At 41.1% G+C, this 288358-nt stretch overlaps 3 protein-coding genes across 5 annotated transcripts; 1 reads left to right on the forward strand and 2 right to left on the reverse strand.

The window, feature by feature from the left end:
- Nucleotides 1-26136: 26136 nt before the first annotated feature.
- Nucleotides 26137-185606, reverse strand: LOC126202996 (inhibitor of nuclear factor kappa-B kinase subunit alpha). Of its 3 annotated transcripts, none has more exons than XM_049937195.1 (16): nt 185535-185606; nt 168606-168730; nt 168299-168501; nt 155160-155318; nt 139885-140000; nt 124872-124970; nt 120534-120641; nt 108712-108838; nt 104932-105132; nt 94396-94610; nt 88357-88493; nt 75049-75223; nt 58001-58159; nt 41506-41650; nt 40085-40383; nt 26137-27814 (listed from the first exon to the last, which is right to left on the reverse strand). In XM_049937195.1, the coding sequence occupies exons 2-16, from the start codon at nt 168718-168720 to the stop codon at nt 27724-27726; spliced, it is 2349 nt and encodes a 782-aa protein (XP_049793152.1). In that variant the 5' UTR covers nt 168721-168730; nt 185535-185606; the 3' UTR covers nt 26137-27723. The 3 variants fall into 3 exon arrangements, with proteins under 3 accessions (XP_049793152.1, XP_049793151.1, XP_049793150.1); XM_049937194.1 differs by having other exon boundaries at nt 185523-185598; XM_049937193.1 differs by lacking the exon at nt 185535-185606 and adding an exon at nt 185187-185308.
- Nucleotides 185607-185898: 292 nt separating this feature from the next.
- Nucleotides 185899-200882, forward strand: LOC126203754 (ATP synthase subunit delta, mitochondrial). Its single transcript, XM_049938123.1, has 4 exons — nt 185899-186034; nt 186139-186282; nt 197793-197990; nt 200565-200882. The coding sequence occupies exons 2-4, from the start codon at nt 186160-186162 to the stop codon at nt 200730-200732; spliced, it is 489 nt and encodes a 162-aa protein (XP_049794080.1). The 5' UTR covers nt 185899-186034; nt 186139-186159; the 3' UTR covers nt 200733-200882.
- Nucleotides 200883-216076: 15194 nt separating this feature from the next.
- On the reverse strand, nt 216077-279910 carry LOC126203737 (tryptophan--tRNA ligase, mitochondrial). Its single transcript, XM_049938105.1, has 7 exons — nt 279697-279910; nt 279107-279271; nt 260174-260272; nt 249985-250148; nt 249762-249883; nt 219820-220090; nt 216077-216625 (listed from the first exon to the last, which is right to left on the reverse strand). The coding sequence occupies exons 1-7, from the start codon at nt 279808-279810 to the stop codon at nt 216439-216441; spliced, it is 1122 nt and encodes a 373-aa protein (XP_049794062.1). The 5' UTR covers nt 279811-279910; the 3' UTR covers nt 216077-216438.
- Nucleotides 279911-288358: the final 8448 nt, after the last annotated feature.

The following is a 288358-nucleotide window of genomic DNA, read 5'->3' on the forward strand; positions in this document are numbered from 1 at the left end:
GAGATATTTGGCCCGGTCACGATCAATGGACTACCCAGATATGCGGAAAGGAAAAAAATCCCGGATTTTTCCTGGATTTTCCGGTTAACTTTTTCCTGGGTGGAAATATACACACATCAAAAAAAGTTTTGCATCACCCCGGTTCCGAGAACTCCTGAAGATAGACGTTGACTGTGGATATTGTATCACAGGCACAGTCCCTTTGACTGTTCAGGGATGACACTAAACCCTCCCAAAGACGTAAACAACCATGCATGAGCAGCGCCTATTAGACGGAGGGGGTCCGACAGCCGATCAGTTCCAGTCATTCCACAAGGAAGGAGTTACACGGCTCGTGTTGTCTGTAGTTCAACCATGCCTAGACGGTCAATACCGCGGTTCGATCGCGTCCGCATTGTTACTTTGTAACAGGAAGGGCTCTCAACAAGGGAAGCGTCCATGCGTCTCGGAGTGAACCAAAGCGACATTGTTCGGACATCGAGGAAACACACAGAGACAGGGTCGATGACACGCCTCGCTCAGACCGCCCAATGGGTACTACTGCAGCGGATGACCGCTAACTACGAATTTTGGCTCGGAGGAAACCTGAGAGCAACGCCACCATGTTGAATAATGCTTTTCGTGCAGCCACAGGACGTCATGATACGACTCAAACTGTGCTCAATAGTCTGCATGATGTGCAACTTCACTCCCATGTTCATGGCGAAGTCCATCTTTGTAACCACGACACCATGCAGAGCGGTACATATGGGCCCAGTAACATAATGAATGGACTGCTCAGGATTGGCATCACGTTCTCTTCACCGACGAGTGTCGCATATGCGTTCAACCAATCATCCGAGACGTGTTTAGAGGAAAGCCGGTGAGGCTGAACGCCTTAGACACACTGTCCAGCTGTCTGCTGTTTTGGAGTGGCATTATGTGGGGCCGCCGTACGCCGCTGGTGGTCACGAAAGGCGCCGTAACGGCTGTACGATACGTGAATGCCATCCTACAACCGACAGTGCAACCATATCGGCAGCATATTGGCGAGGCATTCGTCTTCATGGACGACAATTCATGCCGCCATCGTGCGTATCTTGTGAATGACTTCTTTCAGGATAACGACTTCGCTCGACTAGTGTGGCCAGCATGTTCTCCTGACATGAACCCTATCGAACATGCCTGGGATAGACTGAAAAGGGCTGTTTATGGACGACGTGACCCACCAACCACTCTGAGGGTCCTACGCCGAATCGCCGTTGAGGAGAGGGACAATCTGCACCAAGAGTGCCTTGATAACTTGTGGAAGTATGCCACGACGAATACAGGCATGCATCAATGCAAGAGGACATGCTACTGGGTATTAGAGGTACCGGTGTGTACAGTAATCTGGACCACCATCTCTGAAGGTCTCGCTGTATGGTGATACAACATGCAATGTGTGGTTTTAATGAGCAATAAAAGGGTCGGAAATGATGTTTATGCTGATCGCTGTTCCTATTTTCTGTACAGGTTCCGTAACTCTCGGAACCGAGGTGATGCGAAACTTTGATGTGTGCACTATCCCCTGGGGAAAGTACATTTTTTTCCGTGTTAAAAGACAAAATACTTTTCCTAAACGCTGTAAAACTTATCAATCTTTTAAATAGTGAAGGTTTTATACATCAGCATAAAACTTCCCTGGCAACGGCCTTGCCGCAGTGGATACACTGGTTACCGTGAGATCACCGAAGTTAAGCGCTGTCGGGCGTGCCCGGCACTTGGATGGGTGACCATCCAGCCGACATGCGCTGTTGCCGTTTTTCAGGGTTTACTCAGCCTCGTGATGCCAATTGAGGAGCTACTCGACCGAATAGTAGCGGCTCCGGTCAAAGAAAACCATCATAACAACCGGGAGAGCGGTGTGCTGACCCCATGTCCCTCCTATCCGCATCCTCAACTGAGGATGACACGGCGGTCGGATGGTCCCGATAGGCCACTTGTGGCCTGAAGACGGAGCGCTTTAGGAAACGAAACTCAGCAAAAAAACCAACGCATTTTGTAAAGATCTTTGATGCGTGTTAACATTTACGCTGCATGTTTTGACATTGCTAACGTACAAACAGGAATTCCACCAAATACAGCAAGGTAGCTTCCGAGGCACTGAAATCGAGATTGCGATGCACTTTTGTCAGCCAAACATCGCTCATGTCAGGTGATCTCGTCAGCCAATAGCAACATCGCAGTTACGTAGTGCGAACACACGAATAGAAAAAGTAAATGGTTCTCCAGCATAGCTACAAGAAAAGCTTCCTCGTCAAAAACTTTTTGCCGTTTTTTTTCTGACTGTAATTAGATAGGGTCCTAAAAACACAGGTTGAACTGCAGCAGCTGAATGTTTCTGACAAGCACTATTTATAAATTTGACTGCGGTGCAACGAACGTTTCGTGAGTTACCTGTTTGAATACATGTTCCATCGAGCACTTCCACTTTTCCATAGAACAGCCACTTCAGAGTAAAATTGCGCCAAAACTCACTTCGCACATTTTTGATGGTCAATTATACTTTTTGCCATCGTTATTGCATAATATGTAATCTACGCAAGAACTAAAATAAATATAATAACTAACTCTGAAACTTCGTCTTCTTTAGCGTGTGTTGTAATTTAAGATATACCAAACACAAATGTACCAGGTAAATTTTAAATAATTGTATATATGGCTTGTCTTGTGGACCCGAAATTTTTCTAAGTGGCTGGTCTTCAGTGTTGACTGAGCGTCTAACGCTCCGTGATTTTACAAACTCATCGCACATTCTCATACATGACATAATTCATCTTGCGTAAAAGGAAATTTACTTTGAAAGTAACGCTTCTCAAATCGGCATTCGCAACATTTTTCCGCGACGTTAGGAATGTAAACAGTTGTGACGTCACGCTCATTGAAACGCAACCCACGAAAAGACGCACTGAAAGCATTTTGTTTTTACGAAGTATTGCGTAAGTCTTTGACAAATTTTGCTGTTTGTTGTTCTAAATGGTGCATTTTCTTTGCAGCTAAAGTTTCATCTTGGTGTTATTCTCCCGTTTTAAGTTTTATTGCTGCAGTTGCGAGCCAAAGTAAAATTCGTTGTTAAGAGTTATCAGTTCTTAACAGTCAAAATACTAAAAATTAAACTGAAAACTGATATAATGAAAAATTCCCGGAAGTCTAAACAAATTACCGGGTTTTCCCCAGATTTCTCCTGTATGAAAAAATTTCCAGGTTTTTACCATTTGTCCCGGGACGTGTACACCCTTTGTTGTACTACTCTTGTGATCGTGCTGTGCGGAACCATTTGGTATAATTTCCAACCCGGGATCTACGATATTTCCGAACGGGGGCAAAAACTTGACAGTGGCGGCGCCCCCCCCCCCCCCCCCCTCTCTTGAGCGTTTGAGATACAACATCAAAAAATTTTAAAAAAAAAATTGTTTCTGCAAAAATATGCTCCTTTCGTAGCATACATCTTTCTGAAGAGTTTGATGTATAAAGCCCAAGTGTTCGAGACAACGTAAGACACGTTATTTGGTCTTACGCGTGCCAAAGTGCAGTATCACGCCTCTTCACATAGCATTCTTCTATCACACATTACTGTATTTCGTTCTGCCGTATACAAACGTATATATTTTGTAACGGAAGCCAACAAACCTATATCCAGGACAGCGGAAATTAAAATGTCCAGTGGTGCCTCCTGCTCCCAATCGGCAGGTTTGACATCCTTTCCCCTCTTTTTCTTCTTTTTAACTCACAGTTAATGCTGGGTGGGATTATATGTAACAGGGAGAAAAATAAATCTTCAGAAAATTTGCACTCTTTACTGCCTACCAGCTAATAATTTTCTCTTGTGTGTGATATAAAATTAAATATAGGAAACATAAAACCAGTAAAGACAAGACAGAAGCAAGACAGCACACATTTCTTCAATCCTTAGGTCCCAACATTTTTTTCTCTCTAATCTTACTATAGCTTAACACGCCGTGCTTTTCTTTCTGCGAAAGAATCTATTACTTCAGCAAAGTTCGTCAAACGTTTTGCTACATCAAAAATCAAAACATCACTGTCTAATACTGAAAAAGCTGTTAATACGAATAATACCCGAGACTGGTGTGGTTTCTCGATTTGATTAAATTTTTTCTCACTGTCTGCTAGATAAAAAGAAATTGGCCTTTTATTATTACAGCGTCCGCAGCTCGTGGTCTTGCGGTAGCGTTCTCGCACGGGTCCCGGGTTAGATTCCAGGCGGGGTCAGGGATTTTTCCTGCCCCGAGATGACTGTTGTGTCGTCTGCATAATCATCATCATTCATCCCCATTACGGTCGGAGGAAGGCAGTGGCAAACCACCTCCACTAGGACCTTGCCTAGTACGGCGGTGCTGGTCTCCGGCATCATCCCCTACGCTCCTCTGATGAGTATGTGACCTTCCCTATCCCTATTATTATTACATCAATTGTAATACACGCCAAACAATCGAGACTATTTCGGCACAAATAGTCATTTTTACCTACCTTATTTACACAAACAGGAAGTACCAATATCAAATGCCCATTAGGTGTACTCAAAGCAAAGGGGTTTATGTTAGGAAATATTCATTCATACGCTCCAGTTTCTCAAGCATGAAATCGACAAGTAGCAGTACGAAATTTTGTAAAATTGGAATCGTCATATTCTTCCATATAATTTGTGTTATTTCGCAGTTCGTTCTCCCTTCCTTGTTCTAACAATCTTATCAGTAATTCCGTCACTATTCTTACCATTGTCAAAACTTAATCTCCAGTTAACTTCACTAACCCTGCCAGAATCACCAGTTTAGTTGTCCCGCGTTTAATCTACGTTTGGGCTTATTACGTGTTCGTACAACTTAAGCGACTGCTAACCGGGGACTGTACAAATGGCCCTTAGTAGTGTAGCGACATGGCAAAAATTTTGTGTCAAAATCTCATTTTCTTGGATACATCGAGAAGACTCAGATGTAATCTTTCTTACTTGTTATTCCTGTTAGTCGTTTATTTCCACTCTGGTAGTGGATTTCACTAGTAATTATAACAAAGCGGACCATGCGCGCACCCAATCAACCACAAAAACAAACAGCGATTGCCAATCACCCATTCAGGTTTATTCAGCTCAGTTCGTAAAGCCTCGTCCTCTTTTGTCCGCGTGAAAGTTTTTTATTTCTCAATTCGACGCGGATTCCATTGTAAGAGGCATCACGTAAGCCCCCCTTTGCACGCATTCAAAAATTAACTTATGATTCATTCACAAATCAACTTAGAATGTGTGTAAAAATGTTCAAAAACCAACAGGGATGCGTTTCAAAATCATGTAGATGCTAGGCGTTTTGTGAAACAAGGTTTTTTTCTTCAAGAATATGAATTTGGCGCCCCCCCCCTTGAAATTGCCTCCAGGCCGGTTACCCCCCTCCCCCACCCCCTAGATCCGAGCCTTATGATTTCAGGTTAGGGCTGATAGCAATTGAGGATCTCTTGCAGGAGAACATCAATACACCATGAACTTCCTGCAGCCTCACGCATTAGCTCTCATGTAACAGTATCGTGGTGACATTTGTCAAAGTACTGTGCTCATCCACACATGGCATGGGTCTCTATGACCTGTGTGCACGATACTGAACCACTTCCACGATCAGCAAGATCCCAAGATCTGTCCCCATTTTGTGGGGCCAGCTCAGACATCAACTGTATTCCGGTGTCAGTATCCAGAATATCAAGGGCAAGTTACAACAATTGTGGGGCAGCTTGGCTCAGGAAAGGATACAAAAGCTTTATGACGCACTTCCCAATCTAATGAAATCCATGAATGCAGGCCAGATACAGTGTAATAATGTATATTTTTGCACACACAAGAATGAGAAAAAACTCACTTGAGTAATGCAAGAATTTAGATCACCAAGCAAATACATTTCATTAGCCATTTATATTTTTACAATGATATTCAAACTACTGTACTCCTTTGAAATTATCTATTCATTCTTCTTTTTTCATACAGTACAGTATTAGATATTTCAGTTCTTGTGACATTATTTACATTTTTAATTAATTAGTTTTTATGTTTTTTACTTAGAACACATGAAAATATTTTTACTAGTGAAATCAAGATTCTCATAAGAAACAGTTGGGCTTTGAACGTACATTGGGTAGTGTGCGTTATTAGTTACGTACAGTGATGCAGGGACAAATAGCTGTTTCATGCATGGATGAATCAGTGAAAAACCCAAAGTTTTTCTTTCTTATTTAGTTTTTGACTCAAGTGAGAGGAGAGCAGCTGTGGTAATGGTGTAATGTGTGTGTGTGTGTGTGTGTGTGCGCTGTGAGCACTGCTTCACCTACTACATTGTGAAACAGATCTCTCTTATTGCAAGCTCTTTGCTTTCCATATTTTTGTAGGTGGTAGTAGGGACCAAAACAAGGGATTAAAAAGTCTAGTAAACATGGGTTCTACAGTGCACACTTGAAGAGTTATGAGCACTTGTTTCGTAGAAAAGATGTGTTTCCAGTAGCAAAGACAAACAAGTGCCCATAGCTCTTAAGGTATGCACATTAGATCCCATGTTTACTGGACTTTTTTCCTTGTTTTGATCCATTTTACCACCTCTCAAGATATGGAAAGCAAAGAGCTTATAGTAGAAGAAATTTGTTTCACAGTATCAAAGATGAAGTGCTCATTTCCTTATGGTATGCATTTTAGAGCACATGTTTACTAGACTTTTTTGTTTCAAATGATTGTTCCTATCGTATTCCTGAACGCTGACCATTCCTTCTGGGACATCCTGTATACTTGCTCCTGGCCCTCATGACTGTACTTATGCTCCTGCTGCCTATCACAACATTCTTCTGTACGATATTTTCAGCACACTTCGAAATATTCTTTGGAATGAAATTTTTCCATTCTTATTTTCTTTACCATATTTTAATCCTTATTCATTCATAGGGAAACACTAATCTCACAAATCATTTTCCACGTCTTAGGTGCTAACATTCTAATGTACTACTATACTATAAACATGGTGGTTTGAAAGTATGAGTCAGTTCTGTGCAGATTAATTTGCTTGAAACAGGAATTCATGCAATGGATTGACTGACAGAATACTCTCACAGAACTGAATTTATGATATATGTTTTTTGTCTCACCGTAAATACATAACCATACAATCATAAAAATTAGCACTGTGATATTGGACCCTCATTACATAGTGTCTCGATATTTTTCAACACACATAGCAGTTCTTACTAGTGTGATAACTGTAACCAGAAAGTGATGGAAATTATGCTAGGTGGAAGGCAAATTTTTCCAGTATTAATGATAATATTTTCTGCTAAAAATGTAAAGTCACTCTGGGGACATTAGAAACTACATCTAGCATCAGAGGGGAGGAGAAAACCAATTGGTATGTTCCATCCATACCAGAGAGGAGACATTTTTCAGTACTGCTAGGCCTATTTTGCATTGTTTTTGCTAATCTATATTACTAAACTGCTAACCTGGTTCTCAGTACGTGGTTCCCATTGTAGATCACCTAACTGATGGCTTCCAGTGGCAACAAAAATTTGATTTTCAAAATTTCGTAGAAGTATCAACTGAATTTAAAAATTTAAATGCTGTCATAAACTACTCATTAAAAAGTATACTCTTCTGCTAAACATTTAACACAGTAAGAAAAGTATTATAGTTAGAAACTGTGTGTATGTCTTGGTGCAGTGTAAGACATGACACGTAAATTACTCAGACTCGTGTTTCAGAATGAGAGCTCTTACTTTCAACAAACTTTACACATAATTTCAAACCTTTTTACGTTTGAAACTATTTGATATGTGCGTGGAGAGAGGGCAGAGGGTTTACTGGTAAAAAACGAACTATGGAGGTAGTGTAGCAAAGGTGACACACTGACATGAAAATCTTCAGCATGAGATAGCTCCAAGGTTCTTTCATCGCAATGTACATGCTTCTTTGAAATGCCAGTAAGGATAGTTGAACCATAGTTAACCCACATAATACCAATACAATAAATAACAGAATTATGCTATGAGAAAGAAGAGCAGACTCATTTATCAAATTACCCACCTTCGCATTTACAAGACTGAAAAGATTGATTCCAGGAATGCTATAGTTCAATTCTTTTATCTTGGCGGCTCGCGCATGCCCGCCCAGACGCGGGAGATTGCTGCGTTGCCAGTTGCACACGACGCACGAGCCAATAGAAGCAGCGCCATAGTATAGCATAGTTCGCAAGCTTAAGTTTAGGGGGGAGCGCACAGTTCATGAAGTAAAGCCACCACGGCCGCATTAACCCTTTCGCTGCTACAAAGACGTGCTCCCTGCATTCCGCGCTGTGCGCGATTTTGTCACTGCACTGCTCGCCTGTGCAGACACATCGTGTTCCGAATGATTTGACACTCTTATCAATCGATTCCACAAAAACTATTTGGCCCAAAAATTAGATTTTTACACATCTTCTTGACTGATACCTTCCCCCCCATAAATGGCTTAATTTTGTTTCGATGTTCAACGCAGTTATTATGCAGCATTAAATATAGTAAACCATTGCACGAACTTTCGAAGAGTTTGCAGAGGTAAAAGTCCATAGAGTATACTTTCCGTATGGTCGATTTTAGTTGCCACAATGTTGAGAATGAAATGTGGACAAGATACCTAAATTTCATATAAAATTTACTGTATAACAATAGCTCATTTAAGTACCACATAGGTGTCGTATGTAATATTGAGAAATATTCCGTCTTTCGCGACTGTAACAAAAGTTTTATTTACACTGACCACGTTTGGCTTTATTTTAAAGCACTTCAATCAATCAAAAGGAAGAAGACAAAATACATTAAACAAAACTATGGACTTACAAAAACATTAGGACTTGAAAATACCGTCTATCAGTGAAGTGCTCTGAGCTATGTCAAATATAATTTTTGTGTGTGGCACACACAAACATCATTTATTTGCTAAAACACTGATCTGCCAACACAAACGTTGAATATTGTGTTACCGCAGCACAAAACTACGAAAGGTGACTTGGCAATGGAGGCGACAAAATACTGTCTACTGAAGATGCTTCAAAAGAGAGAAACGCGTCTGGTCTAAATAAGCCCCTTATTACAGTTGCAGAAGAGGAATATATTTCAGTACCATTGGTAAAACTGTGACTGTGGAACAAAAACAAGAAAGAGAACGTGAGTACCATTGTGTATGTGCCATACCTTTCCTTGATTGAAGTGCTTTAAAATAAAGCCAAACGCGTCCAGTGTAAATAATACTTTTATTACAGTCGCGAAAGACGGAATATTTCTCAATATTACATACGACACCTATGTCGCACTTATTAAATGAGATATTGTTATACAGTAAATTTTATATGAAATTTAGGTATCTTGTCCACATTTCATTCTCAACATTCTGGCAACTAAAATCGACGATACGGAATGTATACGCTATGGACTTCTACCTCTGCAAACTCTTCAAAATTTCGTGCAATGGTTTACTACATTTAATGCTGCATAATAACTGCGTTGAACATCGAAACAAAATTAAGTCATTTATGGGGGGAAGGTATCAGGCACAGCGCGGAATGCGGCGAGCACGTGTCTGCAGCAGCGAAAAGGTTAATGAAGAGACAAAGCACTAGAAATTTCAAAAAATTGCATTCAAACGAATATAATTCGTGAAGTAAGGCACTTCGATATCGTTTTTAAATAATGAAAATATTAAACACCGCACAAGGTTTTAACTCATAACCTTTCGCGTAGCAGCCCAATACCTTAACCGTTACGCTAACGCACCTCGTGTGACTACATAAAGGCATTAGGACTATAACGTCACGCAAAATACTGACAAACACTGTTGGTATGACTATGAATTACTCACGCTTCATCGAAGTACAATAGGAAATAAACAATTACCGCTGTTCTTTATTGCGAAAAAGCGGTTCGTGAGAGTGATACAAACACCTTTCCTTGCTATCGCCTGAATTAGGAGTCTTATTGCTTGTTTGGTTTAATTAATTAATAGAATATGAAGCAATTGGTATAAAGAATGCTTTTTCCAAACTTCCTATAAAAGAATGTCTGCTATCAAGACATTGCTTTTGTTCTATTACTTTATTTATGACTGAACGTTTCTAAAACTGAAGACACTCGTCCATGCTCTACACTTCAGTCGAGATGTGGCAACGTCGTTCTCTGTTCATTGGCTGACTGTGTTTTGTGACGTCAGATGCGCAGAAAGAACCTAAGCTCGGCCGCCAACATAAATGACGCGCACTTTAGTCTTGCAAGTTTCACAGGAGAACTTCTGTGAAGTTTGAAAGGCAGGAGATGAGGTACTGGCGCAAATAAAGCTGTGAGGACAGGTCATGTGTCATGTTTCGACAGTTCATTATGTAGACCAATTGTCCACAAAACGCAAAGGTCCAGAGTTCGAGTTTCGGTCCAGTACCCAGTCTTAATCTGCCAGAAAGTTACACATCAGTGCACACTCCGATGCAGAGTGAAAATTTGATTCAAGATTGAATCCACTTTCCTTCTACAGACAAAATCTAGGTATAAACTCTGCAGTAATGTATGCTTAATGTGAAAACCATACATTACTGTGAGGTAGGGGAGAATTTCTTACAGTTATCAGGATCCCATGGTTGCTCTCCTACCCGAGCACTGTGGGTCTGATAAGCTGGTGGTGACTATACAAATCTGTCAAAGGCGAAGGCATCCCAGCAACATAGACAGAGTTAAAGCAGGTACAGTTGCACACACTCAACCAGTGAGTGAAAACCTGTTTTTGATGCATGGTGTCTTCATATTGGTGCACGGACACAGATGTTTCCGAAGGTCATGCATGCTGCCGGAAGGCAGCACATGGACACGATGCTCAGTAGCACCAGATGTAGCTAGTGCAGATTTCTTGCAAGCCAGAGTGACTGCGCTTAGTGCAGCTGGTGGTGGCTAGACAAAGGCTTCACTGAATTTCATGGCCCGATGGCGTTGAACTTCCGACAGTGAGGAGCACGGCCTGTAGCTGGCTGGAGAAGGCTGTGTGACCTGACACGCAGGTCTGCTGCACTCTGTCCCCAAACTCTTTGATGACCCCTTTGTTGAACTTTGCTGCTGGTAGATTGGGCCTATGTATTTGTCGCATTCTTGCACAAAGTTGTTTTGCTGTCTGGAGGAGACGGCACGCTCTGCTAGTTAACACGGTGTTGCACTGATGAGTCATTTTCAGAGTGTAGTCACATACCGATATAATGTGTGGGCCAATTTGCTGGTCGGCTGTGTTGTCAGTTGCATACCTCCAAGACGGTAAGGGCATCACATGTCCTGGAATTCCTTTGCATTGCAGTATTCTGTCTGCATCACAATATTCAAAATAATTCAGTCTGTGTCTCACTTTCTTATCCCTGTTCCTTCTGATGAACATTACTACAAAATCTCATCATCATTGTCCCATTCTAAAGTTATTTCTCAGCAGTCATCACACTTACTCTTCAGATAACTTCTCTAACCCAGTCCAAATTCACTGTATAGATTTATACTCCAGGTGCTAATCCACACTGCTACAACATGTTTCCTGTACTGTTTTATGACTACAGAATTGGCCATATGAAAAGTAATTTTTCATCTTTTCACAAATTTCTCTTTGCAACCACAGCAGCAACAGAAATTCGTCATTGCACTAACAAATAGATGAGTGCATAAAAATGGGGCAAATATGTGCAGAAAACTTTTATGGAATCCTAGACCCAAACATGTCAGTCTAGCACCAGAAGCCCCCAGCTATCTCATCATTACAAAACCACTAGCATTTTAGTAGATAGTAACTAAATTCATCTCAACCGCTTTCCTAGGATGACATGCTTTATTCTTTCTATAAAATTTGTTTTTTTTTTTTTAATTTGACAGAATAAATGATTTGTTATGTACAAATGAGACAACATCGTTTATAAGACAAACTGCATTAGATTTTTTTCCAGAAAATGAAGCACAGGAATTAAAGTGACTGGTGGTTTGTTTGGGCGAAATATGAATTCATACAAATAATACTATGAATAAAGGCTGGCAAAGTGAAACTGTCAGGAGTATCAGTGTTTAATTGTAGTGCTGTTTAAGGCATTTGTGTTCAGATGTGTAGCATGTGATGGAGCTCCATTTGTGAGAATGCTGGACTGCATGACGTTACTGCATTCCCTCCCCATTTCTCAAACATAAACAACATGGTGTTGCCACCCTGGCCAGGTCTTCAGTTTGCTTTGCCAGGTAATATATTTAAACTGTATGTACTTGGGTATAGAGGGAAACATTCCACGTGGGAAAAATATATCTAAAAACAAGGATGATGTGACTTACCGAACGAAATTGCTGGCAGGTCGATAGACACACAAACAAACACAAACACACACACAAAATTCAAGCTTTCGCAACAAACTGTTGCCTCATCAGGAAAGAGGGAAGGAGAGGGAAAGACGAAAGGATGTGGGTTTTAGGGGAGAGGGTAAGGAGTCATTCCAATCCCGGGAGCGGAAAGACTTACCTTAGGGGGAAAAAAGGACGGGTATACACTCGCACACACACACATATCCATCCACACATATACAGACACAAGCAGACATCTCACAAGCAGACATATTTAAAGACAAAGAGTTTGGGCAGAGATGTCAGTCGAGGCAGAAGTGAAGAGGCAAAGATGATGTTGAATGACAGGTGAGGTATGAGTGGCGGCAACTTGAAATTAGCGGAGGTTGAGGCCTGGTGGGTAACGGGAAGAGAGGATATATTGAAGAGCAAGTTCCCATCTCCGGAGTTCGGATAGGTTGGTGTTGGTGGGAAGTATCCAGATAACCCGGACGGTGCAACACTGTGCCAAGATGTGCTGGCCGTGCACCAAGGCATGTTTAGCCACAGGGTGATCCTCATTACCAACAAACACTGTCTGCCTGTGTCCATTCATGCGAATGGACAGTTTGTTGCTGGTCATTCCCACATAGAATGCATCACAGTGTAGGCAGGTCAGTTGGTAAATCACGTGGGTGCTTTCACATGTGGCTCTGCCTTTGATCGTGTACACCTTCCAGGTTACAGGACTGGAGTAGGTGGAGTGGGAGGGTGCATGGGACAGGTTTTACACTGGGGGCGGTTACAAGGATAGGAGCCAGAGGGTAGGGAAGGTGGTTTGGGGATTTCACAGGGATGAACTAACAGGTTACGAAGGTTAGGTGGACGGCGGAAAGACACTCTTGGTGGAGTGGGGAGGATTTCATGAAGGATGTATCTCATTTCAGGGCAGGATTTGAGGAAGTCGTATCCCTGCTGGAGAGCCACATTCAGAGTCTGGTCCAGTCCCGGAAAGTATCCTGTCACAAGTGGGGCACTTTTGTGGTTCTTCTGTGGGGGATTCTGGGTTCGAGGGGATGAGGAAGTGGCTCTGGTTATTTGCTTCTGTACCAGGTTGGAAGGATAGTTGCGAGATGTGAAAGCTGTTGTCAAGTTGTTGGTGTAATGGTTCAGGGATTCCGGACTGGAGCAGATTCGTTTGCCACGAAGACCTAGGCTGTAGGGAAGGGACCGTTTGATGTGGAATGGGTGGCAGCTGTCATAATGCAGGTACTGTTGCTGGTTGGTGGGTTTGATGTGGACGGACGTGTGAAGCTGGCCATTGGACAGGTGGAGGTCAACGTCAAGGAAAGTGGCATGGGATTTGGAGTAGGACCAGGTGAATCTGATGGAACCAAAGGAGTTGAGGTTGGAGAGGAAATTCTGGAGTACTTCTTCACTGTGAGTCCAGATCATGAAGATGTCATCAATAAATCTGTACCAAACTTTGGGTTGGCAGGCCTGGGTAACCAAGAAGGCTTCCTCTAAGCGACCCATGAATAGGTTGGCGTACGAGGGGGCCATCCTGGTACCCATGGCTGTTCCCTTTAATTGTTGGTATGTCTGGCCTTCAAAAGTGAAGAAATTGTGGGTCAGGATGAAGCTGGCTAAGGTAATGAGAAAAGAGGTTTTAGGTAGGGTGGCAGGTGATCGGCGTGAAAGGAAGTGCTCCATCGCAGCGAGGCCCTGGACGTGCGGAATATTAGTGTATAAGTAAGTGGCATCAATGGTTACAAGGATGGTTTCCGGGGGTAACAGATTGGGTAAGGATTCCAGGCATTCGAGAAAGTGGTTGGTGTCTTTGATGAAGGATGGGAGACTGCATGTAATTGGTTGAAGGTGTTGATCTACGTAGGCAGAGATCCGTTCTGTGGGGGTTGGTAACCAGCTACAATGGGGCGGCCGGGACGATTGGGTTTGTGGATTTTAGGAAGAAGGTAGAAGGTAGGGGTGCGGGGTGTCGGTGAGGTCAGGAGGTTGATGGAGTCAGGTGAAAGGTTTTGCAGGGGGCCTAAGGTTCTGAGGATTCCTTGAAGCTCCGCCTGGACATCGGGAATGGCATTACCTTGGCAAACTTTGTATGTGGTGTTGTCTGAAAGCTGACGCAGTCCCTCAGCCACATACTCCCGACGATCAAGTACCACGGTCGTGGAACCCTTGTCCGCCGGAAGAATGACGATGGATCGGTCAGCCTTCAGATCACGGATAGCCTGGGCTTCAGCAGTGGTGATGTTGGGAGTAGGATTAAGGTTTTTTAAGAAGGATTGAGATGCAAGTCTGGAAGTCAGAAATTCCTGGAAGGTTTGGAGAGGGTGATTTTGAGGAAGAGGAGGTGGGTCCCGCTGCGACGGAGGACGGAACTGTTCCAGGCAGGGTTCAATTTGGATGGTGTCTTGGGGAGTTGGATCATTAGGAGTAGGATTAGGATCATTTTTCTTCGTGGCAAAGTGATATTTCCATTTTCCCCCTAAGGTAAGTCTTTCCGCTCCCGGGATTGGAATGACTCCTTACCCTCTCACTTAAAACCCACATCCTTTCGTCTTTCCCTCTCCTTCCCCTCTTTCCTGATGAGGCAACAGTTTGTTGCGAAAGCTTGAATTTTGTGTGTGTGTGTCTATATATATATATATATATATATACAGGGTGTTTCAAAAATGACCGGTATATTTGAAACGGCAATAAAAACTAAACGAGCAGCGATAGAAATACACCGTTTGTTGCAATATGCTTGGGACAACAGTACATTTTCAGGCAGACAAACTTTCGAAATTACAGTAGTTACAATTTGCAACAACAGATGGCGCTGCAAGTGATGTGAAAGATATAGAAGACAACGCAGTCTGTGGGTGCGCCATTCTGTACGTCGTCTTTCTGCTGTAAGCGTGTGCTGTTCACAACGTGCAAGTGTGCTGTAGACAACATGGTTTATTCCTTAGAACAGAGGATTTTTCTGGTGTTGGAATTCCACCGCCTAGAACACAGTGTTGTTGCAACAAGACGAAGTTTTCAACGGAGGTTTAATGTCACCAAAGGACCGAAAAGCGATACAATAAAGGATCTGTTTGAAAAATTTCAACGGACTGGGAACGTGACGGATGAACGTGCTGGAAAGGTAGGGCAACCGCGTACGGCAACCACAGAGGGCAACGCGCAGCTAGTGCAGCAGGTGATCCAACAGCGACCTCGGGTTTCCGTTCGCCGTGTTGCAGCTGCGGTCCAAATGACGCCAACGTCCACGTATCGTCTCATGTGCCAGAGTTTACACCTCTATCCATACAAAATTCAAACGCGGCAACCCCTCAGCGCCGCTACCATTGCTGCACGAGAGACATTCGCTAACGATATAGTGCACAGGATTGATGACGGCGATATGCATGTGGGCAGCATTTGGTTTACTGACGAAGCTTATTTTTACCTGGACGGCTTCGTCAATAAACAGAACTGGCGCATATGGGGAACCGAAAAGCCCCATGTTGCAGTCCCATCGTCCCTGCATCCTCAAAAAGTACTGGTCTGGGCCGCCATTTCTTCCAAAGGAATCATTGGCCATTTTGCAGATCCGAAACGAGTACTGCATCACGCTATCTGGACATTCTTCGTGAATTTGTGGCAGTACAAACTGCCTTAGACGACACTGCGAACACCTCGTGGTTTATGCAAGATGGTGCCCGGCCACATCGCACGGCCGACGTCTTTAATTTCCTGAATGAATATTTCGATGATCGTGTGATTGCTTTGGGCTATCCGAAACATACAGGAGGCGGCGTGGATTGGCCTCCCTATTCGCCAGACATGAACCCCTGTGACTTCTTTCTGTGGGGACGCTTGAAAGACCAGGTGTACCGCCAGAATCCAGAAACAATTGAACAGCTGAAGCAGTACATCTCATCTGCATGTGAAGCCATTCCGCCAGACACGTTGTCAAAGGTTTCGGGTAATTTCATTCAGAGACTACGTCATATTATTGCTACGCATGGTGGATATGTGGAAAATATCGTACTATAGAGTTTCCCAGACCGCAGCGCCATCTGTTGTTGAAAATTGTAACTACTGTAATTTCGAAAGTTTGTCTGCCTGAAAATGTACTGTTGCCCCAACATATTGCAACAAACGGTGTATTTCTATCGCTGCTCGTTTAGTTTTTATTGCCGTTTCAAATATACCGGTCATTTTTGAAACACCCTGTATATATACACTCCTGGAAATTGAAATAAGAACACCGTGAATTCATTGTCCCAGGAAGGGGAAACTTTATTGACACATTCCTGGGGTCAGATACATCACATGATCACACTGACAGAACCACAGGCACATAGACACAGGCAACAGAGCATGCACAATGTCGGCACTAGTACAGTGTATATCCACCTTTCGCAGCAATGCAGGCTGCTATTCTCCCATGGAGACGATCGTAGAGATGCTGGATGTAGTCCTGTGGAACGGCTTGCCATGCCATTTCCACCTGGCGCCTCAGTTGGACCAGCGTTCGTGCTGGACGTGCAGACCGCGTGAGACGACGCTTCATCCAGTCCCAAACATGCTCAATGGGGGACAGATCCGGAGATCTTGCTGGCCAGGGTAGTTGACTTACACCTTCTAGAGCACGTTGGGTGGCATGGGATACATGGGGACGTGCATTGTCCTGTTGGAACAGCAAGTTCCCTCGCCGGTCTAGGAATGGTAGAACGATGAGTTCGATGACGGTTTGGATGTACCGTGCACTATTCAGTGTCCCCTCGACGATCACCAGTGGTGTACGGCCAGTGTAGGAGATCGCTCCCCACACCATGATGCCGGGTGTTGGCCCTGTGTGCCTCGGTCGTATGCAGTCCTGATTGTGGCGCTCACCTGCACGGCGCCAAACACGCATACGACCATCATTGGCACCAAGGCAGAAGCGACTCTCATCGCTGAAGACGACACGTCTCCATTCGTCCCTCCATTCACGCCTGTCGCGACACCACTGGAGGCGGGCTGCACGATGTTGGGGCGTGAGCGGAAGACGGCCTAACGGTGTGCGGGACCGTAGCCCAGCTTCATGGAGACGGCTGCGAATGGTCCTCGCCGATACCCCAGGAGCAACAGTGTCCCTAATTTGCTGGGAAGTGGCGGTGCGGTCCCCTGCGGCACTGCTTAGGATCCTACGGTCTTGGCGTGCATCCGTGTGTCGCTGCGGTCCGGTCCCAGGTCGACGGGCACGTGCACCTTCCGCCGACCACTGGCGACAACATCGATGTACTGTGGAGACCTCACGCCCCACGTGTTGAGCAATTCGGCGGTACGTCCACCCGGCCTCCCGCATGCCCACTATACGCCCTCGCTCAAAGTCCGTCAACTGCACATACGGTTCACGTCCACGCTGTCGCGGCATGCTACCAGTGTTAAAGACTGCGATGGAGCTCCGTATGCCACGGCAAACTGGCTGACACTGATGGCGGCGGTGCACAAATGCTGCGCAGCTAGCGCCATTCGACGGCCAACACCGTGGTTCCTGGTGTGTCCGCTGTGCCGTGCGTGTGATCATTGCTTGTACAGCCCTCTCGCAGTGTCCGGAGCAAGTATGGTGGGTCTGACACACCGGTGTCAATGTGTTCTTTTTTCCATTTCCAGGAGTGTATATAGTGTGTTGTAAGTTGCATACCTCCAAGACGGTAAGGGCACCACATGTCCTGGAATTCCTTTGCATTGCAGTATTCTGTCTGCATCACAATATTCAAAATAATTCAGTCTGTGTCTCACTTTCTTCTGCTAGACTAAATAGGAATCACAATAATGTGTGGTCCTGGACCTGACATGACAAGCCATTACCACTCCAACGTTAACTCTTCTGGCAGAAGAGTTCAAGTGAGATTAATCATGGTAGCTTAGAAAACATACAAATTTAATCTTGGCATGTCTCAGTGCTGATGTCATTTTACTGGGAAAAAGTATATATAACTCTCAGGATCTCTGTCAATACTACTATCAAGCTCATCCACTACAAATTGAATCTTCTTTGGTGAAATCTTTAGAAAGTGATCCTAAATCTTCTGCATCTGACCCAGACCAGACACAAATATATGGCAGCTCCTCATCAATATTTCCTACAGTGTAGAACAACTTATATGTTACTTCTATAAAGGGATTCAGATATACACATGCCCTATTTCTTTTCGGAAATTGACAGCTCTTTCAAATAAACAAAAGCACATCTATCTTAACTCTAAATCCCCAATATTCTGATTAGTAAACTGGCTTTACTTTTCATATCATTCTTATGCATTTTGTGTGTTCTGTTACCATAAATCCTATGAACAGTGTCAGTTCAATTCTAGAAAGAAGGATGACCAGTGAATGCACGTAATGGTATGTCTATAACAGGAAACAATGACTGGATATGTGTGTGGGGGGGGGGAGGGTTGGAGAGGGGGGGTGGAGAGAGGGGAGAGAGGGGGGAGAGAGAGAGAGAGAGAGAGAGAGAGAGAGAGAGAGAGAGAGAGAGAGAGAGAGAGAGAGAGAGAGCTGGGAGTGAAGAAAAGAATATACAAGCAAATGCAGAATCCCTGTATCATGTGTTCACGTAGTCTCCTCAAGCAGTAAACAAAACATGTTCACCCAGAATACCCAAAAACAATAGTAGGAAAGTTGTGGTAGGATGAAGATACTTAAGAAGTAAAAGAGACCACTGACCAAAAAGCAGAAGCATTGAGTTATCCACAGGCGCGCGCACACACACACACGCACGCACGCACGCACGCACGCACGCACACACACAAAAGAAAGGAAACTTGCTAGCTTTCAGAGTACATTTTTTCTCAAATATACAAACACCTGTGTCCCTATGTGGTGCCGAGTGGATGCACAATGATTGTCCCCTCCTAAAATATTAACATAACATCCAAAAAGATATCCAGTTGGCTTCCTAGAAAACAGTTGGTCATTCTTAATTGGGACACACATCACAAGCAAAATGGTGTGATGGAACTGCTGCTGTTCACCATATATATAAGTTACCTGGCAGATAACATCTGTATCTTTATGAGGGTATTCGCAGGTGACAATTGTATACAGTGTTGTGATATTCTTAGAAACATTTTAAGGAATGCAGACATCTACAGATAATCAGTGCCTAATGTAAAGACTGGCAGCTAACTAAACAAAAATAAATGTAATGTGCATAAATAGGTGAAAAGATCCAACAACATTTGAGCACGTGGTTGGGGATCAGTTACTGAAATCAATCACAATGTTTAAGTATCAATGAGTTTCTTTCCGGAGCGATGAAAGGTGGAAAAACACAGGACAGTATGAAATCTAATGGAAGGTTCCACAAGAAGTGTAACTGATGCATGAAACATGACGGATTAATCGAAGAGATGGAAAAGATTTGAAGGAGAACTCCAAGATTCATCATTGATTTGTCAGCATTGCTTTACCACAGAAATGCTCAAAGAACTGCACAGGCTTACCAGCATCTGAGGTAACAATCCAAAACAAATCTAGAAACATATTACTTCCTCAAATATACATCTCATACAATGAGTGAAATGCCAAAATTACATAAATTCGGGACCATAAGGAGGATTACTGACAGTCTTACTTCCTGAGAATAATAAAGGAGGGGGGGAAGTGATACTTGATACTATGCGCTCTCCACCATATGCCATATGGTGGCTTGCAGGTTACAGGTGTAGGTATGAAATGAGGAGGGGGATTGCGTAAGGAGGTTCCAAGGGTGTGGAACAAGGTATGGAGAAATCACTGAGACTAGTAAAAACAAATAATACATCAAGGATGACGAAAATTACGGTGAGCTGAAGCCAGGAGATAGAAGGGCTGACTCCAAATGTGAAATTAAGGTAATAATGAAAGAGCTGTGGGAATGGCATAAGCAGCTGGAAGACAGGAGCTAATGGAAGTTTATTCCCAGAGGATTCAGGATCAGTGTACTGTAATAGAAGACTAGTTCCCACTTTGAATAACTTCCAAAAATTCTCTCTCAATGAATGCATCATATGCAAGCACATACAGTTGAATTCATGCCAATATTGCACTACGTAAATGGTAACTGTCTGTCTTCAGTGCATCTTCCTCAAGATTTGGTCATGAGACAATGTTTAATGACCATAGTGAAACATGATTTCTAGCAAAATTATCAATTAGCATGGCAGATATTAACAGGGTGTGCATGCATGGATAAGGAAAAACATTCCCAGATTTTTCGGTTAAAAATAAACTTTTTCCCAGTTGATGATATGTAAGTGACAGTATACTTTCCCTCAGAACTGTAAAACTTATTAATCCTTTGAATGGTAAAAGTTTTATACACTGGTGTAGAATGTCCTAGTGTGAATGGTAAAGATTATATACACCGGTGTAGAACATCACAGTGCTTTAGAAAACAAAAATGAGCAACAAAATAATGTGTTTTGGAAAGATCTTTGGTGCACAACATGTAAATTGCATATTTTACTATTACAAGAGTACACATATGAATTCCACCACACACAATTTGTTAGTTTCCAAAGCACTGAAATCGAGATTGTGATTCGCATTATTGCGCCAGCAAATGACAGAAGACATTTGGAGTATAGAACACGTGATGAAGCCAACCAATAGCAATATCACTGTCAAGTGGTGTGAACACACAAATAGGAAAAGTTTATGGTTTACATTAATATGCATATAGTATAGCTACAAGATAAGCTAAGCTTTCACATATAATGTTGGTCTTTTTTTGCGTGTGTTACCTTTAAGATATATCAAACAAATGTGCCAGTAAAATTTTAAATAATGACGTAAATGTCTAGTCTTTGAGGCCTGATATTTTTTAAGTAGCTGGTCCTGAAAGTGTTAAGATTTAAGTAAAAGTTAACTGCTTTATGATTTCTTGAATCACGGAGTGTGTGACTCTCGTTCTCCCACATAACATAGCTCGCTCATCTTCTGTAAAAGAAAATTTACTTTGAAAGGAACACTTGTCAAACCACCATTCACAATACTTTCCCATAATCTGTTAGAAATGTAGACAGTTGTTACACCATGCTCATCAAAAGCAGTACTGCACAGTCTTCATACAAAAGCCTTTGACAAATTTTGCTGTAGGTGGACACTTGTATGTGCATGTGTTTTGTTGTAAATGGCACATTTTCTCCACAACTTAAGTTTTATTTTCGGGTTTTTCTCTCATTTATGTTTTACTACTGCACTATAACTCTTCTGTAGTGGACTTAAGTAAAATTCTTTGTCAGAGTAGCATTTCTTACCAGTCAAAATTACAAAAATTCAATTCAAAATTATAAAAAATTCCTGTTTCCCTGGTTTTCGACCTGATGAAAAAATTTCCAAGTTTTTCCTGGGGCTTATGCACTCTGTTAACATATGTGTTTAGATCAGTGGTAGTAAACCCAGTACTACAGCCCACTAGTGGGCATTCCAGGTTATATGGTGAGCTGTCGGCACAGGGATTTTAAAAACATTTTCACATTACCTTTTCATAAAATTTATACATTAAGTATATGATAGGTAACTGTACACTTAAACTTGCTATGACTCTGCTTTATGAATTTTATAAAGTAAAATTACTACCCTACTTTATAAATCACCATTACTGCGGAACCGGTGGATGGGCAGAAAACTTTACTAGTAACATACGTACAGATGTGGACAGTAGGCAAAAAGGATAACTACTACTGGTTTATATCTTAAAATAGAAGAAGATAAGCAAACTTTCCAATTTCAGCTGCATTTTGTATCTAATAATGAGTGACAAAGTGACAAAAGTTTTATGAGTATTGTACAGCATCAAAATATAGAAACCTCTAATGTGGAAACCAATGTTTCAGCCTCAGTTACAGTGGCCTCCTCCTGGGTCTACTGGTGTGTTCCAGCTGTGCTGTCAATATTGCTCAATGAGCACGGCATTGCATCACTATTTTTTTTTTAATATTATTGTAATCATAATTGGTCTCTTGAGGAAGGAGTGGGAACTTTATCATAATAGGTTAATACAATGGAAGAAATGGGGATTTGTTGTTATCTATTGCGTCTTGCATTGCGTACCATGATTGGTGGACATTGGCAAATTAGGGGTGGGCTGCCGTTTTCCTCCTGCTGGATGCAGGCTACACAGTAGCAGTTATTCACTGGTAGCACTTGCATCTTCTGTTATTGGTACGGCCTGTTGGTCTCCGGGGGGAGGGAGGGGGGGGGGGGTGCCAGGATGGAGCAAACCCGAGTCTGTCTTCTCTGTTCATATCATTAGGTTGCTTTGGTATTTTGATGGTTTCTCTGCTCTTGTATTTTACCAATCCCTGCTGCTTAGCAAGCATGCATGTTTTGTTAAATTTTGTTTCCTACCTGCCACTGCAGATTTTCTGTGTTGCCCTAGACAGATGTAGCACTCGTGTTCCCATATGAGTATTGCTACTGGCCAACTGATATCACCAAAGAATACTTTAGAATAGTTTGTAGATTTCCTGCTTACCCTGACTTTGTTTTGTTCATTGCCATGGCTGGGTGGATCGATATATGGTTGTAACCATTGGCCAAGAAGGTTGTTCAAAAGCTCCTGAACTCGTGTGTTACGTTCTGAGCATTATTTGGATGCTGCATGTGGATAGCCTAGCTGAATTATTCTGCACTGCGTGGTGGATGTACTGTGTGTGCAAATACCTGTCTGTATGTGTAAGCTTCCAATATACTCTGTGTCCTAGCGCATCATCCATTCTCCTATAAAATTCCACGTCTAAGAATAGAACTGTTCCATTCTTCCCTACCTTGAGGATGAGCTACATATTGATGTGCATTTTATTCAAATATTTGTGAAACTTGTGTAGCTCCGTTTCACCATGAGGCCAAATTAGAATTTGCCAAGTATGTAGCCTGCAAGTTATGACCTCTAGTTGGAAAAACCTACTCTTATGTGAAGAACTCGACACATAAAGGGAGAAACAATTTCATTGATGGACATCACGGTCAGCTTTGATGTAAAGTCACAATTCACAAATGTCGCAATGGATGAAACTGTTGACATACTACAAATGCATGTCCTGCCAGACATGAGCAACCACTTTGAACTATGTTTTTCTTCAGCATTTTTCAAATGGCAAGGAAAATAATATGAGCAGACAGAAGGAGCAGCAATGGGGGTCTTCCTTATCTTCATTAGCAGCAGTCATGTTCATGGAGGCCTTCAAAGCAAAAGCACTTTGTTCTGCTTCTTTATGCCCAATATGCTAGCTCAGATATGTGGACAATACATTTGCTGTATAGCCTTGTAGTGAAACAGAGGTAGAGAGGTTTCACAAACATCTGAATAAAATGCATCCAAAGATATAGTTCATGCTTGAAGTAGAGAAGAATAATTCCATCACCATATGTGGAAGAGAATGGAACAGCAGAGGGCACACCAGGGTACAGAGTGTATTAGAAGCATACACATTCTGACAGGTGTCCAACCACCATCCAGTGGAGATGAACTGAGTTACCTATTCTCTGACTATCCACGTGCAGCATCTAAGTAAGGGTCAAAACATAACACATACTCAAAAGGCTGTGTTCAACGTTCTTGGCCAATGAAGCCTGTTGACATCAGCCACTGCTAGCAAGAGGGGAAGGTGCAGACAATATAAAGGAACACCGTAAGTAGCTTACAGACTAACTTCATAAAGAAAACGCTGTTTTTAACCTAAAAGAATGAAAAATAAACATACCAATGTATGCATCCAATTTACTGAATGCCACAGAAGATGCTTTATAAATAAAACTGAAACGCGTCTGGTGTAATTCTTTTTAATTACATTGCAGTCAGCTCAAGACATATAACCTGTAACAACAGATGTTAATAGCTGCTGCGGAAGATGGCCACACAAACAAACATATTCCTGGCCAATGATTACAACCACAAATCAATCCACACAGCCATGACAACAAACAAAACAAAGCAAGACAGGCAAAAAATTGACAAACTGCACCCAGCAGCATGCTTACCCTACGTGAAAAATTTTGAAGACAGGATTGGTAAACACCTTCGCCAGGTTGGTGCCTGGCTGGCCAGAAGATCCAGGATGTGATAGGCTCCACTAAGGACAAAGTAGGTCTTTTACACACTGCATGTGTGCGTAAGGTGGAATATCAATGTGAAGAATTATTCATTGGTGAGAACATCAGGTCAATAGTAATAAGCATTCGGGAACACTTGTGCTACATTCATCTAGGACAACACAGCAAATCTGCAGTGGCTAAGCTCCACTAACACTGCAAATAGGAAATAAAATGTAATGAAAAATGCTTACTTGCTAAGCAGCCAGGTTTGATAAAAAAAACAAGATCATAGAAGCTATCAAAATACTAGATCACCCTAACAACACAAACAAAGATTAGGAACTCAGGACAACCTTGCTGCCAGCCCTAGAGACCAACAGGCCATGACCATAATATGAGACATGAGCACTACTGGTGAATAACTACAGCCAAACAGCCTGCCTCCAGCAGGAGGAAAACAGGAGCCTACACCCCATTCACTGATGACCACTAATTATGGCATACTATGGAAGAAGCAATAAATAACAGCAGATTCCCACTCCCTCCACCACAGTAACCTATTACAAGAAAGTTCCAATTCCTTCCACCTTAAAGAGACCAATAACAACAATGTTATTTTTAAAGTTGTGACATAATATCATGCTTAATGAGCTGTAATGACAAAATATAAGTGACTTTGTACAGTTACAACACACCAGTAGACACAGGAGGGTGCCATTGTGACCACAGCTGAAAATCTGGTTTCTCCAGTATTGATGCAGATGATCTCTATCGAGAAGCAGTAAAGAAAATGAAAAATTTGGAGTAGGAATCAAAATCCATGGACAAGAAATAAAAACTTTTAGCTTTGCCGATGACAGTGTAATTCTATCACAGGCAGCAAAGGACCTGGAAGAGCAGTTGAACAAAATTAACAGTGTCTTGAAAGGAGTATATAAGATAAACATCAACAAAAGCAAAACGAAGATAATGGAATGTAGTCTAACTAAACCAGGTGATGCTGAGGGAATTAGATTAGGAAATGAGACACTTAAAGTAGTAGATGAGTTTTGCTATTTGGGGAGCAAAATAAGTGATGATGGTCAAAGTAGAGAGGAAATAAAATGTAGACTGGCAATTGCAAGAAAAGCATTTCTGAAGAACAGAAATTTGTTAACATTGAGTACAAATTCAAGTGTCAGGAAGCCGTTTCTGAAAGTATTTGTATGGAGTGTAGCCATGTATGGAAGTGAAACATGGACGATAAATAGTTTAGACAATAGAAGAAGCTTTCGAAATGCGGTGATACAGAAGAATGTTGAAGATTAGATGGGTAGATCAGGTAACTAATGAGAAGGTACTGAATAGAATTGGGGAGAAGAGGAATTTGTGGCACAACTTGTCTAAAAGAATGGATTGGTTCATAGGATATGTTCCGAGACATCAAGGGATCACCAATTTAGTATTGGAGGGCAGTGTGAAAGATAAAAATCATAGGAGGAGACCAAGAGACAAATACACTAAGCAGATTCAGAAGGATGTAGGGTACAGTAATTACTTGGAAATGAAGAAGCTTGCAGAGGATAGAGTACCATGGAGAGCTGCATCAAACCAGTCACTGGACTGAAGACAACAACAACAACAACATGATGCAGTACTATACTCAAAAAAACCTTTGTGTCAGCTGGTTTTGGCTGCAGAAGCCTATACAATTATAATGGCAGACATCAATAACATGTGAGGTAAAACTGGTTTCATAAAATATGATTTATTTGCTCTGTATTTAAATGAATTGGAGTAACTCACAATAGAGAGACAAAAAGTAAAGAGAGACTGAGTATCTCATTTGACTGTGTCTAAAAAGCATAGTATATCCATGGTAAAAGATAGTATATCCATGGTAAGGTAGCAATGCACATGTGTAATCAGATAAACAGTCAAAGAAATTAATGAGTCTTCAGTTAACAATACAACATTTGGCTGTTCTCGCTCTCATAAAATATTGCACAACTACACAGAATGACAAATATTGCACAACTACACAACATGATAAATACAACAGCCCTTTCACAAACAGGAAATGTAATAATACAACATCACAAAATTTTTAAACAAATGACAATACTCATAAACAAGGTGGGTGATAACCAGTAAAAGTCAATAAAATATTCAAAATTACATATGAAATTGGGACAAAGAAATATTACTGAACATAAACCAATAATCACACACAAAAACTGTATTACACTGTATTTTGTAATTGCTATATTTGTTAATTACTGTTTCCTCTCCTTTCTATCTAGTTTTATACAACTATTGCAATGACTTTTTTCTTGAGTTCCCTAAACTCCCATCTGGCTTTAAAACTGAAGACTAAAGAAAAATAATTTTTGTTACTTCCCCACAGCAACTAACAATCAGCTATACTCTAAGAAACTGTAGCTGACTTTGTCAAATAGATGCCTTTTAAAGATTACAGTAAATGCATAAAAAGTATTTCATTTCTTCAAGATGTAAGTTTGTAAAAAATTGCTATTGCTAGGTCTAAAATTTAATCTAAAATATATATATATATATATTTTCTTTCAAAATAGTTTTCTGAGATAAATGATCAACACATCCCTTATTTTTGCTTGTGAATAACAAAGAGGAACAAACTGTAAAAAACATCTTTCATGTGTAAATACAATGAAGTGAGACTCGCTTTTCATCACGAACTCTATAAATGTGCATTCAGTCTTCAATATAATCAATATTTTCTCTGTTCATCAAGACTTAACTATTGTTAGAAATCTAAGCACATAAAATAGAATATAAAATATAAACCATTTCAATTCACACAAACATTTCAATTCTTGCCGTGTCAACACATGACAGTAACTTTGCTATCTGTCATTTCTCCACATCTTTATTATTACATTCTCATCAAAAAAGTGTTCAGTATTGTGTAAATTGTAAAAAAATGGTAGACAGGTTTTTTTCTAGCATGACACGAGTGTAAAGCTCTACGCCTGAGCAAACAAGTGTGACTGTAGACCACAGTAGGTATGATACAACATAGTGACCCCTTCTCCAGTCTTGCTTTAAATTACGTGAATTGTAGTACATGACACTTATAGTCTTCTGCACCAGAAACTAAATCACCCACACAGATAACAATTGAGGATTACATAGCTTATTATGCTGTACATCTGAAATATTGATGAATTTTAATGTGTAATAAGAAATGTGAACTTATACCACAGAATCAGAAATTCACCATGCGCGGGTGCGCGACCGCCACACACACACACACACACACACACAGAAAAATTACATTACACTCCAGCACAGTCATCTTCACTGTTCCAAATGAGTCCAATCCATTGACATGAAATCACCCATTATACTGCGAATTTGTTGAAAACTTTGATTTAACAGCTCTTCTGTCCTGAAAAAATAAAAATAAAGTGTTAAACAAAACTGTTCTGCAAAACAACAGGATGGCACTAACAAGGAGAGGTCCCTAGTGGTGGGATTGACTTTTTAAAATCATCTATAAAGTGAAGTAGGTTAAGGTCCCAAGTTTCACACCATGCAGTCATTCACCCTAGTGGTCACCCACTTCCAAGCAACCAACAAAAATAAAGCATAATGATTAAGATACTGGCCTCACGCACAAGAGATTGTGGGATCAAACCACGTCAGGTGTATTGAATTTTCATTATTTTTACATCTCTGTTGAAATTACTTTGACCATAGTTTTTATTCACTTAATAGGATTAAGTGTATTTTTTTTTATTTCTACTGCTTTGTCGCATCATTGCAATCAACATATTAACTTTTACAGTTTCTTCATTTTTTCTTGCTACCACTCTTTTTCCATTTGGAATTTCTGTGCATGTGATTTTAATTATTTTTATGTTGTTGCTTTTGTTGTGGTCTTCAGTTCAGAGACTAGTTTGATGCAGCTCTCCATGCTACTCCATCCTGTGCAAGCTTCTTCATCTCCAAGTAACTACTGCACCCTACATCCTTCTGAATCTGCTTAGTGTATTCATCTCTTGGTCTCCCTCTACAATTTTTACTCTCCACACTGCCCTCCAATACTAAATTGGTGAGCCCTTGATGCCCCAGAACATGTCCTACCAACAATCATAAGCCAGGTATCCTGGTTGTGTGTAGGCAAGTGCAATGATTTCCATTCAGTCTGTCTCTTCTACTATATGAATTGTGGTGTCTGTTCTTTTGGGCACCACACATTCATATAACTGACTCGCGTAACTGACAGCTTTAGTCTTTCTAGTCAAGTTGTGGCACAAAGTCCTCTTCCCCAATTCTATTCAGTACCTCCTCGTCAGTTTCATGATCTACCCATTTAATCTTCAACATTCTTCTGTTTCACCGCATTTCTAAAGCTTCTATTCTCTTCTTGTCTAAACTATTTGTCATCCACGTTTAACGTTCTTACACGGCTACACTCCATACAAATACTTTCAGAAAAGAATTCCTGACACTTAAATCTATATTCGATGTTAACAAATTTCTCTTCTTCAAAAAAGATTTCCTTGCCATTGCCAGTCTACATTTTATATCCTCTCTACTTCGACCATCATCAGTTATTTTGCTCCCTAAATAGCAAAACTCATCTGCTACTTGAAGTCTCCCATTTCCTAATCCAATCTCCTCAGCATCACATACATGATTTAATAAAACTACATTCCATTATCCTCATTTCACTGTTGTTGATGTTCATCTTATATCCTCCTTTCAACACACTGTCCATTCCATTCAACTGCTCTTCCAGGTCCTTTGCTGTCTCTGACAGAATTACAATGTCATCAGCAAACCTCAAAGTTTTTATTTCTTCTCCATGGATTTTAATTCTTACTCCAAATTTTTCTTTTGTTTCTTTTCTGCTTACTCAGTATAGAGATTGAATAACATCGGGGATAGGCTACAACCCTGTCTCACGCCCTTCCCAACCACTGCTTCCCTTTCATGCCCCTCAACTCTTGACTGCCATCTGGTTTCTGTGCAAATTGTAAATAGCCTTTTGCTCCCTGCATTTGACCCATGCCACCTTCAGAATTTGGAAGAGAGTATTCCAGTCAACATTTTCAATAGCTTTCCCTAAGTCTACAAATGCTAGAAAAGTAGGTTTACCTTTCCTTAATCTATCCTCTAAGCTACATTGTAGGGTCAGTATTGCCTCACGTGTTCCAACATTTCTATGGAATCTATCTGATCTTCCCCAAGGTCGGCTTCTAGCAGTTTTTCCATCCATCTGTGAAGAATTCGTGTTAGTATTTTACAGCCATGACTTATTAAACTGATAGTAATTTTCGTACCTGTCAACACCTTCTTTCTTTGGGATTGGAATTATTATATTATTCTTGAAGTCTGAGGGTATTTCACCTGTCTCATACATCTTGCTCAACAGATGGTAGAGTTCTGTCAGGGCTGGCTCTCCCAAGACTATCTGTAGTTCCAATGGAATGTTGTCTACTCCCAGTGCCTTGTTTCAACTTAGGTCTTCCAGTGCTTTGTCAAATTCTTCACACGGTATCATATCTCCCATTTTATCTTCACCCAAGTCCTCTTCCATTTCCACAGTATTGCCCTCGAGTACATCACCCTTGTACAGACCCTCTGTACGCTCCTTTCTATTTTCACCCGGGTACAGACCCACTATTTACTCCTTTCTACTTTCTGCTTTCCATTCTTTCCTTAGAACGTGTTTTCCATCTGAACTCTTGATATTCATACAAATAGTTCTCTTTTCTCCAAAGGTCTCTTTCATTTTCCTGTAGGCAGTACCTATCTTACCCCTAGTGATGTATGCCTCAACATCCTTACATTTGTCCTCTAGCCATCCCTGCTTAGCCATTTTGCACTTCCTGTCGATCTCATTTTTGAGATGTTTGTATTCGTTTTTGCCTGCTTCATTTACTGCAATTTATATTTTCTTTTTTCATCAATATGTCTTCTGGTACCCATCTGGTAGCCCTCATCTTTTTACTTACTTGATCTTCTGCTGCCTTTATTATTTCATCTCTCAAAGCTACACATTCTTCTTCTACTATATTTCTTTCCCCTGTTCTTGTCAATCATTCCCTAATGCTCTCTCTGAAACTCTCTACAACCTCTGGTTCTTTCAGTTTATCCAGATCCCATCTCCTTAAATTCCCACCTTTTTGCTGTTTCTTCAGTTTTATTCTACAATTCATAACCAACAGATTGAGGTCAGACTCCACATCTGCCCCTGGAAATGTCTTACCATATAAAACCTGGTTCCTAAATCTCTGTCTTGCCATTATATAATCTATCTGAAACCTTCCAGTGTCTCCAGGCCTCTACCATGTATACAACTTTCTTTCACGATTCTTAAACTAAGTGTTAGCAATGATTGAGTTATGCTCATAGAAAAATTCTACCAGGCGGCTTTCTCTTTCATTCGTTACCCCATTCCATATTCACCTACTATTTTTCCTTCTCTTCCTTTTCCTACTATTGAATTCCAGTCACCCATGACTATTAAATTTTCATCTCCCTTCACTGTCTGAATAATTTCTTTTATCTCATCATACATTTCTTCAATCTCTTCATCATCTGTGGAGCTAGTTGTCATATAAACTTGTATTATTGTGGTAGAGGGGGCTTTGTGCCTATCTAGGTTACAATAATGCATTCACTATGCTGTTCGTAGAAGCTTACTAGTGCTCCTATTTTTTTTATTTTTATTTATTGTTGAACCTACTCCTGCATTACTCCTATTTAATTTTGTTTATAATCCTGTGTCCACCTGACCAGAAGTCTTGTTCCTCCTGCCACTAAACTTCAGTAATTCAAACTACATCTAACTTCAACCTAGCCATTTCTCTTTTTAAATTTCCTAACCTACCTGCCTGATTGAGAGATCTGACATTCCACACTCCAATCCTTAGAACGCCAATTTTGTTTCTCCTGATAACGACATTCTCTTGAGTAGTCCCCACCCAGAGATCCGATTGGGGGACTATTTTACCTCCAGAATATTTTACCCAAGAGGACGCCATCGTCATTTAACTATACAGTAAAGCTGCATGCCCTCGGGAGAAACTATGGCTGTAGTTTCCCCTTGCTTTCAGCCGTTCGCAGTACAAGCACAGCAAGGCCATTTTGGTTAAACTTACAAGGCCAGATCAGTCAAATAATCAAGACTGTTGCCCCTGCAAATACTGAAAAGGCTGCTGCCAGGCTACAGGAATCAAATGTTTGTCTGGCCTCTCAACAGATACCACTCCGTCATGGTTGCACCTATAGTATAGCTATCTGTATCGGTGAGGCACCCTACCAACAGCAACGTCCATTGTTCATGGTTCATGTATTAACTGCAATTTAATGTCTTCTGTTTTATAATCCTATATTTTTGTCCGTGTTATTGCATTCATTATTTTGGTTTCTCTTTTTGCTTGAATCTCATTTTATTTATAAACCTTTGTTTCATTTAAAACTTCATCTGTGTTACTTTGTCCACTGTGGAATAAGAATCAATAGTCTAATGTCAACGTCAACCATCCAAAAAGAGATACGTCTTCTAATGAAAAATACAATTTTGACACAACTGCACAGTCAATGTAAATAGATTATTTCATGTTTTGTTTTTTAATCTATATATCAGCACTCTCAAATGTATAAATATTATGACAGATAAATAAAAATAATTAAATTCATGCACACAAAGAACCCAATTGCAAAAAGAATAATAGGAAGGAAAAATGAAAGCAATTGTAAAAGTTAATACGGTGATTAAAATGATGTGACAAAGCAATGGAAGTTTAAAAAATTACAATTAATGCAATTAACTGAATAAAATTTTTGATCAAAGTCATTTTGATAAAGATGTAAAAATAAAAAAGAATTCAACACACCTCAAGAGATTTGAATCTACATCATCTTGAATGTGAGGTCACCACCTTAACTTTTTTTTTTAAGTTTGTTATTTGTCACCACAGATTACAGTAAAATACCACACATTAGAAAACTTTCAGTTATCCAAAACATACATTTAAATTGTATTGTGACCAAAATATAACTAGTTGCAGAAGTAATATTCAATCATTTGTATATTATACTCACTTTGTCTCTATGAATAATCATAATCGTCTCATGGCACGTAAAGGCTTTGGGCTCCTCCTTGCGTTGACTGTCACCCAGGTGAAGATTCAATACAGTGAAGGAGAATTTCGCGCTAAGAACAATCGTTAACTTGTGTATCAGCAGACCTTCCGAGCTACAGCTGTAGAAATATTTCCTCTGGGCTGAATTCGAACTGGCAACCTATGGATTTCTGCTCACAGAGCGTCTATAGGCCACAATCCATCTAAATTCTTCAAGTCTTAGTTCGAGTTTTATTTTCTTTCTAAGTACTCTGTCACTTTCGTTTGTAATTACCTGCAGTGTCAGCTCGTCAGCATGTGTGGGATGACATTTCAGGGTTCTGCTGAGGTCTTCATGGCTATCATAGTGGCCTCGGGGCCCACAAAGTCCCCAATGTCCCCAATGTACTTTGCCCTCAGCAGCTATCTGCTACTTGTTGCCATCACCCCTACACGGTCCACAGCAATAAGTTGAGCAGCTTATCCTATACCCGACTTTTGGAAATGGATGTTCAGCATATTTCCAAATTGTAGATTGTGATCTTTTAATGAGAGTGTGTGAAAATACTGTTTTTCAATATACATTTGGAAACATTACACTGCAGAAGGAGTCTGTTACAGATCCCTCTTTTACAGCTGAAGAGGATCATGTGAAATTACAAAATTTTTTTCATCGGTTACTCACAAATGAGGGCCAGCCAGGGTGAATGTCTGGAGGGTAAGAAATTTAGGGACTTTAACCTACATCACCGTATAGATGATTTCAGAAAGTTGATCCTGCAAAAACTTCTTGTTTGGGCTACAAGTGACCAAAACTAAGGCTCTTAACTAACATTACATACCTTTCTACCTTTACAAACTTCACAAATACATTTTTTGTACTTCTTATACATGTGAAATTTGCTTTATGTCAGCACTGTGCAAAGTACCACACATAGTTCATTAAAACAGCAGCATTTACTGTATTAGAGCAAATAAATTACAGGAAAGTACTACTGGTAAGTACTATTCTAACTTGGTGGAAACATACATTATCTGAAATGACTAACTTTAAGTTACTGCTTTTAAGTATTGAGATTTTCGAAAGCTTTATAATTAACTTGAATGATGATTGGTAAGTGATGTGGTCACTGAATTACATACGTAAGGATAAAACTAAATAACATGCAAATATATGCATCCAGGCCTGCAACAGAAACAGACACGCTGGTCTTTTGTTTCCTTTCTGTCTGTTGCACTCTACTTTTACATGTTGCTGTCAGTCAGTCCGTTTCCTGTAACAAGTGCGCCTCTCCTCGCCCTCGGAGTGAGCAATATTACTTTTTCACATAAATCATACTCTACATGAAATAGAGTTCACGTAACAAAACACACAAATACAAATTGTACAGTGGCTATATTTGTGTGCAAGAGTTATGTTGAATCAAGGGCAGAATGTTGAAGGTTTACCTTTTTTAAAAAAATTAACAGAAGTGTATTTACCTCTTGCATTACAACACTTAATAAGGGAAATGCAATCATGAGCACCCCTGTCTAGTAGCACTGATATACTGTGATAGTAGATTACACAAGACCCAGAAGACCTATCACAGCTGAGACATGAACATTCTCACCTTAAGACATCCCAGGACTGAAGTCAGTTGCATACGGGTAGCCAAACTATCACTTTCCTGTGCCTGTGGATTGTCCACCAAACCATATTGGAACGATACTTTACATTTACGTACACCCTCCAAAAGTCACAACATAGTGTATGGGAGAGAGTATGTTGTACCATTTGCTAGTCACTCCCTTATCTGTTCCATTTCCAAATGCAATAAGGGAAACATTAATACAAATATAAAAGCTCTGATTTCTCTTATTTTGTCTTTGTGGTCTTCACACGAGATGTACAAGTATGCTGATGGCAGTAGAATCGTTCTGTAGTCAGTCACAAATGCTGGTTCTCCAAACTTTTTCAATAGTAAGTTTGTTCACTTGGGCATCATCAGCACCACGCACAGAAATATTCGTTTTGTAAATAAAAACTAGCTTCCTTGCTGCAATATATTTTATTTCTTGCAGATGCATTTCACTTTTTTACTTTAAGGTGTCTTCAGTGGAATCTAGAATGATATAGTTTCGTTTTGTCATGTTATATTTGTAGATAATAAAACAATTCCCAATTTTTTTTTCACAAATAAGTGATTACTTACAGTTCTTCGCATTTTTGGTTGGCATTTGCATTTTCTCTCATCTAGTCACATGCTGGAGGTCGCACTATAACTTCACCTATGAAACATAGGCATGTTTTCATGTTACAAACTCTTCCTTCACAATTTTCATATTGTTTGTCCTTGTAAACTACAATTAGTGACAGAAGACTAATAGTTTTCCATTGCACTAAGGGCGAACAGTACAAAAATTGTCAAGAAAAAAGTTCATAACCTGAAAATATGCTTATGTTTCATAACTGAAGTTTTGGTGCAGCCTCCAGCAAGTGACCAGATGAAAGGAAATGCAGATACCAACCAAAAACACAAAGGACTGTAAGGAATCACTTATTTAAAGGAACATGTGAACTGTATTACAATCTACAAATATCAAACATCAAAACAAAACATCATTCTAGATTGCACGGAAGATGGCTTAAAGTAAAAGGCGAAACATGTCTGGAAGAAATAAAATACACTGCAGCAAGAAAGGCAGTGTTCATTTACAAAACGAATTTTTGAATAGTGTTTCATGAAAAGAATTTCATCTTTCCTCCAGGGATTTCCATTTGAGTTTCCATAACAATTCCATTATATTTGCATGCTGACCGAATCTACCGGTAACAAATCTAGTAGCACGCCTCTAAGATGCTTCAATATCTCTCTTTTTAATCTGACCTGTTGGGGATACCAAACACGCAAGTAGAATTGGTTGCACAAGTTTTCTATACACGATCTCCTTTAAACATGTACTACATTCTCCTGGAATTCTGCCAATTAACTGAGGTCAGTTGCTTGCCTTCCCTACTACCAGCCTTATGTGCTTTTTCCATTTCACATTGTTTTGCAAGTTTATGGCTATATATTTAATAGGTGTGACTGTGTCATGCAGTACACGATTAATACAGTATTTGAACACTATGTGATTGTTTTTCCTATGCACCTGCATTAATTTACATTGTTCCACATTTAGAGCAAACTGCCAGTGATTCATCACAATAAATAGCAGCTCTGTCTAAGGCAGCCGGTATCCTCACACAGTCACTCAACGATGACACTTTTCCATACACCATACCAGTCTCAAACTGTTTATGTATATAGAGACCAAGAGCAGTCCGATCAACTTCCATGGGCATTTCTGACAACACCCTTTTCTCTGTTGAACAGTCACCATTCAGGGAACGTATTTGGTTTTGTTACTTAAAAAGTCTTTGAGCCACTGACATATCTGAGAACCTACACCATATACTTGCATCTTTGTTTGCAGTCTGCAGCGAGGTAGTGTGGCAAATGTTTTCCAGAACTCTAGGAATAGGGAATATGCCTGTTACCTTCCATTCATGGTTTGCAGCATATTGTGCAACAAAAGAGCAAGTTATTTACGTAAGAGCAATGCTTTCTAAATTTGCTCTGATTAGTAGTTAGAAGCGTTCCTCTTTCAAGATAATTTATTATACTTCAGTTTAGAATTTTCAAAAAAATTCTGCAGCAAAATGAAGTTAAGGATACTGGTCTGTAACTGTGTAGGTTTGTTTTGCACTTCTTGTACCTGGGAGTCACGTGTGCTTTTTCTAGTCACATTTGCACTGTGAAAGAAATTCATGATAAATGCAAGCTACGTAGTAAGGGATCAATGCCGCAGAGTACTCTCCATAAAACCGAATTACGATTTCACTTGAATCTGGCAACAAGATGGGAGGTGTGCTGAAGGAACAGGTCCCCTGCAGATAACTACAGGGCAAAAAACAGATGCACATGACCATAGATTAGGTACCTGAATGTTTTGCCAGGGATAAATGATGACAGAAGTATCAGGATGTTCACCTGTCATCCAATGTAAACAGCCTTCACACAAGACTATCTTCACCCCCGCCGGAATGGTGTCCACAGGATGCATCACTTCACAGTGTTCACAGCAAGCTGATACCCTGTTATTGTCATGTACCAATCTGTATCAGAATTAATCAATTCAGGCAAACTTTTCGATGGGTCCAGCATCGAATGGAAATGTTCTTGTGCCTATTCGAATTTGTATATGGCAATGTGCAGAGAGCAGAGGTACATATACAGCTCAGGGCCTCCTGTACCCATGTAACAGTGTGGTGTTTCTGGCTGGTATGTTTCCCCATCAGTTGTGGTTCTTGACCAGCTTTGAGTACTGGCAAATGATTTGCTGTACTGTGGTCATTTTAAAATGCTATTACAATTTGTGATAGTTGACAGAACCCTAACATCAGCAAGTTGTTTCCTGTAGCAGCTAACTCTGGTGGTGGAAGTTTTCCCAAATCGAATTATTCAAGGTACGCCCTTAACATGCTTTCATTTGAAAAATCGAGTGTTTGCATGATATCAGAGTTGATATGCACCCTTGTACAGGACATGTTCACAACTTGGCTTGTGCAAAAGGGCTGAAATTCCACAGCCTGCCTCTCAGTCATTTGTTCTACAGAATTATTCCGTTTACTACGACAATATGAGTGCTCTCTCTTCAACTCGGTAGCTATTGCTAATTCAACAGTGCATGATTACAATTACACAAAACTAACATCATATACCGTATTTACTCTAAGCCGTAGCTTTTTTCCAGTTTTTGTAATACAAAAAACCGCCTGCGGCTTAGAATCGAATGCAAAGCAAGCGGAAGTTCTGAGAAATGTTGGTAGGTGCCGCCACAACTAACTTCTGCTGTCGAATATATGTAGCACTACACAGGCATGCTTTGCAGGCACAAATATAAATACTGGTGCCAAAACCTCTACGTCAGCAAATAAATTTAAAAAAAAAAAAAAAAGGTGGAAGACGAGCTTTTGTCTCCGCCCCGAGTTTCGGCCACTGTATTTTCATACATTATACAATGAAGTAAATACAAATTCCGTATTGTTCATCTTCGAATGTAGCAGCATTTCCATGTACTACAAAAATCCGACTGGCAAGACTGTCTGGGATGTTTGTCAATATGGCCAACTCTACGTTCTGAATTTTTTCCTACCTGTGAGAAGAGATGGTTGCTAATAGGAACTTTTATGAATTGTGAATCACAATTCACCAAAGAATAATACGAATATAAACATTTTGCCATGTATTGTTTCGTGTTTGCTGCTATCTCATTTAAATCCTGTCTGCCTAATAAATTACGAAACTGGAGTGAGACAACAGCAAACGCGGAAGAATATACACATCGTGTCATGTTTATATTCGTATTATTCTTATGCCTAATAGTGATGAAATGAAGCACGGCAATTGACTAGATTTTTAAATCTAAGATGACTAATTTCCGTGCAGAATGTAATGTACTAAAGAGGCGCCTGCAAAGATTTTGAAACGGAGAAAAATTTTCGCTAAACTCTCGTTCAGAACATCTTCTATCATACGCAGTATATTATTTGGTTCTTGTTGATAATTATCAAAGAAAGCAGCAGTGTAAGTAACAACAAACAGCAGTCTCTTTCCATTGTTTTGCTAATGAGATGATTCCTCTCTCTCTCTCTCTCTCTCTCTCTCTCTCTCTCTCTCTCTCTCTCTCTCTCTCTCTTTTTAAAAAAAATTGTAAGCGGCGGTAGTGCGGACAAAAGCAAGCCATGCCGCGAGCAGCAACAGGCCGTAAACACTAATTATCAGAATGAGACAAACAATGGCATGACTCAGTACAATAGTGTATTTTCAGCTTAGAGTGACGTAAACACCTATAACAAAGAGAACGGCACTTGTCAGATCAAAGCAAAATAAGCAATCGATTCAAACCAGATGAAGCACGTGAAAAAGGAAGGGTACCTGTATAAATACAGACAGAGCGCCTGACGCATAGCAGTGGCTACCTGGTAAAGCTTAACTGCTAAGCTTACGACTCGAACCAAACTACTGTAGCTGTACCGTCATTCATTCGAACTAAGTTGTGTCTCATTATTACAATGGACCAACTTTGTTTCGATTTGGAGGTGCGGCCTAAAACTTTTCTCTCCCCTTGAATTTCGAGTCTCAAATTTCAGGTGCGGCTTTGATTCAGGAAAATTTTTTGTCCTTGATTTTGAGTCTCATTTTTCAGGTGCGGCTTAGATTCGAGTGCGGCTTAGATTCGAGTAAATACGGTAAATGGAAGTGATAGGGCATGCTCTTTATCAGGTAACTCAACAGCTCTACAGACAATCAATCCCAGTCCTGACAAAGATCTGGTAGGAGGTGCCCCCACTGCATCCTGGACACGCTGTATAGGGTTCAGATCTGAAGATCTCATCGATCAATCAGTGTGCTGGATACTTTTACCTTTGCAAAATGAACCCACTACAACAGCTAAACGTAGATGGGCATTATTGTCAATGAAAAGGAAGTCCAACCAAACAATACCACTGCACAGTCACACATATTTGGAATATATCACCTCTCTAAATCTGAGCAATAAAAATATTCCTACAACCAACTCCCAACTCCAACAAATCCCTTTCCTATACGATGCCTTCCCACATGAGGATCCCACCATCAGTAACAAATTGATTTTCCACTACATTCTTGAGATTCTGCCAGATACCATTTTATCTCCTAACAAAAGCAGAATGACAATTGTTCTGAAAACTGATGTGGAATTTATCTGTTATATTGCTCCACTTGTATGTGGTCAAATTTTAATCTTGTGGACTCCACAACAAACAAGTCAATCATTGCACAGCCACATGGGGAGGACACACTACTACCTGATGTTTCACATATAGATCAAACGCTCTGAGCTTCTGACAACACACTCCTGACAAAATACAGTTTGTTGGAAACTTCAAATTCGGATGTAGCTGTAAGCCCTGCAAGACAACTGACTTGCCTATGTTATTACATCTTTTGAGCAGTGAAGATCAGATACTGTTCCTACTGTGGAGCAGATGCTCTTAGTTGGCCATGTACTGGTGTACAATGCAATTTTCTTGTCCCTCAGAATTGTAGCTAAGGCCTAAAAATGACAATTTGTGATGCATTCAACACTTCCGAAACTGTGGTCTGCAACTCACCTGCTTTAAGTAGTCTGAGAGTTCAACCCTCCAAATGGTACTTCTACTGCATTAAACTGCTTGCTTCATCAAGAGACTATGCACAGAATATAATGAAACTACAAATATGACAGGCATTACTAATATCTAATGCTTTTCCTTGTCTTTGCAGTATTTGCTGCTAAAGGCAGAGTGCACTTCTTCCCTACAGAAACCACAATTCCTGTTTGGAGAACATCTTTGTCATCTGCCATTACTCACATTTTTGCTTTCCATTTACTTCTCGTCCCAATTATTCTGAACTTCCAGACGTTAGTGTATATCACAAAACAAGAGTTATACCTCACAGACACAAAAAAGAAAGCACCAAAAGGAAATATGAAGTTGAAGGAAAATGTTTATTCGTAACAGTTCCCACCTGAACCTGAGCTCAAAATTATCTTGAACAATAGTTGTAGCATCTGAGACAGCAAATGGCGACACTCTGCCCGCAAGATGTGGTGATGACTCTCTGGAGACTCTCAGTTCATTTGGAGTTGGGGTTTCCTCTCTTGAGTGAGTTCTGCTAAGATTTCCATCTGCAAGGTTGCGATCTGGCATGAAACTGCCAATCTTGAAATCAGTCACAGTCAGTTCAGGAACTTGAAGCTCTTTCAACTCATCCAAGTACAGACTTGGAGATGGTGAAACATGACCGACAGAATTCTGTGTAGCATCCTGCAATGCAAGGAAGAAAACAAAACATATAATATATAAACAAATAACAATCATTTATTCTGATGTTTAAAAACACTAAAGAGCATCATTTTTATGAGCAAGAGGTTAACAGGTAAAGAAAACTCTGTAGGGGCTTCAAACATGCACAGCCTTTGCATTGTCCAGCTACTTTATGCACTTCAGGGGACTATTCTCTATGGGCACCACTTTTGGTGGTGCAATTAACCTACAGAAAGTAAATACAGCATTCATATTCCCTTGTTTACCCAGAAACCTATTCAATAAAATGGTGGGTGTTTGTTTGAAAGGAGTGACTATATGGGATATTAACTCAAACCAGTACTAAATCGATTAAGTCATGTAATTTCTTTCTAATCAGCACAACCCACTACCAACGTAGCTGAAATGCTTAACTCTATCAGCCACACTGTAGCACTGGAGCAGCCTCATTCATTTTTAGTGTATGAATACTTAATATCAAAGACCACAAACTGTTTTTATGTGGAGATGCTTGCATGTCCATCAGGAAAACTACACGTACACTACATTACAAGGGGTAACTTGCAACTTGGTCTCTGAAAGATCTTACACAGCATATCTTGTTGCCCATGACATCAACAAAGGCACTTGCATGTAGAATCTGTGTTTAAGAATACTCACATTAGGTGGTTCATTCCTTCACTGTTATCACAAAAAGAAGAAGGAAAAAAGAAGCAGGAAAGAATGATTTCTACTCATGACAACCACATAACATTTTATAATTAAAGGTGCAGTGTCAAACTGCCACAGGTGTTCTTATCTTTCTTTCGCAAGGCAAGAGGAGGGAGGTGTGAGTTTTCAGCACTGTAAGCTCGTTAGGTAAATGGCACGAGAAAAACTATCAGAGGAAGCAGTTTTTCCTTTACAGCTTTCATCTCTCACAGACAACCTTCCAGTTTGGCTTCTCTCTCTCTCTTTCTCTCTCTCTCTCTCTCTCTCTCTCTCTCTCCCCCCCCTCCCTCTCCCTCTCCCCCCCCCCCCACCTTGTGTGTGTGTGTGTGTGTGTGTGTGTTTTCCACACAATAATTTCAAATCAGCTACAGAAAAATATGTTAGTTAAAAATCTGTGAAACAGTGACTTACCAGTCCCATTACAGACCTCCAAATGTCATTTTGTCTCTTCAGTTGTTCCTCTTTCAGTTCAACACTGATTTTTTCTATTAATTCAATTGCTCTGTTGATGGGATTGTCGAGCATCTCAAGATCTTTTTGAAGAACAGCAAGTAATCTGAGAGAATAATGATAATTATAATGATGATAAATTAACTTATAAATAATTTCTATTAATTAAATACAATAAGAAATAAAATTGTCAATTTAAGAAAAGTAATTTGCAAAGTTTCAAATGTAAAGAATTAGTAAGAAAAGGACAAGGTAATTCAGCATGGAAGAAAAGTATTCTGGTACATTTTAAAGTGTGTAAGCTTGTTTGAAGATTCTGCTACTTATATGACAGACAATAAAGAGATTTAGCTCATGGAATGAAGGTAGACAAAATTTGGCTATGTTTATTGCACACCCTTTTAAATTACTGTATACGCATTTCAATTTGATTGCTACACCCAATGCACAGAAATGAAATACTTCTAGTATGTTGTGAATTATTTCATTCTAATCACTTTTGCATAATCTCATGCCACAGCCACCTCTTAATACAGTACTATCTTCTTCTACCTTGAACTGACTGATTTCTCACAGTGTGCCATTTTTGTCTGTTCTGTTTCTTTTCTTGTAAATTCTAGTTTCTGTTTTCATTTCACATTACATCATTATAATATTTCCATCAAACTTCAACATCCTTATTCCTTTGCCACTGAAACCTATAACCTAAAATTACATGTATTATGGGTGTTATTCCAATAAATACAATAATTACATCATATTTCCTTACAGGTCATTATTACTGTGCATATGCATTATCAATAAGAACATGTTTTCTAAAAATTGTGAATAATTCAATAAAAACACTTCTTATTTTAGCCATGAATTTTAATTTTATAATATTTCCTTATGAGTCATTATGACTGCACTTATACATTATCAGTAAGCACATATTTTCTAAAACTTGTGAATAATTAAATAAAAATGGTTCTTATTTTACCCATGAATGATAGCTTCTTCACTGATTTCTTATTTCACCAAACCCAAAAACAGTACACACAGGTTACACCTTAATCTGTTTACTTTCATGTTTAGTGTTGTGTAGCTGTATTAGTATTTTTTTTTTTTTGGGGGGGGGGGAGGAGGAGGGGGGGCATTTCATTTGATTGTTTATTTTACGTCTGATTTACATTTATCGGCATGATCAATTATTTTTTTAAAAACTCTTGTGGAGGGGGAGGAGGAGGGGGGGGGGGCATTTCATTTGATTGTTTATTTTACGTCTGATTTACATTTATCGGCATGATCAATTATTTTTTTAAAAACTCTTGTGACTTTTAACTTGATAATAATTTTCCATTACATGATTAATTATATAATTCAAGTGTATTACTTTGTACACTGAGTTTCGGGAAGCTGTGATAATCCTCTTACAGTAATCATTCAATCAATTATTTCAGTTTGAAGTATGCTATTTTCTAAATAACATGCAGTAAAAGCTTCCAAGCTGGTGGTAAGAATTTTCATTTCACCATTATCTGTCTGCTTTTCTTTCTGACCAACACACACACACACACACACACACACACACACACACACACACACACTCCATTCAATAAGCATGAGTTTTTACAGTGCCTAATTCTCCACCCACTGCAACTCTTCCTTGACTACTCCAGTTCATAAATATGATTTGGTGCAAATTTCCTCAGCAAAATCTTCTCACATTACAACCCACACGTCACTCGAGCTTTTGGTAGCTGTCTCCACATCATCATCATCAAGAGTTAAAACCACTGACTGTTGGGGTTGGCACAGTTTTTTGCTTATATAGATGCAATAGCAGCATCGAGAATCTTCGAGAAAGTCCCAGAGTGACCCATGCACAGAAGGCATGTTCATAGCAGCTCTGTCCCACTACAGGATCAACTGACATCACATGGCATGAGGGGCAGGTGCCGCCACGTTTGGAACTGCTGTCCCACCTCACTACAAGTGTAAAGCATCTGTCTTTGCTTTGAATAGTTACACGACTTGTAAACCAAGCAGATTTTATTGAGGCATCTTTGTCAATTTGATAATTCAGAGCTTTATTGATTGACTAAATATATTTTTGTTGTTTATTCAAAGTTTCCTTTTCTATTTCAACAGCTGTAAATTAACATATCGCTATTATCAAAATTTTTATTGCATGTGATGTAATCTTCTGTGGAAATGTAGCTAAGATCTGTGAGGGCACCACCTGCACAAAATATACTGTCTTGATCTATGTTGGGATGAATTTTGCTTGAAACAATAATGTGGAAGATATTTTCAGTGGAACACGAAATTTGGTTCAACTAGCCAGAAATTTCTATCCAAAACAGAAAGTCTTAATAACTGGATTCACAAATAAGAGATTGGTAAGTATAAACTTAAATCTATACAATGAACTGTTATATTAAGAAATGGGTCAGGTGGCTTGAAGCAATATCCATCAACCCAAATACTTTTTAAAATGACAAATGTTTAGCAAGCAATTATCCACATTTTAATATATTAGGTTCTGAAACATTAAGTAATACGTTTGTCAATATCTGCAGAACTGTAAACTATAGGGAACTCTAATATACACTGGTTTAGTTTACAAACTACACTGCCTGACAAGAAAAGTGAAGCACCTAGAAGACACAGTCAGTTGTCAATTCAACTTCAGACATGTACACACAATCTTTGGGTACATAAGTGATTAGAGCTGCAATTCTCTGTGAAAATACGGAATGGCCACGAGAGTGCATTACTACTGTTCACGTTTAATGTTGTTACCAGGCCTAGTAGAGTATATACGAATGTCAACAGCATCAGATGTTGAGTGATCACTGTAGACGACACTGAGACGCCACGTACTTGTGCGAGACAACGTTATATGCACATGACAGAGTTGGAAAGGGGTCTTCATTTCGACAGTTGGTCAAATTGTGTAGTTTCCAGATTTGTGAGGCACCTGAAGGTAGCAGTAGCCCAATGTAGGACTGCATGCGAATGCGATGACAAGCATTCTAGTCAAGAATTTGGTTGACCACATCCGACCACCACAAGCGAAGACTGCTGTATTGTACACAAATCACATTTTAACCCCTTCACATCTGTATCTGAATCTGACAACAAGTAATGGCCTTCCAGTAACAATCTCTGTCATCCTGCATCACTGCTCAGAGATTATCACCAGCCAGACTAGGAAATTACCGTCCCATGAGTAGGCTGCCATTAACACCACAACAGAAATGGCTGCATTTGCAGTGTTGCTGTGTCCAGAAAGGTGCCATTAACACAACAACACAAATGGCTGCATTTGCAGTGTTGCTGTGTCCAGAGAGGACATACTGCAGATAAATACAGTGAATCCACTGTTTTACATTTTCGTGGGGTCCAGACTTAAAAAATGCACAACTGAGGAAAAAGCAGAATTGAGAAAAATGTTAAAACCCGCAAAATATGAGCAAAAACACACGTAATTGGCATAAACAATTAAAAATTGCTACTTTGGACAAAATCTGTTTAAGCTAAGGAAATTAAATGTACAATATGATGTTCATGCAATAACTTGTGGCAATGGAATTCATCAGTTTTTTAAAATTGTGGGTACTAGGTAATCGAGCTGTTTTCTGTCATGCTATGACCAAAAATTATACATTCAAAACATGCGTTTTTGAGGGATCATCCTTTGTGGTCACCCTCCATTGGAAATATTTCCTACAAAATAGCAAGAATCCTTAATAAGTTCCAGGTGAAAGTGATTTTACACCCATCATCTAAGATTTCGGACCTGCTGAGATCAGTGAAGGATAATTTGTTATTGTGGAAGGCGTGAATTTACAAAATACCTTGCCAGTGCGTTAGGGCCTATATAGGACAAAAAACACACACAGTGGAAGAATATTATAGAACATAAACGTTGCACTCGCCTTCTGCAACCCAGCAATCTGCTGTTGCGGAACATTTTAACTGCAATGGACATTCAATGGAGTATCACAAAACATTAATTTTGGCCACAACACCTTTTTGGGACTTCGTTATAAAACAATCCATTGAAATACACATTGCGGAAAATCTAATAAACCGCAACAGCAGCTATCAGCTGGATAATGCGTGGAGTCCCATCATCTCCGAGATTTGCTCCAGACGAAGACGCCAGAATACTCCGATAACTGCAGCAAGTGGCAACACTGAAGACAGCTGATCCTTGCAATTCCACCAGCAAGGGCGCTGCCGCTGGGTGGTGTGGTCCTTCTGTCACCGTGACTCTGACACATGTGCAGCAATACTATCAGCATGCTATATAAGGTGGAGCGGATAACATCTTTGTCAGTCTTCGATGGCTCACCTGAAGATGACTGGCAAGTGTTCAGTTGAAATATTGTGGAATGAAGGGTATGACAACTGGCTGCAATGCCGAAATCTTTCCAAACATTTAATTTGCCGGGAAAATTTTTACAACACAACACTGAAAACATAAACGTTGTAGACCCTTATACAATTAATAATGCTTTTAATAAACATTTTATCAATTCAGGTATCTTATGCATGAACCCTGTTCTTGGCATCTACTGAAAGCCAGAACACAGAAATGACATTGTGTTAAGACATGAAGCTATTCCACAAATTATTTCTTTTATTATATTTTATTTGACACTCCAGTCATCTACCTTTGGATGAAAAAATTATTTACAAATATTATATTTTAACATTTGTTTTATGGTTTGTTATGCAACTCCTGCTACTAACAAAAATTTGTACTGGAAAATGTAGTGTGACCAAAAGTGGTTGTACAATACAAAATAATTTGTGCAGCGCCTTCACATATTACATAATGTCATTTCTATGATTTATAAAAGCTGTGGAACACAATCAACAAAAACTATTTTACAAACATAAATAAAGTACAGAATAAAGTCTATATGGGTGGGATAGAATTACCTCCATTATTTTAAAATAATTCAATCATTCACTCATTGTGTTTTCTAGTTTACTTATTTAATGTAAGTTTAAATAAAGCTAGATTCCCACATCAATTAATTTTGACAAAAGTCAAACCATTGTACAACAAATGCAGCAGTGACAACACTGCAAACTGCCTAAGTGCTTGAAATCATTGAGATGAAACATTTTTATCAAAGAAAAAGTATTAGGGGAAACAACAACTTCATCTGCTTTATGTATCTAATACATCCAGTTGTAACGGATTTAGATGGCAATGAAAGAGAGGCATGTTTGTTCCTATACCTGTCACATACATCTGGCCCAGTTTCTAATAAACTGCTAGTTAATAAACCAGATTCATTCATTCACACACCGAGTTCCTTGCAGTATCAGAGAAATACTGAAATGTCTATTACAATTACACCTACAATGCAGATATAGGATTGTGATAATTGAACACAAAGATATTTATGTTATTAAAAAGTATATTTCTAGTTTTGCTACTGCAATGTATGACGTGTTCAAAGATTTGTTCTGAGGTGTTTAATGTGTGATCTACCCACAGTGCAAAACAGCACACTATTTAACAATACAGATGATACAACAATACTGTTAGCTGGCAATTAAATGAGGATGATTTGGCAATTAATTGTTTTGGTGCCTTAATTGTCTTGAGAAATCACTTTGCAAGTAATAGCCTACACTTAACATTAGTAAAATACAGGCATTTTTAATGTACTTCACTTAAACCACTAGATGTGCAGCGGTGTGTTGTATCTAATCACCACACAGAACAGTGCTCCCTGAAAATAAAAAAAAAAATTAAAAAAAAATTGAACCACCCAGAAGGAGAGCAGAAAACAAAATGAAACTCAACGAGTTTCAGAGAGTATGTGCTGTTATTTCAGTGATTAGAATACTGAGTCAAATTTACACAGAATTTTGCCGTATGGGCCCTTTCTTCATCATGATTTTGCCCCTCATCTGGTCTGGATGTGTGCTCTGTTTCAATTAGGAAGTGTGTCACAGAGCCGTTGAATCCACTCCTGAGGCAAGCTACACAACTGTTGTAACTGGTCCTTGATAACCTAGATTCTGGCAATCAGACAGAGTGACATCCAAGCTAACCTCACACACATTCTGTCGGGGACAGATCTGGGAATCTTGCTGGCGATGGGATCACCTCAACATCACACAGACACCTTATAGAGACGTGCCGTGTGTGGACAAGCATTGTCCTGTTGGAAAATGGCACTACTATAACATCGCATCAGAGGTAACACATGAGAACACAAGATGTCCGTAACATACAGTGTGTCCACAAAGTCACTCTGCAGCATCAAGCACCAAGCGTCTCACCTTGTGGGATGTGTAAGATTGACAGCACATTCGTATTGCTCTATAAGCTGTAGCCAGGATTTGCTGCTAGCTGCTGCAGTTGTGTTGGGATTCTAACTTATCACAATTAAACCTATGAAATAAATTATCTGTAATAATTACAATCAAATACATTGTACTCACCAATATCACAGTAGGTGCTGGAAATGTTTCATGTATAATTGAATGCAGGCAATGAATTATTTCAACAGCTGACCTCAGAGGAAATAGTCGAGTGGAGACAGATCCGGTGAGCACAGAGGTCACATGAGCACGGAGGTCAGAGACCTTTCGTAATTACTCTGATGCCAAAGATTTTTTCTAAAAGTCATAGGGACTGGTGTGCTGTATGAGCAGAAGCATTGTTTTGTTGGAAACATGAACAACTGATCTCATTTTCATTTAGTAGGGCAATAAATAGATAAATTATCTGCCAACAATAACATCCGAAGTGACAGTAGTAAGGAACATGATCGGACCTATAATTTGCACTACCATTACCACACACTGATTCTCTCTGTGTGCAATGGTGTTTCTCTTTAAGACACATGGATTTTCTGATGACCCAATTCATGAATTTTGGGAATTAATGTTGCCAGATAGGTGAAACCAAGCCTTGTAAGTGAAAAAGGTTTTATTTAAAACAGCAACTTGTCAGTTAACAAATTCCTGAAACCATTCACAATAACTGTTTGTTATGAATGGTCCATATAATGTAATAGCTGCACAGCTGTAATTTTATAATTTTATATGGGTACATCCCCAGTTCTTTGGTTACAGCATTATGTGCTGTCCTACAAGAGACCTTTGCCTCTTGCGATAAGCTCCTCACTGACTTTGCTGGACTCCATAACATAATGTCCGAAATGTTGTCAAGCTTCCACTCAGCTAAAATTGTGGGCATACCGGTTCATGGTGTAGAATTAACTGAACCTGTTGTCTGGAATTTGCAAATAAAATCACCTACAGTGTCACAATGTGGACACCTCGAAGCAGGAACACACAAAATAAATTGCCACTTCACATGCTCCGTAATGCTTCCTCATGCACAGAAAACCTCTTCTACTAAAAACACTCTCTCTGCAAGAGTATGCAGTCTCACCACACTCAGCGTACACAAGAGCTAGACAATAACACAACTAACAGCTGTAACGCACATGGTACATTGTCACTCTATCACTGCAGGCAAGACTTGCATGTGCTGCCAACCTTTCAAGCGTGCAAGACAAGACACACGGATCTTGCCACTTCAGGGAGACATTGCAGACACTCGGTACCAATGTGCTATGAGTTACCTCAGTCACTATCAGCTGTGAACGGAAGACATAGCCAATGGTTCTTCATACGATGACACCAGGAGAAACACTGCCACTGTTGACTCCCTCCAAAACACTAGATGAATGGGACCTCTCACAAGATCATCCCCATGCTTACCGTGATGGCCATCTGGGGTATTGCAGAGCCACGATTCATCACTGAACAGAATATGACACTATTCATCAGCAGTCCATGCTTCTCGGTGATGATACCATTCCAAATGCACCCGTTTTTGTTGTAGTGTTAACGTCAACCTGTGCATTGAATCGTAATTCCCTAGTGTGGCTACTAGTAGTCTCCAATCAATTGTGCAGGATGATGCAGAATGTTACAAGAAGTTCATTATTGGTTAGTGGATGGCAGTGCCAATGTGAAGGAGTTTAGATGTGCTTGGTGCACAATACAGCAATCCTCCCTTGAAGCAGTCAGACATAGTTGACAGGAACCTTGATAATGTGTATAATTGTCACCACATCCCGAGTGGTCGAACAATAGCCACTGTCACATCTAAATGCCCCACAAATCTGGATATTGTCTGATTCAACCAGCCAGCCAAATGGAGACCTACCATAAGACCCTCTTTAAAGTCTGTCAGATAACAGTAATGTTATCTAACACAAGTAAGCAGCACTTCTGTATCCTTCACTGTAACCACTCAACATCTCACATGCCTTATATACCCCACTAGATCTGGTAGCAACACTAAACACAAACAATTCTACTGTACAGAGATTTGCAACTCTAATCAATTACATAACTCCAGATGGTGTGCATGTGTACAAACTTAAATTGACATTTGACCCCACCTACTGGTTGTTTAATGTTTTTGTCAGGCAATGTAAAATTGGAGGAAACAGCTTTCATGGTGGGATGGTAGACATCTACTTCTCATACAAGTTTCACATTGATTTTTGTACCAAAAATTACGAAACTCAGCTAATACAATAAGGACATCATCACAAGTTTTCAACTATGAACATAGGTGTATGATATATTTTGCAATAATGTTTCCATATTACACATATGGAATTTAAGTATGGTGATAGGCTACAGCCCAACATATGAACAGAGCAATTGTCCGTAAAATAAGGCAGTGGAGAGTGGATGCAGTCAGATTTATAATGACTTAAGTAAACAAATGTCTATGAGAAAGAAATAACTCGCACAGCTATCATTACACATTTGTAAATCTAACTTGGGAATATCACCTGGCAAAGCATAACACACAAGTTGCAGATAACAGCTCCTGTTATGTGGGGATCAAAACAACCAATGTCATTAAGAAGTTTAAAAGCAAGGTGCTTCCAAATGGCACTGGAAGAGTTTTTTATTATGAAACAAGTCTGTAGTCTCAAAGAATTCCTTCAGAGGAGTATATCATCTTCAAATCTGTACTGTATTATTAAATGATAAATTTTATAAGTAACTGAGATTTATGTACTATTGCAACTGTTTCCTTGAAGCTATGACATAAATTGTATTATGTGATCCCAATCATCTAAAACAGTTACTGTGTTTGTCTAATAACTAATGCTTATTTTGGATATCTAATAAATCATGAACTAGCACTGAGCAATAACAAAGTCTCTAACATTATATTTTGGCTACATTAAGTTGAATGTATGAGTTACACAGCAAACGATATACTGATTGCTTACAAAAATATGTTCAATTTTTTATAAAACAGATGGATGTACAACTCTTGCTCGGCCATGTCAATTTTCATAACATGAGAGAGCATGTGGCGTACTTTGTACACATGTAGTGAATAGCCATCTTTATGCTACCAAGGTAAACATGTACGACCAAAATCAGTTTAATTATTGTTTAATTAAACAATGATACAATAAACTTATATTGTATCAGCTAAATCACTGTTCAATTAAACACTAATAAAATAAACTTTCATTGTATCATTCTGTTGCTGCAGACAAATGTAACCTCATAGTAATGACCCACTCAGAGCATTACACAGCACAGTTGCATCAGATCCCACCAAAACGCTTATTTGATTACTAATTACATTGCAGACAACTGCCTCATTATGGGCTTGTACAGCTACCTCGGAATCTGACATTTCATTGCACAGATCATAAATTTTTTCTCACCTAGCTCGTTGTTTATTTTACATTACTGCTGGTCACTTGGACATGATGACAAAATTAGTTGAAGCAATAAGAAAGGCATAAGTACAGGGTCACAATTGTAAAACAACAATGGAACAGTACAAGGCAATGTTACACGTGGTTGGCACACTTTACACATAGGTGTGCCCATTCGAGGTTTTTTTTTTTTTTTTTTTTTTGTGGTTTTAGGGCGCACAACGTCAACGGTCATTAGCGCCCAGACTACTTTAGGAATGCACCGCGAGTCACAAGTTTAAAACAGCAACAAAACGGAGAACACGATGAAAGACATACTGACAGGCATAGGATTAAAAAAGAAAACAGCATAATCAAATGTCCTTTGAGAGGGTTGTCAAATTGATAAAATGAAGAACGCGAGCAGCTGCTCGTGGGTCATCCGCTAAAATGGCTTCTACAGTACATGGCAGGCCAATATCGAGACGTAGGGTGTTAAAATTCGGACACGACGTTAAAATGTGGCGGACCGTCAGCAATTGCCCACATGGGCAGAACGGCGCCGGCGCAGCAGTCAGCAGATGGCGATGGCTGAACCGGCAGTGGCCAATTCGCAACCGGGCCAAAACTACCTCCTCCCGCCGAGAAGGGCGTGAGGAGGACGTCCAAGCCACGGGTAGAGCTTTCAAGGCCCGAAGCTTGTTGTCTGAAAGTGCAGCCCAATCGGCATGCCACAGCGAGACAATGCGCCGACAAATTACCCTGCTACAATCTGACGAAGGGACACCACAAGAAGCTGTCCGAGGCTGGAGGACCGCAGCCTTGGCCGCGGCATCTGCAGCTTCGTTCCCAGGGATACCGACATGGCCAGGAATCCACATAAAGCTAACCGGAGAACCGACGTCCACCAGCTGCTGAAGAGAGCGTTGGATCCGGTGCACGAAAGGGTGAACCGGGTACGGATCACCGAGGCTCTGGATAGCGCTCAGGGAATCAGAGCAGATGACATATGCAGAATGTCGGTGGCGCCAGATGTAAAGGACAGCCTGGTAGAGGGCAAAGAGCTCAGCTGTGAAGACCGAACAATGGCCATGGAGCCGATATTGGAAACTTTGTGCCCCGACAATAAAAGAACACCCGACCCCGTCATTGGTCTTAGAGCCATCTGTATAAATGAAGGTCGTATTAATGAACTTCGAACGAAGTTCGACAAAACGGGAGTGGTAGACTGAATCGGGGGTAACCTCCTTCGGGAGTGAGCAGAGGTCAAGGTGGACGCGAACCTGAGCCTGGAGCCAAGGTGGCGTGTGGCTCTCGCCCACTCGAAGGGTGGCAGGGAGTGAAAAATGAAGGTGTTGAAGGAGGCGACGAAAGTGAACTCCAGGGGGTAGCAGGGCGGAGACATACAACCCATAGTGACTGTCGAGAGAGTCATCAAAAAAGGAACGATAAGATGGGTGGTCAGGCATTGCCAGTAGCCGACAGGCATACCGACAAAGCAGCATATCGCGCCGGTAGGTGAGTGGCAACTCACCAGCGTCAGCATGAAGACTCTCGACGGGACTAGTATAAAACGCTCCGATCGCAAGTCGTAAACCCCGATGTTGTATGGAGTTGAGGCGGCGTAAGATGGATGGCCGTGCAGAGGAGTATACGAAGCTCCCATAATCCAGCTTGGAGCGGACGATCGACCGATATAGGCGAAGGAGGACGGTTCGATCCGCTCCCCACGACATACCACTGAGAACACGGAGGACATTGAGAGAACGGGTACAACGGGCAGCCAAATAAGACACATGTGGAGACCAACTACGTTTCCTGTCAAATGTAAGACCCAAAAATTTTGTTGTCTCCACGAATGGGAGAGCAACGGGACCAAGTCGTAAAGACGGTGGGAGAAATTCTTTGTAGCGCCAGAAGTTAATACAGACCGTCTTCTCGGCAGAAAAACGGAAGCCATTGGCGACACTCCACGAGTAAAGACGGTCAAGAGAACGCTGAAGACAGCACTCCAGGAAACACGTACGCTGCGCGCTGCAATAGATGGTAAAATCGTCCACGAAAAGGGAGCCTGATACATCAGCTGGGAGGCAATCCATTATTGGATTGATCGCTATGGCGAAGAGAGCGACGCTCAAAACTGAGCCCTGTGGTACCCCATTCTCCTGGCGAAAGGTGTCTGACAGGACAGAACCCACACGTACCCTGAACTGTCGATCCATTAAAAAGGAACGAATAAAAAGAGGGAGGCGACCGCGAAGACCCCATGTATGCATGGTGCGGAGAATGCCCGCCCTCCAACAGGTGTCGTAAGCCTTCTCCAAATCAAAGAACACAGCCGAGGTCGGGCGCTTCCGCAAGAAGTTATTCATAATGAAGGTCGACAAGGTAACCAGATGGTCAACAGCAGACCGGCGCCTACGAAATCCACATTGTACATTGGTAAGTAGGCGTCGAGACTCGAGCAGCCAAACCAATCGAGAGTTAACCATTCGCTCCATCACTTTACAGACACAGCTGGTAAGCGAGATGGGTCGATAACTGGAGGGCAAGTGCTTGTCCTTCCCCGGCTTAGGAATCGGGACAACAATAGACTCGCGCCAGCATGCGGGAACATGTCCCTCAATCCAGATGCGATTGTAAGTACGAAGAAGAAAACCTTTACCCGCAGGAGAAAGGTTCTTCAGCATCTGAATATGAATAGAATCAGGCCCTGGAGCGGAGGACCGTGATCGGCCAAGTGCGGTTTCGAGTTCCCGCATGGTGAAAGGGGCATTATAACTTTCACGATTCGAGGAGCGGAAGTTAGGTGGCCTAGCCTCCTCTGCCTGTTTGCGGGGGAGGAAGGCAGGGTGGTAATGAGCGGAGCTCGAAACCTCTGCGAAAAAGCGGCCGAAGGCATTGGAGACAGCCTCAGGGGCCACAAGGACGTCATTCGCGACCGTCAAGCCAGAAACTGGTGAGTGGACCTTAGTGCCAGATAGCCGGCGCAGGCTACCCCAGACAACAGAAGAAGGAGTAAAACTGTTGAAGGTGCTTGTGAAAGCAGCCCAGCTGGCTTTCTTGCTTTCTTTAATAATACGACGACACTGTGCACGTAATCGTTTATAATTGACACAATTCGCCACTGTAGGGTGGCGTTTAAAGGCGCGTAAAGCACGTCGACGAGCACGTAGAGCGTCTCTACATGCTGCGGTCCACCAGGGGACCGGTACGCGACATGGAGAAGAAGTAGGGTGAGGGATGGAATATTCAGCAGCAGAGAGAATGACTTCCGTGAGGTGTGCGACCTGACTATCGCAGCTTGGGAATGTTTGATCCTGAAAGGTCGCCCTTGAAGAGAAGAGCCCCCAGTCTGCTTTGGAGATGTTCCAACTAGATGAGCACGGAGAGGGGGTATGCTGCAGGAGATGGATAACACACGGGAAGTGGTCGCTCGAATATGTATCAGAAAGAGCATACCACTCGAACCGGCGTGCAAGTTGGGGAGTACATATAGAGAGATCTAAATGGGAATAGGTGTGAGATGTATCCGAAAGAAAAGTAGGGGCGCCAGTATTGAGGCAGACGAGATTGAGCTGGTTGAAAAGGTCTGCTAACAGGGAGCCCCTCGGGCAGGATGCTGGAGAGCCCCAAAGGGGATGGTGGGCATTGAAGTCTCCAGTTAACAAAAATGGTGCAGGTAGCTGAGCAATAAGTTGCATCATGTCTGCCCTGGTAACGGCAGACGACGATGGAGTGTAAACGGTACAAATGGAAAATGTAAAAGTGGGGAGAGTAATGCGGATGGCAACTGCCTGCAGGCCGGTGTGCAACGTGATGGGATCGTAGTAAATATCATCCCGGACCAGCAACATAACCCCTCCATGAGCTGGGATACCTACCACAGGGGGTAGGTCAAAACGCACAGAGGTGTAGTGTGCCAAGGCAATTTGATCGCATGGGCGTAGCTTCGTTTCCTGGAGGGCTACGACGAGCGGACGGTGCAAGCGAAGCAGCAACTTCAAGTCCTCTCGGTTGGAGCGAATGCTGCGAATATTCCAGTGAATAAGTGCCATCGTAAGAAAAAAGGAAGATGAAAGAAGGGGTCACCTCGAAGGCCGCTGAGGGCCTGGCTTCGAGTGAGCACTGCCGTCGCTATCAGTAGGCGGACAGTCATCGTCCATTGTGTCTATAGGTTCATCGGCCATCTTGGGAAGATGGCCGGGAGGGGGAGCTTCCTCCGCCGGTGAACGGCCAGATGTTCGGCTACCAGCGGTGCGGCCAGGCGAAAGGGATGACGGCCTGGGGCGGCAACCGCTGGGTGGCGCAGGAGAAGAAATGCGCCGTGGCGGAGAAGGAGAACTGTGCTTCCTATTAGCCTTCTTGGATGGTCGTTTGGTGGAAGTACCGGACGAAGGCTGGGAGGTCGAGGTACGTAGGAAGTCTGCACGGGACGGTTCCTTCTTGAAGGCCCGTGCATCTGACTTCTGGGTCTTCGTCTTAGCAGAAGCTGATGAAGGGGCTGGTGTCTGTGGGGTGATGGGACGAAGAGGAGACGTCGACCGCGCGATCTTAGCACTGGCCGAACGGACGACCGTGGTGCTGAAGGTCAGATCGCAGGTCTGGGTTGCCACCTCCCTGGTAGTCCGAGGAGAGGCGAGGACAGTACTGTATTTCCCCGCTGGGAGCAGCGTGGGCTTCCTACTAGCCAATAGCTTGCGAGCAGCCGAGGTGGACACTTTCTCTTTGACCCGAATTTCCTGGATACAGCGTTCTTCCTTATAGACAGGACAGTCGCGGGAGGATGCAGCATGGTCACCCTGACAGTTCACACAACGAGGAGACGGAGGTGGACAGTCACCCTCATGGGCATCCCTGCCACAAGTGACACATTTAGCCGCATTGGAACAAGACTGGCGAGTGTGATTAAAACGCTGACACTGGTAGCAGCGCGTAGGTGTCGGGACATAGGGGCGAACAGAAATAACCTCGTAGCCCGCTTTGATGCGCGATGGCAGCTGAACACTATCGAAGGTCAAAAAAAGTGTCCGGGTCGGTACAAGGTCATTGTTGACCTTTTTCATGACCCTATGGACAGCCGTCACGCCCTGCTCAGCGAGGAAAGATTGAATCTCCTCGTCAGTCAAACCGTCGAGGGATCTAGTGTAGACCACACCACGAGATGAATTCAAAGTTCGGTGAGCCTCCACCCGGACAGGGAATGTGTACAGGAGTGTGGCCCGAAGCAGTTTTTGTGCCTGAAAGGCGCTCTCAGTTTCAAGTAATAAGGTACCGTTACGCAACCTGGTACAGGATTTGACAGATCCGGCTATGGCATCGACGCCCTTCTGGATAACGAAAGGGTTGACAGAGGAAAAATCCTTTCCGTCCTCAGATCGAGAAACGACGAGGAACTGTGGGGCAGGCGGTAGTACTTTTGTCACTGGTAGCTGGTCACGTTTCCGTTTTTGGGCAGAAGTCGAGAGAGATGGAGTGAAATCCATTGCGGAGAAATCCCCCATGATTGCCAGCGTCTCCGATGGCGCGCTCCTTCCTTGTGGGGACCCTCTCAGAGGGCACTCCAGCCTTAGCTGAATGTTTACACCTCAGGTCACACCTCCCGAGAAACAGACGGAGGGACCAATCGGCATGGTCAGAAGGTATCAGCTCAGGCAATCACCCCTCCCCGGGCCTGGCCTTTACCAGGGGGTACGCGCGTGCCTTACATGTCTACCCAGGGCGGGGAATTACGCGTTACCCCGTCACCGGCTATGCGTGCGAACGCGTGGGTCGGCCTTCAGGCGCGCACAGGGAGGAAGGAAGAAGAGGAAAAAGGAGAGAGAGAGAGAGAGAGAGAGAGAGAGAGAGAGGACAGTGTCTCAAACGCCGAGGCGGAGACCAGAAAAGGCAATGAGAAGAAGGCAAGGAGAAGAAGGCAATGAGAAGGCAAGGAGAAGAAGGCAATGAGAAGGCAAGGAGAAGGCAAGGAGAAGAAGGCAATGAGAAGGCAAGGAGAAGAAGGCAATGAGAAGGCAAGGAGAAGAAGGCAATGAGAAGGCAAGGAGAAGAAGGCAATGAGAAGGCAAGGAGATTATGCAGGGGAAAGAGTAAGGAAGACAGTGAGGTGGAGAAGAGCAAAGAAAGGAACCAACCAAAGAAAGGAAGAAACGAGAAGTGAAAAAGCAAAATGACCGCAAATAGAGGTCGTGGAACCGTCCGTCTCCGGACGCAGGCGCTAACTACCCCCTTGAGGGGGAGGGACTCCTTTTAGTCGCCTCTTACGACAGGCAGGAATACCTCGGGCCTATTCTTACCCCGGACCTGCAGGGGGAATTCGAGGGTTAAATTACTTACATCTAAAATAACATTAAATAATATTATGCTTCTTTATTTCTGTCCACAAGTATCTGACAGCAAAACTGTGTGGTTTGCTCTGCATCTGGTTACTTACATGGATGCTCTGCAAATCACATTTAAGTGCCTGGCAGAGGGTGCAAATGAGAGAGAACAGTTAAATGTTTATTGCCCCCACCTCCCTCCCAATATACCTCTGTGAAGTCATCCAACTCCACTGTCAGGATGAAGAAATTAAAGTTTCAAAGGTTCCCCTTGTAATGTAGCTATTTAACTCTACACTTTTTTCTTTTTATTTTTTTAAATGGATGACGCACAACGAAACAATTTCAAGAGTCTGACAGTATTACTGATTTACTCTCATAAACATGACTCACATATCTGTTTTACATTGTTTGCAAACTTACGTTAACTGTTCAGAAAATGCCTTGTCTCTTAACAAAGCATCTCTTCGTTTTAAACAGCTGTAGACAATCTTGAGCATTTCAATACAATCCGATTTCTGTTGCCTACTTTCTCTTGAACGTCGACGAAGCTGATCATAACACTTCAGTCCACTTTCTGATCTGTAACAGAAAAAGCACTTTAAACATGACATTGCATAAACAAAACATAAAATGAAATACAGAGAAAGCACTGAAAAGATTCACAGTAATGTGAATAACTGAAATGTTTTTAATAACAAAAACAAAGAGAACTGATGAGTCAAGGCTTTGTTTGCTACAATGGCTAACCTGTAAAAAAAAAAAAAAAAAATATGCATTTTATTCACAGAAATGAGGTGACAAAACAGTGAAGGATGTTATTGTCACACTACTACATAAATAGCTGTATGAAGGCGATCTCAGGAAGAATGGACCTTTCAGCTTCAAAATAATTTATTTCTCCATAAATTTGTATGTTCAGTGCATTACAGCAAGTCTACATCACCCCCCCCCCCCGCCCCCCCTCTGCTTTGTGAGAAACTGCCGTATCTCTGTATCTCTTTCATTGCATTTTCTGCCAGCAATTTTCTTATGGTAACTTTATATTTACTGCAGCTGAAAGTGTGTGTGTGTGTGTGTGTGTGTGTGTGTGTGTGTGAGAAGGAGGGGGATGTTTCATTAAGACTGATTCACAAACATTTATCTCATGCAACAACCTCCCACATTCCTGGATTCAACCACATACACTAACCACACAAGAAAACTCTTAGTCTTATGACTGGTTTGATGCAACCTACCATGCTTTTCCCTCCTGTCAATCTCATCCTCTCATAGTAGTACTTACACACAAAATCGTAAGTTATTTAATGTACAAATTAAAATCTGTCTTCTAACATAATTTTTGGCCCTCTATGGCTCCCTGTAGAAACACAAAACGTCCACAACTATGAATTGCCACCACGAACCTGTGAGTGTGGACACATGAAACAATCCAGTGACGAAGCATGCTGGCCAGTATGGCCAACAACAATGAACAATGTTGTGCTATACGGATTGATTCATTAACGAGTTTTAGGGACAAAACTACCATTTCATTGGTTCCTCTATCCTGGGAGTGTCAAAGCAATAAAATTATTCTTAAGTAAATGAGATGGAGAGCCAGAACTACCATTAGATGTTCATTTGGGATGCAAAAATAGAATCAGTGGATGCAACCAGCTATAAAGTACCCTGAGATGGGGGAAGTAGGCTAGCTGAAAACACGTCAATGTCCTCAGGGAAATACCAAGTGATGAGATGATATCTTTCTGCATCCCACCTTCGGGCAACAGTGAATTATAAAGGACTTGAGATATTTTAATGGTAGGAGTAAATAAAGTAACACTCTTAGTAAAATTGATGGGGGATGTAGAAGAATAAACAAATTAAAGGGAGGTGCCACACCAAATCACCAGCCATGGGGAAGCCCCTCAGGAGGTGACAAACAAGGTTACATTGTCTGATCTTCAAATATGGTTAAGTCACACTGTCAGATAAAGTCTAAAACTATGTTGACTGCTTGGACATATTAGTATTCCATCTGTGGACATATAAAAGGACACACAAGCTGTCGTGGGTCTCGCAGCAGAATTGTATGAAAAGCTACCACAGACAACGTACACAGAGACTCGTATGCACAACACCATTGACTAAAATGTTTACTCGTTGGTGGTGATAAATCGTGCCAGTCACTTCTTACAATGAGATCGACTAACACAGACCTGTCTTTCACACTGCACCATGCTCTTGGTTCCATACGCTAGTTGTTCTGGTCATCTGTGGTGGTCAAGTTCTGTGCTTTTCTCTGTGCCAGTCTCTATGCTGTATTTGGACACACTGCTCCCCCACAGAGTGACCCACACATCGAGTTTTTCCTCTTCCATGATCCAGCCCCTTTTTCCAGGGTCAAGTAACCACCATCAGCTACAATTGTGACATTTGTGCAAGTCAACAGGATGGTTTTGCGACATTATCATGCCTGCGCAAATACAAAACAGGAGACTGATAATGTTCTTATGCATGTGACATTTTTATTTTTTTCATAGTATTAATTTATGGCCACCAAGGACCTGGTATTTATGCAATGCTGACAGGAACAGTTACGCCTCCAGAAGCAAGAGCATCAGGCTGGAGCAGCTGCATGAGCTGCTCAAACAGAATGCAGAACTGATACGCTCTAATGCCACACTGGCAGCAGGCCAGAAACCTAAACAGAAGCCTTCTCCTGACCACCTCCAACATCATTTGCCAGTTTTGATGAGTCTACAGAAAGAGGAAGACTTACCTGTGCCGATTCTTCCTGTAGGGGCAGGTAGGGCTTATCATCAATTCAACCTACATGGCTGTCTTGTTGTTTCGCAGAAGTGCAAGGTTTTACAAAATTGTCCAACATTTGAAGCCCTTTACAAAGGCTGTGACCTCCATCACCTGCTCATTCAGTAATTTGGGCATCAAACCCGTGTAGTTGGTGCACGTTGCAGTTTACCCAGAACCGCAAGTGACCCAGGAAGATGTATGCAGCCTGGGTCGCTGACCTGCAATGTTCCTCATGCAGGGGTCTTGTTTGAGTGTCCCAATGTACTGCCTCATATGCAAACTTGCTAATTAGGGATATGATCATCTGGTCAGCACTCGACCCTGAGTCCAAATTGGGAACTGGCCTTGTCTGACTCTTCTTAGTGAAAGTTGCCCAGATCACATGAACATATGGCAGTGGCACAGGATGTCCTTTCCACCAACTTGCAAGTGGCAAAGTTTGGTGAACATTCTCCTGCGACCTGAGGTATTGGTAAGACCATTGTGCCCTCTGCTGAGCTGCCATGTGATGGTGCCTTTGACAATTCATATATGGCGACATCACGCTGCTGTCCAGCTTTGCCCTCAGTAAGCTCAGTCAGTGCAAGTAAGTCGAAGAGTCACTGTCATTCCTCGCAACACTGATTGCACTCTTTCTCCGCATCAGTTTACACTCCACGGGCAATTCAGTAGTCCTACCCCTGTATTCATTTGATGTGCATATTAGATAGGATTGTTCATGCATAGTTGACAGCATGTATGGGGTAAGCCAGAAAGAAGACCATTTGGCATCAGTTTGTGACAGTCAGTAAACTGCAAGACATTCATGAGAGGCCCCAGTGCTTTACCTGGACTCAGATGCAGTCTCCAACACTCCCCAAGTATCACCCAGCATATTACACTTACTTTGGTTGTGAATGAGCAGCCAATTAAGTTTAATCAAACAATGGAAAATCCAGAATGGAATGTAACAATAAGTTTAAGGTAGACATGAGAGCAATGGTCAGGCTAATTAACCTAGACACATAAGGGCTCTTGGACAGTCCTATAGTAAACAGCATATTCCATTGCAGGGGCAGTTCTCCATGTCAGCAGATTATAAGAATGTGGAAAAGTAGCTTGTGTTGTTAATAGTAAATTAACTGTTGGCCTTTCACATTTTTGCATTCCAATCGTTTCAAGATTTATACTCTTTGCTGTGGTAATATGACCAGCTGTTTGAAAATACCTTGGACCAGGCAGAAAATTTTGAAGCCTATGTCTCCATTTGGAATGGATAGCGTCTTCAAAGGAGGATATAAGATGAACATCAACAGAAGCAAAACGAGGATAATGGAATGTAGTCAAATTAAGTCGGGTGATGCTGAGGGAATTAGATTAGGAAATGAGACACTTAAAGTAGTAAACGAGTTTTGCTATTTGGGGAGCAAAATAACTGACAATGGTCGACGTAGAGAGGATATAAAATGTAGACTGGCAATGCCAAGGAAAGTGTTTCTGAAGAAGAGAAATTTGTTAACATCGAATATAGATTTAAGTGTCAGGAAGTCATTTCTGAAAGTATTTATATGGAGTGTGGCCATATATGGAGTGTGGCCATGTATGTAAGTGAAGCATGGACGATAACTAGTTTGGACAAGAAGAGAATAGAAGCTTTCGAAATGTGGTGCTACAGAAGAATGCTGAAGATTAAATAGGTAGATTATATAACTAATGAGGAGGTGTTGAATAGGATTGGGGAGAAGAGAAGTTTGTGGCACAACTTGACTAGAAGAAGGGATCGGTTGGTAGGACATGTCCTGAGGCATCAAGGGATCACCAAATTAGTATTGGAGGGCAGCGTGGAGGGTAAAAATTGTAGAGGGAGACCAAGAGATGAATACACTAAGCAGATTCAAAAGGATGTAGGTTGCAAAAGGTACTGGGAGATGAAGAAGCTTGCACAGGACAGAGTAGCACGGAGAGCTGCATCAAACCAGTCTCAGGACTGACGACCACAACAACAACAGGTTAAGCTGTTACCAGTACCTAAATTTTGTTCGCCTTGCCCTATTCACTTTGACATATGAAAAGTCAAGTTATGATGTTGGCAGAAGTTCAGCATCATTTCTTCTGTTTTGTCTCATCTGTAGGCCACTCCTCTGCTGGTGATTCACCGGCCAAACAAGGCCACATGTCTTTCCAGCAATTTTAAACAAACGGCCAACATACAGTGTGCCATGGACTTATATCCCATTCTGCATCCAGAAGAGTTGTCATTGAGGTTGTCAAGGGGCCAGTATTTTTGCCTCATTGACTTATTTCTTAGTGCTCCCATCACTTTTGGGCTTTACTGGTAAAATTGCTTGCCCTTTGGATTTCGTATGCCCCAAGTATTTACCATGGCCCTAGAAGTTGTTGTGATAGTGTTTTCCATAAGTATGAGGCTGGTATCTTTAAAATTCTAGGCTGTTCTTTTTGGTAGTCCTTTTGGCCAAATAATCTGCGAGTTCATTTCTTGGGATTCTGACTTGGCTAGGGGCACAGATAAATAGAATCAGCCTTCCAGTGTTTTGGAGCTCAGAGAGAAGGTCTGCAGCGGACAAAACTTGTGGGTGTGGGGGTAGCACTGAATTATATCTTGTAAACTGCTCAGTCCATCACTGCAAATTAGGTAAGACTCATGTGATCAGATGCAGATGTATCTAAGAGCTCACATAATGGCAAATGGTTGTGCAGTAAACACAATACATTTCTATAGGGACTGCTGTTCATTGTCACCTGTGTGGGCAGGGGCAGAGCCCATTTGGCCATCAACACACGATTTATCGACAAATTATTTCCTAACTCCGTAATTCATTCACTGTTGAATAAAACAGTCACAATAGAATAGATGGGTTAGTAATGTATTTCAGCCTGGGGCACAGATTTAGGTGAAGTTGTGGGCAAGGGACCCTCCAAGTTGGTGTGTTATGAGAATTATTGTGATAAAGAGTCACATGTCTGTGTTGTAGAGTAGCAGATATCAGGAGTATGTTGGTCTGAAGGGTGTTTGAAGATAAGCTGTTAGACAGCAGAGTTAAGTAATAGTTGTAGCTGTCGAATCTCTAAGGGGATGTCTGCCTTCTGTCAGAAGACAGTCTACAGGACCCAACCACCAGCTGCCAGTTGCAGGTCTGGCCCCACAGTGTTCAACTACATGATGTATTATCATAAGGCCTGCCAAATTATAGGCCAGGCTTCCGTAATCCAAGTGGGGTAGTGTTAGAGCACCCCGTGCTATTTGGATACCTTAGCCCCCTCACCACAATTTTCTCTAAACTGCATAGGTAGAACTGCCCTCGAACATGTCCACTAGTCTGATAGTACTATGAAGTCTCATACATTCCCTCAGCAACACCTGTGTTACGGTGCTGTTCTCACCATACAGATGTGAATTTGAGGAGTGGCAGTGCATTACACACAATGGATAACTGTGCACTCAATAGGCTAGTTTAATGGCAGAAAAACATCCTGAAAAGAGAGACTGAAAGCACACACACACACACACACACACACACACACACACACACACACACACACACACACACACACACAGAGGGAAACATTCCACGTGAAGCAACCGTTGGTTGCGAAAGCTTGAATTTTGTGTGTATGTTTGTGTGTCTATCGGCCTGGCAGCGCTTTCGTTTGGTAAGTCACATCATCTTTGTTTATATATACACAAAGATGATGTGACTTACCAAATGAAAGTGCTGGCAGGTCGACAGACACACAAACAAACACAAACATACACACAAAATTCAAGCTTTCGTAACAAACTGTTGCCTCATCAGGAAAGAGGGAAGGAGAGGGAAGGAGAGGGAAAGACGAAAGGATGTGGGTTTTAAGGGAGAGGGTAAGGAGTCATTCCAATCCCAGGAGTGGAAAGACTTACCTTAGGGGGAAAAAAGGACGGGTATACACTCGCGCACACACACACATATCCATCCACACATATACAGACACAAGCAGACATATTTAAAGACAAAGAGTTTGGGCAGAGATGTCAGTCGAGGCGGCAGTGCAGAGGCAAAGATGTTGTTGAATGACAGGTGAGGTATGAGTGGTGGCAACTTGAAATTAGCGGAGATTGAGGCCTGGTGGGTAACGGGAAGAGAGGATATATGGAAGAGCCGGCGGACAAGGGTTCCACGACCGTGGTACTTGATCGTCGGGAGAATGTGGCTGAGGGACTGCGTCAGCATTCAGACAACACCACATACAAAGTTTACCAAGGTAATCCCATTCCTGATGTCCAGGCGGAGCTTCAAGGAATCCTCAGAACCTTAGGCCCCCAACAAAACCTTTCACCTGACTCCATCAACCTCCTGACCCCACTGACACCCCGCACCCCTACCTTCTACCTTCTTCCCAAAATTCATAAACCCAACCATCCCGGCTGCCCCATTGTAGCTGGTTACCAAGCCCCCACAGAGCGTATCTCTGCCTACGTAGATCAACACCTTCAACCCATTACATGCAGTCTCCCATCCTTCATCAAAGACACCAACCACTTTCTCGAATGCCTGGAATCCTTACCCAATCTGTTACCCCCGGAAACCATCCTTGTAACCATTGATGCCACTTCCTTATACACTAATATTCCGCACGTCCAGGGCCTCGCTGCAATGGAGCTCTTCCTTTCACGCCGATCACCTGCCACCCTACCTAAAACCTCTTTTCTCATTACCTTAGCCAGCTTCATCCTGACCCACAACTTCTTCCCTTTTGAAGGCCAGACATACCAACAATTAAAGGAAACAGCCATGGGTACCAGGATGGCCCCCTCGTACGCCAACCTATTCATGGGTCGCCTAGAGGAAGCCTTCTTGGTTACCCAAGCTTGCCAACCCAAAGTTTGGTACAGATTTATTGATGACATCTTCATGATCTGGACTCACAGTGAAGAAGTACTCCAGAATTTCCTCTCCAACCTCAACTCCTTTGGTTCCATCAGATTCACCTGGTCCTACTCCAAATCCCACGCCACTTTCCTTGACGTTGACCTCCATCTGTCCAATGGCCAGCTTCACACGTCCGTCCACATCAAACCCACCAACAAGCAACAGTACCTCCATTACGACAGCTGCCACCCATTCCACATCAAACGGTCCCTTCCCTACAGCCTAGGTCTTCGTGGCAAACAAATCTGCTCCAGTCCGGAATCCCTGAACCACTACACCAACAACCTTACAACAGCTTTCGCATCCCGTAACTACCCTCCCGACGTGGTACAGAAGCAAATAACCAGAGCCACTCCCTCATCCCCTCAAACTCAGAACCTCCCTCAGAAGAACCACAAAAGTGCCCCAATTGTGACAGGATACTTTCCGGGACTGGACCAGACTCTGAATGTGGCTCTCCAGCAGGGATACGACTTCCTCAAATCCTGCCCTGAAATGAGATACATCCTTCATGAAATCCTCCCCACTCCACCAAGAGTGTCTTTCCGCCGTCCACCTAACCTTCGTAACCTGTTAGTTCACCCCTATGAAATCCCCAAACCACCTTCCCTACCCTCTGGCTCCTATCCTTGTAACCGCCCCCGGTGTAAAACCTGTCCCATGCACCCTCCCACCACCACCTACTCCAGTCCTGAAACCCAGAAGGTGTACACGATCAAAGGCAGAGCCACGTGTGAAAGCACCCACGTGATTTACCAACTGACCTGCCTACACTGTGATGCATTCTATGTGGGAATGACTAGCAACAAACTGTCCATTCGCATGAATGGACACAGGCAGACAGTGTTTGTTGGTAATGAGGATCACCCTGTGGCTAAACATGCCTTGGTGCACGGCCAGCACATCTTGGCACAGTGTTACACCGTCCGGGTTATCTGGATACTTCCCACCAACACCAACCTATCCGAACTCCGGAGATGGGAACTTGCTCTTCAATATATCCTCTCTTCCCGTTACCCACCAGGCCTCAATCTCCGCTAATTTCAAGTTGCCGTCACTAATACCTCACCTTTCATTCAACAACATCTTTGCCTGTGCACTTCCGCCTCGACTGACATCTCTGCCCAAACTCTTTGTCTTTAAATATGTCTGCTTGTGTCTGTATATGTGTGGATGGATATGTGTGTGTGTGTGTCTGTGTGTGTATGTGTGTGCGCGCGCGCGCAAATGTATACCTGTCCTTTTTTCCCCCTAAGGTAAGTCTTTCCGCTCCCGGGATTGGAATGACTCCTTCTTACCCTCTCCCTTAAAACCCACATCCTTTCGTCTTTCCCTCTCCTTCCCTCTTTCCTGATGAGGCAACAGTTTGTTACGAAAGCTTGAATTTTGTGTGTATGTTTGTGTGTGTATCAACATGCCAGCACTTTCGTTTGGTAAGTTACATTTTATATATATATATATATATATATATATATATATATATATATATATATATTCCCCTCTTTCCTGATGAGGCAACAGTTTGTTGCGAAAGCTTGAATTTTGTGTGTATATTTGTGTTTGTTTGTGTGTCTATCGACCTGCCAGCGCTTTTGTTTGGTAAGTCTCATCATCTTTCTTTTTATATATATATATATCCTAAAAGCAAATGTATATTAAATGTGCTCTATCTCAGAAACCATTCAGAACAGGGCATATGCCATATGGCATTTTTGCTTCAATTAATTGTTCCTGTCATATCCCTGGATACTGACCATTTCTCCTGGGATGTCCTATATCAAAATATATGTAGACCAGTAACATTATTTGTAAGGTCCAGTAACCCATTCTGTTCTGAATATGATAGATTTAGCTGATAACTCCCTCGAATTACCGTTACAAACACAATAAAAGTGTTTTGTGGTAATCAGTAAACCTTTCAGGCTATATCAGCACAACAGATTATCTACTGGTGCTGCAAGTGATCCTGCAATACTATTTTAGATTTGTGTAACTATTAATGCCATCTTTGAACAGATACATGAATTAACTAGCATGGTATTTTGACTACCTTCCATTTTCAATTTAACTGTGCTGGTATCACACACTGCTCATAATAACCAGGACATTAAGAGTATGTTTTTAACTTTGGTCATGAAAGGAGCAATGGAGCAATGTGTGAACAGTACATTTTGTTTTAAATTGGGTAAAAGAGCCACAGTCTGAGAAATGAAGCATAGAAGATAATCCACATCCAAGTGCATAATTGACAGAGAGTCAAAGAAAATGTTCAAAAAGTGACTGAAATTCTGTGAAACGATCATGGTGCATCTATCAGCTTAATTTGCTCACTGGAGTCCTAAAACAACTGTACACCAAATTATAACTGAAAATTTGTCCAAGAAGTTCTATTGTTGCTTTGTGCACCACTCACACAGTGACTATCAAGAAGACTGCAGTGTTGAACAATGCAGAGACATGAAAAGATCAGCCGCTAGATCTGCATCGTAACAGCTGACAAAACATAATATTTTCAGTACAAGCTACTTACAAAGCACCAAAGCTTGGAATAAAAAGGTCCAGTATCTTTAAAAGCGAAACAGTGTGCATGCGGACTTGCAGAAAAGCTGTTTCAAGGCACTCCTCACCATTTTCTTTCATTCAAAAGGAATTACCAATAAAAAATTCACTCCAGACAGTGAAATGGTGTATGCAAATCACTAACTGAATGTTTTAAATCTTTTGGGGAGGATGCACCCATGGACCATGGACCTTGCCACTGGTGGGGAGGCTTGCATGTCCCAGCAATACAGAGAGCCATACCACATGTGCAATCAAAATGGAGGGAATCTGTTGAGAGGCAAGACAAACATGAGGTTCCTAAAGTGGGACAACAGCCTTTTCAGTAGTTACAGGGGCCACAGTCTGGATGATTGATCAGTCATTGAAACATCAACCAAAACAGCCTTGTTGTTCTGGTGTTGCGAACAGCTGAAAGCAAGGGCACACTACAGCTGTAATTTTTCCCAAGAGAATGCAGCTCTACTGTATGGTTAAATGATGGCATCATCTTGGGTAAAATATTCCAGAGGTGAAATAGTACCCCATTTGGATCTCCATGTGGGGACTTTTAAGAAGGATGTTGTTACCAGGAGAAACGAAACTGGTGTTCCGTAGATAACAGTGTGAAATGTCAGATCCTTAACTGGTCAGGTAGATTAGAAAATTTAAAAAGGGAAATGGGTAGGCTAAGTTAGATATAGTGAGAGTTTTGGAAGTTCGATGCCAGGAGGAAAGGAACTTCTGGTCAAGTGACTACAGGGTTATAAATACAAAGTCAAATAGGGGTAATGCAGGTGTACGTTTAATAACGAATAAGAAAACAGGAATGTGGATAAGCTACTATGAATAGCATAGTGAACGCATTTTGTAGTCAGGATAGACACAAATACCACCCCCACCACAGTAGCACAAGTTTATACAGCAATTAGTTTTGCAGATGATGAAGTGATTACAAAACAAATTATTCAGATAGTCAAGGGAGATGAAAATTCAATAGTGATGTGGGGGACTGAAATTCAATAGTGGGCAAAAGAAGAGATGGAAAAATAGTGGGTGAATATGGACTGGGGAAAGGAAAGAAAGAGAAAGCCGCCTGGTAGAATTTTGCACAAAATGTAATTTAATCATCATTAACACTTGGTTTAAGAATCATGAAAGAAGGTTGTATATGTGGAAGAGACCTAGTGACATCTGAAGATTTAGCAATGCAGAATACAAAGTTTTTCCTCAACAAGATTCCAAGGATTATCTAACTGGTCCTCAGCTAGGCATATTCACACTTATCCATTGATAACAGAGTTCCAAAAGTTTGAAGTCTGGGTCACAATTTTTGTTTTGTATTTCATCATATGGCCAGTAGAATTACAGTGTTCTGTGATAGTAGATTTGATGTCTTGGAGGAGGTGAGTATTTCATTGGTGCTCCATGATGCACTGCTGAACATCGTGTGTCGTTTGACATATATATATATATATATATATATATATATATATATATATATATATATATATATATGAATATAACAGAGGGAAACATTCCACGGGGAAAAAATATATCTAAAAAGAAAGATGATGAGACTTACCAAACAAAAGCGCTGGCACGTCGATACACACACAAAAAAACACAAATATACACACAAAATTCTAGCTTTCGCAACCAACGGTTGCTTCGTCAGGAAAGAGGGAAGGAGAGGGAAAGATGAAAGGATGTGGGTTTTAAGGGAGGGGTAAGGAGTCATTCCAATCCCGGGAGCGGAAAGACTTACCTTAGGGGGAAAAAAGGACAGGTATACACTCGCACACACACACATATCCATCCACACATACAGACACAAGCAGACATATTTAAAGACAAAGAGTTTGGGCAGAGATGTCAGTCGAGGTGGAAGAGTAGAGGCAAAGAAGTTGTTGAGAGACAGGTGAGGTATGAGTGGCGGCAACTAGAAATTAGCGGAGATTGAGGCCTGGCGGATAACGAGAAGAGAGGATATACTGAAGGGCAAGTTCCCATCTCCGGAGTTCGGATTGGTTGGTGTTGGTGGGAAGTATCCAGATAACCCGGACGGTGTAACACTGTGCCAAGATGTGCTGGCTGTGCACCAAGGCATGTTTAGCCACAGGGTGATCCTCATTACCAACAAACACTGTCTGCCTGTGTCCATTCATGCGAATGGACAGTTTGTTGCTGGTCATTCCCACATAGAATGCATCACAGTGTAGGCAGGTCAGTTGGTAAATCACGTGGGTGCTTTCACACGTGGCTCTGCCTTTCATCTTTCCCTCTCCTTCCCTCTTTCCTGACGAAGCAACCGTTGGTTGCGAAAGCTAGAATTTTGTGTGTATATTTGTGTTTTTTTGTGTGTGTATCGACCTGCCAGCGCTTTTGTTTGGTAAGTCTCATCATCTTTCTTTTTAGATATATATATATATATATATATATATATATTGGTCTTTAAATATGTCTGCTTGTGTCTGTATGTGTGGATGGATATGTGTGTGTGTGCGAGTGTATACCTGTCCTTTTTTCCCCCTAAGGTAAGTCTTTCCGCTCCCGGGATTGGAATGACTCCTTACCCTCTCCCTTAAAACCCACATCCTTTCGTCTTTCCCTCTCCTTCCCTCTTTCCTGATGAGGCAACAGTTTGTTGCGAAAGCTTGAATTTTGTGTGTATATTTGTGTTTGTTTGTGTGTCTATCGACCTGCCAGCGCTTTTGTTTGGTAAGTCTCATCATCTTTCTTTTTATATATATATATATATATATATATATATATATATATATATATATATATATATATATATATATGATTTGCAACACTGACACTTTTTTTTTTGTATGTGCTGAGAGGAATATCCATTTTCTACAAACACAGTTTGGAGGTGCTCCAATTCCAAATGCAGGTTTTTGGCATCTGAGATGGTATGAGTTTGGTGAATACCAAATGTTTGTGGTGGATAGTGGCAACTAGTTGGTACACTTGGACAATTCACATTTTGAAAGTTCACTCAATTAGTTACCATTTATCTGGCACAAACAATGACTATTTTGGAGGTCTTGTCAGATGCCGGCAACCTGCAAGTGGAACTGAAACACCTTCAATTTGCGTTCCTAGAAAATAGATATTCATCTCAGCATATATAGAGATCTCTGCAAACATCACAACAAGAAAGAAGATGAAATCTCAACACTTTTGTTCAGGAGTGCATTGTGGAACACCAGAGACATACTTGTCCCCTCCAGGATAGCAAATCCGCTATGACAGAATGCTGTAATTCTACCGACCTTACAACGAAATACAATGATACAAAAATTGTGCCCGTATATCAAACTTTTCGAACTCCGTTATAAATGAATAAGTGGAAATATGACTGACTGTGAACCTTACCAATCGGGACGGAGTTTCCAGTTATATAATGCGTGGAATGTTGTTACAGAAATACTCTGTGATGTATGTAATTGGTGTCATTCTGTGATTTTACCATGTGCTGCACAGAACTGAAGCAGACTAACATGAGCTCTAGCAAAGCATGTGCAGTGACAAACTGAGACACCACGCATGCACCAGTGCTATTTTAAACAGAACTCAGGGTATTCTCATCAGTATACACCATAAGATGGCCAGAAGGCTCTGCACCAAAATATTTTGGCAGCCGTTTACTGATATCCAGCAATTCGCTTGACATTTTATGTACACTACTTGATCAAAAGTATCTGGACGCCGCTACAGAACGTGGAATTGACTACCTGATGTCACAAGAGATGGAACCACCAGCATAAAATGATGTTGGGAGTATTATATTGTCAGTAGAGAAGCAGTAACAGCAGAATGGTTGGTTAAGAGTGACAATGAATGTGGACTAGTCACTGGACGTCACTGTTCTAGTCATCTGTTGTCTAATGCTCCCTCTGAGTCTCTTCTATAGCTGCCCAAGCCAATTGTTTGTGATGTCACTGTGAAGAGGAAACATGGAAAAACAACCATAGCTACACCAAATTCAGGCAGACCTCGGGTACTGGTGGACAGGGACCATCTAGCATTGTGGAGGTGGTTGTAAAAAACCACACGAAAGCAGTGGATGGCATTACATTAGAGTTCCAAAGAGCTTCCAGCAGTTCAGCAGGGACAATGACTTTGTTTAAAGAGTTTATAAAATTGGGGTACAGTAGTTGAGCAGCTCCTCATAGACCGCAATATCTGTAGTTGCTAATCAATTCCTAAGGCGGTCTTAAGAGTGATGCCACTGGACGGTGGATGACTGGAAATGAGTGATTTGGAGTGATAAATCACACTATACACTGCAGCAAACCAATGGAAGGTCTAGATTTGGCAAATGTCTGGAGAATGTTACCTAGCATCATGGGCAGCGCCAACAGCGAATTATGGAGGAGGTGTTGTTAACGCCATGGGGACATTCTTCATAATTAGGCTGTAGTGCCCTCATTGTGCTTAAGAAAATGCTAATTGTGTAACGATATGGAAACATTTTACAGCATTGTGAACTGCATAAAGTAGAGGAACAGGTTAGAGATGATGACTGACTGTATTAGTATGGCAATGCACCTTGTCACAAAGCAGCACCTGTGAAGCAATGGTTTGTGGACAATAACACTGCTGAAATGGTCTCCCCATTCCAGAGCCCAGACTGAACCCAATGGAACACCTAGGGGTCAGAGCATCTAGTTACTTTTAATTAGATAGTGTATTTTTTCCAACACATTGAGGGTACACTGAAGCAGCCAGCAACCGTAAGTATATGAGTCGAGTATCTATTCAAATTGACACAAGCTATGCAAAATAATCCCAACTGAATATCACATTTTCACTGTAGCTATAACCAGTGTTTAATTGTTGTATCGAGGGCACCCTGAAGCGAGTTCCCTCCACTGTAAATATTAGTTCTCAAATACAGATGAATTGTATTGAACATTACTGAATTGTTTCTGAATGTTTGTTTGCTTGTGTTCATTCTGGTGTAAACGAGGACTAACGCTCAAATCTTGCTCTTTAGCCCTAGAGAAGTTTACAGGATGTGTAATGTATAGTTGGCAAAGAAGAAGATATCCTCATATTCTCCAGGTTTTCTCCAACATAGTTCGCTAGATGAATCTTTTACTTACTTATTCCAGAATCCTATTAGATAGCAAAAGGAGTTTACTCTGTCCATAATGTAAAACAAACTTATTTTATTTAAATGTTTCAGGAAAGTTTCAAGTTGTTGTGGTCTTCAGTACAAAGACTGGTTTGATGCAGCTCTCCACACCAGTTCATTCCCTTCAAGTCTCTCAATTTCTGCACAAATGTTGCAACTGACATCCACTTGAATCTGCTTTTTGTAGTTAATCTCTGCTCTCCCTGTACAATTTTTATTCCCTCCATTACTAACCAAACTATTCCTTGATGCTTCAGGAGGTGTTCAGTTCAACTGACAACACATGTTTAGCTTTACACTTTGAGAAGTAAGTGCAAGTGAAGGGTACAGGAAGCATTGTTATACAAAATCTTTTTATTCTCTTTTGTGGTGTTACAGTGTCTTCACAATAAAGAGAGATGCTTTCACAAAATTGTCTACACAAGTAGTACTTGGGTTTTCAGTTCGCAAAGGATGGAAGTCTACAGTCCATGTGTTTGGTTCAAACCTGTTCAACAAATTATTAAAAACACATTTGGTGCAGCGGTGTGTTTTCACATCAGTTTTAGAAAATATGCCAAAGCATCATGAGAATGCCCAACTTCACAGCCTATGTGTGAGTTTAAAAGCTGAGCTGTAAGTTTCCATTGAACATCTGAATGCCTATCAACATCGCAAAGCTTATCTATTTGGTGACTGGTTGCCTTTAATCACACCACTTCTTGTACGAAAATTCTGCATAAATTGTCCTGTCTTATACACATCCTAGACAAACATACAAAACAATACCATGACATTACATAACTCACAGGAGGGACTCTCAGCATATTTTCTTATTTGTACAGGACAGTCTGCTCTGACTGTGGCACATTGGGAATGCACAGAACACGAAAACTGCCACTTATTTAATGGCTGACTAGTTTTGAGCTTTGCCCATTATCACAAGCCATCTACTACAGACAAAAGCATTTGTTATAATTAGATGCATAGAATGTGAATCATAAGGATCTCAGTGATGAAATGATTCATATGTTAACTACTTACATATTTGTGTTCAAGATCTAGTTGATGTGGACAATATATCACACATAAATGTATCTCATATCTATGTTAGAAGATGTCACAGTTATGGTTATACCTTTCAGTATTATGTTAATGCTGAGCATAATACATAAATTTTTTTCATAATTGTGGCACATTTATTATTAAGCATTACGAGATCCACATGACAACAGTATTGTACATACAATGGCGAATTTTTTCTTGTTGGATTACACTTTATGTCTCACTGAATTATTTATTCTAGGTGTTATTGTAATTCTGACTGATGTTGATACAAAGAATTTTGTTATAAGGTCTCATATAATCTCTGATATATTCAGTACTCAGTGATTGTATTAGTATCACTATTTTCAGTGCGTGACAGTGTTTCATCACATCATGGTTACATAATAAATTTTCATTTCCTTTCCAACACTATTTAAGAGAAAGCATTCTGTTTCAATCATTTTTCAATGGAATCCATAGACGATAATATTGTTTTCAGTGTATAGTTTGCAGTCTCATATTTTGTGAGCGATTAAGGTAGGATGGAGGGCAATTCATATGCTGATTATGGTGCTGTTGAAGGTTTCTGTGAATCATTTTTGGTTGTGTATTTAGTGATTAATGCAGAATGGAGTGCCTTTCACATACCGATTCATGTGCTTTCGAAATTTTCCATGAACTGTTTGCTGCACAATTCTGTTTATTCATTTAGTATGTGATCTGGGTGCTTAGTCATGTGAATGAAGATCTGTATTTCTTCTAAAATTGGCCTTTGGAGACATTATGCAAAATAGCAAGGCTTCTGTCAGTACTTTCAGTGGAGTGTTTTGTTCTCTCTGAGATATATGCTGAAAGCTGAAAGGTTATTTTCACTTGAGTTTGTGTGTTCACTATATCCCATTTTAAATATTCTACCTGTTACTATCAGTTAGCTACACCACAGCGTTCATACATGAAAACTGTAGAAGAAGGTTCCTTAAATGCCACATGCAATAAAAAGGAGAAAGAGAGAAAGAAATGTTAGAGAGAGAAAGAAAAACAATGTCATTACTCACAGCATTTCCATCTCCTGCCAAGGTGGTGTTGGTTCGTCTTGTAACTTCAGAAGCTTTGATGAAGTTCTTTCACTCCTGGTCTTCAAATCCTGCAGCAATACATCGTGTAGTGTTTCCACTCGCGATTTTATTTGCTCAAAACCCCTGGACCAACGATGCATTACTGAGCCAATAACTAAATTAAGCAAAAAAAATATTTAGCTAGTTATCAATTTATCATTTTGTCTCATTAAATACTAGAACAGAAGCCTGGTGTTGCCCAGGTATTTACTTATAGCTGTGCATCCACTCCTGTACCATGCAATGTCTGGCCTTCTGCTTAATGCTCATGACATCGTATCTCCTGAACTGTATGTCGTACATTGATATAATTTTGTAGGTACTTTCAGTGGCATATGTGAATACAGTCTGCACAATGTGTTGCAAATGGAATTCATACCAATTAAGAAATAAATTTAAACATCATGCACAAAGTGGCAGTTTTTCACGCATCTCATTGTTTATGACAGCATATACCCTGAACTGTGTGTTGTATAATGATATAGTTTCATTTAAATTAAGTGGTGTGTGTGCATACTGCCTGCAAAATGTGTCATGAATACAGTTAGCAGTAAAGAAGTAATAAATTACAACATCATGCCTTATGAAGTACTTTTACTGCATGAGCAGTTAAAAAGTAGTAAGCGATAAAAATTTTCCTTTCTTCATTTTGTTGGGATTGCCAGTGAGAAAAAATTTTGTAAAAGTTTGAAATTAATTCCGCCACCAGAAATTTTCGCCTGACAGTAAGGTATATGCGTACCAAATTTGGTTGAAATCGGCCCAGTGGTTTAGGAGTAGTATGGAAAACACACACATTTTTATAATTAATGACTACAGTCTCCTCCTTTCATTATATGAATGGTGTCTTCATCAAACACAGAGAAAATGTTGGTCGCTTCACTAATTTTTATTTATTACTATTGCTTCAGAACAATTTCAGCAACAATGTAGGAAAAACCTCAGTTATCAAACAGTATAGCAAATTAGTGCGAATTTTCAACACTTCCTCCACATACCTATCACAGTTTCAAAGGCCTTTGGGTTAACTACTGGATTGCACTGTCAGAATTTCGCAATAATTCAGTTTTGGACTTCTTAGAAAAAGGTGGGGGGGGGGGGAGGGGGGGGGGGGGAGTTAAGGACATGTGACGGCTGTCATAGTTTGAAGTGCCAGTTTGCACAAGCTGGCAACATGATGTGGCAGTTTGTAGAGGAAGTGTATCTAATACGTGAACATTGTACTACTGATTTAGTGCGAAAGTAATTTTTTTAAATATTGTAGTCTGTCTGTATCTCAATTTATACAATTATCTGACACTATAGTAATAGCAGTTTGGCTACAAAAATTTTGTGCCAGAGATCTTTGTTGGTTGTCACCTCTGCTCAAGAGTTCTTTCGTGGCATGTGAGTCTTCAGTAATGCGAACTATCATCTTACTCAATGAAGAGCTCAGCTACAGAAATGCAGTCTTCATGCTGTTAGTGTAGTTGCACTTCCCAACATCACAGGAAATATCTGGAAACTTTCCAGAATGAGATTTTCACTCAGCAGCGGAGTGTGCGCTGATATGGAACTTCCTGGCAGATTAAAACTGTGTGCCAGACCGAGACTCGAACTCGGGACCTTTGCCTTTCGCGGGCAAGTGCTCTACCAAGGTAGGTCCCAAGTTCAAGTCTCGGTCCGGCACACAGTTTTAATCTGCCAGAAGTTTCATAAATATAATTCTCTGAGTACAGAAAGCTATTCCATAAATTAGCTACAACTAAGCTCATCTCTCACAGTGCAAACTATCTACCTGATTTGCCGATAAAAGATTTAACACAGCAGCATTTCGTTAAGTTAGTGGTAAAGCACTCATCTCCTAAATAAACGGTTCCCACAGCTATCAGAGATTAGATTCCACTGTAGAACCTGTACACTTTGTCACTTCTGTTTCTTTCTACCACTGGCCCCAAGCCCCTTCTAATTGAGCTGAAAACTACCAGAGTAATATTAAGTAATAAAATTTTTAAAAGGCTTTTTGTCACAAGTCTTATCACAACATTAATTCAATAGCTAGGTGTCTGCTTTGGGAATACCATGCTATTATACAACAAAAGCCTCTGAATAGATCTGAAGGGACTGTTAATGACTTACACTCATCATTTTGGGACCAACTGACAGAGGAAAAATTACAAAAGTAATGATCAGACTAAGTACCACAAGTAGTAGCAGGCAGGTACAGTATGGGCACTCACTGTGATGCAAATGAAATACCTGTGTGCAACCTTCTAGGACATCATTTTGGGTTATTCCACATTATATGTTGGTTAAATTCAAACATAAGAATATAACTGCAATCAGCAAAAGCAATACTTTTTAGGTGGAACTAATTATTAACAACACATGGTGCATTTGAAAATACAAAAGATAATATGTTCAGCCTAATCTTTGCAAAATTGACAGTCAGTGCTTTTTACTGTCTACCACTTCAAATACTGGACTCTTGATATGAACTTGACTCTAAATACACACTTCTCACAGTTTCCGATTACACAACTAGTACTAACAGCAAAACGTTCCTTGAAGAGAAAACATCCTTTACAAACTATCATATCTACATATATATCTACATTTACACTCAACAAGCCATCCTATGATGTGTAGTGGAGGGTACTTCTGGTACTACTATAGGATCACCTTCCCTGCTTCATGTGTGAATACTTACTTGCTTGCTTACAGGTGGACACTACAGTCATGGCAAAACCTTGACCCCCTTTGTAGCCTGCCTCCATTCTTCGTTGCCCCCTGCTTTCCTTCTCCAGTTCCTGATTCCCATTACTTTGAGGTCCTCCTCCATATCTTCAAGACAACTTTTTCTGGATCTTCCTCTTCTCCTTCTCCCTTTAAGGTTTCCTACAAACACTTTCTTAACACTTTCAGTTTCTAGCATTCTCTGTACATGTCTAGCCCACCTTATTCTTCCTTGCTCACTTTTCACTACAATATTCATCTGTCCTTAAAGTGTCTTTAGTTCTGCATTTGTCCTTATTCTCCAGCTTCCTTGCTCTCTCACTAGCCCAAATACCTTTCTCAGAATTTCCTTTCCCATCTCAATAAGCAGCCTTCCTCTCTTGTGGCCATAACTGAGCCTTCCGATCCATACATTGCTACAGGTCTAAATATAGTCAAATGTATTTGGATTTTTGTATTCCTACTAACATTTCTGGACTTGAATACATTCTGCGAGGATTAACATCGGTTTGCACTTGCTACCCTTTCTTGAATTTCTGCTACTGTTCTGCTATCTTCTGTCATTATTGAGTCAAGGTATTTAAACATTTCCTCTCTTTGGAACTCTTTTCCCGTTTATCTTTATTGAAATCTTTCTTCTACCACACAAGAATCTCCCTTCGTCATATACTTTGTTTTACCTATATTAACTTACAGTCTCAAAGAACACAACATGTTAGTAATATCTTTGACACTTATTATTTTTGCCATCATTGAGCTATGTATAAGAAAGAGAGTACTGTGATGGCTGTATTCTCTCTGTATGTGTTTCCCCAGTGCAATCATTCCATGTCCTTTCCATCATATTTGTTGTAATGCAGCTATTTTCACTCAATACATACCCATTTCTCCTCTAATTTCTTGCAGTATGTCAGGTCTCTTAAGTGTTCTCACTTCCAAGTGGTGATCATGATATCTGTTTTCCATCTTGTTAATATTTTTCTTTGCCCTATCGTGTAATCCATGTTCTTCCGAGGCCAATGTGTGGTATCTGCAACAATTCCACTCTATGAGGTGCATTTGTTAGCCCCATGCCCAACCCCCAATCTGGAGATCCAGGATTTTCTCTTTGGTTTACTTCACTGAGGAGGTTTACTTCCCTTTGCCTATAGAGCCCTCTCTGCCCTATGTGAGAAATTTGTCTAGCTTCTCCGTTGAGGCCTGTCCAGCTTGGGTGACCCTGCCAGCAGCCAGCTAGCATCAGCATAGCCTTGACTTCGCTGGAGCATGCTGTGACTCATGGGAAGGTCCATTGGTGAATGATAGTTGGTAAATCTCTGTACCAGGTCCAATTTCTTGGATTTTCTCATTATCATCAATCCATGAGGCATACACAGGAAGTTGTAATAATAATATTGCCTCTTCCCAGAATGTATGCTTATGGAATTTTAATACTAAACCTCTCCACGATACACTATGCCCCTCTTGTAGTGTCTGCCACTACAGTTTGTTGAGCATCTCCATAACACTCTAATGCTGACTCAACTATCCATGACAAAACATGTCATCTTTGCAAGATGTCTAGCATAGTCTTCATCCTGCAGTGTTTCTTCATCTTCAAGCTTCATCTTGGTATTCCTATAAGTACTTCTTGCTTCTTTGGTAACTTGAAGAGTGAATCTTTCAGCTTCATGCACCCATTGTCTGTCACACGCAAGCAATTGATCTTCCGCATTAGAGTCACATTTTATGCCTAAATTTCTCAGGACTTCCAACCCTCCTCTCACTCCATCATTGAAACATATCACTGCATCTAGTACACCAACTTTTAATGTATTTAGTTCTACAAAAACATTCTTGCGTAATCTTCCCCATATGCAATGGTTGAAACTTCCATTTGTATTCTGAGTGCCCCCATGAAGACATTTACTAAGCAAAGCAGGGACACTGAGGTCTCTAAAAATTGGCTTTATTTCATTCATAATAGGCTCAGGAAGAGAATGCTTATGATGGTATATTTGATCACTTCCTTTTGCTTTTTGGTAATCACACCAAGAATCTGCTCCTACGGGCAAAGTCTGTGAATAGGGTGGTCATCTGTGTACAACTTATGAAAGGAGGTGACCCATACATCATTTATCATTGCTGTAACATCATTCAGAGGTGCAGTTCATCTAATGGCCAGTCCATAATAACTGTGAAGAAGGTCTATTTCCATTTCCGTCAATCTGCCTCGGCCGGACAGAGATTTTCCATCAGATAGCAACTTTGGTTGGTTGGTTTGGGGGATTAAAGGGACCAGACTGCTACGGTCATCGGTCCCTTTTTCCAAAACTTAAAAACACCCACACAGAATAAAAGCGAACAAGGAAAAGATGACAGATGACACACGACAAGACAGACTCATACAGAGAACAGACAAAACAAATTAAAATCACACAGTGTGTTACATTGGTTGGCCGACCATAGAGACAAAAAAGGAAAAGCCAACCACCAAAAGAAAAAACAAACTAAAAACTCAGACTAAAATCGATGGCCAAAGGCCAGAATCAATACAAAAGGACAAACACTTAGATTAAGTGATGAAAGCCCCCTGCCCGAATAAAACGCAAAACTAAGCCTGCCTTAGCATTGTCATCAGTTAAAGGGGCAGGGAGCGTATCAGGCAGTGCAAACGTCTACCAGAGCACAGTTAAAAGTGGACAGGCCAACAAAATGTGGACCACTGTCAATGCCGACCCGCAGCGACATAGAGGGGGGTCCTCATGGCGCAATAAGTGGGCGTGCGTCATCCGTGTGTGCCCAATGCACAGTCGGCAGAGGACGACAGACTCCTTTGCCAGAGACTCGCAAGGAGGAGTGCCACACAGTCGTTGTCTCCTTGATAGCACGGAGTTTATTGGGCGTGGTCAGATCGCGCCATTCAGCGTCCCAAAGCGTGAAAACTTTGGGGCGTAAGACAGCTCGCAAATCAGTCTCCGGGAGGCCAATGTCCAGAGATGGTTTACTGGTGGCCTCTTTCGCCAGGCAGTCAACATTTTCATTGCCGGGTATCCCGACATGGCCTGGGGTCCACACAAAGACCACAGAGCGGCCGCAATGGGCAAGAGCATGGAGGGACTCCTGGACAGCCGTCACCAGATGAGAGCGAGGGAAACACTGGTCGATAGCTCATAAACTGCTCAGGGAGTCGCTACAGATAACGAAGGACTCACCTGAGCAGGAGCGGATATACTCTAGGGCACGAAAGATGGCGACCAGCTCAGCAGTGAAAACGCTGCAGCCAGCCAGCAAGGAATGTTGTTCGTAGTGGTCCCCTAGAGTCAGAGCATAACCGACACGACCAGCAACCATCGAACTGTCAGTATAAACAATGCCAGAGCCCTGATACGTGGCAAGGATGGATAGAAAGCAGCGGCGGAAGGCCTCCGGAGGGACTAAGTCCTTCAGGCCCTGTGCCAAACCGAGCCAAAGGCAAGGGCGGGGCACGCACCACGGGGGTGTACGCAGAGGGGCCAGGAAAGGAGGTGGAAGAGGGAAAACCTCAACCCCCGAGAGAAGCTCTCTGACTCGGACCGCGATCGTACAACCCAACCGGGGCCGACGTTCTGGGAGATGGACAACCGACAGTGGGAACAGAAGACGATAATTTGGATGCCCGGGCAAGCTAAAAACATGGGCAGCATAAGCGGCCAGTAAACGTCGGCGCCGTAACTGCAGTGGAGGGACACCTGCTTCCACAAGTAAGCTGTTCACATGGCTGGTCTGGAAAGCACCAGTGGCAAGGCGCATATCACTGAAGGATTGGGTCCAGCACCCGCAACGCAGAAGGGGATGCTGAACCATAAGCCAGGCTCCCATAATCCAGACGGGACTGGATTAACGCCTGGTAGAGCCGTAAGAGGGTAGATCGGTCGGCGCCCCAGCTGGTGTGGCTCACGCATCGCAGAGCATTTAGATGCCGCTAACACATCTGTTTAAGCTGCCGAATATGAGGCAGCCAAGTCAACCGGGCATCAAAAACCACTCCCAAAAACCTATGTGTCTCCACCACAGCAAGAAGTTCGCCGGCAAGATAAAGCCGCAGCTCTGGGTGAACAGTGCGTCGCCGGCAGAAATGCATAACGCAGGTCTTGGCTGCCGAAAACTGGAAGCCATGCACTACAGCCCAAGACTGCGTCTTGCGGATAGTGCCCTGCAGCTGACGTTCAGCAGCTGCAATGCCAATAGAGCTATAGTAAAGGCAGAAGTCATTAGCATACAAGGATGCGGTGGGAACGTCTCACTGACAGAGCGAGCCCGTTAATTGCTATTAAAAACAGGCAGACACTTAAAACAGATCCCTGAGGCACCCCGTTCTCCTGAACTCGGGAGGAACTATGAGAGGCTGCGATTTGCATGTGGAAGGTTCGATGCAACAGAAAATTTCGGATGAAAATCGGCAGTGGATCCCGAAGACCCCAACCATGAAGGGTATAGAGGATGTGATGGCACCATGTCGTATCATACGCCTTCCGCATGTCGAAAAAGACAGCGACGAGGTGCTGACGACGGGCAAAGGCTGTATGGATGGCTGACTCCAGGCTCACCAGATTGTCGGCGACAGAGCGGCCTTTACGGAACCCACCCTGAGATGGAGCCAGAAGGCCCCGAGACTTGAGTACCTAACTCAGCCGCCGGCTCACCACCCGTTCAAGCAACTTGCAAAGAATGTTGGTGAGGCTAATGGGGCGGTAGCTGTCCACCTCCAAAGTGTTCTTGCCAGGTTTCAAAATGGGGATAACAATGCTTTCCCGACATTGAGACGGACACTCATTGTCCATGGCTGAGAAAGGCTTGAAGGTACTGGGGAGGCAGTTTACGCCACTGGGTCACTTGCTGCCACCGATTCAGTACCCGTGCTAGAGCGACATCCATTGCGTCCGAGGGTCTGGTGAGATCCAGGTCTTCAGCAGACGCCAGAATCTCGACCTCATACTCAGACGCGGAGCTTGTTGAAAGCGGTGAGACAGGTGCCACCGCACTGTCGTGATTCTTATGAATCTTTTTCTTCTACTGTTTCTCTCGCTGTGCCTTCGATGGTTGAGGCTGGGAGGGCTTCCCTGGGTCAGTCTCAGGGACGGACGACGACCGTGAGGCCCTACGACCAGCGGCCGGTGGGTGTTTCAGCCACTTGCGGGTATCCGCATTTCTGCTGGTCGGAACTTGCGAAGGAAGGTCCCCAAGGGACCCCTTCCTGGTGAGAGGAGCCGAAGAAGTCTGACACTTCTCTGGCTGGGAAAGGGTTACAGATGTCCCAGATGGTTGGGGCGGTGTTGCTCCTGAAGAGACGGAGCAGGAGCAACAGGGAGTGAAGTGCCTTCCACAATCAAGGGGGCAGGTTTGGTCCTTCGACTCTGAGAGCTGACTGGATGGGTTGCAGCTGACGTAACCGTAGCAGGAGTGACTGTGGCGGCATAAGACGTCGTCATGCGCACAGGATGAAGCCGGTCAAATTTCCGTTTAGCCTCCGTGTAGGTCAGTCGGTCCAGGGTCTTGATTTCCATTAGTTTCCTTTCCTTCTGAAGAGTCGGACAGTCTGGCGAGTAAGGGGGATGGTGCTCTCTGCAGTTGACACAGATGGGAGGCGGGGCACAGGGAGTATCAGGATGGGATGGTCGACCGCAATCGCGACGTACGAGGCTGGAAGCAAAGTGTGAAGACATATGGCCGAACTTCCAACACTTGAAGCACCGCATCGGGGGAGGGATATATGGCTTTACATCACAACGGTAGATCATCACCTTGACCTTCTCAGGTAATGTGTCACCCTCAAAGGCCAAGATGAAGGCACCGGTGGCAACTTGATGATCCCTCGGACCCCGGTGGACGCGCCAGACGAAATGGACACCTTGCCGCTCTAGGTAAGCGCGCAGCTCGTCATTAGACTGTAAAAGGAGATCCCTGTGGAAAATAATGCCCTGGACCATATTTAAGCTTTTATGGGGCGTGATATTAACTGAAACATCCCCCAGCTGCTTACAAGCGAGCAAGGCCCGTGACTGCGCAGGGGATGCTGTTTTTATCAAGACTGAACTGGACCGCATTTTGGACAAGCCCTCCACCTCCCCGAACTTGTCCTCTAAATGTTCTACAAAGAACTGTGGCTTCACAGATACAAAGGATTCACCATCAGCTCTGGTACAGACAAATTACCGGGGCGAATAAGTTTCACTGTCATTCATAGCCTTTCGTTCCTCCCATGGTGTGGCCAGGGAGGGGAAAGATTTGGGGTCATACACATTAGCTTTAAAATGAGCCCTCGAACGCTGGCCACCGGCAAGAGATGATGTGCCACGCTTCATTGCGTGTCATCCACCCTGATGCCATCTACTCGGACCAAGGGCCCTCCCCACGGGCGCCACTCAGCCACAGCAAGGGCCACCTGACAGGATGGCCATTGCCGGGAGTCCCGATGCCCCAGGGAGATGGGCATCTAATCCTTGGCATACATGGGGAGTTAACGGCGCAGGCATCAGTAGAGCGATCCCTGTGTTGTCGGGGGGGCTATAACCAACAGGGTACATGGCGGCCCCACCACAATGGACTGGCTACCGTGCTGGATTTTAGGTGACATGTAGTCCATGGTCACCATCAGTGCAGAAAGTGGCACTGCACATTGCATGGCGGAAAGTGCACGCAGGAACGTATCCATGCCCAAGAGATGGAGAGCAGGCAGGACTGCAATGCAATGACAAATAAGCTAGTGAAAGATCTCAACGCAAGATGGACACAATGCACCAAGTAAGGCGCCCTTCCCCAATCGGCTTGCTCTTCGGAAAAATTTTGAGATATGGAGGTCAAACCCGATAGGGGACCATCACATAAGGCCGAAACGTTTGAGACTCCTTTTAGTCGCCTCTTACGACAGGCAGGAATACCGCGGGCCTATTCTAACCCCCCGAACCCTCAGGGGGTGATAGCAACTTTCCTTTCATTTCTCTTCGTAGCTTCATCAATCTAGCACCCATCCTCTTTTGCACATGTCCACAACACTCCAGTTTTGTTACCAAGGTATCACCATAAACATTGAACTCATTAATTTTCGAAATAATACTGGTTTCTGTAACAGAAATAAAGGGGGGTGTGGTGGCATACATGACTGTAACTTTAAAATTTGGTATATATAGGTCATTTTTCATTTGAAACCCTATAATGAATATATAAATATAGCCAGGAAAGACTATAGAATTTAATAAAGTCATAAAATTGTTTTGATTTTTCCGCCATTTATAAGTACCCTGTATCCTTAAGTCACCTTGATCACACAAAGTAAACTTGCAATGTAAAACCCCTAAATGCAAATATGTTATCGTTTCTATGAAAGATAAACATAAGATTAATAATAGGTTAGTGGAGATGAATCTGCAACCAATATATCTAATGAGTACAAGGTTGGTAAACTGACAATTATGGATCTAAAAAAAAAAAGGGACAAGCATCACAAATTTTATATTGAAGCTTTGTTAGGGTGTAGATACGGATAAGGGAAAAAAAGTTCCCAAATTTCCTGGATTTCTTGGGTGAAAATACACACTTTCTTGGTTGAATGTACACATATTCCCATGTGAAAACATACTTTTTCCATTTACGTGACAGTATACCTTCCCTCGGAACTGTAAAACTTGCCAATCCTTTGAATGGCAAACATTTTATACAATGGTGTAGACCTTCCTGGCACTTCAGGAAATGAAGCCCAGCCAAAAAATTACGGGTTTTGATGTGCAATAACATGTCTGCAGAATATTTTTGTATTATGAAAGTATATATTCCACCAAACACAGCACAATAGTTTGTAAAGCATTGAAATCGAGACTGTGATGCATTTTTGTCAGCCAATCACTTTAAAGCAAGCACAGGTTTGTTAAAACACTTTAAGTCTACTCACAGCATTCTTTCAAAACCAAACTAAGGGGTGTATTGCGGGAAGAAGATTATGCTCTCTGAAGTGTTTACAATGCCATTGAAACTGGATTCAACTGGAAAACTTTGCCAAGAAAAAAACTTGCTTCGTGTCATGAATTAGCAGCATCTGGTCCTAAAAGAAGCGAAGACCATATTACTGATTTAGGCTGTCACAATACCTGTGCTAGTCAATGGCAAAAGTAAGAAACTGCATTGTTCCAAACACTGCTTACACATTGCAAACGAGAATCTGTACGCATAGTACAATTTTCATGGAAGTGTTTATGGAAGTTTTTGTATTTTCTGTAAAGGCTTGTCACCTAAAAAATTGCAAAAGGGATAAGAGATTAATAATCCTTCACAACACACCATCATGTGACATCTTAAACAAAAATGAAGACCTCATAAAAGTGGTGTTTCCTCCACCTAACATAATCTCCTTAATACAGCCCATGGATCAAGTTATTATTGAGACTTTCAAAAGGTATTACAAAAAAGAATTGTTTATGTAATTTATTTTTAGAAGGAGAAGAGGAAGCAAGTAAGTCTGTTAAGAAATCATAAAAATATTGATTTGAAAGAGGCTTCCTACATGACTGGAGCACCACAGGAGTGTGTAAAGGAACAGAATTTGAAAAATGTGTGGAATAAAATTTTGGTATGGAAGAAAGTTCTCTAAGTCCAGTTGAAATGCATGAACAGAACGATATGTCCAGAATGATCAATATGCTCAAAGAACACAAGTGCATGAATGTGACGAAGAAGACATTCAAAGACTGGATGAGTGTCAATGCTGCAGATCCAGGGCACCAAATCAAGCAGGAAAATGTAATCATAAACTTTGTCACTGAAAAAGCTGATGCCACCAGCAACTCAGTAACTAATGATCCAGAAAATGAAGGTGAAAATAATATTGGCTGCAGGTGAAGCATTTACATACTCAGAAACTTCCTTGCAATGATTTGAAGCTCAAAGAGGAAGTGACCAGTATCAGATATCTGTCCCAAAAAAAAGTGTGTGGCTCATCTGCTCGTAAGCCAGTAGGCTTGCTTGGACAGCCCAGAATTAAGGGTTTTTGCAAGCATGAATTCTATATATATGTACTGTATATGCAAAATGCATATGTATTACATATTTTTGCTTATTAGAGTGAACTGCACACATTCCTAATGTACTTGCCTTTGTAATAATAAAAGATATTCATGTTATTATAAATATATGTAATTATTGGTTAATTGGTTAATAAAAATACACAGTTGACTATCCGAATAAATTGGTTTTCTGAACATCAAAGTTCTCCAGTTCATTTGATAATCAAGGTAGGAGACGAGATACTGGCAGAAGTAAAGCTGTGAGGAGCGGGCGTGAGTCGTGCTTCGGTAGCTCAGAAGGTAGAGCACTTGCCCGCGAAAGGCAAAGGTCCCGAGTTCGAGTCTCGGTCGGGCACACAGTTTTAATCTGCCAGGAAGTTTCACATCAGCGCACACTCCGCTGCAGAGTGAAAATCTCATTCTGGAAACATTTGATAATCGATACTCTACTGCAGTGTGAACATTGCACACAGTGGAATGGAGTCCTATTATTTCATGTGGAAAATGGCAGACATGGTATTCCAGTATGATTTAGGCAACAGCTTTAATCAACAGACACATCACATATGCCAAATGACATCCATTCAAAAAAATGTTCAGCATGTCATTACAAAATATTGAGCAACTGTGCAATCGAGGCACCAAATTCACTTCAGCATCAATGTTTGGCCAGAAATTGTGGATGACAGACTCCTGTACTACTGGGCAAATTAAGAGGTGCTGTTTGTCACCAATTTCTACTTGACAAATTATGTGCATTACTGGAGAAAATTACCCTTACCGAAAGGAAATGCGTAGGGTTTATCACAATAGGGCACTACCCCTTTTTCTAAATCTCACAGGACCACTGCTAACATAATTTTTAATGAACAATCAACTGGTCAAGAAGGTCCAGTAACAATCACCTGACCTTAATCTCTTAGGTTTGTGGCTATGGAGACATTTAAAGGTGCTGATGTACTCCACACCCATCTGCAATGTACATACATTACAGGAGAGTATGTCCCATGCATGTGACCAAATCAGAGAGCTGCTAAATATTTTTGTACGAGTTCTTGATTTTATGAGAGGCAGAATGAAAACTGAATAGTAACTACACTGGGTGGCTCCTACAGTATCAACAGACAGGTCACTATCACAGGACAAAAGTGCCCACATCTGAAGTATTTATTTCTGAATATTTTATACGAGTTTTTTCTAATTTTGAGCAGTACTATCTCCTCCAAGGATATGTAATACTCTTTTAAACACCTATTTCTTACAAAACTAATTATATCTCAACAAATGGGGCAACTGCAATCAGAAAATGTGTGACATATATTTATAAAATGTGCAGCACATATTAAAAGTGTTGATTCTTGCCAGTTAGTAGCGCAGAATGTACAAAGTTCGGACTCTTGCAGATAACAATGCTAAATAAAACATTTATCTCAGTATTTGCACAAGATACATATAGTAGAAAACAATATCAGTGTTGTACAATCTGATGCCTGTAAAATAATATTTCACTATCTCTCACCTCTGCCTGCAGCCTTCTCTTCATCCAGCTTGAGGCTACTATGAACAATGTCCATTTGTGCTTCAACCCTCTGTAAGCTTGTCACTGCATCTTTCAAGTTTTCTGTGACTATATTCCCCAGTTCTTCAACATGTTTCCTGCAGAAGGAAAAAAAAAATGCAATTGAGGTGCACTGAAATTTTCTTAATTGAAAATATAACATGAGAGAAATCACAAAGTAATTATTGCTGTTTGTGGGTAGGCAACACCTGGCTTATCAGGTAGCTGTGACCATGAAGTGTTCCGGCAGAATGGTGAATGGCAAACATGGCCGTACAAGGGACACAGGGAGGATGGGCATGAACAACATTTGCATAAAACTGTTATAATGACTGAAATGAGTGTGTTTCCCCAAAATTAGTTTACTGTTAATCCTGTGTCTTATCAGAAAAATGACAAGAGGACAGGATAAAATATAGCTGAACCACTCACTGCAAAGTCTGAAAATTTTGAAAAATAATTCATAAAATTAATGGGTTTGTCTGGGGTCAGTATATAATACATGATTAAATCACTTTAGTTTGGCATATAATACAAAAGCATGGTTCTCCCTTGAGCAAACACAATGTTTCTTGTTTTACTACCCATACACCTTTCACAGAAGTGTCTCCACTTTCAATGGGTTTTATTTATTTTCTTATTATTACATATTAGTGTTCACAAGTCTGTCTGGTATTTTGCGTTTTTAAACGGTGTTTGAATGGAACATCCTAACATATATAGTGTGTTAAGAAGCTCCACTTCGCCACTGTATTCCTCTTTCCTCCTGAGGGAAGGAAGGAATAGTTCTGTAAATTAAGACAGTTTTGTGCTTTCACATGTTTTTCTTAGCAGTACACAAACTTTCAATTCCAGAAGGAAAGTACTGCCCAGCCATTTTGTCTTCTTGCAGTTTAAAATATTTTATTTTGTGTTAATTCAAACTTTTTAATGTTTATGAAGAAGATGCAATAAAATGTCCCTGCTACCTGGTGGAGAAGGGTAGTTGAGCGTATGAGAAGTCCACAGCCACTCCCAAAGATCATGCCACAACAAGTCACCTCACTCACTAGTGAAGCTCCCACTTAACACATGAGAGAGAGAGAGAGAGAGAGAGAGAGAGAGAGAGAGAGAGAGAGAGGCTTTAAATTATCATCTATTTACTTAACAGCTTATTTTTGCAGATGAATAAAGTGGAATGGTGCAAGCTCCAGCACAAGAGAGGAAAACAGAAAACTGGACTGCCCATACTATTTTAGAAAATTGTTGAATAAAATAGCAATCTTAATAATGCTGCCCCCCCCTCCCCCCCCCCCAACTGGTATGTATTTGCCAACGTAAGGAGAGATAAATCACTTTCAATTCTCTTCCCTTTGACAAGCAAATTCTGGTTATCGACATTTATTACACTAATAGCAATAAAATTGACTCAACTTGCGCAAAGCATCATATAAATCCAGATGTTCCCACTCATTGCTCAACTGGATACAAGTGCAAACATAACAGTGATACCAAAGAATTTTAAAACTGTTTGGTCACAAATATTTTGTTTCATATAGTTGCAGTCAACATACAGTGTTATAGATATGCTCTCAAACTGTCAAGTTTTTCAGCTCAGTGATGGGGTGTAGGGCAGGAAGGTGTGAGAAAATTTTGTTGGTGTGGAAGAAGTTGCATCCAAGGGTAATGGTTAGCACCTACACAAAGGGCAGTGTAGGAAACTGAAGAAAGACACACTACAAATATAGTACATGAGAAATATGGCAAACACCCATGTTCTCTAAACAGCCAAATATGTCACTGACAGTTTTGTGTGTGTGTGTGTGTGTGTGTGTGTGTGTCCATGCACTCTAAAGTAGTAGTCTCACCTAAAAGCTGAGATTTCTAGTATTATATACATAATTATATTCATATCTTCTCAATACACTAAATTTGTCCACAGAGCTAAATTTATAACACTACTGGTCATTGATAAAACATTCTCGGGTTCCAAGCCGGGTCCAGTGGTTTACTGCCACGAGCTTTCGGCAGAGATCTCCTCTGCCATTGTCAAGTGGATGACTGTCACGTGGTTGTCACTGCTGTGCTTATATAGCTGTGCCATCGCTCGTGACGTCACTGGTGCTCGGTCCCGCACCATATATGGTAATGTTTTGGCCGCGCAACCGCCGGGCCCGCTTCAACTTCCTCAACACCGGACTCCCCCCCCCCCCCTCTGCACTCAGCTGCAATCCACCTTCTAATATCTGTGGCCTCGTTTATCACGCTATCCCAGAAGCCATTAGTTCGTTTAATAATAGATGTCTCATCGAATGCAATTCAGTGTCCGTTTTCCAGAGCATGTTCTGCTACAGCTGACTTTTTGGGCTAGTGCAGACGTATCACCTTTCATGTTCTATGCGGCACTGTTCAATAGTGCAAACAGTCTGGCTGACACAGAAATGTCCACATCCACATGGTATCTTATAAATTCCTGGCGTTCTGAGGCCTGCATTGTCTTTCAAGGATTTCATTAGTTGCTGGATCTTTGCCAGAGGCCTGAAGATTGTGTCTATTTTATGCCTTTTCAGGAGCCCTGTTGTCAAACCACAAAACAGTAAGAATACAACCTGCTTGGTGTCTTCTTCAGAGGTCTTCTTCCTTTGAGGCTTGGATGACACTGCTTGTGAGATCTGTTTGTTGTTGTAACCGTTTTCCTTAAATACTTTGCATAAGTGGCTCAATTCTCTCAGCAAGTTTTCAACGTCTGAAAGGGGTTTCAGCTCGATGTACTAAGGTCCTCAGAACTGTTTCTGTGCTGGGTGATGGAAGCTGGTGGGATGGCAGATACCAATCCGTGTGGGTGGGCTTGCAGAAAACGCCATGACCTAGAGACCCATTGCGTTTACAGAGGACAATAATGTCCAAGAACGGCAGGAAACCCTCCACCTCTACTTACATTGTGAAGTTGATGTGGTCGTGGATGCTGTTGAGATGCTCCAGGAACTCTTCTAATTTTTCTTGTCCATGTGGCCAAATGACGGAGTTATCGTCAACATAGTGATAAAAAACAGCTCGGCTTTGTAGGAGCCATGTCCAAGGCAATGTCTTCGAAATTCTCCATAAAGAGGTTGGCTACTACTGGAGCTAATGGACTTCCCATTGCCACACCGTCAGTTTGTTTAAAATATTCTCCGTAATGTAAGAAATATGACGACATCAGAGTGTGCTTAAATAAATCCATGATGGTGTCATCAAAGAGCTGGGACAGCAAGTCAATAGAGTCTGTGATGGGGACACATGTGAATAAAGAAACCACATTAAAGCTAACCATAATATACCCTTCAGCAAGTCACAGACCTTTAAACTGACTGATGAAGTCCGCCGTATTCTTTATATGGTGTCCACAATGTCCAACGTGCGTAGAGAGGAGGCTGGCCAGATGTTTAGCAAGTTTATAGGTTAGCGATCTGATGGTACTCACTACCGGCCTCAACGGTATGTCCTCCTTATGCACCTTCGGCAGACCACAGATCGTGGGCGGTCTTGGTGCTTTGAGGAGGAGGTTCTTAATAGAATTCTATTCCAGCAATGACTGTTTGAGAAGCTCTGAAGTCTTCCTCACTATTCTAGATGTCGGGTCCCGAGGTAATTTTTGGTATGTGTCTTCCTCCAACATCCGTCTGATTATTGTGTCATAGTCAGCTCGTTCCATTAAGATGACAGCATTGCCCTTGTCAGCTGGTAGGACGACGGTGAGAGGATCATTCCGGAGAGCATGGAGGCCACTGCATTCAGCTCAAGTCATGTTTGAAGCTGGTGATTTGGATTTTAGAAGAACATGGCTCGTTTCCCTACATATTTCCACAGCTACATCACTTGGAAACTTACGAACCACTTATTCAATACCACTCAATATGTCAGCAAAGGGGAAGCTCCGTGCGAAGGAGCTAAGTTAAGTCCCTTCTTAAGTGAGTAGTGTTGAACAAATGGTTCGTAAGTTTTCAAGTGATGTGGCTGAGGAAATTTGTAGAGAAACGAGCCGTATTCTTTTAAAATCCAAACCACCAGCTTCAAACATGACTAGAGCTGAACACAGTGGCCTCCGCGCTCTCTGGAATGATCCTCTCACTGTCATCCTACCAGCTGACACGGGCAATGCTGCCGTCTTAATGGAACAAGCCGACTATGACACAATAATCAGACGGATGTTCGAGGAAGACACATATCAAAAATTACCTCAGGACCCACCCAACATTCAGAATAGTGAAGAAGACTTCAGATCTTCTCAAACGGTAATTGCTGGAAGAGAATACTATTAAGAACCACCTCCCCCCCCAAGGCACCAAGACCGCCTACGTTCTATGGCCTGCTGAAGGTGCATAAGGAGGACACACCATTGAGGCCGATAGTGAGTACCATCAGATCGCCGACCTATAAACTTGCTAAACATCTCTATGCATGTTGGACATAGTGGACACCATATAAAGAATACGGCGGACTTCATCAGTCGGATTAAAGGTCTGTGACTTGCTGAAGGGGATATTATAGTTAGCTTTGATGTGGTTTCTTTATTCACATGTGTCCCAATCACAGACTCTATTGACTTGCCGTCCCAGCTCTTTGATGACACCACCGTGAATTTATTTAAGCACACTCTGACGCCATCATATTTCTTACATTATGGAGAATATTTTAAACAAACTGATGGTGTGGCAATGGGAAGTCCATCAGCTCCAGTAGTAGCCAACCTCTTTATGGAGAATTTTGAAGACATTGCCTCGGACACGCCTTCTGCAAAGCCGAGCTGTTTTTATGGCTACATCGACGATACCTTCATCATTTGGCCACACGGACAAGAAAAGTTAGAAGAGTTCCTGGAGCACCTCAACAGCATCCACAACCACATCAACTTCACAATGGAAGTAGAGAAGGAGGGTTTCCTGCCGTTCGTGGACGTGCTTGTTCGCTGTAAGCCCAATGGGTCTCTAGGTTATAGCGTTTACCGGAAGCACACTCACACAGATCGGTATCTGCACCCAGCACAGAGTCAGTCAGTTCTGAGGACATTAGTACATCGAGCTGAAACCGTCTCATATGCTGAAAACGTGCCAAGAGTTTTTAAGGAAACCTGGTACAACAACAAACAGATCTCACAAGCAGTGTCATCCAAGCCTCAAAGGAAGAAGACCTCTGAAGAAGACACCAAGCACGTTGCATTCTTACCGTTTTGTGGTTTGACAACAGGGAAGACTAGTCGGCTCCTGGAGATGCATAAAATAGACACAATCTCCAGACCTCCAGCAAAGATCCAGCAACTAATGAAATCTGTGAAAAATGATGTAGGCCTCAGAACACCAGGAGTTTACAAGATACCGTGTGGATGTGGGCAGTTCTATGTCGGTCAGACTGTTCGCACTACTGAACAGCTCTGCACAGAACATGAAAGATGTTACCGTCTGCGCTATCCTGAAAAGTCAGCTGTAGCAGAACATGCTCTGGAAAACGGATACCAAATAGCATTCAATGAGATGTCCATTATTAAACGGACTAATGGCTTTTGGGATAGCATGATAAACAAGGCCATAGAGATTAGAATTTCTGACAACACCTTCAACAGAGACGGTGGATTCTAGCTGAGTACAGCGTGGGATCCGGTGTTGGGGTGTTCAAGTGGGCCTGGAGGTTGCACGGCCAAAACATTACCATATATGGTGTGGGCCCGAGCACCAGTGACTTCACGAGCAATGGCACGGCTATATAAGCACGGCAATGACAACCAAATGACAGTCATCTACTTGACAATGGCAGAGGAGATCTCTGTCGAAAGCTCGTGGGCAGTTAACCACTTAACACGGCTTGAAACACGAGAATGTTTTATTAACAGATATCGCCACAAAAGCATGCTTTTGTACGCTACTGCACATCGGCAAAACTCAACCAAAAATCAGAAGTGACAGCTCTGTCACATTTATACACAGAAAGATATGAACAGCACTGATCCCTCACTCACACGACACACGTTAACAGTACGATGCTCACATCTTCGTTTGAAATGCTGCAACGAGTGTACGATATAAGTCTGCTTCTTGGCGTAAGAAAAAACTTGCATGTGCCCATGCACGACGCAGATGCACGTATTCCAGTTTGGTGCGTGGCTCCTGCAACATCTGTTGCACTGTCCATGGAATTCTTGGTCCAGCCTGTGGTAACGTCAGCTCACCCTTTCTGAAGACCAGCAGCATTGGAGTCCCATCCTGTAGAATTTTTAAGAAACATGTGACAATCCAGGAAAGCGTTTTCTGTCGTAGCTTCTAAATAGCTAATTTATCCTCTGCGCGAAAAAGGTGACAAGTCTTGTCCATTCAATCTCTCTTGTACCTATGCCCTCGAATTTTGTGGATCATTTCATATGGCTCCAAAACAGTCTTACAGTCGGTCTGTATAAATAAATAGTATTCTTAGTGACTCACAATATGGCTTCATGTCCAGCTTCTCAACAGTAAAAACAGCTGAAAATAGTGATTAATTTATACTACTGTCGTTTGAACTGAGATTATTTGTTAATGTTATGCTTATGCTTGTATTTGTGGATCTCTACAAGGCATTTGCCTCTGTCAGCCATAGAATTTTTCTATAGAAACTCTACTGCTATGGTTTTAGAAGCTCAGATGATAAGGTTCTGCCTGAGTGATAGAAAACAAACTTTGCAGTACACCAATATCAGATTAGACATCTTGGGTATCATGCAGTGCGTGCTGGAGGTTTCTGTGTTCAGACCTTTACTCTTCATAACATTACAGTGACCCAGCCCAAATTTGCACAGGTAGCATTAAGAATCTCCAGTTAGATGTCGTGTGGCATAGTGCATTTAGTTTGTGGGCCAATGTGCAGAGTTATGAATAAATTTCAGAGCAAAATGTTAAGTAAGTGAGTATCATCATTTTCATACAATTTTCAGTAGCCATAAGAGTCTTATGTAGCATCTGCATATCTTGTTATGTATTCACGACTACTATAATTTGTGTCACAATATATCTGTTTCAGATTATAAGTCTGTCCCTATATTAAGCATTGCTGCATTCCTTCATGAATGCCACAATTTTGGCTATTTATGATTAACATGTTATGTGCAGTTGCTAAACAAATTCTAAAGATGCCTCACAAAGACGTAATGTGCAAATAAAGCTTCTGCTGTCAGCAAACCTAGATTGTTTCTCTTACTGAAAATATATCACTAAGGTTGCTCCTCCATAGCCATGGAGTGGGAGGATTTATGTTGCACAGCATGAAAGTTTTCTGGAGGCATGAATGTTGTGTGTTACATATAAACTGACATTTAGAGTAACACATCATGGCAATGATTGGAGCACATTATTACATAAGTAATATGCTTACAACCAATGTAAATATTGTATGCAATTTTGTGTTTGTGTGTGTGTGTGTGTGTGTGTACAAAACATTTTACTTGTAGCAGAAATTTTTTTAAAGAAAAACACATATTTTGGATTTGGATTTTTTTTTCCCTCCTTCGCTGACCAATTGATCTCAAATGACTTCAGAAAACTATTGATTAAAAATATTTTATTATTTCAAGTTTTAAGTCTTACATCACAGCTTATATTTTTTAAGATAGTTCAAAGTTGAGTAACTTACTGCTCATTATTCAAAGAATGTGTAGATTGTGATGGCAAATCTGAGGGAAGCAGAAATTGGCTGTCTGAATTGGTCATATTTCGAAATGTGTCTTTCCCCATCATTGAGTCGTGAATGGTCAGTTAAAAGCCAGATTGAAAAAAAAAAGTGATCCGGCCTGGATTTGATACCACAACCTTTAAGTTCTTCTCCACATTCTCTTCCACTAGACCACCAAACCAATTGTGAATAAGATCCCACATGCTGCATTCTCGACACACTGTTGCTCTCTCAAGTTACGGCAGCTGTTTGCAAGGTAGCAATGGCATCATTTTCACAACGTAAATTTAATTCTTTATAATTCAGACAATTTGTTCAAAATGTTTATAAATTATACACAAAAAGCTTACTTGTGCATCAGTTTATCTATTAGTCAAAACTGTAACAAAATTTCTACAGCAGTTCTAGAGATTGGTCTTTGTATACAGATATGAGTAAGCAACTTCAATTTATGTACAGAGATGTAAATGACTTGTCCAATTTTATGGTGTGTGAATACACACTCAACTGACATGATACTACTTTCGTTACAGCTGAGAAAGACTTAGGAGCATTACAGCAGGAAAATAGAGGTTATATGCAATGACGTGTGTCACTTTGGATCAGAAGAGATCCTCTCTGGTTTGGAGTGGCTAACAGAAGTGGTAAAGGCTGCCAGTCTTGCTTGCGAGATGAAAGTAGAGCTGACCATTTGCAGCATAGTCGACAGGACCAACTGCAGACCTCTGGTACAGAGCCGAGTGGAGGGTCTGAATCTGAGATGGTTCTGTGATCATGTAGGCTGCAGATTCCTCGACTTGCACCATAGGGTGGTTGGGTTTTGGGTTCCGCTGAATAGGTCAGTCCACTACATGCATGAGGCAGCTACACAGGTAGCCGGGGCTGTGTGGTGTGGACTGGGCAGTTTTTTAGGTTAGAGGGTCTTGGGAAAACACAAAAAGGGCTTCAGTCACAAAGAGTGCAGGCCGAACACAGAAGGAATGTAAATACAGGAGCTATCAATATAACAGTTGTAAATTGTTATAGCTGTGTTGGGAAAGTACCAGAGCTCCAAGTGCTAATAGAAAGCCCTGATTCTCAAATCGTTATAGGCACTGAAAGCTGGCTAAAGCCAGAGATAAGCTCATCCAAATTTTTGCGAAGAACCTAATGGTGTTCCGAAAGGATAGGCTAAACACGGTTGGCGGTGGCGTGTTTGTTGCTGTTAGAAGTAGTTTATCTTTTCGCAAAATTGAACAGATAGTTCCTGTGAGTTAGTATGAACAGAGATCATTGTTGGCAACCAGAATAAAATAATAATTGGATCCTTTTACCGACCTCCCAATTCAGGTAATACAATTACTGAAAGGTTCAAAGAAAAACTGAGTTTGATTTCAAACACATACCCGCCTCATACGATTGTAGTTGGTAGTGACTTTAATTTACTCTCAACATGTTGGCAAAAATACGTTTATTGGCGAAAATACACGTTTAATTCTGGAGGTACACATAAAACATCCAAAACTGTGCTGAACGCATTCTCTGAAAATCATTTCGAGCAGTTAGTTCATGAGCTCCCGCGAATAGTAAATGGTTGTGAAAACACACTTGACCTCTAAGCAACAAATAATCCTTGTTAATAACAAGCATCAAAACTGACACAGGGTTGTCGTAGCGACAATGAATATTGTAACCTCCAAAGCCTCCTAAAATAAATGAAAAATATACCTATTCCAAAAAGCAGATAAAAATTCACTTGACGCCTTCCTGAGAGACAATCTCCACTCCTTTCAAATTAACAATATAAGTGTACACCAGATGCGGCTTGAATTCAAAGATATAGTATAGGCAGCAATTGAGAGATTTATACAGAATAAATTAACAAACGACGGAGCTGATCCTCCTTGATACACAAAATGGGTCAGAACACCATAGCAGAAATAAAGAAAAAAAAACATGCCACATTTAAACAGATGCAAAATGTCTAAGATTGGCAGCCTTTTACAGAAGCTCGAAATTTAGCGCAGACTTCAATGTATGATGCTTATAATAGTTTCCACAATGAAACTTTGTCTCCAAACCTGCTAGAAAATCCAAAAAGATTCTCGTCGTACGTGAGGTATGCTAGTGCCAAGACACAATCAATGCCTTCTCTCCATGATAGCAATGGAGATACTATCGAAGACAGTGCTGCCAAAGCAGAGTTTCTAAACACAATCTTCCAAAATGCCTCCACAAAAGATGATGAAGTAACTATTCCAAAAATTAAATCAAGAACAGCTGCCAACATGAGTAACATAGAAGTAGATATCCTCTGAGTAGTGAAGCAACTTAAACCACTTAATAAAAGCAAGCCTTCTGGCACAGACTGTATACTAATTAGGTTCCTTTCAGAGTATGCTGATGCAATAGCTCCATACTTAACAATCATATACAACCGTTCTCTCTATGAAAGATCCGTACCCAAAGAATGGAAAGTTGCACAGGTCATGCCAATATTCAAGGAAGCTAGTAGGAGTAATCCACTAAATTACAGGCCCATATTATTAACGTTGATACGCAGCAGGATTTTGGAACATATATTGTGTTTGAAGATTATGAATTACCTCGAAGAAAACTGTCTACTGACACAGTCAACACAGATTTAAAAGCATCGTTCTTGTGAAACACAACTAGCTCTTTACTTGCATGGAGTGCTGAGTGCTTTTGACAAGGGCTCTCAAATTGATTCCATATTTCTGTAAAGCTTTTGACACTGTGCTGCACAAGCAGCCTGTAGTGAAATTGCGTGTTTATGGAATATCATCTCTGTTATGTGACTGGATTCAAGATTTTCCTGTAAGAGAGGTCACAGTTAGTAGTAATTGACAGAAAGTCACTGATTAAAACCGAAGTGACTTCTGGCGTTCCCAGAGATAGTGTTATAGGCCCTTTGCAGTTCCTTATCAATATAAACAATTTGGGAGACAATCTGAGCAGCAGTCTTAGGTTGTTTGCAGAGGACGCTGTCATTTATTGACTAGTAAAGTAATCAGAAGATCAAAACAAATTGCAAAACGATTCAGAAAAGATATCTGTATGGTGCGAAAATTGGTAATTGACCCTATATAACGAAAAGTGTGAGGTCATCCACATGACTGCTAAAAGGAATCTGTTACACTTTGGTTACATGATAAATCAGTCAAATCTAAAGGCTGTAAATTCAACTAAATACGGCTGCGTGGTGTGGGATCCTTACCAGATTGGATTGACAGAGTTCAATGAAGGGCAGCACATTTTGTATTATCACAAAATAAGGGAGAGAGTGTCACTGAAATGAGCCAAGATTTGGGATGGACATCATTCAAACAAAGGCATTTTGCGTTGCAGAGCAATCTTCTCGTAAAATTGCAATCACAAACTTTCTCCTCTGAATGCAAAAAAATTTTGTTATCACCAACCTAAATAGGGAGAAATGACCACTATGACAAAATAAGGGCAGAATTTATACGGGAAGATATGGGTGTTCATTCTTTCCGCATGCTATACGAAATTGGAATAATAGAGAATTGTGGAGGTGGTTTGATGAATCCTCTGCCAGATACTTAAACATGATTTGCAAAGTGTCGATGTAGATGTAGATGTACATCTCAGAGCAGCCTGTAAGTGGTTTCAAATCAATAAAATTCATATTAATAACAAAAAACTGTTCTCTCTTCAGCCATTCCATTAAAGATGATGGGAATGTCACTGTTTCAGCTAAACTTCTTGGGATACATCTTGACTCAAAATTAACATGGAAGAGTCTCATGGATTGTATCCATTCTAAGACAGCATTTGTTACATATATTTTAGTTAAACTAAGGTCTTGCATTAGTAATAAGCTATTGCTTAAATGCATACTATGCCTTTTTACACACCCACTCGACATCTCCCTTAGAACAAAAGAGTTCTCATTTGGCAAAAGAAGTCAATCAGATGTATTGTGGAGACATAAGTAATGAGTACTGTAGACAACATTTCAAAAACCTAAAAATACCACAATTATGTCCTCCTTTATACCAAACTGTCTAATACATACAAAAGCAAAATAATACAGTCAGAAAATATGACAATCTGTTCATCAACATAACATACATCTACAACAGCAGATCAACCTCATACTTGCTAGATCTTTTAAAATCACTACACAGAAATGGTTTGCAGAAAAAGCATTTTATACAATAAAACAGTTCAAAATGTGCACTAAAGTACTAACATAATTTCATTTAGATTAAACATACATGTGAATATGTTGGATATATCACGTGCAGTACAACTGATAATTTTTTATCTTGATAGCCAATAATTGAAAATATCTTTGAGAGTATGTAATTTTAAATGTAAAGATGTACGTACACAAACCACATCATCTGCCATATTAATGCTTAAAGATGGATAGTAAATAAATCAGCAGGAGAGGAGGTAGAGGTAGAGGGAGAGGGAGAGGGAGAGGGAGGGGGAGATGGAGGGAGGGGGAGAGGGAGAGGGAGAGAGAGAGAGAGAGATACAAATTCTAGAAAAAAATACAGACATGGATCCTCCTCTCTATAATGGTAGACAGCACGCTAGCAAATCTAGAGGTAGCTCAAAGGATTAAAAACCCACAGCAAGGCTGATTATTGATTATTGAAAACAGTTGCCTGGGCTGATGGAGATGCGGAAGAGCTACGGAAGGTTAATCAAGGCAGTGAGGGGGTAGCGAGATAAGAGTGAATCAGGTCCTTTGATAGATGACTCAGTTACAACAGAACAAGACAAAAGGAGCTCAGGGGGTAGAGCATATAACAGACTAGCAAACCTGGCAATGCTTTGCAATTACTAAATATGCATGGGAAATTCAGATCCCATAATAGCATTCTAATAATAAGACACTGCGCCACAAATAAAACTTTTCTGTTTTCTGTGAAAACAGGCTGTGAGGAAGAAAGCAAAAGAGCACGTTGTTGTGTATACATTTTTCTTTTAAAATATATTCAGTGGGGAAGAATATATATGGGAGAACAAATTTAATCGTTTAAATGCCCTGTTATCACAGTTAAAACTGACTGTGAGAAAGAAGACATACCACACATTTTCATAGCAGAGCATAGCACATCATCTTCTCTCTCACAATCAATTTTAACAAAAAGCCTGTACATTGCCAGTTAAAAAAATATACAGCCTATGTCAATCCAAAAGTTCATCAAAGTATGGTGCAAAAATGTGAAGTAAACAGTTAAGAACTTTCCAAGATTTCTGGTAATGGCATTTCCCCTTTATATACTACATATATATTTATTTATTAGGTATATTACAAAGATGCAGCCAACCACTCATTAGATTAACATGAAAAATTTTAAGTGAAGTACTTTTTTCTGATAGGTGATAGCAACATTAAACGACAGTCTGTCTCCACACAATAGTATAGAAGATATAGAGTGAGACAGGAGGGAAGGGAGGGGAGGGAGGAAGGGAGGGGAGGGGGAAGGGAGTGGAGAGGAGGGGGGAAGGGAGGGGAGGGGGGAAGGGAGTGGAGAGGAGGGGGGAAGGGAGGGGAAGGGGGAAGGGATGGAAGGGAGGGGGAAGGGAGGAGGAAGGGAGGGGGAAGGAGGGGAGGGGAAGGGAGGGGAGGTGTGGGGGAAGGGAGGGGAGGGGAAGGGAGGGGAGGTGGGGGGAAGGGAGGGGAGGGGGAGTGAGGGGAGGGGAGGTGGGGGGAAGGGAGGGGAGGGGAGGGAAGGGAGGGGAGGGGGAGGTAAGGGAGGGGGAAGGGAGGGGAGGGGGAGGGAAGGGAGGGGGAAGGGAGGGGAGGGGAGGGGAGGGGGAAGGGAGGGGAGGTGGAAGGGAGGGGACGGGAGGGGGAAGGGAGGGGAGGTGGAAGGGAGGGGACGGGAGGGGGAAGGGAGGTGAGGGGTAAGGGAGGTGAGGGGGAAGGGAGGTGAGGGGGAAGGGAGGGGTGGAAGGGAGGGGTGGAAGGGAGGGGAGGGGAGAAGGGAAGGGAAGGGAAGGGAGAGGAGAGGAGGAGGGAGGGAGAGGAGGAGGGAGGGAAGGGAAGGGTGGGAAGGAAGGGAAGGGTGGGAAGGAAGGGAATGGTGGGAAGGAAGGGAATGGTGGGAAGGGAGGGAATGGTGGGAAGGAAGGGAAGGGTGGGAAGGAAGGGAAGGGTGGGAAGGAAGGGAAGGGTGGGAAGGAAGGGAAGGGTGGGAAGGGTGGGAAGGGAGGGAAGGGTGGGAAGGGAGGGAAGGGTGGGAAGGGAGGGAAGGAAGGGGAGGGAGGGAAGGAAGGGGAGGGAGATGAGGGGGTAAGGGAGGGGTGGGAGAGGAGGAGGTAGGGGAGGGGAGGGGTGGGCAAGGAGGAGGTAAGGGAGGGGTGGGCAATGAAGAGTTAAGGGAGGGATGGTAGAGGAGAGGGTAAGTGCAGGGTGGAAGAGGAGAGGGTAAGTGAGGGGTGGGAGGGGAGGGGGAAGGGAGTGGAAGGAGGGAGGATGTGGGAGAAAAGGAGAGGGAGCTGGGGGCAAAGAATGAGTTTAGCTATTGCTCAACAGAATATTGGCACACACATGTCTGTGATAAAAGTTCATCAATATTAAGAAATAGAAAAATTATCTTATTCAGTGGAATAAGGAACACCAATCACTATTGGTCTGGATTTAACTAATGAAAAGGTTCGCTACAGGTAAGTGGGAGAGAGGGGAGCGGAGAAGATAGGTATCAATGTAGTTTTAACTCTGATGCTCAGAACCATCTTTCAATATGTGTTACATACTTCCTTGTGTAATTTCTGTCTTTCATTATCACTGGCGTGTTGTAGATGAACAACCACAGTTTTGGACATAAAAATCTGATGTAGACTCATACTTATGCATTAATGGTCATGGCTCTGTGCTTAGAATTTTCCTAGTGTTGTCTTCCATCAACTATGAACTCTTTTATATCTAAATGTACCTCACAGACTCTGTATCGAAGGGTGAGTGGGATTGTATTTTTGGGGTTTTATTTCCATTTTGGAAAATTTTTAGTGACAGAAACATAAAATCATCCTTTATAGGGTTCATACTACACAATTAACACAACATTCCCCATGGCAAGTTGTTACCTGAATGGAAAGAACCCTTTGGAGAGGAAATATTGATATCAAGACATAATAATTCTGAAAAAACTTTAAATTTTATTGTGAAGAAACAATGCTTTTTTTCAACTGTGTATGTTACTATCTGAGATTCTTTTGTAATACCTATTACAGACTTTGGCCTGTCATAACACAATATATTGTAAAAAGCTTGGTTATCATACCGTGTTATGCAAATAAGTGGAGTTTGCCTTTTCCTTTTGTAGATACAATTACTTAAAAGTGGGAACAAAGGTTTGGCACATATATTTTGTGCAATATTTCTCCTGCATTATGAACAAAGGTTACTGCTTCACATCCAAAATTCCTCCTGTGAATCACATAGTCTCAGGAGAGAAATATAGCAAAATGGTAAAACTATAAGCTTGTGCTGATAATGGCTACCTCTTCTATTGAGTTTATGGATTCTGAATGGTTATAACAAGCAATGGTGACTTTCTTACTGGCGTGTGTAGGTTTCTAATACTGTTATGGTTGATAGTACTGTGGCACAGCATCAACGACTGGCCAAAATTGTGCCAGTCTGTCTACTGTTGTGACTCATTTCAGGTTCAAAAAACCTATTCAGGTGATTAAATGGGGAAGCAGATACAATCAACAGTGCATGATATCATTATATGCTAACTAAGTAACTCAAGCCAGCAAATTATACCAAACACAGCATTCTATTATGGAATAGTGTTGTTGTTTCCATTACATTCCCACAAGCCAACATCAGCTGATGAACTACTGAAAGCACATCTCTGGTGTTTGAGATGTTGGAATACTCTGCCTCTTCCGGCTCTACAAATCATTCAAATATGCTTTAGAAGGAAGGAAGATTAGAGTTTTATGACCCATCGACGACAACGTCTTTAAAGACTGAGCACAAACTCGGTTTAGAAAAGTATGGGGAAGGAAATTAGCCATGCCTTTTCAGAGTGACCATCCCAACATTTGCCTTAAATGATTGAGAGAAATCATGGAAAACTTAAATCTCCATGGCCAGATTGGAATTTGAACTGTTGTCCTCCCAAATGTGAGTCCAGTGCACAAACTGCTCCACCTCACTTGGTAATGTGCTTTAGCAGTCACTTTCTTTCTAGAGGTAATGAAGTATTACAGGAATTGCGGAAGTGGTGGGGTAAACATGTCAAAGCCTTCTTTTTGGAAAGAATGCCCAAGTCTCTGAGCTGATCAATTTATGTTGCAAACTGGCATTCTTATAGAAAATGTGTAAATAATTTTTTAAATAGTTCATAAAATTTTTACTTATGTCCTTAGGTAAATATATAGTTTTAATGACTCTATGATTCATTCTGGGTATTACTAAGAATGACTCTATGATTCATTCTGGGTATTACTAAGAATCCCCATCTCAAAATTAAAGGAAAACTTTTAACCAATCACTACCATATGAAACAAAATAAAATTTACTGTTTGTAATACCATATAATCTTTGTTTTCATGCTGCTTTAAAAATGTATAGAATGAACTTGTTATTAAAAATCCTCATTACACATTTGCTTGTACAGAACTCGATTGGCTGATTACTTAGCTCTACAACTACCTTCTGCAGTTTCCTCTGACTCATGTTGCGCTTACAGATGAGAAATGACAAAAATCAAGGACTTAATATTACCAGCAGCATTCTATTATATCAAAAGTAACCCCGTGAATGCTGAACATAACTCTAATGAAATCCTAAAATTGTAACACAAAGAGATGTATATGAGTCAGGCCATTCAAAAACTGCTAGTAACCAACCAGAAAAGTATAAAAAGAGCAAGTGATCAGTACCTCAATACACTTCTGATTCCAGCACTGCATGGCCCCAGCATCTGGCTCAGGTGGTTTGCCCGATGGTAAAAGCAACTCCTGATCATTCACAGCTAACGCAGTATCTCGTTCAAGCCACAGTTGTAATGTTGAGAGTGCTGTTGAACTGTCTACCACATAACTGCAGTGCAAATACAATGGCACTACAAACAACTGCACAATCTGTGGACACAATTATGTGAATATTAGGTGTGGTATTTTATATTAAATATAATTTTATATATTTTTGTTGTGAATCACTTGTGTTAGCAACAAATCACAATAATTAAATGTGTTAATAAACAGGTTCCATTAAAGAATTAAACAATACTATGAAAGGGTCATCTTCCTCCAAACTTTGCTAATGCTGAGTCACTTCTGTAGCAATGGACATGAATTAACTGTGAACCACATTTTACTAACACCGTATAATAATACATTGCAAGTGTTATGTGCATGACACAAAATTCATTCCATAAAAAGCTACTGTGTGGCCACGATAAGCTGACCCTTTTTACTAGTGTTGTGAGTAATGGAGAAAATTGTCAATAGCTGGAAGTTATCCATCTGCCTCAAAGTGCTGTCAATGTTCCACATATGTGACCACTGCATTCATATAAGCACAAAACATGGGTAATGGTGCCAGCAATGTGGGAAGGTGTCGATGCTGCCTTCCCCTCACTGCTACTCTGCTCACAGCAGTCACAACACAGCAACAAGGCATGCCTCTTGCCACTCTCGACAGTCACTGTGTGCATGGTCAACTTATCATGGCACAACAGTACATAATCAGGGTGTATACATGGGGGGGGGGGGGGGGGGGGGGGGGGGAATAAAATAAAATAAAATTAAATAAATAAATAAATAAAAATATCCTGGTTTTTCCCGGTCTAAAATAAACTTTTTTTTCATGAAAATTACTTTCTTTCCATGTCAAGCACAATAAACTTTTTTTTTCACATGAAGTACTTTCTTTCCATGTCAAGTACAATATACTTTCTCTTGGAGTTGTAAAACATACCAGTTCTTTAAATGGTACAAGTTTTATATAGCAGTGTAGGACTTCCCGGCAATCCCAGCAAAAAACAACACATTTTGGAAAGATCTTTAATGTGCGGCAACATGTAAACTGAATGTTTTGGTATTACAAAAGTATAAATACAAATTCACTGAATACAGCACGTAACAGCATGCTAACAAAGACCGTAGTAGCGCTCCGTGTGGCCTGGCAGTGAACTACAAATTTGGGAATATATGGCGTGATAATATGTATTTTTGCTTTGCGAAATATTGATATTTTTCAATAAGAAAAGCTGAAATTTCACATAAAATACAAGTCATCAAAATTTTTTTGTTATTTTTTCCAGCATGTGGTTAGGCAGGATACTAAGAGCACTGCTTAAATTGCAGCATTTGAATATTTCAGACAAGTATGATTGTAATTTTCACTCCTGTGTACAGAACATTTCTTGTGTAACCAGACTGAATACATGCTCTGTCTAGTACTTCAACTTTGCCATAGAAAAGCCAATTACACATGAAACTGCTCAAAGCACTCACCTTCCACTTTTATTTTGGAAGGTTAATTATACTTTTTGCCATCAATATTGCACAGTTTGTAATTTATGAAAGAACTTAAAAAAATATGAAAAACTAGCCTTGAAGCTTGGTCATTTTTAGTGCATATTCCCCTTTAATGTACATCAAATTCGAATGATGGCATAAATGGCTGGTCTTTTAGGCCTGAAATTTTTCTAAGTGGCTGCTCCTTAAAGTGTTAAGTTTTGAAAGAGTCAAACACCACACAATTTCCAAAATTCATCACACATTCTCACATATAACATAATTTGTCTCACATACAAGGAATGTTACTTTGAAAGTAACGCTTCTCAAACAACCATTCACAATATTTTCTTGCGACCCCTTAGAAATATAAACAGATGTGATGTCACCCTCACCAAAAGTAGTTTGTTGTTAGGAAGTATTGCACTCTTCACCGTAAAGCCTTTGACACATTTTGCTATTGGCAGAGGCTTGTATGTGTGCTGTGTTTTGTTGTTGTAAATAGTGCATTTTCTTTGCAACTAAATTTTTATTTTGATGTTATTCTCTTGTTTATGTTTGGCTGATGCAGTTTTATTCTGCAGTAGTAGGCCAAAGTTGAATTCTTTGTTTGTTCTCACCAGTTAAAACCTCAGAACTTTGACAAAAAACTAATATAATGAAAAATTCCCGGTTTTTTCCCCACATTTTCCCCAGAGCATTTGCACCCTGATAATACTATAAGGTCAATTTTTCAACAGCCCACAGATGGTATGAAAGATGTGAAAACAGATTTGCAGAAAATTACGTATATAACAAGAATGAAGAATAAGAAGTATATAACAAACAATGGAATGCCCAGGTACGAATATCAACAAAGAACACCATTTGAGAACTTTAAGATAGTTTCCAAAAAGTAATAAGAGGACACATTAAGGGAACAATATGATAAGATAGAAAAATCTTAGTTGCCAGACACTGTATCCATAAGAACATTAGCTGTAATACTGTAGTTTCACATGCATGTCTGAAGCTATATAAGAGCAGGAAGATGTCATCAGCAAAGTTTAATATTCAAGAAAACTTCCTAAACTGAATTTATTCACATACTGTTCTTTTTTCCATATCTAGCATCAATAACAATAAGATACAAATAAATGAGATACTTGCTGCACTACTGCAATAATTTTTGTGCCTTTCTCTCGTATACAGCAGAAATTACATTGGGTGGCAAATTTATTAAAAGGGCCTCACTTCGAGATGATGATGATAAGATATACTGGTCTGATCACCATTTTGCTTTTGGTGTGATGTGATGGACCTCTCTCTCACCAATAGAAACAAACCTGCATGCAAAATCAGTTGGATTTTAATTTTAAAAGTATCAACACATTGTTGAAAAATTAATTTTTACTTGCCTTCTATTGGCATTCAATACATGTTTCACCCATATTGCACAAAACTTTCTTATAGTAAATCATGCATAATATACCACATTCATTCTTCTGATACATCTATGGCATCAGCTACTTCATACACAAACTCTTGCTAAGCCCATGACATAACACATATTTTCTAAATGTTTTCATTTGTGATTTAGTTTTGTAACATCCTTGTGTGTATCAGTTTGAATTCAACTGCCCATTTCTTAACTGTCAAAAATGAAGAGGCAGACTTGTTATTAGCTTTCGGCAACTGTGGATATATTTTCAATAAAGAATTTTTACTATAATGGAGTACTCCAGTTGATTTGTTTGAATTAAACACACGCTACACGACTATTTTAAAAAAACTGTGAACAAAACTATTCTTGTGAAACTTGGGCTTTTCATTAGTTATCAAATGTGTTAACATCTTACTGCAATACAGCCGGGTATCATTTTAAACAATTGCCAATAAACACCTAATCATTTTTAAAGTAAAAATGTAATCATTCAGAGCAATCTCTTGCCATACTTGTGCCTTTAAAAAGACAGTGTATTCACCTGCCAAAATATTCGAGATTGTCAAGGACGTTATCCAACTGCATTCTGTGAAATCAATGCCATTTCTGTGCTAGGACCAGAAATCTGTTTGTCCTCATATTCTCACCTGATAATCGGTAAATATAACTTCTTGGCTTTCTCCTCCAGGGTAATATTTATTTGTGCCATCATTCATTCATTCACAATCTCCTCCTTTTTATGATACAAGTAGTCACTAAGTAAAGAAGGAACTCACCTTCTTACTGAGAATTTCGTCAAGCATATCAAAGATGATAACTTTATCACCTGGTCCTCGACCACGTTTCTTTGGATCCCATTCCAAAGCAAGTTTTAACCATCGTTCCATATCGTGTTTCAGGGCTCTGCAGGAAAGAATGAATATTAGATATCAAACACTCCAGGTTGGAACCTCAACAATGTAGGAAAAGATAGATTGCTACTTACTGTAAATATGACACATTAAGTTGCAGACAGGCACAATTACAAGATACTTACACATAAGTTTCCAGCCACATCCTTCACCAGAAAAAGAAAGTGAAAAACATGCCATTCATTCACACAAGTAAGGACACCTCATGCACACATGACCGCCAACTCCGACAATGCCAATGCATTTTGTTCCTCGCTGCTGGAGCTGCCGGTCATGTGTGTGTGAGATGTTTGTGTGTGTGAATGAATAGTGTGTGATTCTCTTTCTTTTTCTGGATACTGTGGGTCATATTTATGGTAAGTAGCAATCTATCTTTTCCTACATTGAGAATATCAAATATATTATCTACATGGAATTTTCACACTCTTATAAATATAAGTTATTAAGATTATAACAGTTAATTTACCACAGATTAAATATGTGTGTTAGTGTTCTTTTCAAGCTTACTGATAAAGATTTCAGTTTTATTTTTCATATTATTCTAAAAAATGTAAAAAGACCATTAAGTCAGGCTATAATGATATTTTTGTTTACATGTAGGTGCAGTAAACTTAGAGAATCTTGTATAATTCTTCTTTTCTTTGCAGCAATTTAAGCAGAGCATATCCCTTCATTATTGACTTCTGAAATGTAGCGAACATTTTAGGTTGTTTGACAAAAAATGGCCCTGAGCACTATGGGACTTAACATCTGAGGTCTTCAGTCCCGTAGAACTTAGAACTACTTAAACCTAACTAACCTAAGGACATCACACACATCCATGTCCGAGGCAGGATTCGAACCTGCGACCATAGCAGTCACGCGGTTCTGGCCTGAAGCGCCCAGAACCGCTCGGCCACCGTGGCCAGCTAAGTTATTTGATTCAGAAACCTTGCAGTAGTAGATTGTGTAGATATAACTGCATAAGGGTTAAGTTTTTGTAAACATGTTTTCTTATTTATCAGTTACTTAATTGGCTTATTCTTACCAAAATATTATTTTTACCATGAGTGAAAAGTGCCTGACTTGCCGTAGAATTGTTAGCTCTGGGACTTGGTGTGATGGATATTCTTGTTTTCTTCCATTAGGGTGACTGCATTAGCACAGCAACTGGGGAAGTGAATGAGACTCTTCAGTAGTTTTGTAGGATATGTAGTAAAGGTAGGAAGATAGTGGAACTTGAGGAGAAAATTGCTGCCCTTCATGCTGAATTCAGCAAGATCTGGACAGGTTAAGAAGGGAAAAGGGTAAAAAGAGCTGAGATGTGGCAACAGTAATAGAAGGAACAAGCTTTCATTCAGCTTTGTTGTGAATGTGACAAATGAGACTGATCTGTTACTTCAGTAGATGACTTATGAGCTTCAGGTACATGAATGTACAAAAAAAAAAAAAACAGTCAGCAGTAAACTGAAAAGTAAGAATACAGGAAGTCACTATAGAGAAATAAGTGTCGCTGTTTGGTAGTTCTCATGCTAGAGGTGTAGACCAACTTTCTCAGGTTGAACTAAGATCAGAGTACCAAGTCACCAATATTTTTGAAACCTGGTGCTGGTCAGGGAAGTTGAGAGATGTTAAGGATTACTTTGTAATGACTTCACCAAAGAAGATACTGTTGTTATAGCAGGTGGGCGGGTTAACAGTACCGATGGAGATCCTGGATACAATATAGAATGTGACCTGATAAAGACTGTATCAACATCAAAACGTAGCAATGTTCAGTTTGTGTCCGTTCTGAGACATCACGATAAACCACATTTGAGTTCTACAGTCAGAAGAGTTAATTTGTAGTCGGGACGACTGCTTACGCCACACGCAGAGTCACATATAGGTGCTATTCTTGTAGATTCTGTTAGTAGATGGAGTTACACTAAGCACGGCCTTCACCACAACACAAAAGGGAAAGGTAAACTGTCTGGGCTATTAGCAGAAAATTGGCAATTAGCAAAAAATTATATTTCCACCCAATTTTATCTCAGCTATCTTAATTGCATTACAATATTCAAAAATTAAGTAGTAAAATCAATGAAATACTTATATGCATTGATGAATTAATCATCGAATCCAGGTGACAATCTGCCTCCTTGAATACCATGTGACCACTGGTACAGATGTGTTACGTATTGCAAGATTTAGATTAGCATCTCACTTTAGTACTGTTAGCCCATAAGTTGATGATTAGTGCACTGGTCGTGCTCCTGCATTACGGCTGCAGTGGGGAGAGGAGTGTTGATGGGAAGGTACTGTCAGCTGTTTATAGCAGTGCCGGCACCACTACCCGCAAGTCAGAGGCAGCACTCGCAGAAATATTGCTCGCTTAAGTGACACTTCTATCAGATCGGAAAGCATCTAATTTGTCAACAACTTTTATGTTATTTATTCATCAAAAATAATGAAAAATGAAAGTAGATGAGTGTACAACTTACGACAACGAGAGTCAAAAACTTATTTTTGTAGTCTCTTTGCACATTGCGTTTATGAAACACATTACAGCACTAATGTTTACAAAGTGTAATGAAATGTGCCAGAAAGAACTCCCAAAATGCTGTTCATTAAAGGTCACTGCCATTTGTGTTTGATTCAAGATCATCATCATTGTCACCACCACCACCACCACCACCACCACCACCACCACCACCATCACTGCTTGAGGGCGTGGTACTGTATTGATGATAGCTTCATCGATGGCCATTTGCATTATTCCATTTCATGTACAATACTTCTTTCCTTAGACATGTCATCAGTGACATTTTTCTTCCTGAAATTGTTTTATTTTGGCCCATGCCAATTCTACTGGATTTAGATCATAGTTGTGGGGCAGTAAACTGACTACTTTGCAGCCTCTGCTCACAGCAGTTCTATCCTTCGACGTACACTTTCATGGCCGATTTGTTTTTCTTTATTATTGATAACAGTCCATCCTTCCTCATTGAGTCATTGCAGTTTATTTGCCTGTCTCGCAATCATTCTAACATCGTAATCCTGAAATCATATTTTTTAAGCATTCTGTCAAACTTTTAGCTGTGGTATTGCACATTAACCATAGTATCACAGATTTGACTGGAATATTAGAAACCACCATATCTGCAAATGCCCCCTCCTCCCATCCATGTCCACTTGTTGCATCAATTTCAATAAGTTTGCAAGCAAGTTAGTGAAAAACAGTTTCTTGCATTTGAAACTTTCCAACAAACTAAAACTGTGTGCCAGAAAGGGTTCCCAGGTTCCGAGTCTCGGTCCAGCACACAGTTTTAGTTTGTCAGGAAGTTTCAAATGAGTGCAAACTCTGTTGCAGCATAAAAAATCATACTAGTTTCTTGCACCTTGCTGCAAGTACTTACTGAATTTGTCATTTCAAGGAAGTTTTCTCAGACTTACAGAAGTTGTCTGTGTTCAGTACTGATGCAAAAATACCAGTGTCGAAAAGGAAAATTACATGAAGACAGATAAGCTGAAACAAATATACCATTGGAACCCCTAAACACACATAATTTGCACCACCAGTAAAGGAAGTATGAAAAAATTTACCAATCAGTTTGTTTCTCAAAAAGGGACAGTAGAATGGCAGTACACAGGTCTAAATTTTAGCTGAGTTTTTAACGTTACCGAAAACATAAATACATTACATTTGTGAGAAAATGTAGTAAATAACGCTTGCAAAAATCAAAGAGTAATTAAAATGCAGTCCCTTGGTGAAATACTGTACCACATTTTTGTTTCTCGTTAGCGAACATTTGATTGTACAATCAACATGAGATGTTCGAAATTTGCATAGCACAGCTCAAAGTCTTCAATCTAAGTAAATCCTCTGATTTTACTTAATTGGATAGTGTTTCTTGGTAATATCAATATATGACTCCTGTAACTTTTTTTGTGTTTCGTCACGACTTTTATTCATTAATAATAATGCAACAACAGTGGTGACTACTGTGATTTTTAAGGATAACTACACTTCTGCAACAAGTACGTGTAGCAAGTTCCTGAAATAAATTTGTTCCAGTGACCTGAAAAAGTAAACTTGAGTAAGTTTTTATTCTAATGTAAACACCTCAGCAAGTGGTTACAGAAGTTACTTGCTAGTGGACAAAAGCCTTTCATAATACATCACGTCTAGGGCCACCTTGATGTTGGCAGCACTTGGAGACAAATGAATATATTTCAAGTAGTGCCAATTTTCTCCGCTTCTGGCAGCACTAGTGAAATTGTCAAGTTATCATGGCCAAACAGTAGATCAGAAATGAAGAAAGGAGCAGTTGCTACATTCACCTGGGTTTTTCATAAATTTAAGTCAATGACCTGTCTGACCATGAAATGCTATTTATTTTAGAACACTCTTCAAAGACATGAACTGGAGTAAAATACAGTGCTCATTGCATGAAGGAAAAATACAACACTTATTAACAAAGTCCTTACCTCATTTGAATACTTTTCCCCAATACTAACCCAGATTAGACCAAAATCTACAAAGAAATCGTGGATTGGTCAAGGCATAATAATGTGTTGTAAAACAAAAGGGAAACTGTAACTGTCAGTAAGAAACAGCTCGTACGTAGCTTCTACAGCTCATTACAAGATAAAATCACATAATGTTACGAAACAATATGGGATGTAGTGAAGAAAACTGGTAGAACAAAACAACAGGCACAGCAGATAGCATTAAGAGTACATTGCTGCAATGGTAACAGATGTGTGCAGCATTACAAAACTTTTTAACAAGCATTTCATAACTGTTACTGAAAAGATGGGATTGTCAGGTTCAGTAGATGCTGCTGTGGAATATCTCCGACCGGTCATTACAAATAACTTAAGTAACACAATTATGACCCTTACTATATCAGTAGAAGTAAGGCCGACCATAAAATTTTTAAAATCAAAAAATTATAGTGGTTATATCAACATATTAATGAAGTTAATTAAAGAGTATGTTTACGAATTAAACAACATATTAAGTTTTCTGCATAACCACTCATACTAGGGTCATTCAATAATTAAAGAAACAAATTGGTCTAGAGAAAAAAAGCGTATACTTTTACAAAACAATACTTTTCCTAATTTTCAACATAATCCCCTTGAACATTTATGCACTTGTTCCAACAGGCTACAAGCTTTTTTACTCGAGCTGCAAAAAATTCTTTATCTTGATGTCTGAACCAATCTCCCACAAACTTTTCCACATCCTCGTCGTCCTGGAACCTCTTCCCACGTAATGCCTCCTTCAGTGCACCAAACAAATGTAAATCACTAGCTGCTAAACCAGGACTGTAAGGGGGATGAGGCAGTACTTCTCATTCCATTTTCTCGATGGTTTTACAGGTTAGTTGAGCAATATGAAGACACGCGTTGTCTTGCTGGAGAATCACACCTCTCCTCTGAGATCCACGTCGTCTCTCTCATGACTGGCTTCACTTTATTTCAAAGCAAATCCGAGTAGTACTGGATGTTCATTGTACGCTGCTCTTCGAGATAATCACAAAAAACTAGACCTTCAGCGTGCCAAAACATCGTCGACATGACTTTTCCTGCTGATTCTTGGGTTTTGAATTTTTTCTTGACAGGTGAGTTGGTGTGCTTCCACTTCATGCTTTGTCTTTTTGATTCTGGATCATAACAGTGAACCCAAGTTTCATCACAAGTTAAAATTTTGTTGAGGAAGTGCTCACTTTGTGTTTCATAATGTTCTTTTAGCTCTGTGCACACTCTCAACCTCGTTTCCTTGTGTAGCCGCGTCAACACCTTTGAGACTCATCTTGCACATGTTTTGCGGTACTTCAGATTGTTACAGATAATGTTATGAACAGTAGCAGTACTAACTTTGAACCTTATAAACTATCATTTCCACAGTCACATGGCGGTCAGCACGAATAATGTCATCAATTCGACTTTCAAGTGAGGGAGTTGAAACTGCAACTGTTCGGCCAGAACGGTGTTCATCAGTCACTGAGTCATAACCATTTTTGAACTGCTCTACACACTTGTAAAAATTTGCATGATTGATACAACCTTCACCATAAACTTTAGAAATACTACAGTATATCTTCACTAGTTCCTTGCCTTCAGCAAGTAAAAAACAAATAATAGAACATTGTGCAACAAATTTGGACATTACATGCGGACTCACCATCTTGAAATTAATTTTTGAGGTTATAAATGAAACAATATTCAAACATCAGCTGATCAGGGCTTATCCCAGTGATGCCAACTTAAAGCTAAAAAAGTACCGAACTTGTCCTACTAACAGTTTTTTTCGAGACCACTTTGTCTCTCTAATTATTGAATGACCCTCGTACATTTATTTGTACCCACTATGGATTTCTTTCTGTGATACAGTAAAACACATAATAGTGTGGCAAATCTGCCATCACAGAGTAATCAAGGAAAATAAGCATGCATAACCATCAAAGAAAATGTATCTGGCCAATATCAGTGCCACTGGCAAAACCACACAAGGGTAAAATTAAACTGTTAAAAGTTTGATTTGTATATTGTAACATTGTTATCCATACAGGGAGGTTCTCTCTCTCTCTCTCTCTCTCTCTCTCTCTCTCTCTCTCTCTCTCTGTGTGTGTGTGTGTGTGTGTGTGTGTGTGTGTGTGTGTGCACGCGTACCATATATGTGTGAATCATATTTTTAATTTGTTGTTATGAGTGAAGTGTTCCATTCTAAGTAGAAGACATAAGGCATGTATGCCAGTCAGGTCTCAGTAAATAATAAAACAAAAAATGGTTCACTGAAGTGGAAATATCTTATTGGACCTTCTTTTGTCCAAATGACAGCTCCACCAATGCACTGCACTTTTATGTCTTGCGTGCATGATACTACTGCCATCTGTATATGTGCATATCGCTATCCCAGAACTTGTGTCACCTCAGTTTAATACTATGAAATTACATATAATACTATACAATTAAACAATGGAAAGTCCATGCATCCCTATAAACAAATCTGTGGTACAGCAATGGGAATCCACATGGCATCCTATGCCAACCTATTCATGGGTCATCTAGAAGAATCTCCAGAATCACAATACCTTCTTCCCAATTTACATCACCTGGTCCTTCTCACCCCAACAAGCTGCCTTCCTCAATGATAGCTACGTCAGTATCTCCAGCCACATTGAACCTAATAACCAACAACACTACCGACACTCTGACAGCTTCAACCCGTTCAAAACCAGTAATTCCCTTACACATAGTCTAGCCATCCATGGTAATTACATCTGTTAGTGATGAGCCACATCAGGCGCAGTCGTGTTCAGGCCTTAGTGTCCAGAGACAGCGTCTGTGTGTGTGTGTGTGTGTGTGTGTGTGTGTGTGTGTGTGTGTGTGTTTTCTACGTCAGGAGGACTTTGTCCAATAAAATAAATATCAAGCATCCTATTTCAATGTGCCTGTCTGTGACTTAAGGCCTCCTCTATGTGGTGAGTACCAATCTATTTACTATATAATTATATCTAAAAACAAAGATGATGTGACTTACCGAACGAAAGTGCTGGCAGGTCGATAGACACACAAACAAACACAAACATACACACGAAATTCAAGCTTTCGCAACAAATGGCTGCTTCATCAGGAAAGAGGGAAGGAGAGGGAAAGACAAAAGGATGTGGGTTTTAAGGGAGAGGGTAAGGAGTCATTCCAATCCCGGGAGCGGAAAGACTTACCTTAGGGGGGAAAAAAGGACAGGTATACACTCGCACACACACACACACACACACACACACACACACACACACACACACACACACACACACACATATCCATCCGCACATACACAGACACAAGCAGACATTTGTAAAGACAAAGAGTTTGGGCAGAGATGTCAGTCGAGGCGGAAGTACAGAGGCAAAGATGTTGTTGAAAGACAGGTGAGGTATGAGCGGCAGCAAATTGAAATTAGCGGAGATTGAGGCCTGGCGGATAACGAGAAGAGAGGATATACTGAAGGGCAAGTTCCCATCTCCGGACTTCTGACAGGTTGGTGTTAGTGGGAAGTATCCAGATAACCCGGACGGTGTAACACTGTGCCAAGATGTGCTGGCCGTGCACCAAGGCATGTTTAGCCACAGGGTGATCCTCATTACCAACAAACACTGTCTGCCTGTGTCCATTTATGTGAATGGACAGTTTGTTGCTGGTCATTCCCACATAGAAAGCTTCACAGTGTAGGCAGGTCAGTTGGTAAATCACGTGGGTGCTTTCACATGTGGCTCTGCCTTTGATCGTGTACACCTTCCGGGTTACAGGACTGGAGTAGGTGGTGGTGGGAGGGTGCATGGGACAGGTTTTACACCGGGGGCGGTTACAAGGGTAGGAGCCAGAGGGTAGGGAAGGTGGTTTGGCGATTTCATAGGGATGAAAACCTCTTTCCTCATTACCTTAGCCAGCTTCATCCTGACCCACAACTTCTTCACTTTCGAAGGCCAGACATACCAACAATTAAAGGGAACAGCCATGGGTACCAGGATGGCCCCCTCGTACGCCAACCTATTCATGGGTCGCTTAGCGGAAGCCTTCTTGGTTACCCAGACCTGCCAACCCAAAGTTTGGTACAGATTCATTGATGACATCTTCATGATCTGGACTCACAGTGAAGAAGAATTCCAGAATTTCCTCTCCAACCTCAACTCCTTTGGTTCCATCAGATTCACCTGGTCCTACTCCAAATCCCATGCCATTTTCCTTGACGTTGACCTCCACCTGTCCAATGGCCAGCTTCACACGTCCGTCCACATCAAACCCACCAACAAGCAACAGTACCTCCATTATGACAGCTGCCACCCATTCCACATCAAACAGTCCCTTCCCTACAGCCTAGGTCTTCATGACAAACGAATCTGCTCCAGTCCGGAATCCCTGAACCATTACACCAACAACCTGAAAACAGCTTTCCCATCCCGCAACTACCCTCCTGACCTGGTATAGAAGCAAATAACCAGAGCCACTTCAACATCTCCTCAAACCCAGAACCTCCCACAGAAGAACCCCAAAAGTGCCCCACTTGTGACAGGATACTTTCCGGGACTGGATCAGACTCTGAATGTGGCTCTCCAGCAGGGATACGACTTCCTCAAATCCTGCCCTGAAATGAGATACATCCTTCATGAAATCCTCCCCACTCCACCAAGAGTGTCTTTCCGCCGTCCACCTAACCTTCGTAACCTCTTAGTTCATCCCTATGAAATCCCCAAACCACCTTCCCTACCCTCTGGCTCCTACCCTTGTAACCGCCCCTGGTGTAAAACCTGTCCCATGCACCCTCCCACCACCACCTACTCCAGTCCTGTAACCCGGAAGGTGTACACGATCAAAGGCAGAGCCACGTGTGAAAGCACCCACGTGATCTACCAACTGACCTGCCTACACTGTGACACATTCTATGTGGGAATGACTAGCAACAAACTGTCCATTCACATGAATGGACACAGGCAGACAGTGTTTGTTGGTAATGAGGATCACCCTGTGGCTAAACATGCCTTGGTGCACGGCCAGCACATCTTGGCACAGTGTTACACCATCCGGGTTATCTGGATACTTCCCACTAACACCAACCTGTCAGAACTCCGGAGATGGGAACTTGCCCTTCAGTATATCCTCTCTTCTCGTTATCCACCAGGCCTCAATCTCCGTTAATTTCAATTTGCTGCCGCTCATACCTCACCTGTCTTTCAACAACATCTTTGCCTCTGTACTTCCGCCTCGACTGACATCTCTGCCCAAACTCTTTGCCTTTACAAATGTCTGCTTGTGTCTGTGTATGTGTGGATGGATATGTGTGTGTGTGTGTGTGTGCGAGTGTATACCTGTCCTTTTTTCCCCCTAAGGTAAGTCTTTCCGCTCCCGGGATTGGAATGACTCCTTACCCTCTCCCTTAAAACCCACATCCTTTTGTCTTTCCCTCTCCTTCCCTCTTTCCTGATGAAGCAACCGTTTGTTGCGAAAGCTTGAATTTCGTGTGTATGTTTGTGTGTCTATCGACCTGCCAGCACTTTCGTTCGGTAAGTCACATCATCTTTGTTTTTAGATATATTTTTCCCACGTGGAATGTTTCCCTCTATTATATTCATATAACTATATAATTACATATGAGACAATGAGAGCCAAAGTGGTGTAACTAAATTTTTCACACTTCTGAGAAATGAAAGGGTTCTGCGTTTCATTTAATATACATTCATTCTTTACAATAATTCATGATTAAATTGATGAAATGTACAAATGAAATAATCTAATTACATTTACCACAGACATTTAAGTTATTTGTACTTTTAATTTCTTTTTATAGGCCCTAAAAGTAGGCGTATGTCTTTTAATCTCCATAATTTCAATTTATTTATAAAACATAATGTGATACTATAAATGTGAGTCGGCACTTATTGCTTCTATTACACACTTTTCTTTCTCAAATTGAGTTAAAATAATTGCATTACTGTTGTCAATTACGAGAACGTTACCTACTGAGTCTGTCTTAATAGTTCAGCACTGTGTTCATCTACACATAAATTGTTGTTTCTAAATGTCGGAATTTCTTAAAATGTAATTCTCATCATGCTGTTATTTCAATAGGCTTTATAATGGAACACGTCTGTTTACTCGATTTCACCATCCCCATCATCTTCCCCTGCCAAAAGGTCAACATGTCCTAGTCCAGCTTCCTGAGCTGAACTTGCAGATGTCAGTTGGTTGAAGAAAGCGTGGGATGCACAGGAGATGTGTCATCATGTCTTTCCTTTTGCTTCAATGACAGGCCGCACAACATTGTTGGCAGGGATGAGTTTTAGAACAATAAGATGATGTGGCCTTGCCGCTTGAATTATACCACTATTCCCCCGAACGCACTTCACTCTGGCGTGAGAGAAAGGATGCATTTGGAGCTCTCAAAGTGGCTCTGGTGGGAGTTATCATTATACCACTTCTCCATAGTAAATTTCAGTGCACCGTGAGTAAACTGAGTGGTTTCTATTGTTTAATTACATATGTGGTTATGTATAATAAATTAATCATTGAGTGGGCATGCCTTTGTATAAAGTGTGCCAACCACGAATAACACTGTTTTGTACCAATCCATTCTTGTTTTACAAATGTGATGCCTTCCTTCAGCTACCAAAGTGCTTAGTTGTACTCTTATACAGCCAAAGGAGTAGCAGTAATATCACAAACAGTGAGTTAGATGAGAAAAAATTTACAATCTGTGCAAGAAAATGACCCAGCTTCTGAGCTAGTGGCGCAATTCCGAATTGGGTAGCTGTATGTGAGTTAATTAACTATCGAATAAGCAGCTGGCTGTGATCTGATAAAATGCGCTGTTTAATCATTTGAGTGTGTCGTTATCGTGGGGCGGCACTTGTATGTGGTATTGGAGTGATATAATGAAAGTTTATTTTATTATTGTGTAACTAGACAGTGATTTTGCTCTTATATTATAAGTTTATTTCATCATTGTTTAATTAAAGTAATATTAAACAGTGATTGCTCATACATGTTTACCTTGCTAACATGAAGATCGCATTCTTCACATGTGTACAATGTGCGCCACACACCCACTCGAGTCACAAAAAATGGCATGACCACTCAAGAGTTAATGTAAAATAAATCTTGATGATATTTCATACACTTGCCTAAGTCACACAAAGACAGTAAAGCAAACTTTTACTTACAGTGAGATATGGTTCTGATCATAAAGTTCCTTGGAAAAAACAATACTTCCATCAGGAGCTTGATATGCACAGATGTCATCAGATGACTTGTTCCGTACATGAGACATCCTGAAAATGGGTGAAACATAATACATAATTACCATAGTTACAGAAGTACAAGATACACATTATCTTACATAAATAATTTTGTGAAAATACATAAATACAATTTTTTTAGTCACTTGATACCTGTGGACCATTATCTTGAAGTAACATGGCACAAGGTCTACAGTCTCATAAATTAGCAGTTGTGCAACAAGCTAAAAGAAATGACAAATTGTATTGCTGCACAATATGAGATCCTTACCAGGTAGGACTGATGGAGGACATCAAAAAAGTTCAATAACTCCTATGGTCTTATTGTGAGAGGAGAAAGTGTCATGGATATCTCCCTTTACAAAGGTGAGCTCAGGAGAATTGCCCCAATTTAATCCTAGCACCACTGAAAAGATAATGAAGTAAGTATTGGCGTCAGTGGCGTTGAGAAACAACTGAAATCATTAAAATTGAAAAAAGCTCCAGGGCTCGATGGAATCCCCGTCACATTCAACACTGAATTTGAGAGTGAGTTAGCTCCCATTTTAACTATTATCTATCATCGATCCCTCAAACAAAAAACCGTGCCCAGTCCTTGGAAAAAAGCACAGGTCACACACATCTACAATAAAGGTAGTAGAAGTGATCCACAAATCTACTGTCTAATAACCTTGACACGAGTTCGTCGTAGAATCTTAGAACATATTCTGAGCTCAAACATAATGAGGTATCTCAGAAAGAAAGACTTCCTCAATGTCAACCAGCAGGGATACCGAAAACATCGACCATGTGAAACCCAACTCGCATTCTTCTCAGATGACATACTGAAAGCTTTCGATAAAGGCAGTCAGATAAAAGTATTTCTTGATTTCTGAAGAGCATTTGACTCAGTACCACGTCTATGCATATTGTCAAAAGTACAATCATATGGGATATCAAGTGAAACTTTGGTGTGTTGTTTTGTTTGTTTGTTTGTTTGTTGATCTGGAGGAGGAGAACCAACAGCGAGGTCATTGGTACCATCGAATCAGGGAAGGAAGCCGGCCTTGCCTTTTCAAAGGAACCATCCCAGCATTTGCCTAAAGCAATTTTAGGGAAATCATGGAAAACCCTAATCAGGATGGCCGGGTGTGGTTTTGAACCACCATCCTCCCGAATGAAAGTTCAATGTCCTAGCCACTGCACCACCTTGCTCAGGAGTGAAATTTGGGACTGGATTGAGGACGTTTTGATAGGGAGAACACAGTGTGTTATCTTGGATGGAGAGGCATCGTCTGATGTAGAAGAAACTTCAGGAATGCCCAAGAGAAGTGTTGTGGGACCCTTGCTGTGCATGTTGTATGTTAATGACCTTCAAAATGACAATAATAGTAACCTAAAGCTCTTTGCAGATGATTTAGTTATCTATAATAAAGTACTGTCTGTAAGAAGCTGCATCAATATTAATCAAAAACATCAATTTTTGACAAAATAATTTAATTGGGTAGATTAAAAATCTACTCACCAAGTGATGACAGAACACACACACAAATGAAAGTTGTAATTAGGCAAGCTTTAGGGGAAGAAAGAGGGGTCTAGGAAAAAGGGTAGAATTTGGGAAAGTCGGCCAAAACTGTGGGTCAGGTGAGACTTACCACATGGGACGACAAGGAAAGGATATTCTTCCCGTGTAGTAAGTCTCCACTGGCCCGTGGTCCTGAGTGACTTTCCCGAAATCTACCCCTTTTCCTAGACCTTTTGAGTCCTTTTCCTTCATCATCCTTTCTTCCCCTTCAACCTTTCTGCCCAAAGACGGAGTCACTGTCTCTGAAAGCTTGGCTAATTACAACCTTCATTTATGTATGTGTTCTGCCGCCACTTGGTGAGTAGATTTTTTATCAATCCAATTAAATTATTTTGCACAAATATTCAGTTTATTCTTGATAAGATTTTAAAGTGGTGCAGAAATTGGCAACTTGCTTTAAATGTTCAGAAATGTAGAACTGTGCACTTCACAAAATGAAGAAATGTAGTTTCCTACGACTGTAATATCGACGAGTCCCTGTTGGAATTGGCCAACCCACAAATACCTGGATGTAGCACTTCAAATGGATTTCAAATGGAATGATCACATAGGCTCTCACTTGTGGGTAAAGCAGGTGATGGATTTCGGTTTATCGGTAGAATACTGAGCAAGTGCAGTCTACAAAGGAGATTCCTTACAAATAACTTGTGTGACTGGTTCTAGAATACAGGTGTGTCTCTCTCTCTCTCTCTCTCTCTCTCTCTCTCTCTCCATTCACTTAATTGGTTCAGTTCTGCAGGTGTTAGAAGACTCACTGCTGACATTTTGGTACAGCCCGCGAAGAGGGCTGTGTATTCCCATCAGTTTGCAAATTACCAAGCAGTACAGCCTGAAGAAAGATTATGATTTAATCTCCGTTTCTAGACAACTGGAGACAGTAACAAGAGTATGTCAATAGCTGCTATATGTAAAATAATTCCTGATCGTTTCAGTGACACACGTGTAGCACTTGGTATTTTATTGAAGTATGTATAAGGAAGATACTGTAAATATAGTACAATTAATTTAATTTGTTTGTGTGTGTGTGTGTGTGTGTGTGTGTGTGTGTGTGTGTGAAGAAATTTACTGTGGTGTTCTTTTTTAATAAAAAGGAACACAAAAGCATGAACCTCCTCACTTTGTTCCATCCTGACAGGAGCAAGTAATGAATTTGTCTTTCCCCTGTTCCGATTTGAATATCTGAATGCTTTACCAGTTTCTTAGCAAGCATATTTCAGTTTGTTTGGCACTTGATGCTGTGGTCCCCTTGGACCCCACATGTATCTATGATATCTATATTCATCTACCAGCAATATTAGATTCTCTTCTTACACTCCATTGGACATGCAACTCATTCAACAGCAAATTTAATTTGTGCACAAAACAGCAGACTCTGAAAATGAATTCTCTCTGTGATGTTCAAATTAAAGAGAGCACCAACACATAGAGTGTGCAAACTTCCTTTGATGGTTTACTGAGAGACCACTAACTAGCAGAACATAAGTGAGTACCTACGAATGTGAACCAAACACGATAGACCGCTATTCATTTGTTCTTACATACTGGCACCAAAAAGGATGCTCACTTGCTTGTGTTTGCTTCACTGGTAACCAAGATTAACATAACTGAAAGGTGGCTTGAATTCCCATGACTATTTTATCCCAAGAACCATCCATCTCATTCATGCATAACATGCCTTGAGGTCAAAGCATTTTCAAAGAGGTTTTTACTCTTCTCAGAAATCCGTTCCCTGTGAAACACAATGTTCCAATATCACACGACGAGGGTAATCCCAAAAGTAAGGTCTCCTATTTTTTTTTATAAGTACATAGAACTGTTTATTTCTACAATGTTTTACATCAGTTTACAGCTTGAACATTTAGCTATTTTTTGACATAATCACCATTTCTGCCAATGCATTTTTGTAGACGTTGTGGCAGTTTTTGTATGCCCATGTCATACCAGCTCGCTGCCATGCTGTACAGAAAGTTATGAACTGGCGTGATTGTTGCTTGGTCTCAGGTGTAAAGTGGTATGCCCCGGTTTCGTCACCCATGACAATTGAATTCAGAAAGTTGTCCTGTTCGGCTACAAGGCGGTGAAGAAATGCACACGAAACATCAACTTGTTGCCGCATGTGGTCCTCAGTCAGCTTGCGTGGCATCCATCTTGCGCACACCTTCCAGTAGTTCAATGTTTCCGTTAAAATTCTGAGAGCGGCGCTTCGGGAAACCTCAGGAACCAACGTGCAGAGACCATCCAGGGTGATCCACCAATCTTCACGCATGCTTTGCTCAACCTTCAACACTGTCCCGTCATAAATTGATGGTCTCCCGCTTCTTTGTTCGTCGTGAATTTCGGTCCGACCAGCTGCAAACTCTCTACACCACTTACAAACATTTTTGATATCCATGCACGACTCACCACATACTTCTGTCAATTGGTGATGGATTTCAATCAGCGTAGTGCCCTTTTCATATTTGAATACCACAACTGTGGCAAGCATTACCTTCATCCTGGCACATGACTAACACAGACAGTTTAAGGACACATTTTAACTCCCAGTGGAATGCTGCTCAGGCGGCACTGTGTACATTATAAGGAAATCATAATACTGTCAGCACATGAAATCATGATTTTCATCTACACACACACACACACACACACACACACACACAATCCCATTCATTGTGATTTTATATATACTTAATTGAACCTACCATGCAGCTGGAGTCATGTTAGGTAAGAATGGTCTTACTCCGGTAATCACTTCATGAGAAAGAAGACCTAGACTCCAGTAGTCCACTGAGCTGGTGTAGCTATAACAAAACAACACATTTGATTCATTTAATCCGCTCTTTTTAATTCTGCTCTGATGCTTTAATTAGTACTGTAAATGACAGAAAATATTGCATTTACATTTACACACCATATCTGTTAGATATTTACTTTAGCTGGAAGAGAAACTGTGTTATTGTACAAATAATATATGAGCCAACACTGCACAAGATCTATACACTGCACTGCTTGAAGTATACAGCATTTGTTATGTACATGTTATATTTGAAGAATTGTTGTAACCCATCACTTGTTTTGAATTAATTAATGGAAATATATTATCCCTGGCTTTTTTAAAAGTTGAATCTAATGCTGTAGCAAAAGATACGCATTGTACATAAATTATTTTCTGATAATAATCAAGCATTGTGTCATACTAAGCCTATAACAGTCGTTAAGTTAATGACTGTGTGTTGTGAATGTATCTTTATCAACCATAGTCCTAAATAGTGAGAATTTTCCAGTTGCTAAGATCCTTTCTTCAAGTTATTGGTAATAAGTGGCCTGCTTTGAAATTTCTTTCTCAGTTGCATAGAGTAGGTAGCAAAAATTACCGACCATCACACTTGCAATGTTTTCTAAACAATGCTAAGGAAGACTGACGCTGTAATTTGGTTATGAATGCACTACCTCACATGTTTTGCACTTACCGCTACTGCAAATCAGTATATTGTATCTGCCCCCCCCCCTTCCTCCCTACAGCCCTTTCCCCCCACCTTAGTATTAGTCAAACTACTGCAGAAAGAACATTCACCTATTACATGAACTAGCAATTATTATTCTATGAACCTGATATCATTCCTGGCATCACACTGTCCTTTACCCTAAGATGTAAGGGAAAATCAAGTAGTTCACCTGACTGCAAATCATGAATACTTCTATTCTTTGTATTTTCATGTTATGACAGTGAGTATTTTATCTTTATGAGGCACTAGGTCTGGTCAGTGGTCATTAATATCATGCACAGATATGATCCCAATCTGGTTCACATTCCAGTCTTGCAAGATTGTGTGTTACATATCACACTTCAAGAGCAAGTCTGTCAAAGTACCAAAAACCATCAATTTCATTGACCAATAATGATAAATTTGAAATGTTTTCCTGTTACCCTTAATTTGCTATACTTCACTTCAAAGTGTTCATACTGACAAATTTTAACAGCTGCACTTAAGCACAATGACAGCTTAACTTTACAGGTCAGTTTATTCCCTAAGTTAACTGTTTTTCATCTTAATGCCATACAGTACATTTTAATAACTAACACATTTGAGGACAAAACAACACAGTACAAACATTCTTCATCTGGAATGCAATGAAACATTGTGCCAATAATAGAGGTTCCATTAATAACCTCCTTCATCTTCAATAATAGCAAACATTGAACACTTCTTACCAGCAATAGTCAGGTAGAGTACAGAATTACTTTATACAACATTGTTTAATTTTACTTGTATCACACTTTTAATCACATTCCAAAAAGCTACGTATATGTATAATGAGTCAGTTTTATAGAAGCTACTCCTTGTACACTCAAACACCTTGGGTAATCTAAATCCTGAACAAATTAACTACTTGACCAATGTTCGTGACTCTCGGCTGTTCTACCTTAAGCTTAAAATCTACTACAGAAGTAAAAGCTGTACTGCACAGCATCTCAATCTATCAACAATAGCGTGAAGCTAACACACAGCCCAAGAAAGCATAAAAGCACCACCAAAAAGACATAATCCTTGTATCTTCATCTTTAAGTGTCATTGTGGCTTACTGATTTCAAACAACTCCTACACTTCTGTTTTCACTCACATAACTGTAATATATTTTGTTACCCATGGTCATAATCAAAACATCTTCGGTCCCAGGTTCGAATCCCGCCGCTGCTTAAATTTTGATTAATAATTAGCATTGGCGGCTGAAGACTTCCAGCATAAGAAGTCACCCTCATTCTGCCAACGGCCTTGTCAAAGAGGTCGGAGGAGCGTACAGAGGTTCAGGTCACTCTCTTGTCCTAGGGGTGGGAAACTGCCCCTAAAGGTGGAATAATCAGCAATGATCAATGGCATGAGGATACAGAAGGCAATGGAAACCACTGCATTACAGACACGTAACGTGTATCCACAGGACATGTAATCGAAGACATGTCATGATGATCTCTCCATTGGAAAAAGATTCCGGAATAGTCCCCCATTCGCATCTCTGGGAGGGGGCTGCTAAAGGGGAGGTTACTATGAGAAAAAGATTGAATAATCAACAGAAGGATAATGTTCTACGAGTCGGGGCATGGAATGTCAGAAGCTTGAACATGGTAGGACAACTAGAAAATCTGAAAAGGGAAATGCAAAGGCTCAATCTAGATATAGGAGAGGTCAGTGAAGTGCAGTGGAAAGAAGACATGGATATTTTGGTCAGATGAGTATAGGATAATATCAACAGCAGCAGAAAATGGTACAACGGGAGTAGGATCCGCTATGAATAGGAAGGTAGAGCAGAGAGAGTGTTACTGTAAACAGTTCAGTGACAGGGCTGTTCTTACCAGAATTGACAGAAAACCAACACCAACAATGATAGTTCAGGTATACATGACAACATCGCAAGCTGAAGATGAAGAGAGAGAGAGAAAGTGTATGATGATATTGAAAGGGTAATACAGTATGTAAAGGGGGATGAAAATCTAATAGTCATGGGGGACTGGAATGCAGTTGTAGGGGTAGGAGAAGAAGAAAAGGTTACAGGAGAATATGGGCTTGGGATAAGGACTGAGAGAGGAGAAAGACTAATTGAGTTCTGTAACAAGTTTCAGCTAGTAATAGTGTATACTCTGTTCAAGAATCACAAGAGGAGGAGGTATACTTGGAAAAGGCCGGGTGATATGGGAAGGTTTCAATTAGATTACATCACAGTCAGACAGAAATTCCGAAATAAGATACTGGATTGTGAGGTGTACCCAGGAGCAGATATACAGATTCAGATAACAATATAGTAGGCTGAAGTTTAAGACATTAGTCAGAAAGAATCAATACACACAGAAGTGGGATACGGAAGTAATAAGGAATGATGAGACACGGTTGAAGTTCTCTAAAGCTATAGATACAGCAATAAGGAATAGCTCAGTAGGCAGTACAGTTGAAGAGGAATGGTCATCTCCAAAATGGGCCATTACAGAAGTTGGAAAGGAAAACATAGGTACAAAGAATGTACCTGCGAAGAAACCATGGATAACAGAAGAAATACTTCAATTGATCGATGAAAGGAGGAAGTACAAAAATGTTCCGGGAAACTCAGGAATACAGAAATACAAGTTGCTGAGAAATGAAATAAATAGGAAGTTCAGGGAAGCTAAGACAAAATGGCTGCAGGAAAAAAGTGAAGACATCGAAAAAGAAATGATTGTCGGAAGGACAGACTTAGCGTGTAGGAAAGTCAAAACAACCTTTGGTGCCATTAAAAGCAAGGGTGATAACATTAAGAGTGCAACAGGAATTCCTCTGTTAAATGCACAGGAGAGAGCGGATAGGTGGAAAAAATACATTGAAAGCCTCTATAAGGGGGAAGATTTGTCTGATGTGATAGAAGAAGAAACTAGAGTCCATTTAAAAGCGATAGAGGATCCAGTATTGGAATCGTAATTTAAAAGAGCTTTGGAGGACTTACGATCAAATAAGGCAGAAGGGATTGACAACATTCCATCAGAATTTCTTAAATCATTGTGGGAAGTAGCAACAAAACAACTATTCACGTTGGTGTGTAGAATGTTTGAGTCTGATGACACGCCATCTGACTTTCGGAAAAACATCATCCACACAGTTCCGAAGATAGAATAAGCTGACAAGTGCGAGAATTATTGCACAATCAGCTTAATAGCTCATGCATCCAAGTTGCTTACAAGAATAACATACAGCAGAATGGAAAAGAAAATTGAGGAGGCACTAGATGACGATCAGTTTGAATTTAGGAAAGGTAAAGGCACAAGAGAAGCAATTCTGACGTTGCGGTTAATAATGGAAGCACGTTCATAGATTTGTCAACCTGGAAAAAGCATTTGACAACGTAAAATGGTGCAAGATGTTCGAAATTCTGAAAAAAAGTTGGGCAAGCTATAGGGAGAGATGGGTCATATACAATATGTACAACAGCCAAGAGGGAATAATAAGGGTGGACGATCAAGAATGAAGTGCTCGTATTAAAAGGATGTAAGACAAGGATGTAGCCTTTCACCCCTACTGTTCAATCTGTACATCAATCAAGCAATGGTGGACATAAAAGAAAGGTTCAGGAGTGGAATTAAAATTCAAAGTGAAAGGATATCAATGATACAATTCGCTGATGACATTGCTACCTTGAATGAAAGCGAAGAACAATTACATTATCTGTTGAACGGAATGAACAATCTAATGAGTACAGAATATGGATTGAGAATAAATCGAAGAAAGACAAAGATAATGAGAAGTAGTAGAAATGAGAACAGCGGGAAACTTAACATCAGGATCGATGGTAACGAAGTAGATGAAGTTAAGGAATTCTGCTACCTAGGCAGTAAAACAACCAATGACGGACAGAGCAAGGACATCAAAAGCAGACTAACAATGGCAAACCAGCCATTCCTGGCCAAGAATAGTCTACTAATATCAAATATCGGTCTTAATTTGAGGAAGAAATTTCTGAGAATGTACGTCTGGAGTACAGCACTAGTGAAACGTGGACTGTGGGAAACCCGGAACAGAAGAGAATCGAAGCATTTGAGATGTAGTGCTACAGATGAATTTTGAAAATTAGGTGGAATGACAAGGTAAGAAACGAGGAGCTTCTGCGCAGAATCGGAGAGAAACGGAACATGTGGAAAAAACTAATAAGAAGAAAGGACAGGATCATAGGACATGGGGGAATGACTTCCATGGTATTAGAGGAAGCTATAGAGGGCAAAAACTGTAGAGGAAGAAAAATAATTGAGGACATAGGTTGTAAGTGCTACTCCGAGATGAAGAGGTTAGCACAGGACAGGAATTCATAGCGGGCCGCATCAAACCAGTCAAAAGACTGATAAGCCAAAAAAATTATATCATCCCCCCCCCCATGAACTATAGACCTTGCTGCTGGTGGGGAGGCTTGCATGCCTCAGCAATACAGACAGCCATACTGTAGGTGCAACCACAATGGAGGGGTAACTGTTGAGAGGCCAGACAAATGTGTTGTTCCTGAAGAGGGGCAGCAGCCTTTTCAGTAGTTGCAGGGGCAACAGTCTGGATGATTGACTGATCTGGACTTGCTGTGCTGATACTGCAAACGGCTGAACGCAAGGGGAAACTGCAGACATAACTTTTCCCGAGGGCACGCTAGTTTAATGTATGGTTAAATGATGATGGCGTCCTCTTGGGTAAAACATTCCAGAGGTAAAATAGTCCCCCATTTGGATCTCCGCACAGGGACTACTCAGGAGGACATCGTTATCAGGAGAAAGAAAACTGGCATTCTACTGATCGGAACATAGAATGTCAGATCCTTTAATCAAGAAGGTAGGTTGGAAATTTAAAAAGGGAAATGGGTAGGTTAAAGTCAGATATAGTGGGAATTAGTGATGTTTGGTGGCAGGAGGAAAAAGACTTCTCGTCAGGTGAATACAGCGTTATAAATACAAAATCAAATAGGGGTAATGCAGGAGTAGGTTTAGTAATGAATAAAAAAATATGAGCACGGGTAAGCTACTATGAACAGCATAGTGAACACATTATTGTAGACACAAAGCCCACGCCTACCACAGTAGTAAAAGTTTATATCACAACTAGGTCCACAGACAATGAAGAGATTGAAGAAATGTATGATGTGATGAAAGAAATTATTCAGATAGTGAATAGAGACGATAATTTAATATTCATGGGGGACTGGAATTCGATAGTAGGAAAGGAAAGAGAAGGAAAAGTTATAGGTGAATATGGAATGGGGATAAGGAATGAAAGAGGAAATCGGCTGGTAGAATTTTGCACAGAATATAACTTAATCATAGCTAACACTTGGTTTAAAAATCATGAAAGAAGGTTGTACACGTGGAAGGGGCCTGGAGACAATGGAAGATTTCAGATAGATTATAGAATGGCAACACAGAGATTTAGGATCCAGGTTTTAAATTGTAAGACATTTCCAGGGTAGATGGGAACTCTGACCACAAACTATTGGTTATGAACTGTAGATTAAAACTGAAGAAAGTGCAAAAAGGTGGGAATTTAAGGATATAGGATCTGGATAAACTGAAAGAACCAGAGGTTGTAGAGTGTTTCAGAGAGAGCATTAGGAAATGGTTGAGAAGAACAGGGTAAAGAAATACAGTAAAAGAAGAATGGGTAGCTTTGAAAGATGAAATTGCAGAGGCAGGAGAGGATCAAGTAGGTAAAACAATGAGAGCTAGCAGAAATCCATGGGTAACAGAAGAGATATTGAACTTAATTGGCAAAAGAAGAAAATATAAAAATGCAGTAAATGAAGTAAGCAAAAATACAAACGTCTCAAAAATGAGATTGATAAGAAGTGCAAAATGGCTAAACAGGGATGGCTAGAGGGTAAATGTAAGGATGTAGAGGCATATATCACTAGGGGTAAGATAGATACTGACCACACAAAAATTAAAGAGACCTTTGGAGAAAAGAGAACCACCTGTATGAGTATCAAGAGCTCAGATGGAGAACCAGTTCTAAACAAAGAAGGGAAAGCTGAAAGGTGGATGGAGTATTCTATACAAGGGTGATGTACTTGAGGGCGATATTATGGAAATGGAAGAGGATGCAAATGAAGATGAAACGGAAGATATGATAATGCGTGAAGAATTTGACAGCGAACTGAAAGAGCTAAATCGAAACAAGGCCCCAGGAGCAGAAAACATTTGATTAGAGCTACTGATAGCCTTGGGAGAGCCTGCCCTGACAAAAAACTACCATCTGGTGAGCAAGATGTAGGAGATAGGCAAAATACCCTCAGACTCAAGAGGAATATCCTAATCCCAATCCCCAAAAAAGAAGTTGAAGACAGGTGTGAAAATTACCAAACTATGAGTTTAATAAGTCACGACTGCAAAATACTAACACGAATTCTTTACAGACGAATGGAAAAACTGGTAGAAGCCAACCTCGGGGAGGATCTGTTTGGATTCTATAGAAATGTTGGAACACATGAGGCAATACTGACCCTATGACTTATCTCAGGAGATAGATTAAGGAAAGGTAAACCTACATTTCTAGCATCTGTAGACTTAGAGAAGGCTTTTGACAATGTTGATTGGAATACTCTCTTTCAAATTCTGAGGGTGGCAGGGATCAAATATAGGGAGCAAAATACTATTTATAATTTATATGGAAATCAGGAACCACACATTTGTCTGGCCTTTCAACAGATAATCCTCTATTGTGGTATCTGTATCGCTGAGGCACGCAAGCCTCCCCACCAATGGTAAAGTCCGTGGTTCATGAGGGGATATACGATGAATATCAACAAAAGCAAAACGAGGATAATGGAATGTAGTCTAATAAATCAGGTGATGCCAAGGGAATTAGATTACGAAATGAGACACTTAACATAGTAGATGGCTTTTGCTATTTGGGGAGCAAAATAACTGATGATGGTTGAAGTAGAGAGGATATAAAATGTAGACTGGCAATGGCAAGGAAAGGGTTTTTGAAGAAGAAAAATCTGTTGACATCGAATATAGATTTAAGTGTCAAGAAGTCTTTTCTGAAAGTATTTGTATGGAGTGTAGCCATGTATGGAAAACAAACATGGGCGATAACTAGTTCAGACAAAAAGAGAACAGACGCTTTCAAAATGTGGTGCTACAGAAGAATGCTGAAGATTAGATGGGTAGATCAAGTAACTAATGAGGAGGTACTGAATAGAATTGGGGAGAAGAGGAGTTTGAGGCTCAATTTGACAAAAAGAAGGGATCGGTTGGTAGGACATGTTCTGAGGCATCAAGGGATCACCAGTTTAGTATTGGAGGGCAGCGTGGAGAGTAAAAATCATAGAGGGAGACCAAGAGATGAATACACTAAGCAGATTCAGAAGGATGTAGGTTGCAATAGCTACTTAGAGATGAAACAGCTTGCACAGGATAGAGCATCAAATCAGTCTCTGGACTGAACACAACAACAACACAACTGTAATATACAGTTAGTTCTTTGTAGTGGTCTTGGGACATTAAAATAAATTCAGTGTATTATTAATCAAAGAAACAAATGAACCTCTAAATCATTCTCAACAATACAGACATCTGATTTTCATTGTTAATGCTTAGAAGTTTATGCAACTAAACCCATTTTTTCCCCATTTTCAAAAACTAAGCAGTAATAATACAGCACATCTGCCACCTACTAGCTACACACTTGTGACGTTCACCTGCTTTATTTCTTTGTTGATTATCCTCGGTGTCGATGCACTGCATTGCTACACTGGCTGAAAAATGGGGTTTGTAATTTCAACACTGACTACAGTAAATGATATAGCAGACAGGTGCACAGTTGCTTTTCACAGGTAATCACTGAACTACAATGACCATCTCAAACTAAAAGCTTGGGTATGTATCCAAACAATATTAGCAATGAATTATTACATAATCACATACAAATTGATCACACTTGTCCCTCCATACGTAGTCAATAAATTAGCGTCATTAAGGAAGCAAAAGGTTGTATCATAGTCTAATAAAGAAAACATGAGTTTCTGTGGGACTGGTGTGGTGAGACCTCACAAACAGTTGCATCTGGCCGATATTTGAGAAGAATGGAAAACGTATGCATGGCCACATTAAAAAAAAAAAAAAAAAAAATCCTACGTCCTCACAGTGTATGATTTGGCAAAAGCCTGTATCTGGATGGCTAGATGGGAATCCATAGCTTGTTACTCCCAACAACAAGCCCAGTGTTCTAATAACTGTACTGCTTCACGCATTTTAGATAAAGCAAGTGCCAGGTTTACAGACTTATGAATGTATCATCACTGGCTATGGAGATCTACAACAGATGTTTGTTTAGTTGCTCTTTTCATTTGTGGTCAACTCAATATGAATTTCATACATAACAGACATGATTACACTGATAGCAACATCATTATAGCTGGAGCATAAGTTTAAACTGGAAAAGGGGGAAGCATGAAATCAGTAATGCTTTTTCAAAGGAATCAGCCTAACAGGGAGTGATGATTATCAAAATACAAAGAAAAACTAAAACAAGTAGAAAGATATATATGTTCAGTAAAGTAGATAAAAAGTGGTAGAGTCATATCTCAATGAGAACTTAAAACTTTCAGCACAGGACAGGAGCACAGTGAGAAACTATGGCGCAAGTTTAAAAGGGTAGTTGACTATACACTATGTAGACACGTCCCCAGTAGAACAGTTCATAATGGGAGGGACCCTGCATGGTATACAGTCACTATAAAGAAACTTCTGAAGAAACAGAAACTACAATATAATAGGTGTAAAAGAAAGCATAGGGCTTTAGATAGAGATAAGCTGAATGAAATGTGTTTGGCTGTCCAGGGAGCAATGTTTGGACCCTTCAATGACTACCATAGCAAATACTGTCAAATTACCTTTCACAAAAGAAATTTTGGTTGGGTGTAAAGGCTGTTAGTGGCACCAAGGTTCATGTCCAGTCACTTGTGAAGGTAACAAAGCAGAAGCTAAAGTGCTTAACTCCATTTTCAAATGTTCCTTTGCGAAAGGAAAACACAAGAAAATTGCCACAATTTAATCCTTGTTACCACAGAAAGGTTTAAGAAAGAAGGCTGCATTCATGGAAGAGACATGGAGACACTGGACAGTTTCAGATTGATTACGTAATGGAAAGACAGAGATTTTGGAACTATGTTTTAAACAGTAAGACATTTCCAGTGGCAGATGTGGACTCTAACCACAATTTATTGGTTATGAACTGCAGATTGTAACTAAGAAAACTACAAAAAAGCGTGAAAGCAAGGATATGGGAACAGATAAATTGAAAGAATGAGAGGTGGTTGAGAGTTTCAGAGGGAGCATTAGTCAATGATTGACTGAAACGGGAGCAAGGAATACAGTGGAAGACAAATGGGTAGTTTTGAGAGATGAATAGTTTTGGCAGCAGAGGTTCAACTGTGTAAAAACAAGAGGCATAGATATCCTTGGGTATCACCAAAGTTAGTGGATTTAATTGATGAAAGGAGAAAATATAAGAATGCCGTGAATGAAGCAGGGAAAAGGGAATACAACATCTCAAAATGCGACTGACAGAAAGTGTAAAATGGCAAAGCATAAATGGCTAGAGGATAAATGTAAGAATTTAGAAGCATATATAACTAGAGGAAAGATAGATACCACCTGTAAGACAATCAAAGAGGCCTGAGGAAAAAGGGAAGCAACCATATTAACATCAAGAGCTAAGATGGAAAACCATTACTAAGCAAAGGGAAAGCTGAAAGGCGGAAGGAGTACACAGAGGGGCTATACAATGAAAATGAACTTGAAGGCAGTATTATAGGAAGCGAAGGGGACATAGATGAAGATGAGATGGGAGATATGATACTGTGAGAACAACTTGACAGAGCACTGAAAGATCTAATTCAAAACAAGACCCTTGGGCAAGACAACATTCTGTCAGAACTACTGATATCCTTGGCAGAGCCAGCCATGACAAAACTATTCCACCTGGTGAGCAAGATATATGAGACCAGTGAAATACCCTCAGACTTTAAGAATAATTCAATAACTCCAATTCCAAAGAAAGCAGATACTCACAGCTGTGAATATTACAAAACAATCAGATCAATAAGTCATGGTTGTGAAATGCTAACACAAATTCTTTACAGAAGAATGGAAAAGCTGGTAGAAGCTGACTTCCGGGAAGATCAGTTTCAATTCTGGACATATGTAGGAGCGTGCGAGGCAATACTGATCCTTCAGCATCTCCTAGAGATAGGTTATGGAAAGGCGTTTATAGCATTTGAAGACTTGGAGAAAGCTTTTGCAATGTCGACTGGAATACTGTCCTTGACATTCTAAAGGTAGCAGGGGTAAAATACAAAGAGTGAAAGGCAGTTTACAACTTGTACAGAAACCAGAAGGCAGTTATATGAGTTGATGTGCTTGAAAGAGAAGCAGTGGTTGAGTAGTTAGTGAGACAGAGTTGTAGCCTTTCCCTAATGAACATCAACAAAAAGAAAACAAGGATAATGGAATTTAGTCGAATTAAATTAGGTGAAGCTAGGGGAATCAGATTATGAAATGTGACAGAGTAATATATCAGTTTTGCTATTTTGGGCAACAAAATAACTGATGATGGTCAAGATAAAGAGGCTATAGAAGGTAGATTAGTCATGGAAAAAAACATGGGTACATCTCTTAACTAATAAGGAGATACTGAACAGAACTGGGAAGAAAAGAAATTTGTCACACAACTTGACTAAAAGAACAGCTGACAGGACACATTCTGAGATGTCAAGGGATCCCAATTTAGTATTGGAGGGAAGTATGGGGAAGTAAATATCATAGATGGAGACCATGAGATATATACAGTACACGGATACAAAAGGATGTAGCTTGCAGTAGTTATTCAGAGAAGAAGAGGACTTATGACAATGTTCCCTGTTTTGCTTCTTCATTTGTTGTCCTTAGTGTCAATGTACTGCCTGAAAAAAAAAATAGGGGGTGGAAGTGCTGTACTTTCTACTATAAATGATGTAGCCGAATGGTGCACAGTTGCATTTCATAGTAGTTTACTTGCACTGTTTACAGTCCCTCAATAATACAAAGTTATATATAGCCAATGCACTATTGTTTAACTTTCGATATGCCTCATTAATAGGACGTCTGATACATCTCATTAATAGCTTGCAGGTGAACATCCACATACTGCTACAATAGTTTCCTGTTGAACATCTACGAGCAGTAAAAACGTAATCACAAAGTTTACCGTTCTAGAAGAATAGAAAGGTACATATGGGGCAGACACAGTAATTGTTTTAACAAACGACCTAATTGTGAAACATTTATTTCACAGTTAATTTGAAGCACTGTCGTTGTTCTAACCAACACAGGATTCTCGTCTGAAACTCGTCCATGGGCTGACTGTCTCTGGACCAAAAACTGGGACCTTATATATCCTCACAATAATAGGTACTGAAACTAAACATTGTTTGAAGTTAAATTTACAGAAATTACAATTAAAACTTAACTCGTTTGATTAACTGAATACATCGAAAAATTGGTTCTTTTTAACAGTTTCTTCTACTACAGGGGTTAAACCAAATTATTTGTTTAAATGATGAAACTAACAAACATCATTATGCAAACAATACTTTTGACAAAACTGTTAATTACTTTGGAATTAATAAAGGTCTGGTTTTGGTAACATGTTTTCAAATAGAGCCAAATAGATTCTTTAAGAATACTATTAGTTGTTCTCCAAATGTTTATAAATAGCACAGATTTTATTTTTGTTTGCACGTCAACAATAGAATTTAAGTTATGAAACAATAACTGATTTCACCCTATAACAAAAGATACTAACTAGGAATAATTGAAATAAATTAGAAAATCAATTATATACCTCAAACTAAGCACAAAATTAGATCTGGTGTTATGTTCTTTAAAACTGAGAGCCAATTTTTCTCTTTTATGAAGATGCAGATTATACTCACATATGTTAATGTTAATTAAATGACAAAACAAGAGGGGAAGTAAAAATGTCCCAGCTTGCTTCATCACAGACTGTGCAAGATAAAGCAGCACCAAACGAGTCTTTAGACTATGATGACGACGACAATGACAACAACTGAAAATACACTGATCAGCCAGAACATAATGACCATTCATCTACTAATTATATAAACCTTTCAGGAAATAGCAGCATCACCTGGCAAGGAATGACTGCTAGTTAGACACAAGCACAGTGCCTGTAGTATCAGTGAGCGTGCTTTCCATGTGTAGAATGGGGAAAGGGGGGGGGGGGGGGGTGATCTATCTGAGTTTGACTAAGGGCACACTGTGTTGGTCTGGAGGCTCGGCACAAACATTTCGGACTATTACACAACTTTTCAGGTGTTCAGGAGTGCTGTGGTGAGTATCTTCAGCATGTAGCGAGACCAAAGTGAAACCATGTCCAGACGTCATGGGGTTGGAAAACCGTCCCTCATTACAGATGTTGGATGTCATAGGCTGGGCAGACTGGTAAAGTAGGAAAACTGTTGCACAACTAACATCAGACTTTTAAAGCTGGGTAGAGTACAAGTGTGTCTCAATACACAGTGTACCGAGCATTCCTAACGACGGGTCCCCTTGGTTGATGACCCAAGCATGTTCCAATGTTAACACCACAACATCGGCAACTATGACTGCAAAGGGCACGTGACTATCGTCACTGGACGTTGGCACAGTGGCAGAGCGCTGCATGGTCTGATGAATCCAGATACCTTCTTCACCATGCTGATGGGAGGGCACAAATCCATTGTCTTCCAAGGGAACAGCTCCTTGACACCCATGCTGTGGGACAGAGACAAGCTGGTGGCAGCTCCATTATGCTCTGGGGAAAATTCAAGTGGCCCTCCATGGGTCCCGTGGAGCTCGTGCAAGGCATCATGAATGCCAAGAAGTACTGCGCACTGGTTGCAGACGACGACGATCACATTTCCTGATGGCAATGGCATTATTCGACAAGGCAATGTGCGAAGGCCAGGAATGCAATGGAATGGAATGGTTCGAGGAACACAGTGGTGAGTTCCAATTGATGTTCTGGTCTCCCAACTCACCAGATCTGAACCTGATTGAATCATCTTAAATGTGCACAAATGTGGTGTCAGAGCTTATCACCCTGCCCTACCTGCAACTTACAGGAATTAGATGACTTATGTGAGCAGATGTGGTGCAAACTCCCTCCAGTGACTTAACAAGACCTTATTGTTCCCAAGCCAATATGTGTCACTGCTGTTATTCACGACAAAGATAGAAATTTTGGATATTTGGAAGATGGTCATAATGTTCAGCTGAGCAGAGTTTGAGTGAAATAAGTGTGTTGAGACACAGCTGAAATAATTAAAACTGAACAAATCTCCAGGGCCCAATGTATCCTACCAGATTCTATACTGAATTTACAGCTGAGTTGCAGATAAAGTAGGTGGTAGATTTCACTTTATTGGTAGAATACTACGGAAGTGTTATACATCTACAAAGGAAACTGCTTACACATCTCTCTTGTGAACCATTCTAGAATACTGGTCAAGTGTGTGGGACTCATACCAAATAGGTTTAACAGGGGATATTGAACATATACAGAGAGGAGAGCAACACAAATGGTCAAAGGTTTGTTTGATCCATGGGAGAGAGTCACAGAGATGCTGAGGAAACTGAACTGGCAGACTCTTGAAGATAGACATAAACAATCCCAAGAAAGTCTACTAACAAAATTTCAAGAACTGGCTTTAAATGACGACTCTAGGAATATATAACAACCTACTATGTATCGCTCACATAAGTATCATAAGAACAAAATTAGCTTAATTACAGCGCCACAAAGGTAATCATTCTTTGCACATTCCATATGTGAATCGAACACAAAGAAACACGAATAGCTGATACAATAGAGCACAGCCTCTCCCATGCACCTCACAGTACAGATGTAGATGACTGTTTTGGCTCTCACTGACTGCAGAGCACAAAAGTTTTACTGTCTAATAAGTGATGCCATATAGTTATTATACATATTTTGGAAGCAACCTTTATTTGAATCCCACAAATGACACAGATTTAGAATTTAGAAAACAGAAATCTATAGATAAATGTCTGACACTACAAAACCTGGAAAAGTATAATACTAATGTTAGCATGTAGCAAAAAGTTTTGACCTGGACACAAAGCATGCAAAAGAACTGCAGTGTATCTAGAAAAAAACTTACGGCTTGTTTGTGAAGAGCTCAGGGGCCAGATACTGTAGGGTGCCAACGAAAGAAGTACATAAGCTGCTTTGTTCAAGCTCTTTGGCATACCCCAAGTCAATCAGCTTGTACACAATCTGAAAAAGGACATAATAATAATAATAATAATAATAAAGCAGTAGTAATAATGAGACCCAAAAACAGTCACTTCAGGTTGGACTAAACACGCATTTTCCGACTGATTAATCTAACAGTCATATAATGGATTTACCTTTGCCAGGTCAATAAACAACAGGAAATGCAACATCACAAATGTAACAAAATATTGCCAGTTGTTTACTAGCACAATCATGCAGAGAGAGTTTTTAAATGTGATACTTATTTTTGAATTTCCATCAGAACAGTATACTACATCCATCCTTAACTTACTGAGGCATACTGTTAAAATTCCATCACCATACTTGTGCCACAGTTAAAATAGTCTCAGTATTATAGTTGCTTTCCTCTTAATAGAAAAATCACAGAGAAAATGATCTTAAACAAGTAAACCATAATTAATTCTTAATCTTGAAGTCCGTATTTGGACAACTGACAAGAGCAGTGAATCTTTAAAGGAACAGCATACCAATTTGAGCTGTAACGTCTGTCAGATCTCAACACAAAATCCTAACTAATTGCAGCAGAATTTTTTTTATTTAACAGTATTTAATGGTATATAAAAACTGTCTTTCATTCAACATATAGAAGTTAAAGGACATGTTTGGAGTTTTTCACATCACCTGTTTATCCCAAGTGTCCGCTTTATTACATTTTGCACAATTGGTCAATTTCAGCCTTACAACTTGTTTTCAAGTGCAGTAGGTATTGAAGTATTCTACAGCTATCCCGTCATCAAACGCCATATATAGCTGGTCTGAAAGTGAGCACATGGCATGTGCCAGAATTAAAACCAGAAAGCTTTTTGTGTCCAGTAATAGTCATCTTGCTGTTGAATAACGACAGTGAACATATATAGTGTCCTATAACGTGCACATTATGTGTTCACTTTCCTATCAGCTACATCCACCATTTCATAACAGTACGACTGTACAACACTTCTAACCTACTGCACTCAAAAATGGGCTGCATGGCACAAATTGGCCAATCGTTCACAAAGTAATTAATTAAATACTTGTGAAAAATGACTGAGGTGGAAAACTTCAAATTATCCTTAATAAATATATGGCTGAGGTACCCTACATGAAGAAAATGATCAACATATAAAAGCTGTGGAGCACAATTTCAAGAAGATTTTATGTTTACGAATGTGACTGTTGTTTTAAAACTGTGATTTACTGTTGACATCAGACTTCATAAGAGAGTATATGCATTGTGCAGCAATTGTCAGGATGCCCAAGGTAGGTAGAAATTTAACAGGTAGGTCAGACCCAGGCTAACACGTTACTATTGCCCAGCATTCCTTGATGTCACTGGATGGACAGCAGTGTCAATAGCTTACATTCTCCTCTGCACTAAGTGGTGACTGCAACATTGTTCCTGGGTATTTTCTTGCATGGATACTGAAGAAATCATGCTCTCTGCTCTGGTGCATTTTCAAATGACTGCTAACTGCTGAATTTGAAGGCATTACATAGTTGAGGGCTAAAAATGGAAACAGATCAAACAGAAGAAAACTGCACAGTCAGCTTTAGCATCCCTCTTAGTTGTGTATCTTTACTATTTATAATAATTATCACAAATTCTTGTCCTCAGATAAAGGGAAATGTCACGTTTGGTTGAAATGAGATTGCATGATGAATGTCAGTGCTTCCATTATCTTTTTGCACTTCAAAATTATTTCTCTTTGGAAACTGGAGAAAACATTTCCAACTTCTGCCACTGAGTCTGCCAGTCACGCAATGGAGATGACAGACCACCTTCACAAAATCACAGCAATCCAATCTTTTGTAGCAAACATACGGTTTAATGTTTTATCTATCTGTGAACTGTCAATGTACAAGCATTTGAAAGCAATGTAACATGCCAGATATTTTAATACATTATAAGGTACATAGGACATTTTAAACTTTTGAAGCCAATATTCACAAGCAAGTTTTCTTTGTTTCCTTCTTCGTTAGTATTGTATGATGAGTTCACATCTACCTCAACGTATGACCGTAAAGGGCATTTTTGTAACCTGTATTGGCTGGAACAGTTTAGAACTGCAGTGGAATGTGGAAATAGTAAGTCTATGTGACATCTTGATTCAGTCCAAGAGTCAACATGTGTGTCTCTCTCATGTTTCTTATATCACTAGTGAGATCAATGAGCCGTCCTATACAAAATGGTGGGAAACACACCGTTCTTCCTATATGCATACATGGAAAAAACTTTCAAAAATCTTCTAAAACTTTTCTGATTCCCGGGGAATATCTCAAATGCAACATCTTGAATGAATCATTTACAGATCAACATAGTTACTTTCAGTTTCTCTTTTCAGTATGTACTTTACAGTTTGTGCCATGCAGTGTTAAAGTAACTTTGTAGATGATCTCACATTTTGGTTTACACATGCAGTAACATTCAGGTGCACCATTAATACATGATAAGTAATTGAAGATCACCTTTCTGATTATCCAGCAGCTCATGTATTACTTCCTTTGCCATAGTCATTCCATCGCACAAACCAAGGCCTTCGCAATGTCACATAAAACCATTAAATTCCTGTTACAGCATGCAGGGTACACAAAGATTTGCAAAACTTTTTTTTTTTGTACAAGTTACTTCCATACTGTCAGTTTTTTGGCCCCACAAAGCATGCAACAGCTACAATGTGGAGTCCAGCTTCTTTTGTTTCTTTTATTATTTATTCTGTGAGCTTGTAAGTTATCATCATGTCGAAGTCACGATATCCTGACTGCTTCCGTGTATCAATTAAGACAAGGATTATCACCACCTGAAGATTTTCATCCTGATGATTTTGACACAGACCAAGTTCGCATCAGATGAATCAAACATATTCGGCTCTCAAAATTATTTCACTGAAGGTAAGAACTTATACCTGCTTGAAGGTTTTAATTAATTCTGTTGTAGCACCAATTAAGTTTGTAGCCTCTTCTAAAATTTGCAAGGTACACTGAAGTAGCTTCATGTATTTTTGGAATTCTGAACAGCATGGCAAAGTTTACTTCTATCATCTCAGATAATTGTATGCTTTCAGAGAAAGAGCCCTTAGTCTTGATGATATCTTCTGTGCCCCATCTAAGATGTTTTTCCTTTCTGAATATACATAGTACCTGCTCTAGTGTGACAGACTTCATTGAATAGTGTGTGTGTCACTACTGACAGAAAGTTTCATTTAATAATAGCTAGATATGGCATTGCCCTCAACCTTAACTTGTTTCATATATGCAATCATTTTTTCTATGAATCAGACTTCATTGTCTTTAGTGTTTCATCTCTCACCAACAAAGCTGCACCCATAACAGCTTGTAACGCATATCTGTGTAGGCCTATCGGAATGCAATTTAGCCGAGAGCAGTATTTGAATTACATGCCTGTACAGCACACAAGAGGAAGAGCACGCCCCATGCTTCTTTCTGTCTACTGGCCAAGGACCTATTGTACTTTGCTGGCAGCTTTACAGCAGTGGGGCCGCTTGGTCGTCATAAAGTCGGTGCACATAGTTTCAGACAAAGCACTTGTGGGTTTTAAGCAAACCCGTGACATTAGCAAGCTGTTGCAGCTATGGAGTATAAAAGTACTGTTCATATTTACACACATGGAGTGCAAACTATACTATGTACTGAGACACACAAAGTATTATACAAAAGATGGTTTAATTATGCATCTAATGAAATAAAGATATCGCCTGAGTGCTATATGGAAAAGAAGTTACATAGATAAAAAAGTTTAGCTACAATGTGTGCACTTGATAATTTATATATAATGTCCACAGAGGCTGAGCAATCAGTTTGTTGCTTTTGATGAGACACATCAATTAAAATAATCGTGTTATCCATAACACTAGTAATTAAGATGAATAAATTTAATTGGAAATTAATGAAATTCGGCTTAACTTAGACAAAGACAGATACACTGGCAGCATGACAGTATGTGTTGGAAGCAAGTACTAGTAACTACACACAATTTAGATCACAAGATTATTATTTTTTATTTATCATTTTTATTGTTTGATGTTAAATTTACATAGTTTGGCCCACAGTTTGAATTCTACCAAACATACGTAAATTTTGACTACAGCAATGAAAAGATGAGACAAAATCTGCAATTGTAAGCTAAATAACACAGATGCCAAGACCATAAACAATTTTCACCAAAGAAAGTTCAAACTTCGAATAATTAAACTCAGATTTACGGGCAGCATTTCAATTAAATATATGTATAAAAAGTTGTAAATATTGGTGATCACATGAGGGACTTGCGTTATGTCACTGGGAGCACTTTTCACAGGAGGGAGATGCTGAGAATTTGAGAAGGGATTAGCGATCACACGAAGGACTTGCATGACATCACTGAGACCACTTTTCATGGGAGGGAGATGATGAGAATGAGAGAAGGGGTTAGTATTTGGAGGGGGTGACCTAGGCTTTGAAAGGGCTGCAGCCAGGTTCCTCATAACATGTCCGTAAGTAGTAGTTTGTCTGTCGGGGTCTGTCTGTCTGTCAGTCGCAGCTTAGTAAGTGTGAGGTCAGAGATGATTGTTTCGAGGAGTGGTTTAGCTGTGACTTAGGTGTCTGAACATATGCTGCATTTTGTGTGGACTAGGATGAATATTGTGCAGTCTTTGACTTAGTTTATGGTGCAGTCACAGATTATTTGGGATCAGTTTGGGCTCTAATAATTTTGCAGTGTGCCGCAGCAGTTAGTGTAATCATTATTTGAACTCCATATCTAATCAAAGTGCAGGACAATACATCAGTGTGTTAGCTAGCCTTGAGTGACAATATTTTATCATAATTTGTAGCTGTGGACAGCCTGCTGTTTTCCAGTTAGTTTATTAATTTATTAAATTTATGGTGCATTTTTATCCACCAATGTGGCTCTATTCATATCATTTACTGCTGCATAATAGCTCGTGTTGATCACCAGAAACCAATAACATGTGTTGTGAGCTCAATAAATTTGATCTGTGAAATCTTAGCTCACTTGCAGTTGCATTAATAAATTAAAAACCTGCACTTGTGTTTCAGTCTCACAGTTAGTGGAATTCAGACCAGTTTTCAGTAACCATAATAAAGTTGTATTTTAAATTAAAGTGTCACATTTTAGGAAATAAAATCTGCCCCAAGATGAACAGAAGCAGAGACCAACTTCAGCAATAAATTATAATTTAATTACACATCTCTCTCCATCGCTTTAGTATTAACTGTCCAGTCAACTCTTCTGTTTCTGAAAAATGACTGTTCAAGTTGTTAATGCACTTTTTTAACACAAATCTCACACACAAGCAACAGTTTCTTTCTTTGATAACCAATACATAAAAGTAGATAGTCAAGTATGTGCTTACAGATTCTCAGTAATACACTATTAATACGAACCAAAACTTCACATTTAACACACACACACACACACACACACACACACACACACACACACACACACACACACACCGAGAGAGAGAGAGAGAGAGAGAGAGAGATTTTATTATACTTAGAAAAGTGTCTGTTAATTCCTGTTAAAGTAATTAAGTAGTTAATCTGTACCTTTCCACCTACACTACTATAACAGGCTAAGGAATTATGAATTTTATCTCCAAGCCATTGAGATATTTACTGCTTGGTTTCAATATATTCCTTAGAGATAGACCTAGCAACATATTTTTTCAAATCCCATATGCAATACTCAGAGAGAACATGTTCTAAGCTTACCATCACAGTACCAACACTTATTATATCCTACTGCTTGCACTGATACCCAAGTGCATTAAACAGTAACATTTTTCAAGATACAATAGCCAAAATCTAGAGTTTAGTGGCCAATATTGTTTCAACATTTGTCAAGCAAAACAATATTCGTTAGAAAAGTAGCAAGCACATAACAGACCATAATACTTTGCACACTCAAAAACAATACCATTTGAAAATGCAGATACACAAAAACTTATGCTCCACCAGAATGTCTCTACGGTGATGTCGCAGTTGTCTACAAGAGTAGACAACACAAATTATTACTACACATTTCTGTGCAACAGATGTAGAAGTAACTTCGGGTGTGCCCCAGAGTAGTGTATTGGGCCCTTACTGCTCATGTTATACATTAATAACCTTGCAGACAACGTTAATAGTAAAATCGAGCTTTTTGCAAATGATGAGTTACCTATAATGAAGCACTGTCTGAAGGAAGCTGCATAAATATTCTGTCAGATCTTTATAGGATTTCAAAGTGGTGAGAAGACTGGCAACTTGTTTTAAATGTTCAGAAATGTAAAATTCTGCACTTTACAAAATGAAAATACTGTAGAATGCTGTGATTATAATGTCAATGAATCACTGCTGGAACTGTTCAACTCACACAAAAGAACCTACGTGTAATTCTTTGTATGGATATGAAATGGCTTTATCACACAGGCTCAGTTGTGGGTAAAGCAGGTGGTAGACTTCATACTGGGGAAGTGCAATCAATCGACAAAGGGGATTTCTAACAAATCACTCATGCGACCCATTGTAGGATATTGTTCAAGTGTATGGGACCCATAGCAAATAGGATTAACAGGGTTCAAATGGCTCTGAGCACTATGCGACTTAACTTCTGAGGTCATCAGTCGCCTAGAACTTAGAACTAATTAAACCTAACTAACCTAAGTACATCACACACATCCATGCCCGAGGCAGGATTCGAACCTGCGACTGTAGCACCTAGAACCGCATTGCCCCTCCGGCTGGCGATTAAAAGGAGATATTGGGTGTATACAGAGAAGGACAATATGAATGGTCAATGGTTTGTCTGAATCCTAGTAACTAGTACAATGAAACGCACCCTCTTGCATGCACTTTGTGCTGGTTTGTAGATTACAGATGCAGATGTAGATGTAGAAACATTTTCTTCCTCATAGAAGTTTTGCCCTAGAATATTATGCCACACGTCATTAGTAAATAAAAATAGGAAAAGTAAATCAACTCTTTGATATTATCAACTCCAAAGTTTGCTACCACCAATGGTGTTTCTATAAAGACCTGTAGCAGTGTGTATTGGAAAGTCCATTTGTGACTGAATAAAAGGCTTGAATATTAGCAGACTAGCCTCTTTTCATATAATGTGTGTCTCACAAAAGACACTAGGAAGGGATCCACAGGTCACGAGGTGCGTTTGCTGTCTATTGTCCCTGTGTCTGCCACTTGTGGCTATGCACAGTTCTTGGACACCAAAAGTTTGCACCTGCTCTCCACACTGTGTGACTGAGTGTACTGGTGTTTTCCTTTTTTTGTCCAGTTTAATTCCTTCAAATATTGTTGCTAGATATCATTACTGTAACTGTGCCAAGTCCGGCACTTTCCGCACTTGTTTGATGTTGCTGGGCCCGGTTGTCGTCTATAATGTGCGACTGAGTGTTCAGGTGTTTTGTTTTAAGTTTCCTGTCGAGTTTCCTTTCGGTATGATATACACCAAGGCTCAATGAATGTTTCTTGTACTGAACTATGCAAAAACAGAATCATATGTGGAATGTCAGCTTGAATTCATACCAAAATTTCCTACTATTCACATTCCCAACGATTCGTAGATGCAAAGATTAGTGAAGAAATTTCACGAGAATGGATCTGTGTTACACAAACAAAGGCCTAGAGAACCTAGTGTTTTAATTGAAAATAAAGTAGGTGAGCTAGAGGAAGCCATGGAAAGAAGTCCGAGAAAATCTCTGTGCTGTTTGCACTTCAGACTGGTGTGTCAAGAGCATCTGCTCACAGAGCTGTGCACAAACTGAAATTGAAACCATACTTATAATAGTAGTGCACCAACTGAGGAACTCAGACACTGTTGCTTGACATTGTTATTGTAATTGGCTGTTACAGTCTGTGCTCGATGGGGAAGTTGATCCCGAGATGCTTTTTTGCTGATGAAGCATGGCTATACTTCTCAGGATACGTAAATTTTCAGAATAATTGACACAGGAGCTCCAAAAATCCACATGAATTACACCAAAAATCTCTGCTTGATGTGAAAACAGGAGTGTGGTGTACAATTAGTGCAAGCCAAATTACTGGACCTATCTTTTTCATGATACAATATGTTCTGACAGATAGGTGAACAATACATCCCCCCCCCCCACTTTTTTTTTTTTTTTTTGGAGAATTAAATTAACACCTAACAAAAAGCTGTAATGTTATTTCACGCAGAACAATGCAAGACTACACATCGCTAATGCTTCTATGACAGCAATACGGAGCGTTTTTGATAATACAAAAGTTGACTGGCCTCCTCATTCCTCAGATCTAAATCTGTGTGATTTTTATCTTTGAGGGATGTTAAAAGACAATGTGTATATAACCAAGCCCCATACACTCAAAGAGTTGGAAGACAAGGTTTGGCTAGTCATTTTCCTGATTTCGGCAGCCAAAATCTGTCGAGTGTTTACAAATGTGTTCACATGTCAGGCTGCTGTTACCACAGTGAGACATCACTCTGAGCACCTACGGTAAATAAAGGTAAGCTCAAGTTAATCTGATGGCAACATTGTTTATGCTTAACTCAGAGAAGTGCACGCACAGCTGATAACTGGCAGATTAGTGTCCAAGATTTGGATGCAGCGGTGGCCAGTGGATGCAGTGACAGGGGCCTTTGGCCATGCCATGTGATGCACGGACATCTCCTGAGCATCTTTCGTGAGACACCCTATATTTCCAAAGCATCTTAAGCAATCTGTTAAATTTTATTGGAACTGACATTTTAAAAAGTACTGAGTATTATACACACATCAAAAAAAAGTTTTGCATCACCTTGGTTCTGAGAGTTCTGGAACTTATACTCTCCGACAATTGTCTGGTTGAAGGCAAATATGACACTCATCAGTTAAGAGAATATGATGCCAATCCTGAGTGGTCCATGCAGCATGTTGTTGGGCCCATCTGTATCGCGCTGCATGGTGTCGTGGTTGCAAAGATGGACCTACCCACGGACGATGGGAGTGAAGTTGCGCGTCATGCAGCCTATTGCGCACAGTTTGAGTCGTGACACAATGCCCTGTGGCTGCATGAAAAGCACCATTCAATACGGTGGCATTGCTGTCAGGGTTTCTCCGACCCATTATCCGTAGGTAGCAGCCATCCACTGCAGTAGTAACCCTTGGGCGGCCTGAGCGAGGCATGTCATCAACAGTTCCTGTCTCTCTGTATCTCTTCCTTGTCTGAACAACATCACTTTGGTTCACTCTGAGACGCCTGGACACTTCCCTTGTTGAGAGCCCTTCATGGCACAAAGTAACAATGCGGACATGATCGAACCGCGGTATTGACCATCTAGGCACGGTTGAACTACAGGCAACACGAGCTGTGTACCTCCTTCCTGGTGGAATGACTGGAACTGATCGGCTGTTGGACCCCTCCATCTAATAGGCGCTGCTCGTGCATGGTTGATTACATCTTTGGGTGGGTTTAGTGACATCTCCGAACAGTCAAAGGGACTGTGTCTGTGATATAATATTCACAGTCAACGTCTATCTTCAGGAGTTCTGGGAACCGCAGTGATGCAAAACTTTTTTTTTATTTGTGTACATGGTTACATTAAGTCTGGGAACACTTTCAATTATCTGTTGCATAAGAACTAAACACTGTACAGATATCATACATATTGCATTTTGAAGAGACACTCTGAAAGTATTTTTACGAACATTTGATATGCGAACCATGAGTGACTCGGCAGACGTCAAAACAGTAATCGAATTCTTGCCATACCCATCCCAGCATGGCATCGTCGACTGTGGCAGTCGCTTCCCATATTCTCTCCCAGAGCTCTGCTACATTATGTGGTGGAGGTGGTACATACACCAGATCTCACACACAAGCAACAGTTTCTTTCTTTGATAACCAATACATAAAAGTAGATAGTCAGTATGTGCTTACAGATTCTCAGTAATACACTATTAATAAGAACCAAAACTTCACATTTAACACACACACACACACACACACACACACACACACACACACACACACACACAGCCTCAAAACAGCATATCCAGACACTCCGGGATGATGATGGCATTGAAACAGAGGATGACACGCATAAAGCTGAAATACTTAACACCTTTTTCCAAAGCTGATTCACAGAGGAAGACCGCACTGCAGTTCCTTCTCTAAATCCTCGCACAAACGAAAAAATGGCTGACATCGAAATAAGTGTCCAAGGAATAGAAAAGCAACTGGAATCACTCAACAGAGGAAAGTCCACTGGACCTGACGGGATACCAATTCGATTCTACACAGAATACGCGAAAGAACTTGCCCCCCTTCTAACAGCAGTGTACCGCAAGTCTCTAGAGGAACGGAAGGTTCCAAATGATTGGAAAAGAGCACAGGTAGTCCCAGTCTTCAAGAAGGGTCATCGAGCAGATGCGCAAAACTATAGACCTATATCTCTGATGTCGACCTGTTGTAGAATTTTAGAACATGTTTTTTGCTCGAGTATCATGTCGTTTTTGGAAACCCAGAATCTACTATGTAGGAATCAACATGGATTCCGGAAACAGCGATCGTGTGAGACCCAACTCGCTTTATTTGTTCATGAGACCCAGAAAATATTAGATACAGGCTCCCAGGTAGATGCTATTTTTCTTGACTTCCGGAAGGCGTTCGATACAGTTCCGCACTTACGCCTGATAAAGTAAGAGCCTACGGAATATCAGACCAGCTGTGTGGCTGGATTGAAGAGTTTTTACCAAACAGAACACAGCATGTTGTTATCAATGGAGAGACGTCTACAGATGTCAAAGTAACCTCTGGCGTGCCACAGGGGAGTGTTATGGGACCATTGCTTTTCACAATATATATAAATGACCTAGTAGATAGTGTCGGAAGTTCCATGCGACTTTTTGCGGATGATGCTGTAGTATACAGAGAAGTTGCAGCATTAGAAAATTGTAGCGAAATGCAGGAAGATCTGCAGCGGATAGGCACTTGGTGCAGGGAGTGGCAACTGACCCTCAACATAGACAAATTTAATGTATTGCGAATACATAGAAAGAAAGATCCTTTATTGTATGATTATATGATAGCGGAACAAACACTGGAAGCAGTTACTTCTGTAAAATATCTGGGAGTATGCGTGCGGAACGATTTGAAGTGGAATGATCATATAAAATTAATTGTTGGTAAGGCGGGTACCAGGTTGAGATTCATTGGGAGAGTCCTTAGAAAATGTAGTCCATCAACAAAGGAGGTGGCTTACAAAACACTCGTTCGACCTATACTTGAGTATTGCTCATCAGTGTGGGATCCGTACCAGATCGGGTTGACGGAGGAGATAGAGAAGATCCAAAGAAGAGCGGCGCATTTCGTCACAGGGTTATTTGGTAACCGTAATAGCGTTACGGAGATGTTTAACAAACTCATGTGGCAGACTCTGCAAGAGAGGCGCTCTGCATCGCGGTGTAGCTTGCTCGCCAGGTTTCGAGAGGGTGCGTTTCTGGATGAGGTATCGAATATATTGCTTCCCCCTACTTATAACTCCCAAGGAGATCACAAATGTAAAATTAGAGAGATTAGAGCGCGCACGGAGGCTTTCAGACAGTCGTTCTTCCCGCGAACCATACGCGACTGGAACAGGAAAGGGAGGTAATGACAGTGGCACGTAAAGTGCCCTCCGCCACACACCGTTGGGTGGCTTGCGGAGTATAAATGTAGATGTAGATGTAGATCTTTAATGTGTCCCCACTGAAGGAAGTCACATGGAGTGAGATGTGGTGATTGGGTGGCCATTTCATGAAACAGCTGTCCCCTTCTGTAGCACGGTTGATCCATCGATGTGGCAGCTCCGTTTTCAGGTACCCACGAACTTCACGACGAAAATGGGGTGTTGCCCCGTCCTGCTGGAAGATGAACAGAGAGTCTGATTGCATTTGAGGCATCAGCCATTGCAACGTGTCCATGTAGGAGTATCCAGTGACAGTGCTCTCGGTGAAGGAAAATGGCCAGTACAGTTTTCAATGTGACAAGGCCCAAAAAACATTTACCTTTGGGGAATCACGGTCAAATTCAATGCATTCATGTGAATGCTTTGTACCCAAGCTTCGACAATTATGCCTGTTCACTTTCCCATTAGTGTGAAAAAAAGGCTTAGTCGCTAAAAATTAAATGATCAACAATGCCATCTCCATCCTCATTCAATTGTTGCAACTGCGAACAAAACTCAAAACGCTTGTCTTTGTCTTCATCACTGACTTCTGCACTAGCTCGAATGGTTTCATAGACAGCTTCTGTCGCATGACTTTCCACACTGTCATTGGAGCCATTTAGAGTTCATGGGATACACAATGCACTGATTTCTTTGGACTCCTGCCACATTCACTTCACTCACTCTGGGACGTCCGCTTCTCTTTGCCAGGCACAAGCAACCCGTCGTAACGAATTTGTACCAGTCATAACGAATTTGTTGTGCCACTGCTAAATGGCCTTCTTCGTTGGTGGCTTCTTAACGTACTTGGTTCTAAACACCCATTGAACAGCTCTAGCACACTTGTTTTTGTCGAACTCCAACACACAGAAAGCTCGCTCTGCACCTGAACTCACCATGTTTGCGACTAGTGCTGACTATCAGCAAATTACCAAACTATGCTGTGGCGGTATACATGAAACAAAAACTTTCAGGGTTTCTCTTCAAAATGACAGATGTATGATATCTGTGCAATGTTTGGTTCTTGTGAAATAAATAATAGAAAGTGTTCCTGGACTTTATGTACACCCTGGATTTTCTTAGGTTGTTTATGCTAACCTCTGATTTTAGGTTTGGCATATGATTCCCAGTTACAATTATTATTAACTTTCTTAGCTATTATTATACAGCAATAATGGTTATATTATTATTATTATTATTATTATTATTATTACTGCAGTAACTGTTTTATAGCAGTATAACAATTCACAGAAGCTTATTAGTTACGGAAGTTGTCATCCTGTAATGCCCAAGCAATTCTTCCATTAAAATCAACACATATTTTGCTGTGTAATCTCTTAAAAAAAATATGATAAATTTCCACAGTTTAATCGCTGTATATAACAATTGATGACTCACAATATAATCCTCCATAACCAATTGTGCAAAAACTCTATCTATTTCTTATAAATTTATGCATTACAGCTGTTACTTTCTGCTCACTACTCCAATACACACTTGTTTTTGTATGTGTTGGTCATACCACTGCTATTATTGATTTTTAGTAAATCATGAAATCAAATCTTGCATTTAGTTGCTGATGTAAAGCTGTGTTGTTCATAGAAGAACAGTAGATCTGAAATATAAACTAACATCAGGCTGCAGATCATCATATGGGGTTTTCACAGTAAATAGTTCCGTCTGAAATTTCAGATTTGATAATGAAATTAATGTGGCTCAGTGATTGAATGGTCTGCAAATATACAGGTTTGGGGCTCAATACTCAGTTGATATACTTTTTTTCTGTCACTTATAGCTTCTTTCATATCTGGCAGTTATCTGTTAAAGCGAAAAATGCACAGTTGTGCAGTGGTTCAAAGTTCTGGCAAAAAACGTAGGTCACCCAAAAGTCAAGGAAAGGCAAGGACACAACTACAACTGGGTCATGCCTAACAAAGTAGAATTTCATACCACCCTTTGGGTTGAGAGCAGTTTTACTTTTTACTGGAGTTTAATGTAGCAGTGATTCACCAGTAAGGAAATTTGGGAGTGAAAATAAGCGATGTCCAATGATACCTACAGCTTCACTGCTACCATAACAGAGCTTTTGTATTATCTTCACTAGCACAGGCTGTGAAACAGCTATTAAATTTTAACATGTAGTAAACGGCATGCTCTACCAACTGGGTGATTAAACTAGCCATTTGGCCATAGTTTGGCAGTGATCACTCAAACAGGTTACTAAAGTCAAATGAAAAAAATGTGCAGCAGTTGTAGAAAATCTAATACATGGCCTATCAGCTTTTACAGGTGGTCGTGCCTCTCAGTAACAGGACTGCAATGAATGTTTGCAGATATGGCTCGAATGTTAGTATAAGGGAATGCTATGATACAGAACACTGTGCTCTAGTTTTCCAGTGTGTTACCTATATGAGGTTTAGCTGTTCATCAACATGTTAACAGAAGCAATGAATGTCATCAGTGTTTCCTCACACTCCTTGCCTCAGTTTTAAGCAAACAATATTTCTCTGTTATAAATGAAAAGTGTAGTTTTACTATTGAGTTCACATATGCATATTTCATTAGGTGCTACAATTGCTTCATAATATTTTCTGGTTGTGCCTTTGAGATCCGTCTTCCAGTCGAATTTATTACCTACGACACTGTGCTACACATGATCTTCCATGTACTGAAGCAGAAGAGGACTTGTAAGAGGAATAAGTATCTCATCTGCTCCAACTACACGAGCCCAGTAAACACTACAAGAAATAAGTATGTAAGAGAGAAAATTATTGAATACATGCAGGACATCCTTCTCATTTCACAGTAATAACGTAAATAAGTGCTCCATCACTGGAAACAAAGTCAGAGGAGAATCTTGGGCAATGAGGAAACTAGACCACTGATGGAGAAGGTGCACTGTGGTAAACTGCCCCATCACTTTACATTATAACCTAACTGCTGAACACAGAAAGCATGAATTGAAGAGAAATGAAATCATCAGAGGCACAATATAACAAGTTTCATCAAACCAATGGCCTATCTTTGGGGAGCACAATGTTAGCTGCTCAGATGGTAAAAAAAGTAACTTTAAAAGGTTAGAAATGCAAAATTGTCTCATGGCACAGTCTCTGGAGTAAGGACTTGGCTGCTTGTAGAGTCTGTGGTGTGACATTTTAATTAGATTTACTTTATATGCAGACTACAGGACATCTCTAGATGTTGCTGATAACTTGTCCTGTCTTTTTGGCAGTGTCAAGAAGAGTGTACAGAAAGTTTTGAAATTTGGTATTGTGTTAGGGCTGCTTCCTGAAGTTTAAAGTCTCAGGTGCATATGAAATTTTACCTGTAACATCTTTACTTCCTGAGACAAAAAGTACATTCGAATATGAGTGAGTGTGTGTCAATTTTTAATATTTAAGACAAAATTTTCACAATTCTAACCATCTTCAAATAAAACATATGAAGATTTTTTTTCCAGTTCATCTGCATACCTTTTTTTCCTTTTGTTGAAGTACGATATTCTCTGGTTTCAAATCTCGGTGTGTAATCTTCATGGTGTGAAGGTACTGTATTGCACTCTTCACATCAGAAATGAGAGCACGAACATCAGCTTCATTCAGCCCACAACAGTTTTCCCTTTTATTTAAAACCTGCATTGGAAGTAAAATGATATTAGTGTGGCGGAAAACATGTTTTCTCTGAAATGATATAAAAATGCAATTTCCTGTGCAGTACAATAAAAATTTTCTGGTCAGTAGAGTACATCTTGTAAAATGATGAAGCAATGTTTTGGTTATGGTAGGTGGTTGCCTTCATCAGGGCAATGAGGTGATCTTCATTTACCAGAAGATTTTTTTTTAACCAACACTAGCTACAAAAGCCTATGAATTTGCTTCCTGTAGGTTACTTTGAGAACTCTACTCCTGAGCACAAGAGCAGATTGGGGAAGAACACGAAGAGAAACTGCGCATGCCCTTTCAAAGGAACTGCCACACTCTCAGGTGTTGCCTACATCACAGCTGCCGACTACACAATGAGATGACTCTGCCACCTTCTCTGTAGGAAAGAAATTTGTGGCACCTTGGTTGGCACCTTATGATCCACCGAATAGCCACACAACAGAGTGCCATGCATTGCCACCCTGTTGAGACACCTACAACCCAAATGTGGTTCATCCTGCCTGCAGTAGCTGACGTGGTACCTGGAGCTAACACTGTGCCACTGTTGCCTGCACTAGCTCGCTTTCATAGGTCACGTGATGCCAGCACAACTTCCCAGTGTTCCTCTGTTGGAGGGTTTTAGAAGACACCACCCACCATCTCGCCAGTTAGTTTGTGAGTGTGAGAGATCTAATTTCATTTTGCGAGTTCAACATTGATCTTCAACGACTTCTAGTCATCAGAGTGCAGTGTTTGTCAGTCAAAACAAAGATATTGATAGTGTGGCTGATATGGTCCCTGTCTATGGCAGTGTTTCCCTACTGTGACACACTGTGTACTCACAAACTGTACCTTCAGGAACTGGAACTGAGTAGTCGAATTTCTCATCAGATCAGGGCAATCTTTCAGGCGTAACCATTCAAAACCTGTTCAGTTGCTACTCAGAACCTACGTTATTGTGTATTCTCTGTGTAAGTAATAAAGTTCTATTGGTGTTGACTACCTAGACACATCTCTCTTCTTGTAGTGTGCAACTTCATACAACAGGGTACTAAAGTGATGGTGGAGTAAACATTTCTTTCTCCTGTGCCACGTTCGTCTCAATGGCGACTTGTTTTGCTTCTGGCACTTTGTCACCAGTGTCTTGTGCCCCACCAGGTAGTTTTTTTCTCTGCGTTCATGCACCCATTCTTGTGATTCTACCAAACATTCAGGCCTCCAACGGTTATGGTTGGCTGTTTACTTTTGGCTACTATGCTTTTTTGTGTCTTTCCTTGTGTTCTGCAGCACTGTAGCTCATTAGTTTCTCTGTCTGTTGTGTCCCAACTGGGTGGTACTTGTTTCTTTCAAGCTATTCAATTCTCCCTTCCTGTAATTTTCTGTTAATTGCACTCATCTTGTGACGTTGCAGTTTTGGATGTTACATGCTCCACTGTTTTGTCAGACGGACCCTACCAGCCTCAGTTCATTGGTCTCATTTATTTACCCCCCCCCCCCCCCCGCCCCCCTACCAGGATACTTCCTCACCAGAACTCAAGCACCTGTAGTTTGTTCAGTAAGGGGGTCAGCAGCAGCACGCCCTCACCCAAGACATTGCTCACTTGACTCTGCTGTTTGGTGACACTCCTCCCACATGCAACCGACAGCACAGCACAGCACAGCTTCTGCATCATGCATGCAACTTCCTGTTCACCATCCAGCTTCTCTGATGCCATCTCACCTGTTCCAACACTCCCTCTGCCCAGAACTCAGCTATACTGCCCCTACTACCTCTGGAGTTTGACATTACATTGGATTCATGGCCTGCAGCCCTTTCCACATTGGACCACCTCCTTATTCACATTTCTCTCCTGGTCACCTGTGGCCTTTCTGCTTCTAGCGCACTTGCCTCCAGTGCTATCTCTTCTAACCTTGCCCAGCATCCTGTTCCCTGGCACCCTCCTGTACTAGTGCTGGCTCTTTCGGTCCTGGCACTGCTGGTCCCATTGGTGCTGGCCCCCACTACCCACTCTTGTGGTATCACCCGGTCCAGTGCCATGGGTGCTGCCAGCTCCAGTGCCATATGCACCACTCTGACTCTGCCGGGCCTGGTACCAACACATCTTCAGGTTCCAATGTCACTGGCACCCTTACGCCTCTTCAGGTTTCAGCACCACCAGCACATTCATCGCTGTCCTTGGTGCCTCTTCGGGTGCCAGCACAACTGGCATCCCGTTCGTCACTGGTCTGCATACTGCCGGCCTATTCAACATTCTCCTCCATTGGCCCTACCCATGTTCTTCCTATGCCTCCAACTACCGTTCTCTTCTTGATCAGATGCTGACAATACTCCGCCCTCTATAAGTTCCACTGGCCACATCTTGTCCCCCGTGGGTGGATCAACATTGGTTTGGTCTTCTATTCTGTCTGTTGCCAATGTTCAGCCCACATCCTCAGAGTCCTGCATCCTCTCCTGGGTTTCTCCCCTTCAGCATGGGGTTCCCATCACCTCACACAATTGGTTTCTCCTCCAACAGGCACTTTCACCTTAAGTAGTTTAGGGAAACTACAGAAAATATAAATCTGCATGGTTGGACAGGGATTTGAATCAACATCCTCTCAAATGTACATACATAAACATAACTGTGGCGTATTATACACTCCAATCATATGAATGAGGAAACAATTACTACAAATGTCATGTGCCAGCATACTGCACACTTTCAGTTCAGTGTAGCTGCACCATCAAAAAGATTACACTACCTTTACTGAAACTGGTTCCATGGATCATAATTGTGATCTGTCATAATGATGTGGAACAAATCAGTTTACAATTATAAGGGACAGTTGTGAAGTTTCAATTATCACCTCAAAAACTAAATTTACATAATTAATTTTTGTGTTTTTGAAGGTATATGTCTGCAGGCCTGGTAAACATTTATTAAATCACTGAACCACAACCCCACAGCACATTAATAGAGAAGCCAAAGTGCAACCCATTGATAAGGTTGAGTAACATTAAGTCATTCATTTTCTGCATAAGGGAAACAATGCTGCAACAGTCCAAATGTTGCGTTGGTGTACGTGTACAGCAACAATATATTATCAAATGACAGAGTGGTTAGGTGGTGTAGATACTTCCCGTGTGATGAAACAACTCTGAATAACTAGCAATGCAGTGCCAGACTATCTCTGTGAAGAATCAATAATCCCAAAGGAAGTTGATGTCCTAGTGCTTGAAGACCAGCATACTGTAATCGAGGTGGTAGCAGAAAATGTGTGAAGCAATCATGAATTGGTTTTCAGCAACTAGAAAATGGCAGAGATAGCTGCTCACTCGGTTCACAACTGCTCATACATTTTTGAAAATGTTCGCCAAAACAAAACAGCAGCACAATTGTTCCAGCTGTGTCCGGTGAATTTAGATGACATCTTTAGCAGCCTGATCATCCTGCATATATAAGTATGACACCAAGTCAAAGGATCAAAGCAAGCAGTGAAAACATAGATTCACCAATACTGAAATAGGCAAAGACCCAACCGTCATAGGTTTTATGCTGAGTGTTTTTTGGTATTGCTATGGTGCAGAGCTAACAGATTATGCTTGTAAGAGAGCAAACTGTCACAGGACCATACTACCAAAATCCCCTTATGAGGTTGCAGGAGATTATCAAGACAAAGAATTATGGAAAGCTGTCCAGGAGGTGTTTCTACTCTATGATAATGTCCCAATTCATTCCACAGGGGACACTCCAGTTGCATATGCTGCTTTTTTTTTTTTTTTTGGCCTCATCCACCTTTACCAATCATCTCCTGACACTGCATTACGTGACATCTTTTTCTTTCCTCAGCTTTCAGCATTGCATGGCTATCACTTACACAATGACAACAAGGTGAATTTTGATGTGGAACTTTTCCATAGCAGCCAAAATACAGGCTTCTGCAACCAAGGTCTCTGCCCAGTCACCCATCAATGGGAAAAATGTGTCACACTGAATGATGAATACCAATGTCATCATCGAGTTTCATGATAACAACTAGATTTTTTCAAGATGATAATTAAATTTTTTTAACCACCCATCATGAAATACACTTTTTCAGTGAAAAACATGACCCTTTTGCATTAATCTTAAGCAAACTTAAATTTTTAAATTACTGCACATTCATAAATTCCTCTATTAGAGTACAACGTGTTTTAAATAGAAGTGATTTCAGGTTGTGTTTGAACTTACTGTGAAACCCTTCACATTTTATATCAGTGGTCAAAGATTTTATAACTGAATATCTCATTTTTTCTCTGTCACATAAAGGCTGAGTGACAAATACTGTAAGCCATTTTGCCTTTACTATATTTACGAATGTTACTGTTGTTTCTGAATTGCAACCAGTTCTTAAAAAAACTTCTAAAGGATGTACTGTGAGGCTACTGTCTGGGTCCCTCGCCACATATCACCATTATTACATGCTTCCATGCAACAAACATTTTCATTCTCAATGAATAAGTGCCCCAGAAAATGACACCATTAGACATTAATAAATTAAAATAGGAAAAGTAAGTCAACTTTCTGACATTTTCAACTCCCAAGTCTACTATCATCCATAATATAAAATTTGCAGAATTTACGACACTTAAGAAGATCTACAGCAAGTGACTTCCAGTTTATGTTTGTTATGTGTGGATATCATATTTTTTTAAAATGAAAGCTTTTAAAACTTTGTTGGAGATTTACAAAGTTTCCAAAATTTTTCCAACAGCAGTATTTACGAGGGTTGACTGAAAAGTAATGTCTCCACCTTCGTAACTCTTCAACAGTTGGCAGCATTGGTATGCGGAAGGTACTGGCTTGTTGCTTAACCTATTCTCTACAACTCCAGTTGGCAGGAAGCCTTAGCATTGAATGGTTGTGTTGTTACAGTGTAAAGTATGGAACCCTGCGCAGACAGTCGGTCAACGCAATTTCAGCAACGTGCAGTTATTGAATTCTTGATAGCAGAAGGCGTCACACCAAAGGACATTCATTAAAAAAATGAAAGCAGTTTATGGTGATTGCATTGATATGATTACTGTGCGTCATTTGGTGAGTATGTTTAAAGATGTTGAGGCGGACCAACTGATCCGTGTGACAAACAAAGAGTTAGATGTCTCGTGACAGCAACCTCCGAGTTTCACAAGCAAAATGTTGACAGACTGATTCAGGATGACCGTTTTATCATTCAGAGAGAAACTGAAAGCACAATTGATATTTTACAAGAACATGTGGGTCACATTATTGCTTTGCTTGGCTTTCGGAAGATGTGTGCACGATGGGTATCCCGGATGCTGACTCCTGAAATGAATGCACACAGACTTGAAATTTGCCAGGAACTCCTCTCACGTTACAAGAATGAAGGCGAAACCTTTCCTGATAATTAAAGACAATCTGCAGGAACATCATTATACTTCTGATGAAGATGCTGAGAGAACTGTGAGACTGTGGTTGCAGAAACAGAGTGTTGGCTTCTTCCTTGATGGCTTCAGAAAACTTGTTTGTCATTGGCAGAAATGTATACAATTGGCTGGTGATTATGTGAAAAAGTGAATATTGGTCATTAAAGATCACATTCGAAGGATTATTTCTGCATTTGATTTATTACAATGTTCCCATCCCAACCCAATTAATGAAGGTGGAGGTATTACTTTTCATTCAACCCTCGTATGTCAGTGTCTCCTGAACCATGTGATAGTAACTAACAGTCTTCACCCCCCCTCCCCCTTTTCACCTAAATATTAATCAGTGCCCCCTGTGAGGAGATGCTGCACATCCAGTAATAGTCTCCCCCTCCCTCAACTCCTTCAAGGGCAGTGACATAGAAATAGGGTGTTTCACTGTGACACAGTATCATAACTGAGATATGAAAGTAACTGAGTTGAATATCTGAAAAAATCAGTGTTTTACTGAAGAAACTTCAATGACCACTTATTTATTCACCCATCTGTAAATAATAAATATTGTATGAATGTTCTCCAAATATATATGTAAATTTTATGTGAAATCATTACAAGGAAATGAAACATACAAATATATACATAAAGTAACACACAATACATAAAATAAAGCACACAGATAAAACAGAATCATATAAATTTATATAAGCTTATGTTATTAAAAATCATAGTTAAGTTCTTTGTAGGTCTTTACTCTTATCCTTCTCAGCCAGAAAATCCTTTTATACAGAACAATGATTGAAAGTATTGTATCAAACAGCTGTCCATTAGCTATGTAAATATAATTAAAATTTTAAGGGCAAAAGACAATATTGTGTGTTTTGGGTTAATGCAAACATCATAACAAAAATGTTCTGGGTCAACATATTCACTTATCGAGATAAATATATATATAATATTTTAAATTCTGCTTTAAATATATTTTTGTCATGCAACTTTCTGATGTACACTCACTATCAGTTGTAAAGTTTAAGAGCAGTGCTAGTCTTCTGTAATAAAAAAACTTTATTTTGGGCAGTAAGTGATGGAACTTGAAAATACTGGGTTATTCTAAATGATGGACCAATTTCCACAATTCGTATGTATTCAAGTACAAATCCAAAATGAACAAGCTTTATACCAATGAAAAGAGGAAATTTTAAAGGTTTTGGCAGGCAGGCAGTGATGGTTTCAGAAGTGGCCAGAAGAGTTCACGTGACAATAGGGCCGTCATTCCATTTCACTGTTAGCTGTGAGTGAGATGGCGACTATGGAGCACAAGGTTTTCTGCATTCTTAAGTTTGTGAAAAGTGAGTCGCAAATTGCAGTGAAGTGGGCATTTCATACCAAATTTGGTATTCAACCACCAACTCGCAAAAACATTAGGCATTGGTTTAAGCAGTTTAAACAGACTGGGAGTGTGTGCAAAGGAAAATGCACAGGCCAACCGCATTTATCAGTGAATGATGTCAGATGGATTCAAGAAAGTTTTGTTCCAGTAAGTCTACCAATAGAGCCAGTTGAGAACTTGGAACACCCCAACCAACTGTATGGAGAGTTCCGAGACAGCGTTTGCTGTACATGCCCTACCGATTACAATACGTGCATGCTTTCAACCCCAATGACAAAGAGAAGCGTCTCGCATTTTGTGGTTATGTGCTAGCAAAGAGGTTGACGCATTTCCTCAGCGTGTAATTTTTAGCAATGAAGCAACGTTTCACCTTAGTGGAAAACTCAACAGACACAAAAATGGCTGGCTCTGAGCACTATGGGACTTAACTTCTGAGGTCATCAGTCCCCTCAACAGACACAATGTTCACATATGGGATTTGGAAAATCCACATTCACCATTGCAACACAAAAAGAGACTCACTGAAGATCAACATGTTCTGTGCCATATCCCGTATAAAGGTTTATGGACCAGGTTTCTTTGCAGAAAGAACTGTAATGGGAATCACGTATCTGAACATATTGGAACAATGGCTGCTCCCTCAAGTTATGGAAAATTTCATTTTCCAACAGGATGGAGCTCCATCCCATTAGCATTGTGATGTACAAAGCTGTTTGAATTACTCCCTTCCTCAGCACAGGATCGGTCGCAAGGGACTTGAGGACCTGGCTCTGCACTTCTGGTCACTGAGATCTCCTGATCTCATGCCCTGCAACTATTTCTTATGGGGTTACATGAATGAAGCTGTTTAAATCCCGCCTCTACCAACCACTCTGAATGATCTGCAGAACCAGATAACTGCTGCCATGCACTCAGTAACAGCAGATACGCTTTCAAGTGTGTGGGACAAGTTTGGCTACCGTATCTATGTTTGCAGTGCAGCCAACGGTGGCCACAGTGAACATTTATAACATCACATCTCTAATTTTTAAATAATTATTAAAAACTAATTAATTACAAATTGTTAAGTCTATTAAACTGATATCAAACATTATGAAAAAACTTTAAAACTTCCTCTTTTCATTGGTATAAAGCTTGATCATTTTGGATTTGTACTTTAATAAATACGAAGTTTTGAAAATGGGTCCATCATTTAGAATAACCCTATATTATTCTGTATGTCACAGCAGACTGAAAACAGACAAATTGTGCCATCCTGGCATCTTCTGTGATACAAAGTTTTGCAATGATTCCAAGAGCAGCAAAACAGAGTGAACTGAGTTTCTATACAAGTTTTATTGTAGTCTTACCAAAATTTTGTATCAACAAAACTCCAGCAATTTTTTAGATGTTACTGCTACTGACCTGTGTAGCTCATGAAATAAATTATTAGTTGACATCTAAATGAGTACTCTACAATCCATGGAAGAGTGTGTAGGTTGTGGCAGACAGCAAACCATTATAATTTTACTCCTTATCTACCCACTTTATGGATGGTACACGGGGAAAAAAAACAAGATTTGTCTAATTTCACTGTTGTGATCATTAAAGAGGTGGTTGTGGGAGGAACTAACACGTTTCTTGACTTATACTGGACTGCACACATTTTGAATTTTAACAGTAATTCTTCACGCTTCACTGTCTGAGAAACAACTCCTTCAACCCTGCTGTTGCCCAAATGGTATGAAGGAGCCCCGCACCACATACATGGGTGAGCATTTATCTTTAGGTATAGCATCACTCAAAAGATTGGCTTACTGCTGGCCCACTGTGAACCTAGTTTTGAGTTTCATGTGGTGTTGTTGTATGTCATAACTGGCAATACAAGGTCTTAAAATATAAAATTTCATTCTCATACTGCTTTACAATAGTTGTCAAATTGTTTGATTACAAAAATAATAATTTTTCTAAAAACAAAAAAAGGGTATTATTGACCCACTTTTACAGAAAAGTCTTCCACAAACACTTTAAAACCATTTTCATTAGAAATGGCACCATTCTAAACCACCTAAAAGCTATACCTGGTTTCGCAGTGTGAGCACTAAGTCCCTAAAACAGGCGGAGGTGCACTGAAATGGGCTCACAATCTGCTGGTGCTCAAATTAAATCTGACAGCTTTTATTATGGCCTCAGCAGCCAGAGACTGTGGTGTGTGTGTGTGTGTGTGTGTGTGTGTGTGTGTGTGTGTGTGTGTGTGTGTGTGTTTTGTCTAATTCGGATGAAGGCCATCCTGAATTTTCCACTGTTTAACATAGTAAATGGAATGATGACCAGTAGAATTGGTAATGGGGAAAAAAAGAAAAGCAAAAGTAGTTGGGTTGGTTACATAAAAGTGCAGAAGTTACATGATCAACTAATTTTTATTACTTATAAAATGCAGTCTATATTCTGTAAGGGTATAAAATACACAGAGGACTACTACTGAATGATGTACAGCTCCAATTATGTGCAAAGTTTGATGTATTTTTGTTTCGCTTTAACTTTTTTTTATTTTACGTTTTTGTTGAGGAAATTGCATTCTGTAGCACTATAAGATAAATCTGTAGCGTTTCCTTTATTTTTTACTTCAACATCCCTCTGTTTCATGTTATAAATCAACAATTTTCAAATAAAACCTGACTTAAACAATGACATTTTCAGTTTTGCTATAAATACTGTTTATTCTTAAGTAACAGACAGGAGGATAACCACATAGAATAAAAGTGTTCCATAGATTTCCCCCTGCCCTTTATATACCATCACTCAGTTTCTTGACAGTTTCTCACCTCCAGTTTGTAGGGAAACCTAGTAAGACACTGATCACATACATAAAGAAAGTGATCACTATGAGGTAATGCCCAATAGGTATGCAACACATCCAAAACACAGGTAATGGGGCTACAACTTCAAAACTACCAGGAAAACTACTGTAGTCTACACTTACTTATGTTAGTCTAAAGCACAGCAGCTCTAATTACAACTGTAGTCCTCAGGCAAGGACCTCGTATGGACGGGCATACAGGTGGAGGGGACATAACTTGCCTGGATGCCTGTAGGAGGTCAATTTGCCAGAACATCTAATGACTGTGACATGTCTGATCATGGAAATATCGTGCCCGCTGGACACTACAGACCAGCAATACATCTGTGGACTGTTCAGTCAATGATCCCCATGTCTGAATTAAAAGTCTGTCAATCAGTCACTGTAATAGCTGCAAAGCACACAAGACTGGCAAAGAGTAACTGTCATACCAGCTCACTGCCACTACTGTAATTTGGGAAAACCACCTACTCAATCAGTGAAGAGTTGTATCTTTTTTTGTTCCAATATGGCATTGCCACATTGAAAGGCCATTGCATGTTAGAGAGCAAAAACCTATGTTTTTAATAAGCATAAAAATGGTAAATAGCATTGTAAACTAGATATACAATCAGATCTCAGCAAATGAATGTTTTATTTATTTATTTATTTATTTTTCAAGTCCAGGACATAAAATGAATGTTGAAATGTACCACATTTTACAGACTACAAGACACACCTTAATTTTTAAGCAAAATTTTAAAAAATAACATTTTTATCATTTTCATTATTAGATTGCAAAGCCAGACTAAAAAAATTCTCAGTTTGTGAAACTGAACTGACCTTTAGAATCCCTGAAAATCATCATCTGAACTTTCTTTTTCTTCTTCTTCTTCTTCTTCTTCTTCTTCTTCTTCCTCTTTCTCCCTTTTCGTCATCATCATTGTTCTCTTCATATATAAGATGGTCTTCACCGCCATCGACAGTGTTACTTACGCCGCACTTCTTGAATGATTTAACAATAATGTCTTCTGTCACTCTAGACTACGACTCCTTTATCCACCGACACACTCGTTTCATTGTAAGTTTTTTAAAACTCCCTTTGGTATGAATTCATGCTGGGTTCCATCCATCATCCATTTGTGCAGTTCCTCTCTCATACACACTTTTAAGTGTTTTATTTATCAAGACATGAATAGGTTGCAATTATGAAGTAAGTCCAAACCAGAACAACAAACAGCTCTGTATTTTCCTGTCTCAATTTCTCTTTCACAAAATTTTTCAAATGACTATTAAACTTATCTAGCACAAGATGAGACTTCTTCTTCAATAACGCAGCTTACCTTCTCTCCCACATTGTTTACCCATAATTTCACACCAACCTCATACGTTAACACCACCGCCTGGCGGTATTCGGAAGGTTTTGGCATTGTTTTGCACTTGAAAATAATCACTGGATTAATTGTACTACAATCAGCACAACATGAAAAACAACAGTGTAGTGCATCCTATAGTATTAGCACCTTTAATAGCAACAGTTCTGTTTCTCGGCACATAAAACGTCACAGGAATTTCATTCATATTCACCATACGGCATAGTTCCACACTGGTTTTCTTTTAATGTTGATAATAAAGCAATGGAAAGATAATGTTTTCTCTTCGTACTCTTGTGGCATTTTCTGAGATAATGTGATTTTGGTTTGCATGCTAAGTCCATGACGCTTCATAAACCTGTAGCGCCAACCAACTCCACCCTTGAAGTCTTAAGTTCCACTGCAGCGCTAACTTACAAGCATGAATTTGAATCATTTTTGTATTAATTCCAATGGCATTTTGATGGTGTCCTCGAATCACTAATGTACCAGTCATGAATGGTTTTTTTCTGTTGGTGGAGGGCCGAAATGCCACACAGCTGCTCTGTTTCAATGTTCTTCCGAATATGATATTACTTTCAATTTACAGCCCACATAATATGAATACCTTTTATTTTTTTCCATTACGAAACTAGCTACTAACAAAAATATTGTACTGTTACAATAACAATCACTTTCAGTTCAAGTTAACTGGCACCAAAGACTGCAATGACGCATTATAGGCTAGTAAGTATTCTGGGTTTGTGATGGCAGGTCAGAAGGAGACAGTATTAACAAGCTTGTGAATCCCCATAACTCATGTTCATTGCATTGGTGCCCTGCTGCTGCCAGTTGACTCCAATGTTGCAACATAGAGATAGGTTTCCTGTGGTATTGAATATAAGACCATTTTTAAGACTGCTGGGAATTTTAAATCAAGCATTGGACATTTTTACATTAATTCTGAGTATATGACACCTGAATTTTGGAAACAATTTCTTAAAGAAAAAAGTGTGTTACATAGTCCATAAAGTACAGTACTGTGCATTTGTAACACTAAATATAATAGTTGAATAATGATGCACAACAATTAGCTGAAATAAATTTTGCAAAACAGAATGTTGAGTTTAAAAAATAAAACTGGCCTAATAATTTTCACCACTGTTGTAGTTGTTTAACAGTCCTGTTGCCATGAAAAGAGAATGAGCTTTTTGTATATATTTTTAGTTTAGTGTTAGTGCACATGAGTCACTGAATTCCTGCCAGCAACTGTGGCCAGTCTCGTGCTAGTCACTGAAGTCTTACATACGCGCCACTGGCAGAGAGTATTTTGATCTTGCCTGATCAACGTTTTGTGATTTTGACTTTTTCCCTAGATCGTGGTGTATGCTAACTCAACTCTGTTACACTCCAAACTTGTGTTAGTTATTAATTCATCTTGTGATCACCACCACAACCATCTGGTTTGCTCTTCCTGTCTCCTCATTACCACCGGGTTGAGTAACCATACACTGTGTTTCTACCTACGCAGAGCAGGGCAGAAAAAAAGGTCTTGTTCTTCCTTGCTACCTTATTTTTGATTTTTATTGTTAGTGCTTAAAATCCTGTTGGCAGTACTGTGAATACAAATCCATTGGTTATATTCAACAAGAGCATACAAATGCGCCTTATCTTGTGTACATGCAGCCCATCTGTACTAGGATATGGACTTTCAGGAATCACATTGGACAATCCTACTCCTAATGAGATCAACAGTTCTGCTGTTTTGTAGAATATCAATATTAATCTTGCGATTGGTGTCGATGTATTAAAGAAATAGATAAAATAGAACAGAATAGAAATAGATAAAATTAATGTAATCTAATGATAATGCAAAAGAAAGCTAGAATAATTATGTATTAAAATAAGCACTATTTTCACTGCATGCAACCTCAGTTTCTATGTTCATGCCAAATTATTAACATTACTAATGTCTGAAGATTTTTGTAAATTATCTATCCTGCTAACCTGTCTAAGGTCACCTTTTGAGCAGAATTCCATACACAACAATGGCAGCTCAGAGCGAAGAATAGAAAGTTCCCATGGAACTTGAATTGCCTTGACAACATTGGGATGTGAAAGTCGCTGCATTATTTCAACTTCTTTTGTCCATCTTTCTTTATGTTTTGGTGTCATGATACTGTCAGTACCTGAACGACATTTCTTCAAGGCTGTTAACACACACAATGTCTTAATCTGTGATGACAAGGTATCAATAGCATTGGTCTTCACAAAAATTTGACAGTGATATCTGACATGATTTCTGTTGCCGTACCTATTGTTTCACCCGTCTGTTTATTCTTCCATAATGTTACAACACCAAACCCACCGCTTCCCAACACTCGCTGCTTCAACCAGTCCCCAAGCTCCGAAGGATCTTCTGTTTCCATTATGGAAGGCCTGTAACACAAAAGTATGAAGCTGAGAGTGGATTATATTTATTGGTAACACACAAATGTGTGCAGCATAAATCATTATACTGAAAGCAAGGAAGATTAGTGTGTAATGTCCCATCAACAAGATCATTAGAGATGGAGCACAAGCTTAGATTTGTGAAGGATGGGAAAGGAAATCAGTCATGCAATTTCAAAGGAATCATCCCGGCATTTACCTTTAAGCGATTTAAGGAAACCATGGGAAACCTAAACCTGGATGGTCGGACAGAGATTTGAACTGTTGTCCTCCCAAATGCAAGCCGAATGTCCTATCCACTGCACCATCTCACACAGTCATCATCACACAGGTTGTGTCATCAAACAAATGTAAATTTATTACACATGAAGACCATAAATATGATAAAGAGGAAAAGACCATAAATATGTCGCCTCAACCCCTTCTGCTGGACTGACCGAAACTTCCATGTCACACCGTCTTTATCTTTATATCATAGTTCACTAAATTTGTCACCTAATACTTGCAATGTTACTACAGTGCAGTTACTTTAAAAAAAAATACAACAGCATGGATTATTTCCAGTAGTTTACTCCTGTCTTCGTCTGTCCGTATTAACATACCAACTTAAATTCTGATAAAGTAAAAATGGTTCAAATGGCTCTGAGCACTATGGGACTTAATATCTGAAGTCATCAGTCCCCTAAAACTTATAACTACTTAAACCTAACTAACTAAAGACATCACCCACATCCATGCCTGAGGCAGGATTTGAACCTGTGATAGCGGCCACGCATTTCCAGGCTGAAGCGCCTAGATCTGATATAGAAATGAGAGCCTTTTATTTGCTATAGTTTTATCAGGATTTTTGTTTTTGTCTGTACAGACAGATATGAATAACATGACAGCACAGTATGTGTTCTTTCTATTCAGTGATTGAACTGAAATTCTTGGAACAGGAATCTGAATACTTTTAAGAGTGGCACCTCCTTTTGAACTGTTGACACTGGAGTCTGTTGCTAGACAGCCACTTGATTTTCTCTCCCAGACAGCCAGTGTTTCTGTTATAGTCTTCAGTCCAGAGATGCAAGTCTCCACGCTACTCCATCCTGTGCCAGCCTCTATCTCCGAATAACTACTGCAAGCTATATCCCTCTGAATCTGGGTACTGCATTCATCTCTTGGTCTCCCTCTAGGACTTTTACCTCCAACACTCCCCTCCAATAGTACATTGGTGCTCCCTTGATGTATCAAAATGTGTTCTATCAATAGATACTTTCCTTTAGTCAAGTTGAGTTACAAATTTCTTCCCTTTCCAATTCTATTTAGTACCTCCTCATTAGTTATGTGACACACCCATCTAATCTTCAGCATTATTCTGTAGCACCACATTTCGAATGTTTCTATTCTCTTCTTGCCTAAGCTATTTATCATAAATGTTTCACTTCACACATGGCTAATCTCTAGACAAATACTTTCAGTTAAGACTTGCTAACATTTAAATATGTACTCAATGTTAACAAATTTCTCTTCTTCAGAAATACATTTCTTGCCATTGCCAGTCTTCATTTTATATCCTCTCTACTTTGGCCATAGTCAGTTATTTTGCTGCCCAAATAACAAAATTCATCTACTACTTTAAGTATCTCATTTCCTAATTTAATTCTCTTAGCATCACCTGATTTAATTTGACTACATTCCATTATACTTTTTTCGCTTTTGCTCATCTTATACCCTCCTTTAAAGACACCGTCCATTCCGTTTAACTGCTCTTCCAAGTCCTTTGCTGTCTGTAACAGAATTACAATGTCATCAGCAAACCTCACAGTTTTTGTTTCTTCTCCCTGAATTTTAATGCCTACTCCAAAATTTTTGTTGGTACCTTTTATTGCTTGCTCAATGTATATAACAACAAAAACAATCAATTTTTGATAAAATAATTTAATTGGATAGATAAAAAATCTAATGAGGCTACAATCCTGCCTCTCTCGCTTCTTAACCACTGCTTGCCTTTCATGCCCTCTCATCTCTTATAATTCTTGTCTGGTTATTGTACAAGTTGTAAATGGCCTTTCACTCCCAGTGTTTAACCACTGCTACCTTCAGAAACTCAAAGACAATATTCCAGTCAACACTGTCAAAAACTTTCTACAAGTCTACAAATGTTATAAATATTGGTTTGCCTTTTCTTAACCCATCTTCTAAGTCATACAGTCAGTACTGCCTTGTATGTTCCCAATTTTCTCTTGGATCCAAATTGACCTTCTCCAATGTCAGTTTCTACCAGTTTTCCCATTCTTCTGTACTGAATTATCCATTACTTATGTTAACTAAGTGTTCGCTAATATTCATACCTGTAGGACCTGCATTCTTTGGAATTGTAATTATTACATTCTTCTTGATGTCTGAGGAGATTTCGGCTGTCTCATACATCTGCACACCAGACAGAATAGTTTTGACATGGCTAGCTTTCCCAAGGTTATTAGTATTTCTGGCAGAATGTCATCTACTCTAGTGCCCTTGTTTTAACTGAGGTCCTTCAGTTCTTTGTCAAATTCTCTTCGCAGTATCACACCTCTAATCTCATCTCCATCTAAGTCTCTTCCCTTTCTATAATACTGCCTTCAAGTTCATCTCCTTTGTATAGACCTTCTCTATATACACCTTCCACCTGCCAGCTTTACCTTCTTTGCTTAGTAGTGGTTTTCCATATGAGCTCTTTATATTCATATACCTGCTTCTCTTTTCTCTAAAGTTGCTTTAATTTTACTGTAGACAGTACATATCTGTCCACTAGTAAAATACATTATGCTTCTATAGCCTTACATTTGTCCTCCTGCTTAGCCATTTTGCACTTCCTGTCAATCTCACTTTTTAGATGTTTGTATTCCCTTTTGCTTGGTTCATTTGCTACATTTTCATATTTTCTCCTTTCGTCAATTACATTCAATATCTGCTGTGATAGTCAAGGATTTCTACTAGGCCACATGTTTTTACCTATTTGAGTCTTTGCTGCCTTCACTATTTCATCTCTCAAAGCTACCCATTCCTTTGCCCTGTTCTAGTCAATCATTGCCTAATGCTCCCTCTGAAACTCTCAACAACCCCTCATTCTTTCAACATATCCAGGCCCCATCTTCTTAATTTTCTACTTTTTTCTCAAATTCTTCAGTTTTAATCAAGAGCTTGTAAACAATAAACAGTAGGCAGATTCCGCATCAGTCGCTGGAAATGTCTTACAGTTTAAAATCTGGTTCCAAAATCTCAGTCTTACAATTATGCAGGGTGATTCAAAAAAACATATACAAACTGACATGGCACATCAGGTATACAAGAAGCATCAGCAATCACACAAGAACCAGGGCTCGCAAACGCAATAAGAGAGTGCCATAGTCACATGACCGAGGCTTCACAGTGAGCATCCTCTCCACCAATGAGGCTGTGTTCTCAATCGAGGGTGTGATGAACGTTCACAACCTGTATATATGGGCGGATGTGAACCCACAAGCTAGACATATACATGCCTCACAATGCAAATTTACCTTTAAAGTATAGGCTGGCATCGTCAGAGACTGTTTCATTGGGCCCTACTTGATGGTTGCACATATCTTATTTCCTGCAAAAGTTTCTGCCAGAAATGCTGAATTATGTTCCCACATGTATCTCATATTCCTCTGAGAGGTTCTGCTGGACACGCTGAATGATGTTGCCATGTTTGTTCATTGCCGTATTCGATTTCAGAATGAAAGAGCCCCACTCATTTCAGTAGACAAGTGAGGACAACCTTCACAGCTGCTGAATTGGTCACAGTGAACATGTCACTTGGCCACCACAATCATCTGGTTGTCACCAATTGATTTTTTGCTGTGAGGGTATTTGAAGGGCCTTGTGTATGAAATACCTGTTACATCACTGGAGGACCTACTTGGCAGGATGTCTTCAGGGTACACCATGTATCTCAGAGAGGGTGAGCCGTTCAACGCAGCACTGATGTCAGGCATGTCTCAATGCATCTGGACAAAACTCAAAACTTTGAGCATCTCCTGTTGTTATCATCAATTTGTAGCATGTAACTAAATAATGCAATTCCATTTAGTAGCCCCAGATGGCCTTATGGTTCCTATGGTGATTATTAATCCTTGTTGCATGTCCAATGTGCCATATCAGTTGATAAATATTCTTTTGAATCACCCTGTATAATCAATCTGAAACATTCTGGAATCTCCAGATCTCTTCCACGTATCCAATCTTCTTTCATGATTCTTAAATAAAGTTTTAGCAATGATTAAATTACGCTCTGTGCAAAATTCTACAAGGTGACCTCCTCTTTCATCCCTTTGCCCCCAGTCCATGTTCACCTACTATTCTTCCTTGTCTTCCTTTTCCTACCATTGAATTCCAGTCCCTCATCACAATTAAATTTTTGTCTCCCTTAACCGTCTGAATAATTTTATCTCATCATACATTTCATCAATTTCTTCACGATATGCAGAGCTTGTCCTACTGTGGTAGGGGTGGACTTCGTGGCTATCTTGGCTACGATAGTAATATTATATGAAGGAAAGTTGCTACTCACTATATAGCAGAGATGCTGAGTCGCTGAGACTGAGTCACTTGAGACTGCAATCTGTTTTTGGGTGCAAAACATAAGCACCCAGTATAGAACTATAGAATGCTGGGACCATGAGGGTAAAAAAAAACCGTTTCGAGATCCAATGCAGAAAGGAAGAAAAAACAAACATAAAACGTCAAGACGTTACGGAGGAGTATCCAAAAGATGTTGACAAGACACCGGAGTCACCAGGTAAAATCAAATCTCTTTTGACATATTACTGCTTTTTAAAAAACTTAAAATGTGAGCCACAGCTCGCACGTCATCCACTAAAATGTCCGGCAAAGCAGGCGGCAGCCCAACTCTGAGACATAAGTGGCTAAAATAGGGGCAGAGGATCAGGAAATGTCTGACTGTTAATGGCTGGCTACAGAAAGGTCAGCTGGGTGCAGGGTCGCCATTCAACAAGTGGCGGTGACTAAAGCGGCAGTGTCCTATTTGCGACCGAGCTGACATTACTTCCTCACAGCGAGACGGCCAGGAGGAAGTCGACAAGGCTGTTGGGAGAGGTTTGACTTCTCTGAGTTTGTTCCCATGAAGGGAGCACCAATTGTCATGCCAAAGTGACGTGATATACAGATAGAGAAATTTACGAATATCTTGCGAGGGAACAGAGTAGTAAAAGGCAAGCTGACCCAAATGGACTGCGGCCTTGGCTGCAGCATCAGCAGCGTCATTCCCAGGCACACAAACATGGCCAGGAACACACATGAATATCACTTGGGCTCCCCCATCTGGGAACAAGTGGAGGCAGTCCTGGATCCGTCAAACGATGGGGTGGACTGAATCTGGATCATCCATACTCTGAAGGGCACTGAGGGAGTCAGAGCAGATCACACAGCGAGTGAGCTGGTGCCTCCAGATGTAGTGAACAGCCTGATAGAGGGCAAAAAGCGCTGCGGTAAAAATTGTGCACTGGTCAAGAAGCCTGTATTGAAACTTATCATCCCTGACAACAAAAGCACAGCCAACACTGTAGGCGGTCTTGGAACCATCAGTGTACAAAAATATGCTATCAGCAAGTTGTGAGCGAAGTTCGAGAAATTTGCAGCGATAGGTCAGCTCGGGAGTTGAATCCTTCGCGAACGAGCTGAGGTCAAAATGAACACAAACCTGTGCCTGAAGGCAAGATGGTGAAGGGCTCTCACCCATTCGGAAAGTGGCAGAAAGTGTGAACTGCAGCTGCTGAAGCGGACGCCGGGAGGCCGCAGAGAAGAAACGTACATCTTGTATTGGCGGTCAAGAATGTCATCTAGGTTGAGTGGCCTGGCATGGAAGAAAGCTGACATGCATAACTACTAAGTAGGATGTCACACCGGTATGACAGTGGTAGTTCACTGGTTTCTGCGTATAGACTCTTAACTGGGCTAATACGGAAGGCACCAGTGGCGAGACGGATCCCCAAATGGTGGACTGTATTTAGACGGCATAAGACAGACGGTTGTGCAGAGGAGTGGACAATGCATCCATAACCCAACTTGGAGCGGACAAGAGATCAATAGAGGCAAAGAAGGACAGTCCGGCCAGCTCCCCAAGAGGTACCACTCATTAGACGAAGGACATTGAGGGACCGGGTGCAGCGTGTAGCCAGGTAGGACACATGAGGAGACCAACTGAGTTTCCTATTGATCGTAAGCCCTAAGAAATTCGTTGCATCCGTGAACGGAAGAGCATTTTGGCCCAGTCGTAAGGACGGAGGAAGAAATGCCTTGTACTGCCACAAGTTGACGCAAACTGATTTTGTAGCAGAAAAGCAGAAACCATTTGTGAGGCTCCACGAATAGAACAGTCCAGACAATGTTGATGACAGCGTTGCAGCAGACACGTCCACTGGGAGCTGCACTAAATAGCAAAGTTGTCAACAAAAAGAAAGTCAGAAACGCCAGCTGGAAGCCAGTCCATAATTGGGTTGATGACTATGACGAAGAGTGCAAACTCAGTACGGAGCCCTGAGGCACCCTGTTCTCCTGTAAAAAGGTGTGGGATGAGGAGGAACCCACACATACCCAGGAAACTTGGTCTGTTAAAAATTCCCAGATGAAAGTGGGAAGACAACCGCGAACTCCTCATGTGTGCATAGAATGCCTGTCCGCCAACAGGTATCATAGGCTTTCTCAAAATCAAAGAACACGTCCACTGTTTGACGCTTCTGCAGAAAATTATTCATGATGTACGTCGACAGGGTGAAAAGATGATCAACCCCTGAGCGGCGCTTTCGAAATTCACACTGAGCATTGATGAGAAGATGGTGTGACTCCAGCCACCACACTAATCGACCATTGATCATGCGTTCCATCACCTTACAAATGCTTATGGTAAGGGAAATTGGACGATAGCTGGAAGGAAGAGATTTATCTTTACCAGGCTTAGGTAGGGGAACAATAGTAGCACGGGAAACACACCGTCAGTCCAAATGAGGTTGTAGGTATCGAGGAGAAAGTGTTTTCCCGCAGGAAGAAAATTCTGCAGCGTGAGGACATAGATTGTATTGGGCCCAGGAGCAGAAGACGTGGATGAGGAGAGAGCACGCTCGAGCTCCCTCATAGTAAAAGGAGTATTGCAGCATTCTCGATTCAAAGAGAGAAAAGAGATTGCACGAGCCTCCTCCGCCTATTTCCAAAGAAGGAAGGTAGGATGGTAGTGGGTGGAGCATGAAACCTCCACAAAGTACCGGCCCAAAGCATTAGAAACATTTACAGGGTTGATTATGACGTTTCCCACCACAGTCAGACCAGTGATCAGGGAGTAGGCAGTAGTCCCGGAAAACCAGTGCAGGCCACCCCAAATAGGAAATGATGGAGTAAAACTGTAGAACGAGCTGGTGAAGGAAACCCAGCATGCTTTCTTGCTTTCCTTGATAGTGCGATGGCACTGCGCATGTAGGTGCTTGTAGCAAATGCATTTCATTAATGTCGGATGACGGTGAAAGACACGAAGCACAAGTCATCGAGCACTAATCGCATCGCCGCACACCACAGTCCACCAAGGGACCGGGACCCGACGGGGAGAAGTTTCAGTATGAGCGATAGAGGATTCAGCAACCGAGAGAATAACGTCCACGAGGTTCTCGACCTGATCACAGCTGGGAAACGGCCGGTCGTCAAAGACTGCCAAGGAAAAATAGAAACTCCAGTCAGCAAGAGAGAATTTCCAATGAACGGGCCGCTGTGGCGGGGTAGGACTGTACAGGCGAGTCACAAAAGGGAAGTGGTCACTCGAGTAAGTATCGGAAAGCGCACACCACTCGAGACGTCGAGTGAGCTGGGCAGAGCAGATCGAGAGGTCTAAGTGGGAATAAGTGTGCGTGGAATCAGAGAGAAATGTGACTTCGCTGGTGTTAAGGCACGCAAGATTAAGATGATTAAGAAGATCCGCCATAAGAGAACCTCTCAGGCAGGCAACAGGGAAGCCCCAAAGAGGATGATGGGCATTGGTGTCACCGAGGAGCAGAAAGGATGGAGGAAGCTGAGCAACAAGCTGCATCAGGTCTGCCCTGGTGACAGCAGAGTACGAAGGGATATTAATGGTGCAGAGGAAAAAGGTAAATTCGGGAAGGAAGACACAGGCAGCAACTGCTTGCAGGTGTGTGTGCAAGGGGATAGGACGATGACAAACATCATCTCATAGAAGCAGCATGACCCCACCATGAGCAGGAATCCCCGCCGTAAGGGGAAGGTCCATCCATAGCAAAGTAAAATGGGAAAGAGCAAAATGGTCTTGAGGACGTAGCTTGGTTTCTTGGAGACAAGACTACGAGCGGACATTGTGATTGCAGGAGCAGCTGGAGGCCCGCCCTGTTAGACTGAAGGCCACAGATATTCCACTGTAAAAGGGCCATAAAAGTTAGGAACACTGGAGAATGAATAAGAAATACTCACCTCGATGGCCACTTAGGGCGAGCCATCGAGGGGAGGACAGCCACTGAAATCCACAGGTGGAGGATCTTCGTCCATCAACTCAGCGGTATCAACGGAGCTTCCACAGTGTCTGTCAATGAAAAGGACCGACGAATCAAAGAGGCCCGACGAGTCAGAGAGGGGAACGACTGTTTGCCTTTGGATGATGGTTTTGACTTTTGGCGATTTGCAGAAGAGCCAGACGGCTGCGAACTCAAGGTATGTAAGAAATCTTCCTGGGAATAATCCTTTTTGAATTGACGATTCGCTGGCTTCGCCGGTGAGGGTGAAGAGCAGGTAGCAGAATCTACAGCCCAGGATGCGGGAGAAGGAGTGTCAGCTTTAAGGCGAGGTGACTTTGCCACCATTGAACTGAACTGTAAGTCACAAGTTTGCGTAGCCATGTTTTTTGTGGGACGGGGAGAGGCCAACACAGTGCTGTAGCTTCCAGGTGAAGGGACATTTGGTTCACGGCTTTCCAACAGTTTCCAGGCAACAGTTACCTTCACCCTTATCTCCTGAACAGCTCACTCTTCTTCAGAGTCTGGACATGAATGACAAGAAGCAGCATGTTCTCCATTACAATTGACGCAGCAAGGGGAAGGAGGTGGACAAGCACCCTCGTGTGCATCCCTGCTACAAGTGACACATTTGGCTGGTTTTTACATGACGTGCTGGTATGACTGAACTGGTGGCATTTATAACATCTAAATGGATTGGGAATGTAAGGGCGCACAGAGATGACTTCAAAGACTGCCTTTATCTTGGTGGGAAGCGATAACTGATCGAAAGTCAAGAACAACGTGCGATTCAGCACCAGATCAGCAGCTTCCTTCTTCATAACCCTATGAATAGCAGTAACGTCCTGATCCGATTGATAGTTAAGTTATTTCGTCCTCCGTCAAACCATCAAAAAGCCTGGTGTAGATAACACCGTGGGACGAGTTAAGTGTGCTGTGAGCCTCCACTTTTATAGCATATTCATGGAGGATTTGGGCCTTGAGTAGTTTCTGGGCCTGGAGACCACTATAAATTTCCAAAAGCAGAGTTCCACTGCGGAGACGAGAGCACGACTTCACAGGACCGGTGATGTCATCCACGCCTTTCTGTATAACAAAGGGGTTAACAGTAGCAAAAGTCTGGTTTTCATCTAAACGTGAGACTACTAGATATTGAGGCGCAACAGGAAGAGACATTGAGGCAGGAGCCTCATTCCACTTTCTTTCATGTGAAACACTTGGAGAAAGAGAAGGAAAATTAGTCATTGGGAAGAAGTCCCCCATGGTTGCCAGCATCTCCGATGGCACGCTCCTTCCAGCCAAGGGTCCTTCAAAGGGGAGCCCCCCATCTTAGGTGATTGTCGTCACCTTAGGTCACACCTCCCGAACGACAGACGGAGGGACCAATCGGCAGAGGAGGAAGGTAACAACTCAGGCAATCACCCCTGCCCGGGCCTGGATTGTACCAGAGGGTACGTGTGGGCCCTACATGCCAACCCAGGGCTGGGAATTACCCATTACCCAGTCTCTTGCTATTCATCAAACACATGGGTGGTCATCAGGCACACACAGGGAGGAGAAGAAAAGATAAGAAGGAAAGGAAGAAAGAAAGAATGGCCTCAAATGCCGCACTGGAGGAAAAACAGAGCAGAACAAGGAAAGAAAGGAACATGGAAAGAGCGGGACAGGGAAAAAACTGAACAGGGAAAGAGCTAAATAGGGAAAGAGCGAAATGAGGAAAGAGCAGTACAGGGAAAGGGCAGTACAGGAAAAGAGCAGTGCAAGGAAAAGGCGGTACAGGGAAATAGCAGTACAAGAGACAATATTCCTACAAGCAAACCAACGCAAATGAGCTGCAAGAGCCCATGGAGGCATGAGACATCTCCCCAAGAGAGGGGAAAAACGACAGGAGAAGAGGAGACAAGCAACATAGAAAGAGAAGTGGTGCTGTGAGGGCTGGGGCCCCCTGATCATCAAGCACATGCTCACCAAAGATGGCTGAAAGCTTTAATTGTGAAATTGTGAGAGTCTTTTTGTTGTGCCTATCTGTGACTCAGCACCTCCGCTATACAGGGTGTCTCACCTAACTCTGCCACCTCAAATATCTCTGGAACAACAATAGATATTCAAAAACGGTTTTCACCAGCATGAACGTATAGCAGGGGCTTAAGAAACCAAATACTGTGCAAAATTTTAAAACCTAAACAAATACTATTTTCAACACAAACTTGTGTATTTTTAAATGGACACCCCCTATTGTTTCATATGTAATCAAGAGCATAAAAAATCACAAAAATCATGGCATTGGTTGCATCGCAATACATCAGTTACATCCCAAGAAATGGCGAAGCAAAGTTGACACTTGAAATAAATGAAGCGCACAGCTAGCACACGTCCTGAGACTTAAGCGTGCACCTCATGCTGCCTGTGTAAGGGGCTCACACAATGGGAAGGTATGCACAATCCACAAAAATAAACAAGTAACCGTCCAACGCAAAGTTACGTTTTTCAAACTGTAAATATATGTTTATTCTAACAAAATTACAACTAGAACTACAATTAGAGATAACACACTTGAATACACTTTGCTAAACACATTTAGTAGTGCTCTGTCGCCCACAGAAACTGCATTACATCCAGCATAGAAAATACACCCACATCCAGACCAGTGAAACTGTATCATGTCAACATATGTTTGAAGTGCCCTCCGTTTGCATCAATACATGTTTGCATATGGGTAATGCATATGTGTTGCACAGATTGTAGAATTTCTACAGATACTGCCACATATGCCGCAGTAATACGATGTTGCATATCCTTTACCGTCATTGGGGGTTCTTGATACACACGGTGTCTCACTGTACCCCAGAGAAAGAAGTCTAATGGTGTCAAGTCGGGGAACTGTGCTGGTCATTGCACAGTACCTCCCTGCCCCACCCATCCATTTGGAAATATCGCATCTATAACATCTCTGGCAACTTTTGCATTGTTTGCGGGACATCCATCATGTTGGAACCACACTGATAGACAAGTTTCCAATCCTAGATCCTCTGTGAGGAGTGCTAGTGTGTGTTGAAGAAATGATGCATATCGCTGTTCATTCAATGTTCCACAGTAAAAATAGGGACCTACAATACATTTAGCAATCATACCGCACCGAACATTGACTCTCCATTATTGTTGATGAGCAACTTTGCGAATCCAGTGGGGATTTTGTACGGACCGGTAGTGCATGTTCCGTATATTCACAGTACCATGATTTCTAAATGAAGCCTCATCCATAAACAACGTATTTCTTAGGAATACTGGATTATCTCGCAACTGCTGAAGCGCAAAACGACAGAATGCAATGCGGGTTTCAAAGTCATTTCGAAACAGTTCTTGGTGCAGTGAGATATGGAAAGGATAAAACCAATGCCGATGCAAGATTCTGCTCACACTACTGTGGCTTATTCCTACACCTTGTGCAATTTCTCTTACACCCACCTTAGGATTGGGCACTACAGCAACCAGAACAGCAATTCTGTTTCCATTGCCAGTTGCTGGCGTTGTGTGTTGATGTTTTGTAGAAGCCCAGCATCCTGTTTCTGTGAGTATCTTGCAGATGTTGCCAATGGTTCGACGTGACGGACACCGCCAATCTGGGTAGCATTCAGCATACAGTGCCACAGCTGCAATTGCATTTCTGTGACATTCTCCATAAATTAAAATAATATCTAGTTTTTCTTCATTACTGAAGTCCGGCAATCGACTAGATGATGGCAAATGTAACAAGCCACAAGAAGACAGGTTTTAACGTGGCAACGTATGTGAATTACATTACAGTATGAGAGCAGTTCAGCAGGTAGAGCATGCCATGGTGATATTGGGTACATTTACGGCAGGATACAGGCGCCAGTGCAGGCAACCCCTGCTCTGAGCACAGTACTACATGCGGTGCTTTACGTCAGAAACTGTGACATCGTTACTATCCTTTACCAGCCACATATTTCAGAATTTTAGGGGGTTAGAAACGTGAAACAAAGTGTGTTACCACTAATTGCACCTCTAGTTGTCATTTTGCAACAATAAACATTATGCACAGGACATCCATCATTTTGATACCAAATTATTTGACACATTGTAAGCAGTTGACCGGTTCAAGTAAGGTACAGCTCAAGAAGGGGATAAACTATCCCCCTTTAGGAATGCCAACAATGAAATATGTGCCAATGATGTGTTGTCATACAATGCCACACCACACATTAACACTCCACTGACATAGTACGTCAATCACATCAAGATTACCGGCAGCATGAGGTGCACGCTTGAGTCTCAGGACGTGTGCTAGCTGTGTGCTTCATTTATTTCAAGTGTCAACTTCACTGCGCAATTTCTTGGGATATAATTGACGTATTGTGATGCAACCAATGCCACCGTTTGTGATTTTTCTTGCTATTGATTGCATATGGGTTTCCTAAGCCCCTGCCTTACGTTCATGCTAGTGAAAACCATTTTTGAATACCTATTGTTGTTCCAGAGATATTTGAGGAGGCTAAGTTAAGTGAGACACCCTGTATAGTGAGTGGCAACTTTCCTTCTCATAATATTGTTACATTTCACCCTGGATTTTCCACTGTTTGATTTTTGGCTATGATAATGCATTACTATGCTGTTCATAGCTTACCCACATTCCTATTTTCTTATGCATTATTAAACCTACTCCTGCATCACGCCTGTCACATTTTGTATTTACAACTCAGTATTTCATCTCATTAGAAGTCCTGTTCCTCCTGCCGCCGAACTTCACTAGTTCCCACTCACAATATCTAACTTCAAACTATCCATTTCACTTTTTAAATTATCTAACCCACCTAGCCAATTAAGGGATCTAACATTCCTTGCACTGACATATAGAATGCTGGTTTTGTTTCTCCTTATGATGACACCTTCCTGAGCAGACTCAGCCTAGAGGATGCCACCACCATTTAACCATACAATAGAGCTGCATGCCTGCAGAAAATTTATAGGCGTACTTTCCCTTGCTTCCAGGTGTTCTACAAGGCCTGATTTGTCAGTCATGCAGACTGTTGCCCCTCCAATTACTGGAAAGGCTGCTGCTACCCACCAGTTTGTCTGGCCTGTCAACAGATATCTCTCTATGGTGGATGCACTGATGGCATGGCTATCTGTACCACTAAGTCACATGAGCCACCCCACCAATGGTAATGTCCATGGCTCATACAGTACAGCTGTTCCTAATGACTGATATGGAGTACTTCATTTTTATCTATTATTAATGTTGTTTCTTGTTTTTCTCAAAGAAAATTACTTCACATCTTTCTAATTTTGGTCATATCCATTTAGGTACCCGTTCTGATTACTGCTGTCACAGTCGGATTGCACTGCTCCTTCACTATCAACCAACAATTTTAGGGATACAAGGACCGATCCAAATTATGTCCAATTTTCTGCTTGAGATAGATTTTGACATACCATGTATTAAATGGCAGGTACATTAGTGTGCTATTGACCAATGTGTGTGCCTTAAGAAAAATATTGATAAAGGAATTAAAAGTTCAGGGAAAATAAATAAAAATCAGTTTATTCAGATTCTGTGTAGTCTGTTAAACAGTGCAGGTGATTAAAACCTAATATTTTCTATTGTCTTGGCTTGAGGTTCATTTTTAATTACAGAAAAATTATAATTTTCTAATTACATAAAAAGCAGGTCTACCATGCTACCAATTTTGTTGGAACTGTCAACAAAGTTAGAGAGACTTGCAAGCAGTAGAAATGTGGCGAATATCTGATGTGAAGTATTGCTACTTCTAGGTCTTCCCACTTCTAGTCTTCTCACAAGTATCTCATCCTGAATTGATGGTATGAGCTCTCTCTTACTGTCATGCTATGGAAAGGCTGGTGTCTAGACATTCTACGTCTACATGAGGTGTTGAAACACACAGTACAACTTTCTATGAGGTACTTTTGAAGCACATTAGTCTTCATTTGTCGATCAGCCAGATTGACGTAGTTCAGATCTGGGGTGCTGCATGTCTCGACCGTATTTGAAATAATTCCATCTGAATTTAATACTTGTTATTTGCACATGGAAAGGTTCAGAGGGATTAAATTTATTTTTTACTCATTAAGTTTATGTTGACTGATCTCTTGCTACCTATATTTGGAGCACTGAAACCCGTATAGTGTTATGGTCCAGTAAAATCTTACATAAAATGGCCAGCTAGCGAATGGTCATAAAAGTACACCATCTAATTTTTTTTGTAGGATCAACCAAAAACATAATTTTCATAACAATCTTCTTCACAAACACTTTTGAACAAGATTATGGGTTTGACTACTCAATAGCCACCTTCAGAGTCTCTCAATCTGCTGCACTGCAACAAATTACAAACATCTAAAAGTAATAACAGTGCTATTTTTACATGTTTACAATTTGTTGCAATGCAGCAGAATAAGATGTTCTGAAGATCGCTATTGCATAGCTAAAACTGGTAATCTCCATGGCTGAGAATTCTTAGAGGAATGTGACAGAAATAAAAGAAAATTAAATTACACATGCACTTCCAATTACTTACAGCATCTTCTCTTTATATTAGTACTGAACATTACCATCAACTGATGAAACATGTTTTGTGACTAGTATATAGGATCCCACCAATTAAATATTTAAAGGTTTATTGTATTTGATAAGGTTGTATGCTACTACTGCTTGGTAGATCCTCTGGGGTAGGTTCAGCCACCCACTTACAAAGGTTTTATTCCTTTTCCTTTGTGAAAAGGGAGAGCTGTGACTTGTGTATCTAATGAGAATAGTTGAATAACTACACATCGAGATTTAGGGAGGAGGAGGAGGAGGAGGAGGAGGAGGAGGAGGCTAAAATGATGAAGACAACACAAAACACCCAGTTCCTGGGCAGAGAAAATCCCCCAACTCAGTCAGGAATCGAACCTGGGACCCTGTGATCCAGAGGTAGCAATGCTATCCGCTAGACCACAAGCTGCAAACTGTTGCATCCGTGTTGCTAATGGCAAGGCATCTGAAAAGTTGATGATAAATAAGCTCTATGAAGACTTAATTTAAAAACTGATTTGTGAATTATGGTTTATTAGATCCATAACATACATAATTTAAATTATTTGATTTACAATGACACATCAAAATTGTGGTAAGAACTTCGCCATAATCATAAATAACTTATGCATCCTAATACTAATAATTATTTCATTTTTTATGAATTCTACCAATTAGTATCATTTCTCCCAAATAATCTTCTGTAGCCTTACTTTAAGAATATCTGGCTACATTGGTAAATTTGTTTTTGGCCCTAATTCATTGTATACTGTCACCCCTATAGACTGTGGAGTCTGCGCATATGTGAACGAAATTGTTTTTTGTTTGGAGGTAAACTTTGTTTTGTTTCATCCAATACATAGGAAAACTCGGAATACATTTCTTACGAGTTTAAATTGAGAAGTGTCTACCAACATATTCGACTACCATATCAACAATGTTTTTGGGCTTCCCCAGTCTCAAACAATTTTACTTCCAAACACAAGGATACAGATGGGTGCATTCTGCTGGAATGCACAATACCAATTTACTTTGAAAAGCACCAAATGGGAAATGGTGTAGATTTTCTTTTTTTTTTTTTTGAAATGTTAAATGACTGTCACACCCCTATTGTATGCCACATCGTTAGCGTACATGATAATATTTTGGAAAGGATACATCGCTACTCATCACATAAGTTGCAGACAGGCCCGTCTGCAACTCAGTATCTCCCCTATGTGGTGAGTAGCACTCTATCCCTGAAATAATATTACACCCTAGATTTTACGTGGTTAGGCCTATATGATGTTGATCAGCAATTCCTCGTATGGGATATTTTTTCCTCTATGGGCGTTTAATAAATTACGCTAAGTAAATCACATAGTTGTAAGCTGAAGTATCTCACTGATTGCACGGAACTGACAACCATAACACATTTTCGTCTTTCGTTTGCCACTTGTAGTAATTATTTCGTCGAGTTATGATTAATGGAAACATTTTATTTCGGAATAAAATCCTCTAACAGACAGACAACAGTGCTTGCCAAGTATAGTTACTAGACTGCTTTGGAACTATGTCAAAAATATTAAGCCAGCGGTGGAGGATTTTGGTACTTCATTGCAAAGCATTCGATTACGGCGAAAACAAGACTTAATTAATCTACTGCTGACAACGCAAGCAAATAAAATAAGTTATTCGCATGACATTTAACATACCAAAATATCTACACAATAACACTTACTAGTAACAATACCTTAAACAATAACCTCCCTCCCACTACTGTCACCTGTGGCTCAGGAAGCGCATTCTTCCTCATTCCTCTAAGATCTTACTGAAAAGACATTTTGGTGGTACTAAACTTCTTTCAGTATTAAGTAAACAAACAGTCAAAATTAAAAGTTGGACATTGGATATAAACTGCATCTTAAACGCTGCATTAATATAATATTTAAAAATATTAATATTTTCTAACACTGCATGGTCCAAATGTTTTATCATCCGAATATCATCAGTTACGAGGCAAAATTTGTAACAGAACTAATGAATTAAGTTAGACCAAACCCTTCAGACGACTGGTAAGGTAACTATTACGTATTAATATACACAAATACACTAAAGGTCGAGTCACTTTTTACCAAAAGGAACGACAAAATGAGTGCTGGTCCCTTCAACCATAGATGCTCTATTATCTAAGGCTGACCTTCGAGTAAGAATCTTTGACTTGACCTGAAGGGTCTACTTGCCTGATTTCTGGTTTGTAAATTAAAAGTGGCGAATTGTACTATACTTCCTCCTTACAAGGTCTGTGATTTATATGCATTTGTGTCTGCGTGTAATGTTCTATCAATTATTTCCAGCCATTGAATCAACGAAGAAATATGGCTGCAATTAGTCGCTCATTTCGGCCTGCTAGCAGACTGTTGTCCCGCACAGCACCCTTAATATCATCATCTAGAGGATATGCTGATGAAATGTCATTTACGTTCGCTGCATCAAACCAGGTAACTTTTTAAAGTATGTAGACACAATAAATTTTAAGTATTCAAATTGATTTCATGCAGCATCAAGGAAAAAGATAAGTATAAAGACAATCGCAAGAAAATAAAAATTATTTTCTGCGGAACTAGAAGCATGTCTTTTTCCCTGTTCAGAATTTTTTAGTAGATACCGCCATACGTATCCATTATTTCTCCTTGTAGGGCACAATGATGCAGTTAAATTTCAGCAATCTAACGTTGCATCCAAAATGCACATTTATTTGTTTCTGGGAAGAAGACTATAGAGCGTATTAATCGACAGAATTACCCATTTCACCGCCATAGGGAATAAGAGTGGCCCCTTTTATGTTTTTGTAGAATATCTCTTGCATATGCAAATTTTGTTCGTGAATTTTATTATTTACCTTATTTCTACACAAACACTGACAGTGAACAGTGTGTTTATTTTTTATGAGATAGTAGAAAAAATGGAAGGGTTCAATGTTACCCCATGATGTCGGGTAACATAGATTGACCCCTCAAATTTGTTTTTATTATAATGATGTGCACAATGATCCTGGGATAAATATTAATGTAGTGCCGTATGAGTATAACCCTGGAAAGGGATCTCAATGATTCCCATTGAAAACTGGATGTCAATTGTTAAGCTAGGCAGCAGTGAAAAACACATTTGATTCCATGAATATAATTATCACTCCCTTATTTAAAACCACTGGAAAAAACTTTTAGTAAAATCCTTGCTGGAAATTTATACAGAATTTTTTTTATACAGAATTCTTTGCCTGTCAGCCTGTGGGTGGGTTTCACCCATCAGCATGCCAATCACATAACAGAATGGGACCATAATGTACAATGTTCTTTTGGAACAAATGTAGTTTTCATTGAGTCAGTGAAGTGAAGCCGTATTACTTCAACTACCTTTTCCTATATTACAACTTTTTTAATAACACACAGTGAAAAGGGTGCTTTCCAATTTTATCCCCAGTTACATCATAACAAAGTCATTTGGAAAAAGATACTGCCACTTGCACTTAGTGAGCAGCAAATCTTCAACAACAGGATTATCTGGAGGATCAGAATCACTATCATCAGTTTCCAGAGTCTCTGGCAATTTCATTACATCAAGCTATTCTTCTTACCAATAATTATCGCATTTTCAGAAGAGATTTTTCTTGGCCTTTGGAAGTTCATTAACTGTGAAAGAGTTGGAACATCTAGGAGAACAAGTTTGTTTTATATGTACCTGCACACAATTTGAGCTTTTTGTGTAGCGCAACCGAATTTTCATTTGATCTTTGTAATGATTCTGGACCAATGTTCAATGCACGAACAGCTAAAACAGGTTTACCAGGGGGTCACAACTGCGTGGGGTAGCCGCACGGCTTGAGGTGCCTTGCCACGGTTCGTGTGGCTCTCCATATCAGAGGTTTGAGTTCTCCCTCGGATGTGTGTGTGTGTTTTTTTTTGTCCGTAGCGTAAGTTAAAGTAATGTGCAAGCCTAGGGTCCGATGATCTCAGCAGTTTGCTCCCATAGGAACTTACCACCACCAGGGTCAGATAAATTTTCTTTCTTTTTGTGTTTGAAGGACTATTGGTTTTTCTTTTCACATAGACTTTAAATAAGAAACCGGTGATTCAGCTACAGCTTCCTTCTCTTCCATAATCTGTTCACCTGGGGTTTAGGGAGTACAGCTTCTTTTTAATCAACAAGATCACTTCTTCCAATGCTTCCCTAATGACATCTAAGTACTCTGTTGCACCTTGGAGACCTTTGGTAAGTTTTAGGCAATGCAGTTCTTTTTTAGTTATGACTACTTAATTCTTTAACTTCACTATGTAATAAAGTTAGTCTGTTGTGTCCATTCTTAAAACACAAACCCAGTCTCAAACTTCTCTAGAAACAGAATGCTTATAACAACAAACTGTACAGGACTAACTATTAATTTAAATTCATTGCTGCCAGAGTCTTTAATTTGTAAATAATGATTATAAATTAAACTGTTTTACACCCTATGTAGGCGTGTGTGCTAATGGACAATATTTAGGGGGTCAGTGTTACCCTTTTTTAAATAAATTTAAGTTTTTTATTATTAAAATTGTCTGTACTGTTCACAAGGTCAGACAGTTGCATTAAAATGTGTGAATTTGAACATATAAGATGATATGTAGGGTTTACTTTAAAAAGATGTTAACTATAATATTTTTCAAAATGTTAGTGTGTGAATTCAAATCAACAAATTCCGTTGTATTGATTGATAATTTTTATTTTCAAGATGGTACGTAAATTTATCTGGAAATGGAAGAAAAGGGTGAAATTGACCTCAGGGTCATGAGAACTCATTACATCAGAATAGGAGGTAAAACTGACAGGTTTTATGCAATAAGAGACGTTTTTGAGACCATTTTGAATGCACACATGAATAATTACAGCTGTAAAGGTGCATCCACATGATGCCTTTTTTGTGTTCAATTTGCACATGTACATATATTTCAGATGATGCAACTGTGCATCTGCTTTTGTGCATGTCTCATTTCGTGGAAATGGAGGCCATGTGTGAAGTGCATTGCTACCTGCCTACAGTGGGAATCTTTATGCTTTTTAGCAGACAAGAGGTAGCTGAGGCCCATGTGTGTTTGATGTGTAGCATGTTGAGGTTATGTTGTGAAGCAAATTGTGAGCAATAATGTCTGTTGATTCAAAAGGAAGCATAGAAGAATGCCTAAGCTTTTTTAGATATTTACAAACAAAAAAGTCATATGGAGTGGCTCTTCTGAAGATTGAGTAAAAATTAGAGATCTGTTGCCCTGAGCATAAAGTATTATAGAAAAGGTCTCCAATTGCATTTTTATGAAATGTAAGATATCATAAATTTATAAGTAGAAAAACTGAGAAAAAAATTTACAAAAATTGTAAGCGTATATGAAAACAGTGGCAAATATTTATGCTCTGGCATCTTAAAAGCTCAACAATTGGGGAGCCTGACAGTTGAATAAAAGAAGTGATGGGATATGTTTAGCTCCTCAAAAAACTACTAAAATTGAAATGAAGTACATTGATGATGCAAAAAATGCAAAATTGAAAAATACAATGCCTGTTCTAGTTGATTCGGACACCAATGAAATTCCCAAATTTGTCGAGTACAAGAATGTTTATCTACATGTCATGTTTTATCATTAAAATCCTGTAAACAAATAAAATACAAAAGATGAAGTTAAGTGAGAGTTAATTAACCTTCACATAATGACTAAGATTCTCCCTTCAATATTTCTCACTTTCAGGAATAATCACTGAAATACTTTGTTTTGAAATGAGAATAAATACTTCAAACTGGTATGTCACCATTTACTAGCTAATGAAATTTTATTGCCAGCTATATCGCTGCAGTTTTCCAAGCAGAAACTCTAAACTCTCGCTGTGATCTACTTCAAAATTTGCAGACATAAAATTGTCACTTCGTATTTCTTATACTTCTGTTACTTCTTTACCTACAGCCTATTTGGTGTTTTCTTTTTCTGTTGCCTTTTCATTACAATAAAGTTAGCACACAATTTCAACCAAAGAAGGGGATTCATAGCATGTTGCTTGCACAGTGAGACAATGTGTTGACGTGAGAACACGTACATGTAAATGCATTCTTTCCACAGATCTTTGTGCGTGCACTTTTATTCTTGTGCATCTGCAGTTGCACAAAGTGCAAGAGGCATCAGATGGATGTAATTTAATGAGTACATAGCTGTTGATGTAAGACTGGCAACTGCCAATTTTGAGTATATATGATATAGAAAACGGGGGAGTATGGAAAAAAAACATTGGTATGTCCAGGTGCTAAAAATTGATATGTATGCAATCTAAAATTATATACAGGCATGGACAACCAGAGAGAAGTAAATCAAGGGCAATGTGGTGTGTTGGATATGGTTAGACGAAATTTTCAGTCTGAAAGGGGAATCGCTACAGATAACTTTTTACTTCTGTAGTGATAGCTGAAAAATTGTTGGATTACAACTTAACAACCGTTGGAACTCTTAGAGCAAACAAGAGAAATAAGTGTTTTTGCATAGTAGAACAAGAGGAAAAATCTTCGTTATTTGGATTTACAGAAAAGATGACCATTGTCTCACATGTTCCAAAGAAAAAGTGGTGTTTTCATTTCAGCCCATCACCAAAATGAGTCTGAGAAGAAGAAGAAGAAGAAGAAGAAGAAGAAGAAGAAAACAGCTGCCATAATTTCTCACTAAAATGGGACTAAAGGGGTAGTAGATGGATGATATGATGGCAAAACAATACAGCTGTGTACATACAACAAATCATTGGCTGTACTGAATATTCATGGAAACATCACCGCTGTAAATGTGTGTATTCTGTGGTCACAAAAATATCCAGACTGGCAGAAAGATTCCAGGAGCAGGCATTTCCTTCAGGTTAGCGAAACTGTACTTGGGAGAATGAGCAAGAAATCTCCCTGGACCATGTACAGCATTTGTAAAAGCTTTTTAAGCTATTGGAATTGAAGTAAAGAAGACACATTCAGTTGGAAGTAAGAATTAGAGTTGTATCTGAGAAATGAAGACCGTAAAATTAGATTAACTAATAATGATTGTTTCAGATCTTTAATAAACGACCAGTTTACATTAATAATTGACATTAATTATTTTGATTGTACAACCTATAATAGCAAAAAATTTCATAATGTTGACCCGGGGCAATTATATTACCCACCTTGGTAACTGGACGGTGTAAAATAATCTCGGTAGCAGAAGGGTTAAGGCTAGTGCTAATACAAACTACACCTGTTGCCACTGAATAGATATTTGTGCTGTAAAGTATATCACTCACTACCAGTCATTGTTTGTGATAACGAAAATTTCAATTTAGTGAAACATGTGCAATGTGTCTAAAGAGTACTACACCCCCTATCCAGTAAACTCTAACTACTAGATTCTTTCATCATGTAGTGCCAAAACGTAATGTACATGATATAGGTACTGGCTCTCTCACCAGGTGAGGCAGTTCCATTTGCCTTGACATTCTATAGTAAGACTAAAGCCCGTGGTTGGTTGAAAGATGCTCTTAAAAGTGTGAGACATTGCAAGTGTGTGTGTGTGTGTGTGTGTGTGTGTGTGTGTGTGTGTGTGTGTGTGTGAGATGGGGGGGGGGGCAATGATTTGTTTATGGAAACAAGAAACTTAAAATGTCTGCACAGACTAGAAAATGTATACAGCAATGCTGCACAGTTAAATAAGAGATGTAATTACTCCATGAGCTTTAGTGTTATGAGCCTCCTTATGGGCTCTTCTTATATTTGTATGATTACACACTGTTTGTGCTAGCCTATATTCATTAGAAAAGACATCCTGTAGATCCTCTGGAAAACTTTTCATGAACTGTTCTTCCACTGCTTTTAGTACATAATTTCTGTTTTGGGATTGTTTTAAACTCACATGTAACATTATATTTAAGTTTATCTCCACCATCCCTCCTCCTCCCACAGTTGGCTATCATAAAGCATACTACTAATGCGTCGTCGTCATGTTCAGTCCAAAGACTCGTTTGATGCAGCTCTTCATGCTACTGCATCCTGGGTAAGCCTCTTCATCTCCAGATAACTACTGCAACTTACATTCTTCTGAATTTGGTTACTTTGTTTATCTCTTGGCCTCACTCTAAAAGTTTTACCCTTCACAATTCCCACCAATACTAAATTGGTTATCCCTTGATGTCTCAGAATGTGTCGTGTCAACCGATCCCTTCTTCTAGTCAGGGTGTACCACAATTTTTTTCCCCTCAATTCTGTTCAGTACTCCTTCATTAGTTACATGACCTACCCATATAATTGTCAGTATTCTCCTGTAGAACCACATTTGAAAAGTGTCAATTCTATTCTTGCTTAAACTGTTTACCGTCATTGTTTCACTTTCACACCTGGCTACATTACAAATAAAAGCTTTCTGAAAAGACTTCCTGACTCTTAAATTCATATTCAGTGTTAAAAAATTTCTCTTCTCCAGAGACACTTTCATTGGCATTGCCAGTCTACATTTTAACTCCTCTCTACTTTTACCATCATCCATTATTCTACTTACCAAATAAATAATCTCATTTACTAATTCACATGTCTCATTTCGTATTGTAATTCCCTCAGCGTCATCTGATTTAATCAGTTACCCACTCGTGGGTAACTGAAGGCCTTGGGATCTCTAGTATTAGAAAGAGGAAACTGCGTATGGAAGCAAAGAACAACCATGATGTCGAGTTTGTCAGCTATGTAAACAAATACAAAAGAATATTTGGTAGAGTAGTTAAACAGGCAAAACAAATGGCAAACGGTAAATACATACCAGATGCCAAAAATAAATCAAAAGCTGTATGGCAGATTATCAGGGCTGAAATAGGTGCTGAAAAAAAGACAAATTTTTAGTCATAAATTAGAAATAGATGTGGAAATGATTACAAACTCCAGACATATTTACGAAGAATTCAACAGGTATTTCATAAATTCTAACAAAATTGACAATCTCCATCCACCACACAAGTCCCAATGTAATGTGGCCCAGATCAGTAGAATTCAAATTCACCCATGTATCCTGCTAAGAAGTGGCTAATATTATAAAATCCCTAAAAAATTTCAAATCTGTGAGCTGGGATGAAGTCAAACAAAAATAATAAAAGCAGGATGTCATAATATTGCACCCCAACTCTGTCACATAATAAATAAATCGTTTGATGAAGGCTGCTTTCCGGACAGCCTGAAGTATGTGGAAGTTCGACCTATCTACAGAAAGGGCAGACAACAGGAATAGGAAATTTTTGCCCAGTATCAATACTACCAATTATTTCTAAAATATTTGATCAAGAAAAATATAATAAAAAACATAATTTTATTCTTATTAATCAGTATGAATTTAGGGAGGGCCGAAGCACTGTGCATGCTATTAATGAACTAATATCTAAAAGAAGCAAATGCCTCGATAACAGGGAGAGCGTATCCATTATGTTCTGTTACCTCAATAAGGCATTTGATATGGTAAACCATAAGCAGCTGCTCCTTAAATTAGCTCCTTATGGCTTCCATGAAAAATCTTTAAGTTAGTTCACAAAAATAGGAAACAGAGGGTAGTTTTACAACATAAGGGTGAGAAAGCTTGCTCTAGTTGGAAGGGAATGTAAGCAGGTGTTCCCTAGGGGTCCATACTAGGCCCATTACTATTTCTATATTATATAAATGACATTCCAGGTAAGGTAACTTCGGATCAATTCTGTATGGAGATGACTCAGTAGCAGTACTTTGCTGCAAAAACACTTAAGAATTAGCACAGAAAACGAAATCCTCTTCAAAGACTACAAAATTGGATAAATAGTAATGCTATTAAACTCAAACTAACAAAAACACAAATTGTACACTTCAAACTACCTGTTGAATATATAACACTGTTAAGTTATGAAGGCATAGAAATGATAACTGCAGAATCTGTTAAATTTCTGGGAGTGGCCATAAACAAAAACCTGTCATGAACTGTTCATGTGGATTGCTTACTGGAGCGGTTAAATAGTTTTGTTTACGGACTGGGGGTTCTAAATAAAGTAACTGACTTAGCTGTTAGGAAAATTGTGTATCGTGCATATTTTGTATCAGTTGTAAGATACGGCATAATTTTTTGGGGAGTTGAAGGATGCCTTCTCACAGTGTTCAAGCTGCAGAAAAAAATTATCAGAGCTATGACTGTCTATTGTTTGTTCCAGTCATGCATTTGTAAGCCTTGACTACTGACATTTATCTTTCAGTTAGAAAACCCACCTTTTTTTTTTTTTTTTGGGAAATTCTTTTACATATGGTTATGAAACAATGCACAAACAGGATTACATGTTACCTTGCCACAGACTAACATTTTTCGAAAATGTCTTTGAAGCTTAATAAGAAAAGTGTTCAAAGTTGAAAGACTGCAAGCTAGAGCCCACAGGTGTAAACATTGAAAAATAATTAAAAAGCAAATGCTACTACAATGTGGATGATCTTATAAAATGAGGAAGACAAGTTAGGAGATATTACATTTGTTTTGTTTTCCTGTCTCTTCTAAATTATGTTCTATGTGTATGCTTATGTTCCCTTTTAATGGAGGTATGTGTTCTTTTTATGTGTGTCCATACTTATAAACTATGTATCTAAATATCTAGATGTATACATATATACTACTTTTATGAAAATACGTGCTCTTTCAAGTATGTCCATATTTATAAACTAGAGAAACAAACATGAAAAATACTTCAAACAAATGATTTTAAACCACTATGGAAATTAAAAGAAATTGGAGGAAATCTAACATGTAATTATCTTTTTATGTTGTAATGTGCCTCTGGAAGCATCTAGAAGCTTTGTTTTAATGTATCTTGTTCTGAGGTATACTTAGGTAGGCATTTTCACTGATGAATCACCAATGTTTCAATCAAATGATTGTATATAACATGACATATGACAAAGATTCTTTTCTCTTCTACTGCCTTGTATAGACCCCTCTATATACTCCTTCCACTTGTCAGCTTTACTTTCTTTGCTTAGTACTGGTTTTCCATAAAAGTTCTTGATATCCATATAGCTGCTTCTCTTTCCTCCAAGGTATCTTTAATTTTCCTATAAGCAGTGTATATCTGTCTGCTAGTGAAATACTCTATGATTCTATATATGATTACATTTGTCCTCTAGCCATTCCTGCTTAGCCGTTTTGCATTTCCTGTCAGTCTCATTTTTTAGATGTTTGTATTCCCTTCTGCTTGGTTTGTTTGCTATTTGATCCCCTCTGCTGTTTTTGCCGTTTCATCTCTCTTCTTTCCCCCATTCTAGTCAATCCTTGTCTAATGCTCCCTTTGAGACTCTTAGTCTCATCTCCTTAATTTCCTACCTTTCTGCAGTTTCTTTAGTTTAAATAAACAATACATTTTGGTTGGAGTGCACGTCTGCCCCTGGAAATGTCTTCCAGTTTCAATTCTGGCTCTGAAATCTCATTCTTACCATTATATAATCATTCTGAAACCTTCTGGTATCTCCAGATCTCTTCCAAGTATAAAACCTTCTTTCATGATTCTCAAACCAAGTGTTAGCTATGATTAAATTATGCTCTATGGCAAAACTCTATGTAGCGGCTTCCTCTTTCATTCCTTTCCCCCAGTCTACAATCACCTATAAGTTTTCCTTCTTTTCATACTATCGAATTCCAGTCTCCCATCACAATTAAATTGTCTCCCTCAACTAGATGAATAATTTCTTCAATCTTCATCTGCTGAAATGGTTGGCATAAGAACTTGTACTGCTGTGGTGGACGTTGCCCATGTCCAATTTGGCTGCAGTAATGCTTTACTATGCTGTTCATAGTACCTTACCCACATTTCAGTTTTCTGATTCATTATTAAATCTACTCCTGCTTTACTCCAATTTGATTTTGTATTTGTAATGCTGTAATCAGCTGACCAGAAGTCCTGTTCCTCCTGTCACCAAACTTCACCAATTCTCACTGTATCTAACTTCAACCTCAGTACTTCCTTTTTTAAAGTCTCTAACCTATGTTCACTATTATGTGAACCAGTATTCTATGCTACAGTCCTTATAATGCCAGTTTTTTCTTCTGAAGATGACATCTTCCTGAGTAATCTGTGGCCAGAGATCTGCATATGGTGTATTAAAAGTAATTTTTTTAAATACTAGCTGATGTCTCTTTTTCGCTAGTGATGACACTTGGCATATGTTGCCACAAATACAGGGTCCAGCAATAAAACTTCCCGCATTTGACGGTGGTGAGATGTAGTGAGGATACTGATGTGGAGTGTGTTTTCTTTGAAAGCGGTGTACATGTCATTTTCAGTGTGCTCCATGGCATGGCTTGGTAAGGAGTGTGCATTTGTTCTGGAGGAATTTATTTGTAATGGTGGTTCTTTGATTAGTACTCTGCAAGTGTTTCAGAGATGATTCGAACTTGGCTGACATGATCATGTCCCAGATAGCAAAACTATTCAGCTGTGAGTGTCAAAAGATTCAGCACTGAAAGGAAAAGCTACTGGCTGTCCTTGGACTGCAACAGTACTGGAAAATGGGGCATGTGTAGTGTGTCGGTGCCACAATCACCAATGCATTCAGCATTTAAACATGCAACTGCCCTGGGATTATCTGATAGGAGTGTAAGAAGAATTCTTTGTAGAGAACTTCATATGCACCCCTTCAAAATGATGGTTACCCAGGAATTAAATGAAAGAGATTTTGAAACTCGCAGAGCTGCCTGTGAGGAAATTCTTAAAAACATTCCACCTGGCACTTTATTTCTTTGGATGAGGCCTCTTTCCACTTTTCAGGAACTGTAAACAAACAGAATTTCTACCACAGGGCTGCGGAAAACTCTCGCAAAATTCATCAGCGACACTACACAGCACTCATGTGACAGTTTGGTGTGCCATTGCTGAATGTTTTGTGTGGCGATTGTATTTTTTCAAAGAAGGTGGCCACACAGTAACGGTTAATTCAAACCGTTATTGTCGCATGCTAGAGACCTTCCTCCAACCTAGGCTAAAGAAGTTTATTGCAGATCATGAAGATCAAGAAGTGCGGTTCCAGCAAGACGGATCAACAACCTCTTGGTGTTCTATGGAATTGTTGTGCGAGTTAGTTTCTGGTCTTCTTGCTTCTTTGCAAGAAGACATTGCATGGCCCTCAAGATCACCTGATTTATCGCCTTGATTTTTTTTCTTTGGGGACATTTAAAGGCTCTAGTGTACAAACATGCAAGCACTTAAAAAGGCCATTACCCAAGAATTGGTAGCCACTCAAAGAGAAATGCCATGTGCCGTGTCTGCTATTGCGAAGGCTCTGGAAATCGCAAATTACAATGAACATGTAAATGTCATTGCTGGCATGGCAAAATGTAATATTTTGAAATGATTCACACTTCAAACTGTTGCTATATTGATAGTGGAATGTGTGATAAATTCCATCATGGTGACTGCATCTGGCATTCTGCGTTGTTGAATAGAGTGCTGCTAAATGTAATGGTTTGGATAACATTAGGTGCAACATATTGTCTTCATATTAAGTGCAATCTGACAGCATCTGCAACATAGGCCTGAGGTAGGCTTTCTATCCAATGTACTGCCTACTCCACATTTTGGAAATAGCAAGAAAAGTCCTGGCTACATGTGAGGATCAATGCTCAGGTACTCTTCATAAGATGATTGGTGTCACTGCTTGTCTGGTCCATTTACCACACAAGCCCATTGAATATGTACATATGCATTTGTTCCTCAGATAAATATTTAGGCCTTCTGAGTATATACCATACTGATTAGAGGCTAAGCCTGTAGAACAGGAAGAGCTTTTCACTGTGGTGAATCATCTCTGTAATGCGGGTAATTTCTGTATAATCTTCAGTAAATTTTGATCATCATTGTCTCGACATTAAAGTTTTGGAAAACTTAAGTGTCATTCATATTCCAGTTATACATTAAACAATGTTATTCATTACGTTTTGTCCTACAGGTTTTTTATGAAAATGCGAGTGTACGTCAAGTAGATGTGCCATCATTCAGTGGTACATTTGGTATTCTACCACGCCATGTCCCTACTCTGGCTGTCCTGCAGCCAGGAATTGTTACAGTTTTTGAAAATGATGGAAGTAGTAAAAAGATATTTGTCTCCAGTGGCACTATAAGTATTAATGAGGATTCATCTGTTCAGGTAATATCAGCTACAAGGTATTCAATGTATTTTAAAAAGTTTGTTCCTTGAGTAACCAAAACCTTGTATGTGGAGTATGTATCTTAAGTGATTATATTTCATTTCTAGGATTAAGATTACAGACTATATGCACAATAACCATAAATATTTATAGGTGTAAGTGGGCAGAGTTCAACTGACAATGGACCAAAATGGCCAAGAAAAATGCTATTTACGTAATCCAAAGTCAAGTTTTCTTTGACATTGCTATTGCAACAGCTGATGCAATACATATTTTGTAGGCCACAGCAATGCATTATCACCATATTGTTCAGGGTGTGTACGACCTGGGAAAAACCCGGGAATTTTTTCATCCGGGAAAAACCCAGGGAATTTTTAGAACTCCGGGATATTTTTGTTTTGTTTTAGTTTTCAGTTAATTTTTTGTAATTTTGACTGATAAGAAATAATACTCTAACAAAGGATATTAATGCATCTCGCTACTGCAAAGTAATACTGCAGCAATAAAACATAAACAAGAGAAAAAAACTAAAATAAAAGTTGCAAAGGAAATGTACTGTGTACACAACATAACACAGTGCTCATACAAGCGTCTGCCGGTAGAAAAATGTTTCAAAGGCTTTAGGATGACTATGCAATGCTTCGTAACAACGCATTGCCTCCGATGAAAATGGCGTCAAAACTTTACATTAGATTTGTGTGAGCAGTTGTGAGCTGACCCATGTGCATGCGCAGTTGAGTCGCGCATGTACCTTCTCACACTTCTGGCTACAAAAGTGTGGCTGTTAGCTGTATAAGCAAGCAGCAAGATGCTACCCGTCAAAATTTTACTGGTGTGCGTTAAGCTGCCATATTCTCTGGGAGCAAACCGGGGTATCTGCCTCGGTTGGCAATTTCAGTCAAGCATTAATCGCCTTGCAGAACAGTGAAGCTATTTTTGTCGGTTTGCTAAAGAAATATGGCTTTATTAATATTTTCCGTTGAGTCAGTCAGTTTATTTGAAACGAAGTGTTTAATTCCACACTATTGGCTAATTTCAACTGTTTGCTGTATTTCAAAAGAGCATGTATTCAACTTGTAGCACGTATGGTATTATGCCATAATAAAAAAACAAAAAATGAGACAGTACAGTACTGGTACTCCAAGAAAATTTACAACCGAATCTGGACATACGAATGTGCACTTTAAGCTGAACTATCCGTTTTAGTATGGTTCACGGAATTCTTCTAATGCCTTGTTTCTTTTATGATATAATGTAAGATCTTTTAATGTTTTATACGTACGACCAATACGGGCCTACTGCGTCATCGTAGCTGCGCAAGTGCGGTGACGCCTGTTATCTGGCGCTCCCTGGCAAGTACTGAAAAAAATGGTTCACATGGCTCTGAGCACTATGGGACTTAACATCTGAGGTCATCAGTCCCCTAGAACTTAGAACTACTTAAACCTATCTAACCTAAGGACATCACACACATTCGTGCCCGAGGCAGGATACGAACTTTAGACTGTAGCGGTCGCGCAGTTGCAGACTGAAGCGCCTAGAACCTCGTTTGACTCTCATTTAAAAAGGAAGTATTTGAGGACGACCATATAGAAAAAATTTCGAGCCCAGAAGATCAGACATTTATCTTGGTATTAAAACTTTTACTGTCACATTTGTGTGATGCATCTTAAAGTGTAACACTCGCAAAAAAAGATCAACATTATACGTGAAAGTTTAGCTTCTCTTGCAGCTTATTAATCGTAGAGACCAATATTATATGTGAAAGCTCTGCTTTTCTTGTAGCAACACTATGCATATTAATGTACACCATTAACTTTTGCTATTTGTGTGCACGCGCTACTTAAGTGATAAAGCTATTGGCTGACTACATCACGTGTCCTAAGCTTTCAATATCTGTCGTATCGGCTGGCGAAAACACGTGACATGAGCTATGACTGGCTTACAGAAGCGCATCGCAATCTCGATTTCAATACTTTGGAGAGTAACATGCACTGTTTGATGGAATTCGAATTTATACTTTCGTAATACAAAAATATGCAGCGTAAATGATCTTTTTTCTGAGTTTTGTTTTCAAAAGGGCTCAGAAATTCTACGCCAGTGTATAAAGCCATAACCATACAAAGGATTGATAAGTTTTACAGTTCCAAGAAAAAGTATACTGTCACTTAACATGGAAAAAGTGTATTTTAACCCAGGAGAGAATGTTTTTTTAACCGGGAAATCCGGGCATTTTTTCCTTGTCCTTGTATACACCCTGTTGTTTTATTCATTCCATGGAAGTTTAGTACTTCTGAATGTTCTAAATAATGAACTAAGTTAGGCAATATTTATTCTGGAGAGTTCAGAGAAAGCATTGCTGATTCTTACCTTCCTGGAAATTTTCTTTCAAATCTTCTCCAAAAATTTCTTTAAAGCTATGCATATATTGTATGTCAAACCAGTTAGCAATGTTCCATATAGGTGGTGTTAAATGTTTTACAAAACAGTTATAGTCTTGTGGTCCTTTTGTTAGTTTGGTAATGCACCATATTGTTTTGTTTCCTTTATTACACCATGAAAATTTCTTATAGGTCCTGGCAGAAGAGGCTCACCCAGTAGAGAATTTGGACCCTAGTGCCGTTCGTGATATTGTAACGAAAGCACAGTCAGAACTATCGGCAGCGGCAGATGATCGTGCCAAAGCAGAAGCAGCGATTGCGATTGAAGTTGCAGAAGCATTGTCAAAGGCTGTCAGTTAGATATACATGAATGCAGTACAAAGGACTGTAGCTGAATATTATTTGTTTAGGTTTCTTGTACATGAATCAGTGTAACATTGTATGTGGATGCCACATGTACTTCCTGAAAAATGTTAAATGTTAATAATAAAAAGTTGTCACTCTTGTCAAGGTTGCTGCTGTACAATGTACAAATTTTCCAACCCAAAATGGCTGCCTTGGGCAAAATTAGTGCAGTTCATTGTGAAAAATTAATTTCAGTTTTACCAGATAATATCTGCAATAAGCAATCTGCTAGTTGTCAGGGCAGTCACTTGTCTGTTTTGTCATTTTTTACAGATGGTTAGTCATGTCAGTTTTTATACATACATGGTATCATTCATTCTTCAGTAATTGCCCAAAGTTTATTGTTAATAAAGTGAAAATTATGTTCTGTGAAAAAAGCAAGTTTCATATTGTTACTGGCCATTGCAGAGTAACATACAGGATTGTAATAGCAAAATCTGTAGCAGGAGATACTATTGCTATGCATTTGTAATTTCATGGATGTGTTGAAAAATGCTTCTTACTAACAGGTGCCCTTGCACCTGTGAACTACGGAGACAGTGTGCTGTAAATGGCCAAGATGTGAGCTTCAGTTTTGTTAAAAATGAGCATTTTTAATATGCAGTTTGTTACGTAAAAGTCTGCACCTTAATTTTCAACATAATTTGAATGTTTTTGATGTGTTCATTCACGTCAACTGAGTAAAAGGCAATTAGGCTGGTAGCAGCTACAGCAGAGCCTCACACCTGATGCTGTGGCCTGTTGGTGAAAAGCTGCTTGTAGCAGTTGACAAAAGTGCAGGATGAAGTGGGAACCACTAGGTGCTAAATCCAGGCTATATACAGAGTGGTAGTTGTTCACAGCTGTGTGTGATACCTCTTATTTCTGAAGCCATGTCTGGATGGGCATTTTCATGAATAGAAAAAGCCTTTACTGAAGATGCAGTTTAGCTAGTATTGTAACATCAGCTGCCTCTCCTTAAATACAATGCATGTGATTTTTTTATACTAAAATTGTGTGCTTTAACTGAATGCCTCCATTCTACTTCTACTCTCCGCAAAACATTGTGAGGTACATGGCAGAGGGTACGTCCTGTTGCACCAGTTATTAGGGTTTCTTTCTGTTCCATTTGTGTATGCAGTGGGGGGGGGGGGGGATGAATGATTGTTTGAATGCCTGTGTGCTTGCAATTATTGTAATCTTATCCTCATGATCCCTATTGTGTAGCATATTCCTAGAGCAATAATTTAAAGCCAGTTCTTGAAACTTTGTTAATAAACTTTCTTGAAATAGTTTCTTTCTTCATGGTTGCCAAAGGTTCTTAAAATCGGGGAACTTCAAGTTAGGCAAATTTGAAAAAGAAAAAAAAAAAAAACACTGGAAAAATCTTGTTTTTCATCTCAGTAGATGACATGGTTTCTGTGTTGTGGTGTCATGCATTGTCACTGACTGGGTGCAGCTGAGTACATGCACTGCTTCTCCCCTTCCTACCACTCCTCTTAGCTTGCAGTAGGTGCTGCTACCACTTCTTGCCATTAGCCAACGAGAGGGAGGGAGGCATGAGGAGTGGTTTGTTTGGACCTGATTCTCAGACTATGTAGACGTAACAGCTGGAGATGGTCATGTGTGCATGAGTTGTCAGAGATTTTGTGCTGACATTGTCCGACAAAAGCTACGGCTGAAAATTTTGTTGTGAGAGTGTTTGTCTTTTCTATGGTCCTGTCTGCAGCTAAGCAATCATCTTTATGGTGAGTTGATACCTATCATTATCTCAGAGTACTTGAACAAGTTGTCAGTTGCACGAACTGATCACCATGGTCTCACTAAATCAACATGCTGTCTGTGGCTCATGAATAGCTGGCCACATGAGTGGATTTCCACGGCTGGCCAAAACCAGAGGCTGTTTCTAAGGGCATTTGTAATGGATCGAGCCTGCTGATCTGAAGCTATTCAGTTCCCACTAATGTGCAGGGCCTGCCCGCCGGATGTCGTCTCACCGATCTGCCCGCAGGCTGGGTCTTGTGTGGCATGATGCACTGGATTTTCATAGTTTATTCATGGACCCAGGACTGTCATGCTCCTCAGCAGGCCAGAGGCCATGGATTTCAGGAATTGCAACTGTCTCGCCCCAAGTACATTGTGGTGTTTTATAGACATTTTATTTATTCTAATTCATTTTGCCACTTCAGAAGTAGTTTATATTTTAGAAAGTATGGACAACAAGAAGAAAATGCAGTCACTGGCAGTTTGCACACTATGTACTCACATATTTCTTGAAACAAAGATCACAATACCTGTAAAATATGATACAACACAGTGGGTAATAAACGACAATGAACATAGTAGAACCAACATTTTATTGGTGGTCGCTTAGTGTTGGTTTACACAAGTCTTTCCTCCCTTAAACACTTATTTCAAGAAGCCTACTTTTTCCTGAAGTTATTAATGAAATCAGTGAAGGTATTTTAAATGTCTTGCGACTCCAAGGAAAATCGTATTTTTGTCAACAAATGTTTTATTTTATCAAAATAAAATGTCAGTGGTCTTCATGAAACACACACATACCATTTGGCTTGCTCTCTCCATCTAAAAACAGTTCATAACAAAAGCTGTTGATGTTAGTACTTAAGATTTTTGCTCACATCGGGAAACACCATCTGCTTGCAAGTTTTTTTGGCTATTTCCTCGTTGGCACTATTGTTTGTTGAGCCGTAGCTGCAAAGACAAATTGTCAACTTATGTCTCAACTTACCCTTGAGATCTCAAAATTTGTCAGAGAAAAATGCTAAAATTCGTTTGGAAATATCATGGAACTTTACATGGGGAAACTTTGGCAACCCTGATCTTAGTCTTCCAGTTTTTCCTTCAATATCTCTGCGACACACTCCCACAGATAAAAAAAAAAACTGAGCACTTGTTTGTGTGTTAAATATACCCTGTTAGTCCTATCTGGTATGGGTCCCACACTCTTTGAGCAATGTTCTAAATCCAGTTGTAAGAAATCTCCTTTGTAGATGGATTGCACTTCACCAGTATTCTATCAATAAACCAAAGTCTACCACCTGTTTTACCCACAACTGAACCTATGTGATCATTCCATTTCATATCCCAACGAAGTGTTACTCATATGAGAGTTTTGTGAAGTGCAAAATTTTACATTTCTGAACATTTAAAGCAAATTGCCAATCTCTGTACCACTTTTAAATCTTATCAAGACAACTCCATATTTACGCATTTTCTTTCAGATAGTGTTTAGTTATAGATAACTGCACCATTTGCAAAAGCTTGATTTTACTGTTAATATTGTCTGCAAGGTCATAAATATACAAAACGAGCAGCAAGGGTCCCAAAACACTTCCCTGAGGCACATCTGAAGTTACTTCTACAGCTGACAATGACTCTCCATCTAAGATAACATGGGATGAGAAGTTCCGCCTTATGCAAGACACCTTTTTTCTTTTTGTTTCACCCATACATGTTTCAGCCCTTTTGTGCTATCGTCAGTGGGTTCTATTTTTATTTTTAACTGTAAATTTGTTGTTAACATACTAACATTTGCGTCGTTTACAAAATTATGTAAAGGTTGCATTTATAACTTAATTGGCGAAAAGTAACATACCTTACATGATGTTATTGTCCTCTTGTTTTGGTAGCTGTTTTGCTACACAATTTACAACTTGTCATTTGCAAACAGCAAAACGTAATTTATTTTCTGTTTGTTATGCATTTACGAACGGAAATAAGACTGTATCACATTTTCTTTCTGTAACTTACAGTTTTGAAGCTGTGGTACGTTTTCTTGTGTTGTTGGCGAAGTAAATAGGCTTCCTTCTTTGCCTGTGTTCGCGTGGCAATGCAGTTTTTCCGATTACTCAAAACATAGGCGGAGTTTTCGTTGCCATTACGTGTTGTTGTGGCTATGTGGTGTTCATTTGTTTCGTAGCGTGTTCTGCTGGGTGAGGTGCGCGCGAGTTTGAATTGTATTTGGTGTTAGTGGTGTGTGGTTTATGTGGGTTTGTGTCTGTGTGATGAGTACTGGGGCAGAGAGAGAGAGAAAGAAAGAAAAGAGAGAGGATTTGTGTGTGTGTGTGTGTGTGTGTGTGTGTGTGTGTGTTACTTGTATAGTTCTTCTATTGTGGTGAAGAGAGTTTTGTTGCACAGTGATGTGTACTCATTGAGTACTTTCTTTCCTTGGGCTATTGATTTTTGGATGTGGTAGTTTTCTTCTATAGTTAATTTTTGGTATGGCTGCTGCTAGTTTTTAGGATGTGAAGGTCAGTTTCAATGTTTGTTAGGTGGTGGTTGTGTGCTACCAGGTGGTCTGCAAATATTGAGTGTGTGCTATTGCTTTTCAGTGCTCTGAGGTGTTCATTATATCTGGTTCTGAAGGTCCTGCATGTTTGGCCCACATATACAGATTGACAGCAGTTGCAAGTAAGTTGGTAGATGCCGGCTTTGCTGTATTTGTCAGTGTTGGTGGTAATTCTTCAGAGTCTGCTCTGTATTGTGTTGTTGGTTCTGTATGCTGAGTCCTTGTTTCTGTAGTATATTACCCACCCTGTGTGTGACTTTGTTGTTGTAAGTCATTATGTGCCATTTGTTGCTTACTGTCTGCTGATTTGTTGTGTGATGACTTGTGTTTATTTGTTTGTGTGTGTGTGTGTGTGTGTGTGTGTGTGTGTGTGTTTTTCATGGTTATGTGCTGTTTGTTTTTGTATTTTGTGGTTTATTTTGTCTACTCTCTTTGCGTCATATCCATTCTCCTGTGCAATTTGTTTTATTGTGTTCAGTTCTTGTGTGTAGTCGTGCTTATTCATGGGTATTTTGTTCAGCCTGTGAAGTAAATATCTGAAGCTGGCTTCTTTGTGGATTATGGGGTGATTGGATTGGTTATGAATAATGGTGCTGGTGAGTGTGGGTTTTCTGTAGATTGTGAGTTCATGTTTGTTGTTTCTCTTGTGTATAGTGAGATCTAAGAAATTAAGTTCTTCATCTGTTTGTGTTTCTATGGTGAATTGTATTTGTGGGTGGATGGAGTTTATGTTATCATGAAGTTCTTTTATGCGAGACAGTGGTTCATCTATTAAGCAAATTGTCATCTACGTATCTGTACCAATATATTATTTTTTACTGTTTTGGTATTACTATTTTGTCAAAGATTTGTTTTTCTATCTGGTTGAGGTAAATGTCAGCTAGGAGGCCACTGATTGGGGATCCCATGGGTAGTCCATCTTGTTGAGAGTAAAATCTGTTGTTGAATGTGAAGTAGTTCTGTTCTGTGATGAGCCTGAGTATGGCTAATATTTCTTGTATGTTTTTTGTGGGTATGTTTCCTTGCAGTTGGAGGTTTCTTTCTATTATGTTGATGGTCTCTTCTGTTGGGATGTGTGTGTACATTGAAATTATATCAAATGAAACCAATGTTGCTGTGTTTGGTATGTTTTCATTTTTTATTTTTTCTATTAATTCTCTTGAGTTCTTTAGACTTCTGTTGTCAGTGTATTTGTATATAGTCTGTAGTGCTGTGTGTGTGTGTGTGTGTGTGTGTGTGTGTGTGTGTGTGTGTGTGTGTTTGGCTAAGTGGTATGTTGGTGCTTTGGTGAAGTTTATTAATGGACGTATGGGTATTCCGGGTTTGTGAACTTTAGGCAATGATTTTAGGGTGGTGGCCTTGGGATTTTTCTGTATCGTTTTTATAATCTGTGTTTCTGTGAAAATTGTTTCTATGTTTCTCAGGGTTTTCTGTAGCTTACTTTGGTATCGGTTTGTAGGGTCACTTGTTAATTCTGTGATGTTGTTGCTTTGGATGAATTCTAATGTTTTGTGAATGTATTCCTGTTCGTTTATGACTACTATTGAATTACCTTTGTCAGATTTTGTGATGATGGCATTTTCTTGTGTTAATTTATTCTGTAGTTTTCTGTAGGTTTTTTTCTTCAGGAGTCCTAGTGTTTTCTTTTATGGTGGTTTTGTTCTCTTTGATTACGTTTCTTATTTCCTCAGCAACTAGTTCTCTTGTTAGGTTTGCATTGAGTTCAGGTGTGTTTAGTTTTTCTTGTTGCTTTATGATGTTTTCAGTTTCTGTTATGATATTTTCTATTGTCCTGTGTGGCACCATTGTGTTAATGTTATGTTTGAGACCCTTTTCAAGTAGGCTGCTTTCTTGTTCAGATAATTTTATGTCTGTTAGATTAATCACTCTTTTGTGAAAGGTGTGATTGTTGTATTGGTGGTGGGATTGGTGGGTGTTTGTGTGATTTAACATTTTAGAGTTTCTTTTGTTGGATTGTTTACTGCATGTTATAGTCTCAGTGTATGTTCTAACCCTGTACATTAGTTCATCAAAAAATGGTGGGTATGTTATGTGATTAGCTAGTTCTAAATGCAATCCGTATAAGTCAATATTCAGTCATGCAGGACCTTCAGAACCAGATATAATGAACACCTCAGAGCACTGAAAAGCAATAGCACACACTCAACATTTGCAGACCACCTGGTAGCACACAACCACCACCCAACAAACATTGAAACTGACCTTCACATCCTAAAAACTAGCAGCAGCCTATACCAAAAATTAACTATAGAAGAAAACTATCACATCCAAAAATCAATAGCCCAAGGAAAGAAAGTACTCAATGAATACACATCACTGTGCAACAAAACTCTCTTCGCCACAATAGAAGAACTATACACGTAAAACACACACACACACACAAACAAATCCTCTCTCTCTCTCTCTCTCTCTCTCTGCCCCAGTACTCATCATACACACGCAAACCACCCACATAAACCACACACCATTAACACCAAATACAATTCAAACTCGCGCGCACCTCACCCAGCAGAACACGCTACGAAACAAATGAACGCCACACAGCCACAACAACACGTAATGGCAGCGAAAACTCCGCCTATGTTTTGAGTAATCGGAAAAACTGCATTGCCAGGCAAAGAAGTAAGCCTATTTACTTCGCCGACAACACAAGAAAACGTACCACAACTTCAAAACTGTAAGTTACAGAAAGAAAACGTGATAGTCTTATTTCCGTTTGTAAATGCATAACAAACAAAAAATAAATTACATTTTGCTGTTTGCAGATGACAAGTTGTATATTGTGTAGCAAAACAGCTACCAAAACAAGGGTACAATAACATCATGTAAGGTATGTTACTTTTCGCCAATTAAGTTATAAATGCAACCTTTACATAATTTCGTAAACAACACAAATGTTAATGTTAACAACAAATTTACAGTTAAAAATAAAAATAGAACCACTGACGATAGCACAACAGTGCTGAAACGAGTATGGGTGAAACAAAAAGGAAAAAGGTGTCTTGCATAAGGCGGAACTTCTCATCCCATTTTTCTTAGCAAGCACGGAGACAACAAGAAGTAGTGCACCACAATATGGTTATAAGATAACATGTTGTGTCCTCCCTACAAAAAGTCCTCAATCCAGTCACAAATTTCACATGATACCCCCTATCATCATACTTTCAACAATAAGCATAGGTACGGTACATAGTCAAACACTTTTCAGCAGTCAAGAAATACTGCACCTACTGATTGTCTTGATCAAAAGCTTTCAGTACGTCATGTGAGAAAAGTTAGTTTTATATGATTGACTTTTTGAAATCCATGTTGGTTGGCATTGAGGTGGTCATTCAGTTCAAGATACCTCATTAGGTTTTAGCTCAGAATATGTTCTAAGATTCTACAACAAATCTATGTCAAGGATATTGGACAGTAGTTTTGTCACACTTGCTGTCGTTTTTTGGTGTGATCTGTGTCGATCTACTTTAAATTATACTTAGAAGAGGGGCTAACTCAGCTACAAATTCAGTATAGAATCTGACAGGGATTCCATTGGGACCTGGAGCTTTGTTGAATTTCAATGATTTCAGCTGTTTCTCAGCACATCTAACAATACTTTTTTCATTCATCTTTTCAATGGTACAGGGTCTTGATTAGGCAATTCTCCTGCTTTGCCTTTGCAAAGAAACATTTGATAATGGAGTCGAGCATTTCCTCTTTTGCTTTCCTGTCCTCAATTTCAGTTCCTGTGTCATTTGCTATGGACTGCACACTAACTTTGGTGCTGCTAAAGGCCTTTTCATTTGACAACATTCTTCTGGGGTGTGTGTGTGTGTGTTTCTTTAGTGACTGTACCACAGGTTTCCTCCCAGCATTATTTTCAAGTTTCTCATTGACTTATGACACCCCCCCCCCTTTTTTTTTGTTTTCAATCACTGTTGCCATAACTGCGTGATGTTTGCTGATACCTTTTTGGATGTGGACATCTTCAGACACATCAGGTATATTTTTTGTCATTAGATCCAATATATTTCCATCATGAATAAGGTTCCTAACTATGTGTTCTAAAGAATGCATTTAGTAATGTTTCACCCCATGTCTTTATCATGCCCACCACTAACAAAACTGTAATTTTCCCAATTGTTCGAGGATTGAAGTCACCACTGATGATTACAGTATGATTGGGGAACTTGCAAGTGAACTGAAGTTCTCTCTTAAGTTTTCGGTTCTATCAGGAGAAGTCTCCCGCCCTGATATGGAGTCTTGCCCGAACAATCTCACATGCAACTTCAGTTTCTATCTCAATGGATTCTAGTTTCTTATCTACTTCAACAAATACACAACTTCAATTTCCCATGTGCCTATCCTTTCAATATACACTTAAATTTTCCCCAAGAAATCTCATTGCTATCAATTTCCAGTTTCAGCCAGCTTTCTGTACATAGTATGCTGTGAGCTTCACTGATTTTCATGAACGCTTCAAACTGCCAATTTTTAGTGAATGCTTTGGCAGTTTACCAGTAAGCCTTCAATACTCTCACCTGTAGGAGGCATTTCTTTCGATTTTACACTGATTTTTCTGGGTTTTCTACAGCTATCGTTATCTGGATTAGATGGAGTCGCCTAATCTAAAAAACCTTGTGTGCACCCCACAAACAGTCAGCTACCAGAGTAGCAGTGTCTGATGTGTAGTGCACACTTTACCTATTTAAGGGGACATTATAGTTCTCAGCCCTATGGCGCAAGCCCTGGAAGTTGGAGCTTAGCTTGTCACAGAACATACAAAGTCTCTGGTTCAGTCCTTCCACTTGACTCGGAACCATAGGGCCACCATCAGTTCTGGGGACAATGCTGCAAATTTTGAGCTTCATTAGAACCCCATGTGCAAGGTTAGTCTTCCCAACTGCCTCTGCCAGTTGCTGGAATGACAGGCATTTGTTCCAACGTGACCCTCAATCTGTAGTTTGTTGCATCTTGTTCCCTCAATGGCATTTGCCACCTTCTGACACCAGACTAAACAGGTGAAGTAAGTCCTACTGGTTCAGATTGTTTCAGTGAAAGACAGCACCTCAAACTTGTTGGTTAGGGTGATCAGTACAACGAACTGAATCCTCCCTGGTCTCCATCCACACTGTACAGTGCACCTACATCTAGCACTAACACACCAGTTGCAGTGGACGAGTAATGACAGATCCAGTACTTTCTGCACAGGTGACAAGGATAGTACTTGAGGTATCTGTGGTAGAGTTATCACAAGTACACAACTTTCAGGAGCTCTTCCAACACACCAATTCACAGTAGCTGCCAATATTTTGACAGTAGTCAGTGATTTCCAGCTGCTTACAAACGTCAACCAACTCATCCCGTGTTTTGAGAACAGCTTTCACAGTGGGGCTGCATTTTGGCTGGTCATCCAAGCTGCTGGGAGAGGCTTAATTCCCCGGAGATTGTTCCCACGAAGGGAGGACCAGTGGTGATGCCCAAGTGACACCACCTGCTGACAGACTGTGGAAGAATTAGTGGGTCGAGGTATGAGGATTGCAGCCTCAGCAGCAGCGTCAGCTGCCTCATTTCCTGTCAGACCAATGTGACCAGGAGCCCACATAAATATCACAATGGCTCCACCAAGAGTGAGCAAGTGACAGCTTTCCTGTTCCCATTGCACTAAGGGATGGGTGGTGTACAGCACGCTGAGGCTCTGAAGGATATTGAGAAAGTCAGAGCAGATGACAATTGAAAAGCCTGTGTTGCCGTATGTACTGCGCAGCCTGATAAAGGACAAGCTCTGCTGTAAATACTGAACAGTGTTCCAGAAGCCAATACAGAAAAACGTCAGTGCCAATGACAAACGAATACCCAACATCACTGCCAGTCTGAGAGTCATCAGTGTACACAAAGATACTATGGCGATAGAACAAGGCTGGCATAATGTCTTTAGGAAGCAAATGAAGGCCAAGGTGAACACAGGCCGCCACATGAAGCAAAGGTGGCAGGTATGAGTCAGCAATCAGATTGCACACAGGAAGTGGTTGCTCAAGTACATTTCAGAGAGAACAAACCACTCGAGATGATGGGCAAGCTGGTCAGTGCAGAAGGAGAGGTGCAAGTAGGAATAGGTGTGAGCAGAGTTGGAAAGGAATGCAGGTGTCTCCCGTGTTAAGGCAGATGAGGTTAAGGTGATTGAGATCAGCCAAGAGGGCACCTCTCTGACAGGTTCTGGGTAAGACCAAAAGGGGACAGTGTGCAGTAAAGTCACCAAGCAGCAGAAAGGGATGGAGGAGTTGCTCAATAAGCTGGAGGAAGTCTGTCTTGGTGACACCGAATGACGAGGGGATGTAAATAATACAAAAGGAAAAGGTCAAGTTGGGAGAAAAATACAGACTGCAACCGCTTGAAGCTGGGTTGTCAAAGAGATAGGTTGACTACAAACAACATCCTGGATGAGCAAAGTGACTCCTCCATAAGATGGGATGCCATCCTCTGGGGGAAAGAAAGTGGACTGGGAAGAAATGTAGTGGCATGACGGGGTTTGAAAATGACTTCTGTGTGTGCAGGCTGCAAATTAGAAATTCACCTACCTCAGAACGGCGTCTGCTTGATGTCCCTTCACTCGGCAACATAGATACTTACAAGATGACTTAAAAGCAGCATTGATAAAAAAAAAAATCGTCTAATATCTACTATTACTGAGGCCATGCAACTCTAGTAATGAAATAAAGTTGTGTAGAAAAACTGTCATTAAAAAATTTATCGGGCATTAAGAAAATGGACTAGCTTTTGGAAAATAATGTCCGAAATTTCCACACACAAGGTTTATTTTGTCCATATAGCCAAAGAAACTGTACTATTCAGCCCACATTTAAACTACTGGCTATTACCCTCCCGTTCACAGCTCGCACGCACAGTAGCCAGAAATCTGTCCAAATCTGACCCGAGTTAAACAACATTTTCACAGTCATTAATTTCACCATTAATTCGAGTTATTACATTCAGTTCTTCTAGTGGATTTCTAAAAAGAAATTGCTCGCCAAAAAATGCTCAGTGGTTGAATACTGAAACATGGCACGTGGATACTATGAAGGGCAAATTTTCACACGCGAATATCATTCCAACAATACAGTTTTAAAACTCCCAAACTGTCCATAACTACATCAGTGTTTGTCACGTCACGTATCAAACGCTAGGAACTCAATATTCCTTCATTTTACACATTATTTTGACTCTCACTAGTAACATGACCGTCCACGTTCAAAGCTAGCGAGAGACTCTCCTCCTGCAGCCTCATTCCTAGTAAACTATCAGGTAATGAGCAGGAACCATCTCTGGCTCATCATACTTACTGCCAATCAGAATGCTCGCTCATGATCATACTTGCGCCAAAACTGGCCTGCACCAATCCTTATACACAGACGCATTTGCATCACTCTGACATACAAATATTAAACTAACGTTTAATAAACGAAAACTAAAAGAGAATAATTCTGAAAATATTCTTTTAGATATAGATTTTACTCCGGCTGACTTTCTGGCACAATAGCAATCACACCTAGACATGCGTCGTCAGCAAAGTAGGTACAGGGTGTTTCAAAAATGACCGGTATATTTGAAACGGCAATAAAAACTAAACGAGCAGCGATAGAAATACACCGTTTGTTGCAATATGCTTGGGACAACAGTACATTTTCAGGCAGACAAACTTTCGAAATTACAGTAGTTACAATTTTCAACAACAGATGGCGCTGCGGTCTGGGAAACTCTATAGTACGATATTTTCCACATATCCACCATGCGTAGCAATAATATGGCGTAGTCTCTGAACGAAATTACCCGAAACCTTTGACAACGTGTCTGGCGGAATGGCTTCACATGCAGATGAGATGTACTGCTTCAGCTGTTCAATTGTTTCTGGATTCTGGCGGTACACCTGGTCTTTCAAGTGTCCCCACAGAAAGAAGTCACAGGGGTTCATGTCTGGCGAATAGGGAGGCCAATCCACGCCGCCTCCTGTATGTTTCGGATAGCCCAAAGCAATCACACGATCATCAAACTATTCATTCAGGAAATTAAAGACGTCGGCCGTGCGATGTGGCCGGGCACCATCTTGCATAAACCACGAGGTGTTCGCAGTGTCGTCTAAGGCAGTTTGTACCGCCACAAATTCACGAAGAATGTCCAGATAGCGTGATGCAGTAATCGTTTCGGATCTGAAAAATGGGCCAATGATTCCTTTGGAAGACATGGCGGCCCAGACCAGTACTTTTTGAGGATGCAGGGACGATGGGACTGCAACATGGGGCTTTTCGGTTCCCCATATGCGCCAGTTCTGTTTATTGACGAAGCCGTCCAGGTAAAAATAAGCTTCGTCAGTAAACCAAATGCTGCCCACATGCATATCGCCATCATCAATCCTGTGCACTATATCGTTAGCGAATGTCTCTCGTGCAGCAATGGTAGCGGTGCTGAGGGGTTGCCGCGTTTGAATTTTGTATGGATAGAGGTGTAAACTCTGGCGCATGAGACGATACGTGGACGTTGGCGTCATTTGGACCGCAGCTGCAACACGGCGAACGGAAACCCGAGGCCGCTGTTGGATCACCTGCTGCACTAGCTGCGCGTTGCCCTCTGTGGTTGCCGTACGCGGTCGCCCTACCTTTCCAGCACGTTCCCAGTCCGTTGAAATTTTTCAAACAGATCCTTTATTGTATCGCTTTCCGGTCCTTTGGTTACATTAAACCTCCGTTGAAAACTTCGTCTTGTTGCAACAACACTGTGTTCTAGGCGGTGGAATTCCAACACCAGAAAAATCCTCTGTTCTAAGGAATAAACCATGTTGTCTACAGCACACGCTTACAGCAGAAAGACGACGTACAGAATGGCGCACCCACAGACTGCGTTGTCTTCTATATCTTTCACATCACTTGCAGCGCCATCTGTTGTTGAAAATTGTAACTACTGTAATTTTGAAAGTTTGTCCGCCTGAAAATGTACTGTTGTCCCAAGCATATTGCAACAAACGGTGTATTTCTATCGCTGCTCGTTTAGTTTTTATTGCCGTTTCAAATATACCGGTCATTTTTGAAACACCCTGTAAATTCCCTATGAACATTTTCCCACAACAGGCTTGCGTAACTTTTGCAGGTTACCTAAGACTGTATATAAAGCAACATGAAAATTTGACGAATGTCCCACACTATCATTCACTCACATATACTCCCACAACAATATTAGACACCAATAATAATTGTCTAATTATTTTTTGTTTTCGTAATATAAAAATCAAAGTTTTAATATGAAAATCTCAATTAATTAATTAATTCTGCACACTGAGAGTTCTGCTTATGTTTTCCAATTATACCAAAAGATCAACTATTATATTTCCTATTTGAATTTAGTTTCCTAAGTGTCGGTTTTTTACCTTTTTAACAATTTTTTTTTCTATCTCTGAAATTTGGATACAATCTTCTCCTGAATGTCAAAAGGCAGTGTACCGATTTTGAAAATCATTTATAGGTGGTGAATGTACGCGTCCAGTAAGAGACCTTTGATAGCTTTCCCATGGCAGGTAGTGACAGAAGTGCGTGTGTCTCCTAGCTAGGCCAGTAGATGTTAGCCACTGAAGTTACATGCAGTTGGCTAGCTATCCTAAAACAAATGTTCACTCAGAACAAACTTGTGACACTACAATGTGAGAGCTCAAAGTGGTTGTGAGGACGCAAAGTGGTCGTGAGGTAGAGAACAAGTGGACACTGCGATTCTATGAGCAGCCGTAAGTCCTCTTTGTGGGATCGAAGGCTGCGAACGTTCCATTGGAAGAGTGTCATAATGAGGAAAGGGGAGGAGGGAAAAAATGAAGGGGTGTCACCTCGACAGCCGCCGAGCGGCAGCCTTTGAAGAGTCACAGCTACATGGTACAGAGGCTGGATGACCCTGCTCCATGAGGTCTACAGAAGCATCAGCATTCTCTGTCTGTCTGCAGAGTTCAGGGCAAGGAGGTTGGCCATCTGAGGGTATCACGTGGCGACACCATTGAAGAGGAACTCAGTCAGCGAAGGAGAAGACCGTTTGACTTCTTGGAGCCTTTCCAGTTGGCAGAGGAAGACTGAGATGTTTGTTAGTGTGAATCTGGGAAGTTTCTTTGAATGATGTTTGGTTTGTGGGGTGCTCAACTGCGCAGTCTTTGGTGCCCGGTTTCTTTGAATCATTAGCCTCTTTCTGTTTACATTTGGTATACATTGATTGAAAGATGATTGGCTCACTGCGAGAAGATCCCCCACAATTGCCAGCATCTCCAATGGCGTGCTCCTTCCAACTGAGGACCCCCCCCCCTCCCCTCCCAGAAGGGGTGCACCTGCCTTCGGTGATTGTTCACACCTCATGTCACACCTGACAGAGTGACCAATTGGCAATTTAGGAAGGTAGCAGCTCAGACAATCATCCATCCCTGGGGCTGTTCTATACCAGGGCGAACGTGCGAACCCTACCAGTCAGTGGGGCTGGGAATTATGCATTACATGGCAGATGTGTGGGCTGGCCTTCACGAGTGCACAGGATAGAAGAAGAAAAAGGGGAGGAAGGATAAGATAAAGGGAAAGAAAAAAAGTAGTGAAGAACAATGAAGAGGCTGTTCTGGTATCATCTACTAGATATGCAGAACACATTTCCAAACCATCCCAGACATGTTTCCCAAGGGAAGGTAAGGAAAATAATGCTTGGTGAGTGCTACATCTTTGCCCTCTAGAAAACACGAATTTCACATCTGAGTAACATTATTACACTTCTATTTTATCTTTCGCTTCCTCAATTTAATAATAAACATGTTTGCTTATACTGTTTTCATTTAATTCAAGATCTTTCATTCTCATTTTTTGTTACAAATCACTATGAAGTCCCAACAGTATCCAATTAGCTCTGAAGTCTACTATCTCACTACAAAATTATATGCATAAGAAAATATGATTAACAGAGGAAAATCACAGGATTTACTTCAGAGGAAAGTAGCTTTACTGTGGCAAAAAATTTATTTATAGCAATACGTCTTTTCCTGATGGTACAGGCAATTTTACATACATCTGATAGTACATAATTTGCAAAACATATTAATAGGTAAAAGTGTAACACACTTTGTACATTTTTTATTGCCTTTTTGTTTAAGCTCCCAAGTTTTCAAAGTTTAAAAACTGATATTTACTTAAATATAGTAATTAAGGTAGAAGTAGTATATGGGGAAAGGTGAATTTCCTAGACAATAAAGAATGCCCGTACTTTTGGAAATATGATCCTTTCACTATCAATTCTTAGCATTCATTTTTTACTGTTACACTTCAAAGAAGTCTACATTTACGTACCATGCCACAACTTCCAGTGATATTATGAAATTTTAATACCAATTTTACTTCTTACTTCATTCCATGTCACTTCAGCTATAGCTGCAGCTTTCTGTGACCCTTCTTCCAGGATTTCTATTAATTCATTTTGTCTGGACATGTAATACAGGATCTTTTCACGAATGGGTTGAAGTTTGTTTATTATTGCATCAGCGACTACCATTTTGTACCTGACAACAGTAAAAAATATTGTTTCCATGCACAATGTGATTTCAGTCTCTTTTTAATTTCTAAATATACTGTAACACACATTTAAGGTGAAAAATGTTGGTGGAGTACAACTAACTTCATCAGTGTCGTACATAACATTACTACAGTGCTGCCAAACTACATCACAATAATGGTAAACTTGTTTCATACATTTATAACATGTTCATTTTGAAAGTCAGAGTTACAGTTACTGTACCAAAAACAAATTATTTTTCTAAATACATCATTTTCTTGACAATTTATGAAATGACTAAATTTTTCCCTTCTTTGACATGCATGGATACGTAGGTTACTAAGAAGTAGAACCAATCAGCATAACAGCCACACCCTACATATTCTTGGGGGAACAAATTTACATCTCCATTTATATTTGTAGAGACATATTCTATAGTTCCCAGTCATGCATATGTCTCAAAGGAAGCATCAGAGAATGACTAACTGGTACAAATTAAAGGAATACAACAGAAGATGGATAGGTTGCTTCCAGAGATGAAAGTGGTAGAAGAAAAGCTAGGCAAAAAGCTAATACCATGTGGAAGAAGAAAACACAAATAAGAAACAAATAATGCAGGCAAAAGGAATATCATGCTAAAAAATGAGTCTGACAGATGAGCAAAGTGGTGAAGTATAAATGACTAGAGGTAATACTTGCATAAGGGAAAATTAAAGAAATTTTGTAGAAAAGAAAAGTGCCTGTATGCATATCTCATATGGTAAGCCAGTATTAAGCACAAACAATGGTACACTGTAATGAAGATATAGAAGTGCTACACAAAGGGAGAACAACTTTGAAGATAATATTACGGAAAGATAAGAACTGGATGAAGACTTTGTGGAGAAGGGGAGGGAGAGTGGTAGAGTGACAATGCGAAAATTTAACAGAGCCCTGAGAAACCTAAACTGAAATAACACACCTGGAGTAAACAACATTCCCTCTGGACTATTAGTAATTTTTTATATTTAACTGTAGCTTTTTTCATTGTAGTATATTAACCTAGAAGAAATACCCACAGTTATCAATGTGAGTATTTAGCACTAGTTGTAATTGTTTGTATCTTTATAGAAATAGTCTGCAATGATTGCTTCTATCTGTTAATTCATAATTTCACTTGTTCAACATCCATGAAAGCTCTCTTTCATCATATGGCAGGATAAACATAACATGAAATGTAAGTGAATGAATCGAATAATTAATCAAGTTCAGTGGGTGAACCAATGACAACAAAACTGTGCCACACTGGTATCCAGGATATATGATACAGGTGACTGAACCATTAGCTTAATAAGATATGGTTGCAAAATACTACCACCAGTTACCTACAGAAGATTGCAACAACAGGCTGGAGTAGACCTGGGGGGAAGAATACTTTGGGTTCAGAAGAAATGTAGAAACACACACAGCAGTACCAAGAACACAACTTAATTAAAAGATTGTCACAGAAAAAGAAACTCTGATTTATTGCACCTCTAGATTTTGTAAAGGTTTTTGACATTGACATACTGCTGCAGAGTGAAAATTCATTCTACCTCTTGGCATGTTGATGGGAAGAAACCAGACTGCTGTTCTAGGAGTCAAAAGACATGAAAGGGAAGGAATGGTTCAGAAAGGAGTGAGGCACATTAGAACCTGATGTAATTGTTATTTAATTTGTATGAAGAGTCAGCAGTAAATGAAATCAAGGAGTAATGTGGAAAAGGAATTAATTTTCAGAAAGGAAAAAAGGAACTTCAGTGTTTGCCGATGTAATTTAATTTTTCCAGGAACAGTGAAGGACTTGAGAAAAAAAGCTTAATAGAATAAATTACATCTTAAAAATTGTTAATGAGACAAACAAAATTTACAGCAATGGGTAGTAACTGAATTTAGCTAGGTGATGCTAGAGCATCTGGTTTAGGAAATTAGGTGCTAAATGTCTAATAAGCAGAAATGTATCAATGTCACATATAAAATTTGGAAATCTTTTCAAAAGATATGTGCCTGGAGTGTACCATCATACGGAAGTGAAACATGGAAAGTGCCCAGTGCAGAAGATTAGATGGGTGTACTAAATAATGAATCAAGATGTATTGAATCTAACAGAGAGGAAATAGCACTGCAGCACAAACTGGCTAAAAGAAGGGGTAAATTGATGGTACTCATTCTAAGACATGAAGGTATAGTTAATTTGGTAATGTTTGGGTGTGTGGGACAGGCTTAATTTCAGCTGGAACGACATTCCAGCACCTCCCAGGGAATTTTTTTAATTCAATGGAAAAAGTCCACACTGGAATTTAAAAAGAGAACATGGCTATTAAATCGCAACATAATTATAATTTGCTGCTGTGAAGGCACCAGTGAACGTGGCAATGGGTGAAAAAATGTGATAGGCATGGGACAAGGTGTTCTCTCTCTCTCTCTCTCACTTTGTGTGTGTGTGTGTGTGTGTGTGTGTGTGTGTGTGTGTGTGTGAGAGAGAGAGAGAGAGAGAGAGAGAGAGAGAGAGAGAGAGGATAAGTTGAGCTTCATCATTCCGAAGTTGTGATTGGCACATACCAATAACCTTGGTGTCGACCATCTATTTAGAACTGCCAGCAACCTCAGATTTGCAGTATAACCTAGAGAAGCTAAGCTTTGTTCTGAAGTTGTGTGTGGTACATATTGCCTTTATGTTAAATCTTATGGTTTTATTGTTTTGATTATAAGAAATTATGCTTAAAAATCTGAATTTCAGATTAGTATTTTGTAAAAAATGATTTGTCATAGATTTTGTCACAAGTATTCAAAGATCGAAACTTGAGATTTTTATGACTGGGATGGAGGGTTTGTATGGTTGAAAAGGTTCATTCTGGCACTGAAAATTTTTAGAAACTGCATATGGGGAGTAAATATTGTTGAGAGAGACCAAGGCTCAAATGTTTGTAGGTTGTAATAGCTATGCAAAGATGAAGTGACTTTGACGGTATAGCTGAGCTGTCATTCCTTTCTCTGATCTTTCATATTTTGTGAATTATGGAGCCATTATTGCTTATGCTTGCTGTAACATCTAAAGATACATTATCTGTGCCATTCTGATCAATCAAATGCCCAGTAATCGAATTCAGTCACTGTCATGAGACCAAAAAATTATCACAAGCTTTTCTCCATGTATTGCACCAGAGTCAGCCCTCTGCTTACCTTCCAGTATCAAGTCCTTGAGCTGCTAAGCAAATTTCTTCTGGAGACTTTCCTGATGACAGGCTGTGCATCACTATGAGGTTGGCCACACCGAGACGAGATTCTGGCTCAAATGTTACGGCTGAGGTGCAATCTGTGACTGCCTTCCGCACCTTGTCTCTCAGCACCTCTGGAGGGTCAGATAACTGCAAGCGGCCACGCACATCTACCTCAGACTTTGACATTTTGGACGATGGATTGCGCAAGCTACGAATTTTGCTGCTGCTACCACCTAGAAGACATATAAAGATCATATTTTACAGTCACTACTGAATCTGAACAACATAAGCTGGTCCTGATGAAACAATGTGTTTTATAATTCTGAACTCACTTTATGAAAAATATCAAATGCACTTACCAGTCAAAATATTATGACTCTGCTGTGTGGGTAAAAAAAATGCTTAGATCATGAGAAGGGCAATAGGATAAGGAAAATATGCAGGGCATTAGAGGTATAGATGCAAATTTTTGTTAAGTGGATAAGAAAACTGTCCTTCCCAGGGGACACCACCTTATCAGAGGTACCTTCAGTGCCGGGCAGGAGAGTTTGCATGCTCCGATGAAGTCAAGAGTTGTGTTGGCATTAGCATAGCTACTGGCAGGGTCACCCAAGCCAGAGTGGTCTTGTTTGTTTTGTTTTAGGATGCAAAAAACAACTGAGGTCATATGCTCCCAAGTCAAAGCTATAGAACGCAAACACACAGACAAGGGAAACGACTATATGTCAGTCCCAATGGAAAGAATAGGGACATCTAAACAATGTAAACAATGTACGTGGAAAAAGGGCTTTAAAAAAATGAGATCCAAAACTAAAAATTAAATGGTCTTCATCATATTGCTTCACTGGATAAAAAGTAAAACACGGGCGACAGCCCACACATCAAATGCTAAAACAGCTGATAAATCAGATGGAAAACCCAAGATGGAATGTAAATTAGTTAAAAAAGGTCAAATTTGGGCGCAATGCATACAAAGTGCTGGGGCAGCGCTATTGAGCAAATGACGATGGCTAAAAAGGCAGTGCCCAATACGCAGCCGAGTTAAAATAACCTCCTCCCGGCGGGAGGGCCGAGAGGAGGTCATCCAAGGTGCCGGAAGAGGCTTAATAAGCCGAAGCATATTCCTGTGAAGGGAGAACCATTGGCGATGACAAAGGGACACCACCGCCTGACAGACGGCAATGCAGATATCACTGGACGGAATATAGGTACTCGTGGGCAGCCTCATTACCTGACAGAACGACATGACCACGGACCCACAGAAATGTGACGTTGGCTCCATCAAGTGCACTAAGGGATGAGCAGTGTACAGAGCACAAAGAATTTGGAGGGCGCTGATTGAGTTTGAGCAGAGGACGCTATAGGGAAGGCTGTGTCGCCGGATATACACCGTGGCCTGATACAAGGCGAAAAGCTCGGCTGTAAAGACTGAGGAGTGGGCCAGAAGCTGATATCGAAAGACACGGGTGCCAATGACGAATGCACACCCGACCCCACGGTCAGTCCAAAAGCCATCAGTGTATACAGAGGTACTATTGCTAAGTTTCATGCGAATGTCGTGAAACTGGAGGCGATAGACCGAGGCTGGAGTAGTGTCATTAGGAAGCAATGAAGGCCAAGGTTAACATGGACCACTCCACGAAGCCAAGGTAGTGAAGGGTTCACACCCACAGGGAAAGTTGCAGGTAGCGTGAAGTTTGCTGCCGTAGCAAGTGGTGAAAGCAGATGCCAGGAGGTAACAGGGAAGAGGGACGAGCCCCATGCTGACTATCTAAGGAATCATTAAAGAAGGAGGCATAGGAAGGGTGGCCACGCATGACATACAAACGGCAAGCATACCTGCTAGGAGGAAGTCACGGCAGTAGGACAGTGGTGGTTCAGCAGCTTTAGCTTACAGACTCTCAACTGGGCAGGTGTAAAATGTACCCGTAGCCAAATGGATGGCACGATGATGGATAGTGTTGAGACAGCGTAAAAGAGATAGGCATGCAGGTGCATAAACAAAGCACCCATAGTAGAGTTTCGAACAGACAAGGGACCGGTACAAACGGACGAGGGTGGTTCGTCGGCACCCCAAGAAGTACCACTGAGGACACTGATGGACTGTGTACAGCGGGCTGCCAGGTAAGAGACATGGGAGGACCAACAGAGTTTCCTATTGAGCATGAGACCCAGGAATTTTGTAGTGTCAATGAATGGAAGGGCAACAGGCCCAAGGTGTAGAAATGGTGGGAGAAACCATTTGCGCCCCAGAAATTCATACCGACAGTTTTGTCATTGAAAAAGTGAAAGCCGTTTGCGATGCTCCAGGAGTGAAGACGATCAAGACAGCGCTGAAGTCACCGCTCAGTGAGACAGGTCCAGTGATAACCGCAACAGATGGCAAAATCATCGACAAAAAGGGAGCAGGAGACGCCTGGCGGGAGACAGGCCATGATAGAGTTAATGGCGATAGCAAAGAGGATGACACTCAGGACAGAACCCTTAGGCACACCATTTTCCTGAATAAAGATGTCCGACAAAGCAGAACCCACACACACACCTTGAAAACTTGGTCTTGTAAAAATGCCCAAAGAAAACTGGGCATGGGCCCACGGAAGCCCCAAGTGTAAAGAGTACAGAGGATACCAGTTCTCATAGGCCTTCTCCATATCGAAAAACACGGCCAGTCTGGGATTTCCGCAGAAAACCATTCACGACATGGGTGGACAAAGTAATGAGATGGTCAATGCCGCACACAAAATCCACATTGCGCATTCATGAGTAAATGGCGAGATTCAAGCCACCACACCAGCTGGGCAGGAATCATACATTCCATCACCTTGCAAACACAGCTGGTATGAGAGATGGGGCAGTAGCTAGAAGGAAGGTTTTTATCCTTATCGGGCTTAGGTATGGGTATGACCATGGCTTCACACCAGCACCCAGGAAATGTGCCCTCAGCCCAGATGCAGTTGTATGTGTTAAGCAGAAAGCACTTGCCCGCAAGAGAGATGTGCTGCAACATCTGAATGTGGATAGCGTCTGGCCCTGTGGCAGAGGACCAGGATGAACTGAGAGCATGATCTAGCTCCTTCATAGTGAAGGCGGCATTGTAGAACTCATGATTCGAAGAAGGGTATTGCCTGAGCCTCCTCCACTCATTTCCTATGGATAAAGGCAAGGTGATAGTGGGAAGAGCTTGAAACTTCAGCAAAATGTGGCCCCAGGTATTGGAATAGCAACAGCATCCATGCTGACATTGGCCGGAAATGGAAGAATGGATCTTGGTGTCAGAGAGCCGTCAGAGGTTTGCCCACACAACAGAGGAAGGTGTGGAACTGTTAAAAGAACTAGTGAACGAAATCCAACTAGCTCTTTTGCTATCCCGAAGAACTTAACGACACTGTGCACGCATCTGTTTATAATGAATGCAGTTTTCCAGTGTAAGGTGGTGGTTAAAAACGTGAAGAGCACGTCTCCATGCACGAATTGCGTCGCGGCATGCCTCAGTCCACCAAGGGACTGGGACACAACGTGGTAAAGAGGAAGTGCGAGGAATGGAACGTTCAGCAGCAGTAAGGATAACGTTTGTGAGATGGTCCACCTGGTAATCACAACTGAGGAAATATCTTTCTGCAAAGGTCGCCAGGGAGGAGTAAAGCTGCCAGTCAGCCTTAGTAAGCTGCCATTTGGGCATTCATGTGGATGGGGTAGGAGTCAGCAGATGGAGAGCACACAGGAAATGGTCGCTAGGTGTCAGAAAGAATGATGGGCATGCTGGGCAGTGCAAAAGGATAGGTCCAAATGGGAATAGGTGTGCGACAAGTCAGAAAGGAAAGTGGGTGCACCAGTGTTAAGGGAGAAGAGGTTGAGTTGGTTAAGAATGTCGGCCAAGAGGGCACCTCTCTGGCAGGTCCTGGGAGAACCCCAAAGGGGATGACGCGCATTAAAGTCACTGAGTAGCAAAAACGGTGGAGGTAGCTGCCCAAGAAGCTGAATGAAGTTGGCCCTGGTGACATCAAAGGACGAAGGTACAGAGGGAGAAAGTCAGAAGGAGAAGGAGAAGAAAGAGGTGAATGGCAACAGCTTGAAGACGGGTAGTCAGGGAGATGGGCTGACTATGAAGGTCATCCTGTATAAGCAGCATGACGCTTCCATGAGATGGAATGTCGACCTCAGGGGGAAGGTCAAAACGAATTGGTAAGTAATGTGGAACCTCAAAGCGGTCTTGAGGGCGCAATTTCGTTTCCTGAAGGCAAAGTACAAGGGGTGCTGCGATGCTAGAAGCAGCCGTAAATCTCCTTTGTGGGACTGAAGGCCGCCAAAGTACCATTGGAGGACAGTCATGAGGAGGAAGAGATGTAGGGATGTCAACGCAGCGTCCGCCGAGGGACAGCCGGTGGAGAGTCGCTACAACAGGACACAGATGCAGAAGGATCCTGCTCCATGGGGTCCAGACAAGCATCGTCGTGCTTGTGCGGTCAGTCAGTGGAGCCCAACGCCGATAAATGGTTGGTGGTGCCCACCGGTGAGACAAAGGCTGGCTGGGCTAAGCAACAACATGGCGACACTGTTAAGCAGAATCTTCACGTTGGTGAATGGGGAAGGCCATTTGTCTTTAGTGGACTTCTTTGAGCTCTTCTGCTTATAGGAAGACTTGGGTGTTGGTTGGCTGGAGGGACAGAGGAAGTCGTCTTGGGAGTACTCCCTCCGGCCTTTCCTGCCTGCCGGTTGTTTAGTGGGTAGCTTCACCTCTTGAGGCGAGAGTTTGACAGTTTGTTGCACAGCAGGACGGGGGGACAGTGTTGTTACCTTGACACTGCGCAACTTCACAACCTCAGAGCCAAATTTGAGGTCGCATGTCTGCGTAGCCATGACCTTCATGGAGCGAGGCGTAACAAGAACTGAACTATAAGTGCCAGACGGGGGAACACAGGGTTTTCGGCTAGCCAGTAACTTGCGAGCTACTGGGTAAGGCACTTTTTCCTTTACCCGAATCTCTTGAACAGCCCACTCGTCTAGATACACGGGACAATCCTGGGACGAGGCTTCCCTTGCAGTTGATACAGTGGGGAGGAGGTAGACATTTGCCCTCGTGTGCAGCCCTGCCTCATATTACGTATTTGGCCGGGTGTCGACAAGATGTTCTAGTGTGATTGAACCAATGACACTGGTAACAGTGCATCTGATTCGGAATGTACGGCCAGAGTGTGATGATTTCGTAGCCTGCTGTAATCTTGGCTGGCAGCACCATGCTATCAAAGGTGAGGAAAAGAGTGCAGGTGAGCACAAGGAGTAATCGACCTTTGTCATGACACGATGAAACGGCAATGACACCCTGATCAGAGAGGTAAGATTGTATTTCAGCCTTGGTTAGACTGAAAGCAGCCTGGTGTAAATTACACCACAGGAAGAATTCAAAGTTCTATGGGCCTCGACACGAACAGGGTAGCTGTGGAGAAGTGACACAGCAAGTAGTAGTTGTGCTTGAGCATCAGAAGCCATCTCCAAAATCAAAGCGCCATTCCGTAAATGAGAGCAGGATTTCACTTGGGCCAGCAATGGCATCAACACCTTTCTGAATAATAAACGGACTGACTGTGGCGAAGGACTGACCATCTTCAGTATGTGGTACCACAAGCAACCGCGGTGCACCGGGAAGGGTCTTCAAATCAGTAGCCTGATTACGTTTTCGTTTTGTCGATGGAGAAGACAAGTGACTCATCACGAGGAAATACCCCATGATTGCCAGCATTTCCGATGGTGTGCTCCTTCCAATTGGGGCCCCCTACACAAGGGGGCGCACTCACCTTAGGTGATTTTTCACATCTCCCGAACACCACCTGACGGAGGGACCAATGGGCAATCTGCGAAGGCCACAGCTCAGGCAATCACCCCTCCTTGGGCCTGGCCTGTACCAGGGGGTACATGCGAACCCCACCTGTTGACCCCGGGCTAGGAATTACGTGTTATACAGTCACCTTTTACACATCAGACGTGCGGGCCGGCCTTCAGGAGAGAACAGGGAGGAAGAAGATAAAAGAGGATCCTAAGACGGAGAAGGGAAACAAAGAAAGGAAAAAAGGAGCCAAAAAGAAAGTTGAGACTGTTCACAGGTCAGCAACAGAATGCAGAACGTTCCCACTAATACCCCAGACATGTTCCCCAAGGGAGGGGAAAAAGAATAGCAAGAGGATAGACATGCAGCATGGAAGGGAAAAAGTGCTGAAAAGGCTGGGGCCCTGTGGTAACTGTGGTCTTGACAAAGGAGCCAGACAAAGTGTGTCTCACAACATAGTGCAGGGAGGGCTCCATAGGCATAGTGCCGCCAGCTTCCCTAAAGGAGTAAACCTCATACAAATCCTGGTCCTCCCAGTTGGAGGCTGAGCAAGCAGCTATGAACCCCTTCCCGTAAAAAAAATTCTTGTGCAGAAACCTCAGAGCAAAGAAGCTGGACGGATTTATGGACAACGACATGGTACTGTTAAAGGCAAACAAAAATTAAAAAATGATGTGTTTATTGCAACCTGGAACGTACAATTGCTGTACAGGGTGGGGGCCCTGAGGTCACTGCTAGATCAATTCGATAAAATCAAGGCAGGTGTAACTGCCCTACAGGAAATATGATGGACTGGACATGGAGTGTTTGATATAGGAAACTGGATAATTTTCTAACATTGTTCAGTGAGCCACCATGAATTTGGTACATGGTTCACAGTAAGACAACAATTTACATACCTAGTGAGTGGATTCACTGCAATAACATCTAGGATCTCTCATATGAGATTGAAGACCTGATTCTCAGACTACTCACTGATCAATGTACATGCACCCACAGAAGTATCAGATGACCAGGATTAAGACACCTTCTTTGAGAGCCTCAAGAGAACTTATGACAGATGTCGTGTGTATGACACTATAATAATTATTGGAGACCTCAATGCACAGATGGGTAAAGAAGAAAATTACATCCCAGCAACGGGAAAGCACAGACTCCATGAATACACAAATAACAATGGCCACAGAGTCATTCAGTTTGCATTGTCACGTAACATGGCTGTAGGTAGCACTACGTTCCCATACAAATGGGTTCATAAAGCAACATGGTGTAGCCCTGATCAGCGTACCTGCAACGAAATTGATCATGTAATTATTGATGGCAGGCATTCCTCAAACTTATTAGATGTACGAACTTACAGAGGAGTTAATGTAGATTCAGACCACTACTTTGTAATTGCGAAACTAAGAGCTTGAATAACCAATGCAAGAAAAGTCAAAGAAGCACCTTAAGGTAAGTATATGGTATTGCAGTTAAAAAACGAAGACATCTCTAAAACGTGCTCTGAGACGGTCGCTGAGAATCTTGCATTATACACCTCTAGTGTAAGTGATAACCTGGATCAGGAATGGAACACTTGCAGGAATGCTGTCATTAAAGCAGCAGAAGAAGTGCTAGGGAAAGAAGGAAAACAACTGAAGAATTCCTGGTTTGATGATGAATGTAAGAGAATAAGTCAGGAGAAAAATCTGGCATACAGGAAAATTCTTGAGAAATCATATACTCGTTTAGCAGTACAAAAGTATCAAGATAAAAGGAAAGAAGAGAAGAAACTGCATTGGAGAAAGAAAAGGGAATGGGAAAGAAAGCAGACTGAAGAACTGGAGACAAATGGAAAAACAAATGAAGTTAGAAAATTTTATCAGAAAATTAATAATGAAAGAAGAGCATTTAAGTGGCACATCAACCTGTGTAAAAGTAAAAACAGGACACAACTAACCGATGACCAAGAGGTATTGGAGCATTGGATAATGTATTCCAGTGAACTTTTGGATACTTCAGAGCCCCTAATGAAGATATCCCAGTCGCTCCAGAAGATGATGCCATAGTATCTCCCCCTTCCCAAGAAGAAGTGAACAAAGCAATTGCCCGATTGAAGAAATAACGCACCAGGGACTGACAATAACATCTGAACTATTGAAAGCTGAAGGAGTTGAGCTAAATCATAGGATCTACAAGATTGTGTGCCTCATCTGAGAAAAGGAAGAGTTACCAGAGGAATGGAATGTAGGGATAGTGCGCCTGCTGTATAAGAAAGGATATCTCTTTGAATTCAGCAACTACAGAAGCATAACACTTTTAAATTACTATCAAATATCTTGTTTAGTAGACTTTCACCTATAGCAGAAGATATTATTGGAAGCTATCAATGCGGGATGCAGACCAGGAAAGTCAACTATAAACCACGTATTTACTGTCCGACAAACAGAAGAAAAGACCAATGAATTCAATGTTAGTGTGCACCAACCTTTAAATCTGTATATGATACTATAAACCTGGCCAAACTTTATGAGGCAATGTGGGAACTTAGAGTGGCTGGAAAATTGGTGTGTTTAATAGAGATCACCCTAAAGTCTCCCCAGTGTACCGTGCGAGTGCAGTCAAGGCTATCACCTGTTTCCCGCTTGAACTGGGCTAAGGCAAGGAGATGGGCTTTCCTGCCTACTTTTCAACCTGGCGCTTGAAAAAGTGGTACATGAATCTGGTATCCAGACAATAGGAACTATCTACTATAAGTCTGTACAATTGCTGGGATATGCAGATGACTTGGATTTAATGAGCGGAACACTTAGAGATCTACAAAGTGCATTTTCAGCTCTAAAACTGAATGCAGAGAAGATAGGCCCGAGTATTAATGAAGGAAAGACAAAGTATATGTATAATGGCACTAACCAACCATTACAGCCCACAATAACCCTTGATGGAATGACATTTGAGCGAGTGGAATGTTTCACCTATCTGAGCTCAAAAATAAAGCAAATGGCACCACCTTTACTGAAATTATGGCTCGCATAAGGGCTTCTAACCGATGCTACTTTGGAATGTTGCGACATTTTAAATCCAGGCTTATATCACGAGGGACTAAGTGCCGACTTAACAAAACACTGACATGCCCAGTACTTACTTATGGCTCAGAAATGTGTACAATTACAAAGTAGGGTGAAAACAAACTGAGATCACACGAAAGAAGTATACTGAGAAGGATTTGTGGACCTGTATATGAAAATGGGATCTGGAAAAGGTGAAGGAATGGCTAACTTTTGACTGCTACAAGGAGGATGATGTGGTCAAGTTTATAAAGCTGTGGAGACTGAGATGGGCTGTACATATAATGCAACTCAATGAGACAGATCGTGCGGGGAAAGCCTGCTGCAGTGAACCTAGAGGAGGAAGAGCAAGAGGACGACCTAGGTTGAGATGGAGCGATGAAGCCGGAGAGAACGCTGCCAGAGTCTGTTGCCGTAACTGGAGGTCCACGGCGAAGTCCAAAGAGGAATGGCAGAAAATTCTTGAGGGGGCCAAGTTCCATCCCGAGATGTAGTGCCAATGGAAAAAGGAAAAGAAGCTGGAATTTTTTGTGTGTGTGTGTTTGTGTGTCTATCAACATACCAACGCTTTCGTTTGGTAAGTTACATAATCTTTGTTTTTAGATATATTTTTCCCACGTGGAATGTTTCCCTCTATTATATTCATAGTCTAACTATGTAGTTATACATGGTTATAATAGAGGGAAACATTCCACGTAGGAAAAATATATCTACAAAGATGATGTGACTTACCAAATGAAAGTGCTGGCAGGTCGACAGACACACAAACAAACACAAACATACACACAAAATTCAAGCTTTCGCAACAAACTGTTGCCCCATCAGGAAAGAGGGAAGGAGAGGGAAAGACGAAAGGATGTGGATTTTAAGGGAGAGGGTAAGGAGTCATTCCAATCCCGGGAGCGGAAAGACTTACCTTAGTGGGAAAAAAGGATGGGTGTACACTCGCGCACGCGCACGCGCACGCGCACACACACACACACACACACACACACACATATATCCATCCACACATATACAGACACAAGCAGACATATTTAAAGACAAAGAGTTTGGGCAGAGATGTCAGTCGAGGCAGAAGTGCAGAGGCAAAGATGTTGTTGAATGACAGGTGAGGTATGAGTGGCGGCAACTTGAAATTAGCGGAGATTGAGGCCTGGTGGATAACGGGAAGAGAGGATATGTTGAAGAGCAAGTTCCCATCTCCGGAGTTCGGATAGGTTGGTGTTAGTGGGAAGTATCCAGATAACCCGGACGGTGTAACACTGTGCCAAGATGTGCTGGCCGTGCACCAAGGCATGTTTAGCCACAGGGTGATCCTCACTGCCAACAAACACTGTCTGCCTGTGTCCATTCATGCGAATGGACAGTTTGTTGCTGGTCATTCCCACATAGAATGTGTCACAGTGTAGGCAGGTCAGTTGGTAGATCACGTGGGTGCTTTCACACGTGGCTCTGCCTTTGATCGTGTACACCTTCCGGGTTACAGGACTGGAGTAGGTGGTGGTGGGAGGGTGCATGGGACAGGTTTTACACCGGGGGCGGTTACAAGGGAAGGAGCCAGAGGGTAGGGAAGGTGGTTTTGGGATCTCATAGGGATGAACTAAGAGGTTACAAAGGTTAGGTGGACGGCGGAAAGACACTCTTGGTGGAGTGGGGAGGATTTCATGAAGGATGGATCTCATTTCAGGGCAGGATTTGAGGAAGTCGTATCCCTGCTGGAGAGCCACATTCAGAATTTGATCCAGTCCCGGAAAGTATCCTGTCACAAGTGGGGCACTTTTGTGGTTCTTCTGTGGGAGGTTCTGGGTTTGAGAGGATGAGGAAGTGGCTCTGGTTATTTGTTTCTGTACCAGGTCGGGAGGGTAGTTGCGGGATGCGAAAGCTGTTGTCAGGTTGTTGGTGTAATGCTTCAGGGATCCCGGACTGGAGCAGATTCGTTTGCCACGAAGACCTGGGCTGTAGGAAAGGGACCGTTTGATGTGGAATGGGTGGCAGCTGTCGTAATGGAGGTACTGTTGCTTGTTGGTGGGTTTGATGTGGACGGACGTGTGAAGCTGGCCATTGGACAGGTGGAGGTCAACATCAAGGAAAGTGGCATGGGATTTGGAGTAGGACCACGTGAATCTGATGGAACCAAAGGAGTTGAGGTTGGAGAGGAAATTCTGGAGTTCTTCTTCACCGTGAGTCCAGATCATGAAGATGTCATCAATAAATCTGTACCAAACTTTGGGTTGGCAGGCCTGGGTAACCAAGAAGGCTTCCTCTAAGCGACCCATGAATAGGTTGGCGTACGAAGGGACCATCCTGGTACCCATGGCTGTTCCCTTTAATTGTTGGTATGTCTGGTCTTCAAAAGTGAAGAAGTTGTGGGTCAGGATGAAGCTGGCTAAGGTAATGAGGAAAGAGGTTTTAGGTAGGGTGGCAGGTGATTGGCGTGAAAGGAAGTGCTCCATCGCAGCGAGGCCCTGGACGTGCGGGATATTTGTGTATAAGGAAGTGGCATCAATGGTTACAAGGATGGTTTCTGGGGGTAACGGATTGGGTAAGGATTCCAGGCGTTCGAGAAAGTGGTTGGTGTCTTTGATGAAGGATGGGAGACTGCATGTAGTGGGTTGAAGGTGTTGATCTACGTAGGCAGAGATACGTTCTGTGGGGGCTTGGTAACCAGCTACAATGGGGCGGCCGGGATGATTGGGTTTGTGAATTTTAGGAAGAAGGTAGGGGTGCGGGGTGTCGGTGGGGTCAGGAGGTTGATGGAGTCAGGTGAAAGGTTTTGTAGGGGGCCTAAGGTTCTGAGGATTCCTTGAAGCTCCGCCTGGACATCAGGAATGGGATTACCTTGGCAAACTTTGTATGTGGTGTTGTCTGAAAGCTGACGCAGTCCCTCAGCCACATACTCCGTGGGTCCTGCTGTGACGGAGGACGGAACTGTTCCAGGCAGGGTTCAATTTGGATAGTGTCTTGGGGAGTTGGATCATTAGGGGTAGGATTAGGATCATTTTTCTTCGTGGCAAAGTGATACTTCCAGCAGAGAGTACGAGTGTAGGACAGTAAATCTTTGACAAGGGCTGTTTGGTTGAATCTGGGAGTGGGGCTGAAGGTGAGGCCTTTGGATAGGGCAGAGGTTTCGGATTGGGAGAGAGGTTTGGAGGAAAGGTTAACTACTGAATTAGGGTGTTGTGGTACCAGATTGTGTTGATTGGAATTTTGAGGTTTTGGAGGGAGTGGAGCTGGAAGTGGGAGATTGAGTAGATGGGAGAGACTGGGTTTGTGTGCAATGAGAGGTGGTTGAGGTTTGCTGGAAAGGTTGTGAAGGGTGAGTGAGTTGCCTTTCCGGAGGTGGGAAACCAGGAGATTGGATAGTTTTTTGAGGTGAAGGGTGGCATGCTGTTCTAATTTGCGGTTGGCCTGTAGGAGGATGCTCTGAATAGCCGGTGTGGATGTGGGAGAGGAAAGATTGAGGACTTTTATTAAGGATAGGAGTTGACGGGTGTGTTCATTGGCTGAGTTGATGTGTAGGTGAAGGATTAGGTGGGTGAGGGCAATGGATTGTTCAGTTTGGAACTGGTATAGGGACTGATGGAAAGAAGGGTTGCAGCCAGAGATGGGAACTTTAAATGTGAGGCCTTTGGGGTTGTGCCAAATGTCAGACAAGCCTGAGAAAATAAAATATGCGAGCGTAATCTGGCTAGGGTGAGGGCATGTTTGCGGAGGGAATGTAAATAAAACTTAATGGGGTTGTTGTGGGGGTGTTGTGAGGGTGACATGGTATTAGAAGGTGGAAAGTGTAAGATGAGGTTGAAATGAAAATGAAAGATAAAAATAAAAATATGGGGAGAGATAAAGGTGAACTAGAAAGCAACTGGAGATCTGGTATGAAAAAAGGCGAAAAAGTGTTGGTTAAGTTGATCCTGTGGTGAACTTGGGTTGGTAGACAGCGATGTGCATAAATGTTAGGTGGTTGTGTTGCCGCTAAAACACGTTAAAGGACGGAGAAATTCGGGAAAATTTCGAAAAAACGTGTAAATGTATTAAAAGGAGTGGTATTGTGGTGAAAGATTACGAAAATGGGGCTAACAATTGCCTGACGAAGAAATAATGACGTTAAAACCTGAGGGGAGCGGCTAAAAATGATCAGTGATGTGCGAAAAACGGAAGTGGAAATTATTAGAACTAGCCGAAATGGTTGTTTAAAAGGTGAAAGGAACTGTTTGTGAACTAGAAATGGTGGATTTTATAGCAGCGGTAGTGTTGAAAGCGGAAAAGAAAATTTTTTTGGTTATGGTTTGGAAGTGGGTTACGTATTATTGAGTATATATAGGCGGGATAAAATTGTATAGTAGATTACGGTAAAAAGGGGAAGGTGAATACAAAGTGAGACTACTGGTAAAAACAGAAAGAAAAAATAAGACGACAGGAGAGATTTCGAAATGCAACAGCGACAATAACAAACGTAATTGTTGGGTTCAAATTAATGATATGGTTATAATAGAGGGAAACATTCCACGTAGGAAAAATGTCTGCTTGTGTCTGTGTGGACGGATATATGTGTGTGTGTGTGTGTGTGTGTGTGTGTGTGTGTGTGTGTGTGTGTGCGGGTGTGCGGGTGTGCGGGTGTGCGCGCGCGCGAGTGTATACCCGTCCTTTTTTCCCACTAAGGTAAGTCTTTCCGCTCCCGGGATTGGAATGACTCCTTACCCTCTCCCTTAAAACCCACATCCTTTCGTCTTTCCCTCTCCTTCCCTCTTTCCTGATGAGACAACAGTTTGTTGCGAAAGCTTGAATTTTGTGTGTATGTTTGTGTTTGTTTGTGTGTCTGTCGACCTGCCAGTACTTTCATTAGATATGTAGTTATACAATTACTTAAAAATAAACTGTGGTACAGAAATACTACTACATGGTGTGATAGTTCATGAAGGCCAAACTCATGATTTAAGCAGGATGTCCTTGACTTGATCATCAGCCTTCTTGTCCAAATATAACTGTTCTTTATATGAGGAAAAAAATTAATTCCCCCCCCCCCACACCCACACACAAAACCCCTACACACACACACACACACACACACACACACACACACACACACGCACACACACTCTCACGGGTGAGGTATTTACTCTAACTTAACTATCATGGTATTGTTGTTTTGTCCACCAGTGCACAAAGCCAATGTTAACCAAAGCTATGCTAAATGATATTTATTGTTGTCTATTCTAATATTTCCTCGGATCAAGTATGGTAAAGACAGAATATATAGTTTTGAATTGGCTGTGTATTCCCAATAATAGCAGTTCACCACAGACTAAATGTAGATGGGTGTCAAAATTTAAGTTCAGCTAATTTTCACATTAAATGAGCACATTAGTTCTTGAATTTAAGTGGCATCACTGTTTAACTGGGAAAAACGTCACAAAATAATGATGATGCAAATGTTCTTAGTCTCTTTTTTACCTGTAATTAATTTATTTTTTTATCATTCAAACTGAATTTTTTTGTAATGTGCTACCACCCATATGGTGGGTCACATGCAAATCATTCATCCAGTATGGTTGCCTGACTGTGATTCATTTGTCTAAGACTTAAACACTGTTGTGTACTTCATTATGTTTTGCTAGCCCCATATGAAATATGGACTTTACATTAAAATTAATAGTTACACAAGGAGCATGAAGTAGTCTGGAAAGTGAAGTTGTAAACAGAATTGCTATCTACATTAAGAAGAAATACAAAATATAAAACACTGACACACTTAGATTTTGCAGTGAGTAGAAGTAGAAATTTTTCAGAAGCCCATAGCAGTAGTCACGATATACCAAGGCTTTTTTTTTAATTATTTGTAAAACAACTAGATGTATTGTTAAAATTTTTAACTCTTAAACATGATGAGGTGGGCATTTTAATTTGAATTTTTAGGGGATGCTTAATCTACTGCCATAAGTCCTTTGTCATTTGACATAATCCCACTCTCCCTCATCCAGTTTGCAACAGAAGTTATGGAAAGCAGCAGTACTCATATTGATAATCTTTTGTAGACACATCAAGGTTATATCTAAACTACAAGACTAATAAATGATTAAAAAACTGGGGAGTTTGAGATGTATTTGTGAAATATAGGGTGGAAAGATGCAGACAGTTAAAGGGAAATTTAATGTACTTTGTAAATTCTGAGACTCAGTAACACTTTCTAATATGTAATTGTTACCTGAACAACTGTGGAGCTTTGGAAGAATTTAATTAGTCTGTCATCTTGTGTGTCTACTTGGTACCTCTTGTTTACAACTCTTATTGGAGTGTACACATATAAACCTGTGAAAACGCAAAGATGTGGCATGCAATTTCCTCCGTATTTTGTCTTTATTTTCAAACTAAGAGTATTCTTGTGCTACTATATTCAAAACACCGCTGTTTAATCAGTCAATTTCCAATTGTACACTCAAAAAATAAATAAATAAAAAATATCAAAATTTCAGAAAAATTGGATAAATTATTCAAGAGAGACAACTTTACAAGCTGAGCAAGTCAATAACAGTTTGGTCCACCTCTAGCCCTTATGCAAGCAGTTATTCAGCTTGGCATTGATTGATAGAATTGTTGGACGACTTCCTGAGGGACAGTATGCCAAATTCTGTCCAACTGGTGCATTAGACCATCAAAATCACAGGCTGGCTGGAGGGCCTTCCCTATAATACTCCAAACATTCTCATCTGCGAGAGATCTGGCAATTTTGCTGGCCACGATAGGGTTTGGCAAGCATGAAGACACACAGGAGAAACTCTCACTGCGTGCAGGTGGGCATTATCTAAGAAAATGCCCAGGATTACTTGACATGAAGGGCAACAAAACAGGGTGTAAAATATTGTCGACAAAGAGCTGTGCTGTGAGAGTGTCACGAATGACCACCAAAGAGGCTCTACTGTCAAATGAAATGGCACCACCGCAGACCATCACACCTGGTTGTTAGCCGTATGAAGGATGAGTCAGGTTGGTATCCCACCACTGTCTGGGGATCTCCAAACACCTGTTCAATGATCAGGGCTCAATTTGAAGCAGGTCTTGTCACTGAAGAGAATTCTATTTCACTCAATGACATTCCACGCCAAATGTGTCCGACACAGCTGCAAATGCCCTTGTTGATTTACATAGGTCAATGGTAGTTGGCACAAGATGTGCCATTAGCTCAGCCGCCATGGAATGTGGCATGGTCACTACAAAATCAAGTGCAGACTCCACACCCAAGCAGTGAGAATCATAAACAACTCTGCACAGTCTGTGTTCCTGTCCACAGCAGTTTACTAGATGCACATGAAAACACCGCCACTTACTTAATGCAGCCTATTGACTCACTTAGTGAGTGTCTGTAACAAAACGACAATGCAATCCCAATGAGTGAGGTAGCTGTTGCACTAGAAGTAAACACACTGTTGTTGTTGTTGTTGTTGTTGGGATGTTTAAGGGGGGCTAAACAGCTAAGGTCATCAGTCCCCCATTCCAAAAACAGGCGAGACGTAAATTTGCGGAGCAGGTAAAACCCCAAGGGGAAGGATACTCCCCCCCAGGCACTAAAAGAACACAAATGCGGCAACGAACACTACAGACAAGAAGAGTACAGATGAACACCAGACAGAAAGAAACAGAAGAAAAGATGATGGCCGGAGACCAGTTGACTGACCACGAGAACAAAAACAAAGGGAAAGAGTCAACCATCCGACAACACACAAAAATCTTCAACCAAATATGAGAGACTCGAGGACAAGAGACACAGAAAGGGAAAGGTGCAGCACCTCCCTAAATGGAACCATAAAAAGGACTACCACGGATAAAATTTAAAACGTCATCAGCCATGGAGGCATCGTCGCATAAAACCAAATGCAAAGTGCCCGGGAGATTAAAAGACTGCCCGAGGGTGCGCAGTCGGGGACACTCCAACAAAATGTGGGCGACCGTCAGCCGGGACCCACACCGACACAGGGGGGATCCTCCTGACGCAAAAGATGGCCGTGCGTCAGGTAGGTGTGGCCGATGCGGAGCCGACACAGGACGACAGAGTCCCTGAGAGAAGCCCGCAGGGAGGACCGCCACACGTCGGTCGTCTCCTTAACAGCCCGCAGTTTATTCGGGGATGTCAGGCCACGCCACTCATCATTCCACATCCCAAGCACCTTACGGCGCAACACCAACTGCAGATCACAAGCCGGGAGGCCGATCTCCATAGCCGGGGCGTCGATCGCCCCTTTGGCCAGCATGTCGACACGTTCATTCCCCGGGATGCCAACGTGACCTGGCGTCCAAACAAAGACCACCGAACGACCAGAGCGGGTAGTGGCGGAAACAGACTCCTGAGTGGAGGTTACCACAGGAGAAGAAGTACAGCAGCGGTCGATGGCCTGGAGGCTGCTCAGGGAGTCACTGCAGATGACGATGGACGTACCTGAGCAGGAACACATATGCTCAAGAGCGCGCAATATGGCCACCAGCTCTGCAGTAAAAATACTGCAGCCAGCCGGCAAGGAGCACTGTTCAACATGGGCAGCATGAGCAAAAGCGTAGGCAGTGCGACCATCAACCAGGGAACCATCAGTGTAGACAGTCTCACAGCCCGAAAACGAGGCGAGGAGCGCAAGAAAACGGCGATGGAGGGCCACAGGCGGAACCGAGTCTTTCGGTCCCTGTGCCAAGTCCAGACGGATGGACGGACGGGGCAAACACCAGGGAGGCGTAGGTGCACGGACCCGGAAGGGAGGTAGAAGAGGGAATGACCCCAGTTCTGACAGCAGGGACTGGACGCGGACAGCTATGGAAAGCCCAGACCGAGGTCGCCGTTCAGGCAGATGGAGGACCATGGCAGGGAAAAGCAGGTGATGATTGGGATGGCCCGGCGAGCAATGCACGTGGACAACATAGTCGGCGAGCAGTCGATGGCGGCAAATCCGCAGTGGGGGAACCCCAGCCTCCACCAGTAGACTATCCACGGGGCTCGTACGAAAAGCGCCAGTTGCAAGCCGAACCCCACAGTGGTGAATGGGGTCCAACAACGTCAACACTGAGGGTGATGCAGACCCATAGGCCAGGCTCCCATAATCAAGCCTGGACTGCACAAGGGCTCTGTACAATCTCAACAGCGTGCAGCGATCTGCACCCCAAGACGTGTGGCTCAAGCAGCGGAGGGCGTTGAGGTGCCGCCAGCACTTTTGCTTCAGCTGAGTAATATGAGGAACCCATGTGAGCCGGACATCAAAGACGAGTCCTAAGAAGCGGCTAGTGTCCACCACTTCAAGGAGGTGGCCGTCGAGGTAAAGTTCAGGATGAGGGTGGACCGTCCGACGCCTGCAGAAGTGCATAACTCGAGTCTTGGCTGCAGAGAATCGAAAACCACGAGTCAGAGCCCATGATGCTGCCTTGCGAATGGCAACTTGCAGCCTGGCACCGACTTGCACCCGGAAAGAGCGGCGCATTAAAAAGGTTTGAAGAAAAGCCGGGAGCTGACCACGAAGACCCCACTCATGCAACGTAGCAAGGATGTGATGCCTCCATGTGGTGTCATACGCCTTCCGCAGATCAAAAAATACAGCAACGAGATGCTGACGTCGGGCAAAGGCCGTATGGATAGCAGATTCCAGCCGCACCAAATTGTCCGCAGCAGACCGGCCCCGACGGAAGCCACCCTGGGATGGAGCAAGGAGACCGCGCGACTCAAGGACCCAACACAAACGCCGCCCCACCAGACGTTCGAGCAATTTGCACAAAATGTTGGTGAGGGTAATGGGACGATAGCTGTCCACCACCAGTGGGTCCGCACCGGGCTTCAAGATGGGGACAACTGTAATACTGGATCCAATATGACTTTAAGAAGCCAGTCGCTCTTTATATCAATAAGCACTCAGAATCATTTCAAGTAGATATCAGTACAACGGTGTTATTCATCAAAATGGAAACATATTACAAATGAGGATCCCCACAGTTGTCAGTCTGGCCACCAATTGACTTTGTATCGCAAATACAGACACCAATAAATAGTGTGTTCAGAACTGAAGCCAGTTACAAGTGATACAAAACATTCATAGTTTGGTGGGGGCACAAATGGAACTGGTGAATAAATTTGGATTTGACACAAACAGTACTTTTCGGTTCATTGCACAAGATAGAATTAATTTATTGGAACACACCATTCCTTTCCTCAAGTTAAAAGAACTTTGCAAAAAATTTAAAGAACTATATGAAGCTTGTGTAAAAAAAAAAGGAAGAAGAAGAAAATGGCATGGTGGGAGGGGTGGGAAGAGAGAGAGAGAGAGAGAGAGAGAGAGAGAGAGAGAGAGAGATGGGAGAGTGAGAGAGAGAGAGAGAGAGAGATGGGAGAGAGAGAGAGAGAGATGGGGGGGAGGGGGAGAGAGAGAGAGAGAGAGAGAGAGAGAGAGAGAGAGAGAGAGAGATGGGGGGGAGGGGGAGAGAGAGAGAGAGAGAGAGAGAGAGAGAGAGAGAGAGAGAGAGAGATGGGGGGGGGAGAGAGAGAGAGAGAGAGAGAGAGAGAGAGAGAGAGAGAGAGAGAGAGATGGGGGGGGGGGAGAGAGAGAGAGAGAGAGAGAGAGAGAGAGAGAGAGAGAGAGAGATGGGGGGGGAGAGAGAGAGAGAGAGAGAGAGAGAGAGAGAGAGAGAGAGAGAGAGATGGGGGGGAGAGAGAGATGGGGGGGGAGAGAGAGATGGGGGGGAGATAGAGAGAGAGATGGGGGGAGATAGAGAGAGAGATGGGGGGGGAGAGAGAAATGGGGGGGAGAGAAATGGGGGGGGGAGAGAGAAATGGGGGGGAGAGAGAAATGGGGGGGAGAGAGAAATGGGGGGGAGAGAAAATGGGGGGGAGAGAGAGATGGGGGGGAGAGAGAGATGGGGGGGAGAGAGAGAGATGGGAGGGGGGAGAGCGATGGGGGGATGTGGGGGGAGGGAGAGAGGGAGATGGGGCGGAGAGAGAGAGAGAGAGAGAGAGAGAGAGAGAGAGAGAGAGAGAGAGAGAGAGAGGGAGGGAGGGAGCGATAATGGGGAGGGAGGGGTTACAATGATGTAGAAGATATGATACTTGAGAGAGACGATGTTAGTATTTGGGAGTAGGGGCAGCAAAAAGTTTTTTATTGCAAAGTGTATCTGTTTGGTATTTTTTTCCCCCACAGGCTATTGATATTTGTATAAAATTATTCTGTTTTAGTGTTAATTTTTGGTACAAGCTATTGCTAGTTTAAAGAATTTTTAAATCTGTTTCTGTGTTGTTGGATGGTGATTTTGTGATATTAAGTGATCAGCTATTACTCCTAGCTTAAAAACTTGACAATAACAACATTTCCTGTTTATTTTTTTTAAATGCTCTTAATTCTTAGATGAGAAAAGCTTTTAATGGAAGATAAACTTATGGAAGTTTAGACAATGATGCCATAACAAGTATTCCAATAACAAATTTCATAAGAAGCAGTCAAATAAAGAAGAAGACATACACGTGACTGTCACAATGTAAAAGAAAAAAAATAAAGAAAAACATTTAGTATCCAGTCAATAGCCCCAGTCATTTGCTGACAACCCTGTAGCTGCAAAGTTTGATCTGGTTTTGATCTTTTCTTCCCACACAATAGCTACACGAGATCAAAATGCGCTGTTTCCTCCCTCAGATTGCAGTGATGTGAAACACACTATCCACTGATTGGAAACAGACAAGACTGCTGGAGAAGACTCCACATTAGCAGAATAATGGAAGTCTGCATATGAAGAACCAACAGATACATAAAACCATAGAAAACCTATGGGAGAAAAGAGAACTACAAGTTGTCTGGAAGTTAGTCTTCATTTATCCTTCTTTGTAAGTCAGGAAATATCACAGAAATGAATAATTATCATGGCATCTTAATACTTCAAGTAACGCAGATCTTGTCACTATTCAGTTCAAAACAACCATAAAAAAAAGTCAAAAATTATTTCCCTTCCTAGATTTTAAAAAGGAATACAACACCATCGACTGATGCATTACTTGACATACTGACAGAAATAGTGGTTGTTCAAAAACTACTAGGGATTATAAAGAGCAACCCAGACTAACACGAAGTCCAAAACAAAATACCTTGGGTGTTTCTCTAAAGCATTTGAAACAACAACAGCAATCTGACATGGAGAGAGACTCTCACCACTCTTGTTCAACTCTGTATCTGAGAAAAATAATACAATAATGGTGCAAGTAATTAAAAATTCACATGTTTAAATATTTAAGGACTGGGACTAAAAGGAATGGTGGGAGAACAGACCATTTAGCTTTTGCAGATGATATAGTCATAAAAAAAGAAGATTTTGAAAAAGCAACAAGACTAATTAAAGTACTGAAAGAAGTACTAGAGCAAGCTGTCTAGCAAATAACTTCTGGAAAAAAAAAAAAAACACACACACATATTAGTAATATCAGATGTCAAGGAAAATACAAGCTAGTTAAACACAAGATTCAGAGCAATAAAATATGGGAACAGATTTAAATACCTGGACGTATGGATGTACCCAAAGTGCTACATAAATAAGTCTTGGAAGCAAGAGCAGAAAAATGGGAGTAGTTTTCCAAACGACACAAAACATTTACAACAAAAACTGCTTCTCCATAAACACTAAGATTCATCATTACATCTCTATCTTATTTTCTCTGAGATGTGCTTACTAATGGTCAAGGGCCCCATGGCTGGGGGCCAGGGGGGGTGCAGCTCTCAAGCAAAGAAAAAAATATAATGTAGTCAAGTGTCTTTCTTTCAAGAAAATGATTTAAAAGTCAGTACAATGTATGTTTTTAACTGGTTCATAACTCTACCTTTTTTACAGCTACTTCCAGAATATTGGAAATATTCAATACCTCCAGGCCTAGGCCAACCCTCCTCCCCTTACAAACTGTTGCATGGGCATCCTTGCTATTGGTGTTAGAAAGAAAAGGAGAGAATGATTTTACACAATATACTTGGTCAAAGTTACAAGAACAAGATCTACATTAAGAAATTATAACATAAAATAAATTCTAAGATAGAAGAAATTACAGACACAATGCACAAATGCAAAGTTCAGTTTTATGGCCACATGATTCAAAATGGATTAAACGCATCTTCAATATCTTTGACTCAAAACTGAAAACAAGAATACCTTGGTACATGAAACCAAATGTGGACCTAGAAGAAGTGGGAATATAATTGCAAGACATGCAAAAATGAAACACTTTCAGAACTGCTGTGTTGGCATCTGGGTGGTACTTCATTCATCCAAAAATAATTCAAACAAAAATCAAAAGAAAAAAAAAACATGAGAACAAATGCTATAATGGTTGTAAGCTTGCTTACCACAGTTCTTGGATATGCGACTACTGAAACAAATAGAATAATTTATACATTTTTTAAGGTGCAATAACTCATCAGTAGGGACTACTTTCTTTGAAACTAGAGTCTAGTAAGACAGTGATCACATGCATAAATAAATCCTTCATTATGAGGTATGCAACACACCCACGTATGGCCTTAATGAGCACAGGAAAATAATCATAATCTATGCTTACTTATAGTAGTTCATGGAAGCCTACTGTAGTTTTACAACTCTACTGACAACTATTTACACACCACGAAGACAGCTGCCAAAATTTTTTGTCATACTCTGACACTAACTAGGCGTGTCACTGCTGTAAACAATGCTGCTTGTGGAATGCCAAATCGACACTAAGTAAATGGCCAAAAACGCTGTAGGGAGCTAATGGTATAACTGCAAGCAACATAAGCCACAATCAGTTCCAATCAGCAAAGCTCAAAATGTCTAACACAACAACATTAAATCAGTTTCAAACTCCCGGTCCAGAAAGGGAAGTAACAGTTGTATTCAAGAATTGGCGTAACGAGGAATTCAATGATGATACAAACTGCCAAACCGCCTGCCAGGCTGAGTGTTTATTACCTATGGAAGACTAATTGCCATACCCAGCGGGCGCGCTTTCTGGGCTCACAGCTGCCAACAGCACAAGTACATACTGAACAAACAACATTGCTGCTACTCTCTGAGTGTGTATCCATATTGTTGGAGTGACAGGATGTTACACAAGTGTCACTCTTCACATGTCCTGCGCGACACCTCTGCCTGTCATCTGAGCAGCATGCAGCCAAAGCTGTGTTTACTACGAATGCTGCACCAGTTATCAGGTCCCCACAGATGTTGTGTTTTCTCCAGGGTCCTCTTTGGCTACTTACTTGCAACTCCTGTGATATGAACAGGTTTTGGCTGGAATGTTTGTTCATCAGATTTTACTTTAGCCTATGGTGTTCTAGTAATATCATTGTTCGTGTCTGTATCTGCTCCTCCTGAGCCGATTTGCATCTTTTAATAAGCCTACATTAGTATAAACACAAAAACTTCCTTAACAAGCCAGCTGGTATTAGTAAATACAGGCTGCCAGGAAAAAAAAAAAAAAAGTGAAGCAGCCTGAAGAAATGGTCAGGTGTTAATGTAACTTCATACATGTACACACCATTGGTAGTATGTAAATGATTAAGAGTTGCAAATCTCATCAGTGAGACACAACAACCATCAAAATGCATGTATCTAATAAGATATATATAAGATGTGTGGACAATGTCAGATATTGAGTGTGTAACATTGTGAGTCAATACGCGATAACTTTATTGCAGTAAGCTACTTTGCAGAACAGCCCGTAGCATTGGAACCTTTGGCTGTGAAGGAGACAGCCGTCGCTATGCTTGCCGTGGGAAGCAGTATCTGTGTCACTTTGAGCGACTGAATATTCAAACCCTTAAGAATCTAAATAAACTATATTAAATATTATTTAATATTGTTCAAAGTCAATACGTGGCCTTTTGTTATTCAAGAGAATATGGAATAAAAATTTCAGCCTTCTATCTGTCATAGTTTCAGAGTTAGAAGAAATTACCTAAAACACTCCAAACTGACACTTAGACTAAAAAACTCAGGAATAACAACAGTTTGTCTTTTAGTATCATTTGAAATAATTACTGGAGTTCACAAAATGTCAGGTCCATTCATTTTGGATTTTCATTTTAAAAATGTTAACTACTTTTCATTTTCGTAATATAAAATCCAGAAAAGATTATTATTTAATTAATATCTATTTGTTTTGTTGTTGCGGAATGAATGAGAATGAGTGAGAGTGTGTAAGTGGGACATACGTAGAAATTCAGTTTTATATAATATGTTATGTAATCATAGCGTGGGAAAGACATTTGAGCCCACTTTGCTGTTGACGTATGTCTAAGTGTACTTACTTTTGTAGGAAGGCAGCCAGAATATTGGTTTAAAGTTTAGATCATTTTCTAATTATTTCCAATATTAGTTTTCCTTTTTATTTGGTTTTGTTAAGCATTATATTAATATCTGCATATTGAAATGACGTGAATGCAACTGGGAATAGTGATTGGCTTAGGACAATTTTGGTGCGAGAATGATGTTTAACAACTGTTCTGATTGGCTGGTCATTTTGATCAACCAGAGTTTAGCAGTTCCCGCGCACTTCCATGCAGTTATAGGCTGTGGAAGGAACAGCATTCAGGAGTCACTGGGTAGCTATTGAACGTGCAGGTCACGTGGAACGTGTCTGTCTGCATAATGCGTAAAATGAAGAAGTTATTGGATTTTCGCGTCCATATTGTGTTGCTGTAGAGGCACTTGCATCTACGGACAGTTTTGTGAAGTTTGTAAGTTCTAGGACTGTTTTGTTGGAAAGATAAACACATGTGAACTTTCAGCCTTTGTAACATTCTGCGTGGCATGTTTCATATCCTTATATGGAATATTTGGTTAACAATTTCTTTAACAGAAATCCACTGAAAAGGACTGACTGTGAAACTCTGATATAGTAGTAGAGTATTGACTGAAATCGTGTAATTCTTCAGGTTGGACTTAAGTACATTTCTGGCTGTCTTGCGTATGTACTGGGTAGCATGAACTGTGAACTGAGGACAGTGATGTTCGCTAATTACATGTGGGCTGATGGCAGGTTTTTTTATTTTTTTTACGGAAATGGAATAATAGACTCGTTTCAGAATTTTGACATTTTACTGAGAGAACAAAGCAACCACTTTCCGCCCGAAAAGTATTAAGAATTTACAGGATAGCTTGCTACCAGAGTTTATGCGGACTTTACGACATAAGTATTGACGGTGTTTTCTTCAACACTGCTTGTACTTCATCAGCGCAGTACATACGTATGCAAAGAAACAGGCTGGTGATCTGCCGCCATACTGAGGCAGGTGGAACTTTTCCATCGAACAGTATGATGAACGGCGAGTAACAAAGACCTGCCCCGCTGCAAGTGATCGCTGTGAAGGACACGGAGATGCTGCATACTAGTGCGAGAAAGCATTGTGAGTGTTCATTTCACAGGCTGGCTGAATCATGCCCCGACGTTGGGCAACATGATAATAGGAGGGCGGGTAAATTATTCTTCAAGCTTTCATTTGACCTACTCTGACCACAAAAATGGAGGATTGCTGTATTGTGCACCAAGGACATTGTAACATCGTAACCCCTTCACATCTGTGCCTATCATTCAAGAACAAGTTATGCACTCTCTGGAATGCTCTGTTACCCAACATCATTGGTCAGCCACAGCTGGCCTACGGAATTGCTTTCCCATGAATAAGCGGCAATTAACGTCACAACACAAACGGCTGAGTTTGGAATGGTACTCTGACCAGGAAGCACAGACTGCTGATGAATGACATCAATTGCATGTGATACATCACGGTTTGGCACTACCCTGGATAACCATCATCAGTGACCCTGGCGACGACCAGGGGAGAAGTCCCATTCTTCCGAAGTTTTGGAGAGATGCAGCAGTCTTACTCCTGGAATCATGGTATTGGAACCACTTGTTATGACTCCAGGTCACTGTTAGGTAGTGATTGATGAAACTAACAGCACAACAATGTGTCCTGGACATCCTGCATCCTCATGTGTTACCTCTTATATGATAGTATTTTGATGCCATTTTTCAATAGAACAATGTTCATCCACACACGGAAAGTGTCTATGAACTGTCTGTGTGACGATGAGGTACTCCCACGACTGGTAAGATCCCAATACATATATTGCATACAGATTTGTTTTCTTTGGTGTACCTAAATACAGTACATATGTGATGAAAGATTCAAATAGGAAAATACAGCATCGCTTAACATCTCTATACACATGCTATACAAAGAGCTTGAAACGTAATTTTAAAAAATTGTGTTTTCATATGTGTTGTGAACAGACTTGTTATTTCTAACCTATGTTGTGGTTACATAATGCTTTTTCTGTACATTATAAATAATGGTATATGTATGTAGTTTACTCATAAATTTTTATTTCTTTCCTGTCGTGCGCACGACTTTTTGATCATAATGTATGGGGTGCTACCCAAAATATCTGAGAAGTATGTGCCGAAAAAGTGGGTTACGGATGGAAAATACCCACCGTGGTTTAACAGCGCAATTCGGAGAATGCTCAGGAAGCAAAGGCAGTTGCACTCGCGGTACAAGAAAGATGGGGAGAATGAGGACATGTAAAAGTTAGTAGAGATTCATGCTGCTGTAAAAAGAGCGATGCATGAAGCATTCAACCACTACCATCATCATACCTTAGCAAAAGATCTTGCTGAAAACCCAAGGAAATTCTGGTCTTACGTAAAATCGGTAAGCGGGTCGAAGGCTTCCATCCAGTCACTCACTATCAGTCTGGCATGGCAACGGAAGACTGCAAAGTGAAAGCTGAAAATTTAAATTTAGCATTTGAGAAATCTTTCACACAGGAGGATCGTACAAACATACCGCCGTTTGAGTCTCATACAGATTCCCGCATGGAGGACATAGTGATAGACATCCCTGGGTTTGTGAATCAGCTGAATGAGTTGAAAATAAATAAATCGCCAGGGATTCCAATGATGGGATTCCAATTTGGTTTTACAGAGAGTACTCTACTGCATTGGCTCCTTACTTAGCTTGCATTTATCGCGAATCTCTTGCCCAACGTAAAGTCCCGAGTGACTGGAAAAAAGCGCAGGTGACGCCTCTATATAAGAAGGGTAGAAGGACGGATCCTCAAAATTACAGACCAATATCCTTAACATCGGTTTATTGCAGGATTCTCGAACATATTTTCAGTTCAAATATAATGAATTTCCTTGAGACAGAGAAGCTGCCGTCCATGCATCAGCACGGCTTTAGAAAGTATCACTCCTGCGAAACGCAACTTGCCCTTTTTTCACATGATATCTTACGAACCATGGATGAAGGGTATCAGATGGATGCCATATTCCTTGACTTCCGGAAAGCATTTGACTCGGTACCCCACTGCACACTCCTAACTAAGGTATGAGCATATGGGATAGGTTTCCAAGTATGTGAGTGGCTCGAAGACTTCTTAAGTAATAGAACCCAGTACATTGTCCTCGATGATGAGAGTTCATCAGAGGTGAGGGTATCATCTGGAGGGCCCCAGGGAAGTGTGGTAGGTCCGCTGTTGTTTTCTATCTACATAAATGATCTTTTGGATAGGGTGGATAGCAATGTGCAGCTGTTTGCTGATGATGCTGTGGTGTACGGGAAGGTGTCGTCGTTGAGTGACTGTAGGAGGATACAAGATGACTTGGAAAGGATTTGTGATTGGTGTAAAGAATGGCAGCTAACTCTAAATATAGATAAATGTAAATTAATGCAGATGAATAGGAAAAAGAATCCCGTAATGTTTGAATACTCCATTAGTAGTGTAGCACTTTACAAAGTCACGTGACATTGCAGAGCGATATGAAGTGGGACACGCGTGTAATGGCAGTTGTGGGGAAGGCGGATAGTCGTCTTTGGTTCATCTGTAAAGGAGACCGCTTATAAAACACTAATACGACCTATTCTTCAGTACTGCTCAAGCGTTTTGGATCCCTATAAGGTCGGATTGAGGGAGGACACAGAAGCAATTCAGAGGCGGGCTGCTAGATTTGTTACTGGTAGGTTTGATCATCATGCGAGTGTTACGGAAATGCTTCAGGTACTCAGGTGGCAGTCTCTAGAGGAAAAGAGGTGTTCTTTTCGTGAATTGCTAGTGAGGAAATTTAGAGAACCAGCATTTGAGGCTGGCTGCAGTACAATTTTACTGCTGCCAACTTACATTTCGCGGAAAGACCACAAAGATAAGATGAGAGAGCTTAGTGCTCGTACAGAGGCATACAGGCAGTCATTTTTCCCTCGTTCTGTTTGGGAGTGGAACAGGGAGAGAAGATGCTAGTTGTGGTATGAGGTACCCTCCGCCACGCACCGTATGGTGGATTGCGGAGAATGTATGTAGATTTAGATGTAGATGTAGAATTCCACTGTACCCAGTCAGACCAGTAGTAGTACGACACTCCGCTGCTATATGTATCTAAGTACACATCTTAGCTACTGTGGCACAATGTTGCATCATCTTTGGTGTATGTAGTTGTGAGTTGTAGTGGAGCTTGTCAGCATGTGTTTCGCAAATTGTGAAATGGATAACATGAAGAACCGATGGATTTGCATCAAATTCTGTTTGAAGTTGAAGAAAACTGCAGCTGAAACGCACCGCATGCTGACAGAGGCATTTGGTTAGAGTGCACTGAGCCAAGCAAGAACATTTGAACAGTTTATACACTTCAAGGGTGGCCAAGAATCTATGGAATATTAGAAACATTCTGGTCGACCATCAACATGCACAACACCAGAAATAATCATGAAAGTGCATGGCGTGATTCAAGAAGACTGAAGAAGTACAATTCACAATGTTTGTAAAAGGCTTAAGGTACGTGTCAACAAATTCTAGTCAATGAACTGAACATGAGAGAAATTTCAGTGAAGTTCGCCCCTCAGCTTCTCAGCATTGACCAAGAAACTTCCAGATTCAACCATGCATGAGGTGCAACAAAGTGTTCGCGTGTGTCCAAAATTTTTATCCAAACTCATCACACATGTTGAATCTTGGGTCTACAGTTATGACCCTGAAACAAAGCAGGAATCATCAAACTTCAAGGCCGAAAATAGCTTGTTTGGAAGGTAGGAGATGAGATACTGTCAGAAGTAAGGCTGTGAGGATGGGGCGTGAGTCGTGCTTGGGTAGCTCAGATGGTAGAGCACTTGCCCGCGAAAGGCAAAGGTCCCAAGTTCGAGTCTCGGTCCGGCACACAGTTTTAATCTGCCAGGATGTTTCAAAGCTTGACAAGTTTGCAGCAATGTGAAGTCAATGCTGATCATTTTTTTCAGCATTCGGCAATAGTGCTTAAGGAGTTTGTCCCACCTGGTCAGGCTGTCAACAGGCAGCTTTACTGTGAAGGTTTGAGGCGACTGATGGAAAATATTCAGCGCAAATGGCCAGAGTTGTGGAAAAAGAAAGACTGGTTGGTGCACCATGACAACGCACCTGCACACACCTCGCTTGTGGTGAAGGAATTCCACGCCAAAGAAAACACGGCAATGGTCCTCCACCCTCCATGCTAGCCGCAGCTAGCCCTGTGTGACTTCCACCTGTTCCCAAAGATGAAAATCACATTGAAAGGGCAATGTTTTGACTTTGTTGAAGATATCCAAGAGGAATCCCAGCAGGTCCTCAACACCTTTAACTCTGTGGACTTCCAGAAGAGCCTCCAAAAATGGAAACAACGCTGGGATTGTTGCATACATGCCTGATGTGACCGAGGTCATTAGGATCTAAGAATAGTTTTCTGATTTTTAAAATGAAATTCTCAGATACTTTGAGCAGCATCTCATATGAATTAATCCCTTTCCCACTTTTCTCCTGGAACTTTTTGATGATTTTAAACTGTTGGTTTGAAGACAATCTGAGACACTGATTTCCAAATAAAACATTATTTACATCAATACTCAGCATGTTGCTGAATTAGTTTTTAACTGGAAGAATGTGAACTATTCAGCAAATTTTGTTCACAGAATTTGCTACACCTGGAGAGTTGCAACAATACACAAAGAAGATTCAAACCTGAAATATTGGTGAAGCTCTCATACATAACTATTTACTTGCCTGTAAGGATACATTGTGGTATGGGAAATGTGGAGCCATAGCGTTTGTTAAACCTTTGTGCTAGATGTTGGGTCAGCTGTAAATGTTGCACCTGATCTTCTCCCACTGGTACATGAGTTGCCCTTAAAAAGAGAAAATAATGACGTTCTAGGTTTCAGAAATAAAATTTTACTATTTAACCCATTCATGCATTGCTTAAAAAAGAAATTGGTAACACACTTACTTATAAAGGAGGATGTCGGCAGTCTGCAGCAAGGGATAAGTGTACAGCCCCACAGGAACTTCTTGAAGTGAAGCTGACTTTTCCTTATACTGAGGAAAATGTGCCAACCGTGCAACAGTTGCATTGCAGCTGATAACCCACAAAAGCTCACAGTGCCTTGGAACCTGACAAATCAGAAATATCTCATTCTTCTTGACTGTAAATAACAATCGCTACTGCAGTTCAAAACATGGTATAATAGTGATAATAATCCAGATCATAAAAGATGAAAACACTTTAAAATTTGAATTTTTGTGATTATCAGAGTGTCAGTTAGCTTTAGTTCTTTCCTGAAGGTTTCACTTTGGATTAAGTTCATTGTAAGTGGAAATTACCACATATAACACTCAGTCTCTGGTATAGGCCAATATATCCACGCCTCCTTCAAACATTAAATTTTCTCTGTTGATCTTTTTGACTAAAGACACGAATCATGTTGACGTACTGTGCCTGTTTTTATATACAGGGTGGTCATAAGCTGTGTGTCAAAAATTTAACAGCAGGTAGAGGGGATCAAAATAAGCAGATATCTTACAGGAATGTGTGCGTGTGTTTGATAATGCTGCCTTGAACCGGTAGTGTGCTGATGACTGCGGCACATAAAAGCACGTTGCTAGCTGGATTCATGATTTACCACACAGATCTCCAGCAGCACGCATTGTTTCACCAATGCAGAGCTGGCCAACATGTATTTCATGTAAGGAACTACACGAGGAAATGAATTAGCTGCTCAAAGGATGCACCCAGATAGGAATCAGCCGGAATACTGAACATTTGAGTGTTTTCATTGGGAGTTACGCACAAGTGGATCATTTTATGCTTCCACGTGTGGAACTGGCATTGGAAGATATTGCAGAACTCCTGCAGTGGAAGGAAGAATACTACTAAACACAGTAAAGAAAAATCCTTCGACAAGCTCAAGAGCTGTAGGACGGCAGTGGGTGTGAGCCATCAAAGTGTTTGAGGACTTTACATGAAGACTGAATGCATCCATATCAAACTTCCTGGCAGATTAAAACTGTGTGCCGGACCGAGACTTTAACTCAGGACCTTTGCCTTTCACGGGCAAGTGCTCTACCATCTGAGCTACGCAAGCACGGCTCACGACTCGTCCTCAAAGCTTTAATTCTGCCAGTGCCTCGTCTCCTACCTTTCAAATTCATTCTGGATGCATCCATATCATTTACAGAGAGTGCAAGCAATGACCCCTGATGATTAACTTCCACGTCTCAACTTTGCTCCTTGGTACCTACAGCAGACTGCAGCCGGTGAAACCTTTCCTGCAGTAATTTTATTTACTGATGAGGATACCTTTATGCAGTCAGGTATGTTGAATGTCCATAATTCTTACTTGTGGGCTCAAGGTAACCCACATGGCACAATAACATGTGCCTAGCAAGAGAGATTTTCCATTAATGTTTGGGCAGGCATTGTACAGAATAACTTAGTAGACCATACATTCTATTGAGTTGTTTAACTGGCCTCACATACATCATCTTCCTACAGGAGGTACTTAGTCAAAATGTCATGAATTACCTGACAGTCTCTACAGTCAGCGATGGATGGGATGGGGCAGTCCAGTTCCCTGGCCACCATGTTCTCCCGATTTAATCTGTATGGATTTTTTCTTGTGGGGTCATATAAGAAGCCTGATGTACGAGAGTCCCATCACATCTGAAGCAGATCTAGTTGCGCACGTGTTTGTTATTGCTGGACATGTGTTCAACACGCCTGACATCTTTCTTAATGCAGGCTGATCCACGCGTTGTCACTGTGGATTGTGTATCACTGTTGGTGGCAGCTCCTTTGAGCACCTCTTGTAAATTATTAATAAATTTCTGATGCCATTTGTTTTCACACGCCTGTTTTAATTTCTTGTGATTCATATTGCTTTACAAGTTAGCACTGTAATGTGTCACTACCATACATGCATTCCTGTATGAAATCTGCTTATTTAGGTCCCATCTACATGGCTTTACATTTTTGACATATCTTTTAGGACCGCAAAATAAACTCAGATATGCAGCCTACAGAGAATATGTTCAGTGAAGATATTTGGCACATAGTGTAGCTTCACTTCAAGTATTCTGTTAAAATGTCTGCACAGAGTTGATTTGAAATTCCTTGTAGGACATTACATGTATTGTACTGGATGAAGCTGTTATCAAACGCCGTATCACTAAATGTAAAACAGAGATAATATATGACGAAAGCTACTAAAATGTTACTGTATTGTTGCAGAAATCTCAACAGCACTCACACAAATTTTGTATTTTAGCTTAAGCAATATTTGTCTGAGTACCAGTTGCAGTAATGACAAAAGATTTTCTTCCAATTTATTTTATTTATTTATTTATTTATTTTTTCAATCACGTCTGGCTGCATCTTTTGCAACTGCACAGTCACAGCACAGCTTTTTTTACATTTCATAGCTCTTGTGTGATCCAGCAAATTATCTCCACCTAAAAATGAAGCTGAGCAAAGGAGTACATTACAGACTTTTCTCAAATTGTCACCTTGCTCCCTCTACTAACACATAATATAGATCTGTAGCATTACAAGGACTCTAGAGAGAACCTGCAGTCAGTAGAATGAACCTGTTCAAAGCACACAATATATCTCTTTCAGTATGGGGGAATGCCGTTTTCTCCACTCACTGTCAGACTAAAAAATATAATCATCAGCCATCTGCTACACTGGATTGGCAACATCTTTATACATCTAGAACCTGCCAATGATATGTATAGAGCCAGTTGGCTCTACTGAACAAGTACTGGAGTGGCTTTCTCATAGACTACAGTATACATAGGAGAATTATTCATGTGTTGCTGTGATAACCAATGACTGAAATGTTCATAACTTATACAATGTCTTCCGCAGAGGGCCTGGGACATCTGTAATCTGCAAGCACACTATTTCTGAACAGCACATATGAGGTGCGTTCAAAAAATTCCAGAACACTTATAATTTCGTGCCAATGGTGTGATGGAGCGAAATGTGGTTGAAATCCATGCTCATGTCTGTGTTTAATGCGTAACTGCCAGAAGTTTCAGTGTTTTATGTCTGTTAGTTATTGTTCAAGAGCTGTACTGAGTAGAGCGCTGTGTCACGCAGTTTGTGAATTTCAAGATGGCAGAGTTGGAGAAGCAATGTGTCTGCATTAAATTTTGCATAAAACACAAAAAAAATTTAAAGACACACATCAAATGATGCAGTAAGCCTAGAGCCATACTCAGTGTTAATAATGATTCAGACGGTTTAAAAATAGCCAGACAGTAGTTAAAGATGACCCTAATTTAGGACACAATTTTATATCTACCAACAATGCTCGAGTCAGGAATGTCAACGAAATTGTGCATACCAATCAAAGACTGACTGTCCAAGAGACTGCAGAAGAATGTAACATTTCAGTTGGATTATGTCATGAAATCCTGACACCGCATTTTGGAATGCATCGTGTTGCCGCCAAGTTTGTCCCACAACTCCTGAGTCAAGACCAAAAAGACCTTTGCCTCACAATCTGTGTCAAGCTTCTGGATTGTGCAAATGAGAATGAGATGTTCCTTAAGAGAATCATAACTGGTGATAAGACATGGGTCTATGGTTGTGATGTTGAGGCCAAGGTTCACTCTTTACAATGGCTGAGAACGGTTCTCCAAGACCAAAAAAAGCTTGTCTGATCAGGTGAAATGTCAAAGCCATAGTTTTCCTTGACTTCGAAGGATAGTTCATCACAAATTCATGCCATTGGGACAAACTGTTAATTGATAGTATTATCAAGATGTTGTGATGCCTAAGACGAAATGTGAGATGGAAATATCCTGAAATGTGGCGAGACGATTCATGGCTCTTGCATCACAATGCACCTGCACATTCATCTCTGTTGGTGCATCAGTATTGCACAAAAAACAAAATCACTGTGCTGCATTGCCCTCCATACTCTCCAGAACTGGCCCCTGCGGACTTTTTTTTTTTTTTTTTTTTTTTTTCCAAAGTTGAAAACTTGTTCTATCAATGAAGATTTGCAACAATAGATGAGCTAAAAGGAAATTCACAGACAGCATTTCATACAATCCAGCAAGAGGTGTACAAAGATTGCTTCTGGAGGTGGAAATGGCATTGACAGCAGTGTATCAATTGTGGAGGACAGTATTTCGAGGGAGACCCCGCACAGTAAATAAAAGTGTAAAAAAACTTTGTGGACAAAGTTCCGGAATTTTTTGAACAGACCTCATACACATCACTGTTATCAATGCATCTTACCAAGGCAACACAATTTAATGTAATTTCATTGAGCTTCCAATTGTTTCATTAGAACAAATTCCATAACTAAGACAGGTACTTCCAGCTAATTGAAATTTGCGATATTTTCCTCTCACAGCTTTATTACCAGTCATATCACTATTGCCTAGTATGTAACAATTAATGTACAATAGGCATTATAAAGGTTCTTGAGCCAACGCATAGGTGGCTTACATAAATACTCATTCAAACTTACAGTACTTTTGATAGTGTGGTCTGAAGTTTCAGAGTAACACATTTAGTTGCTTACTTTTGTGTTTATATAGACGATAAAGTGTTATTTTTATGAGAAAGGGATATAAACTGAATTACAAACTGTGACAGAGTACCTTGTTTCAAAACGTTTGTCCTCAATGAGTACAAAAACTGACTGAACCAAAATTAGATTAAGGACAGCAATGCATGATGCATTTAATGAGTTCAAAAGTGAATTATCCAATGATCTGATAGAAAACATTTCTGCTTTATGTTAAATCAGTGAAGGGCATCTCTCCAGATGCCAAGTGACCATAATCACATGAAATAAAGGATGAAAGAGAGAAGGTCAAAATATTAGCTCATTCTTCCAAAATCATTTCTCTGAGAAATACTGTACTGTAGTTCCTCCTTTCAATAGCCTCACAAATGTCAATATCACATATTGAAATAAGTGACTGTGGGATGTGAAATCAACTAAAATCCATCAACTGAGGGAAGGCGGCTGGATCTGATGGGATGCTTATATGATTCTACATAAGAGTATACAAAAGTACTTGCTCCCCTTCTAACAGCAGTCTACTTGGGTCCCTAGAGGAGGAAAGCATTCCTAGTGACTGGGAAAAATGCGCAGGTCGTTTCCATTTCCAAGAAGGGTTGTTTAACAAATGCACATAACTAGAGCCCTATATTGCTGATGTCAGTTAGTTGTAGAATTTCAGAACACATTTTAAGCTAGTATACTGTGATATTTCTGGAAACAAAAATTTTGCCTGTAAGAATTCAACACAGATTCTGCAAACAACAGTCACGTAAAACCCATCTCGCTTTGTTCATTCACGAGACCCACAAGGCAATAGATGTTGGTGTCCATTTTGAATCTGCATTTAAGTTCCAGGAGGTGTTTGATACAGTTCCACACTACCTAATGAACAAAATAAGAATTGTGAAATGTCAGAACAATTGTATGACTGGACTGGAAATATTCCAGAAAACAGAACACAGCATGTTGTAGTCAATGGAGAGGAATCTTCAGATGTAAAAATAATTTCTTTCAGGTGTACGCCAGGCAAGTGTCATAGTGCCATTATTTTTCACAACATTTATAAATAGCATAGCGGATAACGTCAGAGGTCCCATGAGACTTTTCATGGATTATACCATCATATACAGAGAAGTTGCAATGTTAGAAAATTGTAGCAATAGACAAGAAGAATTACAGAGTATCAATCCTTGGTGCAGGAATTGGCAGTTGCCTCCAATATAAACAAATCTAATTTATAAATAGGCAGAAAGATTCATTAATTTACAATTAAATAAATGCTTAATAATCATCAGTAGTAGTCACATCCATTAAATATTTGGGAGTGTGATAGACTGGAAGCTAACTAAGAGGTACAGAATTAAATTGGGGAGAAAAAGCTTTATGACAGAGTTTGACTGAATGAAGGATCAACTCTTAGGAAGCATCTTAAGGTATCAAGGATTAGGCAGTGTGGTAGTGGACGGAAATGGGATTTTTTTTTTTTTTTTTTTGCGGGGGGGGGTGGGGGGGGGGGGGGAGGGGGGCGGGAAGGTTTAAAATTGTATAGGGGACCAAGGTTTGACTACAGTAAGCAGGTTCAAATTAATGTTGATTGCAACTGTTATGCAGAAATGAAGAGGCTTGCACAGGATAGAGTAGCACAGAGAGCTGCATCAAACCAGTCTTAAGAACAAAAACGAAAATCATCATTTAATTATGTGGCTATATCAAATCTTCCTGTATCACTAATTAGCAAAAGCAAAAAGCTCTCAATCCAAATCATTACTAAGAATTTACAAAAACCAGACTGTAAAATGCAAAATACAGTTTATAAACACTCAGTGAGAAACAATTTCAATTTCCAAAAGGAGTGTCAATCAGACTAACTCTTGTCAGACAAGATATATACACCAGTGATCAAAAATCACCAAAGTTTGAATATTTTGTGATCTGGCCATAGGTTTTGATCATATAAACCACGATAATCACATACCAGCATTACAGAACTATAAGTAATTGATATAGATATTCATGGTTTTCAGCTTACCTGTAGGAAAAAGTCACGTAAACATGTTTGTTGTTGTGGTCTTCAGTCCTGAGACTGGTTTGATGCAGCTCTCCATGCTACTCTATCCTGTGCAAGCTTCTTCATCTCCCAGTACCTACTGCAACCTACATCCTTCTGAATCTGCTTAGTGTATTCATCTCTTGGTCTCCCCCTACGATTTTTACCCTCCACGCTGCCCTCCAATACTAAATTGGTGATCCCTTGATGCCTCGGAACATGTCCTACCAACGATCCCTTCTTCTGGTCAAGTTGTGCCACAAACACCTCTTCTCCCCAATCCTATTCAGTACCTCCTCATTAGTTATGTGATCTACCCATCTAATCTTCAGCATTCTTCTGTAGCACCACATTTCGAAAGCTTCTATTCTCTTCTTGTCCAAACTATTTATCGACCATGTTTCACTTCCATACATGGCTACACTCCATACAAATACTTTCAGAAACGACTCCCTGACACTTAAATCTGTACTCGATGTTAACAAATTTCTCTTCTTCAGAAACGCTTTCCTTGCCATTGCCAGTCTGCATTTTATATCCTCTCTACTTCGACCATCATCAGTTATTTTGCTCCCCAAATAGCAAAACTCCTTTACTACTTTAAGTGTCTCATTTCCTAATCTAATACCCTCAATACTTAATTCGACTACATTCCATTATCTTCATTTTGCTTTTGTTGATGTTCATCTTATATCCTCCCTTCAAGACACCATCCATTCCGTTCGACTGCTCTTCCAAGTCCTTTGCTGTCTCTGACAGAATTACAATGTCATCGGCGAACCTCAAAGTTTTTATTTCTTCTCCATGGATTTTAATACCTACTCCGAATTTTTCTTTTGTTTCCTTTACTGCTTGCTCAATATACAGATTGAATAACATCAGGGAGAGGCTACAACCCTGTCTTACTCCCTTCCCAACCACTGCTTCCCTTTCATGTCCCTCGACTCTTATAACTGCCATCTGGTTTCTGTACAAATTGTAAATAGCTTTTCGCTCCCTGTATTTTACCCCTGCCACCTTTAGAATTTGAAAGAGAGTATTCCAGTCAACATTGTCAAAAGCTTTCTCTAAGTTTACAAATGCTAGAAACGGTTTGCCTTTCCTTAATCTTTCTTCTAAGATAAGTCGTAAGGTCAGTAGTGCCTCACGTGTTCCAGTATTTCTATGGAATCCAAACTGATCTTCCCCGAGGTTGGCTTCTACTAGTTTTTCCATTCGTCTGTAAAGAATTCGTGTTAATATTTTGCAGCTGTGGCTTATTAAACTGACTGTTCGGTAATTTTCACATCTGTCAACACCTGCTTTCTTTGGGATTGGAATTATTATATTCTTCTTGAAGTCTGAGGGTATTTCGCCTGTTTCATACATCTTGCTCACCAGATGGTAGAGTTTGTCAGGACTGGCTCTCCCAAGGCCGTCAGTAGTTCCGATGGAATGTTGTCTACTCCGGGGGCCTTGTTTCGACTCAGGTCTTTCAGTGCTCTGTCAAACTCTTCACACAGTATCGTATCTCCCATTTCATCTTCACCTACATCCTCTTCCATTTCCATAATATTGTCCTCAAGTACATCGCCCTTGTATAGACCCTCTATATACTCCTTCCACCTTTCTGCTTTCCCTTCTTTGCTTAGAACTGGGTTTCCATCTGAGCTCTTGATGTTCATACAAGTGGTTCTCTTATCTCCAAAGGTCTCTTTAATTTTCCTGTAGGCAGTATCTATCTTACCCCTAGTGAGAAAAGCCTCTACATCCTTTCATTTGTCCTCTAGCCATCCCTGCTTAGCCATTTTGCACTTCCTGTCGATCTCATTTTTGAGACGTTTGTTTTCCTTTTTACCTGCTTCATTTACTGCATTTTTATATTTTCTCCTTTCATCAATTAAATTCAATATTTCTTCTGTTACCCAAGGATTTCTACTAGTCCTCGTCTTTTTACCTACTTGATCCTCTGCTGCCTTCACTACATCATCCCTCAAAGCTACCCATTCTTCTTCTACTGTATTTCTTTCCCCCATTCCTGTCAATTGTTCCCTTACGCTCTCCCTGAAACTCTGTACAACCTCTGGTTCTTTCAGTTTATCCAGGTCCCATCTCCTTAAATTCCCACCTTTTTGCAGTTTCTTCAGTTTTAATCTACAGGTCATAACCAATAGATTGTGGTCAGAGTCCACATCTGCCCCCTGGAAATGTCTTACAATTTAAAACCTGGTTCCTAAATCTCTGTCTTACCATTATATAATCTATCTGATACCTTTTAGTATCTCCAGGGTTTTTCCATGTATACAACCTTCTATCATGATTCTTAAACCAAGTGTTAGCTATGATTAAGTTCTGCTCCGTGCAAAATTCTACCAGGCGGCTTCCTCTTTCATTTCTTAGCCCCAATCCATATTCACCTACTACGTTTCCTTCTCTCCCTTTTCCTACGCTCCAATTCCAGTCACCCATGATTATTAAATTTTCATCTCCCTTCACTATCTGAATAATTTCTTTTATTTCATCATACATTTCTTCAATTTCTTCGTCATCTGCAGAGCTAGTTGGCATATAAACTTGTACTACTGTAGTAGGTGTGGGCTTCATATCTATCTTGGCCACAATAATGCGTTCACTATGCTGTTTGTAGTAGCTTACCTGCGTTCCTATTTTCCTATTCATTATTAAACCTACTCCTACATTACCCCTATTTGACTTTGTGTTTATAACCCTGTAGTCACCTGACCAGAAGTCTTGTTCCTCCTGCCACCGAACTTCACTAATTCCCACTATATCTAACTTTAACCTATCCATTTCCCTTTTCAAATTTTCTAACCTACCTGCCCAATTAAGGGATCTGACATTCCACGCTCCGATCCGTAGAACGCCAGTTTTCTTTCTCCTGATAACGACATCCTCTTGAGTAGTCCCCGACATACATTCAGAAATTATGAAATGCTTCACATCATAGAAAATGCTACATCAACATATACTATGCAAGACACCTTACAGTGTAGCAGAGGATACTTCTGGTACCGCTATCGTTTCCACCTTCTCTGTTCCATTCCCAAATGGAGTGAGGGAAGAACAACTGTCAATGAACCTTCAATGAACTCTAATTTCTCTGTTTTACTTGTTGCATTCATTTTGTGAGATATATGAGGGAGGAAATAATATGTTTCCCAACTCTTCTTGGAACCTACACTCTCATAATTCCAACAGTAAACCTCTCTGTGATACACACCTCTTTCGTAGCATCTGCCTCTCATGTTCCCTACACAATCTCATGACAAACTTGGATTTTATCTATCTCTTTTATTAGTCCAACCAGTAATTGTAAAAGACCTATATGTTACATCACAAATGCATAGTTCTTGATGGAAATGGTATGGTACTATTAAAAATCAAACATTTTTTAAAAACATCAGTGTGCTAAGATTTAATTATAATTTTCCTTGAAACTACATTGGGCCATAATTCATCAACTTTGTAATCAAGTCTTTCAAAACTGCAGTAAGCACATCAAGCAAAACTATAAGCAGAATATTCTTTGGTACATACAAAGAACAATAAAGTCTATATCTTACCATGGATTGCTGGAAAAGAATACTCCTTTTTGGGTCTATTCCACAAGCCAGTAGTGTGGCTGTTAACTCCATTATATTACTATGCAGTTTCTTGGGGTCCTGTTAAAAAAATTAAATTAAATTAAATTAAAAAAACTGTCACCTTAATTTGGCAAATAAAGATAATGGTATTAAACAAGTACCGGTCGTGATTTAAGTGCCTCCACTAAAGTTACAGGTTCGGTGTAACACAAAAATTTATCGTTTTACAGCCAGTAACATCAAAGCATGAAATCTCAAATAATAAATATTAGTGAAAATATGAAACCACTTGAAAATGTACAAAACTAATGGAAATTCTGGGATGGAAAAATATGTGAAATTAGAGACAGGCAAATATTCACCTACAGCACACCGATGTTTGGCACACAAACACGACAGAATTCTACTGAGTGAGTACACACTTTCACATGCACAACCACATGACACCAACACACATCCCACAGCAGCAGCAAGTGTGTGTGTATGAGGGTGTTTGTGTGTATGAATACATGCACTTTTATTGGAGACAGGGCAAGAGTTTGTACGCTAATGTGAATACTGTCTTCTGTTACATGTTTCTGTGCACTACGCATTGGTCCGTTGCAGGTGAGTGGTTGCCTTTCACCTACTTTATGTACATTACTTGGAGATCTCTTGAAAATTATTGCCATGATAACAGCACCTAGTGAATGGACACTCAATAATTGGACAACAAGAGTTAGAATATTAAACCCTTACAGTAATGGAACTGTTCAATAAATAAATGTGGAGAAGTAGCTACATCTTTTCAGTAAGGAACCAGATTGGTTATGTTTACAAAGGTGGTCTGAAAGGCTCTCGACCTGGCAGTGAAAATTACAATTTGTTTTCCATACTATTTTAGTTTGTATATATTACCTCCTCTAACATTAATAGGCAACTCTTCATTAAGCAGTGCTCCAGTGACATTATTCCATCTATAGGGTGTCCAGTGAAAGAGTCCCAATTTCAAAATTAAATACCTTGAAAACAGATCAACAGAGAGCAACAAATGGTATAGTTGTTGTGAAAGCTGTAAGAAGTTATACTGAAGTTTCAAAATAGTTCATAAAGCTGCTAACAGATGGCACTGTAAACACAATACATAGTGCCTATAAATGGTGGGCTGCAGCTCAAACAAGGACAACAACTATACAAAGAAAGATGAGAATATACCTTACACAACTCAAAAACTGGGTGACAAAGTGGCACAACTGACCAGTTCAACAAAACACAGTCCTGTTCAGACACGGACACCTTACCAAGAAATGACATCAAAGAGAAAATGACATACACCTTACACTGTGGAATATCCAACTTAGAGTAAACAATACACTAGATACTTAGGGGTGTTTCTAGATAAACATCTCAACTGGGAGAACCTCCTGACCTATCTGCTCAACAAAAGTAGATTGAGACAAAACCTGACAAAACAGATCCAAGGCCATCTTCATGGATGTAATGATCAAACTGCAATACACACATATAAAATATATATGATGATGATTTGAGGTGAGGGCCACTCAACATAATGGCTATCAGCGCACTGAAGAAAAGTCAGCATGCCAGTCTCAGAGGTGGGGACAAAGGCTGTCCCCACATGCATAGCAGTTTATAATGTATTAAAGTCTACCTCCCCCACAAATTTATGGATGAAGCCTGACAGTTCACAAAATTCCAGCACTCTTCTAACACTGAAATCAGCATTGACGAAGATGGTAGGCAGATCTCCATAGAGACTGAGGGCTGCCTAATATCAGTATATAGGACACATGTTGCCAAAATATGTTGAACTGAAAGTGACACCACAAATCTTACAGAGTGGTGGATTCTCCCATTGGAGGAGTAAGACATGAGTTAAGTCCAATGCGCAGCCTGGTAAGCAGAGCCTCCTTCCAGTGGTGAGGCTGACATGAAGTCTGCCACACTGTGTGGCCTATTTGAGCAACCGCAGTTTGTTTTCTGTCACCTGCAACCATTCAGTCTCCCACTGACGCATGATGTGTCTGTCAGAAAATGAGATGATGGCATGCAACGGGATGGGGTACTTATGCACAGCACCACTCTAACGTGGTTCCTCAGCGGCTTTGTTGGCTATGTAGTTTTCTGTATCCCAATGTGGCCAGGTACCCAACAAAAGATCACCTCCTTGTCATGGTGTTAAGAGCCGCTTTAAGGAGTCATGGATGAGCTGAATCAGCTGTTCTACTGGATACATTTGGCGAAGTGAGTGCTTGTAGTGCACTAAGCAAAGTGGAATAGACAAGAAGCCTTGTACGGTGATGCCTGTGAATCCTCTCCAGTGCCATCAGAATGCCATATAACTCTGCATCATAACTCATAAATTGTTCCCGAAGATGCACTTTGAAAACACTATCAGGGAAAACAGCAGAATAACTGACAACACTGTCTTGCTGGGATCCATCTGTAAAAACAACAATAAAACTGTGGTACTTACTTGAAACGGCTGAAAACAAAGTTGTAAAAATATAATCTGGAGTTCAAGTTTTCTTGTATCATGTCAAGCGTAAAATCACTTTGGGCCTCTGAACGCACCAAGGCGGAAATGTGTTCCATCCCTGGCGTGTATTTGGAGGTCTGATAGATCCAAACCTTTGAGACAGTCAGTAGTATGTATCCCAAATGGCTTGGTCGCATGGAGCTGATTCCCTAACAGCCGTTCTAAGGTGGGTTTGACCACTGCACTAAATACCAATGACTGAGGTGACACTGAGATTTTCAGTGCCTGTCGAGCCAAAAGGATACGTCGCCGAATCCTGTGTGGGGGTTCAGCAGCCTCTGCACAAAAACTCTGAACAGTGCTGGTCCGAAAGACTCCAGTTGATATCCAAATGCCCTCATTGTGGACATCGTCTAACATCTTGAGGTAGGAAGTACAGGCTGATCTGCAGACCACGCTGCCATAATCTAAATGTGATCGAACAAATGCCCTGTAAAACTGCTGAAGGCAGGACCTGTCAGCTATTCATTTTTTTCTGCTAAGGCATTTCAAACTATTCAATGACTGGCAGCCCTTTCTTCATAGGTCTTTCAGATGGGGAAGCCAAGTTAATTTCGAGTAAAACAATAAACCCAAAAAGTGCACCAGTTACTGGAAAGTGTGAAATAGTGTTTCCCGTTGTGAGCACTGGTTGGTTGAAACTTCAATGAACACAGTTAAAATTAACACATCCCATTGTGAGCACTGGTTGGTTGAAACTTCAATGAACACAGTTAAAATTAACACATGTAGTCTTTTCTGGTGACAACTGAAAACCAGTTGTCCAGGCCCAGTTTTCCAGCCTCCTAATGGTCAGCTGTAGCTGCCTCGTCGTCGTCATAAGATCAGAGGAAGAGTAGAAGATTGCAAAGTCATCCACAAACAAAGAGCATTTGACAGGGATCCTGACTGCGGAGGGAATGCCAGTGGCAGCGATGGCAAACAATGTGACACAGAGTACACTGCCTTAGGGAACTCCATTCTCTTGAACATAGCAGTCAGACAAGGCATCAACAATGTGGCATCGAATACGCCGGTCCTCAGGAAAAGATCGGATAAGAAGTGGCAGGCATCCACGTAGTCCCCATTCATGGAGTTGGAGAAGGATGTTGTACCTCCCAGTAGCATCATATGCTTTTTCGAGGTCAAAAAATAAACAAACCAAATGGTTTCAGTGTAAGGACTCCTGAATCGCAATCTCCAGTAGCATTAAGTTGTCAAGGGTGGACTGGTAGCACCTGAAAATGCACTGGAAGCGGCTCAGGTGACGTCGGGGTTCGAGCAGCAAGATGAAGCAGCAGTTGACCATGTGTTCAAGAGTCTTACCCATAAAACTGGTAAGGGCTATACTCTGATAACTGTTAGAGGCGTTATGGTCCTTGCCCAATTTCCACAATGGAATTAATATTGTTTCCTTCCAAGTCGTGGGGGGTACTGTCCATCAAACCAGATCTGATTGAAACAAGAGAGGAGCTGTGAACTTCAGGGCACAGATGATGAAGCACGGGATAATGGATCTCATCAGATCCTGGAGCAGTGTCTCTGGTTGCAGACAAAGCTGAATCCAGTTCCCACGTGGAGAAAGGAAGGTTGTAGACTTTCTCATCATGCGAGAAGAAATGGGGCTCCTCATCTTCACAGTCCTATGGCACACCTGAAAAGCAGGACCTTGTCTGGATGACATAGTGACAGTAAAAAAATGGCCAGTTAAAACCTGAGCCATGTCCTCTGGTATGTCCACCAAGACCCCATTACTCGATTTACGTGGGCTGCCCTTGCCTGAAATCTGCCATACTGAGTCCCAAACTTGCACAATGGAAGTGGATTGATTAATGGAAGTTGTGAATTTCTTCCAGGAAGTCCTCTTCCATTCTTTTATCACTTGCCTCGCATATGCTCTAGCAGATCTGAAGGCATGAAGGTTTTCTGTAGTTGGACGGTGTTTGAAGTTCCGCAGAGCTCTTCGTCTGGCCCTGCTTGCCAATCAACAGTTGTCATTCCACCAAGGTATAGACCCTCGTCTGAGGTGGTTACTAAACCAGTGAATGGACTCTGCGGCAGCCTGTTGGATCTCAGAAGTGATATGGGCCAACGTCTCCTGTGCACAAATAAAATAAGACAGAGGTCAATGGCTTAAAAAGACCCTATGGCTGTGGAAAAGTGTGTCATCCAACCCGAGAACAGAAGGCAGATATCCTCAGATTGGACAAGTCGCTCAATCATCCGACCCCTGGAGCAACTGGTAGCCGAGCCTCATAGCACATTGAGTGCACTGAAGTTCCCCACAAGGAGAAATGAGCATGGGAGTGCCCAGAAGAGCTCTGTCAGTGCATCTACATCCAAAGAATCACTAGTTGAAAGATGCAAAGAACACACTGTGACGTTAAAAGTGCTAGAACTTTCATGGCAATTGCTTGGTAAGAGGAATGGGAGAGGAGTGGCATCTGTCATCAACTGAAACAGCCACGTCACATTTAGCCCTGTCTCTAGTAATATTGTCCTTCCTGTAGAGGTGGCAACCCTGTAATGAAGGTGTTTCAGTGACTTTAAAATGAGCATCTTGTAAGAAGATGCAGAATGGTTCCTCCTGGACCAGGAGCTGTAATTCTTCCAAATGTGAGTGGTATCCATTTAAATTCCACTGCAAAACGGAAATCCCTGTGAGGGACCATTGGTTCACAATGGTTGGCCTTTTCTTTCTCCCTTGGAGGTGGTGATAAACCGGGGAGGTCAAGGAGAATGTTATCCAGTTCCCAGCTCTCCATTTCTTCTGACTGGAAGTCCATATCCTCAAGAGCATGGTCCCCATTTGAGAGGGAGAGAGCTCACTGATTCAAAGGTTAACTACCACTTTCTTCAACTTGGAATTCCTTTCTGAAGGACAGTTTTCCTTGTTTATGAGACGAGTTGCTTGCTTGGTTTGAGCAGGTGGCTTTGTAGGCTTCTGATGGTGGGCAGTGGTATGTGGCTTAGGTGCTAAGCCCATCGCTGATGGCTTCCATATGATTTTTGTTTGAAGTTCAACGTTTCCCCCACATACACCGACAAGTGCATGTGCTTGTATCGAAATTTGTGGTCTGAGTTTGTGTGGAGGCATCACACTTAGTGATTGGCATCTTAAGGGCTGATGCAAAAGAAGGAGCAAAAACCGGAGGTTGCATAGCTTTGAGAGCTTTTTTTAGCTGCACCATAGGGTGTGTGTCTCTTGACTTTCAACTCTTGAATTTTCCTTTCTTCATTGAAACATCACACCTTCTGCTTGACACTTTTTTTTTTTTTTTTTTTTTTTTTTTTAGGGCGCACAACTTCAATGGTCATTAGCGCCCAGACTACGTTAGGAATGCACCGCGAGGCACAAGTTTAAAACAGCAACTAAAAGGGAAAACACAATAAAAGACAGATTGACAGGCATAGGATTAAAAAAACAGCATAATCAAATGTCCTGAGACAGGTTTGTCAAGTTGATAAAACAAAGAACACGAACAGCTGCTCCTGGGTCATCCGCTAAAATGGCATCTAGAGTACATGGCCGGCCAAGATCAAGACGCAGTGTATTAAAATCCGGACAGGACGTTAAAATGTGGCGGACCGTCAGCTATTGCCCACATGGGCAGAATGGCGCTGGCGCAGCCGTCAGCAGATGGCGATGGCTGAACCGGCAGTGTCCAATTTGTAACCGGGCCAAAACGACCTCCTCCCGCCGAGAAGGGCGTGAGGAGGACGTCCAAGCTGCGGGAAGAGGTTTCAAGGCCCGAAGCTTGTTGTCCGTAAGTGCAGCCCAATCGGCATGCCACAGCGATAAAATGCACCGACAAATGACCCTGCTACAATCTGATAAAGGGACACAACAAGAAGCTGTCCGAGGCTGGAGGACCGCAGCTTTGGCCGCGGCATCTGCAGCTTCGTTCCCAGGGATACCGACATGGCCAGGAGCCCACATAAAGCTAACCGAAGAACCATCGTCCACCAGCTGCTGAAGAGAGCGTTGGATCTGGTGCACGAAAGGGTGAACCGGATACGGATCACTGAGGCTCTGGATGGCGCTCAGGGAATCGGAGCAGATTACATAAGCAGAATGTCGGTGGCGGCAGATGTAAAGAACAGCCTGGTAGAGGGCAAAGAGCTCAGCTGTGAAGACCGAATAATGGCCACGGAGCCGGTATTTGAAACTTTGTGCCCCGACAATAAAAGAACACTCGACCCCGTCATTGGTCTTAGAGCTATCTGTATAGGTTGGTTGGTTTTGGGGAAGGAGACCAGACAGCGAGGTCATCGGTCTCATCGGAGTAGGGGAGGATGGGGAAGGAAGTCGGCAGTGCCCTTTCAAAGGAACCATCCCGGCATTTGCCTGAAGCGATTTAGGGAAATCATGGAAAACCTAAATCAGGATGGCCAGACGCGGGATTGAACCGTCGTCCTCCCGAATGCAGTGTCTGACCACTGCGCCACCTCGCTCGGTAGCTATCTGTATAAATGAAGGTCATATTAATGAACTTCGAACGAAGTTCGACAAAACAGGAGTGGTATACCGAACCAGGGGTAACCTCCTTTGGGAGCGAGCTGAGGTCAAGGTGAACGCGAACCTGAACCTGGAGCCAAGGTGGCGTGTGGCTCTTGCCCACTCTAAAGGTTGCAGGGAGTGAAAAATCAAGGTGTTGAAGGAGGCGATGAAAGTGAACTCCAGGGGGTAGCAGGGCAGAGACATACAACCTGTACTGACGGTCGAGAGAGTCGTCAAAAAAGGAACGATAAGACGGGTGGTCGGGCATTGACAGTAGCCAACAGGCATACCGACAAAGCAGTATATCGCGCCAGTAGGTGAGTGGCAATTCACCGGCTTCAGCATGAAGACTCTCGACGAGACTAGTATAAAACGCTCCAATCGCAAGACGTAAACCCGATGTTGTATGGAGTTGAGGCGGCGTAAGATGGACGGCCGTGCAGAGGAGTATACGAAGCTCCCATAATCCAGCTTGGAGCGGACGATCGGCCGATATAGGCGAAGTAGGACGGTTCGATCCGCTCCCCACGACATAACACTAAGAACACGGAGGACATTTAGAGACTGGGTACAATGGGCAGCCAAATATGACATGTGGAGACCGCTAAGTTTCCTGTCAAATGTAAGACCTAAAAATTTTGTTGTCTCCACGAATGGGAGAGCAATGGGACCGAGTCTTAAGGACGGTGGGAGAAACTCTTTGTAGCACCAGAAGTTAATACAGACCGTCTTCTCGGCAGAAAAACGGAAGCCATTGGCGACACTCCAGGAGTAAAGATGGTCAAGAGAACACTGAAGACAGCGCTCCAGGAAACATGTACGCTGCGCGCTGCAATAGATGGTAAAATCGTCCACGAAAAGGGAGCCTGATACATCAGCTGGGAGGCAATCCATTATTGGATTGATCGCTATGGCGAAGAGAGCTCAAAACTGAGCCCTGTGGCACCCCATTCTCCTGGCGAAAGGTGTCTGACAGGACAGAACCCACACGTACCCTGAACTGTCGATCCATTAAAAAGGAACGAATAAAAAGAGGGAGGCGACCGCGAAGGCCCCATGTATGCATGGTGCGGAGAATACCCGCCCTCCAACAGGTGTCGTAAGCCTTCTCCAAATCAAAGAACACAGCCGCGGTCGGGCTCTTCCACAAGAAGTTATTCATAACGAAGGTCAACAAGGTAACCAGATGGTCAACAGCAGAGCGGCGCCTACAAAATCCACATTGTACATTGGTAAGTAGGCGTCGAGATTCGAGCAGCCAAACCAAACGAGAGTTAACCATTCGCTCCATCACCTTACAGACACAGCTGGTAAGCGAGATGGGTCGATAACTGGAAGGCAAGTGCTTGTCCTTCCTCGGCTTAGGAATCAGTACAACAATACACTCGCGCCAGCATGCGGGAACATGTCCCTCAATCCAGATGCGATTATAAGTACGAAGAAGGAAACCTTTATCCGCAGGAGAAAGGTTCTTCACCTTCTGAATATGAATAGAATCAGGCCCTGGAGCAGAGGACCGTGACCGGGCAAGCGCATTTTCGAGTTCCCGCATGGTGAAAGGGGCATTATAACTTTCACGATTCGAGGAGCGGAAGTTAAGGTGGCCTGTTTTCGGGGGAGGAAGGCAGGGTGGTAATGAGCGGAGCTCGAAACCTCTGCGAAAAAGTGGCCGAAGGCATTGGAGACATCCTCAGGGGCCACAAGGACGTCATTCGCGACCGTCAAGCCAGAAACTGGTGAGTGGACCTTAGTGCCAGATAGCCGGCGCAGGCTACCCCAGACAACAGAAGAAGGAGTAAAACTGTTGAAGGTGCTTGTGAAAGCAGCCCAGCTGGCTTTCTTGCTTTCTTTAATAATACGACGGCACTGCGCATGTAATCGTTTATAATTGATACAATTCGCCACTGTAGGGTGGCGTTTAAAGGTGCGTAAAGCACGTCGACGAGCACGTAAAGCGTCTCTACATGCTGCGGTCCACCAGGGGACCGGTACGCAACGTGGAGAAGTAGTGTGAGGGATGGAATATTCAGCAGCAGTGAGAATGACTTCCGTGAGGTGTGCGACCTGACTATCGTAGCTTGTGAAGGTTTGATCCTGAAAGGTCGCCCTGGAAGAGAAGAGCCCCCAGTCTGCTTTGGAGATGTTCCAACTAGTTGAGCACGGAGAGGGGGTATGATGCAGGAGATGGATAACACACGGGAAGTGGTCGCTCGACTATGTATCAGAAAGTGCATACCACTCAAACCGGCGTGCAAGTTGGGTAGTACATATAGAGAGGTCTAAATGGGAATAGGTGTGAGATGTGTCCGAAAGAAAAGTAGGGGCGCCAGTATTGAGGCAGACAAGATTGAGCAGGTTGAAAAGGTCTGCTAATAGGGAGCCCCTCGGGCAGGATGCTGGAGAGCCCCAAAGGGGATGGTGGGCATTGAAGTCTCCAGTTAACAAAAATGGTGCAGGTAGCTGAGCAATAATTTGCATCATGTCTGCCCTGGTAACAGCAGATGACGATGGAGTGTAAACGGTACAAATGGAAAATGTAAAAGTGGGGAGAGTAATTCGGATGGCAACTGCCTGCAGGCCGATGTGCAATGTGATGGGATTGTAGTAAATATCATCCCGGACCAGCAACATAACCCCTCCATGAGCCGGAATACCTACCACAGGGGGTAGGTCAAAACGCACAGAGGTGTAGTGTGCCAAGGCAATTTGATCGCATGGGCGTAGCTTCGTTTCCTGGAGGGCTACGACGAGCGGACGGTGCAAGCAGAGCAGCAACTTTAAGTCCTCTCAGTTGGAGCGAATGCTGTGAATATTCCAGTGAATAAGTGCCATCGTGAGAAGAAAAGGAAGATGAAAGAAGGGGTCACCTCGAAGGCCGCTGAGGGCCTGGCTTCGAGCGAGCACTGCCGCCGCTATCAGTAGGCGGACAATCATCGTCCATTGGTTCTATAGGTTCATCGGCCATCCTGTTAAGATGGCCAGGAGGGGGAGCGTCCTCTGCAGGTGAACGACCAGATGTTCGGCTACCAGCGGTGCGGCCAGGCGAAACGGATGACAGCCTGGGGCGGCAACCGCTGGGTGGCGCAGGAGAAGAAATGCGCCGTGGCAGAGAAGGAGAACTGTGCTTCCTATGAGCCTTCTTGGAAGGTCGTTTAGTGGAAGTACTGGTCGACGGCTGGGAGTTCGAGGTATGTAGGAAGTCTGCACGGGACGGTTCCTTCTTGAAGGCCCGTGCATCTGACTTCTGGGTCTTCGTCTTGGCAGAAGCTGATGAAGGTGCTTGTGTCGGAGGGGTGACGGGAGGAAGAGGAGATGTCGACTGCGCGATCTTAGCACTGGCCGAACGGACGACCGTGGTGCTGAAGGTCAGATCGCATGTCTGCGTCGCCACCTCCCTGGTAGTCCGAGGAGAGGCGAGGACAGTACTGTATTTCCTCGCTGGGAGCAGCGTGGGCTTCCTACTAGCAAATAGCTTGCGAGCAGCCGAGGTGGACACTTTCTCTTTGACCCGAATTTCTTGGATACAGCGTTCTTCCTTGTAGATGGGACAGTCGCGGGAGGACGCTGCATGGTCACCCTGACAGTTCACACAACGAGGAGACGGAGGTGGACAGTCACCCTCATGGGCATCCCTGCCACAAGTGACACATTTAGCCGCATTGGAACAAGACTGGCGAGTGTGATTAAAACGCTGACACTGGTAGCAGCGCGTAGGTGTCGGGACATAGGGGCGAACAGAAATAACCTCGTAGCCCGCTTTGATACGCGACGGCAGCTGAACACTATCAAAGGTCAAGAAAAGTGTCCGGATCAGTACAAGGTCATTGTTGACCTTTTTCATGACCCTACGGACAGCCGTCACACCCTGCTCAGCAAGGAAAGACTGAATCTCCTCGTCAGTCAATCCGTCGAGTGATCTAGTATATACCACACCATGAGACGAATTCAAAGTGCGGTGAGCCTCCACCCGGACAGGGAACGTGTACAGGAGTGTGGCCCGAAGTAGTTTTTGTGCCTGAAAGGCGCTCTCAGTTTCTAGTAACAAGGTACCAGTACGCAACCTGGTACAAGACTTGACAGATCCGGCTATGGCATCTACGCCTTTCTGGATAACAAAAGGGTTGACAGAGGAAAAATCCTTTCCGTCCTCAGATCAAGAAACTACAAGGAACTGTGGGGCAGGTGGTAGTACTTTTGTCACTGGTGGCTGGTCAAGTTTCCGTTTGTGGGCAGAAGTCGAGAGAGAAGAAGAAGAGAAATCCATTGCGGAGGAATCCCCCATGATTGCCAGCGTCTCCGATGGCGCGCTCCTTCCTTGTGGGGACCCTCTCAGAGGGCACTCCCGCCTTAGGTGAATGTTTACACCTCAGGTCACACCTCCCGAGAAACAGACGGAGGGACCAATCGGCATGGTCAGAAGGTATCAGCTCAGGCAATCACCCCTCCCTGGGCCTGGCCTTTACCAGGGGGTACGTGCGTGCCTTACTTGTCTACCCAGGGCGGGGAATTACGCGTTACCCCGTCACCGGCTACGCGTGCGAACGCGTGGGTCGGCCTTCAGGTGCGCACAGGGAGGAAGGAAGAAGAGGAAAAAGAATAGAGAGAGGGAGAGAGAGGACAGACTGTCTCAAATGCCGAGGCGGAGACCAGAGAAGGCAAGGAGAAGAAGGCAAGGAGAAGAAGGCAAGGGAAAGAGTAAGGAAGACAGTGAGATGGAGAAGAACAAAGAAAGGAACCAACCAAAGGAAGGAAGAAACGAGAAGAAGTGAAAAACCAAAATGACCGCAAATATAGGTCGTGGAACCGTCCGTCTCCGGACGCAGCTGCTTACTACCCCCTTGAGGAGGAGGGACTCCTTTTAGTCGCCTCTTACGACAGGCAGGAATACCTCGGGCCTATTCTAACCCCCGGACCCGCAGGGGGGTCGACACTGGGTGATCCCTGTAGCTGTTTACACATTTCAGAGGAAGTGTACAAGAATTTCCTGATTCATGAGCTGAGCCTCCGCAATTGCCACACATAGCCCTCCCATTACATCCCATAATAGTGAGACCAAATCTTTGTCGTTGGAAGCATCGCACTGGGTTAGGAACTCACAGGCGAACCTTAAGACAGATGTACCCTGAAAGAATATGTTCAGGTAATTCTTGAGTACTAAATGTTACAATAAATGTTGCAGATTTGTCCAATTTACCATTGACTCTTTTCATATAGCTCTGCATTTCTGTGATGCCCGTATTTTTCCATTCTTCATTAAACTCCACAGGGTCCACTTCCATTATATTGGAGCAGGTACCCACGTACCAACTAAAATTAAGGGTAGTATGCAACTCAGCCTTGACTGGGTAGCCACCGAATGCCTTACATCCCAGAAGCTTAGATACTTGGTTTACTTAGCAGTTTCGAACTACAAGTGTTCCATTTTTAGGGACTCAGCAATACCTTCCAATATCTTGTAAATATAGAAAAGGGAGACCTTTTAAAAGGTTCCCGTTGTTCTCTTGATTACAATGAAAGTGCTATGGCACACTAATGCCCTGTTACTATGATTCTGAGACTTCTTTTTGGGAGGTTTGACTAACTAAGCTCTCTTTGATGAGTGGGGGTAGGTGCTACTTGACGATACACTTGTCCTGTCACGAGTAGAAGTTTGATGAGACTGTTCCATACGGATCCTACGAGATGCTAGGGAAACAACTGTCGAACCAGGAAGAGCGTACAACGAGGGAGGGTGGGTGGGTGGCAGGTGACCCAGAGGTTGCTGCTAGAGACTATTTTACCTCAACAGCCATTCTCCTCACAGCATACAGCATACCTTGAGGTTGAGGCTTTTTTCTTTTTCCTTTCTTTTTTTCTGCAGGTGTGTACCTTCCTCATGGTCCAGGCGGTGAAACCAAGACCCCCATTCTCCAAAACACACAACATTCCACCACTGTGCCTCATAAGGGTCACTGAAGTACTCCTGGAACTTATGGCAACAGAGGACCGGTGGCTCTTACCAGTCCCCAGTTCAGGAACCCAGGGTCGCCAAGCCCATACCCAGCAACCAAATGCTGAGCCCCTGGGGAGAAAATATACATGATACTTGTACTAGAGTATGCAGTCACCCCTCTGGGAGGAATAAAAGCAAACATTGCAGAAAAACAGTACAAAACCAAGAGAAGAGTGCAATGGACAATAACAAAGCTACCAACCATTACACAAAGTCTACCAAATTGTTGGACACACAACCTTATTTTTTTATTCATACGACCGGTTTCGGTTCATCCAGAACCATCTTCAGACCTGATATTTCAGTTACTCCTGTAACTGATGAACTGAAACAGGTCATATAAATAAATAAAAATTGCAATCAAGGCGGATTATAAGTAACATTATACAATCACTGATTGCTGCTATCCCATCAGACATTATGTTTGTTTTTGCAAAATACACAACACTCTCAAGGATTAGATCCCCAAGCACTGGAGTCGACATGTGATAAATCATACTACACTGGTGTCCAAAATTAAAGCAACAAGCCTCTGTCTCCCATTCCTGTGTCTAATTCACGAGATAATCATATAAACTGTCAACAGATGTCCATACAATCATGTTCTGCATGGTACATGGCATTCTCATATGGTACATGGCATTCTCGCCAATGGACGACCATACCAACAATGATGTCGGGGCACCTCTCAAATGGAATAGTGTTTGCTGGATAGTCCCACATTCACTATCACTGTGTACACAGTCACAGATTGTGCAGGTATGGCACAGAGAAGACACTGATCAGGCTCTTTGTGGTGGAAGTCCATGGGAGGAATGGAAGCAGGACAGTCACAAACTGATGTCGCCCAATGGCTTAATGTGAATCGTTCTGTTGTTTACCGAATGTGGCAACAGTTTAGAGAGATCGAAATTGTATCACGAAGACCAGGGCAGGGCTGACCATTTGTAACATCAGAAAGAGAAAGCCATTATTTGGACGTAAGTGTATGACAATACCGCTTTAGTACTGCATGGCAAATGGCATCTGACCTCAATGCATCCATTGGATGTGTTGTAGTGAGAAACGGTGTACTGAAGGCTTTGGCAGAGTGTTCTTTATTGTTGGAGACCTTCCGCTTGTGTACCTCAAACAGTGGGTCAATATGAGTCCTGATTTGGTCAGGACAATGACTCTCAATGGAATTGCATCTGAAGGGATTGTAGAAGATGATTCCAGGACCCAACCATCGTGGAAAGACACCGATATCGAGGATGATTCCAAATGGTGTGGGCAGGGATTAACCACTCAAATATATCTTCATGAAATTGTACAGTTAAATCGGCAAGGTTTAACTTCTGTTAGGTATCGCGACGAGGTCCTGGGACCTTGTGTAGTTGTTGCGAGGTGCTGTGGGCCCAGATTTTGTATTTCTGGACGATAATGCTCAACCTCACAGAGCAAGTGTGGTTGATGTTTTCTTGGAAACAGAATATACTGCACGCACGGTACAGCTTGCTCGCTCTGCCGATCTGAATCTCACAGAGCATGTCGGATACACTAGGGACAAAGGCTGCATTACATCAGCATCCACCAACCACTCTCCAAGACTTGCAAGCAGTGCTGCAGAAAGACTGGGTGTTACTGCCTCAACATGAGATTGAGGACATCATTCACAACATGCCCCATCGTTTGTCAGGCCTCTATTATTGCCAGATATGGTCCAGGGTGTGTACGTGGAAAAGGAAAAAAAATTCCCTGATTTACTTGTTACAAAACATATTTTCTCCTGGGTGAAAATACACTTTTCCGTGCTAAGTGACAGCATACTTCCTCTCGGAAGTGTACAAGTTATCAATCCTTTGAATGGCTATGGTTTTATACACCAGTGTAGAATTTCTCAGCACTTTAGAAAATGAAACTCAAGGAAAAAAATAATAATCACATTTTGGAAAGATCTTTGATGTACAACAACATGTACGCTGTATATTTTCGTATTACAAAAGTATAAATCCAAATTCCACCAAACACCACATGTTACTTTCTGAAGCATTAAAATCGAGACTGCAATGCTCTTTTGTAAGCCAGTCATAGCTCATGTCATGTGATCTCGCCAGACGATGACAGCAGATATTCGAAGTACACAACACGTGATTTACTCAGTGAATAGCATCACTGTTAAGTTGCGTGAACACACAAATAGGAAAAGTTAATGGATTACATTAATATACATATTGTTGCTACAAGAAAAGCAAAGTTTTCTCATATAATATTGGTCTCTAAGATTTGTGGGGATCTAGAACCACTGGCTCACCCCCTAAAAGTATCGATATCCTACCACAGCGAGAACAACATATCTAAGCCAGATCAGTTCTCTGTAGTACGCGCTCATGCTACACGCATTGTGTATACAATGCGAGAGTAAAAGTATTCATAGTAAGTGATGGGAGTGCGAGTGATTATTGTCGTAATAAACTCGCTCGCTCACCACTACCTATAGATTAATATGCTGCAAGAGAAGTTAAGCTTGCACATATAATGTTGTTCTTTATGCACATGTTTCACTTTAAGATACATCATACAAATGTGCCAGTAAAATGTTTAATAACGATAAATGTCTGATCTGGGCTCGAAATTATTCTAAATGGCTCGTCCTCAAAGAGTTGATTTTTAAATAAGAGTCAAACACTCTGTGATTTAAGAAATTCATCGTACATTATTTTGTGTAAAAGGAAATTTCCTTTGAAAGTAAAACCTAGTTTACACGATGACATTGGGTTGCACTACTAGTTCCGTGGAATGAGTTGCAAGCAAATGGTTTCATATGTGACTGTAGACACGGCAACACCAGTATACACTTCAGTTTCGTCGTTTTGTGGGTCCCTGAGTCGTGTCTGAAATGAAAGTTTTGGTAGCAACACGATGCACGAGTTGTGATGGAGTTAAAGCTTTTTGCGTGGAATCACTGCACAAGAAAAAAATAAGAAACGTGTTATGACTCGTGACTGGATGAAGGAAAGACGTCAGCTCTGTTGTTCAGCACCCTTGCTGAAATCGTGCATGAAGCACTTTCACCAGAGCTGATATTACATATCACATTGCGTTCATTACAATCGAGAACACTCGTCATGCTATAAGACGCAGTTGTAGTTGGTGATGACGCCTTTTCATTAACACCAGCAGTTATTAACATTAACAGAAATAATTATTGACATTAACAGCAATAATTATTTGAATCAGGCTGCATTAAGAAGAGAATTGTTTGCAAACTACTCTCTTGAAGATAGATCTGAACATGGGCAATATTTCAAAATCCTGACATATGTGAATAAGGAGCACTGCAGCGACATTTTAAATAGATGAATATTGAATACAGAAGGCAGCTTCTTTAATTTGTATAGCCTTCTCTCCTGTCAACAATATTGCTTAACAAAGAGTTGGCCAAATTGAACGATGGGATTTCAGTCTTGTAGACGAGAGCATTGCCACAGCTAGAATTACACTTCCTTGTATTTTTCTTAATTCAGTTGTATATGTGCTCCCAACTCAATAAATTTTGCCCTGAAGCTCAGATATTGTCAAACCATCTACGTTATGATCACAAATAACGGCCTCAGTGGCAGCAATATGTTGATTATTTTTGTAATCAGCACCACTGAAATCCCACAAACACCTATGCAAAGCATAGATATCCAAAAAGCGAACATTATTCTCTGTTCCACACTTCATATTTCAGTTTGTCTACAATCTACGAACACACACAACCTCAAAACCTCATGCAACTAGTGTCGCCAAAGTTACAACACCTTGAAAGTGTTTAGTTTCACTAACGAGTTGCGCAAATGCGCAGCGCACATGCGCAGTGGCCAGTAGCGCAGTTGCCTGCAGCCTAGTGTCATCGTGTAAACTAGGCTTTACACGACAACACTAGGTTACAGGCAACTGCACTACCGGCCACTGCGCAGCCGCCGCACGTTTGCCCAACTTCTTGTCAGTTCATTACTGCACCTAGGTTTCAAAAAAAAAATAAAGAAACATACAAATATTGCTAGTGTTCTGTTCTCTCTCTATTTGCTACACATGTATGATGTCACCTATCACAATATACGCAAACTAACTGAAGAGAGGAAATACACACACAGTTTTCATAGTTTATTTGCAAAACATGAATGAGTTTTTTGGTGGGGGGCACACTTGCATTCCTCCTGTGCGTTAATTGACTTAGTCAGGGAGTTGTGGACTCACAATTTAAAATGAAGTCAGTCTCCACACAATTTTCAGGGCCACCCTAAGTTTATAGTAATATTTGCCTGCTTTGACTCATGACATAACTGTGTTGTGTGACAGCATGGTCGTGCAGCACATTTGAAATGGATCATGTTTCCTGAGGAAATGTTGGAGTGTTGAGTGGCACTCTTTAGTTTGGAGTGTTTTCGTTTGTACATGGTTTGAGATTTACTGCACGGTACTGCTTCAGCACTGATTGTAAGATTAATACTGGCCATATCTGTGGCAGTTTGATTGGTTGATTGGGGGGAAGGGACCAAACAGAGGTCATCAGTCCCATCAGATCAAGGAAGGATGGGGAAGGAAGTCAGCTGTGCCATTTAAAAGGAACCATCCTGGCATTTGCAGAAGCAATTTAGGGAAATCACACAAAACCTAAATCAGGATGACCGGAAAGCGGGCTTGACCCATCGTCCTCCCAAATGCGTGTCCAGTGTGCTAACCACTACGCCACCTCGCTTGGTGTGGCGGTTTGTTACCAATTTATTTGTATGTTGGCAGTTTTGGGCAATAGATATGGTTTCAAGTTCAGAATTATTAGTGCAATGTGTATTTTTTATGGATGGAGATCTAACTTTATGTCTCTCTTTTTAAGTTATGGATATGGCAACAAAGTTCAAGAGTACGTCACTGAATTCTGCAATGGGGGATGAAATGTTGATCATCATTAAATTCCTGCGATTGCTTGGTCTAATTGCTTACAGTACATGAAGTGTCATGTTTCTTAAGAGGATATGGGATTGACCAAAGTCATTCCATCTCAGACCAGTAAGTGAAGTATTTATATTTAATATGTAAGGTCTGAGTGTTTATGTGCAAATCTAAGTGTGTCTTGTATTTCAAAATTGGTGTGAATTCAATTTTTTTAAATGAATTTTTGGATTGTGCTGTCAGTTGTATGTAATTATGCTGGGATGGTAGGTAGTTTGTTTTACCTAATTTAGTGTGGTTAGGTTTTTGATATAAGGTGTAAGACTAAGTTCAGGTGTTGCAATATCACATACTCCAGTAGTTATGTGGGTCAAATGAAGTGTCTGATATGAGATTTGTAGAGTTGTTTGTGGTTTTATGGTATCATGGAGTTCATTTGTGCTGTATACATCAAGAGAAATTTACAGTACCAGGTTTTGGCACAATGTGTTGGTTCATGGTACCATGTACTGCCATCTATATAGATCAAGTGAAATTACCAAGACCAGGGTTTTTCTTTATTATTGAGGATTGCGTTTGTTTGATTTTCGAGTACATATATGTTTATTAATGTCTTCATTATCAGTATTGACATGTTCTTAGCTTGACCTGCCCAAAACCACATAATTCACATTGTTGTTTTATTTTTGTGTTCGAATTTGTAATGGATGACATCATGTTTGCAACACTGTAGAGCTCGAAATATAGGTTTCTTGCAGTTACTGATCAAAGCTGAAGGGTGGTACCACAATGTTCAGTTATTCCGCTTTAAACATATGCAAATCACAGTCAGAGTTGGTGGGGGGGGGGGGGGGGGGGGGGGGGTAGGAGGTGACAGAAAAAAATCTGTAGGAGCAGTATGATGACTGACATTCAGTCACCCATCCAACATGCCACACTACATGGCAAGTATGGACAGAAAAAAAAAACAGCTTCAGTACTTACTTGTGGGATAGTCATCGCGTGGTGATCCACAATGCTAAATATAGTTTTCCAGCCTCCATCTTGAAGTTCAACCCATTTCTGAATAGCACCAAAATAATTCCCTAAGTGGATTGCACCTGTTGGTTGTATTCCAGAAAATACTCGCTGCTCTGGGCATTCTGGCTCCTAAAACAAACGTCACAAGAATCTTAATGGATAGCTGGGAATGACAGATAAGCACAACAGTTCAAGCACTAGTGGCCCAGTGTCTCATACAATTCTCAAACATAATACTGGTCATTTAACATCTCTTGTCCATCTCAACTGTTGGAGAGAAAATGCTGCTCCATATGTTACCGTTAGCAAATTATTCTATTTCCACTGTTTTATCGTTGTCTTCTTATCTGTAACATTTTTTTCTAAATATCAAAACGATGTGTCACAAACCGGTAAATTTTTCACAGCACGTATTAATCGTGCACATGTGTTTGTGTTTACACGTCACCACAAATGGAAATTCTTGCGCTATGTACAACGTATTGCTGAAACAATACATTATATACTATAGCATGCCACAAAAAAATAATACAGTAATAAATACCCTTACGCGCCTTTTTGGAAGCAAACAACCTGCACTGCGTAAAGTAAAACTGTCCCTTGTCAACTGTGACAGTGTACGAACGAAAACATATCAATTTAAACACAAAATTTCTCGTAAGAATCATTATCTAAATAACATTGCCTTTACTTTGTGTCCCCTCTTTTGCTATACAGCTACTTCCACTTCAACACACACAACCCGCCACCACTTGCGGAAAGCACGGAAACAGCAACTCTCGAAATACACACAGTCGACTAACCGATATAATATTCACAACAGTGGCTGATCGCAAGCGATATCACCTGCAGTCGATCGTTTGCTTCGACCCCGACACGCACGAGTGATTCCCATACATCCGCAACGATCTGTCAGGGCAGATATTTGCACATATGTCTGTGCATGCAATAAATCACTGTAAAGGCCCGTCCACACGCAACGATCTGTTTGCGCAGATCTCTGCTCTGTGCAAATATGAATAAGTAGCACATCGTGTGACGCTAGTTCTCTCTTTTAATAGGAGTGTATATTGTCTATATTTATCGTAAATTAACACTACTGTCGAACTTTCTTAGCAACCATAACTTGAAAAACGCTTCAGAGAAGTAGTAAAACTCGCAACAAATTTTTAGTTGTCGTAGTAGATACCTCGATTTTGACTATAAATTACTTAAATTCCAATAGAACACTGACAATATTTGTAACATATCAAACTCATGAATTAAAAGAGAATCAGAACGCTTAGTATAAGGTTACTTGATTAACATTCTGTGAAACATTGCACTAGGCATAACGTGTTTACTGTTCTGTAAAATACTGTACCACGAGTAATGCAGCCTCACTGTGTTTGCTGTTCTCAGGCAGCGGATGAGTTGGTTACAATTCGTAAGTAGCTGGAAATCGCCCTGACTACTGTCAATCGGTTGGCACGGCCACCAAGAGTCGTGCAGCAGATGTACCAAAGATCCGTTAAGGTTGTAAGGACACCGTCTCTTGTGCAGGAAATAATGGCCCAATCATTACCCATCCATCTCACTGTAAGTGACGTGTAACTGGTGGATCTAGGCGTCCTCTACAGGGTAGACAGCTAGCAGGGAGGACTCAGAGTGTTATACTGATCCCTCTAACATACAAGTTCGTGGTGCTGTCTTTCACTGAAACTGAAACTGAGCCAGTGGGACTCTCTTCACCTGTTTTGAGAAAACCTGCTTTGTCATGTGTCAAGAGAGGGCAAACACAAAAGGATAGTCCTTTATTAATCATCGGTAGTTCCATGTATGGCGAATAATGGTCCTCCTTAGGAGAAAAGAGGCAAGGGATGGGACAAAACACCAATTGCAGTCAGTGTGTGTGCCTGGAGTCCTCATTCAGCATGTTGAAGAGGCTATTCAGGCAGCCATTGAGGCAACAGGGTACAGCCAACTACAGATTGTGTCACATGTTGGAATGTCTGGGTTCCAAGCCCATACTTGGATCATTGCAGCAACTAGCAGAGAGGGTTACATTACCAGTCTTACTCACAGAGCTTTAACGAAGCTCATACTCTGCAGCATTATTTAACGAACATATAGTGGCCCCCTGGTTTTCAGTCAAGTGGAATGCTTGAACCAGAAACTCTGATGATTCTGTGATAAGATAGGCTGTGACTTCCCATACTTGCACCATAGAGTTGCGAGTTGTAGGGTCCGCCAAAATAGATAAGGCGTGTACTACACATCAGAGGCAGTTAGCCAAGTATCTGACTGTGTTGGGTGCACACAAGGGTTTTTCAGGTTAGGTGATTCTCTGTCCAATCATGATAATGATAGCTGTGGGAAACCTAGATGTATCAGTGTAGGATCCTAATTGATGAAGCATTCACAACAAAGTGCCACTGTTTCAAGTTCTCCTAGTAGGCACTGATGCTCACTTAAAATTAGGCAGAGAAAGCTGGCTAAGACCTGAAGACGACAGTGAAATCTTTGGGAAACATTAAAGCATATCCCAAAACCGATAAGAAAACAGGAAACAGAGATGGTGTATTTGTTGCAGTAGACAAGAAACTCAAATTCACTGAGACAGAACTTGAAGCTGCGTGTGAGAGTTTTTGGGCATGACTCAGAATCAAAGGTGGGCCTAAAATTATATATCAATACCAGATTCTCCTTCTGATGCAACCAAAAACATTAGAGGAAGTTCCCTAACAATTCTGTAATCATTCGAGGAGACTTCATGCATCCAGCAATCAACTGGGATAATTATAGGTTTGTTAGTAGTGGACGTGAAAAGCCTCTTGTGAAATGCTACTAAATGCTTTCTCTGAAGAACAGATAGTTCAAAACCCCACTCACGATGGAAATATATTACATGTAATGGCAACAAACAGATCTAACGTCTTTAAGGATATCCACATCGAAACTGGTATCAGCGACCATGAGACAGTTATAGATACAAGTAATACAACAACACAATGGGAAACTAAAGCCAGTAGAAAGGTTTATATATTCAGCAAACCTTACAGAGAAAAATAGTGTCATACCTCAATGAGTATCTTGAAACTTTTAGCTCTGGACAGAAGCATGTAGAGGAACTATGGCTCAAGTTTAAAAGAATAATTGACCAAGCAGTGGATAGATATACACCCAACAGAACAGTTCATAATGGGAGAGATCGTCCATCGCACACAGTCACTGTAAAGAAACAAAGATTAGTGCATAACAGGTGTAAAACGAAGTGTGGGGCTATAAATGGGGAGAGATGGAAAGAAAGATGTTTGAAAGCACTGTGTGAAGCCTTCAATGATCGCTGTAGCCAAATTTTGTCAAATGATCTTTCACAAAGCCCAAAGAAATTCTCGACATGTGCAAAGGATGTTAATGGCACCAAAGTTAGTGTTCAGTCATTCATGGACGAAACAGGAACCGAAATTGAGAATAGGAAAGCAAAAAGAGGAAATGCTTAACTCTGTTTTAAAATGTTCGTTTTCAAAGGAAAACAAGGAGTAGGGCCCCAATTTAGTTCTCATACCACTGAAAAGATAAGTGCAACAGATTTTAGTGTCAATGATGTTGAGAAACTGATGTAACCATGAAAACTGAACAAAACTGTAGGGCCCAATGGAAACCCAATTCGTTCCTGAGATTGCCACTCTGATAAAAGTCATTTGCTGTAAACCTCTCGAACAGGAAAACTGTACCCAGTAGCTGGAAGAAAGCACAGGCCACATCTGTCTGCAAGAAGGGTAGCAAAAATGATTCACAAAACTACTTTCAATATATCTAACATTTTTTCGTCACATCACAGAACATATTCTGAGCTCAAACATAATGTGGTGTCTCAAACAGAATGGCCTCTTCCTTGCCACCAGCATGGATTCCGTAACATAGGTGATGTGAAACCCATCTTACATTTTCTCAAATGACATCCTGAAAGCCATGGATCAAGGCAATCAGAAAGATACAATATTTCTCGATTTCCGAAAAGCATTTGACTCAGTACCATTACTTATTAATTATTACTTATTACTAAAATTGCAATCACATGCGATATCAGTGAGTGGATTGAAGATTTCTTGGTAGGGAGGATGCAACATTTTATCTTGGATGAAAAGCCATCGACAAATGTAGAAGTAACTTTAGATGTACCACAGGGAAGTGTGCTGTGTCCTTTGATGTTCGTGATGTTTGTTAATGGCCTTGCAGACAATGTTAATAGTAACCTCAGCCATTTCACAGATGAGGCAGCTATCTAAAGCGAAGTACAGTCCAGACGAAGCTGTACAAAGTGGTAAAATGATTGGCAAATTCCCTTAGAGGTTCAGAAATGCAAAACTGTGAATTTCACAAAACGAAAAATCGTAGTACTCTATGAATGTAATATTAATGAGTTTTAGCTGGATATGTAAACTTATTCAAGTACTTTGGTGAAACACTTGTATGAATATGAAGTGTAATGGTCACATGGGCTCACTCGTGAAGAAAGCAGGTACCAGACTTCAGTAGAATTCTAGGGAAATGCAGTCAGTCTATAAAGGCGATTGCTTACAAATCACTCATATGATCCACCCTAGAATATTGCTCAAAAGTATAGGACCCATATGAGATAGGACTAGCAGGGAATATTGAACGTACCTGTATACAGAGAAGGGCAACATGAATAGTCACAGATTTTTTTTGACACATGGGAGAGTGTCACTGAAATGAAAAAACTGAACTGGCGTAGTCTTGAAGATAGACAGAAACAATCCCAAAAAAAAAGCCTGTTGACAAACTTTCAAGATCTGGCTGGCTTTCAATGATGTCTCTAGGAATATACTACAAACATTATTTATCGCTCCCATAGGGATTCTGAGAACAAGATTAGTTTAATTAAAGCACACACAGAGGTATTGAAACGACTGTTTTTGAGGCTTTCCATACCTGAATGAAGTGAAAAAATACTGGTACAGTTGGGACGTACCCTCTGCCATGTACTTCACAGTGGTTCCCAGAGTAGAGACACAGATACAGATGTTGATGTCTGTGCATGCAATAAATCGCTGTAAAAGTGGTGTGCTAACACTATTAGCTGTCTACTGCTTGCCTGCCATCTTCCAGTCAGTAGAGCGGCAAACTATGAATGGCTCCACTCTGCATTGTTGCCAAATTTATTCAAGTTGATGGATGCGAGATAGCAGCCACAGATGTAGGAACACTGCAGTGACATCATGTCATGAAGATCAAATTTCAGTGGGAAAATAGGCCAAGTGGGCTATCTCCCCTCTCCCCTCTCACTCTTCCCAGTCCATTCCCCTCCTCATCCCCTCCCCTCCCCGCCCCTCACCGATCTGGAAATTGGCGGGATAAAGGACTCCCAGTGGCCTTCCTCCTTCCCATTCCCTGGGCACAGATACCCTTTATCATTGAACAAGGTCTGTTTCAGATGTTATTACATCTGGTGTTGCAGAATATTATACCACCACCGCCACACTTGTGAGCACACTTGTGAAACCGTCCCTGAGACACTTTGTGCAGTCCATTCCCCTCCTCATCCCCTCCCCTCCCCGCCCCTCACCGATCTGGAAATTGGCGGGAAAAGGACTCCCAGTGGCCTTCCTCCTTCCCATTCCCTGGGCACAGATACCCTTTGTCATTGAACAAGATCTGTTTCAGGTGTTATTACGTCTGGTGTTGCAGAATATTATACCACCACCGCCACAGTTGAGCACACTTGTAAAACCGTCCCTGAGACACTTTGTGCACTTTTGTGGGACACAGCTGCAATATCTGATTTTACAAGCCAAAACCATGATATTTGGAAGCCGAAATAAATATCTCTGTAGCTCTAATAATAGGATGCTTACCACATTTTGGGGTTTCAGCTGCTTGTTTGAAGCTACTTCCACAGAGAGAGGAAAAACTTCTGAGTCCTACAGCTGCCGTGATGTTCATCACTTTTTTGAAATGGTGAGTGGACTTAGTTCAATATTTGCTGCTGCTGGAGTCTGAGACGTTATTTTCTTCACTTCTCGAAGCACACACCAGTGTCTAAGCACAGATAGGAAAATCAGAACAATTACTCAAATAGAATTCGAAGCACTGCCCTACAGAGAAGAAAAATGCCTGGAATTTTCGATTTCCTACAGCTGCTGGCATGGACGTGTCTGAACACTCGAACAAAGAAGATGTCACATTACTCTCAGACGTCACAGAACTTTTCGTAGATACCTTTCTCCTGCCTTGTTCGAACTAGTATGTAGAGGCTTCTATGCTCCGCTTTGTAAACAGAGCATTCTGATTGGCTCTTATTGAATTTACCCACGAAACCGCTGCTGCTGCCGATGTGACAGCACTGTCTGCCAAATTTTTCTTCAAATCGAAAACAAGGTACAGCACTAATATTGCACTGACAAAAAGGATGGGGCCCCTCCACGCCCACACCAACGTGGTGACCGAACCAAAAGTTCTACTGTCACCTCTGTATAACATGTTAGTTTTTGAATCAGGAGTCACAGGATGCGGGCTGTGATGTTATCCATGCGTCTGGGTAAGATTACTCATTAACATGGTCCATCAGGAGATAGAAAGTGGACGAAAGCGATCGAAGGTAGCGGTTGTAAGGGCAGAGGAAAAAAAGTGCCAAGGCCAGCGCCAAGGGAAAAAAACCTCTGCGACAGTAGGACGGGTAGAAAGGGCGGTAGCGGCTTGCTATCTGTGACGGTGCATACAAGGTGCGGTTATGTTAGTGCGACGTATCGTGCATCGTTGCTGGAGCTCGTTGCGGGGCTTGCTGCAGTTGCTACGTCCCTGCAACACTTCAAGGTCGTTGTACATTAGTGGGCGATCGGTCATAGATCAGCTCACAGACAGTGTAGGGTGTGTGTGTGGTTGGTTTGCGTGCTGTGAACAGTACGGTTTCCCTGCGGTTGCCTGTTTTTCGGCTGGTCGAACATCTGGGGTTACCAGTAGTAGCTGTGTTGCAGGGGCTCGCCAGTACTGTCGTGTTAGCGTGCTATGAACCATAAATGTTTAGTTCCTAGCCAATTGTGTCTTTGGTCTGTTATGCTTCCATCTATGGTTGTGGTCGTAGTTACCCAGTTAAAGGATAAACGGGTTGCGCGAGTGTCTCGTGTTATTGTACAGTCGTTTGGAGAGTTTTTGGAATACCTGCAAGATGGTATCTAGCCGGTATTCCCGGTGAAGGTCCGCGATGCGTGTGTAGCGCGGAGCGTTGCTTATGATTTTGAGTGCTTTGTTCAGTATGAGCTGCAGACCGCGCAGGCGAGTGGGCGCAGCGTATCCCCAGACAGGGGCTGTGTACATCATCAGTTAAACCCTGCAAAAGCGATCTACGGATCACGAAATACGGAGACAACCGCCAAAGTCACTACCTCAGTGACACTGCTCTGCTACAGCCGAGGAAAGATTGAATATTTCAGCGTGAAACCAATCTCCAACTGGGCTATATCACCACATACCATTTCGATGTAGTAAACACACAATTCGTATCCTGTACCATACAAAAACATCACTTTTGCATGCTGTATATAGCAGTCAACCATCAGACTCTCGTACATTTACCACGAAAACAGACAGATTTAAAAGAAAAAAAAATGGCACAAGCGCTGTATATAGTCCTCAAGCAATAGATATTTCCCGTGAGGTCGGTCGGTCATCCACCATCGCCAACCGTCAAGAGTCAACTGCCCCTGAACAAACGCTGGTCTGACACGCGATCAGAGCGCCCTCCAGGACAGCTGTCACTTTCCGAACTGGTCTAAAGGCTTGGCTGGTTCTCGTCGGCAGAAAGACGTTACTGTTTCTGGCTACGACCTGCTTGCTTGCTTGCTTACCGGCATGCTTTCCACGCCTATCTCCATACTCTGGGATTACAAGAACACATATATTTTCACATGGTTTGCCAGAATATCATACCATTTACACGATAGTTCTCGATGCCAAGCACATAGCGATATCGATTTCATAACAGTATCGCTTCCACAGTATAATTCTGAAGATAAAGAATGGAAATTATTTCTATAGAAACCCGAAACTTTAGCGAGGTGCAGCAAGGTGGAACATGCTGCAAACCATTGAGTAACTAGAAACTTTTCTCGTCTGCGAAGATCTCTATGTGAAAACTCGAAAGAAATAGAGGAAACTGGTAGTTTCACTCGTGAATACCGATCTCAGTGATATAACAGATTCCAAATCATCCTTCCACCTTACAAAGTCAACTAAGGTGTTTCTCATGTCTTGATTACCAGGAAACACATATTCCAGCAGTCTTTTGCCACCTAGATGCACACAACACACACCACAACCGTTATTCTCTCAATAAAATAATGAGGGGAAATGTGTAGAAGCAGCCAATCGGACAGTTTACATGTGAGGAAATAACTGTCCAGCACAAACGCATGCCTGTAGTGAATCTTCAAAAATTTCCATGGACAACACACGTGATCACGAAGGCTGCCCAAAACATATTGAGTGCTAGTTCGCTACTCAACCGCCTAGAGGGCGAGAGGGTTACGTCAGCTACATTCCTGTAGCCCAGCTGGCTTGTCCAGGTGGGGTGGTTCCCACCACAAGCCAGTAATGTCAATCGTTCAGGCCACCGTCAATACGCGCTCGTCGCACGCCAGGCAGAATTGTCCTAGGAAACCAGCCACATATATTTTATCACTGTACTTATAGTTAAATAATACACTCCTGGAAATGGAAAAAAGAACACATTGACACCGGTGTGTCAGACCCACCATACTTGCTCCGGACACTGCGAGAGTGCTGTACAAGCAATGATCACACGCACGGCACAGCGGACACACCAGGAACCGCGGTGTTGGCCGTCGAATGGCGCTAGCTGCGCAGCATTTGTGCACCGCCGCCGTCAGTGTCAGCCAGTTTGCCGTGGCATACGGAGCTCCATCGCAGTCTTTAACACTGGTAGCATGCCGCGACAGCGTGGACGTGAACCGTATGTGCAGTTGACGGACTTTGAGCGAGGGCATATAGTGGGCATGCGGGAGGCCGGGTGGACGTACCGCCGAATTGCTCAACACGTGGGGCGTGAGGTCTCCACAGTACATCAATGTTGTCGCCAGTGGTCGGCGGAAGGTGCACGTGCCCGTCGACCTGGGACCGGACCGCAGCGACGCACGGATGCACGCCAAGACCGTAGGGTCCTACGCAGTGCCGTAGGGGACCGCACCGCCACTT

This window comes from Schistocerca nitens, chromosome 9 (assembly GCF_023898315.1).
Source record: "Schistocerca nitens isolate TAMUIC-IGC-003100 chromosome 9, iqSchNite1.1, whole genome shotgun sequence".
Classification (NCBI taxonomy): Eukaryota; Metazoa; Arthropoda; class Insecta; order Orthoptera; family Acrididae; genus Schistocerca; species Schistocerca nitens.

Coding starts and splice junctions, on each gene's coding strand:
- LOC126202996 (XM_049937193.1), bottom strand. CDS start 185,278: ATGTTTCCATTAATCATAACTCGACGAAATAATTACTACAAGTGGCAA. Junction 155,319..168,298: donor CAAAAGGTGACCTTAGACAG/GTTAGCAGGATA, acceptor CTTCCAATGCAG/GTTTTAAATAAAAGGGAAAA. Junction 94,611..104,931: donor GGAATCAGAAGTGTATTGAG/GTACTGATCACT, acceptor AAAATTCTACAG/GATGGGACTCCAATGCTGCT.
- LOC126203754 (XM_049938123.1), top strand. CDS start 186,160: ATGGCTGCAATTAGTCGCTCATTTCGGCCTGCTAGCAGACTGTTGTCC. Junction 186,283..197,792: donor CGTTCGCTGCATCAAACCAG/GTAACTTTTTAA, acceptor TTTGTCCTACAG/GTTTTTTATGAAAATGCGAG. Junction 197,991..200,564: donor ATGAGGATTCATCTGTTCAG/GTAATATCAGCT, acceptor AATTTCTTATAG/GTCCTGGCAGAAGAGGCTCA.
- LOC126203737 (XM_049938105.1), bottom strand. CDS start 279,810: ATGATTCTTACGAGAAATTTTGTGTTTAAATTGATATGTTTTCGTTCG. Junction 220,091..249,761: donor ACCACAATGTATCCTTACAG/GCAAGTAAATAG, acceptor TATGTCTTCTAG/GTGGTAGCAGCAGCAAAATT. Junction 216,626..219,819: donor CAAGGACTTGATACTGGAAG/GTAAGCAGAGGG, acceptor TACTGTTGTCAG/GTACAAAATGGTAGTCGCTG.